The sequence below is a fragment of the Phocoena phocoena genome, chromosome 7, assembly GCF_963924675.1.
Source record: "Phocoena phocoena chromosome 7, mPhoPho1.1, whole genome shotgun sequence".
Classification (NCBI taxonomy): domain Eukaryota; kingdom Metazoa; phylum Chordata; class Mammalia; order Artiodactyla; family Phocoenidae; genus Phocoena; species Phocoena phocoena.
This window is the reverse complement of record NC_089225.1, coordinates 74,681,197-74,969,554: the sequence shown is the minus strand read 5'-3', so window position 1 is coordinate 74,969,554 and position 288,358 is coordinate 74,681,197. Positions and strand designations below refer to the sequence as shown.

Genomic DNA, 288,358 nt, shown 5'->3' with positions numbered 1-288,358 from the left:
TTTACCTTTTCAGCCCTCTCATCACCTCTGAACTTCTGTAAATCACTGATTTTTAAAACTATAGTTTTTATAGTTTAACTATAGTCTCTGAAGTTTTGTCTTTTCCAGAATGTCATATAATTGAAATCATACAGTGTATAGCTGTTTCAGACTGGCTTTTTCACTTAAAATATGGATATGCACTTACAATTCATGCATGTATTCACATGGCTTGATGGTTCATTGCTTTTTTTCACTAAATAGTATTCCATTACATAGTTGTACCATATTTTCTTTAACCATTCATCTCTTAAAGAAATATTGTTTGCTTCTAGTTGGGTTTCTTTTTTGGTTTGGCCAGATTTAATTCAACATTTATGTAAATTTTAATACCAATAGTTTAATAGTCCATTTGAGTGAATGTCTTTTTTTGGTTAACATCTTTATTGGAGTATAATTGCTTTACAATGTTGTGTTAGTTTCTGCTGTATAACAAAGTGAATCAGTTATATGTATACATATACCCCATATCTCCTTCCTCTTGCATCTCCCTCCCACCCTCCTTATCCCACCCCCATGGGTGGTGACAAAGCACCAACCTGATCTCCCTGTGCTATTCAGCTGCTTCCCAGTGGCTTCCTATTTTACATTTGGTAGTATATATATGTCAATTTTACCCTTTCATTTCATCCCATTTACCCTTCCCCCTCCCCATGTCCTCAAGTCTATTCTCTATGTCTGTGTTTTTATTCCTGTCCTGCCCCTAGGTTCTTCAGAACCATTTTTTTCCTTTTTTTAGATTCCATATATATGTGTTAGCATATGGTATTTGTTTTTCTCTTTCTGACTTACTTCACTCTGTATGACAGACTCTAGGTGCATCCACCTCACTACAGATAACTCAATTTCATTTCATTTCTTTCATGGCCGAGTAATATTCCATTGTATATATGTGCCACATCTTCTTTATCCACTCATCTCTTGATGGAAACTTAGGCTGCTTCCATGTCCTGACTATTGTAAATATTGCAGCAATGAACACTGTGGTACATGTCTCTTTTTGAATTATGGTTTTCTCAGGGTATATACCAAGTAGTGGGATTGCTGGGTCATATGGTAATTCTACTTTTGGTTTTTTAAGGAACCTCCATACTGTTCTCCATAGTGAACAGTTTATATTCTGACCAACAGTGCAAGAGTGTTCCCTTTTCTGCACACTCTCTCCAGCATTTATTGTTTGTAGGTATTATCATGGTGGCCATTCTGACCACTGTGAGGTGATACCTCATTTTGGTTTTGATTTGCATTTCTCTAATGATTAGTGATGTTGAACATCCTTTCTTGTGTTTGTGGCAATCTGTATATCTTCTTTGGAGAAATGTCTGTTTAGGTCTTGCGCCCATTTTTGGATTGCGTTGTTTGTTTCTTTGATATTGAGCTGCATGAGCTGCTTGTATATTTGGAGATTAATCCTTTGTCAGTTGCTTTGTTTCCAAACATTTTCTACCATTCTGATGGTTGTCTTTTCATCTTGCTTATAGTTTCCTTTGCTGTGCAAAAGCTTTTAACTTTCATTAGGTCCCATTTGTTTATTTTTGTTTTTATTTCCATTTCTCTAGGAGGTGGCTCAAAAGGGATCTTGCTGTGATTTATGTCATAGAGTGTTCTGCCTATGTTTTCCTCTAAGAATTTTATAGTGTCTCGTCTTACATTTAGGTCTCTAATCCATTTGGAGTTTATTTTTGTGTATGATGTAAGGAAGTGTTCTAATTTCATTCTTTTACATGTAGCTGTCCAGTTTTAACAGCACCACTTATTGAAGAGGCTGTCTTTTCTCCACTGTATATTCTTGCCTCCTTTGTCAAAGATAAGGTGACCATTTGTGCGTGGGTTTATCTCTGGGCTTTCTATTCTGTTCCATTGATCTATATTTCTGTTTTTGTGCCAGTACCATACTGTCTTGATTACTGTAGTTTTGTCGTATAGTCTGAAGTCAAGGAACCTGATTCCTTCAGTTCTGTTTCTCTTTCTCAAGATTGTTTTGGTTATTCGGGGTCTTTTGTGTTTTTTTACAAATTGTAAAATTATTTGTTCTTGTTCTGTGAAAAATGCCACTGGTAACTTGATAGGGATTGCATTGAATCTGTAGATTGCTTTGGGTAGTATAGTCATTTTCACAATGTTGATTCTTCCAATCCAAGAACATGGTATATCTGTCCATCTGTTTGTATCCCCTTTAATTTCTTTCATCAGTGTTGTATAGTTTTCTGCATACAGGTCTCTTGTCTCCTTAGGTAGCTTTACTCCTAAGTATTTTATTCTTTTTGTTGCAGTGGTAAATGGGATTGTGTCCTTAATTTCTCTTTCAGATTTTTCATTGTTAGTGTATAGGAATGCAAGAGATTTCTGTGCATTAATTTTGTATCCTGCTACTTTACCAGATTCATTGATTAGCTCTAGTAGTTTTCTGGTAGCATCTTTATGATTCTCTATGTATAGTATCATGTCATCTGCAAACAGTGACAGCTTTACGTCTTCTTTTCCAGTTTGGATTCCTTTTATTTCTTTTTCTTCTCTGATTGCTGTGGCTAATACTTCCAAAACTATGTTGAATAATAACAGTGAGAGTGGGCAACCTTTTTTTGTCCCTGATCTTAGAAGAAATGGTTTCAGTTTTCACCACTGAGAATGATGTTGGCTGTGGGTTTGTCATATATGGCCTTTATTATGTTGAGGTAGGTTCCCTCTATGCCCACTTTCTGGAGAATTTTTATCATTAATGGGCGTTGAATTCTGTCAAAAGCTTTTTCTGCATGTATTGAGATCATATGGATTTATCCTTCATTTTGTTAACGTGGTGTATCACATTGATTTGCCTGTATTGAAGAATCCTTGCATTCCTGGGATAAACCCCACTTGATCATGGTGTATGATCCTTTTAATGTGCTGTTGGATTCTGGTTGCTACTATTTTGTTGAGGATTTTTGCATCTATATTCATCAGTGCTATTGGCCTGTAGTTGTCTTTTTTATTGATATCTTTGTCTGGTTTTGGTATCAGGGTGATGGTAGCCTCGTAGAATGAGTTGGGGAGGGTTCCTCCCTCTGCTATATTTTGGAAGAGTTTGAGAATGATAGGTGTTAGCTCTTCTCTAAATGTTTGATAGAATTTGCCTGTGAAGCTATCTGGTCCTAGGCTTTTGTTTGTTGCAAGAGTTTTAACCAAGATTTCAATTTCAGTGATTGTCTGTTTATATTTTCTATTTCTTCCTGGTTCAGTCTGGGAGGGTTGTGCTTTTCTACGAATTTGTCCATTTCTTCCAGGTTGTCCATTTTATTGGCATATATTTGCTTGTAGTAATTTCTCATAATTCTTTGTATTTCTGCAGTGTCAGTTGTTACTTCTTTTTCATTTCTAATTCTGTTGATTTGAGTCTTCTTTTTTTTCTTGATGAGTCTGGCTCATGTTTATCAATTTTGTTTATCTTCTCAAAGAACCAGCTTTTAGTTTTATTGAACTTTGTTATTGTTTCCTTCATTTATTTTTCATTTACTTCTGATCTGATCCTTATGATTTCTTCCCTTCTAATAACTTTGGGTTTTTTCTGTTCTTCTTTCTCTAATTCCTTTCGGTGTAAGATTCAGTTGTTTATTTGAGATTTTATTTCTTTCTTGAGTTAGGATTGTATTGCTCTAAACTTCCCTCTTAGAACTGCTTTTGCTGCATCTCATAGGTTTTGGATTGTTGTGTTTTCATTGTCATGTGTTCCTAGATATTTTTTGATTTCCTCTTTGATTCTTCAGTGATCACTTCGTTATTAAGTAGTGTATTGTTTAGCATCCATGTGTTTGTATTTTTTACAGATCTTTTCCTGTAATTGATATCTAGTCTCATAGCATTGTGGTCAGAAAAGATACTTGATACCATTTCAATTTTCTTAAATTTACTGAGGCTTGATTTGTGACCCAAGGTATGATCTATCCTGGAGAATGTTTCATGAGCACTTGAGAAGAAAGTGTATTCTGTTGTTTTTGGATGGAATGTCCTATAAATATCAATTAAGTCTGTCTAGTCTAAAGTGTCTTTTAAAGCTTGTGTTTCCTTATTTATTTTCATTTTGGATGATCTGTCCATTGGTGAAAGTGCGTGTTAAAGTCTCCTACTATTATTTTGTTACTGTCGATTTCCCCTTTTATGGCTGTTAGCATTTGCCTTATGTATTGAGTTGCTCCTATGTTGGGTGCATAAATATTTACAATTGTTATATCTTCGTCTTAGATTGATCCCGTGATCATTATGTAGTGTCCTTCTTTGTCTCTTATAATGGTCTTTATTTTAAAGTCTCTTTTGTCTTTATGAGTATTGTTACTCCAGCTTTGTTTTGATGAGTTCCATTTGCATGGAATATCTTTTTCCGTCCACTCACTATCAGTCTGTATGTGTCTCTAGGTCTGTAATGGGTCTCTTGTAGACACCATATATATGGGTCTTGTTTTTGTTTTCATTCAGCCAGTCTGTGTGTTTTGGTTGGAGCATTTAATCCATATGCATTTAAGTTAATTATCGATATGTATGTTCCTATTACCATTTTCTTAATTGTTTTGGGTTTGCTTTTGTAGGCCTTTTCTTCTCCTGTGTTTCCTGCCTAGAGAAGTTCCTTTAGCGTTTGTTGTAAAGCTGGTTTGGTGGTACTGAATTCTCTTAAGTTTTGCTTGTCTCTAAAGGTTTTAATTTCTCTGTCAAATCTGCATGAGATCCTTGATGGGTAGAGTAATCTTGGTTGTAGGTTTTTCCCTTTCATCACCTTAAATATGTCCTGCCACTCCCTTCCCTTCTGACTTGCAGAGTTTCTGCTGAAAGATCAGCTGTTAACCTTATGGGGTTTCCTTATATGTTATTTGTTGCTTTTCCCTTGCTGCTTTCAATATTTTTTCTTTGAATTTAATTTTTGATAGTTTGAATAATGTGTGTCTTGGCATGTCTCTCCTTGGATTTAACCTGTATGGGACTTTCTGTGCTTCCTGGACTTGATTGACCATTTTCCTTCCCATGTTAGGGAAGTTTTTAACTATAATCTCTTCAAATATTTTCTCAGACCCTTTCTTTTTCTGTTCTTCTTCTGGGACCCCTTTAATTTGAATGTTGGTGTGTTTAATGTTGTCCTAAAGGTCTCCCAGACTGTCCTCAATTCTTTTCATTCCTTTTTCTTTATTCTGCTCTGTGGTAGTTATTTCCACTACTTTATCTTAGGTCACTTATCCGTTCTTCTGCCTGTTATTCTGCTGTTAATTCCTACTAGAGTATTTTTAATGTCCTTTATTGTGTTTTTCACTATTTTTTGTTTGCTCTTTTGTTATTCTAGGTCCTTGTTAAACATTTCTTGTATTTTCTCCATTCTATTCCCAAGATTTTGGATCATCTTTACTATTGTTACTCTGAATTCTTTTTCAGGTAGACTACCTATTTCCTCTTTATTTGTTTGTTCTGGTGGGTGTTTACCTTGCTCTTTCAGCTGCTGCATATTTCTCTGTTTTCTCCTTTTGTTTAATTTACTGTGTTTGTGGTTTCCTTTTCACAGGCTGTTCGTAGTTCCCGTTATTTTTGGTGTCTATCCCCAGTGAGTGTAGTTGGTTCAATGGCTTGTGTAGGCTTCCTGGTGGAGGGGAGTTGTTCCTGTGTTCTGGTGGGTGGGGCTGTAGCTTGTCCTTCTGGTGGGCAGGGCCATGTCCATTGATGTGTTTTGGAGTGTCTGTGTACTTAGTATGACTTTAGGCAGCCTGTCTGCTGATGGGTGGGTTTCTGTTCCTTTCTTGCTAGTTGTTTGCTGTGGAGCATCCAGCAATGGAGCTTGCTGGCCATTGGTTGGAGCTGGGTCTTAGTGTTGAGACGGAAATGTCTGGGAGAGCTCTCGCTGATTGATTTTACGTGGGCCTGGGAGGTTCTGGTGGTCCAATGTCCAGGACTCAGCCCTCCTATCTTGGAAGCTCAGGCCCGACACCCGGCTTGAGCACCAAGACCCTGCCAGCCACATGGCTTAGAAGAAAAGGAAGAAAAAAAAAAAAAAAACCCAAAAAACCCAAGAAAAACAAAACCAAAAAAAGGACAGAACCCTAGGACAAATGGTAAAAGCAAACCTATACAGACAAAATCACACAGAGAAGCATACACATACACACTCACAAAAAGAGAAAAAGGAGAGAAAAAAATATATATGCATATAAAATATAGGAAGAGTGTAACCAAACCAATAAACAAATCCACCAATGATAGTAAGCACTAAATACTAAACTAAGATAAACATAAAACCAGAAACAAGTTAGATGCATAAAGCAAACCCTAAGTCTACAGTTGCTCCCAAAGTCTACTGCCTCAATTTTGGGATCATTCGCTGTGTATACAGGTATTCTTCAGATGCAGTGTTTTTTAAGTTGATTGTGGGGATTTAATCTGCTGCTCCTGAGGCTGCATTGAGAAATTTCCCTTTCTCTGCTTGCACAGCTCCTGGGGTTCAGCTTTGGTTTTGGCCCTGCCTCTGTGTGTAGGCCACTTTCAGGAGTCTGTTACCAGCCCAGACAGGAGGGCGTTAAAGCAGCAGCTAATTAGGGCTCTCTTGCTCACGCAGGCCAGGGGGAGGGATGAGTATGGTAGTCATAATTGGAATGTGGGGTGAGCCTGAGGCGGCTGAGGCCAGCTTGACGTTGTAACAGCCTGAGGCACGCCATGTGCTCTCCCAGGGAAGTTGTCCCTGGATCACGGGACCCTGGCAGTGGCATGCTGCACAGGCTCTTGGGGGTGGTATGGATAGTGACCTGTACTTTCACACAGGATTCTTGGTGGCAGTGGCAGCAGCCTTAGCGGTTCATCCACCTCTCTGGGGTCTGAGCTGATAGCTGTGGCTTGCGCCCTACTCTGGAGCTCATTTAAGCAGTGCTGTGCCTTCTGTGGACACACTGGGAAGGAATCCCCTCTCCTTGCACACCCCGAAACAAAGGTCTCTTGCCTCTCTGGCAGGTACAGACATTTTCCCGGACTCCCTCCTGGCTAGCTGTGGCATGGTAGCCCCCTTCAGGCTGTCTTCACGCAGCCAACCCCAGTACCCTCCCTGGGGTCTGATCTCTGGAGCCCAAGCCTCAGCTCCCAGACTACACCTGCCCCAGCGGGTGAGCGAACAAGCCTCTCAGGTTGGTGAGTGCTGGTCGGCACCGATCCTCTGTGTGGGAATCTCTCTGCTTTGCCCTCTGCACCCCTGTTGCTGCGCTCTCTTCCATGGCTCTGAAGCCTCCCCCGCCACCCACCCCCCTGTCTCCACCAGTGAAGGGGCTTCCTAGTGTGTAGAAACTTTTCCTCCTTCACAGCTCCCTCCTAGAGGTGCAAGTCCCATCCCTATTCCTTTGTCTGTTTTTTCTTTTTTCTTTTGCCGTACCCAGGTACGTGGGGATTTTCTGGCCTTTTGGGAAATCTGAGGTCTTCTGCCAGTGTTCAGTAGGTGTTTTGTAGGGGTTGTTCCACATGTAGATGTATTTGTGGGAAGGAAGGTGTTCTCCACGTCTTACTCTTCCGCCATCTTGAAGGTCTTCTTGCTTCCAGTTTTTGACAATTATAAATAAAGCTTCTTACAGACATCCATGTGCAGGTTTTTATGTGGACATAATTTTTTTAATAAGTTAGATAAACATCTAAGAACATGATTGCTAGATTCTATGGAAAGAGTATGTTTAGCTTTGTATGAAAATGTCAAACTATATTATTGTACTAGCTTTGATTTCTAGTACAGTGTTGGATAGAAGTGGTGAAGGAAGACATCACTGTCTTGTTTCCAAGTATCTTAGTGGGAAAGCATCCAATTTCTGACCATTAAGTATAATGTTAGCTACTTGTTTTTTGTGAATGTTCTTTATCAAGTTGAGGGAATTCCTCTATTTCTGGTTTTCCAAGAGTTTTATCATGAATGGGTATTGGAGTGCATCGATGCTTTCTGTGCATAAATCGATATGATTATTACATCCTTAGCTGGTTAATATGATGGGTTGCATTGGATGATTTCTGAATCTTGACCCTGACTTGCTTACCTGAATAAATCTTATTTGGTCTTGGTATATAATTCTTCTTATACATTGTTAGATTCAATTTACTAATATTTTGTTGAGGACTTTTGTATCTATGTTTAAGAGACATTCTGATCTGTGTTAGGGTAATGCTGGCCTCACAGAATGAGTTGTGAAATGTTCCCTTTTTTTCTATTTTCAGGAAGAGACTGAGGCAATTAAAATTATTTTTACCTGAGATGTTTGGTAGAATTTACCACTGAAAACATCTGGGCCTAGTATTTTATTGTTTTTAAGGTTATTAATTATTGATTCAACTTCTTTAATATGTATAGGGCTATCAGTTACCTATTTCTCCTTGTATAAGTTTTGTTAATTTGTGTCTTTCAAGGAATTGGTCTTTTTCATCTAAATGATCAAATTTGTAGTCATAGAGTTAGTCATAGTATTCCTTTAATTATCCTTTTAAAGTCCATAGGCTAAGTAGTGATGATTTCTCTTTATTTATGATATTAGCAATTTTGTCTTCTTTTTTTCTTTTACATCTTTATTGGAGTATAATTGCTTTAAAATGGTGTTTTACTTTCTGCTTTATAACAAAGTGAATCAGTTATACATATACATATGTTCCCATATCTCTTCCCTCTTGCGTCTCCCTCCCTCCCACCCTCCCTATCCCACCCCTCTAGGTGGTCACAAAGTACTGAGCTGATCTCCCAGTGCTATGCGGCTGCTTCCCACTAGCTATCTATTTTATGTTTGGTAGTGTATATATGTCCATGCCACTCTCTCACTTTGTCACAGTTTACCCTTCCCCCTCCCCATATCATCAAGTCCATTCTCTAGTAGGTCTGTGTCTTTATTCCTGTCTTACCCCTAGGTTCTTCATGACATTTTTTTTCCCTTAAATTCCATATATATGTGTTAGCATACAGTATTTGTCTTTCTCTTTCTGACTTACTTCACTCTGTGTGACAGACTCTAGGTCCATCCACCTCACTACAAATAGCTCAATTTTGTTTCTTTTTATGACTGAGTAATATTCCATTGTATATATGTGCCACATCCTCTTTATCCATTCATCTGATGATGGACACTTAGGTTGTTTCCATCTCTGGGCTATTGTAAATAGAGCTGCAATGAACATTTTGGTACATGACTCTTTTTGAATTATGGTTTTCTCAGGATATATGCCCAGTAGTGGGATTGCTGGGTCATATGGTAGTTCTATTTGTAGTTTTTTGAGGAACCTCCATACTGTTCTCCATAGTGGCTGTACCAATTCAGATTCCCACCAACAGTGCAAGAGTGTTCCCTTTTCTCCACATCCTCTCCAGCATTTATTGTTTGTAGATTATTTGATGATGGCCATTCTGACTGGTGTCAGATGATATCTTATTGTAGTTTTGATTTGCATTTCTCTAATGATTAATGATGTTGAGCATTCTTTCAAGTGTTTGTTGGCAGTCTGTATATCTTTGGAGAAATGTCTATTTAGGTCTTCTGCCCATTTTTGGATTGGGTTGTTTGGTTTTCTGTTATTGAACTGCATGAGCTGGTTGTAAATTATGGAGATTAATCCTTTGTCATTTGCTTCTTTTGCAAATATTTTCTCCCATTCTGAGGGTTGTCTTTTGGTCTTGTTTATGGTTTCGTTTGCAGTGCAAAAGCATTGAAGTTTCATTAGGTCCCATTTGTTTATTTATTTTTTTATTCTCCTTTCTCTAGGAGGTGGGTCAAAAAGAATCTTGCTGTGATTTATGTCGTAGAGTGTTCTGCCTATGTTTTACTCTAAGAGTTTGATAGTTTCTGGCCTTGCATTTAGGTCTTTAATCCATTTTGAGCTTATTTTTGTGTATGGTGTTAGGGAGTGATCTAATCTCATAGTTTTACATGTACCTGTCCAGTTTTCCCAGCTCCACTTATTGAAGAGGCTGTCCTTTCTCCACTGTACATTCCTGCCTCCTTTATCAAAGATAAGGTGACCATATGTGTGTGGGTTTATCTCTGGTCTTTCTATCCTGTTCCATTGATCTATATTTCTGTTTTTGTGCCAGTACCATACTCTTTTGATTACTGTAGCTTTGTAGTATAGTCTGAAGTCAGGGAGGCTGATTCCTCCAGTTCCATTTTTCGTTCTCAAGAGTGCTTTGGCTTTTCAGGGTCTTTTGTGTTTCCTTACAAATTGTGAAATTTTTTGTTCTAGTCCTGTGAAAAATGCCAGTGGTAGTTTGATAGGGATTGCATTGAATCTGTAGATTGCTTTGGGTAGTAGAGTCATTTTCACAATGTTGACTCTTCCAATCCAAGAACATGGTATATCTCTCCATCTGTTTGTGTCATCCTTAATTTCTTTCATCAGTGTCTTATAGTTTTCTGCATACAGGTCTTTTGTCTCCTTAGGTAGGTTTATTCCTAGATATTTTATTCTTTTTGTTGCTGTGCCAAATGGGAGCGTTTTCTTGATTTCACTGTCAGGTTTTTCATCATTAGTGTATAGGAATGCCAGAGATTTCTATGCATTAATTTTGCATCCTGCTACTTTACCAAATTCATTGTTTACCTCTAGTAGTTTTCTGGTAGCATCTTTAGGATTCTCTATGTATAGTATCATGTCATCTGCAAACAGTGACAGCTTTACTTCTTCTTTTCCGATTTGGATTCCTTTTATTTCCTGTTCTTCTCTGATTGCTGTGGCTAAAACTTCCAAAACTATGTTGAATAAGAGTGGTGAGAGTGGGCAACCTTGTCTTATTCCTGATCTTAGTGGAAATGCTTTCAGTATTTCACCATTGACAACAATGTTGGCTGTGGGTTTGTCATATATGGCCTTTATTATGTTGAGGAAAGTTCCCTCTATGCCTACTTTCTGGAGGGTTTTTATCATAAATGGGTGTTGAATTTTTTCAAAAGCTTTCTCTGCAACTATTGAGTTGACCATATGATTTTTCTCCTTCAATTTGTTAATATGGTGTATCACATTGATTGATTTGTGTACATTGAAGAATCCTTGCATTCCTGGAATAAACCCCACTTGTTCATGGTGTATGATCCTTTTAATGTACTGTTGGATTCTGTTTGTTCGTATTTTGTTGAGGATTTTTGCATCTGTGTTCATCAGTGATATTGGCCTGTAGTTTTCTTTCTTTGTGAAATCCTTGTCTGGTTTGGGTATCAGGGTGATGGTGGCCGCATAGAATGAGTTTGGGAGTGTTCCTCCCTCTGCTATATTTTGCAAGAGTTTGAGAAGGATTGGTGTTAGCTCTTCTCTAAATGTTTGATAGAATTCGTCTGTGAAGCCATCTGGTCCTGGGCTTTTGTTTGTAGGAAGATTTTTAATCACAGTTTCATTTTCAGTGCTTGTGATTGGTCTGTTCATATTTTCTATTTCTTCCTGATTCAGTCTTGGCAGGTTGTGCATTTCTAAGAATTTGTCCATTTCTTCCAGGTTGTCCATTTTATTGGCATAGAGTTGCTTGTAGTAATCGCTCATGATCTTTTGTATTTCTGCAGTGTCAGTTCTTACCTGTCTTCTTTTTTTGTCTTGGTTAGCGTAGCTAGTGTCTTATGAATTGTATTTGTCTTTACAATGGGCCAGCTATTGCTCATATGCTTGCTCTTATTTTTTTTTCACAACCTTCTATAAGTTCTTTATCATCTTACTTTAATTTTCTAGTTTTCCCTTTTTTCAGGAGATTCACTGAGGAGCCTCTTGGTGCTTCCATATGTGATAATAGAGATACATAGGCTATTGCATCAGTCAAATTCTGGTAAGAGCAAGGTAGGTAGGGACTCACATCTCACTGATGAAGGTTTGATGACATCTCCCAGAAAGAAATATAGACCTCTGGAAGTGTTGGCTGATTGTGAGGGGAATCTAGAAAGGCTGGTGGAAAAGAAAGATGATGAGTTTTAACTGTGATTTTGAGACTGTGGCTTTTAACACTATTTCTTCCATTTTAAGGCTTTTTGGAGACTGTGCTTGGTTACCACCCTTATCTGTCAGTAACAGAGCTTACATGGTGGGGCACAGCAAGCTCTGACTAGTATGAAGAGTCGACACATTAATCAGTATTTAGACTGGTGTTATATATGTATGTTTCCTTCTACAATGTAATTCTCATCTTCAGGACTTCTCAATACCCTCCAATAAATAGGATGCAAGCATATGGAACTATAGAATCCACTGTTAAAAAGGAATCATCTATTGGTTAAGACAGAAAAGGAGCATAATATTGTACACACCCCTTGTCAAAACCATAAATACACCCTCTATTTTCCTTTAGCAAATATTTTTGAATAAATCTTCCAAAAATACCTTGGCAGAACACTTTTGCATGTAATAAGGACCTCTATTATGTATCATGAATAGTATTATATAATGAGATGAATAAAGAGTGGATGTAAACCCAAATTGATGATGACTCAGTGGGAATGATTTATGACCAAAACTAACAAGTGCTTTTTAGCTTGATATTGAGTGAATCCCCATTAAATAAGTATAATAAGTTTCCTGCTGTACATTATATCTGACTAGTCAAAATATAAAGCTGGGTATGATTTGCTCAGTTTAATCTTTAATCTATTAATTAAGCATTGTCTAATCCGTGAAATATAGGATACTTTTGTCAGCTGTGCCCCATAGGATTTAATTCCTGAAATGACTAAATTCCAATCTACTAGCCATCCAATTAATTGTGCTTTAACATTAATCAGATGCTCTGCAGATTTCTCTGGTTTCTATCCTATTTCCTGAAACAGAAACTGTAATGCCGATTTTTATGAATGTATACAGAAACTAGGAACCTAATCTTTGCAAAGGCTGATCAAGTGAGAAAAAAAAAAAAACAAAAACTCATACTTTTGAAAATTACTACTGGATTTATTTTGAATGCTTGGTCTCTTTCAAATTTTGATTAACTCCAAATATATTTACTGTCTGTGGCCATATGAATCCTTAGTAGTTTTGACTTTTCAAATATTTTGACTCTACTCGATTTGGCATATGATATATGACTAAGGACCCTGATATTTATTTATTAAATATTAACAAAGCTAAATTTCTTTATTCATTTTTTGATAAAGTAAATGTAAACACCAGTTTTAGTACTTCATTTCATTTCAATTGTCCCTCTAGTAGTATAGTAACAAGGGTTCGAGAATCCTATGATAGATAGAAATGACTTACAAAATAGGAAGTAATTATATTTTTGCATAAAATAAAACTCTAAGAATAATTGTACCCAAAAGTTTTCATTACAAAATTTATATTTACTATTAAATTGGTTAATACAAGAAAATATGCTAAGACCATAACATGTATGGACATGCCTGTAAGAAACCTTAACTTTTTAATAAACAGTTTCTGGCTGCAGGAACTTAGTTTTGCCTTTTTTCAGCAATTTTGACTGACAGCATCTGTATAAGTGGACAAATTAGTCACTGTAACTAAATACTAAACTGACCTGAATTCTATAGTTAGAAGTGATAAGACTTGAAAGAGATGGCTTGGAAGATATGTGGAAGACTTTTAGCATATCAGAAGGATGTTTGCACTTAAATTGTCTGCATATAAGCAGAAGGTTTACATTTACATAAAAGTAAATTGTTTTGGATTAAATATATTAATAGACTAAAACTACCTGTACAGAATTTTATTTTTACTTTCAGTTTATTGTAGTCTGAACCAAGGTGGTATGTAATCACACACCAGAGGAGTGTGGCAAAACACCTCTTTTATACATGCTGTAAATTAGAAAGATCAGTGAAATAAATACATTTAAAGTTTTGATATTTACCCGATTTGATGACTACTTTGGGGTTTCATTTGGAGTGTCCAAATGTATTTGGGTAAGAAGGTAGAAGTCAAGCGAATTGGTTTATGGATGGCCCTAGAAGCATCTAGCATAAAGGGAAAGATCTAAAGCTAAACTAAAGTTTTGTAGGTCATCAATATTTATATGCAAAGGATGATTTAGAGTCATAATTCTTGAGATTGATCCCCATAAGGCTGCCTAAAACTAAACTCAGAGTACCTTCATCTCAGCTGCCATTCTCTGCCATTCTTTGCTCCATCTTCTCAGCCTCTGAACTCTTGTCATTTATGAATTATTCCCATGAGGGAAAAGTAGTGTTGGACTGACCTCAAAGAGCTTCTTTCTCTTCAGGGTACTTACTCCTCAAGTCCTGGCTTCAAACAGAAATTTGCATATTCGTTTGTCAGTATTTTGCCCAGATTTTATTGTTGCTTGTTTGTTTGTAAACAGGATAACTTGCAAAAAGGTTCTTTATCATTGTCAGATGCTGAAATCCCTCTCTCAGATGTTTACATCTGTCTCTCAATAGGTTCTGAATTGGGCAGAGAGGAGATGGATCATTTTTAGGGTCTCCCAAAATGTAATTTAAAAGTAGAGATGAAAATTGTATGAAATAAGCTGAAGAAAACTAGATGGAGAAAAAATTAGAGACAGGAATGGGCAAGCTGGAGCATTTAGTCTAGTGTGTGAAAAATAAGGTTCCTGGAACTTTGGTAAGATTTAAGAGTTATACATGGAAGAATCAGTTGTACTCACTTTAAGGTAAACATCGCAAACTAAAAAACCTGTAATACAATAGCTTCCAATGCTAATTTCTTTAAAAAATGCATTTTCCCTGTAAATAAAAACTATTTTCTCTATAAATAAACCAATTTCTCTATATAAAATTTGAATTGTTATATACATTAACTATTTTGATATTTAAGAGAATGTTTGTTCATGTGGTACCAAAAGCATATTAGAGTTCAATCAGCAAAGAGAGAAAAAATGGGAACTTCTTAAGGACAGTGATACAGTTCTTACTTTGCTTTGTGGTGGCCTCACAAATCTCATAACCTACCATGACCCTTTCATAAGATAAGTCAAATGAGCATCAACCCATGTTTTTTTAACCTTAGAATACTTTGCTGTTTATTTTAATTGAATATTGACACTCTTCTCATAGCATTGATATTATTGGGTTCAATAATTTATAGAAATCATCACTGGACAATTGTTACTGTTGTTGCTGCTGAAGATGTGGGAAAAAACCAAGCAATCCTTAATTTGCCTATTACAGTCATAATTTTGTTTGTGCCTTCAAGTATACAAGATTCTTCCCATCTACACGTTTTGTTTGACCTTACAAGTGACTAAAAATAATGAGTAATAACAAACTTGTATTTCCAAAAAGATATCCAAAGCTTTAACTGATCTTTCTGGAATTCCCAAAGATTATTTCATGAGCCTCTGCTATATCTTCTAGGAATTCTTGACCAAGATAAACCCCAAAGAAACTGTCATGAATTTGAGTGTCTGTTCTACGTAAAAGATATGCAAATCAAAGCATTGCCAAAATGCATTAAGTGCTCCACTGCAAAACTTCATGAATCAAACATGGGCTGAGTCACACTGAATTCTGTTTCATAATGCTGTGGTTTATTTACTCTCTTACAAAAACACAAAATATTTAACAGATCCTCAATAACATAGGTCTGGGAAAGAGTAGTGTTACTTTCCAAGAAATATACGATTTTGAGAGGGGAAGAACAAGCACCCAGATAAGTGATTTACTTATTTAAGGCCAACTCATGCCTTAATGTTGAAGAAGGAAACAGCATCTTGATTTGTTTCCTGTACTGGGTTCACTTGAGCTGATTATATGGAAATGGCAGGACAGGAAAATGGAGAAAAGAAAGGTGAGTTTTCATTTCAAGCTCCAAAGACACTTTGCAGAGACGTTATGCTAAGCATTTTTAGACATGTAGTTAAACCATTTAAGGTTAATCTAGGATCCTAGGAGTAGCCATTTTTTGAGATTATGTGACAGGTATCAGAGTGATAGTAGCCAGGAAGAAAAAAGGCTAATAATACATTTTTATTTCATGGTGATTAAAAAAGTAATACAAAAGAAAAGAAGAGTTCATAATAATGAGTCAAATGTGTTGCGTCTTTTGTGTTCTCAGTTTATATCCGTATAAAGATAAGAGCATGCCACTTTAGAAGTAGGTATATTACTAGATATTGTCAAGCTCAACCTGCTTATTTCATAAAATACTGCATCTGGTATTTCAAGAAAGGTTTATGAAACTTCTCTCCCCATAATATGGCATAAAAGATTCTGTATTAGAAAGCTTTCTGTTTTGGTGTTGATATATTAAAATAGCAGCTTGCCTAACATTCCCTTGCTTATTGGCTTTGTTATCTCTCTTGTGTCTGGTTATTTTCCTGTAAATTTGAGAGTTTAAAAAATACCGTTCTATTTTCTTATAGATTTCATGTTGAAAACTGACTTAATGCCTCCCAGCAAAACTAATTGTGTTATTGTCATTCACATAAGAGCTACCATTTCTCACTATTGAAATGTCCTCTTTGGGCACCAAGGATTCCTTCTCCTGCAACCTTCCCATTTAAAGTCAATCCCATTTTAGGGACTGAGAGTATTAGAAGGTAGTTCTCCAGATAATTGAGGATTTTACACTTGAACTAATTTTACCAACATGATTTGGAAGATATCTTGTTTAAATAGGGGAAAACTTCAAACCTCCCTTTGTATAAATCTCCACTACATAATCCTAGTATCCCTTGTGTTAAACATAAAAATTAATATAAGGAAAACCTAAAGATTTACTGAGCCATTTCTTCTATTATTTATACAACTATATATTTAAAATACAACTATATATACATATATTAATACATATTTATATCTATATCTTTGAATATAAATATATAAAAATAAAATAGCTATGCATATGTATAGGTATCCCTGTACCTACTAAATTTAGTCACTTAGAAGTGAATAGCAGAGAGTAATTCTCAGGTGAGAGTCAATTGAAACAAGCCAGCACAAACATGGGAAGATAAGACATTTTAAGATAAGAAAGATTAAAGCAGGAAGTTGAAGACAAGGATACATTTTTAAGTCACTGTGGAGTAGTAGAAAAAGTGTAGGGAGACTTTGATCAATGACAGTGATGAAAAAGTGAGGATCTTCAATCAAAACCACCCAAAGCACTTTATATGCTTGGAAAAATAAATTACTAAAGCCTGGGCAATTTGAATCAGAGGCATAAAAACCCTAATAGATATAAATGAAAATGCAGCATCAGATAATCCACGTATTATCTGATGATGCAGACATCTTATTTTCACTCTACATTTCAAATGGTGATCAAAAAATACCTTAATAAATATAAATGAAAAACTAGGATTTGTATCTAGTTATTTTCTGACTCATTTCCTTTTTATTCCTTCTTTCCAATGATGACCAGAAATACATTGAGAATTGGATTGATTTTATAAAGGAACAGGGTTGTATATATCTGTTGATCCTTTGAAACTATTCAAAACAATCATGTATTTTCAGAGCTTTCACTGTTTCAGAAAAGATAAAATAGTTTTAAGTGACAAAATTTTTTATTTATTATTTTAAAGCACTATTATTGGAGGTAAAAATGAATGTATAAATAAATATACAGAGGGTTGATATTTTTGAACATTTATTATACGCGAGGAACTGTTCTAGGAGCTTTGTGTGTTTCATTCTAAGGGCAACACTTAATGAAGTGAGTAATATTATATTGTACCAATTTTATACAGTTAAAATCATAGGGTCTTAAGATGTTATTTGTCAAGTGACGCACAACTAGTAGGTAGTGAAGCCAGGATGCACAGTTAGGGTTTGGCTGTAGGGTCCAAACTCTATTTTTATCTACTCCATTTCTTTCTCTCTCTCTCTCTCTCTGTCTCTCTGTATGTGTGTGTATATATATGTATATGTATATGTGTATATATATATATATATGTGTATGTATATGTGTGTATATATATATATATATATAAACCAAAGTAAGTGAGTGGTAGAGTTCACTGAAATTCACATAACCTGAATCTAAAACTAAGCCTTTACTGATCTCCTCTCCCAAGCTGAAAAAAGAAATTATAATGACTCTTTCTCTAACTTATTATGCACTGAAGATTGCAGAAGAGGAAATTGACTTCAAGTTTAGAACCATATGTAACATGGAATTACATAGGGAAAAATAAAATTAAAAACTGACAGATATTATAGGAAGAGAGATATTAACTTGATCATTCATTCAGTTTTCAAACTTAAAAAAAAAAACTCCATGAAGATTATGATTAGACAGATTTTTTTTTAATAGTCATTGTAGGTATGATTCCGTGTAAGCCAGGGTTTTTCAACCTGAGCATAATTGACATTTTGAGCCAAATAATTATTTGTGCGAGGGGCTGTCTTTTGCAATGGAGTATGTTTAGCAACATCCTGGGTCTTTATCCTCTAGATGTCAGTAATACCCCTCCCCAGTGTGACATCCAAAAATGTCTTCAGATTTTGCCAAGTATTACCTAGAAGGCAAAATTGCCTGTGGCTGAGAACCAATGGTCTAAAACACTGGAGTGGACTGCTCAGTGGCATCACTTTGGCGAAGTCTGCTAAACTGTGGGATATTTATACTCAGTCCTCTGACAAAAACTCTGTAAGTCTGACACATTCACCCATTTACAACAAGATCACTTGTAGTGACAATCACAACTTTTTAAATGACACAATTTGTTTTGCTCACATAATTGAGAGTTAACTGGCTGTGGCAATTAGTCCAATTGGACATAAATGTTTCGTCAGAAAAAGAAAAATTGAAGTACTTTCATGTCACATGTCATGTGAAAATTCCCTCTGAGTATGAGAGTGATGAATAATACATACGAGATAAAACACGCTCTGACTCTGGTTCACAGACCTGAGATCCAAAGAGAGGCACAGTACTATTACAGACTTGCTAATCGTCAAACCCAAATCATTTAAGCTTTAGGCCTTAAATAGACCAAAACATAACTATTAGGCATTAATGAAATGCAATTTAGCAGGCTGAGAGGCAACACAAAGTAACAAAAGAATTCATTAAAAAAGAAGGAAGTTAATGTGAAAGGTATTTTGGCTATGAGTAATTTTCCAGAATTAATTTATATTGCATGGCAACTTAGATCTTTAGAAACCGTCTTTAAAATAAGACTTACATTTCATAATGTCATTTTACTATTATATCCTATGTAAGACTAACCAGATGTGGTTCCTGACCTTTAAAATCCTGCTGTTTTAATATCTTGGCATTTTTATTAGACATTTAAAAATCTTTGTTTTTAATTATATATTATATTCAAACAATTTATTTTCTATGCACCCAGATGATGTGATGATGAGTAATCTTAGAAAATTAAGGAAGAAAAGCACATTTTATTTTAAAAAATCAAACAATTTTTGAATAGAATTTGAACTGGTTTTGCAATTGTAAAACATGGTTTCTGCTCTGTCTCTGTTACCTCTAAGGTATATGACTTTGACTCACCAAATAGTTTTATGTAAATTGGTGATAATAAGATTTGGCCTACGTATTTCACAAGGTTATTTTGGAAATCATATTAAAAGTATAAGAAATCACACTGTCAACAATAAAACTAATCAGTCTTTTTAGGGCATTTACTTCTTTCAGAATCTGTCCAAAATGATTCAGTTGCCCCATGAAAGTATGTGGAATTAACCATGAATTATTAGTGATCATTCACAACTCAAGGGCAATAGGATTTCCAAATCAAGATTCAGGAAGTTAGTAAATTTCCATTCATGCTTTTACACAAGGGTTGATGTGGGTCATTTTATAATGAAAGACCAGAAATATTTTCAGGGAGCAGTAGTACACATTTGGGACTGGCGCACAGTTTTTCTACTAGTACTTGTCCTGGAAGCTAATCTTTTTTCTTTTAATGCCAGAAAGGACAGAAAAAAAAAATCCATTTTTGCCATTACTATTATAATGAGGAAGAAATTTTTGTTTTTTTATTTGTTTTAACTATAAATACAGAAAGTTTGGCAGTGAATAAAGTTGATGGGTTTGGGAGTGAAGAGTTCAGAAACAAATATACGTATATATGTATACATATATATATTTTATGTATATGTATGTTTATATTTGTGTATATATATATATACATACATATATAAAATATATATAGTGTTTTCACTATATCATTTTCTGGTAGATGTTTTGTTTTGCATATTGCATGAATTTATAGAGATTCAGTATCATAATTTAATTTTTTTGATGCACAACTTTGTGTGAATGTGATGGAAGAGTAAGTGAAGAAGTTTTTATCTTTTTGGCTTTATTTGTTTCTTTTATTTTTTCAGACTTGAAATGTTTTACTCAAATAACACTGGTCTTTATATGTCATTTATTTGCCTATTATGCTAGGGATTTAAGATCTCTGAGATAAAGTTTCACTTTATCATTTTGAACAGTTTTTTTCCCCATTTTGCATAGAGTTTCCCAATGCCAACAGTTGTTGATGTCTCTAGGAACAGATGGCTTGTGGGAGGATTGTTGAGTGAGATATTCTGCATCGTGGTCCCAAGACTGCACAGTTGCTGTTGGAAAGGTTACAGAAATAACAACTGGTATAAAAGAAGTTGAGAACTGGAGAGTGAAAATAGCCAGACAACTGTATGGAGAATATCCAAATTAAAAGACTTTTTGATGAAATCTTGACATTTCTTACAGAAGAAAATGCAGTGATTGCAGGAAGTTTGGATGGTATTAAGGTGGTTGACATTGGCAATGCTTTTTATATCTATACTTTAACAAGTTTCACAATTCAGCTTGAGAATGATGAATATGTGGGAGACTCTATAGCAGAACTTTTTTTTAATGTTCTTGGGTTAGAGATAATGGATTTGTTCATTCCCATTTGCACATGATGTCCCTAATTAAACTAAAAGTATTCTTTTTCTTCCATTCAAAAAAATGAAGTGATTAAGGAAACAAATTATTCTTTATCACTTAGTTAAGGCATGCTTTATCAGAAAAAAACAGTAATATTTGGAAAATGAGACAAATAGTGTGACCCCTGGTTAAAGCAGTAGCTATTCCAAGTATGGGGAATTCAGGTGTGAGTTAGGAACGCATTTGGCACACATTTCTGGGATTCCCAGTGTTCAGTAGCATCCTTCATGAATGTGTCATAAATAAGTTTCTTTCAAATCTCAGCTTATTACATGTTCGACTAGATGTGTCAATAGATATGGCTTAATTTTTAAAATCTTTTTCCTTATCTCCTACTGTTGCCCCCATCAATTAAAGCCCAGCGAATGAAATTGTTAGCACTTTCATTCATCTGAGTATTTAAAAGTGAAAGAAAGCACATAGTAAATATAGTATATAATTAAATATGCATTGTTTCTATTATATGATGTCGATTAAATCATACCAACTCTTAGATTTCAATATGGTAAAAAGTACTATTAGTGGATATTTGGATCTACAAGTACATTATATTAGGGCTCATACAGAAGCTATAACAGCTATATAACTTAAGTAGCATTAGGAAGAGTTAATTTATGAGCCCCAACTGTCTTTTCTACTTCTCTCCTTCCTACTTTTTATATCCTTACATACCTCTTCATCTTCCTTTCTTTCCTTTATTTTGTGGAGAGGACTTTTAAAAATTATTCTCTTAACAACTTCAAAAAGGCAATACATTATTATTAACTACAGTCACCATTCTGTATATTATATTCCCATGACATTTATTTTATAACTAGAAGTTTGTACCTTTTGACCCCCTTCACTCATTTTACTCACCCCCCACCACCACCTCTAGCAACCGCCAATCTCTTCTCTGTATCTACAAGCTTTTTGTTTGGTTTGGTTTTGGTTTTAAGTTGCACATATAAGTGAGATCGTATGGTGTTTGTCTTGTTCTGACTTATTTCACTTAGCATGATGCTCTCTAGGTCCATCCATGTTTTGCAAATGGCAAGATATCTTTGTGTGTGTGTGTGTGTGTGGCTGAATAGTATTTGATTGTATGTGTGTGTGTGTGTATTTTCTTTATCTATTCATCCATCAATAGATACTTATCCTCTTCTTTCTAATAATCCCAAAAGACAGGGCCAACACCATAATATATATATACTGAAATTTAAAACGTGTATTTCCTTCTTTGAAATGAGAAGACAATATAAAAAGACTAAAAAAACAAAACAGAAAACCCAATACAACTCATAATGGGTTCCTGGTCATACACAGCCTGGAAACAAGCACAGTCTGGGAGCATGAAGGGGGCACTGGTAGTCTGCATATATCAACTGTTTAAAGCCATATAAGGCAGCTATTAAATATCTATCTGATCATCAATTGATTGGTTTGCTTCAGGGAAGGATAAATGGACATTTCAACTTCACCATCCCCATTCCACAATGAAATTAAATGGGCAAGCCAATGTATTGTATGTTATAATCTGTACTGATAGAAATTCTACTTGAATTTCTCATGGCATTTTAGTTTGGGCCATTTCACTCCATAGCCAGCTTTCAAAATTTTCTTCCCCATATACCTTGACATTAATTTTAGGGAAGAATACACAAAATCAGAGTGAAATATAGAGAGTGAAGTGGGAGGGAGGATTTTTTGTCATTGTTTTTTAAATAAATAAGTTTCATTTCTTAGAGCACTTTTAGTTTTAGAGAAAAATTGAGTGGAAAGTACATAGAGTTTCTGTTTATTCCCTCTCCTCGCCCAGCCACTGCCACATTCACCAACCCCACTCCAGTTTCCTCTGTTATTAGCATCTTGCATTGGTGTGGTACATTTGTTACAGTTGATGAACCATTATCGATATATTATTAACTAAAGTCCATAGTTTACATTACATTACTTTGTGTTGTACATATATAGGGGTTTTGCCAAGTGTTTAATGTCATGTACCCACCATTATGATATTATACAGAAGAGTTTCACTGCACTAAAAATCAGCTGTTCTCCACTTGCCCCCAGCCTCCCAGCTCCTGCCAACTGCTGATCTTTTTATTGTCTCAATAGTTTTACCTTGGGAGAAAAAGGATTTTAATTCAGGTATCTCTTTATGTTAAACGGTTCTTTTTCCTGAAGGATATTTCAATTTTAAATAGAAATGGCACAAAGTTAAAAAAATTATATGAGGAGAACCAGCTGTGTTAAACATTTGCTTAGGACTTAAATGTGTGAATTGGTGTGGCTAATTTATTTTTTAAAAAACAGGAAATATGAGCTAATGATGATAATATAGACTTAATGGTAGATTTAATTGTAGCAATTAAAAAAGCCATGCCTCTGGGAAATGCTTTCATTTTGTTGGTTGTTTTTGACTGATGCTTTAGTAATCCAGATACAACTTACAGTACCAAAGTCTCTTTCTAACCTAAATATAATGATTTCTACATTTAGTTTATGGTTGGGTCCATTTGGAAAATCAATAGTGATCAGAGCAGAGGAGATTGGGGCCAAAGATATAAGTGGCAGATGGTTACAAAATAGTTCCTTTATAATATAGAATGGCCAAGCAAAGTAAAGGACAGCCAGGGGGAGCAGAAAGAATTTTTAGATGGGAACAAGCAATGTGATGCAGTTTCAAACTCATAACTGATTGTTTCTTTTATAAAGCAATTTCCAATAATTCTCTGTAGAATTTTAAAGCCTCTTAAATATTGTACCCAGGGGAGGAAACTATTTTTGCATTGGCAGCTCTTCCAAGAATGAAATTTTGGCAAACTCAGCTCTATTCCCTTGCTATGCTGTACATGGTAATGTTCATTATGACTGTATTGAAAATGATCCACTTAGTATAGTACTAAATGTGCTCTAATTCAAAAATGAATTCAAATTCCATAAAACTCAACAATAAAGCTGAACACATTTTTCTTCTTTTATTGATAATGGTTTTGTCATACTTAAATTGCTTTTTTATTTTTATACCTAGTGTTTAAAGGTTTGTCATCACTTTTTTCTAAAGATAAAAACATTTATTATGTTAGAAAATCAATTAGGTATTTTATAGGAAACTAAGAAATAGTCATGACAATAATTTCAAGACTCTAGAGTTTACCTAATTTTCAGTCTGAGAAAGGAGCAAAATTATTACATATTTGCTATATCGAGGACTGCAACTCTGAAAGGTTTTGCATATCAACTCTTAAATTTTTCTGCTTTACACAACAGATGATGCATATTCATTCATTGTAACATCATTAGAGTAGTCCCCAATTTTGTTAAGTAGTAGTACTCAACCCCTCATGATTGAAAATCTATTTATTGAATAGAAAATATTAAATAAAGATCCAAAGAAACATTTAAAATACTCAGTGGAAATTAAGATTTTAAGTACTTTTTTAAAAGATGTAAATTTCAGAAGCAAGATACATCTACCCTATTCAATTAAATGTTAGCATTTTAAAAAAAAATGAGCATGCCATATTTTTCAAGGATAACTACAGTGTAAGTCCCACAACATACAGCTGACCCTTGGACAAAAGGGGTTTGAACTGCACAGATCCACTTATAGGACGATTTTTTTTTCAATAGAGATAAAGCCTGCCCTCTATATTTGGGGGTTTCTCATCTACAGATTCAACCTATGTGGGATTGAAATGGTTGACTCTGCAACTACGCAGGTACAGAGGGAAGACTGTACTAAGCCATTTTATATAAATTAGTTGAGTATACATGGATTTTGGTTATACCTGAGGACTTTTGGAACCAAACCCCCAAGGATACCAAGGGACAACTGTAATATAACAGAAAATCCACATTAAGAAATGAATTGTAAATGAGACTGAACAGAATGGAGATGCAAAGCTAGAGTTTGAACATCATTAGGTTAAGCCAGAATTGTAAATTTCTTCTCCAAAATGCATGCTCCTTAAGATAGTTAATGAAAAATCAATTTGTGTCTGTATTTAAGTATTAGAAAAATATACAGTGATTCTCCCTTGTAAATTAACATCAGATATTAGAATATTAACCACTTTGAAGACAACATGTCTGAATGAAGATTCTCTTGACAAATAATAGTATGTGGGTTGAAAGAGCAGACAGACAGTTGAATAAATCAAACAAGGTTTACTCATCTAAACAATTAAAAAGTATGCTATTATAGCCAAGATGTAAAGAAAGAATGAACACTTTTTAAGGGTGGCAAAAGATTTCTAGCCCCCAAATCTCAGCAGTGGGAACACAGTTCCAAATAGTAAGTTCTGAGTGAGTGTCATATCAGACATTTTGGAATAACTATAGCTGTTATGTAAGTCTTGGATAGTCTGGCATGTAGTGTTGCGTGTATATATGTCATAGGCCGCACTGCATGAGTCACATCAATCTCAGAATTATATGAAGCACAGTATTGCTAAAGTATGGTACATGGTATACTCAAGTGTAAGCATTTTTCTTGCATCATTCTCTGTCTCTCCATGATAACACAGATGGGTTCAATTATGTTTCTAAAATGATTTCACATTCACTCATTCAACTATTATTCACTGGTTCCAATTATTCCATTAGTCCTGGACCATTGTCTATCTGAGCATTTATGGACATACAGGTAGTATAAATTTAGCCATTCTGCCTACAAGTGACATGAACGTAACTTTCAGTTTTCCATTCCTGCTTGATGGGTGAGGTATTATATATCAATTACTGGTGTAATTCTGTATCTCAAGTCACCATATTTAGATATCACTGTACAGGCCATCTTTTTGGCTACTTTGTACATTGTCCAAAACCACTAGTGTGGGATCAGCCTAAAGGCCTGAGAACCTAGCCCTGATTTAGGAATTTCTAGAGCTTCGTATCTATGAACTGAGTGCTGAACAGAAGTAGCTCAGCTTTGCCAGAAAAATAGTGATCTAACACGTTTTTCGCAGCACCCTGGCAATAGCTTCAAGTTCTTTGCTTGTGTTGCAAGTTTGAGAAGCACTGCTTTGGGAATGATGCTAACAAGAAGTCTTAATTTTATTTTAGGGCTTGCTGTTCACTGTATGCAAACAACAGAAACAAATAAAGAAAAAGCTAGTTTTTAAAAATTAAAATAAATTTTTTTATTTATTGGGGTATAGTTGCTTTACAGTGTTGTGGTAGTTTCTGCTGTACAGTGAAGTGAATCAGCTAGATGTTTACACATACCCCTTCCCTCCTGTATTTCCCTCCCATCTAGGTCACCACAGAGCATCGAATAGAGTTCCCTGTGCTGTACAGCAGGCTCTCACTAGTTATCTATTCCATACCTAGCAGTGTAAACATGTCAATCTCAATCTCCCAATTTATCCCACACCCCCTTTTGCCCTTTGGTATCCATATGTTTGTTCTCTACGTCTGTGCCTCTATTTCTGCTCTGCAAATAGGTTCATCTGTACCATTTTTCTAGATTCCACATGTATGCATTAACATACAATATTTGTTTTTCTCTTTCTGACTTACTTCATTCTGTATGACAGTCTCTAGGTCCATCCATGTCTCTACAAATGATCCAATTTCGTTCCTTTTAATGGCTAAGTAATATTCCATTGTGTATATGTATCACATTTTCTTTATCCATTCATCTGTCAATGGACATTTAGGTTGCTTCCATATCCTGGCTATTGTAATAGTGCTGCAATGAACATTGGGGTGCATGTGTCTTTTTGAATAATAGTTTTCTCAGTGTATATGCCCAGTAGTGGGATTGCTGGGTTGTATCATAGTTCTATTTTTAGTTTTTTAAGGAACCTCCATACTGTTCTCCATAGTGGCTGTATCAATTTACATTCCCACCAACAGTGCAAGAGGGTTCCTTTTCTTCACACCCTCTCCAGCATTTATTGTTTGTAGATTATTTGATGATGGCTATTCTGACCGGTGTGAGGTGATACCTCACTGTAGTTTTGATTTGCATTTCTCTAATAATTAGTGATGTTGAGCATCTTTTCATGTGCCTCTTGGCCATCTGTGTGTCTTCCTTGGAAAAATGTCTATTTAAGTCTTCTGCCCATTTTTTGACTGGGTTGTTTGTTTTTTTGATATTGAGCTGCATGAGCTATTTGTAAACTTTGGAGATTAATCCCTTGTCAGTTGCTTCATTTGCAAATATTTTCTCCCATTCTGACGAATTTTTTTGTCTTGTTTATGGTTTCTTTTGCTATGCAAAAACTTTTAAATTTAATTAGGTCCCATTTGTTTATTTTTGTTTTTATTTTCATTACTCTGGGAGGTGGGTCAAAAATGATCTTGCTGTGATTTATGTCAGAGTGTTCTTCCTGTGTTTTCCTCTAAGAGTTTTATAGTGTCCAGACTTACATTTAGGTCTTTAATCCATTTTGAGTGTATGTTTGTGTATGGTGTTAGGGAATGTTCTAATTTCATTCTTTTACATGAGCTGTCCAGTTTTCCCAGGGCCACCTATTGAAGCGGCTGTCTTCTCTCCATTGTATATTCTTGCCTCCTTTGTCATAGATTAGGTGACCATGGGTGCATGAGTTTATCTCTGGGCTTCATATCCTGTTCCATTGATCAATGTGTCTGTTTTTGTGCCAGTACAGCACTGTTTTGATTACTGTAGCTTTGTAGTATAGTCTGAAGTCAGGGAGCCTGATTCCTCCAGCTCCATTTTTCTTTCTCAGGATTACTTTGGCTCTTCAGGGCCTTCTGTGTTTCCATACAAATTGTAAAATTTTCTGTTCTAATTCTGTGAAAAATGCCATTGATAATTTGATAGGAATTGCACTGAATATGTAAATTGCTTTGCGTAGGATAGTCATTTTCACAATATTGATTCTTCCAATCCAACAACATGGTATATTTCTCCATCTGTTTGTGTCATCCTTGATTTCTTTCATCAGTATCTTATAGTTTTGTGAGTAGAGTTCTTTTGCCTCCTTTGGTAGGTTTATTCCTAGGTATTTTATTCTTTTTGTTGCAATGGTAAATGGATTGTTTCCTTAATTTCTCATTCTGATCTTTCGTTGTTAGTGTATGCAAGAGATTTCTGTGCATTACTTTTGTATCCTACAACTTTACCAAATTCATTGATTAACTCTAGTAGTTTTCCGGTGGCAAAGTTTAATAAAAATGCCTCTGTATACCAGTCATCCCTATCTATCTATCTATTTATCTATCTGTCTACCTATTTATTTATCTTTCTATCTACCTGTCATCTATGTAACTGTGTATCCATCATTTCATCCTTCGACTACATATGCATTATAGCAGTTATTCATTAGAAAGACTAGTTGGTCTTTGGGATCTGACAGCCATGGCTTCAATTCTGATTCTAACACCTGCCAGCTGTGTGAACTCTGGCAGGTAATATTAAATCTATTGCTACGTAACAAATTGCCACAAACTTGATGGTTTAAAACAGTACACATTTATTATCACACAGTTTTTGTGGGTCAGGAGTTAAAGCATAACCTAACCTTGTCCCCTGTTCAGGATCTCAAGTGGACTGCAGGGTTGGGGGGTTTCATTCCAGGCTCAGGGTCTTATTCTAAGCTCACATGGTTGTTGACAGAATCATTTATTTTCTGCTCTAGAACTCATGGGTGCTTGCTTCTTCAAGGCCAGCAGGAGAATCTCTCTGACCTCAAAGAAGGCCTCTAATGGCCTGACTCTCAAATCTGTGTCTTCTGATCTGTATATAGATAAAATGACATATACCTTTTAGGATTTCTTGTGCGTTTCAAAAGAGACAATAATGTAGTAGTGCAAGGTACACTATAAAAATTCAAAATATTATTCATTTAAAAATTATAATCCAACTTTTTCCTTCATCATTGAAGTAATCTGTGTCATTTTCCATTTAGATTATAGTTAATTTATAATTCACTACACTTTTCAATTTCTAGGCAAGCTTTATTAAATATTTGGTTTTAGAAATTTTATAAATAAGAAGATTAGAATATGTTGCTGCATATGTAGTTAGGTATGCAGATTTTGTGTAGGAGTAGAAACATTTTCAGTGTCATTGTTTTTGTCTTCTCAATTTAGTGGTGAAGATTATGGTGAGGTAACATGTGAAAATGTTTTTTTAACCATGAAACAATGGAAATATTAGCAACAAATTTTGATACAGGCTGATGAGGACTCAGTCTAAGGTGAAGATAGGAAAAATACAGAAGAGAAGAATAGGAGGGAATATTGTGAAGAAAAATCAGATTTGGAATAATTTAGGACCTGTGTCATTGCATGTATAGTAGTTGACTTTTTTCTTTTTTTTTTTTTGCGGTACACAGGCCTCTCACTGTTGTGGCCTCTCCTGTTGCGGAGCGCAGGCTCAGCGGCCATGGCTCACGGGCCCAGCCGCTTCGCGGCATGTGGGATCTTCCTGGACTGGGGCACGAACCTGTGTCCCCTGCATCGGCAGGCAGACTCTCAACCACTGCACCACCAGGGAAGCCCAGTAGTTGACTTTTAAATAATATTTATGAAGCAGGACATCAAGGTAGGCAGGACTTCAAGAGATTGCCACTTAAATGTTTCCTACAATTTTTCTGTCAGATGGACACAGCAAGTCATCCAGAGGACAGATCCCTTTTATTTAAAGAGTAATTTTGAATGTTCCTAGTTGTTATCTAAATCTAAAAGCAATCCATCCCATTGCCCTAGGGATCTTTTGTGATAGATCTTTTATTTGTGATGGTCTTTTAAATTATTTTTTTTTATTGATACAAAGGTCTTTTCTCAGAAGGAAAGAAAATAGAATTTACTTCTTTACCTTTTGAGGCTCAGTGTTTTTATGATCTCTCTGATAACTAGAGATGATCATAAATTGTCTGGCTGTAAATGTGCCCAAGTCTTCAATAGGAAACTCATCATGAAGGAAAGGAGAGTCTGGCTGCTGCTGTCAACTTAGTATCAAGGTCTGACGAGCATCACAGGAGGGCTGGTTTTGTCCCAGCATATGACTGACACCAGAGTCTTCCTCTGGGCTAGTTCAGACATCCCCACTCAAGGGTATATTTAGGAGTGATGGCTGGGCGTGAATATATAAACTAGAGAGCTCTCACTTGAGATGCCAATCAAACAAAACTCCTAGCCAAACAAGGGAGTGGCATCACATTCCTCACTAACTACTCTCTGAGGAAATAATTCCTTTATTGAGGAATAGGTACATATCAAAAAGAGTAACACTAGTTTTAAATGTGATCTCTGTGCCAGTGAAAAATGCAAGGACAGCTTAAAATTGGTGTCCACATTTAGATTATTAAGGCACTCTAAGCAAATGTTTTGGTAGTGTTTGGAAACATTTGGATTTAGGCTGATTAAAACTCCAGCATTATTTAGTTTTAGCACCCCCCCACCCCCCCACCCCCACCAAATGGGAAACTGGATGTTCTGCTAATTTGGGCAGGTTGTGGCTCAAGTAGTTAATTTGAATTAAAAAGCTGATGGAGAAGGAAAAACCAGGTGTGCCTATAAAAGTACTTCAAGTTCTTTAAATCAATGCCACCATTCAGCCATTTAACAATCATTTAACAAATATTTTATATAACTCCTATGTGCCTGCAACTTAGTATTGTGCATCAGAAGTTCAAAAAACTTCTTTGCAACACCACCAGATGGTATGAGAAAGTAACAGACCTGTATTTATTTCAGAGTCACCTTGCAACTAATAATGAACAGAAAGTAGAACTCTATTCTCAGCATATTTTCAAGGTAAACCAAGCAGTCACCCATGATTATTTTTCACATCCAATCTTTTAGGGAGTATCAACTTGCTTTGTTCCAGTCTGTGCTTTTTCAAAGCAAAAGCTCTGCATTAAAAATACAAGACTGAGGGCTTCCCTGGTGGCGCAGTGGTTGAGAGTCCGCCTGCCGATGCAGGGAACACGGGTTTGTGCCCCGGTCCAGGAAGATCCCACATGCCGCGGAGCGGCTAGGCCCGTGAGCCATGGCCACTGAGCCTGCGCGTCCGGAGCCTGTGCTCTGCAACAGGAGAAGCTACAACATTGAGAGGCCTGCGTACCGCAAAAAAATATATATATATAAGACTGAGAAAAATGTGCATTGAAAAGAAAAGAAGCAGAAATGTCAGGTGGAGAACCTGGGAACAAGAAAGAATATCACGGGGATTATTTGAGTCATAGTGTACCTCTAAAAGCTGAGTGATAGGTTTAGAGCTGCTTCTGGCTTCTTAATTATCTGGACACTGTTTCTAAACCAAGGATAATTTACTGTATTCTATAAAAAAATTGAAAAATAGTCAGTGTAAATAAGATATTTTATTCTCATGCTAACCACAAATTTAATCTAGCCATTGATTTTATTTATTTTTTTTTTGCGGTACGCGGGCCTCTCACTGCTGTGGCCTCTCCCGTTGCGGAGCACAGGCTCTGGACACACAGGCTCAGCGGCCATGGCTCGCAGGCCCAGCTGCTCCGCGGCACGTGGGATCCTCCCAGACCGGGGCACGAACCCGTGTCCCCTGCATCGGCAGGAGGTCCCCCAACAACTGCGCCACCAGGGAAGCCCCAATTTTATTTATTTTTAATAGATCTTTATTGGAATATAATTGCTTCACAATACTGTGTTGGTTTCTGTTGTACAATAAAGTGAATCAGCCATATGCATGCATATGTCCCCATATCCCCTCTCTCTTGAGCCTCCCTCCCACCCTCCCTATCCCACCCCACTAGGTCACCACAAAGCACCGAGCTGATCTCCCTGTGCTGTGCTGCTGCCTCCTGCTAGCTAACTGTTTTACATAAGGTGGTGTATATATGTCGGTGCTACTCTCACTTTGCCCCAGCTTTCCCCCCAACCCCGTGTCCTCAAATCTATTCTCTATGTCTGCATCTTTATTCCTGCCCTGCAACTAGGTTCATCAGTACCTTTTTTTTTTTTTTTTTAGATTCCATATATATGTGTTAGCATACGGTATTTGTTTTTCTCTTTCTGACTTACTTCACTCTGTATGACAGACTCTAGGTTCATCCACCTCACTACAAATAACTCAATTTCATTTCTTTTTATGGCTGAGTAATATTCCATTGTATATATGTGCCACATCTTCTTTATCCATTCATCTGTCGATGGACATTTAGGTTGGTTCCATGTCCTGGCTATTGTAAATGGTGCTGTAGTGAACATTGTGGTACATGACTCTTTTTGAATTATGGTTTTCTCAGGGTATATGCCCAGTAGTGGGACCGCTGGGTTGTATGGTAGTTCTACTTTTAGCTTTTTAAGGAAACTCCATACTGTTTTCCATAGTTGTCGTATCAATTTACATTCTAACCAACAGTGCAGGAGGGTTCCCTTTTCACCACACCCTTTCCAGCATTTATTGTTTGTAGATTATTTGATGATGGCCATTCTGACCGGTGTGAGGTGATAGCTCATTGTAGTTCTGATTTGCACTTCTCTAATAATTAGCAATGTTGAGCATCTTTTCATGTGTCTCTTGGCCATCTGTATGCCTTCCTTGCTGAAATGTCTATTTAGGTCTTCTGCCATTTTTTACCTGGATTGTTTGTTTTTTTGATATTGAGCTGCATGACCTGCTTATATATTTTGGAGATTAATCCTTTGTCTGTTATTTTATTTGAAAATATTTTCTCCCATTCTGAGGGTTGTCTTTTTTTCTTGTTTATGGTTTCCTTTGCTGTGTAAAAGCTTTTAAGTTTAATTAAGTCCGAGTTTTTAGTTTTTTGTTTTTATTTCTGTTACTCTAGGAGGTGGAGCAGAAAAGATCTTGCTGCTTTTTAGGTCAAAGAGTGTTTTTCCCATGTTTTCCTCTAAGAGTTTTATAGTGTCTGGTCTTACATTTAAATCTTTAATCCATTCGGAGTTTATTTTTGTGTATGGTGTTAGGTAATGTTCTAATCTCATTGTTTTACATGTAGCTGTCCAGTTTTCCCAGCACCACTTATTGAAGAGGCTGTCTTTTTGTCATTGTACATTCTTGCCTCCTTTGTCATAAATTAGGTACCCATGTGTGCTTGGGTTTATCTCTGGGCATTCTATCCTGTATCATTGATCTGTATTTCTGTTTTTGTGCCAGTACCATACTCTCTTGATTACTGTAGCTTTGTAGTATAGTTTTAAGTTGGGGAAACTGATTCCTCCAACTCCATTTTTCTTTCCCAAGATTGCTTTGGTTATTTGGGGTCTTTTGTGTTTCTATACGAATTGTACAATTTAGCCATTAATTTTAAAAGTTCTATGTGGAAATGTTCATCACTTAACTTTTCCTGACCCCAGTTTCCATATGTGTAATATGTAATCTAGGATCAGCTGACTGTAAAACATCCTTCCAGATTCAATAGGATTCAGTATTGTGCTTGATATTTAAATACCTGCAAAAGGGACAATATGTTTTCTAGTAACATATCAAACAAACATATTTCTTAAAAAATTAGAAACATTGTAATTTAATACTTAAATATTGGGAAATAAGGCCAGATAAAAGGCAGAAACCAGAAGTTATTTAGTTGGTAGTAACCGATTGGGAGAGAATCAGCAATTTTTCTTTGCCTTACATTTACTATTTCAGGAAAACCATAAAGTCGTAATTGATTTTTACTCAATTTGATATAAAGCTACTGAGAGTCAACATACAATTAAGTTCTACTTGGGGTTTTACTCTGCCACTTTTAATAAATATTTTCTTTCATTACTACAAGAGAAGTAAATCATTAGTCACTGTCTTCCTATCTTTGAATATGACCACCAATAAATGTTTTAAAGGAGGTACATCTTTTATGATCCACTGAAATACAGTGGATCCCATTATTTGTGAGTTCTGTATTTGCAAATTGGCTTGCTTGTTGATATTTATTTGTAACCTTAAAATCAATACTCATGGCTCCTTTGAGGTCACTTGCGGACATGGGCAGATGTGTAGAGCAGCAGAAAAGTTGAGTTGGCTGATGTACATGTTCCCAGCTGAGGTGGAACAAGGCACCAAGTGACACTGACTTCTTGTTTCGTACCTCTTGTTATAAACACATGTCCTTTTTGTGTTGATCTTTTTAGTGTGACCTTTAATGTTTGGGGCATTTTTGTGCTTTTTGTTGATAATTCGCTGTTTAAGATGGTCCCCAACAGTATTGTTGAGGTTCAGACTAGTGTTCCTAAGTGATATGCCTTCAGAGAAAATTCATGTGTTAGGTAGGCTTCATTCAGACCTGTGTTATTAGTGTTACTGACTGAGTTCATTGTTAGTGAATCAACAATATATGTTAGATAAGGTGCTTTAAACAGAAATACATGTGAAACCAGGTTGTGTATTGTTTGATTGAAAAAATATTGTAACCAGTAGGTTGCAAAACTAACCCTATATTTATCCTAGGAACAATGGTTCAGATTAGCTAATTCAGTGTTTATGGCAATTTTACAGAACATAACTATTGTGAATAATGAAAATCAACTGTACTAGAAGAAAAAGAAAGTTTAACATCTAGATTTACTGGGGTAATGGATAAAGGTTTATCTTTTGTGAAGAAACAGTGGGAGGAGTAGTTTTTCTTTGTTATAAAATCTCTAATAGCCTCTCTTAGGACTCACAATAACCAAAAACAGACTCACAAAGTTGTATTATTTCATTTTGCACACACTTTAGAGTGGTGCAGTCTAAAAAGTCCTTGTGCTAATTGACATGTATTCGGATAAATCCTGTTCTCATGGTACACTGCAGTTTCTGTACTTTTACCCACAACTCATGATGGTGGCAGTAATGCAACAGCTAACTCTAAAATGCCTGAAAAATGTTTATTCATTCACTTCTCAAACAGTTATTCAGCACTGACTATATGCCACATATTGTTCTACTCACATAGAAAAACATCTCACAGTCTGTGGAATAGCAAATAGGAGGTTAAACTCCAGTTCCTGAACTTAAGAGTCATTTGGTACTATGAGAAAAAAGCAATCAGAATGCTGATTTTTTTAAATTGAGATATAATTGACATATAACATTATATTAGTTTCAGGTGTACAACGTAATTATTCAATATTTGTGCAGAGAGAGAAGGTTCTGAATAATGAGGAAGTCTCTTTCAATAATGTTTAATCTAGACAATAAACTTGTACCCACCTAAAATCAACGAAACTTTAGTAGGCATTGGGTGCAAGATATTTTTAGAGTGATATTCATAGTCTCTTTCAAGTAGAAGACATAGATGGAGAATCACACCTCCAGAATTTACAGTATTTCATAAATTTGTGAATTTGCACATTGGAATAGAAATAGCTAAAGCAATAAAAGTATCATTGGAAAAACTTCTGTAGTAAAGGGAAAATCTTACTTTGAAGATTGAATTTAGAGCATTTGAAGACATGTAGAATGATATTTTTCTTCTATCAATATATCTCTGGTAAAAAGAAGTTGCCATCTGACATAGGCAGACATGGACATGTACAGGGCAAAGAAACATATTAGGTATTTCAATTTGGGAAAAGTATTAGTGGAACTGACAAGAATAACGGAAATAGATTGTAGCCAACTTCTTACTCATAGTTACCAATAATGCAGTAAAGAAATACTGGTATTTGATACCACATCCACCTTTTATTTATGAATAAATATTTTGACAATCTGTTGGTAATTTTGCTTAGGTTAACCATATAATAATCTGTTTTGGATTCAGCATGTAGAATATTTAAGTCTCCTTAAATAATAACTTTTTTCCTTTACAAACTTTTTTTTACTAAGTTTTGATTTTGCATCAAGTCTTGATCCTAAGACCTCTTCGAGGCACTCTATCAATGTCACTCATACCATTTCCTCACTTACTCTTGATATACCAGTCCTGGCCAGATCTTTGACTTTTCTGAATCATAAACATGTGTACCCAAAAGTTGGCCTGACATTTCCACTTGGATATTTCAAAGGTCTCTCAAAAACAAATGTGTTCAAAAAAGGTTTTCTTCCAAATATGGTCCTTTTCCTGTGTTCACTATCTCACTGAATGGCACACACATTTATCTAATTACAGAAGGAAGAAACCTTCTCCTTTACCTCACATCAAGTCTGAATAAACTGTCAGTTTTAAGTTGTATGTTGTCTCTCCTTTGTTAATACCGTAGTTCATGCTACAATAGCTTACAATCTGGTCTCCTCAAATCCACTCCTCTCCCTGTCCAAATGCTTCTCTCAGCCAATATGAGTTCCAAAAACTGTTGGAATAAACAGTTTTCAAAATTCATCTCCATTTCTCTATCTCTAATATTTTTGTTTTCCCCTCAATACTTCATATTCTCAAATATATAACACTCCTTGCTACCTCAGAACCTTTGCACTTTCTGTTGCCTTTATTTTTTTTATTAAATCTGTACATACAGCATATTTATTTCTCTGATATTGAATATGAATGTTACATTTTAAAGATTTGTCTTTCCCAAACATTCTTTTTTTTTGAATTTTTGAATTTTATTTATTTTTTTTATACAGCAGTTTCTTATTAGTTATCCATTTTATACATATTAGTGTATATATGTCAATCCCAGTCTCCCAATTCATCACACCACCACCCCCACCACTTTCCCCCCTTGGTGTCCATACGTTTGTTCTCTACATCTATGTCTCAATTTCTGCCCTGCAAACTGGTTCATCTGTTGCCTTTAGATGCTCTTAATCTACTCTCCACCCCTATCTTCACCTACTTATCTCTTATTCATCCGTCAGATCACAGCTGAAATATCAGTTCCTGATAGAAAGCTTTCCCAGATAGTGCCTTCTTCTGACTAGATTAAGTTTTCTATAGTAAGCTCATCATTTTGTGTTTTTTCTTCATTGTATTTAGCATTGTTTGTAATTATAAGCTTAGGCATTGAACTTACTTTTCTGTTTTTCTCACTATTTTGAGGAAATATTCCTAGAGTTAATTTATTAAAGAAAATTTTGGTATATTTTAAAAATGACTGAACAACACTATTCTTTTGGCAAGCATTACCAGCGACCTGGACACCGCATGGGGCCACTTCTCCACCTAGCAGCATAGATTGTTATAAGACAGGGTGTTGGCTGGATCCTCTCGAAGGTCTATTTCTGAGATAATGTTTTCTTTTCTAAAGATGTGGATATAACATAGACACTTCCACCTCTCTCATTTTAATTAAACCCAAAATATAAGTTACTTATTATACTCTAATTATTTGTTTAATTGTTACTCTGACCAAAAACTGAGCAACAACAAAACAAGAACAAACCTGTAGCCAATAGGGCTAGCAGAAAAAATGTATAAATATAAATATAAATAAATGCATATATATTTGGTCCTAGGACACTATGGCTTTTATTAGTGGATATTTTCAATCATTTCTTTCCCAAGAAACAAAGAACAATGAGATGTATTATACCTAACAAATGGAAATGTACATATCATTTATAAAAGAAACAAACCACAACAATTAAGCAAGAAAATGTCACAACTAGTTTCCCTGAATTCAGTTTCAGGAACCTAGTTAGAGAATATTATTGTTCCCCTTTCTGTTAATTCTGAATAGTTATTTTTGATACTCAGTACTGCTGGCTCATAGAGTATTCCTCAGTGTTCATATGGGCTTACTAGGTAGTCTTCAAATGAAGTGCACATCAGAATTACCTAAGAAGCATTTTTAGAATCCAGATACCGAAGCTCCATCTTCTGAATTGGAATTTCCAGATGTGAGCTCACACATGTGCAGTAAATACAACAGTAAAATCTTTAACCAACACTTGAATACAGAGTCATGAAGGGCAATCACTGTGCCAGATGTTGCACATATTGGGAAATTTTAGCTATTAAATGTTTCAAGCCTAAAACATTTTTTGTGCTTTCGAATATACTTAGTAAATCGTTTTTAGACTCACTGACTTTCTTAATTTTCTTCCTAGAATATATAAATTGATGTAGTCATAAACAAATAGGATTTATTTTAGATCTTTCATTATAATACAGTAGGTCTATAACAGCTAATGTATGTGGGATTAAAGAGTAGCCATTCGTGTTAAGATTGAAAGAAAATATGCAATGTTAGAGTATGTAGGATGTAGGTAAAGAGAAACTTATCTGAATTTAAAGGTGGTTATGCATTGTTCTGAGATACTCAAGACAGTGCTAACTTTAGAGCTATTGGTAACTTGCCTTATTTTATTTGGAAATACTTTAAAATGTCTTTAAATGTGGACAGTTCCTTAGTCAGTATTTTAATACTCTGATAGGCAATTTCTAGTAGAGGTACTGTTTATGAAACACAAAGCAAATTCAGAGGTATTTGGTTCAGATTGTCTACATTCTATGTTGGCAAGTGGATGAATTCCTAGACAGGATGTTCAGGGCACACATCCGCTAAAAATAAGAATGAATGTACAACAAGTGGGTACTTGTATAAATCAGAGTGTTGTTGTCTCCATAAAACTAAAGCCAATTAAATATTCATTAAACGTAAAGGAAAATGTATTAATTCGCATAATTCATAAGCTTAACAAAATCATAAATGACAAGTTTTTCCCCAACTTTCTGTTCTTTCATGCTCAGCATGTTAACTTTAGCTACTTAGAATCAAAAGATGCCTTTAGCAACTCCAAGGATCACACATTCATCCAATAATTAGCAAAAGCATTTAAAAAGGAAGCAGCCTAAAAGTTTTCTGTGTGTATCATTGACCACAGCTGTCCTGTATGCTGAGCTTGATAAAAGTTCCAACTATGTTTTGCTTAGACGATTCATATTTCATTCTCTGGGGATATTATTTATCCCTGGAGGACATGGCTATTTAGAGGAGAGTGAACAAACCAGGGGTCTGTTAGCAAAGATGAGGAATGGATGACTATTGGGTAGATGAGAGTGGATTGTCTGATGTCAACCTCCTTAGCTAAATAACAAGACATCTGGGCAAGATTTGGCATTCAGGAAAGTTGGAACTAGACAGCATTCAAGGACTGAGAGATAATGATAGAGTGAGCAGACACTGATAGTTTTTATTTGAGTAAAGTTCTGACCACATGGGAATTTGTTATACAATTCAACTAAAAGAATTTTTTCTCATGGTGAGAATAGCCTAGAACCGGTAGGCCAGAGTCAGAAATTGAATGTAAAGAGTGAGGAGATGGGGTATAGTGACTTTTTCTGGTCCTGCTTAAATTCCTCATTAGAGTTCATTGCAGTATTGCACACACTGTGGATGGTGAACAAATTATCTCAACGAATGAAGTTGCACATGTATTGATCTCTATAACAACGAGTAAGAGCATATATTTGTTCTTACAACAATAGCAAGTAAGAAACTCATTATAGGTATCACAAATAAAATGCATTATGTTGCTTTCTTATATGAAAATGAAAAAAAATTGACTTAATTATTTTTTGTGTCCTGTGGACATTATATTTAAAAGTTAACAACTCAACTTTTATATATTGGCAAAACAATTTAACCAAGAATTAGCCTTGTAAAGGAAGTCAGGGCATTCAACAGGGGATGAAGGCATGACTTAAAGATCTCAGTTTATTATATTAAAAACATTGCCTTTGGAAGAACTTTCCACCATAATATCAAACTTTAACATTTATGCTCTGTATTAGTTGTATATCAAAATTACCAAATAATTGATAGCCAGAAAGTTCAGTAACATTGTTTGAAGCTTACAAGAAAACTCAATAATTTTCACACACACAAAATCAAAAACAAAATAAAACACAAGAGAGTGTGAATTAAAGTCTAATAGGCTCGGGTTTGTTTAATGAAATGTTAACATTTCTTCTCATACTGAAAAGGTAATATTGAGAAGGAAGCTATGATCCTTTTACAATGGAAGTAGGGATTATGGGAAAGCACAGGAGGATAAGAAAGGTGAGCCAGGTTAAATGACCTTTATTTAAGCTCTTCCGAAACAAATGAATAAGAGGATTTATCTAGCAGACTATAAAATAGAATTAGAAAAAAGATCCAAATATTCAAATGCATATACTTTCATCAAAGGAAGCTTATAAATGTGTAATTATATAGAGAAGTATTTACTCTGGATTTTTAAAGTTAAATAAACAGTATTTATTGAAATTGTTATGCCTGTTTCTGTTATACATAAATTAAAACTAACAATATGTATTTTGTTCTTTAAACAATTTTTACATAATTTAGAACATACCCAATTACTCAGATATATCCATATGTTATGTTCCAGAGAAAATTTTTTTAAATTCTAAACATTTAGATCCACTGTCAGAGAATTAACCATTAAGTTATTCTACGTGATCTTCTCTGGTATCTCAAAAAGATCATACAATCTAAAGAGTTCAGATGTAGTAACACTAGCAAGGGAACAATCACTTTCTTCTTCTGTTAGCATTTATGATACAATTCAGGACTTCCTTCCTAATAATAATTTTGTTACTTTACTAGTGTGTACAATCTGAGGGTTTTTTTCTCCAAATAATTTTCTTTGATAACCATATAATGAAAAGAATCTCCTAATGGAAAAATTCAGGACAGAAATTAACAAAGAGCTCTGACAGAAATTGGGGATAGTGTATAAGTATATAGAAAACCTCAAAATCAGCATTTGTTTCTAAAGAATTATTCTCTTTTAGATTGAGAACGCCTCAAACTAAAAGACCCTATTGCTATTCATATGTATTTTTAAATACTGTATTTCAGATATCTTACCCAATATGATGATTAACACATAACTCACATTCAGTAGTTGCTAAATGACTTGCACTCTCACTTCTCTAAGTATCAGGGTTTATCATTTTACTTGGATCCCTGCTTTTACACATCTACTGATGATGCCTCATTTTACAAAATATATTTTTGAGAAGATATGATATTTTGTATCAAATTAGTATTATCCTGTGTGATTACCTATATTAGGTGGAATCTGTAGATCTTTGCTGTCCACTTTTTTAGCTACTAACCACGTGTGACTTTTTAAATTTTGATTTAAATCAATTAAAATTAAATGAAATTGAAAATTTGGTTTAGTTGCACTAGACACATATCAAGTATTCAATAGCTACATATAGTTAGTGGCTATGATAGCACTGATAGAACATTCCTGTCATTGCAGAAATTTCCACTGAAGAGCAATAGATTATGTTATTTACTGTATTGGGGGCATATGGACCAATAGCAGATTGTCGCCTTTGCATTACAAATAATATATGGTAAATATTTCTACAGGTTGATCGTTAATCATTTTAGGCACTCTGTGTAGACCTTTATGGGCCTTACCCATATATAGTGCCAGTCCCAATAGATCATAATGCCCAAGCATGCTCGTGATAATTAATTTGATATGCCAGAACCTTGATACCAGAAAGACTGGTGGGCTAAGTACAGGAGAGAAGAATTCAAGTCATTGAAAAATTATTGCTCTAATTTTTAAAATGTAAATATAATAAGACTCTATTTATAAATGAACATATCCAGGCCATGTGTCAGAAGCAAGTCTCTATTATGATCCAACATGTTAAATAAGTAATGGATACCATTTTGGGGAAGAATCAAGTATAGGGAGGATATCTCTTTCTGAAGAAGAAAAATATTTCAGAGTGGTTCACATTTTGGGCTGGGTTTTTAAGTACGAGTAAGAGTCTGTTCAGCAGAAAAAATGGGGAGAGATATTTTAGACAGAGGGAACAGCATGAGAAAAGGCACAGGATCACAAGTGCTTAGGCATTTGTAAACAACGAGAAAGTTAATGTAACTGGATCATGAAGAATGGAGAAAAGACCAGAGAAACCAGTTTTTGTTAGCATAGTTTTGTTTCATAGTATCTAGATACCCCTGGATGAAAAAGTGAAATTGACTTTCCAGGCTGACAAAGTTGAGGACCTGATCCAGGTTTGTCAAGTTAGGCTACACCAATGGGCCCACACGCTGTGAGGCAGCCTGAATCTGTCAGGTTGCTTTTCACCTTTATACAACAGCTGCCATAGACTGATAATCATGAATAAAACGGTCTTTTCATTTCCAAGGTAACCCAGAATTATTATCAAATAGTATTCTCCTTTTTTCCAGAATACTCCATTAGAAAAGTACATATGACTTTCTGGCTAGGTATACATTTTTAGGTGCATGGTTAATCTTTCCTTTATGTTTTTCATGTCATTGTTGCTAAATGTGAAGACAGTATGGTTTTATACATTTTGGGGCATTCTCACTAATGCTATCACTGGGAGAAAAAGGCATGTCTAATAAACTGTTCATTATTTCATGACATGTGAGATGGAGTGAAAACATGGGTAAAAACTGGGTCACATTTGCAGTTATCTCTAAAGCAATACTCAGAGTATGTTCCTGTGGGAAAAATGCAAGGTGTTTGCAACTATCTTGTTTTTCTATAAATAGTACTGCAATTTGCTGGAAAGATCATATAAACTAAAACCAAAATAGATTAGTTCACTGTCAAGGAATTTAACTAGAATGACAGATAAATATCTGGGAAGAAAATGTGAATTTGATTCAAGGAGAATGAAGTAAGACAGACAAAACAATCCTGCAAAGGATAACTTCAATAATAACAACAGTGCAAAGTCAGTGAAAGGAAATAAGCAGAGTCAGGTAGAAAAGGTTTAGAAATTTAAGTGAATTGTTTCCACAAAGAGTGCTCTGCAAGTGAGAAAAGGGAAAACAATTCTTCAGAAACAGGCGTATTTGAAAATAACCTGGATTATCTAATATGTTTAACATTTCTAAAGAAGAGAATGTTTAAAAATATTAATTAATTCTTCCAAGGAAGAATACAGTTGAATAATTTGACATATAACTCACATAAACACAATAAATCTAGAAATATTTCTGAGTTTATTCCCTTTGTTGAAGAGTTCTCAGAGAGGAAACATATAATTAGGACTTGCATAAATTTTACAAATTAAATTGATTTCTTTTACTCTAAATCTTTTCTTTCTTTAATAGTTGTTTGCTATTGGAAATCTAGGGAATTGTTCTTTTGTCAGGAATATAAAACAACTTTTTTGTTTTTTTCATTAGGAATTCTTTTTATTGTAGCTTAACTTATATTGAATGAATGGCAGCAACGTTGATTTACGATAAGAGAATGATTTACAGATGTTTGGTCCATTGCATGAGTATAAATATGTTTTCCCAAGAAAACATCAAAGGGGCAATTTACAACTTGGATCCTTGTTTAATAGAGGGTAAATGATTGGTATGACCGTTGATGATCCATAACATCTTATCAAGCATATACTAAGTACATTGTTCAAGCCGTCATGAGGAATATAGATGAGGTTTAATCATGATTCTTACTTGCAGTGAGTTTATAATTTATTTGAGAGCAAAGACTAGCATGTTATTGCAGGGCAAATCTCAAATTGCACTCCACAGAGCACAACACCATTGGAATTCGGGAGTGTCTCTTGGAACAAATAAAACGTAATTTGAGCCTTAAAAGATGGTTTGGGTTACATGAAAGGAAAAAGAGCAAATTTGCAAAAAGGACCCTAATCTAAAGCAAGGCACATGATATATTCATGCATCAATAAGAAAAAAAAACCTGGTTAAAAAGGAGGGTATGCTAAGGAGCAGAAGAGCAGAGGGGTATATTTAACAGATTTGCACAAAATAGGCATAATTACCGAATTTGTAGAAGAGAGATGTAGCTACCAAATTTTAACCAGTTTGAATACTAAGCCATTAGATTTGATTTTAAAAAGGCATAACATAGAAGAAATGAAAGTTTGCCATATTGTGTTTTTCTTCCAGTTATGATCTGACATGATTAAATGATTGTTCTTTTTTTTTCCGGTACGCGGGCCTCTCACTGCTGTGGCCTCTCCCGTTGCGGAGCACAGGCTCCGGACACGCAGGCTCAGCGGCCATGGCTCACGGGCCCAGCCGCTCTGCGGCATGTGGGATCCTCCCGGACCGGGGCACGAACCCGTGTCCCCTGCATCGGCAGGTGGACTCTCAACCACTGCGCCAACAGGGAAACCCTATTATTCTTAATTCTTAACTCTCCTATAATAGTATTTTAGGCTTGCAAACCTTGCTCTGGCCTCCTGGTGAATGAAATGTACTTTCTTGTCTCTTGACCATGTAATTTGCTTTGGCCATTGGGATGTTAATGCATAAGAGCAGAGTCTTGAAAAGTGTTTTTTTTTTTTTTTTTTTTTTAAATAAATTTATTTATTCATTTATTTATTTTTGGCTGTGTTGGGTCTTCGTTTCTGTGTGAGGGCTTTCTCTAGTTGTGGCAAGCGGGGGCCACTCTTCATCGCGGTGCGCGGGCCTCTCACTGTCGCGGCCTCTCTTGCTGCGGAGCACAGGCTCCAGACGCGCAGAGCTCAGTATTTGTAGCTCACGGGCCCAGCTGCTCCGTGGCACGTGGGATCTTCCCAGACCAGGGCTTGAACCCGTGTCCCCTGCCTTGGCAGGCAGACTCTCAACCACTGCGCCACCAGGGAAGCCCTTGAAAAGTGTTTTTGTGGTAGGGCTCACTCCAGTAAATTATTGCCAATGTGATGACGAGAGCAAACCCTAGGGAGCCACTTCCTCTTTTGCCTTATCCCAGTATGACTCACACAGAACAGATCCACAGCTGAAGTGAATCTCAACAACCCACAGATCCTCCGACTAAAACAGAGATTTTCCTCCTACAGGCAAACTCATACCTGTGAAGGAGAAATAAATGCATGTTTTTGTATTTCACATAGACAGTGTGTTTGCTAATACATATATATATATATATATATATATATATATAAAAAACTAATATATATTCTTAAATACATGTGTAGTATATTTAATCATTCTTTTTTTAGGTATATATGTTGTCTACTATTATAAACTGTACTGAAATTAATACATATTCGTGTGCTTTCGTAGTTGTGCACATGTGAGCTTGTATTTATTAAAGATTTTTTATTTTCAATCAATAGAAACTACTATGCCTCCAATAAGTAAAAGGGAATTTATTAGAAGTTTACTGAAGGCCCATAAAGCCAATCAGCTGCTTGGAGGAAAAGCAGTAATCAGTGCAATTCCAGAGCAGGAACTAGAACAAGAATGTATTAGAAAGAAGTTTTAACAAAACTAAATAAATCCCCAACACTTTTTTTCCCCCTGTGCTAAAGATTCATTTAAGGGAGCATTTGATTGGCTTAGCTTGGATAGAGACTGTATGCCAAGGGAAGGCAATACAATGCTGTCAGGGGAATTGGAAAATGGTCAGCAATTTCCTTCTCCAACACCACCCCTGCCCCGCCCCAGCAAAAAAAAAAACAACACACAAAAACAGAAACAATAAAAACAAATGATCATTGTAGTGGCTTTGTGCTGTGTCTGCTTAGCTAATCTGGAACGGTGTTTCCAGGATTCCTTTTCTTGTGCAAGATTTGGAAGACAAGAATGAAGCAAGGAGCTATGCATCTGATGACTAGCATCTTGCTTATGTTATCGCTGATCTGCCAGCTTACCTAACGGCTCTGGGAAAGATTCTAGAACTACCACCAGCTCTCCTAATTTAATTTCTACAAACCTGGGCTAAGTGTGCTGCAGCTCTGTGGCAAAGAGTGCCAGCTTCTTCTTCAGGTTAATTATGGCATGAAGTCTGGAGGTTGTAAGAAACACAGATTCCAGTTTTTCATTTTAGGTTCTTGCTGTCCTCATGGATCCCACTCCTAGTAAATTCCAGTGGACACTATGGTTCTTTGCGCTTCTCCCAACCATACTTGCTGTTTACTAGTCTAACTGTTCAGTAGCCACTTCAGGCTTCATACTAGATCCAGAGCCAACAGCCTCACAGACTACTCCATCAGCTCCCATAATTGTTTAAAGTCTAATCCTATAATTATTCCTTTGTATCTACATGAAGTTCTGTATCACTCATAGCAGTTATGCTTCTCTAATTGAATCCTTATTGGTATATCCAAAACTGAAATAAAATTCTAGAGACTATTCATTGAAACCAACTGAATGAATGAAAAGCTTAGTTTTTATTTTGACAGTTAATGCCAAAACATCTTCCCAAAATGGGGCACCAAAATACAAAATCAAAACTTTTGTGAGTAAAGTTTTGTAAAGAGTAGTAGAACCTCATTCATTACAGCTATCGTGCACTAAGAAGGATAAATAAATCTTGCTCTTTAGTTAGTTTTCTAGAGCTCCCTGATTTCCATCAATCATTTTAAAAATTTTCTCTAGCTTGTAGAATATAGAAATTTAAAAAATAATAAGACAAACACTTTTTTGTCTTTATTTAGGGCTTATTGTTTTTTTATTATCCTTAGGAAGATCTTCCCTGTTCCAAAAGTACAAAATATTCTCAGCACCGTGAGTAATATTTTAATATGTAATTCGGGTCATTTGTTTATTTGCTGATTACCTTCCAGTTGTTCTTAAAATACCAACAAACCTCTTTGTCATCCCATGGAAAGGTCTGCATGATTTCAACCCTACCTTTTTCATCTTATTCCAGGCTTTCCTCAGCCATACAGGTATTCTCTAGGTTCTTTTAATATTCTAACTTCTTTTCTTTCCTGTTTTTTTATTGATATAGATTGATCCAGAGTATTCTTTTATTATACAATAATTATTATTATATCTAAAATTTGTCCAGTTTTTAAAGTTCCTAATATTTCCTTGTTGGAGTTTTTCTTGCTAAGCCTATCCGTGGCATTATAGGATCCCTGCACGAGGACATCTGGTTTCTGCTTCAATTGATAGGCTTAAATATAAAAATAAGTATAGGAATAATAGTTTTCCATTGTAAAAGCTGACATCATTGTTCAGCTTACCCACTGTTGATCACACTAGTTTTATAAGCCAGGAAATACCTCATTGGCTGCCCATGCATTCTGCCCCTGGGAAACAGCCATATATTAGCCATTGCCACAGTTGCCTGTAGGTCGTGAAACACTTTGCCTTTTCTTATCTTGCTGTTTTTTATTCAAAGAATGTCAGCCTTGCCTCTGATAGTTAAGCACCACTATCTGGCCTGTGCTACTCCAGAATCCTATTACCCCATTGAAAGAAATGAATGGTTCCATGGAAGCATGTTCTACCTGGTCTATGGAAGAAAGTCCTACTGAGATTCTCAGAACTGCTGACGCTGTCCTTACTAGTGCATATGATATCATTTTAGTAAAGAAAAGGTATTCTGGGCCATCTGGAAACATAGTGACCCAAATGATTCCCTAGTCTTATATAGTTAACACCCCTCTAGTATTCTCACTTATCAAGCCCTCTGATCTCATTCTTAATACTCTGCCAAGGCAGTCCCAACTCTACCTCATTCTCTACAGTATGTCATCATCTCTAAGCTTAAAGGAACCATTGCACCAGTCCTGCCAAGATGTTAGACTCAGACTCAAAGAGTGATTCCTTATCAATAAACTCTCTGCTCACCAGCCTTGAATTTTACCTTGTTGGTTCAGCGCCCTCAACATTCATGACTATATATCTTCTCTTGGTTCCTGCTGGTAGATATATGCCAGGCTCAGCAGCTCTTTTTGGTTAAGAATCCATTTCTCTTTGAACTAGGATTCCCACTTAGGCTATGCTAAACGCTGACAGTAGTTATTGGTCTGGAAATAATGAGAGGAAGAAGGGACACTCTTGATGCAAGCATTATCTTTCGAGGCCTTCATATCAGGTGAGGCATTTCCTCTATCTCCAGGCAATGGTGGTGGTGGTAGGTAGTCTCCATTGGCAAGGGAAGGAGATGCTATTGCCAGCCTGGAGGTATTAGGGAAATCTGAGGGGTTTAAGCTGCTCAAGTGAATCCATTCAATCCCTATCCTAGTCCTCAGGACATAAGTCGTTCACTTCACTTTTAAAGCCCTGAATTTAGCATAAGCAGTCGTTAGGTTGTGAATGTCTCCTATGTAATTTCATCACTCTTACAACTAAACTTTCAGCTTTATTGCCAGTACAATCTGTGCTCTAGCTACAAGAAATAAATATGTTTAAATGCTACCGTGGAGGTTTCCTGGCTTCATAGTGTGTCTTGAGTTAACTGTTTGCCAAAGCTGAACGTTGAACATTGTTTTGTTTTACAAAAGCAGTTGAAAAGGAGAATGGAATATACAAACATTTTAATTACTCTGTCTTCCAAGTGGTTGAGCTAGTACATGCCAGTGCTTCTCCTTTCCCTTGTATCTCATCACAAAGCACCACTGATGAGAGTGTTAGGATGAGAGATACTGATGGGTGCAAGGAATGTATTCTAGAGATTATGTCAAGGAGGTGAATAGGAAGTGGGGAGGTGAGTCAAGGCCGGGAGGAGGAAAGACAATAGAAGTTTGCATTCCTGATCAGGATATGCAACTGGGATAAACCTTTATGAGAAACCTCTGAGTCTGTGTGTAGAACACACCTCAGAATTATTCTACCAAGGGACAAAGAGGCTGAGGTATTGATCCATTAACTCCTGTGTCTTTATTTTCTGAGAGATATTCCTGAGAACATAAACTCACTATTTTGGCTTGTTCTGAGCTCCACTTGAGCTAGCTTCTATGGCCAGAGAAACACAGGTTTTTTTTTTGTTTTTTTTTTGGCTGCATCGCACTGGGTCTTCATTGCTACACGTGGGCCTTCTCCAGTTGTGGTGAGTGGGGGCTACTCTTCATAGTGATGCGCAGGCTTCTCACCAAGGTGGCTTCTCTTGTTGCGGAGCACGGGCTCTAGGCATGCGGGCTTTAGTAGTTGTGGCATGCAGGCTCAGTAGTTGTGATGCACAGGCTTAGTTGCTCCGTGGCATGTGGGATCTTCCCGGACCAGGGCTCGAACCTGTGTCCCCTGCATTGGTAGGCAGATTCCCAACCACTGCACCACCAGGGAAGTCGCAAACACAGGTATTTAAGATGAGAAGTTGTAGGTTTGTAATCTCCCAAGCTGCTGCTGCCATCTGGGTTAGAATGAGGAAATATAATGGTCACCATAAAATAAATGATGCAAATTAAGTTGAATTCATTTTTGTTTAGTGTCCAAGATCATGTTAAAACCTACAGCTTTTACTAGTCAATCCACTTTTAATTTTTGTATTATGTTTTATGTATGTAAATCAGAGAACATTGCCATGCATGACTAAAGTAATTAAAGTAGTTTTTTGTTTTCTACCAACCCAACAGTTTTCTTCAAAAATATGTTTTATAAGTCTTGGGATTTTAGTGACAATTTCAAATACTTGGCAATTTTAATCAAAGTTAGAACATCAAACACAGTTAACAAAAACCATCTAAAAGCCACAAACATTTACATTTTTGTTTTTATTGAAATAAATTGTTTGAATAATTAATTTATTTTGATGTTGCCTGTGAATTATAAAAGCAGTATAATTCTGAATTCTAGAGTCTTTTATTTGAAGAGATTTGTTATTATTATTCTTCAAATTTTAAGTAAATTGTTTAGACTAATATCCTGAAATAACTTAGTTTTATTCCAAAATTGCTTTGCTTTCCATTATTTTTATACAGTTTGTTTAAACTTTAAGCTTTGCTGAGTATTTTGTTTGATTTTGCAGCAGCACACAAATTATCACAAAATACCATGAAGATTCTAGTAGCGCTAGAGAGTATTGTTTGCCTTATTTGTTAGTAAGCATTAAAATTGATGTTAAACTGAAGGTAGAAAAGAAATGCTTTATGCAAAAGGATGATTTGATCAGAGCATTTGAAATATGAAAAAACAGCTTGTTTTAAGTATAACAAGTGGAAAAAAGTTTAAATATGTATATTTTCAGTATGAATTCTATTAGTTAGATAACATATCATTCTGAGAGCATATGATAATTCCAGAATTATTTGAATAACCATCTACGATTGTTAAAAGGCCAAAAATCTGTAGCAGCAGATGTATTTGTATATTTGTCCTGTATTTTACTTGACCAGATATGGTTCCATATTACCACTGAACATGATTATATTAGTTCTGCTCATGTTATTAGAGTTAAGGCAGTAAGGCCATTTATAAACATTTTTCCATCCAGGTGTTCCATTTATATTTAACTTGATATATTTTCCTATGACTTTAATTTTGTCATAAAGTTAGGCCACTGAAAGCATAAAATATCACAGTGGAAGATTCTCATTTTATTTCTTCTGATAGACTCAGCATCAAAGAGTTTATGAAATCATGTGCATCTCTATTTTCTGTCAACTTCATTGAAAGGTTTTTAGAATCCTACCTAAATACCCACAGGTGGCCACCTGCCCTAGGAATGTTGATCTCTACAAAGCCCAATTCCACATTCTTTTCTCCCCTCTTGCCCTTGGCTTCCATCTCTAACTTTCAGAGAAAAGACACTTTGAAAACATAAGAATTGAGAGTCACCAACCAATGGGTTTGGCTTCAGTAGGCAATAGTTGTCATGTTCAGAGACTGGAAAACTTTCTTTCTGCTTGAGCAGAACAGGTAGTAAGAGCTTGAAAAAATATATAATTTATTTGTATTCCTGTACAGTGAAAATGATAGTACTCGCAAAGGCATTGGATTCTGGAAGTATTCTATCTTACATGAAAGATTTTAGTTGAAAAACTTCTTTAGAGAAGCTCTTTATTTTAGTCATATCCCTTTCGTCTGTTATAGTTTGAAATCATCACTGTATTCTCTTGTAATATATGAGCCATTGAAGACATCAACCTTGGACATGAACTTCCTGTATGCCTACTATTCCATCAATAAATTATAGGTTGGTGCAGAACTGGGACAAATCAAACAATTTCTGGCTTTTTCTGCATCCTCATAGTTAAGTAAAACAATGCAAAACTGTAGATTTTGTCTTATGTGAATTATACTAGGCATTTTAATGAAGTCATTTTATCTTGGTGAAGACAAAAGATTGAGTCTTACATCTCATACTCTTAAACTGGTGTGAATTGCTGAAATCTCAGTAAATGGCTTACACCTTCATTCTTCAGACTGCTTCCTCTCTCTTACCCTATCCACACTATCTTTGTGATTGAAAAGCTCACAGTAAGAAAATCCATTTGAGATCAACCAAATTCTTTCACATTTTTTTAGAGACATATTTTTAACTACCTCCAATAAGTACCTAGAATTAGAGTTATAAGGGATCTTAGATATTATTCCAGTTCAAACACTGTTTCACAAGTGGGGAACGAGTTATAACACCATCATATAAAATATCTTCAGCCCCTTAAGACTTTAGACTAATAAATGGGAATTATAACTAGATGTAACTTTTTTAGTGCTTTGCAGAGGTCATATTTGATTCAGATTCTCTTTAAGAAATATAGTTTTTCTATGTGATTATATTTATTTATGTAATATGAGCCAATTAAAATATTAAGTTCACCAGAATTAATAATGAAAGATAATTGGCTATAATTGCCACAGTTTGTTTAAATGTTTCTATCATATATATATATATATATTTAGTATTGTGTCCTGTATATATTTTTAACATCTTTATTGGAGTATAATTGCTTTACAATGATGTGTTAGTTCCATATGTACTATATTTTTACAACTGAACGTACTGCATTGTGTTGAACAATTAATTATTACATGAAAACATGTCATTATATACTATTCTATGTTGATAAGTCCTCAGAACAAGAAATAAAACAACACAATTGCATGCTATTTATTATGTAAACGTAAAACTTGATACTTAGAAGTAAGCAGACAAAAATAATGATCATGGACTATCCTGACAAAATTGTTTTATATGTTAAGCATATAAGTTTTATAAACACAGAAGTAAAAAATAAGCAAATATTAAATATAATACAGGAAAGCTGTAAAATAAATTAATAAATAACTTGAAATTTATTTCTTAGAAAATTCCAATAAAATAGACAAAATTATGGGAAATACAATGAAGGTGCAAAGGTGAGAAAGAGAGAGAAACAGATTAAAAAATTAGAAATAAGAAAAAAAAATCAGTGATCATGAATATATTTTTTTTAATTCTAAGAAAATGTTGTATATAAACTACTATTTCTAGTTATAACTAGTGCATTAAATACCTTTTGAACAGAAGCTACGATAGTGACCACCTTCCTCTTGCTCTTTACCTTAAAGGAAATGGGTTTAACAACTTATGATTAAGGAGAAATTTTATGGATCATCTTCATCACAGTTAACAAAATTCTTCGAATTCTTAGTCAGCTGGGGTTGGGTTTGTGTTTAGGTAGATTTGATTCTAAGCTTCAGCTTATTTCAGATTCACTTCACATGATTCTCATGACAGATGTGCAGGAGTGATCAGCAGAGACATATGATAACTCCAAGACATAGGCTTGAAATGGGCACTTCTGCTCATATCCCATTGGCTAGAGTAAGTGACATGGTCAAACTCAACATTAACAAGGACAGGAAACATATTCTGCCTGTAGTTGGAGGAACTTTGTACAGTAATGACAAAGCAGAAGGCTTGGATACAGAAAAATGTGAGGAATTCTAAAGCAATCTGCCACAATATTCTTATTGAATATTATTAGACTTTGAAACCTATTAGAACTTAAAACTTGTTTTTGTTTCAGAAAGAAAAAGTGTTTAGTGCAATGCTATAAATACTTACTTTAAATGTAGACTCCAATAGTTATGAACTAAGTAGCATTTATCTATCTAAAAAACAGGATAAGACAATCTGACAACTTTCAAATGTCAAAAGCACTTTTAGTCTATGTTTGTAAATGACAGAAATAGTGAAGTTTAAAAAGTTAATTTCACATTTAAAATCATTTATTTTTAAAAACATATACTTAGTCAATCATACATCAATGTAAACTTTTTAGAATTTCAACAGAAAGTGAAGTTTTACCTAAAATTAAATTATACATTTAAAATATGAGTATATAATTCTCTGAGTAGAAATTATGTTTTCAAAATTACTGAAGAGCAAATCAATACTTTAATGTGTACTGATAACTGAGGACAGTATATGCTTATGCCCAATGTCTTAGTGAACAGAAAGATATTATTAGAGAACATTAATTGTAGTAATATTTTCACCTTAGATGCAATCACGACCTTTCTCCATCTTTACTTTTTCTGTTCCTCCTCAATGTCTCTCCCTTTTTATGCCTCCATTAATCTACCCTTCTCTCAGTCTGTCCCCACGTTCATTCATCTTCCCACCATCTATGCATTTCTCTCCCTTTCTTCTCTTTTGTTTTTTTTCCCAACCCTTCTTTCCTCAGTCTCAGTTCTCCTCCTTTCCTTCCTCTCTCCTTGTTATCTTTCCTTAATCACTAGAGAACACCTCAGATCTATGTTAGTTTTGCCTTCAAGGATGTATTCCTCTAATGGAATCAATTCAGTTGGCTGGTAGAGTGGATTGCATGCTGGGAACAAAGCCTAGGGCCTAGCAGTTGCTGTCACTGGAGGTGAAAGAGCGTAGAGTGCTATAATTGTGCTTGACCACCATTCTTTATTGCCTTGTCAGCAACAATTCTGTTTCTCTGCCTTCTATTGCCTTCTATTCTAATGTATTCTTCTATATATTCTCTTTGAGTTCTTTCCTCCCTCCTTTTATATTTGCCTTGCATTCAAGGTATGAAGGAAGATGGGGGTGGGATGATGACTCTGGACCTGTTGTAATCCAAAATTTATCCCAGTACTGGCTCTGGTGAATTCCTGACGTTAAGACGCCAATCACTATACATGCTGGGATGGCTTTGCTGTCACATTGTCCTGCAGATGCAATTGAAGAGGCAATGATCCAGTCTGGACATGCTGAAGGAGAGAGAAGAGCATGACTCCAAAGCTTTGTCTAACTGACTAAGGCACCAGGCATTCCTCATCCTCAGGATGCTGTTTCCTCCCCATTCCTAGTCAGCTTGTAGTCACGCTGTGTCCACAAGCAGTCTGATTTACACAAATAACGTATAAAGTAAGGAGGGTAATTTGTTTGCACATACATATTTTAATATAGATAACTTCATTTCTAATTAGATGAGGAAAATCAGAAAAGAAAGTGAAATAAGTAATCATCCCCAAGGGATCCATTGCCACTAGAGTCTTCCAAAAATCCCTCTGACAAAATAGCAAACATGTATTGTGTTATTAAAAACATAGACGATTAGAAATAAAGTATGTGTATTTTTTTTCACAGTAAATTTCCATAAAATGTAAGGTATTGCTTTTATTAATGTTATAGTATCTTTCTAAGTATGATATGGCCCTGGAAATAGGGTCCATGTGTTATGAATAATTTGCCTCCTGCTATTTTCCAACTAATGAGTAAAGCAGTGCTATCAGAAGTTTTCTGGAGTGAAAGCCCATTAAAGCATTAGCCAATTATATATATAATATTAATGATAATAGATGTTTACCAATTTTGCTATAAATGTATTTCTAATGGTTTATTAAAATATTAATGTATTTAGATATTATAAAACCCATCCATACGGAAACAAGATAATAAAAAAAATTAAGTTGTGTATTGACACAAAAGTTAAAGAAACTCCTCTAAGGTCCAACCATTTCAACGATAGTTTTGATGTCATTTTCTTGAAACTGGAATGACATTAAATATTGCCCATAATATGTAAGCATCATGCAGATTTGTCATAAAAATTGAATTGCTTCTGATTCCTCCCTATGTACTACTCATATCAGAAATAGCCTTTTCTTAAATACATGTACTTTACATTTAATTCCTTATTTTAGACAGATGCTTATCAAATCCAGATTTTTAAAGTTTTCCTTCTTACGTGACACTTAGGTCTTTGAGGAGAACATAAACTTTACAGGCAGCTTTTCTTTTCTAATTTGGTAATGGGGAATAAATAGCATTACCTATTCACAAGGGGTGAGGTGGAATCAGCAAACATTATGCTTAAAAGATTAAAACTTGAACATCTCATTACTGAATAGTTGAAGCACAAAAAGGGATTTTATTGGACTAATTGTTCCTGGAAGTTTTGTTGTTGTTGTTGTGTGTTTTACTAGCTAATGTCAAAATTTTCAGGCAGCCTTTCATTATCTTTGGAAGCATGGTAATACTGGGTAATATATGATGGTTTTCTAATAACTCTTAAATTTGCACTCAGAACATTGATATGGGTATTTTCCAAATCATTGCTTTCAGTATTCTATACACTGTACACCTCACAAATCAGATTTTTAAAAATTCTACTTTATCCTCTTTGGGAATGAGGTCTACTTCAAATGCTATCCACATTGAAAGCATTGAGAACATATCATTTGCCTACCAAGTATATTTCCAGTTTTAATGATAATATAGTTTGTGACAACAATCACAGGTAAACAAAATAGGACTATTTTTAGCTAAATTAGAATTTTAATTTATAATTTAAATGGTAAACCAAATTGGCAGTGAAAAATAATTTGTGGAAAATGAAAAACATTTTTAAGTAAGAAATATATGCTGTTATAAAACACTGTTCTTTTTAAGCAAACATACGGTATAAATTATTTGAAAAAATGGAGTTATTACAAAAGTTATATTGACCTCAGGCAAGTCATACTTCTGTAGTCTCTGACATTCTTTTTGTGCAAGATAAAGGAGACCAATTTTATGGGTAGTAAATTTTTCCAGGTTTAAAATTCTATAATTTTTAAAAGTCACTAGAAGCATTTTTTTTTTTTTTTTTTTTTGCGGTACGCGGGCTTCTCACTGGTGTGGCCTCTCCCACCGTGGAGCACAGGCTCCAGATGCGCAGGCTTAGTGGCCATGGCCCACAGGCCCAGCCGCTCCACGGCACGTGGGATCCTCCCAGACCGAGGCACGAACCCGTGTCCCCTGCATCGGCAGGCAGACTCTCAACCACTGTGCCACCAGGGAAGCCCACTAGAAGCATTTTTAATATTTTTCTCAAAATCCCACTTTTACTCACTTTACTATTAATCTATTACAATAAAATAGCATCTGATATTAATTTTAATTCTGCTCATGGGTCAGAAATAAATTATTTTTTTGCTCTAATGATTTTGAAGTTGTATATTATTTTCTGCTCTATTTCGTTGTTATCCTCATATAAATCAGCATATCCTTTGACTCCTAAAAAAATAGGGGAATCTTAACATGTTCAACCCTCTGCCATCTCCTTTTTATCATTCATAATCTAATCATTTGCATATATCATAGATCTACCATTTTTAATGTTGTGTTATCTTTTGTACTTAACCCACCCAAATTAGTCAATGTTTATTTAGATGCATCAACTTATTTATAGTATCTCTACTCTTTGTGGCAAACAGACACTAAGGTGGTCCACATGATCCTTCTCTTCAGTTGTCCAAGTCTTTGTGTTATCCCCTCCTCTTAAGTGTGGGTGGGATCTGTGGCTTGCTTCTAACCTATGGAATATGTCAAAGATGATAGGATGTGTATGATTATTTGTAATTGGTTATGTTATATAAAACTGTAATGCCCATCTTTCAATGCGGTGCACTTCATTGCTGACTTTGAAGAAGTAAGTAACCATGTTGGAAAGACTCCTATGGCCAGAGACTCAGGGTGGCTTCAGAGCAACAGCTGGCAAGAATGTGAGGCCCTCATTCTGACAACCTATAGGAAACTGAGCGCTGTCAACAACCACATGAACTTGGAAAGTGATCTCATCTCAGTTGAGCTTACAGATGAGAACCCATCCCTGGTCAGCATCTTGATTATGGCTTTTTGAGACTGGGAAACAGATGACTCAGTTAATCTGTGCCCAGACTCCTGACCCACAGAAGCTGTGAGATAAAAAGTGTCATTTCAAGGTGCTAAATTTGTGGTAGTATCATTATGCAGCAAGAGATAATACACTCTCATTTTTTTCTGCTGCATGTGTTTGGCACATATAGCAATTTTGACAGTTTTTCATCAGAAATTATGTCACATCAATTTATAATATTGATATATTTCTTTATTTAAATTTTTATTTCAAAATTCTACTCTTTAAAATATTAATATCGTTTCCTGCTTTCTGTTATCACCTTCTGTGTTCTGTTTATGTATATCTTGCAACAGACACCTTTCTCTTGCATTTAATTTTCTTCTTATTAAGACGTGTTCTTTATTAGCTCTTTGGGGTTTTATTTGTAATCATTTTTATTTATCTAATAATGTTCATATTTTACCCCCATTCTTAAATGATAGCTTAAGCGGTTATTAAAATTATAGGTTGATACGTATTTCCCCTCAGTAAAGATATTAGTCTATTGCTTCTAGCCTATCATTACTCATAATAAGATTTCTATCAATTATTGTTTTTGTATAGATAGCATAAATCTTCTATATGCTTGCTTTTTTGAAGACAAGTTTATTGAGGTATAATTTTCATACAGTAAAATTATTTTTTTTTTAATTTTTATTTTTTTGGAGCTTAGGTTGATGAGCTTTGAACCATATATAATTATGGAAACACCAACACAATCAAAATGGAGAATACGTCTATTAATCCAAAAAGTTTTTTCATGTCCAGTGTGGTCAATTTCCTTCTTCCCTTTCCTTCCCCTACCCCAAGCATTATTTGATATTTTTGTTCCTCTATTTTGCCTTTTCTAGTATGTCATATAAACGAAATCATCACTATACAGCTTATTTGTGTGGCTTCTTTCACCTAGCAGAAAATTTCTGAAATTCATTCATGCTGTTGCAAGTATCAGTAGTTCATTTATTTATTTATTGGTGTATAATTGCTTTACAATGTTGTGTTAGTTTCTGCTGTATAATGAAGTAAGTCAGCTATATGTATACGTATATCCCCTTCCTCTTGGAGCTCCCTCCCACCCCCCCAATCCCACCCACCTAGGTCATCACAGAGCACCGAGCTGAGCTTCCTGTGCTTTATAGCATGTTCCCACTAGCTATCTATTTTACACATGGTAGTGTATGTGTGTCAATCCTAATCTCCCAATTTGTCCCACCCTTTCCTTCCCCACCTGTGTCCACATGTCTGTTCTCTACTTCTGCATCTCTATTCCTGCCCGGCAAATAGGTTCATCTGTACCATTTTTCTAGATTCCACATATATGCATTAATATACAATATTAGTTTTTCTCTTTCTGGCTTACTTCACTCTGTATTACAGACTCTAGGTCCCTCCACATGGCTACAAATGACACAATTTTGTTCATTTTAATGGCTGAGTAATATTCCATTATATGTATGTTCCACATCTTCTTTACCTATTCATCTGTCATTGGACATTTAGGTTGTTTCCACGTCCTGGCTATTGTAAATAGTGCTACAATGAACATTGGGATACATGTGTCCTTTTGAATTATGGTTTTCTCAGGGTATATGTCCAGTAGTGGGATTGCTGGGTCATGTTGTAATTCTAGTTTTAGTTTTTTAAGGAACCTCCATACTGTTCTCCACAGTGGCTGTATCAGTTTACATTCCCCTAACAGTGCAAGAGGGTTCCCTTTTCTCCACACCCTCTCCAGCATTTATTGTTTGTAGATTTTTTGTTGTTGGCCATTCTGACTGGTGTGAGGTGATACCTAATTGTAGTTTTGATTTGCATTTCTCTAATAATTAGTGATGTTGAGAATCCTTTCATGTGCCCCTTGGCCATCTGTATATCCTCCTTGGAGAGATGTCTATTTAGGTCTTCCACCCTTAAACCTTTTGACAAAATACAACACCCATTTATGATAAAAAAAACTCTCCAGAAAATGGGCATAGAAGGAACCTACCTCAACATAATAAAGGCCATATATGACAAATCCACAGCAAACATCATTCTCAGTGGTGAAAACCTGAAACCATTTCCACTAAGATCAGCAACAAGACAAGGATGTCCACTCTCACCACTCTTATTCCACATAGTTTTGGAAGTCTGAGCCACGGCAATCAGAGAAGAAAAAGAAATAAAAGGAATACAATTGGAAAAGAATAAATAAAACTGTCACTGTTGGCAGATGACATGATACAATACATAGAAAATCCTAAAGATGCCCACCAGAAAACTACTAGAACTAAGCAATGAATTTGGTAAGATGCAGGATACAAAATTAATGCCCATAAATCTCTTGCATTCCTATACACTAACAAAAGATCAGAAAGAGAAATTCAGGAAACACCCCCATTTACCACTACAACAAAAAGAATAAAATACCTAGGAATAAACCTACCTAAGGAGGCAAAAGTCCTCTACTCAGAAAATTATAAAACACTGATGAAAGAAATCAAAGATGACATAAACAGATGGAGAAATATACCATGTTCTTAAATTGGAAGAATCAATATTGTGAAAATGACTATTCTACCCAAAGCAGTCTACAGATTCAGTGCAACCCCTATCAAACCACCAATGGCATTCTTCACAGAATTAGAACAAAAAATTTTACAACTTGTTGGAAACACAAAGAACTCCAAATAGCCAAAGAAAACTTAAGAAAGAAAAACGGAGCTGGAGGAATCAGGCTCCTCAACTTCAAACTATACTACAGAGTTACAGTAATCAAGACAGTATGGTACTGGCACAAAAACAGAAATACAGATCAATGGTACAGGATAGAAAGCTCAGAGATAAACCCATACACATATGGTCACCTAATTTATGACAAAGGAGGCAAGAACATACAGTGAGAAAGACAGCCTCTTCAATTGGTGGTGCTGGGAAAACTGGACAGCTACATGTAAAAGAATGAAATTAGAACACTCCCTAACCCCATACACAAAAATAAACTCAAAATGGATTAGAGACCTAAATGTAAGACTGGACACTATAAACTCTTAGAGGAAAACATAGGAAAAATACTCTTTGACATAAACCACAGCAAGATCTTTTTTGACCCATCTCCTAGAGAAATGGAAATAAAAACAGAAATAAATGGGACCTATTGAAACTTAAAAGCTTTTGCACAGCAAAGGAGACCATAAACAAGATGAAAAGACAACCTTAGAATGGGAGAAAATCTTTGCAAATGAAGCAACAGACAAAGGGTTAATCTCCAAAATATACAAACAGTTCATGGAGCTCAATATCATTTATTTTTTTATTAGTAGTATTCCAATTGCATGGATAAACCACTGTATGTTTATCCATCCCCTGGGTAATGGACATTTGAATTGTTTTAAACAATGACAAATATGAATAAACTTATTATAAACATTATTCACCTAAGAGTCTGTGTGTAGATATGTTTTTATATTTCTTGGGTAAATACTGAAAGTGGATTGTATGATAACTGTATGTTTAACTAGATAAGATACTTCAAAACATTTTTCAAGGGGCTTTATCATTTTGCACCCCCATATCAATGTACGAGAGCTCTGCTTTCTTTGAATCCTTTCTAGAACTTAACTGAGTCAGGGATTATGTATGCACGTGTGTGTGTATGTGTGTGTGTCTGTGTGTGTTTGTTGCCATTCAGTAGGTATGGAGTGCTGACCTATTGTGATTTCAGTTTGCATTTTTCCTAAATATTAACGATTTTGAGCACCTTTTCATGGGCTTATTTGCTAATAGTGCAGTTTCTGTTATAAAGAGTCTGTTTAGATCTTTCATCCATTATTCAATTGGGTTGTTTGTCTTTTTTTGTTGAGTTGTAAAAGTGCTTTATCTATTCTAAATGCAAATTTTTTATTACATAAGTGTTATGCAAATATTTCTTCCAGTCTATGGTTTGTCTTTTCATTTTCTTAGTAGTGTTTTATAAAGAGCAGATTTTAGTTTTAATGAAATTCAATTTATCAGTTTTTTCTTTTATGGTTTGTGTTTTTTATATCCTATCTAGGAAATCTTTCCTTAACTATAGGCCACAAAATTTTATCCCATACTTTCTTCTAGCAGCTTTATAGTTGTAGCTCATAAATTTAGGTTTATGTTCCGTTTCAAGTTAATTTCTGTTTATTATGTGAAGTAAATGATAAAGTTTTTTTTTTTTCTTCTGTGTAAATGCCCAATTGTTCAGGCACCATTTAGACTATCTTCTTCACTCAATTTCTTTGGCAATTTCATCAAAAATAAATTTGATATATATATGTATGTGTGCTAATTTCTAGATTTATTCTATTGACCTATATATCTACTCTTGTTTGAATTGAAAACTGTGTTGATTGTTGTAACTTTATAGTAATACTTGTAATTAGGTAGTGCAAATTTTCTAACTTTGTTCTTCTTTCTCAAAAATTAATTGCTTATTCTACAAATTTGCAGAAGAATCGAATTCAAATTATAAGCATAAGCTTCCTAAATCCCTCACTTTGTGTATACTTGTTTTCTTTGAACCACACATTTGAAGATTTTATTACACTGTATAAAGAATTTGTGTAGTGAGGGTGTCTAGAGATGTACAGGAAATAAAATTTCTTTTTCATTCTCCATTCTCTGCTTCCATCAAGTGAAGAGTACCTGGGCCAACATTGATGAGATAAATGAATATCAACACAAGACCATTTAAATATTCTTATGAGAAGTTTTATAGAATGACTAAGTAGAATCTTAGAATTCAAAGTGGCCTGAGCTCATCTACTCCAGTTTTTAATCAGTGCAAATATTCCCTCTTTAATGTTTCAAAAGATGATTTTGGGCATTTGCTTAGAGCATTTAATATTTTGTAACGTAGTTCCCTCCACTTAAATCAGCTCTAATAGTAGAAAAACTCCACCTTATTTTAGCTAGCAACTTCCTTCCTGAAATTTACAACTTGTCTTGTGGCACTGTATGGAACAACTCTGAACCCAGTACTCCAGCTGGAGTCAGATCAAGGCAAAGTGCTTCTAAGACTGGAAAAAAATCTCACTTCTTCACTGGAATTGGATAGATTATTCAGCAAATGAGACTAACAAAATAAAATCACACTTAAGAGAAAGCTTTTCTCAGAGCAACTCTGCAACTTGTCTGTGTCATAAACCCAGACTGTTGTTTGTAACATTTTGAGGTATTGGCTTTGATCACAGTTTATTAATCATATTATTTTACTGATTCTTTTTGACAATACACCTTAAAAGATATATACACCCGAGAGTTCTTAGCAGCATTATTTACAATAGCCGAGATATGGAAGCAATCCTAGTGTCTATCGATAGATGAATGAATGAAGATGCGGGGTGTGTATGTGTGTGTGTGTGTGTGTGTGTGTATGTATAAACATACATGCATACAGTGGAATATTACTCAGCCATAAAAAGAATGAAATCTTGCCATTTGGGAAAACTTGGATGGACCTCGAGGGCATTGTGCTAAGTGAAATAAGCCAGATGGTGAAAGACGATTACCATATGATGTCACTCATATGTGGAATATAAAAAACAAACATACAGGGCTTCCCTGGTGGCGCAGTGGGTGAGAGTCCACCTGCCAATGCAGGGGACACGGGTTCGTGCCCCAGTCCTGGAAGATCCCACATGCCGCAGAGCGGCTGGGCCTGTGAGCCATGGCCGCTGAGCCTGCGTGTCCAGAGCCTGTGCTCCTCCAACAGGAGAGGCCACAATAGTGAGAGGTCCACGTACCACAAAAGAAAAAACAAATAAAATAAGTGAACAAACCAAGCAAAGGCAAGCATGTAGATACGGAGTACAAAGTAGTATTACCAGAGGGGAAGGGGCGGGCAGGGAGGGAACAATGGGTAAAGCAGATCGACTGTATGGTGAAACATGGAAACTAACTTTTTGGTGGTGAGCATGTTGTAGCGTATACAGAAGTAAAAATATAATGTTGTAAACCAATGTACCTCAATAAAAAATAAATTCAAAAACAAACAGGCTAAAAAGAGAACACAAATCCCCAGGGTGAAAAATACACAGATGGGTAGGGGATTTGGGAAGAGAGGAAACATAGGCTTTCCTTCACACCTGGAGCTCTGGGAGGTGGAAGACTCCCAGCACATTGTAGAAAGTAGTGTAGCAATAGTCAGCTGCACAGAGTTCCTAAGGAGATGGACCTGAAACAAATTCAAAGCATATCCTTTGAGTTGTCTGGTTGAGTCCAAATTGTGAGTGTGAAAGATGCCTCAGATCTTCGTATGCACCAGGCAACCAAAGATCATTCACCTCTCCCTGATGCTCATAAGACCCTGAAATGTATATACACTCATACGGTGCAGGAAGACTCATATGCAGTCTTCACTAATACATTTTAAATTTTAATTTAAGTGAATAGCTTGGATTTGGGTTAAGTTTGAACCATCTGGCAATATTGGGGTTCAAGATATAAATGTATCCAGTTAGAGAAAAATAAAGTTACAACTGTGAAAAATAGAGTTAATAGCTTCTGAAATTTGTCACAGCAAATAATAAGGTAGTTCTTAAAAGAATTACAGCATGAACATATTGTCCTTGACAAGGGTTTGCTAAATCCTTTTCATTACTTGGTTTCATTTAAATAGGAAGTCACTTTATGTTCTTAGAAAAACCCTTAGAAAAACATCAGATAAAGAGCCCCTCACAAGTAGATATACTCATTCTTTACTAAACCCACACAGCCATAAGCAGATACTGAGAAATTCATTTTAAAATATTCTGAACTGCTTAAAATGCAGTTCTTTATTTCTTCTTATTGATATTTCAAATTGTCAAGCTTAGACTTTTCCAAAGTTAATCAACTGCTTGTTTCTTCTCTTTATAACCATGTACACACTTGCACTAACTAATAACATTTGTATTGGAATGAAAGATTAAACATTAATTTAGCTTAGGTTCCATTTGTTTTCAATTAAGAAGAGAAAATCCTTTCAAGTAAGATAGGTTACTTATATTTGTTTTGCTTCATTTATAAAACCAAATAAGGCTTTCATGTTTACAGTCATCAATGTTATTGAAAAGAAATTGTACTAAATGAATGGGTTGCAGTAAAAATGAAAATAATGTTGAGGTAAAAAATTAAGTTAGATGATATAGTTACCCTACAATTATAATCTAAAGTTGGAAGCAGTGAGAGAATGAGCTTAAAAATATCATAGGAAATTAATTTTTTTTCATTTAATTCATATTAGTCATGTGTCTTTGTTAAATTCTATGTCATCCTCCATGGTGAGTGCACACGCACATCTCAGTTAAAACCTGTAGATCTACAAAGACTTTATTTTTCTGCTATATACTGCCATTGATAAATAATATTTTCCAAGCATGCATATAAACTACAGTGCTTTAAACATAAGTGAAAGGCAGAATGATTCACACCCACCCCTCCCAAGATGTGAGTATTCTAATCCCTGGAACTAGAAATTGAATATGTTACTTTACATGGTGAAAGAGACTTTGCATATGCGACAAATGTTAAGGAACTGAGATGGAAAGATTATCCTGGATTTTTCCAGTGGGACCACTCTAATCATGTGAGTCCTTTAAAGCAAGGAACCTTTCTTGGATGTAGTCAGAAAGAGATATGACCATAGAAAGAAAAGTCAGAGATTCAACTTTACTGGCCTTAAAGATGGAGGAAGGGAGGTACGAACCAAGGAATGCTGGCAGCCTCTAGAAACTGAAAAAGGCAAGGAAATGGATTCTTCCCCAGAGCCTATTAACCCCTTAATTTTAGCCCAGTGAGACCTTTGTCAGACTACTGACATCTAGAACTGTAACATATAGTTGTGTTGTTTTAAGTCACTAAATTTGTGGTCATTTGTTACAGCAGCAATAGAAAACTAATACAAAATATCATATTTCCAGCAGAAATCTCATTTTTAAAATCAAGACAGACTTTATAGGATCTTTTAAACCTTTTGCACTATTCTGACAGAAATTTTTTAAGAGAAAAAAATGTTGTATGAAGCTATACTAGTTTTCACAAACTAATATATTTTTCTTACTGTGTTTTGGAAAATCAAATATTTATGTGTTCAACAAAAATACTCATTAACACTGATAATGAAAACTCCCCAAACTACCATATTTAACATGTCATGCACACTATTAAATTTTCCTATGAGAAGATTCCGCCTATACAGGCCTGATCTAATACAAATGCCCCTTTGGAGACTGATCTCTTTTAAATGGAAAATTTCTCAGGAGATTGAAAACTGCATATTATAATTGTGGGATCATAATTTTCACTCAAACTATGGCAATATCAGGCTCAATGTGGATTCCAACTTTGGCTCTAGAGCAGATACATAGAATTCAGGGAAAAAGGTTGCCAACGTTCTTTCTTTTGTTTACAGAAACTTTGATAGCATGGGAAAATATCACTTTTGTCCAAGTCTTTACTTTCTCTACATTTTGAGTTAGGGGTTGTGAATAAAATCATATTCGTGAGAAACTTGGAGACAATAAGTTATTTTCTGGAGCGTTTCATAAATGTCACTCGAATCTTAGTTGTAGAAATGAAGTCAATGAGTAAAACACTGTCAAGACAGAGATGAACTGAAGATTATGATTGGACCTACTTTTTTTTAATCAATGACTTAAATACATGTGGATAAAATCTTACACATTATCCAAAGGTAACTGCCATTGACCCTATTAATCTGAAATAGGCATATGGAAAGTATAATATATGCAAAAATACCAACTGTTTAAAATCATTAAGGACAGTTTTTCACAGCATTGGAGTAGCAACTTTTTTTTTAATATACATCAGGTAGACATCAATTTCATACACTGATGTGTATGCATGTCAGCACCAGTCGCCCAATTCATCACACCACCACCCTCATGCCCCTGTGGCTTTCCCCCCTTGGTGTCCATACGTTTGTTCTCTACATCTGTGTCTCAGTTTCTGCCCTGAAAACCTGTTCATCTGTACCATTTTTCTAGGTTCCACATATATGCATTAATATATGATCTTTGTTTTTCTCTTTCTGACTTACTTCACTCTGTGTGACAGTCTCTAGATCCGTTCACATCTCAACAAATGAACCAGTTTCATTTCTTTTTACGACTGAGTAATATTCCATTGTGTATATGTACCACGTTTATCCATTCATCTGTCAATGGACATTTAGGTTGCTTCCATGACCTGGCTATGGTAAATAGTGTTGCAATGAACATTGGGGTGCATGTGTCATTTTGAATTGTGGTTTTCTCTGGGTATATGACCAGTAGTGGGATTGCTGGATCATATGGTAATTGTATTTTCAGTTTTTTAAGGAATCTCCATAGTGGCTGTATAGGTTTACATGCCCACTAACAGTGCAAGAGGGTTCCCTTTCCTCCACACCCTCTCCAGCATTAGCTGCTTGTAGATTTTCTGATGATTCCCATTCTAACTGGTGTGAGGTGATACCTCACTGTAGTTTTGATTTGCATTTCTCTAATAATTAGTGATGTTGAGCAGCTTTTCATGTGCTTCTTGCTCATCTGTATGTCTTCTTTGGAGAAATGTCTATTTAGGTCTTCTGCCCATTTTTTGATTGGGTTGATTTTTTTAAAATATTGAGCTGCATGAGCTGTTTATATATTTTGGAGATTAATCCTTGGTCCATTGATTCATTGACAAATATTTCTCCCATTCTGAGGGTTGTCTTTTCGTCTTGTTTATGGTTTCCTTTGCTATGCAAAAGCTTTGAAATTTCATTAGGTCCCATTTGTTTATTTTTGTTTTTATTTCCATTACACTAGGAGGTGGATCAAAAAAGATCTTGCTGTGATTTATGTCCAAGAGTGTTCTTCCTATGTTTTCCTCTAAGAGTTTTATAGTGTCCAGTCTTACATTTAAAGCTCGAATCCATTTTGAGTTTATTTTTGTGTATGTTGTTAGGGAGTGTTCTAATATCCTTCTTTTACATGTAGCTGTCCTGTGTTCCCAGCACCACTTATTGAAGAGACTTTGTTTTCTCCATTGTATATCCTTGCCTCCTTTGTCATAGATTAGTTGACCGTAGGTACGTGGGTTTACCTCTGGGCTTTCTATCTTGTTCCATTGATCTATGTTTCTGTTTTTGTGCCAGTACCATATTGTCTTGATTACTGTAGCTTTGTAGTATAGTATGAAGTCAGGGAGTCTGATTCCTCCTACTCCATTTTTTTCCCTCAAGACTTCTTTGGCTATTCAGGGTCTTTTGTGTCTCCATACAAATTTAAAGATTTTTTGTTCTAGTTCCATTTAAAATGCCATTGGTAATTTGATAGGGACTGCATTGAATCTGTAGATTGCTTTGGGTAGGATAGTCATTTTCAAAATATTGATTCTTCCAATCCAAGAACATGGAATACCTCTCCATCTGTTGGTATCATTAATTTCTTTCATCAGTCTCTTATAGTTTTCTAGATACAGGTCTTTTGTCTCCCTAGGTAGGTTTATTCCAAGGTATTTGATTCTATGTGTTGCAGTGGTAAAGGGGAGTGTTTCCTTAATTTCTCTTTCGGATTTTTCATCATTAGTTTATAGGAATGCAAGAGATTTCTGAGCGGTAATTTTGTATCCTACAACTTTACCAAATTCATTGATTAGCTCTAGTAGTTTTCTGGTGGCAATGTTAGGAGTCTCTATGTATAGCATCATGTCATCTGCAAACTGACAGTTTTACTTCTTCTTTTCCAATCTGTATTCCTTTTATTTCTTTTTCTTCTCTGATTGCCGAGTCTAGGACTTCCAAAACTATGTTGAATAATAGCGGTGAGAGTGGACATCCTTGTCTTTTTACTGATCTTAGAGGAAATGCTTTCAGTTTTTCACCATTGAGAATGATGTTTCCTGTGCGTTTGTTGTATATGGCCTTTATTATGTTGAGGTAGGTTCCCTCTGTGCCAACTTTCTGGAGAGTTTTTATCATAAATGCGTGTTGAACTTTGTCAGAAGCTTTTTCTGCATCTACTAAGATGATCATATGGTTTTTATTCTTCAGTTTGTTAATATGGTGTATCACATTGATTGTTTAGCGTATATTGAAGAATCCTTGAATTCCTGGGATAAATCCCACTTGATCATGATGTATGATCCTTTTAATGTGTTGTTGGATTCTGTTTGCTAGTATTTTGTTGAGAATTTTTGCATCTATATTCATCAGTGATATTGGTCTGTAATTTTCTTTTCTTGTAGTACCTTTGTCTGGTTTTGGTAGCAGGGTGATGGGGGCCCCATAGAATGAGTTATGGAGTGTTCTTTCCTCTGCAATTTTTTGAAAGAGTTTGAGAAGGATGGGTGTTAGCTCTTCTCGAAATGTTTGCTAGAATTCACCTGTGAAGCCATCTGGTCCTGGACTTTTGTTTGTTGGAAGATTTTTAATCACAGTTTCAATTTCATTAGTTGTGATTGGTCTGTTCACATTTTCTATTTCTTCCTGATTCCGTCTTGGAAGTTTATACCTTTCTAAAAATTTGTCCATTTCTTCCAGGTTGTCCATTTTATTGGCATAGAGTTGCTTGTAGTAGTCTCTTATGATGCTTTGTATTTCGGTGGTGTCTGTTGTAACTTCTCCTTTTTCATTTCTAATTTTATTGATTTGAGTCCTCTCCCTCTTTTTCTTGATGAGTCTGGCTAATGGTTTATCAGTTTTGTTTATCTTCTTAAAGAACCAGCTTTTAGTTTTATGGATCTTTGCTATTGTTTGCTTTGTTTCTATTTCATTTATTTCTGCTGTGATCTTTATGATCTCTTTCCTTCTACTAACTTTGGGTATTGTTTTTTCTTCTTTCTCTAGTTCCTTGAGGTGTGATTAGATTATTTATTTGAGATTTTTCTTCTTTCTTGAGATAGGCTTGTATAGCTATAACCTTCTCTCTTAGAACTGTTTTTGCTGCATCCCATAGGTTTTGGATTGTCGTGTTTTCATTGTCATCTGTCTCTAGGTATTTTTTGATTTCTTCTTCAATTTCTTCAGTGATCTCTTGGTTATTTAGTAATGTAGTTTCCATATGTTTGTGTTTTTTTACACTTTTTCGCCTGTAATTCATTTCTAATCTCATAGCGTTATGGTCAGAAAAATGCTTGATATGATTTCAATTTTCTTAAATTTACTGAGGCTTGATTTGTGACCCAAGATATGATCTATCCTGGAAAATGTTCTGTGCGCACTTGAGAAGAAAGTGTAATCTGCTGTTTTGGGATGGAATGTCCTATAAATATCAATTAAATCTATCTGGTTTATTGTGTCATTTAAAGCTTCTGTTTCCTTATTTATTTTCATTTTGGATGATGTGTCCATTGGTGTAAATGAAGTGTTAAAGTCCTCCACTATTACTGTGTTACTGTTGATTTCCTCTTTTACAGCTGTTAGCAGTTATTGTTCATCACTGTTTGTTTGTTCTTTAATTCTTCTAGATCTTTGTTAAACATTTCTTGCATCTTCTCGATCTTTGCCTCCATTGTTTTTCCGAGGTCCTGGATCATCTTCACTATCATTATTCTGAATTTTTTGTCTGGAAGGTTGCCTATGTCCACTTCATTATTTATTTTCTGGGGTTTTATCTTGTTCCTTCATCTGGTATATAGCCCTCTGCCTTTTCATCTTGTTTATCTTTCTGTGAAAGAGATTTTTGTTCCACAGGCTGCAGGATTGTAGTTCTTCTTGCTTCTGCTGTCTGCCCTCTGAAGTAGCAACTTTTTAAAAACCTTATTTTAATACTAGGGAAGCATTACAAATATTAATCTTTAAATCATTTTCATGCAGTGTGCAAAACCATGGGGATTTATGATATAAACTAAAAGTCACGTAACAGATTGAGATTTAAAGAAAATATTGAAAGTGTATACCTGTCAATATAAATCTGTATTCATATATAGATGTAGGTATATAAACATATAGTTTACAGATATATAGATATGTAGTTTATAATCACAAAAAGGTAAAATTAGTATATGTGCTGTCTTTCTTAAATTACTAGTATCATCTACCCTCTATAATTTTCTTTTCCATTTTTATATAGTGAATAATTTTATTATATGATATTTAATTAATTCTGATATTTGTGCAAAGCTTGTTAAAAAGACTCTCCCACACTTTTCATCAATTGATAATTTTGATGAGTGTATAATAAATATTTGTATCTCTAAAACTACAAAATAATTTTTCAAACAAGGTATTTCTTTTTTTTCTTTAAATCAGGAATTCCCCCCTGCCATTTTACTCTATGTTTCTGTGCATTTTACCAAGGACATATATAATTACTAAGGAGAATAGATGACATTTAATTTAGAGGTTAAACTGCCCAAAGATGAGAACATATAGATCACATGACCTCTCAATCCCAGTTTGGCCCACCCATCCACCTTCCTACCCTTATTGATTCCCTATCATAATAGTTGACTAAATCATGAAGCCAGTCAGTCTATGTGATTGTGTGTGCTACCCGTAATTAACCCTACATCCTTAAAAAAGATAAGAAAGCTTATCTCTGGGGAACCTTTCCTTCACATGTTATTCTATTAGAAACTTTTCCTTGGCCAACATTTTGCTTGCACAATTTTTACCATAGCTCAGTGCCTTCCACAGTTAAAGGTGGGAAGGGCACCCCAGGAGGCACTAATAATGTGAGACTAAGATATTAGATTTTACTTATATTTACATTGTGTTTCATTCTTTAGAAATTTCAATTTCTATATATATGTTTACATATGTATATATATACATATGTATGTATATATATAATTTTAAAATATTTTAAGAATAAATAAGAAAAATATATTTTGCTTAGCATTTTTGCTGGTAGAGGGCAGAGAGCAGAAGCAAGAAGAGCTACAATACTGCAGCCTGTGGAACGAAGCCACATTCACAGAAAGATACGCAAAATGAAAAGGCAAAGGACCAGATGAAGGAACAATATAAAACCCCAGAAAAAACAACTAAGCAAAGTGGATATAGGCAACCTTCCAGAAAAAGAATTCAGAATAACGATAGTGAAGATGATCCAAGACCTCAGAAAAAGAATGGAGGCAAAGGTCGAGAAGATGCAAGAAATGTTTAACAAAGACCTATAAGAATTAAAGAACAAGCACCTAGAAGAATTAAAGAACAAACAAACAGAGATGAGCAATACAGTAACTGAAATGAAAAATACATTATAAAGAATCAATAGCAGAATAAGTGAGGCAGAAGAACAAATAAGAGACCTGGAAGACAGATGGTGGATTTTACTGTCGCAGAACAGAATAAAGAAAAAAGACTGAAAAGAAATGAGGACAGCCTAAGAAGCCTCAGGGACAACGTTAAACACACCAGCATTCGCATTATAGGGCTCGCAGAACGAGAAGAGAGAGAGAGAATGGACCCGAGAAAATATTTGAAGAGATTATAGTTGAAAATTTCCCTCACATGGGAAAGGAAATGGCCACCCAATTCAAGGAAGCAAGGAGAGTCCCAGGCAGGATAAACCCAAGGAGAAACATGCTGAGACACATAGTAATCAAATTGACAAAGATTCAGGCAAAGAAAAATTATTAAAAGCAACAAGGGAAAAATGACAAATAACGTACAAGGGAATTCCCATAAGGTTAACAGCTGATTTCTCAGCAGAAACTCTACAAGCCAGAAGGGAGTGGCATGATATATTTAAAGTGATGAAAGGGAAGAACCTACAACCAAGATTACTCTACCCAGCAAGGATATCGTTCAGATTCGACGGAGAAATCAAACGCTTTACAGATTAACAAAAGCTGTGAGAATTCAGCACCACCAAATCAGCTCTACAGCAAATGCTGAAGGAACTTTTCTAAGTGGGAAACACAAGAGAAGAAAAAGACCTACAAAAACATACCCAAAACAATTAAGAAAATGGTAATGGGAACATACTATTGATAATTACCTTAAATGTGAATGGATTAAATGCTCCAACCAAAAGACACAGGCTCGCTGAATGGATACAAAAACAAGACCCATATATATGCTATCTACAAGAGACCCACTTCAGACCTAGGGACACATACTGACTGAAAGTGAGGGGATGGAAGAAGATATTCCATGGAAATGGAAATCAAAAGAAAGCTGTAGTAGCAATACTCATATCAGATAAAATAGACTTTAAAATAAAGAATGTTACAAGAGTCAAGGAAGGACACTATATAATGATCATGGATCACTCCAAGAAGAAGATATAAGAATTATAAATACATATGCACCCAACATAGAAACACCTCAATACATAAGGCAACTGCTAACAGCTATAAAAGAGGAAATCGACATTAACACAGTAATAGTGGGGGACTTTAACACCTCACTTACACCAATGGACAGATCATCCAGACAGAAAATTAATAAGGAAACACAAGCTTTAAATGACATAATAGACCAGATAGATTTAATTCATATTTATAAGACATTCCATTTGAAAACAGTAGGTTACAGTTTCTTCTCAAGTGCACATAGAACATTCTCCAGGAGAGATCACATCTTGGGTCACAAATCAAGCCTTGATAAATTTAAGAAAATTGGAATCATATCAACCATCTTTTCTGACCCAAATGCTAGGAGATTAGAAATCAATTAAAGGGAAAAAAAAGTAAAAAAACTAAACACATGGAGTCTGAACAATGCATTACTAAATAAGCAGGAGATCATTGAAGAAATCAAAGAGGAAATAAAAAAATACCTAGAGACCAATGACAATGAAAAAATGACGATCCACAACCTATCAGATGCAGTAAAAGCAGTTCTAAGAGAGACATTTATAGCAATACAATCCTACCTCACGACACAAGAAAAATCGCAAATAAACTATCCAACCTTACATCTAAAGAACCTAGAGAAAGAAGAAGAAACAAAACCCAAAGTTAGCAGAAGGAAAGAAATCATAAAGATCAGATCACAAATAAATGAAAAAGAAATGAAGTAAACGATAGGAAAGATCAATAAAACTAAAAGCTGGTTCTTTGAGAAGATAAACAAAATTGACAAACCTTTAGCCAGACTCATCAAGAAAAAGAGGGAGAGGACTCAAATTAATAAAATTAGAAATGAAAAAGAAGAAGTTACAATGGACACCACAGAAAAACCAAGCATCATAAGAGACTACTACAAGCAGCTCTGTGCCAATAAAATGGACAACCTGGAAGAAATGGACAAATTCTTTGAAAGGTATAAACTTCCAAGAATGAACCAGGGAGAAAGATAATATATGAACAGACCAATCACAAGTAATAAAATTGAAACTGGATTAAAAATCTTCCAACAAACAAAGTCCAGGACCAGATGGCTTCACAGGTGAATTCTATAAAACATTTAGAGAAGTGCTAACACCCATCCTTCTCAAACTCTTCCAAAAAATTGCAGAGGAAAGAACACTCCCAAACTCATTCCACAATGCCGCCATCACCCTGATACCAAAACTAGAGAAAGATACTACAAAAAAAGAAAATTATAGACCAATATCACTGATGAATATAGAGGCAAAAATCCTCAACAAAATACTAGCAAACAATCCAACAACACATTAAAAGGATCATACACCATGATCAAGTGAGATTTATCCTAGGGATGCAAGGATTCTTCAGTATATGCAAATCGATCAATGTGATACACCATATTAACAAATTAAGTAATAAAATCCATATGACCCTCTCAACAGATGCAGAAAAAGCCTTTGACAAAATTCAATACCCTTTTATGGTAAACACTCTCCAGAAAGTGGGCATAGAGGGAACCCACCTCAACATAATAAAGGCCATATAGAACACATCTACAGCAAACATCATTCTCAATGGTGATGAACTGAAAGCATTTCCTCTAACTTTCGAAAAAAAACAATGATGCCCATTCTCGCCACTGTTATTTAAGGTTAGTTTTGGCAGTCCTAGCCACGGCAATCAGTGAAGAGAAAGAAAAGGAAAACAAATTGGAAAAGAAGAAGTAAAACTGTCACTGCAGATGACATGGTACTATACATAGGTACTCCATAATACTATATATAGATGCCACCATAAAACTACTAGAGGTAATCAATGAATTGGTAAGGTTGCAGGATACAAAATTAATGTACAGAAATCCCTTGCATTCCTATACACTAACAATGAAAGATCAGAAAGAGAAATTAAGGAAACTATCACATTCACCATTGAAACAAAAAGAAAAAAATACCTAGGGATAAACCTACCTAAAGAGGTAAAAGATGTACTCAGAAAACTATAGGACACTGATGAAAGAAATCAAAGGTGACACAAACAGATGGAGAGATATACCATGTTCTTAGATTGGAAGAGTCAATATTTTGAAAATGACTATACTACCCAAAGGAGTCTACAGATTCAGTGCAATCCCTGTCAAATTACCAATGGAGTTTTTTACAGAAATAGAACAAAAAATCTTTAAATTTGTATGGAAACACAGAAGACTCCGAATAGCCAAAGCAATCTTGAGGGAAAAAAAACGGAGCTGGAAGAGTCAGACTCTCTGACTTCAGACTATTCTTCAGAACTACAGTAATCAAAACAATATGGTACTGGCACAAAAACAGAAGTATAGATCAATAGAACTGGATAGAAAGCCCAGAGATAAAGCCACACATCTATGATCAACTAATCTATGACATAGGAGGCAAGGATATACAATGGAGAAAAAACAGTCTCTTCAATAAGTGGTGCTGGGAAAACTGGACAGCTACATGTAAAAGAAGGAAATTAGAACATTCCATAACACCAAACACAAAAACAAGCTCAAAATGGATTAATGACCTAAATGTAAGACTCAACACTATAAAACTCTTAGAGGAGAACAGAGGAAGAACACTCTTTGACATAAATCACAGCAAGATCGTTTTCGATCCACCTCCTAGAGTAATGGAAATAAAAACAAAAATAAACAAATGGGACGTAATGAAACTTCAAAGCTTTTGCACAGCAAAGGAAACCATAAACAAGACGAAAAGACAACCCTCAGAATAGGAGAAAATATTTGCCAAGGAATCAACGGACAAAGGATTAATCTCCAAAATATATAAACAGTTCATGCAGCTCAATATTAAAAAAACAAACAACCCAATCAAAAAATGGGCAGAAGACCTAAATAGACATTTCTACAAAGAAGACACAGATGGCCAAGGAGCACATGAAAGCCTGCTCAACATCACTAATTATTAGAGAAATGCAAATCAAAACTACAGTGAGGTATCACCTCACACCAGTTAGAATGGGCATCATCAGAAAATCTATAAGCAACTAATGCTGGAGAGGGTGTGGAGAAAAGGGAACCCTGTTGCACTGTTGGTGGAAATGTAAATTGATACAGCCACTATGGAGAACAGCATGGAGGTTACTGAAAAATCTAAAAATAGAATTACCATATGATCCAGCAATCCCACTACTGGGCATATACCCAGAGAAAACCATAATTCAAAAAGGCACATGCACCCCAATGTTCATTGCAGCACTATTTACAATAGCCAGGTCATGGAAACAACCTAAATGCTCATCGAGAGAGGAATGGATAAAGAAGATGTGGTATATATACACAGTGGAATATTACTCAGCCATAAAAAGGAACGAAATTGGGTCATTTGTTGAGATGTGGATGGATCTAGAGACTGTTATAGAGTGAAGTAAGTCAGAAAGAGAAAAACAAACATCGTATATTAACGCATATATGTGGAACCTAGAAAAGTGGTACAGATGAACTGGTTTGCAGGGCAGAAATTGAGAGACAGATGTAGAGAACAAATGTATGGACACCAAGGGGGGAAATCCGCGGGGGGCTGGGGGGGGTGGTATGATGAATTGGGCAATTGGGATTGACATGTATATACCCACGTGTATAAAATTGATGACTAATAAGAACCTGCTGCATAAAAAATAAATAAAATTAAATTTAAAAATTTTTTTAAAGTAATAATGGCGAGGGGGCAAGATGGCAGAGGACTAGGACATGGAGCTCCCCTTCTCCCACAAGAACATTAAAAACATATCTACAAGTCGAACGATTCACACAGACCATGTACTGAACCCCAACAGGAGACCTCAGACATCTGACAGGTCAAGGAAACCTCCACGTAACTGGGTAGGATAAAAGGAAAAGGAAAAAGAAGGAATCAGAATAGGGTCTGCGTCCCAAGGAGCGAGATGTGAAGGAGGAAAAGTTCCTGCATCCTGGGAAGACTCCTCACTGGCAGGGAGATCAACCTGGTTGGAGGAGGAGGTATGTAGCCTAGGAGGAGAGTGTAACAACCGATTTGTGGAAGGAAAAATGGGCAGTAACTTGCACAGTAGGTGGGCACTGTTGCCCTGCACTCCTTAGCCTGAAACACTCATCTGTTGGTGTGGGTGGCGGCTGGCGCTGAAACTCAGACTTCAGACGTCAGACCCAGGGAGAGGAGTAGGGTTGGCTGCGCGGAAACAGCCTAAGGAGGCTGGACTCTGGCAGCTGAGGGTGTGCTCGGCAGAAGCCTGGGCCTACCTGAGAGGCATGCACTGTTATTGGGGGGTACACGAGGAGAGGGGCAGGACCACCATAAGAGCTTCTTTCTCTGTGAATGCTCCCAGGCAACAGGACACTGCTTGCATGAGCTCTGGGGGCAGGCGCAAGTTGCTGCGCCCAATGGGGACTTCAGAGTCAGGCACAGGCTGCCATTATGAGACCCGAGAGCAGGCGATAACCCCTGTCCCCACCATCCTGGGAGTGCACAAGGGCCACTGTACCTGCACACCTCATATCAAGGGGATAACAGCCAGCACACACTGAGGAAAGAGAAAGCAAACATCCAAACTAAAAGCAGCCCCTCAATTCTGGAAAAGACAGTGAAGTAGAAGGACTTGAGCTCATCTCCTCTCATGAAATGGAATACTACTCAGCCATAAAAAGAACAAATGAAATAATGTCATTTGCAGCAACATGGATGCAACTAGAGATTATCATACTAAGTGAAGTAAGTCAGTAAGAACAAGAGAAATACCATATTATATCACTTATATGTGGAATCTAAAATATGACACAAATGAACCCATCTGTGATACAGAAACAGAATCAGTGACATAGAGAATAGACTTGTGGTTGCCAATGGGGAGGGGGCTGGGAGATGGGTGGATTGGGAGTTTAGGATTAGCAGATACAAACTGGTATACTTAGAATGGATAAGCAACAAGGTCCTACTGTATAGCACAGGGAACTATATTCAATATCCTATAATAAAACATAATGGAAAAGAAAAACAAAATTTTCAGAGGATAATTAAGAAACATCCAAACTTATTATGCTGCTGGACAAGCAGGCAGAGCACCAAAGTAATGTAACTTTTCTTGAAGGTGGTATTTAAACTCAATAAATTGGAGAGTTCGTTGTTTTATCTTAAATTTATTTTACAGATGAGCATACTGTGATTTGAAGTGCTAAGGAACGTTCTCAAGACTACAAAATTATTAAATTCTGCAACTATTTTTGTACTAGGTCATTTAATTGCAGAACTTACGTAACCACAATGTCATACTATCTTTCCGGATGTGATTCAATAGCCTGGATATGAAGCTGTGCTTATAATAGGACTGCAGCAGCAAGCATGGAAAAGAAGAAAAGGATGAATGCAAGTGGCATAAAAATGGACTAATCAACATCCATTATTAATTGGATTGGAGGGAGCATTAAATGATATGTCCATGAATATTTCAAAAATTTCCAAAATAGGTAAATAGAAGTAAAGTCTGGAAGAAAAGTTGTGAGAAAATAAAATTGTGTTTGTCTTCACTTATATTGAGTTTAGAGTGACAGTGGATCTCTAGGTCACAACAGATGACCCTTCAATTGAAGATACAGTCCAGCTTATTTCGGAATTTTCTCTATAAATTAAGGCTATGCTATTTGATGAGCTATCTGATAAAGAGTACACAGAGGAATAATAGAAGTATAATAATATGCTGTGTTTTCATGCTGCTGGAGAATCTACAGTTAAAGGAAGATATTAGAACTTAATAAAACTTAACTTCCAGTCATCTGATATCCTCCCTCGCCTACTAATATAGCTAGATTTTTTCTTTTTGGCTGGCACTTTGTCCTCCTTACATCTCATGAAGCTTTTAATGCCTTTTTTGAAAAGAAAATGTTCTTCAAAGCAGGTAATTTCATCTCTGACTTCTACCGGAACGTAGTTACATAAATCATTGTATATTTTCCCCCCAAATCACTGGATAACTGCCATTTCTATCCTTTGAGTTATAAAGAACTGCCATGCACCTGGCACCCTTCCACTAAAAGCAGATCTTGGGTTAAGTTTTCTCATCCCATCTTTTATTTCTTTGTGAGTTCAAATTTTTCTGTAATGTAGAGTTGGCGCACATTTCATCATACAGTATTCGATTTTAATAAATTCATTTAATGTGAAAAGGTTACTATTTTATACTCAGTTATCTATGAAATGTAATTATTCTGGCTATGTACCCCAACAGCAAAATTGCAAGTTAGCGTGGTATCATTTTAGAACAGAGAAAAGCTAAAATCAAGTGAAACATATTTTCATAAAAACATCTCAAGGATAACTTTCGATGTCTCAAACAAAGCATATAACCTCGGTCATCTGTAATGATTTTCTCCTTAACTGATTTATTCAGGCATCTGTATTTTGAAATAGAACTTGATGTATACCATCCAGTAAATAATTGTTTTCTGGTTTAAAAAAAAAAAAAAATCCCATGACGCTCAGGGCTTTCTCCATGGTATAAACATAGGGAATCTGAAGATTCAGTACACTGCAACTCTGTGAAATGGATTTGTGTCTTGTCTATGAAATGATGTCTTTTGAGGCACTTTTCTGGAGTGATGTTATGGATGGAGAGATATATATACCATTGTGTGATGCTGCCTTATGACTACTGTGTCCAGGCATTAGTTTTTGTGATTATATTCATTGCTTGGAGTATAACTAGAGGAAACTGTAATATATAACTTATTTACTCTTCCTGAGCATCAGTTGTCAGAATTTGCCTTTGGTTCCGGCAAGAACACCTGCGGGACGCTCTCCTAGAGGTGGCCCCTGAGCATGACTTGGTCAACTTATGATCACATTTCCATCTAAGACAAAAAGAGAATCATAAATTAAATCTCATGTCAAAATCTATATTAAGGGCTTTCCTGGTGGCGCAGTGGTTGAGAGTCCGCCTGCCGATGCAGGGGACATGGGTTCGTGCCCCGGTCCAGGAAGATCCCACATGCCGCGGAGAGGCTGGGCCCGTGAGCCATGGCCGCTGAGCCTGTGCGTCTGGAGCCTGTGCTCTGCAACGGGAGAGGCCACAACAATGAGAGTCCCGTGTACGGCAAAAAAAAAACTTTATTAAAATACTGAGTCTTAAAACAGGTTCTCAGAGAGGAAAAAGAAATGAATTTCATCAGCCAATTCTTTGCTGCCATCATTCAGCCCTTTCTGGTAGCTTCTAGGGAAGCTGGATCCCATTTGACAACCGTAGTGGCCTCTACAACACAAGTCATGAGCACAGAGCAGTCAATGAGAAGGTATAACTCAATTGTGTAACCTGCTCAGTCTAGCAGTGCATGCATGTGGGCACCAAGAATATCTAATGGAATTTCATTCTTTTCTTCACAAGTGACCAGGAAGTTTGTGGAATTCAGTTAAGATGTGGGTGATATAAAGCATGAGGTCAGGCACCATTGAGTTATTCCATGATTATGGGAGCAGCTGTCATACTGGGTTCTCCAAACAAGATGAGCGCTACAGCAATGTGACCTTTCATGAAAGTGATGTTGAAACTCAAACTGTTTCTTCAAAGAAATAGAATCTTCTATCACCTATAAGAATGTGGTTAATATCAGGGGATATTGGTAGCAAAAATTAGAACTCTTTGGCCAAGTGAATCTAAGGAAGTGTATATATTGGGTTCAACTTTGGTAATGTGGAAGGGTGAATGGGAAGAGTGTTGCAAGAAACTGGTGTGAAAGACAGAGAGCCAAAATTTAGGAAATGACTTTGGGCATATATATTTTGTAGGTCGACTCCACTTAATTAATGTGGAGAGATGAGTGAGAAGGGAAAGCAAATTGACTAATTCCTTTGCTTGAATGACTACATGGCATGAATTACTTTTTTTTTTTTTTTTTTTTTTTTTTTTGCGGTACGCGGGCCTCTCACTGCTGTGGCCTCTCCCGCTGCGGAGCACAGGCTCCAGATGTGCAGGCCCAGTGGCCACGGCTCACGGGCCCAGCCGCTCCGCGGCATGTGGGATCCTCCTGGACTGAGGCGCGAACCCGTGTCCCCTGCATCGGCAGGTGGACTCCCAACCACTGCGCCACCAGGGAAGCCCCATGGCATGAATTACTGAGACCAAGATGGTGGAGAATATGAAATACCACATTTTAAACATAATGTGTTTGAGATTCTTGTGGTGTTTATAGTGGGAGAATAAGGACAAAGGTGGAGTGGTATTTTGAAATGAAATTTAAGAAAGAAGAATTTATATTGTATTATATTTTTTCTAAAGGGCATTGAGTTACGGTATAGTCTAAATGGTGTTGGGAAGTTGAGTAGTGATCTCTGAGGAAAGAGGCAGTAAGGCATGGCTCCAGGCTCACTCTGGAAGCAGCAAGCTTAAGTCTGAAAGCCAGATTCAGGCCTTATTAGCCATGTGCACATAAGTAAGTTACTTAACTTGTCTAAGCTCCAAGGGAAAGCCAGATTTAAGACAGAACAAGAGCAGTGTATTCTGATAAGAGATTGAAAATATAGATGATTCTGCTGATGACAGACAGTGGACATACTTTAGGAGCAACAGATAAGGGTGTGAGTTAAAATCAAAAAAGATCATGGATATGAGCTATTTTAGATTTTAGGAGATGAAAAATGGTCTAGAAAATCTGCCTATGGGCATAAACAAAGATAGGGCCTGTCATTAAAAAAAGGATAAACATCATAATGAGTTTAAGCTTGATGGCCTCAAGGCAAATAGTGTTAGTGAGGTTGTGTGTGTCCTGGTGATAAAGCGTTGATCAGCCTTTGCCCGGAGCATTCCAAAATCCATGGCCCCCTCTGTTTCTGTCTCTTTGACTTAAAACTCAGAATTTGGATCCACTATGCAATACTTCTGTATTTTCTCATTGGTGACTTTCATCTGTTTGGGACTTAGGGTAAGTTTTTGTTATTGTTGTTCTTACTTCCCCTTCATGATTTTTAAAGGTGACTCTACCTATGGGAGGTATAGATATTAGATGATAAATGGAATGCTGCTTTATTAACACCTTGGGAAGCTCCTGATAGCTATTCAAGTAGGAGTTTTTATACTGAACTGTGTGGCTTAGGCCTACCTGAATGTCTTGGCCAGCAGCAGAAATGTGAAGAACAAAACAGAACATCTGTATTCTAATCTGTAAGCACTGTAACCTCACCTAACACTGAACGTAAACCAATGGAAGTCTGGGGTTCTGAAAATTGAGAAGCTAGGGAGGAGCAGAGCTGACAGTTCAAATTGTTGGCAGGAGTGTCCCCTATGAATGGGAAGAAACAGAAATATTGGGAGAGTGGGATGAAAGTTGCAGCATCCCTGTATCATCCATTTCAGCAAGCATTGATATACTAACATCATCAAACCTAAATACCCAATCCTGTATTTCTCCTGAGATAAAGATCACTATATGCAGTTATCCATAAGGACATTCTCATGTAGGTATCCAAAGAGGCTCTCATACTTAGTGTGTCCAAGATATAATATACCATCTTTCTACCAAAACTGTTATTCCTCCTATTATAACCATTTCATCAAATGACAGCACTAGTCAACTACTTTCTCAAGCCACAAGCCAACCTTCTACCTCTCCCCCAGATGAACACATACAAACAATTACAAAAACTTTAGTTTCTATTTCATAGGTATATGGTGATTTTTTTTCACTAATCTCTAATTCTACTGCCACTATCAATCCCATGCTCCAGTACTTCAACAGAATCCTAATTGATATTTCTCTTCTTTATATTTTTTATTATTTATTTTCATTTCATTTCATTTTGTTTAACTGTTGATTCCATTTTTCACCTAGTTGTTAATTTTCTTAAAATACCCATCCTAAGATTACCATTTCTCTTTTTCAATTCCTTCATTGACTTTCTATTGTTTTTACAATAAATTACAAAAGTGTTATTATTGCATAGACACCCCTTCGTTGTTTGGCTTCTACTTACATTTCCTCATTCATAAATTATTTATTCAATCAACTAATATTAGTGTGCCCATTATATTCCAGAGACTATTTCGAGTCCTTTAGATACATCAATGAATAAAACAGACAAAAGACTCCTGCTGTTATATTATATGGCTAATATCCAAATACAGTATCTTTTTACCTTTAGAACTTTGAAGAAAGTGTTTTCTACTTGAAATTATTTTTCTTCATTTTCTAAGATAATGCAGCTACTCATTCATACTCCAGTACTGGTTGTAATCTGCTTCAGGAAATCTTTCCTTGTATCCTCCCCTCTTTCCCAATTCTATAGTTTCAGACAGGTACCCATTCTATGTGCTAACTTAATACCACTTCTAATAGCACTTATCAGATTGGTTGCTTTTTATTTTAATTTATTTTACTTTATCTTATTTTTCTTTTATTATGAATATATGTATTTATTTTACTATCCATAAGAAAGTAAGATCTGAAATAATTGATGCTCTTTTTTTTTGTTTTTGTATCTCTTACTCACACGGTATTTGACACAGAATAATTCTTAAATATGTTGGAATGGAAATGTAGCAGTTTTTATTGTTTTAATAACTAGTCATGTGTCTTCAGTTATGCCATTACCCCTCTAAGCCATAATTTATTAAAAATAATAGAGTAATTTGGACCAGAAGCTATCCTTATATACCTAAAGTCTACAATTATAGTCCTTAAAGATAAAACACAATTTAGCTACTAGAAAATTCCTTCCAACCTTGTTTTTGATAAATCTACTCTGAAAACACATGATAAGACATACGACTTGATATAAATATCCCCCTCTTTATATTCAATAAAATATTTTTTAAAAAATCAAGAAATAACTACACAATTAATTAAAAATTTCAAAATGGAAAAATATCTTTATTTGAATTTAAAATATCTTATTTGCTTTTTCAATTCTTCTTTAACCCTACTCTCATCTGCACATTTATTGTTGGGAAATAGAAGTTACAGTAAGGGAAGTTAAATCTAGGCTGGTGGCTCAACTTAGAAATTTGATACTGAGGTGATTGTCCATGTTATATACCTCCCTATCTTCTTCCTCTAGAGATGCATAATTAATGATTTCAATAATGTGATAAAAATACCTAGCTTCATAAAGTGAATTTCATAAGATTAAAACCATTACATCCCTTCCTAAACTTGCAAAATATATTAAAGCAGGCTTCTTATCAGTATTATGAATTAAATACAAAAAAATAGAGTCACCATCTTCTGAAACTGTCACGGAAAATTTTGAACTTTGCAGCAATGATTTTATTGCCAATATATTCTTTACAGCTTTGATGAAAAGGGATATTCTACTTTGGAAACATCCTCCATGGCTTCAAAATGTACCTTAATGTTTCAGTGTGCTCTTCTATCTTTTTGCAATTAAATTGATAATGTAAAACACAATTTAAGGCACGAAATGAAAGTAAGGCAAAACTGTAGTAGTTGTTCATATTGATCTGATTTTAATACTGCCTTATACATCCTTACTTGCTTTTGAAAAAGAGTGAATTTAAATTTTCTCATTAATAATTAGGCCTTTGAGTTAAATATTTAATATTTTTATGAGGACAATATTATATTGTTTATCTCTTTGTCTTGTGCTGTATCATTCCCTTATATTTTATTTGGAGATCAGTAAACAAGCTTTTAAATCCCTTAACAACTTTGACACGATGTGCCAAAGCACCTCATTTAAGTTTATTTCTCACTGGCCAAAAATATAATTTAATGTGTGTCTGATTCTCCTTTTGAAATTAAAGTTGTGTATATCATTTTCAATTACCTACATGTTTTTACATCAAATTCATTGTATGTCTTTTAGAACAAAATTAAGTTAATAGTATTTGTGGTCAAGCATCCAAAATATGCTAGATTATTTTTTATTATTTCCTTTAAACTCTGCTTGAAAAACATGTAATTGATACTAAGAGATTAATACTAGGTACTATTTTAAATTATATTATATTGGGTAATAATGAGAGCCAAGACATTAGCAAACTAACAATAGTCCTTAAGTGTGGTAAAAATTACTCCGTACTAACTCTACCTATATTAGTCAACAACAATGTAAACTTATCAACACTAAATCCTATAGTAAATGAAATATATAATACACATATTTCTGCAAAACTAGTAAGAATTCTTCCAAATTATGTGTACCAAGAAAATGGCAATTTTACCTAAATGTTTTTGCAGTACAGAAGTGTGAACTTCTGATTGTTAATTTTGCTAGCCTTTAAAAAATAATTGTGAGACTTACAAAACAATGATCATGGTTTACCATTTTAATTTGTTACATTTCATCTCTGATTTTGGCAAAAAGTTTTGGGTTTCTGCCTCTCAATTCTTGATTCTTAAGTTTCTCAAGTTATGTGTGCTATTCCACATCTATCTAATCATTCTTTTTGCTTGAGTTATCCAGAATCATTTTTGTTTGCCTGCAAGCCAAGATCTATAATTAAAACATAAATATACTCTTTCTTATGCATTCTAATTAAGAGCACACACATGGACACAACTCTAACGCCCAGACTGCAAGCACAGAAATCTTACTTCCTATGAGATCCACAAGAATGAGATACCGGATCTGAAACAGAGCTGCAACAGATTCTGTGTAAGGCTTCTGTTTGGGTATTCCATGATTGCCTTTCAGCTCCAAATTCACCAAACCATACTCTGCTTTGTAATGCTTTGTCTGGGAATCCAGAAAGCGCATTTCTGCTTTGCCAGGGGTCTCCCTATCAGTTTTTGCCAACAGGGCATTAGGGAGAGACTGCTAAACTGAGGGAAGAAGAAGGGACTTTCCATTTGCTTCTTGTGGTCTGCCTATGTACTTGATGTTCCGTGGGTGTCACCTCACTAGTACTTCTTAGCCCAGCAGAGGCAGTTTCTTCCTGGAAAAGCAGTGGAATTCAACTTTCAGTTATTCCATCACTTTCAGATCATCTCTCTGCAACACCTGTCCCCTCCTGAGATTCCAGAACAAGCTGGCCATCACTCCCCATCCCCATCACAGAGAATGGCCTGGGTTCCAGCACGATAATGCCCTTGCTCTGTGATCCAAGACACATCAGTAACAGTCAACCAGAACATCCTCCTCAAAGGTTAAATTTCAGGTCTGAAGAGCCTCCCTTCCTTGCATGTTTCTAATTTTCAGTGATTCCATTCTCTCATATTTGTTCTAGTCCTAGAAATGACAGCTGCTTGATAGAAATGATTACTACATTTCTGAACCTTAATGTTCACTTATGGGCTTTACAGTTATTTAGTTAACAATTTTATACGTAGTTAACAATTTCTCATATAAAATCTGCTCTGTTCAAGAGGAGTGTCTTATGTCTCCTGATCGGTCCTTGAATGATACCGAAATTGATATTAGAAGGAGTTCTAGGAAATAGACTCTCAAAGATGGGATTTTGATATTATTAATTTTCTCATGTCCTTGAACCTGGATGTACTGATGTCTTCAACAATGGAATATGGGGTGCTAGCAATCCATGTTATTTATTGGCATCATAATTAATCATATTATTACCTGTGGTCGATTCTGAAAAAAAGTCTACTGAAGTAAATGTTTTGAGAGCCAAGTCGCTGCTACAGTTTACTATTATGATGCTAATTACAGTTACAAATACAGTACTGTTGTGTTGAATGGATTCTTCTGAGTACAGTGTAGTGCTTATAGGAAGAAGATGACAAGCTCACGTCTTTAAATTCTTATCTCTGTGATAGTCAAATAATAAGAAAATGTCTAAGGCAGCCATTAAAAATGGTTTATTTCCTTTAGCTGTAAGGTCAATACCGCTGAAAATCAAATACAGAATTAAATTTTACAGGTTACATAATTATAATGTAAGTTTTCATAGCCTCACCAAGTCTCTCATGTGAGAAGGTTAAAGCATTGAGTAGAAGGAGTGGAAGCCTGAAACAAGGCTTGGGGATATCTGGTTGGACTCATACACACTATTAATCATGAAATCCAAGCAGTCTGTCATCCTGTTTTTGAGAAGACTAACCCTTCTGTGCTTGTAATTACCTCACCTGAGAAAGCTGACTTGAAAGGAGATGTCCATTATCTTCCAGACACATCCAGTCACCTTTTGTTTGCAATAGACCAGAAACTATGGTGAGAATTCCCCATGCTCTAGGGACGATAATTACAGAGTCTGATTTGGTAAAAAATCACTTATACATCAAAAGAATTGTAAGCTTTTTCTAATTTATATCAACAAAAATCAGGAACACAGATGGACAACAGGCACATGAAAAAGTGCTCAGTATCGCTAATTATTAGAGAAATGCAAATCAAAACTACAATGAAGTATCAACTGACACCAGTCAGAATGACCATCATTAGAAAGTCTACAAATAATAAATGCTGGAGAGGGTGTGGAGAAAAAGGAACCCTGCTACACTGTTGGTGCATGTAAATTGGTTCACCACTATGGAGAACAGTATGGAGGTTCCTTAAAAAACTAAAAATAGAGTTACCATATGATCCTACAATACCACTCCTGGGCATGTATTTGGAGAAAACTTTAATTCAAAAAGATACATGTACCCCAATGTTCATAGCAGGATTCCATCATCCTCACTGACATCAAAGAACCCATCTCAAGAATAGCATCCCCTACAGTTATGTCTAGCCTATAAAGGAGAGAAACCATAGACTGTTTCAAGGATGCAGGAATTCCCTCAACAATGTACTTCTCAGCACCTTAATGCAGGGAATGTCTGTAGATCTTCTAGGAGGATGTAGTTTGTGAATAGATGTGTAGATTGCATGTGAGGAATCCATTCCAACTGTCCATACTTTTGATGCATTTGGATTCCTTCCTCCATATCATGCTGGGGAAGTTCTGACATAACTTCATTAAACATTGGTCTCTATTGAGTTCAAGTTTCAGTCATCAAACCAAGTGACTTGTTAAAGGCAATTCCATATGTCCAAACTAACACATTAAACCAGTAGTCTTTAGTAAATGCACCCTAATTAATACATTTGGGTTCATCTAATATTATATACCCTATCTCTTTGCACTGACACTCTCAGAATCCACTCTCCTATACATTCCCAGTGTTTCTGTTGATATGTACATCTTATATTCTTTCATTGGGTAATGAATATAAATATACACACATATATGTATATATGAATACATACATATACACACATGCATATATACATATTTTATAATGCTTTTTAATGTGTAAGCTATTTCCTTCCAGGTCATGGTATATGCCTGACCCTCAGGAACAGTCTGAGACTTTAGTTAAGGGTCTAGTGGCAACAAGAGTTAGTTGTTTTGGTTCTAGAGGAGAATGGCTTACTCTTGCAAGGCATCTACCCTAAATTATGATACCACAAGGGTTTCAAGAAAGGTAGGTTAATATTTGTAGACTTAGGAGGACAACACATTTTCATTAACAATGAAAGCTCAGAGTGACTTGGGGTTCAAGATTTTTAGTTTCATACGGGTCCAAACAGATGTCTCCCTTTAAAGTTTTTGAATCTCTTTTTTTTCCACTTATTGCCGTATCTTTCACATAAGAAACATGATGAAACTCTGACTTCAACCCACTCAATTTAATTTTGCATTTCATTTTAACATCAGCCCTGTGAATTCAAAAATAAATAAATAAGAGATTCTTTTAAGGTAGTCACAGAAACTCCCTGGTTCTCAGATCACATCTAGAGCTGAGCATTAAATTACCTGAGCTTGTCATTTTTTTTTTTCCCTAAGAGCCCAGTTCACTCAGGAGATTCCATTCACACCCCAGACCTGTTGTCACCTTCCTGCCATAGCAGTCAAGTGCAGCTGTTGCTTTGGATCCCAAGGTAGTTGCTTCAGTAGGCAATTCATCAAAATCAAACACAGATAATAGATTGATTAATTGTGATGCCATGGCATGCCAAGGATTATTCTCATCTCATTTTCCATTTACAAAGAGCTCAGCATTGCACTCAAGACTAATGACACAACCAAACCAATCTCAGAATCTCACCTCTGTGCACGTTTTCTTAGACGATTCCTGATGCCAGTTCTGTATTAGTCATAGTCAGTAAACAGGAATAACACAGGAATTTGAATAGGAAAAAATTAACATAAAGAATATATTAACTAGTAATCCCCAATAGGGATTAACTGCTAAGGGGCTAAGAGAACGCCAAAGAATGCAGAAATCGCAGATATAGTGAGCAGCCACTACCTCAAAGACAGGCAGAGTACCAAAGGAAGAAACATATTTGCAAGAGAGCCCTGCTAAGTCTAAGATTCAGACCTCATTAGAAAAAGTGTGGCTGTGATCTAGTGGATGATGGATAAATTCATTGAGATCATGTACACTGAGCTTGGCAAAGGGGAAACTTCCTGTTGGGGTGGAGAGAGAATTTACTAGAAACTAGCCACTAGAATTTTCCTGAGGCTTTGTTGGGAAGCTGCCTCAGAGGTCCTGCCAAAACTCCAGAGAAAAGTATCCCATTATTGTGCCTATACAACTTAACAGGAAGCCATCGAGAATACCAGCAGGACTCACTGAGGAACCACTTTCAGAGTCTCCACAGACACCTGCTGGGAGGAGAGAATCATAGGATGTTTCAAAAGACCCTGGATGCCATGAGTCACAGGAGCAAGCAAGAGAGAGTGTCTGGAACTAGGAAGAGAAAGCCCTTCACCCTGCAGTGTTCCTCTTGCACCCACTACAGATTAAGCTTATGAGCTTAACACTGTGCCAACTGACAAGGAAGAAATGTTTACAGGGTCCAGCTCCAGTATAACAAATCAGGGCAAAGATGGATGAATGGATTATCTGAGAGGTAATACATTAATAATTCCCAATTCATCAAATAAAGAATTTTGAAAAGCTGAAGTCCTGCCTGAAGACAAAGAAAATATGGAATGGACAATGAAAAAGGAAGTTATTAACTATGGCTGCACAACCAGCTACAGAATTGAGGACAGCTATAGCTATATATAATTTATTTCTTGCTTCGTGTGTACGTATGTGTGTGTGTATGTATGCGTATATGTATATTGTGTATATTATATTAGTTTTCTTTCTTCTTTTTCCATTTTCCCCTTAATATATTTTGTTGAAGGTTAACAATACAATTTAATCTTCAGGTAACAGGATATTCTCTTTGGACTGCAACTGAATGTGAGGAGTAGTTAATATAAACTAGAAGTGAACAATATGACTGTCTTCCAGAGATGGATCCAGTAAGTGTTGGAAGTTTCCATCCCTCATTTTTTTAAATTGAACTATAGTTGATTTACATTGTTGTGTTAGTTTCTGGTATACAGCAAAGTGATTCATTTATATATATATGTATATATATATATTCTTTTTCATATTCTTTTCCATTATGGTTTATTGCAAGATTTGAATATAGTTACCAGAAACCCTTATTTTAAGGAGAGAATATGAATGTCCTTATTTGCATGAAGAAGATCAGCTGCATCTTGCTAAGTAGAAACAAGAGTTGTTTTTGGTGTTTTATGGAAGTTCAAATATGTGTAGAAGGAGATCTATGGGTGCAGAGAAGCCAAAAAGAGTAGACTGTCAGTTAATAAGCTGTCATCTCTCAGCTCCAATTCCATCCTTCTAAACTTTGTCATGTGAGGCATTCTATACTATACCACCTGGCTCCATAGGCTCTGCCAAGTCTGGAGGAAGAAGAAGGCATGTATTCCTTTCTCTTTGCTTCCTTTGGGCTACCTATTTCTCCTTTATGTGTTACCTCAAAATTTTTCTTCACCCGCACCAGAGTTAGCTGCTTCCCCAAGCAGCAGCTGAATTTTGTTTACAGATTTTCCAAAACTTGCAGAAAAGCCTCATCATGTTTCTTTCTGAGATACCAGAACCAGGCAGCTGGCAGTCCCACTTTAGGGTCTGAGTTTCATCTCCATGGAGCCACTCCTCCAAGCTTCTAAGTTTCTAAGGTCCAAAATCAGTTTATTTTCAGTTAATCAAAAGGAAAATCTCCTGGGTAGCTCTTATTCAGGTGAACGTGCTTAAAAGTTGCTCTCCTGCTAGTCTAGAAGAAGCAAACAACCATGTAGCAAAATTCCTATGGAGAGGGGTGGCCTCTATGACCCAAGGCCCTCAGTCGTACAGCTGCGAGAAACTAACTCTGTCAACCATCTGAAAGTACTTGAAGAGTTCCAGTTGGGAAGGCCATCCTCCCAACACCTTGATTGCAATTTTGTGAGACCTGAGCAGAGGACTTAGACAAGTCATGTCTTAACTCCTGACTGACAGAAATCATGAAATAATGAAAGTGTGTGGTTTTAAGCCACTAAATTAGTGGTAGTTTGTTATACAGTGATGGAAAACAAATACATATTCCTAGGTTTGGTAGCTACATTCCTGGTAACTGTGTTCATAAATCTCTACCTCTGTGGTATTTTAATGTGTGGTATTTTAATTTTAATTCTTGCTTTTTATGCTGCCTTGTTAACAACTTTTTACCTAGTTAACTATTCTCTATGTGAGATTTTCTCTTCAGTTACTAATGTTAATTCTGTCTCCTGAACTGACTGATAACAGGATTTCCTTACTTCTTTCAAGTAATTGCCCATTCAATAAATGTATATAATATTTATGGACTGTCCTCTATGAAAAATTGTGTACCTTTGAATGTATTACTTGTCATTTTTATACAATTATAGTCAATATATTTTTATGTTTTACATGCTATAGACATCTTCCTATGTGCATTTGGACAGATTCACTGTCTGTAAAGAGTCTGGGAACACACACAGAGGCCAGTGTCTGAGAGAAGTAGTTGGGTACAAAATAATGTAACTCTTTTATAAAGGTCTTAGCAGCATATTCATGTGTAGATAATATGTTAAAAATAGGTTGATAATTGACATATGATAAATACTAATGTAAATTAGTTCATTCTAGTTATGCTTTATCAAATAATTTTATAACAAAAAATCTGTATCAATGCAGTTTGGTTCATATTCAGAAGCTTAGATAAGAATACGTAAGAGGGAAACTGGACCACTTTCTCATATTATATACAAAAATAAACTCAAAATGGATGGAAGACTTACATTTGTAAGGTCTTACATTTGTAAGACCTGAAACCATAAAATTACTAGAAGAAGACGTAGGCAATATGCTCTTTGACATCCATCTTAGCGATATTTTTTTTTGGATGTGTCTCCTAAGGAAAGGGCAACAAAAGCAAAAATAAACAAATAGGACAACATCAAACTTAAAAGCTTTTGCACAGTGAAATAAACTCTCCACAAAACAAAAAGACAGTCTACTGAATGGGAGAAGTTATTTGCAAATGATATATCCAATAAAGGGTTAATATCTGAATTATATAAAGAACCCACACAGTTCAATATCAAAAAACACAAACAATCTGAATAAAAGTATGCCAAAGACCTGCACAGATATTTTTCCAAGGAAGATATAGATGGCCAACAGGCACATTAAAACATGCTCAGCAACACTAATCATCAGGAAAATGCAAATCAAAACCACACTGAGATATCACCTCACATCTGTCAGAATGGCTATCATCAAAAGGACAAGAAATAACAAGTGTTGGCAGGGATGTGGAGAAAAGGGAACCCTCATGCACTGTTGGTAGGAATGTAAATTGGTGCAGCCACTATGGAAAGCAGTAAAAAGGTTTCTCAAAAAATTAAAAATAGAACTACCATGAGATCCAGCAATTCCACTTCTGGTTATTTATTCAAAGCAAATGAAAACGGTAATTCAGAAAGATATTTGTACCCTTATGTTCATTTCCTCATTATTTACAATAGCCAAGATACAGAAGCAACCGAAGTGTAGATTGATAGATGAATGGATAAAGAAGATATGGTACACACACACACACACACACACACACACACACACAATTGAATATAACTCAGCCAAAAAAGAATGAAATCTTTCCCTTTGCAACAACATGGGTGGACCTTGAGGCCATTATGCTATGTGAAATAAATCAGAGATAGACAAATACCATATGATTTCACTTATATGTGGAATCTAAAAAAACAAAACAAACAAACATAACAGAATTAGACTCGTAGATATAGAGAAGAAACTGGTGGTTCCTAGGGGAGGGGGTGGGTGAAATCGGTGAAATAGGTGAACGGGATTAAGAGGTACAAACTTCCAGTTATAAAATAAATGTCACAGGATGTAACGTACAGCATGGGGAATATAGCCAATAATATAGTAATAACTTTGTGTGGTGACAGATGGGAACTAAGTTTATTGTGATCATCATTTCATATTGTATAGAAATATCGAATCACTGTGCTGTAACCTGAAACTAATATATTGCAAATCAATTATACTTTAATTAAAAAAAAGAGTAAGTAAAGGGAACAGTAGAAGGAAACATTGAAATGTTTGTATTTTCCAAAATAAGGAGTAATGATTCTACATTGTTTTAGAAATATTTCTCCACGAATGCTACATTTTATTCTCTATATTTTAGTATCATTTTAACATCTGCAACACATACAAACATAGAACTCAGTTAAGACAACATGCTGTCCAGAGTGCCCCAAATTTATTTTCTTCCCACTCTGACCACTGATAAATTATTACTTGTGGAAGTCAGGTTACATTCCACCCACTCTATTATCTATTTGTATCTCAATTTGCTCCTTCAAATTTGGATTTTTAAAAGATGATAAAAATAATTAATGGAGAGATATTTGGTCACTGTCGAATTAGGAATATATACATAGAAGAATCCTCCTGGGGAGCTGTGGCTCTCCTTGACCTTTATCTAATGTTATAGCTCTCTTGGTGATCCTCTGTATTCTGCCTTCGTGTTCCCTCTTAGGCTGCTGTGTATGTTGCTCTACAAATTTAAGCTCCTTTAATGTTAACTATTTACTGCTCCAATTTGAAATGGAGTATATATTAAAAAAGGAATTACTAGGAAATATTGTGGCCTACACTCTTAAAATATTCTTTCCACCAAAGATGATTAATTTATCCTTCTCACCAGTGATCGGTTCAGGAAGGTATGGAGAGGCCAATTTTGGTTAATTAGATGAAGAAAATAATTCTGCTTTTAAAGTAATGTTTAGTTCTTTATTAACTTTATTTTTTGCATTCCATTTCTTTCTTGAATGAGGTGAAGTTGATTTTGGTATCAATAAAGACAATATGACACGATGGTACAGACGATGGACTGTGGAGCTAGATTGCCCAAGTTTTTTTTTGTTTTTTGTTTTGGAAAAAACAAATACATTTTACTACATTAACACAAAAACAAACAAATCCTCTCTTCAACCAAAATGAAAAGGCAAGCTACAGACTGGGAGATGTGTGCAACATATTTAACTAACAAAACAGTGAGTACTTAGAACATAGTTAGAAAAAATAATTGATGTAAAGCAATCAACCCAATCAAAACAATGGACAAAGTACATGAACAGGCATTTTACAGAAAAGGAAACCTGTCAGGCCAATAAACTTAATGAAGATTCTCAACCTCATGAGGAATCAGGAAATGCAAATTACATTAACATTTCACATCCACCTTATTTAGACTGCCCAAGTTTGAATCCTAGATCTCTTACTTGCTGGATGTTTGACCTGGACAAGTTATTTACATTCTCTGTTTATTGGTTTTCTCACCTGTGGATTCAGATTTAACTACATCATAGGGTTGAACAATAAATTTAGATTATTGCTTGGCACGTAGAGTATCTATCATACTGTGCTTTTGTTATCTCAATATCTACCCTACCTCATCTTCAATATTTTATTTAAAAAGATCAGGTTTCTTTAATTTCATTGGACCCATAAAGAAGCACATGGTCCTTTTTATTGTCATGAAGCAATGATTGATGATATTAAGTTTTCTTCAACTAATTTTGTACTATCACACAAAATCATCTTTTTATAAGTACTGATTTTTTTACAGAAGTTGTCTTAAATCAGTCCAGTTATAAAAATTTCTGTGGGGTCAGAGTGTGGCTCAGGGGAGGAACCTTTATTGCTTTTTTCATACAGTGTTTCAGAAAACATTATTATTATATACACAGTGCCTTTTGGGCTGGAGTCATGTCTTCTTTCACTGATCTGTTTTCTCCTCTTAAATTATGAGCAGGAGGTCGGCCCAACTAGCAGTAAAATCCAATGTGTGGTGAAATATTTCCATGGTTGTTTGGTGATTATTCTTTTCATTTCTTTTACCTTGCCTTGCATTTCTCCTGACTGGTTGCTGCCAGACAGCATATTTACAATGATTTTTATTCAGTTGATCAGCTCATCTTTAGTATAAAGATGGGCTTAGTGATACTCAGATTGTGTCCTTCTCATTTACCCAAGGAATATCTTTCAAAATAAGGGAATTCTGGTTTTCCTAATGTAGGTCTCTCTATCTGCCTATCTATCTATCTATCTATCTATCTATCTATCTATCTATCTACTTACCTATCCATCCATCCATCTATCCTCCCTGGACTCAGACCAGATATCACTCTATATGATGACTAAAATGTATCACTTGTGGTTTGAATTGTGAAGGTCTCTTTTCCTTTCTTCTCCCTCCCTTTCTCCTTCCCTTTCTCACTCTTTCTGTCTGTATCTCTTTTTATTTCTTTCCTCTTGTTACAAGGGGAGGATGTTACGGGTTGAATTGTGTACCCCCCCAAAATTTATATTGAAGCACTAGCCCCCAGCACCTCAGAATGTAACCTTATTTGGAAATAGGATTGTTGCAGGTGTAGTTAAGATGAAGTTATAGGTGGGATGGAGTGGGGTGGGACCTTAATTTGACATGACTTGCTATTCTCAACAGAGTACCATGTGAAAACAGAGAAACAGGGAACAAACCATGAGAAAAGAGTGAACTGGAGTGATGCTTCAGTAATCCAAGAAATGCTAAAGACTGCAGGTAAACCACCAGAAGCTAGAAAGAAGCAAGGCAGGATTGTCCTACAGGTTTCAGAGAGAACATGGTCCTGCTGACATCTTGATTTCAGACTGCTAGCCTCCAGAACCGGGAGATACAGTTCTGTTGTTTCAGCCACCCAGTTTGTGGTACTTTGTTATGGTAGTCCTAGGAAACTAATAGAGAGAGCAGAGTAGAAATGCTTTCTCTGTGTCACCTCCAACTATTGGTCTGCAAGTAGTTAAAACATAAAAATCTGAAACTGCACTTTTATGGTAGCATCAATATTTTTACTTATTGTATAATTAATGACACTATTAGAATTGCATTCATTAAAGTAGGAGATAATTATAAACAGTTGTTAAAATCATGCAGCTTATTTACCCTAGCATCATTTATAGTAATACATAATTTTATTCAAAAGTTTTCCCTAAGTATCATGCCTTCAAACTCACAATAGGAGTATAAAAATTTAACAGTGTCAAGTTTTAGCCGAATACTCCAAAATATGTAAATCTTCATAAAGACAGATCAAATTTTGTAAAACTGTTAGTAACTGCCAATATTTTTCCCCTTTATTAAAGTTGGGGAAAAAACATACTTAGCACTTCATGCTTTAAGAACTAAGTTGGGTCCTCAGTTGACCTTGGGCCAGAAAGTTGATAAACACAGCAACTTCAGAAATTAATTTTCATAAAAGCCTGGGTATGTGTATAAATTTTGAGCAGGCTGGTGTTAGCACTAATCTTATCAGTACAGCTGTGCAAGGTTGTCCCAATTCAACTTCAAACCCTGACATTAGTACTTATTTTTGAAATTGTTTCAAAAAGGTTTTCAAATTACATTAAACAGATGTGATTAAATGAACTTATTCTAACATCTTACCATATGAACATAGCACCCACTGTAATCTTGAGATCTAAGCTACCTCTTATGGGTTTATAGCCCTGAAGTGTAAGAATTCAGTATTATTCATTGCCACTTACATATTCATAGCTCCTTACAGATAGATTTTCTTTTTTGCTTGGATTTCACTCATGTGATTAAAAAAAACAACATAATTTTTACTCCTTTTGTTTTCTGCTAGAAAAAGATGTTCAGACAACGATGCCCAAAAATCCAGAAATGTCCTAGAGCAGTGGTGGTCTCTTTTACTTAAAACTCTCAAAGTATTTAAGAAGGTTCCAAGTGTCTAGTTACTTTTAATGAGATGTACCTCATTTTTTTATACTGTTTTTGTTTTTGTTTTTTTAATTATTATTTATTTTATTTTTTTGGCTGTGTTGGGTCTTTGTTTCTGTGCGAGGGCTTTCTCTAGTTGCGGCAAGCGGGGGCCATTCTTTATCGCGGTGCGCGGGCCTCTCACTGTCGTGGCCTCTCTTGTTGCGGAGCACAGGCTCTAGACGCTCAGGCTCAGTAGTTGTGGCTTATGGGCCCAGTTGCTCCGCGGCATGTGGGATCTTCCCAGACCAGGGCTCGAACCCGTGTCACCTGCATTGGCAGGCAGATTCTCAACTACTGTGCCACCAGGGAAGCCCTATACTAAGTTTTTTGTTGTTTGTTTGTTTTATTTTATATTGAGATGTAGTTGATTTACAATGTTGTGTTAGTTTCAGGTATACAGCAAAGTGATTCAGTTATACATATACATGAATCTATTCTTTTTCAAATTCTTTTCTGATTTGGGCTATTACAGAGTATTGAGCAGAGTTCGCTGTGCTGTACAGTATGTCCTTCTTAGTTATCTATTTTAAATATAGCAGAGTGTACATGTCAATCCTAAACTGCCAGTCTATTCCTCCCACCCCCCCATCCTTCCCTCTGGTAACCCAATGTTCAAGATGTATCTTCTTTTTTTTTTTTTTCCTAGTATGATACACATAATGTATCACGTCACAAACTTATGATGCATCTGTGGAACCATTCATAAACCTTGAAGATCTTGAACCACTCTTTGAGAGTTCCTCTGGCTGAAGGTCCTTTATTATGATAGGTTGACCAAATCTAGACCCACTGCACCTGAAAATGGATGATTCATTTTCAATCTGATATTCGCCAGAATGCTTCAAGGCCCAGTGCATTTCACCTGGCACAAAAATGTTAGGTTTTCTTGAACTGATCCCAGTCCATTTGGCTCATAATCCGTACTACATAAAAATACCTGGTTTAAATTATTTATTACTTCATTTCAGTTGTATCAATAGTATATATCAAGTAAGTCCTTTTATCATATTTTCACACCAGTCAGAAAAATTTACTGAGTCCCTACTGTGTGATAAATTCTGTTACTTCTTTTCCCTCCTTTGATTCATTTCTCAAGGGAACATGTAATTTTTAGTTAGTTGTTTTCCTTAAAATCCCTGTTATTAGCTGGATTAAAGTCAAATTGATTGTTAAAATATTTATATTTTTCTAACCGTTATAGATCATATGACAATTCTTTATTTTCCAAAGACAAATAAATGAATCTACATATGATATTCTTCAGTTGGATAACATTTAATAATGCCTCTATACAGTTGTCAATATTCTGGGATATGAGTAAACTGCAACTCTCCAACTAAGCAATAATATATATAAAATCATCTACAACTCAAATTTCCAAAAATTCAACCTTGCTTTAGTGTACCACTTCTGTAAGCTGTCACTCTCACAAATACATTATCCTCCAGGACCAAGATAGCAGTATGACTTTAGAACATAACACAAAGATTAGTTTCAGTGAGAAATCTGAAGCAATTGGAATAATACACAGGGACTTTAAATTCTGATTTCTTACTCAGTAATAACCAAATATTTTCTATAAATCTTTTTAAAATTACTTTAAACTGCAACTCAAAAACTAGGTGAAACACTTTAGATTGTTCAGAGGTTTCTCTAGATCTTTAGGATTGACTTGCTTTCTTAGAATAGGAATGAATTTTATTTAGATGGTGTGTTTTGTCAGTCATGATTTTAACCAATAATTCATTTTTCAGATTCTTTTAAATATTATTTTAGCTTTCAATGTCTCACTTTATCACTCTACATTACTTTCTTGGATTAGGGTCCACTCTAATGATTTTATTTTAACTTGATTAACTCTGTAAACTTTCTATTTTCAAATAAGACCACATTATGAGGTACTGGGAGTTAAGACTTCAACACATATTTTGTGGGGGTGGGGAACACAATTCAGCCCATTGAAAACCTGTGTCTCCAGATATTGGGGTGGTTGTTAGCCTTGTGACCTGAGAAACCTGATGTGTCCAAGAATGGTAGTTAATTTTCAGTTTGTCCAGCTTTTCTTGTAGTAAAAATAGAACTGATAACTTCTAAGTTCTTTACATGGTGGAGTATCCTATGGCTTTTTAGCATTTACATTATGATAATACTGAAGATAGTTCCTTTGATTTCTGAGTCATCTAACTTCTTCTGGACATCTAAACCTGATTAAAAGATTTCTAAAAGAATTAACATATTCCAAACATATGTTATTATTTTCCCGCGACTCCTACTTATTTCTCTTCCTTAATTACTTTCCCTAAAAACTGATTCAGCTGTTAAGTAAGATTTCAAGGCAGAAACATATACAGCACTTTCATGCAGTTTTCCTTCTCTTATCCTTGAGAAGAATGGGTGCAGGTGCAGAGATGAATAAAACAAAGGAAATAGCATAGAGCAATAAAATGGAAAAGTATGTGATAGATTTAGGAGCTAACTGGCATTTGATTATTTCTTGTACTTAGGATGCTCAGATAGAATTGATAGGAGATAAATCTGTTTAATATGTTGGGACCAGGTAACAAAGGTCTAGTGCTGGGGACAACGGATTATGACTCTAGGGCAAATCTGGCCCACGGCTTGTTTTCATAAATAAAATTGGATTTTAACACAGTCACACTCATACTTCTATGTGTTGTCTATGACTGCTTTCATATTACATCAACAGAGTAGAGTCGTTGTGACATTAAAGTGTATGGCTTGTAGAACCTACAATGTTCTTACAGGAAAAGTTTGCCAACCCCAGTGTAGTATGTCATGTTAAATTGTTAGAGTTGCTTTTTGTTAGTTTTATTTCCTTTTTTTGACTTAATAAGGGACATCTTTATTAAGTCAATAAGGACATCTTAATAAGGGACATCTCTCAAGGGGAGATGGGAGGATTTACACAATTATATCCATGGTTTTGACAGTAAATTATGGTGATAATGAGGAAAAAATCTGAAGCAGTGGAAAGAGAAGTGAAAGGAAGATGATAGGGGAAATAAGGCAAACACCCAGAAGATCAGTGAAGGGCTGTAACCTAGAGGACACAGAGTAATAGAGATACAGGCTCTTTTTTGTGTGTGTCTTTACTAAAGGAAATGAAACAAAACAAACAAAACAAAACGAAACAAAAATAATACGTCTTATAAAATTAGAATGATTTTAGGGTCTTTGAAGTTTGTTTTGTATAAAGATTGGTTGCTTGATTCTCATTTTAAGGAGGGTGATAGATGAAAGTGAGATGATGAAGATGCGTGTCAGAACTTTCCTTGTTTGTTAATGAAATGAGCCATTTATTTGCTGAATCTGTCAAGAATTCTTGAAATATGGAAGGATATTTCCTCAATTTTTTGTGTAATTCATAATGCAACAACCATAGAGATGGCACACTTTTAAGTTTAACCTATAATATTAACATTTTCTCAATCATTTTTTTAAGTCTAGACAATCAATAAGATAATAAATCAAGCCCTGATTTAGAGTATCTTTTTATTTCCATAAAAAAATCCTCTCATCATGGCCGATTTTCAGCTACCAACATGATGCCAATGAATACAGAGTTGAAAGAGATGCGCCATAGCACACCATTATACAATCGTTCCACCACAAGATTTAAAAGATATAATAATGTCAAGACCATAGATGATAGCAAAAATGTAATAAAATAATTAGGGAGTGATGAGTTTTAAGTAATTATTATTTTTATTTTAATACCACTTAATTGTAAATTTAGATAATTTAATTTTAAACAATGGCTGTATTTAAAAACTCTCTTGCAAGATTTCTGAAAATTTTAAAATCAGCTCCTGTAAGGCAAGACAAGGGGGCTTCTGCACACCACTGGGAAGAGATAATATAGTTTTAAGCACTTATATCTCAGATATTTGTGTTAAATTCTTATTTCGTGTATTAGAATTTTTTTTAAAAATTCAAGACTTTATTGAGAATTCAGAGTCCTAGATTGGGTCTAATGAAGATAAGTATGAACCATTTAATCTCCAGGTCTTGCTTTGCTCCTCTATAAAAATAATTTGCTGGATTAGATGATTGTCTTGTCTTCACTTAATCTCCTTTTCTTTTTCTGGTTACCACCTTTCATCTGGCTGGTTCTGCATAAGTATTCTAAATCCTAGATATAAAATATGCATTTCAAACAAATTTGATTTGGTTAATATGCTATTGGATGAATGTTTTGGGATGGAAATATATCACCCATTTAACACAATCCTGGTTATGGATTTAAAGTTAGTTCTGCTAATGTTTCATATTAGTGATTTAAAAGACCATGAATCCACATTTCATTTCCTTCTTAATCCAGTGGGATATGGGTAGATATGATCTCTGAATTAGTTCAAATCTTATCTTTTTCTTAAGTTCAATAAAATTTGTGGTGCAGGTCATCTTTCTAATTTCTTATTGGATGAAATCAAGGAAGTGTAGAATTCACAATTCACTGAATTAAAACGATAAAATTAATTTCCCCCAAGTGATTGTTTTTTTCAGCAAAAATGAACACCTGACTTGTGAGAAAAAAGACAAAATACAAAATTCGTCTTTTCATTTCTATTTTGTATGCATTACAGAAACAGTCTTCTAAATACTTTTTTATTTGAAATTAAGCTAGGAGAAAAGTTTTGCAAGCCTTTTATTAACTCCATCCCTTCCCAGAGGACTGCATTAATATTAATGTATGATTCATTTAGTATTTTTGTGTCATGAATTCTGGTCCTTCTCAAGTTATTGAAAATTTTAGAAAGAAAAATCACTATTGAATATTTTTCTGTCTAGATAATTACTTTGTAAGATATAAAAAGTTAATTTATTTCAGACAGTAACAAATATAGTAAATATATGACAACTTTCTCTACAATGTTGAGTGGTTTATTTATTATGTGTTTGAGGAATTGTAAAATTTTCTAGTTGAATTTGTCCAACTCCACAAATTAATGTCATGATTTAATTGAATTTGGCATACCACTCATTATATAAAGCAGAAATGAAAGTGGAAGGCTTCTTGAAACTAAATTTTAATGAAAGTCAAATTATCATTTGTTATTGGCTCATATTGTTTCTTTTCCTTTAAAAAAAAGAAAAATTTATTTATTTGTTTGGCTGCCTCGGTCTTAGTTGTAGCACGTGGGATCTTTGTTGCGGCATGCGGGATCTTTTAGTTATGGCATGCGAACTCTTAGTTGTGACATGTGAACTCTTAGTTGCAGCATGTAAACTCTTAGATGTGGCATGTGGGATCTAGTTCCCTGACCAGGGATCGAACCTGGGCCCCCTGCATTGGGAGTGTAGAGTCTTAGCCACTGGACCACCAGGGAAGTTCCTCTTTTCCTTTTAGTTGTCTGGTTTTTGTTTGGTTTTCTTGCTTCTACAGAGATGCTGAATATACAAATTATTATATAAGAAGCTGTTCTTTGTACAGCCTTCTCATTACACAAAAATTTAACAATTTAAAAACAGCAGAAAGCTTTCTTTTGACATTTGAATTGTGTTTATTTTAAAGAGAACTTTCTAATATGATGGCATTAAATTTGCCCAAGAATTAAGAGGAAAAAAATTGAAGATGTATAAAAAAGGGGATTCCTTTTAAAAATGTAGAAAATATTAACAAGGTAATTAAAATGTTAGAGGTGCTCAGTGCCTGACCTTATGAATGGCTTAAATAATTAACCATCTCCCATCCATGACTTATAGAACATCAGTAAAATCTCACCTTCCCAAATTCTTTTATTAATTTAATTGAATTAAAACATTTCACTTGGGGTAAGCTTTATATCTCTAGGAGAACTCAATTAAAAACACACACAGAAAATCCACTCTTAGTTATTATTTTCTCATTGGAGAAATGATTACCTTGAGAAGAAGGTTCAAATTATAAGGACTTTTGGAAAAAAGAAAAGAACAATAAGTTAACTATGATACCGTGAATTTTTAAAAACTATAACCTAATTTAGTTAAAAAAAATTGGGCTTTTTATTTACTTCACACATATTTATGGGCACTTTTCTCAGTGGTGACGATATGGCAGTGAATAGACAAAGAGGCACACTCTCATACAGCTTACATTCTACTAAAAATAACAGAAAAAAGGAAAAACAATAAGACTAATCAAAATATGTTAACTATATTGGAAGATGTCAAGTACTGTGAGTAAAGTAAAATTAGTATTGTTGAAGATAAGGCTCATATATTTTTTTTCTAGAGACCATATAGTGATATAATAGTATTTGTTTATTCAGTTTATTAAGATATAACTGATATATAGTATTATAATATTAGTTTAAGGTGTACAATATAATGATTATATATATATATATATATATATATATATATATAAAACACAAAATAATCACCACAATAAGACTAGTCAACATATCGTCACAAGTAGTTATAACTTGTTTCCTTGTTATGAGAACTTTTAAGGTCTACTCTGTTAGCAACTTTCAACTATAGCATACATAATTATTATAAGTAACCATGCTGTATATTATATCTCCAGGACTTAATTTATTTTATAACTGGAGGTTTGACCCCCTTCACCCATTTCACCCACTCCCAATCCCCTGCCTCTGGCAACTACCAATCTGTTCTACCTGTGAGTTTAGCTTTGTTGTTGTTTTGTTTTGTTAGACTCCACATGTAAGTGAGATCATACAGTATTTGTCCTCTCACTGACTTATTTCACTTAGCATAATGCTTTCAAGTTATATCCACGTTGTTGCAAACAGCAGGATCTCCTTTTTTATCACTGGATAATATTCCATTGTGTGTGTGTGTGTGTGTGTGTGTGTGTGTGTGTGTGTGTGTATATCACATTTTCTTTATCCATTTATCTATTGTTAGATTTTTTCCATGTCTTGGCTGTTGTAAAAAATGCAGTTTTGTTTTTAAATAACAATATTTACAGAATGACAAATACAGATTGCTTCTGAAACAAAAGTTTTACATGAAAACTTTTTAAAGATTGAAAATATGTGCATATATCTTTTCTAATTAGACTTTTTGTTTTCTTTGGAAAAATACCCAGAAGTGAAATTGCTGGATGATATGGTAGTTCTATTTTTAATTTTTTTGAGGAATCTTCATATTGTTTTTCATAGTGGCTGCATCAGTTTACATTTCTACCAACTGTGCACAGTGTTTCCCTTTTCTCCAAATACTCACCAACATTTGTTATTCTAGTTCTTTTAAATAACAAATAAATAATATTTATTTACTAGAATTTAAAGAAATTCTAGTTCTTTTAAATAACAAAATAACATTTGTTATTCTAGTTCACCCCCATTCTGAAGGGTGTGAGATGATATTTCCTTGTGGTTTGCGTTTGCATTTTCCTCATGATTAGTGATGTTGACCATCTTTTCCTGTGTCCTTTGGCCATCTGTATGTTTTCTTTGGAAACATGTCTATTCAGGTATTCTGCCCCTTTTTCTATCGAGATATTTATTTTTGTGATGTTGTATGAGTTCTTTGTATATTTTATTTTATTTTTTTTATTATTATTTTTTATTGAAGAAGCCTTGCATCCCTGGGATAAATCCCATTAGATTATGTTGTATGATCCTTTTAATGTGTTGTTGGATTCTGATGCTAGTATTTTGTTGAGGATTTTTACATCTATATTCATCAGTGATATTGGCCTGTAATTTTCTTTTTTTGTACTATCTTTGTCTTGTTTTGGTATCAGGGTGATGGTGGCCTCATAGAATGAGTTTGGGAGTGTTCCTCCCTCTGCAATTTTTGGGAAGAGTTTGAGAAGGATGGGTGTTAGCTCATCTCTAAATGTTTGATAGAATTCACCTGTGCAGCTGTGTGGTCCTGGACTTTTGTTTGTTGGAAGATTTTTAATCCAGTTTCAATTTCATTACTTGTGAATGGTCTGGTCATATTTTCTATTGCTTCCTGCCTGGTTCAGTCTTGGAAGGTTATACCTTTCTAAGAATTTATTCATTTCTTCTAGGTTGTCCACTTTATTGGCATAGAGTTGCTTGTAGTAGTCTCTTAGGATGCTTTGTTTTTCTGCAGTGTCCATTGTAACTTCTCCCTTTTCGTTTCTAATTTTATTGATTTGAGTCCTCTCCCTCCTTTACATGGTGAGTCTGGCTAAAGGTTTATCAATTTTGTTTATCTTCTCAAAGAACCAGCTTTTAGTTTTATTGATCTTTGCTATTGTTTTCTTTGTTTCTATATCATTTATTTCTGATCTGATCTTTATGATTTCTTTCCTTCTACTAACATAAGGTTTTGTTTCTTCTTCTTTCTCTTGTTCCTTTAGGTGTAAGGTTAGATGGTTTACTTGAGATTTTTCTTGTTTCTTGAGGTAGGATTGTATTGCTATAAATGTCCCTCTTAGAACTGCTTTTACTGCATCCCATAGGTTTTGGATCTTGTGTTTTCATTGTCATTTGTCTGTAGGTATTTTTCGATTTCCTCTTTGATTTCTTCAGTGATCTCTTGCTTATTTAGTAACATATGGTTTAGCCTCCATGTGTTTGTATTTTTTACTTTTTATCCCCTGTAACTGATTTCTAATCTCATAGTGTTGTGGTCAGAAATGATGCTTGATATGATTTCAGTTTTCTTAAAATTACCAGGACTTGATTTGTGACCCAAGATGTGATCTATCCTGGAGAATGTTCCATGTGTACTTGAGAAGAAAGTGTAATCTGCGGTTTTCAGATGGAATGTCCTATAAATATCAATTAAATCTATCTGGTCTATTGTGTCATTTAAAACTTGTGTTTCCTTATTAATTTTCTGTCTGGATGATCTGTCCATTGGTGTAAGTGAGGTGTTACTGTCCCCCATTATCATTGTGTTACTGTCGATTTCCTCTTTTAGAGCTGTTAGCAGTTGCCTTATGTATTGAGGTGCTCCTATGTTGGGTACATAAATATTTATAATTGTTATATCTTCTTCTTGGATTCATCCCTTGGTCATTATTTGGTGTCATTCCTTGTCTCTTGTAACATTCTTGATACTTTTTTTGCTGTATGCAACCTCTCACTGCTGTGGCCTCTCCTGCTGTGGAGCAGAGGCTCCGGACGTGCAGGCCCAGCGGCCATGGCCCATAGGCCCAGCCGCTGCGCGGCACGTGGGATCCTCCCAGACCGGGGCACAAACCCACATCCCCTGCACTGGCAAGCGGACTCTCAACCACTGTGCCACCAGGGAAGCCCTATTCTTGATTACTCCATCTCTCTTGTGATTTCCATTTGCATGGAATATCTTTTTCCATCCCCTCACTTTCAGTCTGTATGTGTCCCTAGGTCTGAAGTGGGTCTCTTGTAGACAGCATATATATGGGTCTTGTTTTTGTACCTATTCAGTGAGCCTTTGTCTTCTGGTTGGAGCATTTAATCCATTCACATTTAAGTTAATTATCAATATGTATGTTCCTATTACCGTTTTCTGAATTGTTTTGGTGATGTTTTTGTAGGTCCTTTTCATCTCTTGTGTTTCCCGCTTAGAGAAGTTCCTTTAGCATTTGTTGTAGAGCTGGCGTGGTAGTGTTGAATTCTGTTAGCTTTTGCTTCTCTGTAAAGTTTTTGATTTCTCCATTGAATCTGAATGAGCTCCTTGCTGGGTAGAGTAATCTAAGTTGCAGGTTCTTCCCTTTTATCATTTTAAATATATCGTGCCACTCCCTTCTGGCTTGTAGAGTTTCTGTTGAGAAATCAGCTGTTAACCTTATGGGAGTTCCCTTGTATGTTATTTTCCCTTGTTTCTTTTAATAATTTTTCTTTGTCTTTAATTCTTGTCAGTTTGATTACTGTGTGTCTTGGTGTGTTTCTTCTTGGTTTTATCCTGCCTGGGACTCTCTGCACTTCCTGGATTTGGGTAGCTATTTCCTATCCCACGTGAGGGAAGTTTTCAACTATAGTCTCTTCAAATATTTTCTCGGGTCCTTTCTCTCTCTCTTCTTCTGGGACCCCTATCATGCGAATGTTGGTGAATTTAATTTGTCCCAGAGTTCTCGTAGGCTGTCTTCATTTCTTTTTTTAAAATATAAATTCATTTATTTTTGGCTGCATTGGATCTTCATCACTGCATGTGGGCTTTCTCTAGTTGTGGCGAGCAGAGGCTGCTCTTTGTTGCGGTGTGCTGGCTTCTCTTTGTGATGGCTCCTCTTGTTGCGGAGCACAGGCTCTAGGCACACGGGTTTCAGTATTTGTGGCACATAGGCTCAGTAGTTGTGGCACATGGGCCTAGTTGCTCCACGCGTGTGGGATCTTCCCAGACCAGGGCTCAAACTTGTGTCCCCTGCATTGGCAGGCGGATTCTTAACCACTTAGTCACCAAGGAAGCCCCTGTTTTGATTTCTTTTCATTCTTTTTTTGTTTATTCTGTTTCATGTCAGTGAAGTCTACCATTCTGTCTTCCAGGTCACTTACCCATTCTTCTGCCTCAGTTATTCTGCTATTGATTCCTTCTAGTGTTTTTTTGTTTGTTTGTTTGTTTTTAAGATGTTGGGGGTTGGAGTTTATTAATTAATTTATTTATTTTTGCTGTGTTGGGTCTTCGTTTCTGTGTGAGGGCTTTCTCTAGTTGTGGCAAGCGGGGGCCACTCTTCATTGCGGTGCGCAGGCCTCTCACTATCGTGGCCCCTCTTGTTGTGGAGCACAGGCTCCAGACACGTAGGCTCAGTAGTTGTGGCTCATGGTCCTAGTTGCTCCCCAGCATATGGGATCCTCCCAGACCAGGGCTCAAACCCGTGTCCCCTGCATTAGCAGGCAGATTCTCAACCACTGTGCCACCAGAGAAGCCCCCGTTATAGTGTATTTTTCATTTCAGTTATTGTATCATTCATCTCTGTTTGTTTGTCCTTTGATTCTTTTAGTTCTTTGTTAAACATTTCTTGCATCTTCTCGATCTTTGCCTCCATTATTTTTCCGAGGTCCTGGATCATCTTCACTATCATTATTCTGAATTCTTTTTCTCGAAGATTGCCTATCTCTACTTCATTTAGTTGTTTTTCTCTGGTTTTATGTTGTTTCTTCATCTGATACATAGTCCTCTGCCTTTTTTATCTTGTCTGTCTTTCTGTGAATGTGGTTTTCATTCCACAGGCTGCAGGATTGTAGTTCTTCTTGCTTCTGCTCTCTACCCTCTGGTGGATAGGCTGAGTTCTTTGTATATTTTAGATATTAACACCTTATCCAATATATGCTTTGCAAATATCTTCTCTGAATTCAGTATGAGGCCTTTTCTTTTTTTTTTTTTGATAGTTTCCTTTGCTGTGCAAATCTTTTTAGTTTGATATAGTCCCATTTGTTTATTTTTGTTTTGTTTCCCTTGCCTTAGAAGACGTGTCCAAAAAAAATATTGCTGAGACCAATATCAAAGAACATACTGCTATGTTTTCTTATAGGAGTTTTATGGTTTCAGGTCTTACATTTACGTTTTTAATCGCCTTTGAGTTTATTTTTGTATATGATGTTAAAAAGTAGTCCAGTTTGATTCTTTTGCATGTATTTGTCCAGCTTTCCCAACACAATTTATTGAAGAGCTGTCTTTTCCCCATTGTATATTCTTGCCTTCTTTGTTGTAGACTAATTGACCATATAAGCATAGGTTCATTTCTGGGCTGTCTATTATGTTCCATTGATCTATATGTCCGTTTTTGTGCCAGTACCATACTGTTTTGATTACTGTAGCTCTGTAGCATAGTTTGAAATCAGGGCACATGATACCCATGGTTTTGCTCTTCTTTCTCAAGATTGCTTTGGATTTTGGGTTTGTGTGTGTGTGTGTGTGATTATGTACACAATTTAGAATTATTTGTTCTAGTTCAAAAATATCATTGGTTTTTTTATAGCTATTGCATTGAATCTGTAGATTGCCTTGTTAAATATGTTTATTTCAAAAATATTAATTTTTCCAATCCATGAACATGGTATATCTTTCCATTTGTTGGTGTCTTCTTCAATTTCTTTCATCAGTGTCTTATAATTTTTCAAGTACAGGTGTTTTACTTCCTTGGTTAGATTTATTCCTGTGTATTTTATTCTTTTTGATGCAACTGTAAATTGGATTGCTTTCTTAATTTCTCTTTCTGATTTGTTGTTAGTGTATAGAAATGCAACAGCTTTCTGTATATTAATTTTGTATCCTGAAACTTTACTGAATTCATTGATGAGTTCTAGTAGTTTTTCAGTGGTGTCTTTAGGATTTTCTATGTATAGTATCACGTCATTTGCAAACAGTGGCAGTTTTACTTCTTCCTTTCCAATTTGGATTTTTAAATTTCTTTTGCTTGTCTGATTGCTGTGGCTAGGACTTCCAATACTATGTTAAGTAAAAGTAGTGAGAGTGGGCATCTTTGTCTTGTTTCTGATCTTAGAGAAAATGCTTTTAGCTTTTTACCATTGAGTATGATGTTAGCTGTGGGCTTGTCATATATGGCCTTTATTACATTGAGGTACATTCTCTCCATAGCTTGAATCTAGAACTTGTTACTAAGATTTAGCTTCTGGGTTTGGCCAGCCCTGTAGAGCAGATTTTTTATCCACTTACTCAGCTGATCTTCAGGTTAAACAGATGAAAAGGAGAGAAGGAATAGTGAGGGAACATGCTATTCTCTGTGAGCCAGGGTTGGAATGTAAAGAGAATATTACCTGAAAATATAAATGGATGCATCTTAATGTCAATTTAGTGTATTAAAATTATTGAGCTGCATTTCAAAAAGCAGCAGAATATAGGCAAAAATTATAAATGCTTCACTAAAGTAACTAAAAATCTAAATTTTCATTGTAAAGTAAAATTTTTTAAGAAGGCAAGTACAGAACTTAGTAGCTGATGAGAGAAAATTCTCCATATCTCTCACGTTTCTGTATGTCTTCTGAGAAGAAGTATTTCAGGTTTTGTTCAGGAATGTCCTTCCAAGAATGTAGAACAAAAAGCTTTGGAAGACAGAGAAAATGTCTACTTCAGAAGCAAAAAGCAGATTTGTTTTCAAAAATAACAAATGTAATGTCTTTCACTGGGGAAAGACTGGCAGGTTTCCAGCAGCCCAACTAAAGATCAGAGTTCCTCAGCTATGACACAGACTCATTCTGTGAGCAACATACATAGGAGAGTTGAGGATAAGTGATGCAAACATGAAACTCATGCTTGCTGCTGTGCTATAAATAATAAAATCCATTGTCTCTTGCCCCAGAATCTCTGCTCTCTGCCAGAATCTATGAAATCATGGTAGGCTAGCAACTTAGCTTACAAGTAAGCTAAAATTCCAGATCCTTCACTGTTTTTGAGAATAGCACAAGACCAATAATGAATAGACTGGTAGGAAGTATTATTCAAATCTGAATTACCAACAAACTATAAGAGATACGACATAATAAAATCAATTTGAGATAGGGAGAAATGTAAATATTATAAAATCAGTGACAATTACAGAAGCTTTTAAAATGTTAAAAAAGTGTTTAAGGATGATATACTTCTTCTAGCTCTGCAAAGAATCTTCAGTGGGTTCTATGATATAAGTGAAATACGTGTAGGATATTTTCAAAGAGGTACTGTATTAGTTTCATGATATTATATAACAAATTATTGCAGACTTGGTAGCTTAAAACATTATATATTTATTATCTCACAGTTACTGTGGGTCATGAGTGAGTCCAGGTGCATATTATCTCAGTTTCTTGCTTAGGATATCAATTAGGGTTTAGGCTGGAAGAAGTCTTCCAAGTTCATTCAGGTTGTTGGCAGAAATCAGTTTTTCGTCACTGTGGCAATAAAGTCTCTGCTTTCTGGATGACTGCAGGATGCTTTCTGATCCTAGAGGACCCCACAATTTCTTAGCACCAGGCCTTTTACTGTCACTCTCACAACATCACACTTATATCAAAGCCAGCAGGAGAATCTCTCTTTGGAATAGGACTTTGGAAAGTCCTATTTTAAGGACTTTCACCAGATTAAGTCAGGCCCACACAGAGTAATCTTCCTTTTGATTAACACAAAATCAAATGATTTGGGATGTTAATTACATCTTTAAAATCCCTCATCTTTGTCATATAGGATAACTTAATCACAGGAGAAACCATCTGTCATATTCACAGGTCATACTTGCACTCAAGGAGAGAGAATGCTACAGGAAGTGCACACCAGGTGCAGAATCCTAGGGACCATCTTAGAATTCTGCGCCTCTGGATATGTTTAAAAATAATTAAAATAGTATTTTTTCCATAGAATGACTATCACAAGATACCATTTTAATGATAAAAATTCTTCTTAAAGGTTTAAGAACCAATGTACTACAATGAAAAGAGAACTAAACTGAGACTGACAAGAACAAAATGTATTCTAGTCCAGATTCTGCTATTATAAATTTGCTCTCTTTAACAAATTTTATCTCTTTTATTTATCTCATTATTTGTACATCACCTACTTCTGAAAAGTATTTTAGGTGGCACATATACAATAGATCCAACAAAGAAAAACAAGAAGAAAAAAAAATAAGCAATCAAATAAAGAAAACATTTGAAGTTTTTTGATGATATCCATATCAGAAAGTATAAACTGTGCAGTGATTTCCTGTTCAACCTAAATGGGTTTGCTAGTGAGTCACATGAGGAGAAATCTAGAATGACTAGAGTTAGGTTTTAGCACTGCAGAACTGAACTTCTGAACAAGGGGTCAGCAATACCAATCACAAGTGTGAAGAAACAAGGTTATTTTAATTTGGCATTGTTCTAATTTGGGGGTGAGAAAGGCAGCAAGCTTCTGTGGAAATTGGTGATACTGAGTCAGGCAATGGAAATTAATATTGCCTAATGTTCCATATGGTGTTGAACAGAACATTATTTTATCAAGTTTCAGTATGGAGAGTAAGTTCTATTCCCACAAGCAGATGCAGCTGGCAAGGGTAAGAATCTCTGTATCAAAAGAGTATTAAAAAGTCTAATCAGGGGCTTCCCTGGTGGCACAGTGGTTGAGAGTCTGCCTGCCGATGCAGGGGACACAGGTGCGTGCCCCGGTCCGGGAAGATCCCACGTGCCACTGAGCAGCTGGGCCCGTGAGCCATGGCTGCTGAGCCTGCGCGTCTGGAGCCTGTGCTCCGCAACGGGAGGGGCCACAACAGTGAGAGGCCCGCTTACCGCAAAAAAACAAACAAAAAAACCACCATGCAGCTCACAACTCTGTTACTTTCTGGTGTCCTCTGAGGCAATTCTTAGCATCAAATCACTAGAGGCTGTTTTTTCTTGCTGTTATCTCTTGCAACCAGTAACTATTGTGAGTGTTCCGGCTTCATGATGTGTTGAACTTTGCTTCAGGAGCACATCTGGGTTTGGCAGGTCAGTGATTACTTTGTGTTTATTACTCTTTGATGTCATGGCTGCAATGTTGCTCTGGTCATCTTGCCAGTGTTTCTTGACTGATGCCATGATTTTCCTCAAAATACCAGGTGGTTATATCTGACTGGCTTATGCTCACTTCACTTACGCTGGAAGCAAAATTGTACATGCTGATTCCTAAAACATGTCTATGTTTTTATTCTTTCCTATGAGATCTTCATCCTGGGGAGGCCCCAGGACAATCCCTATTTCAGAAGACTTCAAGTGGTATAATTCTGTCCTTGAATTCCTGAACCAGGGTCAAAGCAAACAATTAAAAGACTTCTAACTGGGTTCCAACTCTTGGCTGACCATCCATCTACTTTTCCTCTATAGTTAACCTTGCTAAGATGAGAATTCGGGATATCTCCATGGTAACACATGAACTCTGAACTTCTTTGGTACCATTGCAATCTATGTAGCCCTTGCTGTCCCTTGCTACAGTTGAACCCATTGCAGAAGATTTAGTTATTTATCCTTTTCTGCTCAATCTTATGCAATAACTTCACTAACATGGAAGATTTTTTTCTTTCTTAACTATGACATGTATTCAAAAGCTATCAGGTTGAACAGAACCTATTTAAGTGATGTTATGTTATCAGACACAGGCACTGAGGATAAGCTACGTTGTAATCATAGATGATCTTAATATAGGGCCTTAGAGAACTTAATATCATTTTCTATCTCCTCTGAGACATATATTAACCAAAACTCAAAAACTTTCTCTCCCAAGTGCTAATATAATGCGTTCTGAAAACTCCAACAGATTTTTGTCTGTGGTGACTTCAGTTATGGTCTATAGAACTTACTTCATCACCTGTTTCATTATATTAGTTAGTTTTAAAAAGAAAATTTAAATAAAATGCTACCTGTGAGATAATTTTAGATTTATAGAACACTTGCAAAGATAGTACAGAGAGTTGCTGTATACCTTCACTCAACTTTCCCAATGTTAATATCTTTCATAACCATAGTATATTTGCCAAAATTAAGAAATTAGCATTGGTACAATACTACTAATCAAACTGCAGATTCTATTCAGATTCCACCAGTTTTTCTACTAATGTTCTTTTTCTGTTCCAACATCCAGTCCAGGTTACCACATTGCATTTGCTCAGCATATCTCCATACTCTAATCTGAGATAGCTTCTCAGGGTTTCCTTGTTTTTGATGACCTTGACAGCTTTGACATATACTGGTCAGGTATTTTAAAGAATGTCCTTAAATTTAGGTTTCTCTGATGTTTTATCATGATTTGACTAAGGTCATGAGTTCTTGGAAAGAATATTACAGAGATGAAGTGCCTTTCTCATGACATTATATCATGGAGCATATGATATCAACATCACCTATCACTGATGATATTAACCTGATTAACTAACTCGGTTAAGTTGTTGTCTGCTAAGTTTCTTAACTCTAAAATTACTAATTTTCATTTTCCATACAGTATGTTTTGGAAATGAGTCACTAAGTCAACCCCATAGTCAAAGGGAAAGAATTATACTCTACATTCTGGAGAAGGGATTATCTATCTATGTATCTATTTATCTATCATCTATCTATCATACATCATTTAGAATTATTTTCCCTTGTCTATATCCTACCCTTAGAAACCCCAATACCAGTAAGAAAATACAGTAGTGTTACCATCTTTCCTTTTTCTTTGGTTTATATTATGAAGATTGGCACAACCTGTGTGAGTGTCCATCTGTATGATACAGCACAATTCAGCTAATCTAATTATCTGAATGAGGATGCATTCCTGGTTATTTCCCAGTTGTGACTGGTCTATAGTGCAGATGCACCCTCCTCTCAACAGTCCTTGATGGGATACCAAAGTGCTGGTCCACTAGGCTTCATCAGCTTGGCAATAAAGATGAGGCTCCTAATTATTCTGGTCTTGGTACCCATTTAGTGATGCTGAAACTCAAAACACCCTACAGAGTACCCTCCAAGTAATTCTTGAAAGCTCATGGCTTATCTTACATGTTGCCACAATTGAGTCTGCAGCCCCCTGGTTTCTAATACTAGTCTGTTGAGATCTGCAGAGTATTGCTGCAGTTACCAGCGTTTTGTAATCTTACTTTCAGGAGTCACTAAATCATACCAACTGGGAACCTACTATCTCACTCTATGGATAACTATGGTACTACTAACTCACCAAGAATCTGTTGACTTCCTCTGGATGAATTCTGGCTTTTTAGACTTCTGTTATGATATAGGAAAGTTTCACCTCCCCTTTGCAGTATTTTGATAGAGAAAATACAAAGTGATAAAACCTATCTTCTAGTAGTTTGGAGACTTTTCACTTCCTTTTCTTTCTGTTTTTATATTAATTGATTAATTAATGTTTGGCTCATCTTATCTTCATATGGCTAGGTATTGGGACAGAAGGGTAACAGGCAAGGAAAAGAAGCCAGTGACATTGTGCTCTTTTCAGTATTTCTTATAATATATATATGAAGGCTAAAAGTTCAGTTCACATTTATAAATCATTTGTGTCTCTTCTTCTCTAAATATTCTTAGTCATGTGTTTTGTCTGTCTTTGTTTTTATTTTCTGTTATTGACTTTTAACACTGTCTATCATCTATCTGTATTTATTTTATTTTATCAGGTATATGCTTTATAATACCTTCTCCCTACTTATGGCTTTGTTCTTTTTTCTTTCTTTCCTTCCTCCCCTTCCCTTCCCCTCCTCTCCTCTACCCCTTCCTCCTTCTTTCCCTCCTTACTTTCTTTCTTTCTTCCTTTCTTTCTTTTCACTTCCTTCCTTCTTTCATCTTTCAAATTTTATATGGACAGAAGTTCTTACTTTTATGTAGTTGATTCTTTTAATACTTTTCTTTATATTTTAGGTTTTTTAAAAAGAAATAATCATTACTTCACAAAAGTGACTTGTTTGTAATGAAATTCCTAGTTTCCTTTCCTCCTGAGACTACACAAAGTATAAAGACAAGTCACAGAGTGGGAAAAGATTTTAAAGTGAACATACCAGGCAAATACTTTGTATCTAGAATATACAAAAAATACTCACCAGTAAATAATAAAAGATAAATAGAGATATTGATAAATAATATAAAATGTGACTTCACAACAACAAAAAAAAACCCAAATGCCTGATAAAGATGAACATATGTTCAATCTTGTTAGGAATCAGGCAAATGCTAATTAAAACCATAGTTAGATAGCATCACACATCCAGCACATTTGAAGAAATTATAAAATCTGAACAAATGTTGGGAGAATATGGAGCAACTGGAATTCTTGTGTAATGCCAATATGTAATTGTAGGAACTATTAAATACATTGGGAAAAGGATGGGCAGTATCTAGTAAAGCAAAAAACAAATATAACCTGTAACTCAACAGTCCCATGCTTGGGTATATATTCCATAAGAATGGAAGCTTATTCATAAACACGCACAAGGATTACAATAACACTATTTGTAACACATCAAAGCTGGAAACAACACAAATAATTATAGAGTATATGAACAAATCATGATATATTGATGTTATGGAAAACTGTACAGTCATGAAAATGAAAGAATTGTATAAAAAGCTAATAAGAATCTAAAGGACATAGTGTTGAAAGACACAACAGAGTATATGCACTGATTACATTTAAATGTGATTACATTTAAACAAAATCCAAACTTTGTTTGGATACTAATAAAACAGGAAAAATAAGGAAGTAAATTACTCAAAGGTTAGTGACTACAAAGGTTAGAGGAAGTTATGATCAGGAAGTCATATGAAGGCTTCTGGAATACATTATTTTTTTTTAATTATTTGAGAATTACAGGGAACTCATCTCACAATGATTTATATTTTATGCAATTTTCTCTGTTTGTCATATTTCACAATAAAAATGCTTTTAAAGAGCATGGTACAAAATATTGTGGTTGGATTCAATCCCATTACCTAAATAATGTAAATGTGACTGTACATATATTACTTGGCATTTCTACATTGTGTTATATATGGCATTTCTCCATATTTTTGTTTTTCTTTATTTTGGAAAATATATAGATACATAAAATTAGGTTTTAGTCATGTAATATTACCATTTAAAAAATTGATTCAAGAGGAAAGAAATAACATGGTTTGTAATTCTTCATTATGTCTAGCTATTGAGTGTGAAATGTTTTGTTTTAATTAAATGTGTTCTGCTCACATGGAGTTTTTGGAGTATCTAAAATTCTAGAAAAAATATTTTTAACCTGCCAAACCTGATGTGTTAAATCATTTATCACCAAAATTCACTGAATGTATTTGGCTCTTTTGAAATATCCTTCAACCATGAGCCCCAGTTTGCTGATAACATGGAATATTTCCAATTCTTTAGGGGCATCTCTAAATTTTGTGAAAATTATAATTTACGTTTTTTGAGCTTACATTCTGCTAACTACTGGGATTCATATATATCTTAGGATGTCTAAGAGAATGGTTGGGTATCCTAACAAGACTATTAGGATGAGAAACTGAGCAGCATATTAGGGAAGAATAGCTCAAATGTTGATATACAGTCAGTTCTGTGAGAGAAGCAACGTCATGACTGAGAGTGCAGGTTCTGAATCAAAAGGGAATTTAGACTTGTCGCCCCCATTTCTGTTTTGCACGACTTTGAGCATGTTATAGAACTATTTTGGGGCCATAATTTCATCATATATAGCATATCACATAATTGTACCTAATACAATTATTGTGAGTATTAAATAAGATAATGTATTACAAGGCTTAGCTAAATGTCAGGTATACAGCAAACTCTCAATAAATTGTAGCTATTTTTATAGTGCTTAATTTAAGATGTGTCCAAATAAGAGGTTTTTCAGAGTGTTGACCCAACTGAGAAGAACGTAGCGCTCTATGTTTCATTGACCATAGCAATACCTCCTCTATATTCAGGTTCAAGTGTCAGACTTGGGAGGCAGGGCCCAATGAGAGGCATGTAAGTTTTTAGGTATCAGAGACCTATGAAGAGATGCTGAGGGACATTATAAATGAGCAATCAAGAAGCATCCCCTGGGTGGAAGCTGCAAAAACTGGGTCACCAGATGTAAACACTGTGGTACGAGATATGTGTACAAGCTCCCCTCTGGGAAAAACTCTCACTCTCAAGCATAGCAAAGGGGGAGTGCAAAGATGGCACTGCCTGAAAAAAGAAAAGAAAAAGTAAAGAAAATAGGGAAAAGAGAAAAGGAAAACAATTTATAAAAAGATGGCATCTGCAGGCTTTAGCAAGATAGAGGGCAAGTGTAAAAGATGGTGCCTGTGGCTAGAGCATAAAGATGGCACCTACTAGGAAAGAAGGAGAAAAAAGATGGCATCTACCAGCTTTAACAATGGGGGAGAGAGAGCAGGAAGATGGCTTCTGAGCCTTTGTCCCTGGAGAGTATCCCAGCAGGCCCTTTCCCCTCAGACCAACACGTTAAAATTAGCAAGTGAATTTTTTTCACATAAAGTCTGGATGCTTTTCAAAGGGCTGTTTCTGCAGTGGGCCTTTGGGCTGTGGAGTCCAAGAGTACGAGCCTTTTAAGAGTCATTTCTCAGTTCACCACAGCTCTGCAATTCTCATGGATGTGAATCTCATTGGTCTTCAAAGCCAGATGCTCTGGGGGCTCATCTCTCAGGTGCTGCTCTTAAAAGTTGGGGTCCCCAGTGTGGGGTATAAACCCTTAGCTCCTTAGGGGAAAGCTCTGGGTTTGTGAGTTTCCTCCCGATTATGGGTTGCTGCACTGGGGGTGGGGTTTACAATGAGATCGTGTCTCAGTTATTTCTATGGCTTCTGTGTGGTTTCTCTCTGATTTGCCAGATGTAAAGAGGTTACTTCACCAGTTTTTAGATTTTTTCAGAGGAACTTTTCCATATGTAACTGTAGATTTGGTGTGTCCGTGGGAAGAGGTTAGTTCGGGTTCACCCTATGTTGCCATCTTGAAACAGAATTCATACAGATATGTTAATAGTGTTTTTTCCCCTAATGGACAAAAATTGGAAATGATCCAAATGTTCATTAACATGAGAATATATAAGTAAATTGAAGTATATTCACGTAATCATATACAGCGACGAAATTGTATAAACTATTGCTATATGCGACAATATGGATAAACCACAAACTTTATATTGAGCACAAGAAGCCAGAAACAGAAAGAGTACATATTATATGATTCCCTTTATCGAAATTTAAAATATACGTACATAATCTAAGGTGGTAGAAGTTAGAATAGGGGTTATCTCATGGTTACTTACTGGGAAGGTACATAAAAGAACTTACTGGCTTCTGGAAAAGTTCTTTATCTTGATCTCTATGTTGGTTACATTACTGTGTATATATGCAACATTTCAACAAGCTGTACATTTAAGATCAGTGAATTTTTCTGTATGTTATACCTCAAAAAATTAAAAATAATATTGTTTTTCTATACACTAGCAATGAATAATAAAACAGAGAAATTTCAAAGAAAACATAATTTAGAAATACCAAAGTGATCAAATACCTAGGAATATATCGAACAAAAAAAGTACATCTACATAGAAAACTATATTGCAATATTGAAAAAATAACTAGAACTTAATAAAGGGATATGTGATGGCCTTGGGTGAGAAGTATTAATACTGTGGGGCTGTAAATTGTCCTAAAATTAACCTATAAATAGATTCAAGACAATTGCAATTCCAATCCTAGAAGGTGTTTTGTGTGTGTGTATACACGTGTGCATGTGTATGTGACAATTCACTAGCTGATTCCAAAAAAATTTTATGGAGATTTAAAGGACCAAATATAGCCAAGGTAGTCCTGAAGAGGCAGTCAGAATAGGATAATGGCTATCAAACCCCAAAATCAAAGTGAAATTTAATATATATATATTTATTTTTTACTTAGTAATATGCAAGGAATCTCAGGGACTATGGTACCTTTCCTCTTGTGGCATTGTCATCCCATGGAGCCTGAGAATCCCCTGCTGGTGCCTCTGCCTCAACTGCTGGGAGACGGGAAAAGATAGAGACAGAATCAGATATGATTTTTTTAATGAGCTGGGCCTTTTTATTATAGACATTATTTCCGATTACCTTATACTGGCCAGAAATAGGTCTCATGACCTCACTGAATTGTAAATGAGACTGAAAAAGCTGATCTATTTCAACTCTCTTAAGTAGAAGGAGAACACAAATACTAGAAATCACCAGCATTTGAGTTCATAGCAATTGATGCTATCATAATAATATTTTTTCTGAGAGAACTGTTTCAATTAAATCTTACATCTCTTGAGGTTTTATATCACCATCACAATTTCTTAAGAGTTTCGGAAGCCTAATGCTTCAAAATGGAATAGAGTTGATTTGCTGATTTATCAGTTAGTATGTAAAATTTCTAAAAACATTACTATAGCCTGAAACTTATGAAATTCAGTTTCAGTGTGAGCCAGAGTTTCTTTTGTCTACTGTTCAGGGGATCAAGAGAAAGAAATCTTATGCAAAATTTGACAAAGTACTAATAATACAAATTGTGAAAAATGAAGCAAAAGTCCCAAGAAGAGAAATTTCAATGCAAGTGAGCCAAGACTTATTCCAAGTCTTTGGCAATTAAAATATTTTGCATATGAAAGCCTTTGGAATATTTGCTGTCATTATTGTAAGCCTCAAATGCATCAGCTTTCATTTTCTAAACTGTATAAAGGAAACAAACAAATGAAACTAGCTCCACTGTGTTTCATACAGATGTGTAGAGATGCTTAGACTATGTGTTCTATTTTCCCAAACCAGATGCTTAGGAATATGCCATGGCTAGATGATTCTTTCTTATCAAGATGTGGTTTCAAAGGCAGAATGATTCTTTATGAACTGAGGCGTAAAGTAATGGACAGCCATGTGGTAATACACAAAAAAAGATAGCCAAAGAAGAAACATTTTTGATAAAATGAGAAGATATCTTCCAACATGTTTTACATTTTCAGTACTTAAAACAATACATACACAGAAACATTATTTAAAAAAGAAAAAAATGGAAAAAAGGAAAAGAAATCTTATTTAAATCAGAACTGAGCTTATGATATATGTACACAGGTACTAACTGCATTTTGATGTTAATTAAAATACTACATAATATTTGTGTTTAATTTAATTTGGGGGAAAAATAAGAAATCAGATGCAGGGGAGTCTTGCCCTCCAACAAACCAATGGAAAAAATATATTTAAAAGGACAGTATAAATATATTTAACAGGACAGATATCAGAATTATGATAGAAATTACCATATTCTCTAAAGCCTAAAAGACCCTAAAACCAACATTTTCTGTAGTTGTAGCATTACTAATTTTCCATCCTCATCAGTTTGTATGGTGTTCTTTTTCTCAGTGATTTTTACATTTTTCTCCATTAGACAACAAAGGTAATGTTTGTGTACTGTGTTTCAGGAAGAATCTATGTATTGGAGCACACTCCAGCTAACTGCAAGTAGGCTTCTGCTATTACTTTGCAAATGTATCTCAGTCATAACCCAATAATCTTTTCTTTTATAGATTTATTAGTATATTATTTATAAGGAAAAGGTATTCAACAAAGGGACTCTTAGTTCAACAAATGTTTATTTTCTTTTTATATGACTGCATTAAGAAAAACTACATTAATATGTGTTTATTAAATAATCTATTATATAATTGTAATCATTTTCCAGTAATCGTCATTTAATATGATGATGAAAATGACTGAAAACTCTATCTTAAATTAACTGAAAAATTCTAGAATTTATAATTCTTAATTTTAAATTCCCAGTGATATTTTTACTGAAAGTGATTATAGAATTTAGGAACAAAATGTCCATTAAAGGGGAATAGAATTAAATAAAATATAATGAATTCATAATTCTTTTTATAAAACAGAGGTTTTATAGAGATAAGTTAAGCATATAAATTGATCCACAACATATTGCTGATTGAAAAGAATAAGACAGCAGGCATCAATTTTTTTCTTATATCCCCAGTAATTTTTTCTATCATCTTTTTCTAGGATATACAATTTTTTTTTTCTTAGCTCCAAATAACTCACTTAGAATCATTTGGTTCTAGAGGGGATGGCCACACATAGTTTCCTGACATCCAACAACAAATTTGGACATTTGACAAAGACTGAGCTAATTAGAGTGCTTTCCTGGTATTAAAAATATAGAAAGAGTTAAGAGAATAAGGTCTTTTTTTCCCTGTAGGAAATGTTTGTTAGATGTGAGCCATTATATAATCCATAAGACAGGGAGACATTGAGACGAAACAGAGAATAATGCCTTGAGGGCACCTGAGACACTTGAGAATAGGGGCCATGTTTGTATCTTAGATATCACAGAAGTAAAAAAGCATGTAATGATGAAGAAAAGTAGTTACTTGGTGGTGGGAGACAGGTCCCAAATGCAGATGGAGAAGAATATAGCTATATGATTAGTTTACAAAGTTTTACATAAGATCCAGAATTTAAACACCTATTTAAACTGTACACAAAAGAAAAATCCAAAGCATTAAATATATACAATTTAATGTAATTAGTGGTGACTCACTTAGAGGAATTTCAGGAGTTAGAAATAAAATTTGGAAATAAGAAAGTAAATTAATTACATGAAATGAAATTGTTTACAATTACCGTGGAATTTGCTATTTTTTTATTAATTATTTTTACTTTAGGTATTGTGACTGAATCCCAAATAATTACATATCCATTTGAATAGCTTTTCAAATGGAAAGACCATTAGTACTAGAAATTTTGTTTTTGTTTCTTGAGTTTGGGTTTTTGTTGATTTGTGCTATTAAGGAATTTTTCATTTACAAAAATAAAATAGTGTAATGAACCCCAGTTATTCATCAACTACCTTCAATGATTATGACTCATTTTGTTCTCCCTCTTTTCAGTTGCATTGTTTTGAAACAAATCTCAGAATATCCTGTAATTTATCTCGAACTTATGCAGTGTCTCTACCTCCTGAAATGCCTGTAGGCAATAATATGTCAGTAACAATGAGCAAACCCAGCACCCATATATTGATTTCTAAGTATTATTTTCCATTTAAAGGATCTAGAACACCTTGGGGAAGTAATTGTAGGGCTGAGACAAAGCTTAAAAATTCATTTTCCATAAATTAAGTGCTAAAACAAAATAGTAAGAAAAGAACAAGCAAAAAGAGCCCGAGAGACCACCACTGGCCAAATTTAGGATATTAAAATAACGACAGCAACAGTCTATACATCACTGAATAAAATGAGGATCCATAAGGCCCTATTGATAATACATACGTATATAAAAAGTAAAAGCTCTTCCTTACAGTAGGATGCCCACTCATTCATATAAAAAGAATTACAAGAATAGAAAATCACCATTTTCCTGTCATCATAGTAATAATTAATTCAGTAAAGAATCATTGATGGATACTAAAACTAGTAAGGAACAGAATATTTACATACAATCAAAACTTCTCCCCACATATTGATTACAATTTAAAAAAACAATAACCTCAGAGTGGTAAACCTGTCAAATACCATCTTAAGTGATCAAAATTAACATCACCAATGATAGTACCAACTAACTTCACATGCTTCTTGTTTTGGTGCTGAGAATGACACAATATTACTTATATCGCATTCCTACCAAAAATGTATAACCTGAATCCAGTCATGAGGAAACATCAGAAATACCCAAGTGGGGATGGAGATTTTACAAAATAAAGGGGTTAAGCAGCTCTCAGGCATTAACATGGTGGCAGCTATTACTTTGGCTTGCCACACTTCCAAAGATTCAGCTGGTAAGAAACTGACTTCAAATGAATTTAGATAGTTCATTTCTCACAGAAGTAGTAACATATTGGTGCTAGTTTCCTAAGCCCTAATTCCCAGAGAGACCAGTGTTGCCTGCTCATATAGTGGAAATATGTTACAGAAGAGGGGCCCAGGAGTCATAAGACCCTTATCTTATACAAGTGTTACTGGCAAATTTGGGCATCTGTCTTTTTGGAGAAAGAAAGGCCCTGAGTTGTAAGCAAATCTCTCTAAGGAAGGGAGAGAAGTTTTCTTCTTTATTACCCTAGTATATGACAGGTAAGGAGGATGTCTTCATCTCCAATACTTGAGACTGTAAATAAACCTCCTCCAGAAGGAGTCACTTCTCCATTTTCCCAGAGATGTCTGTTTATACAAACATTCTTAAAATGATAGTCATAAAGCAAATGGGCTGTTGATGCCTAGATTGTAGAAAGTTAGAGATTTCTGGAGAATAATCTCCCGACAATAAAAATTACCTCTACTAGTAACACACAAATGTCAGTGAAATTAAAGAAAAAGAAAAAAACCAGAAGATAAACAGAGCACTACCCTCAGAAAACCAGCCAGTATAATAACACAGAAAAAGGCAGGTTCTGCTCCATTCCCACCTTTATAAATAGTGAAGCATAAAGTTACGATACAGATATTTCTGCACCTCTTCTCAGAAGCAGGCTTCCCTAAAAAAAGAAAGAGCAATGTCTAACAAGAACTTGCAACTGAAAAGTGACTGACTGCACAATCAAAAATATTGAATATATGATAAACCATAATGGAAAAGAATATTAAAAAAAGAATGTCTGTGTGTGTAGAACTGAGTCACTTGCTGCACAGCAGAGATCGGCACAGCACTGTAAATCAACTATACTTCCATTAAATACATAGATAAATAAATAAATAAACAATTTTTTTAAAAAGCAAAACCCTAAAGTTCAAACAGGAGAAAAGATATTGAATATATTAGGGAAACAACATAATGGAAAAAGGTCATCAGATATATTAGGGAAACAACATAATGGAAAAAGGTCATCAAACAATCATTAAAAACATTGACACTTGATTAATTAGAAGTAATAGAGTAATCTTCCTAATTCTTTAAAATAAATATAATGCTTAACTTCAGAATTCTAAAAGAGGATATCACATAGTTATGGCAAAACATAGTTGACATATTTCTTTATGGATATCAACTAATTTAAGACCTTGGGAATTCAGAAGATCATTATTTGAAACAACTGAATGAACATACAAAGAACTACTCAAATGACAAACAGATGTGTATAGGCTTAAAGTTGTTACAAGGACTTCTCAAATAAGTCATTATAAAGATTTCTCTAGGAACTTAGCACAAGGAAAAGTGAATGTAAAAGTCTGATACTGTAAAAAAAATTAAGTATTAAGGAGGGGGATTGGGAAGTTCCAACTTGGATAGGAGTTCCATTAGGGGAGAGCAGAGAGGATGAGAGCCAAGAGAGATGATAGTGAAATAATCACTAACAGAAAATTCCCCCAAACTAAGGAAATGACCTGCCAAATGGTGAGCAGAAATGAGTAAAGGGCTCACATCTACAGTTATATTAATAAAATTTCAAAATATCAGTAATAAAGGCAAATATTAAAACATTTTAAAGAGAGAGGGAAGGATATAATCTGCAAAGAGAAACAAAATTCAAATGATTGTTGGACACCAGGGACTGCAGAAAGGAAGCAACATTTTCAAAGCTCTCTTAAGGAGCAGTATGCTCACCAATATCAGTTTTAATAATATCCAAGAACACTCTAAGACTAAAATGTCTTCATACCATGGCTTTTAAATGAAATTACACTATAATTAGGTAGCCATTAAGAGTTTGGGTCCAGAGTTAGGTGGGATGGGTTGAAATCCTGTCTCAACTGCTTACTAAGCTTAGCTTTGGTAGTTACCAACAACGTTGCCTCGGTTTTCTTGTCTATAAAACTGGGTAAATAATTGTAGTCACTCTATATGATTCTTGTGAGTACTTAACAAATGTGTAAACATGAAGTGAATAGAATAACTGTTGTGGTTCCTAATGATTACTTGTGGTAAAGATTTAGTTTATTTTAGTATATAAAGTCTCATAGACAGACCTGTCTTACAGAGGAGGATATCAGTTTTTCATTTGACTCTCAAAAAATATCACCTAGGGCTTCCCTGGTGGCGCAGTGCTTGAGAGTCCGCCTGCCGATGCAGGGGACACGGGTTCATGCCCCAGTCTCTGAAGATCTCACATGCCGCGGAGCGGCTGGGCCCGTGAGCCATGGCCACTGGGCCTGTGTGTCCGGAGCCTGTGCTCTGCAATGGGAGAGGCCACAAAAGTGAGAGGCCCGTGTACCGCAAAAAAAAAAAAAAAAAAAAAAAAAAATATATATATATATATATATCACCTATATTTGAGAGATTAAAAAACTATGTCAAATGTTCCTGTTACAAAGATATATTCTCTATTCAAGTTGAATTCCCAAAACCATCCAATGGAGGAAAGAATAGTAGAGTATTTAATTAAATACAGGTACAGTGAAATGATAAATAACATTTTGCAGCCACCAAAAAGGTAAAATATTGATGATTTATAATTTTATTTTAAAAAGGGAAATTGTGTTTATGGAATTCTTTGGAATATGGCATATGTGTTAAAACTGTAATATAATTTATTTTTGTATCTTGTTAGTGGTGACACTATTTTCTTCTTGTATCATACAAATTCCAAATTCCTTATAATTTCATGAGCAAGCACACACAAACACAGACACACATACATATCAATTCTAAGAACTATATCTCTCCTACCTACCAATGTCTAAAGGAAATAAAATAATAGGCTCATCTGTGAATCAGTGACAAGGACATGCTTTTAAAGCATCTAAATTTTCCTGTACAATCTTTTAAAAGAATGTTATATGTTAATGTATTGGACAACTATATCTTTATAGGCAAGGAAATTATTAAAATCATCTAAATGCTGTGAATTAATTGAGAACAAAGCATAGTTATAAACATACAGCTAGTTTGTTAGTTGAACATTAATACTAGAACAAATATCGTATATTAACGCATATATGTGGGATCTAGAAAAATGGTACAGATGGACCAGTTTGCAAGGCAGAAATAGAGACACAGATGTAGAGAAAAAACATATGGACACCAAGTGGGGAAAGTGGCGGAGGTGGGGTGGTGGTGGGATGAATTGGGAGATTGGGATTGACATATATATACTAATATGTATAAAATAGATAACTAATTAAGAACCTGCTGTATAAAAAATTTAAATAGAATTCAAATTAAAAAAAAAAGAACTCAAAGGGAAACTTTAATTTTGTTTCTGTACTAAATGAATGTCAGATATTTGCATTGTGGTCCAGATAAACTCAATTCATTTTTCTTAATCATTAACTCACATCCCTTGAAACAAATTGACTTATCTTTTAAGTTGATATGTTGCTTAAATGAGTGGGATTATTTGTCAAATATCATAGGTAGACAATCTCTGTAAAGGTGAACTCATAGAAGATGAATCTTTTTCTTTTTTTTTCTGGTACGCGGGCCTCTCACTGCCGTGGCCTCTCCCGTTGTGGAGCACAGGCTCCGGACGCGCAGGCTCAGCGGCATGGCTCACAGGCCCAGCCGTTCTGCGGCATGTGGGATCTTCCCGGACCAGGGCACGAACCTGTGTCCCCTGCATCGGCAGGCGGACTCTCAACCACTGCGCCACCAGGGAAGCCCCTAGATGAATCAATTTTTTAAATGAGCAATTCATTAAAATTCAAATTATCTTTTTAAAAATAAATCCAATTCTATTATTTGGTTCACTTTTCTCAGCACTTTTTAGGATGTGTATGAATTAATGGTGGTGGTGGTGACATTTCTGTTTTTGTGGTTAATATAAGTGATTTATATATTTTTGAATCTAAAAGAGGCATGGCTTTGTTCAAATTTGCAATAAAAAAATTATCCACTACAAGAATTATAGTGAAATAAAAAAAAAATCTCAGAAGAGACATACGTTTCCCTAAGACTCACAAATAGTCTTTATGTCATTATCCATTTATTAAATTGGCTTATAAGTACATTTTCAAAGCTCAGATGAATGATCTGCTTGCAGTATTAATCCCCCCTGAATATGTTTAGACCAAAGCTTTATGACCTCTATTTATTATGGCAGACAGTGCTACCAGAAAATATCCACTTTTAAAATCTTATTACTGTCAAATTCTTTATCTAGGCCAGTGACGACATTCTCGCATGGGTGAGCATTAAAGCTTTTGCCTTTTAACCTCATGATCCTGGAGCATAAATCATTTATAGCAGATTCAATTCTCTGTGTCTTTTCAGTATTATTGGAGTCTTATCTTTCTTTCTGGTCTATGTTTTCAATTTAATGCCAAACACTTTCTTTCTCTCTTTCTTTCTCATCCTCTGTGCCTCTGTCTGTCTCTGTCTCTCTCTCTCTCTCTGTCTCCTCGTCCCTCCTTCCATCTCTTTTCATCTTTTTAAACAAATAAGGATGTTAACCTTTGTGGTGAAATAAATTTTGTGTAATATTCTTATTTCTTTGGTATATATTTCAATTTAAAAGGATACATACTGAGTGTTTGTGTTTCTTTTATGTCAAAGCATTTTTGTAATCATAGGAAAAATGAATGAAAGTGCTTTCATTCATTGATTTTAGTGCCATAAAAAAATTCCTGCATTTAAGCAAATATATATCCCTACACTTGAGAAAATAGACAACCTTACACAAACAAAAATATAAAACAGAGATGAACCATAGTGTTTTTTCAAATGAGTGGCTAATTCTTAACGGGAACACAGGCACATCCAATTTTTCCTTCATGTAAAAAGTAGTTTTTGCCAAAGAAAATGACTATATTTGGATGACTTAAATATAATCACTAGAAAGTATTCATATTCAGAGATCCTACATTTTATACCTTTCTATAATATAAAAATGTACTAAAATGTACTACACTAAAAGTGTAGATTAAGGGAAATATAATTGTGGTAATACATACTATTATACATTATTATCATATATTATTATATGTCTGTATTGTATATTATCAAGCTCTATCCTGTTTTATCATAACATAGTAAAAATAAACTTATTCTTTGGTACTTGACTAATATGTGATTCACGTTGTTCAAAGTAGTACCTGTATCACTTTTCCAGATAAAATCACTTTTTCCTCTTCTCACTTGTTTTCCATTACAATCTATTGGTAGACAGAGAAGTGTTCTTTCTTTATCTTACCCTTCCGTCTTGTCCACAGATGCATTGTTACAGTGTTTTTCTTGCAGGCAGGCTCAAGAGCTGCACATTCATTTAACAAGTATAAGAGTTTTAAAGTAAGTCAGACAGAGAAAGACAAATATCATATGATATCACTTATATGTGGAATCTAAAAAAAAGGTTACAAATGAACTTATCTACAATATGAAATAGAGTTACAGATGTAGAAAATAACCGATGGTTACTGGGTGTAAAGGGGAGAGCAGAGATAAATTGGAAGATTGGGATTGACACATACCCACTACTATATATAAAATAGATAACTAATAAGGACCTACTGTATAGCACAGGGGACTCTACTCAATACTCTAATAGCCTATATGGGAAGAGTATATAAAAAAGAGTGGATATATTTATTTGTGTAACAGATTCAGTTTGCTGTACACCTGAAACTAACACAACATTGTATATCAACTATACCCCAATAAAAATTTAAAAGAACATATATAAGAGCTTTAGAGAATGATTTTTCATGATGTTATTACAGGATGTATGTTCTCCAGTTTTATTTTAAGGTTGGACTAAGGCTGTAGGGAAGAGTGGTAAAGCAAGTGAAATGCTTTCAGACGTTTCTCAAAGGATCTGTAGAAAATCTTCTCATAATCAGATGTGAATAAAGCTATTCAAAGAAATGTACTGTTTCATATAATCATTTCCTTGATAGTTTCATGCTGGGTGAGAAGCACTATACATTTTATCAATACTGTGGGTATTTGATCATAACCAATTTTGAAAAATATGATTTTAAGAAGCAAATAACCTCTAAATGGTCATCTCAAATTATTTTGATCTTATGCATATAATATAAATAGCATTTAATACTGTTCAAAAGTAGAAATTGCAGTTAGCTCAGGTTTTATCCACAAGACTCTTTCACACTGTATTGATGAATTCAAAATCTATATTTCTGGACCAAATATTTGCATCAAAGTTTGTCCTAATATTCTTATGCCTACAAGGTAGATACATTTGGCTTTTGTTTCTTTAAATTCAATATAATGCCATTAATATATTCATTAATTCATCACCTAATACTTAATGAAGACTTACTAATGAGTAAGCTGTTATTCAGACATTTTGGCAAGTAACAAGATGACTGCATCATTTTAAGCCATACTTGATGGGCTAAAATCTTGTGGGCTATGGAACTATCTGTAACAAAAGGAAGTATATGAGACTGGCACTGTTGGTGCAATTTCAAAAGGCCGAGTTTGGGCATAAATCTGGTATTGCCATCAAGTGATATTCAATTATTTTTGATATTCTTTTGACTATTAATTTCTTTATGTGACATTTTGGTGTATATTCCTAATATTATCTCTTCTTCCATCCCTCCCTCCCTCCCTCCCTCTCTCCTCTCTCTTATGCACATACACACACACACACACACACACACACACACACACATTGGCCTTACAAGAAGACTATCGTATTTATTAAACTATGTTTTTCAGATGCCAGATTTGGGTGTTTTTGGCTCTTAACTCTGTTTTTTCCTTTCACTGAGCTTTTTTGGGGGAGGTGAGTAAATTTTTATAATAGTTTCTATAGTTGAAAATCTGTTTTAAATTATTTAAAAATTTTTACATTGTTTACAGTATTTTAATAAATAATTTCAAGATTGTATATTTCTTTTGATTTCCCATTTGCTTGTTGCTCTTAAAATTTATCTTGCTATTTGTTAAATTTCTTCTATTCTCTGATGTTAACATTTTCAATGACGTAAATGAGATATATTCCCTATACTGTTATTCTCTTATCGGATTTCATTCTTCTTACCATGAAAATTGTTGAAAATTTTTTTAAGTGTGCGTTTTTCAGAGTTGAAAAAGAGCCCTTCTGCAACTTAATGTGCTAACATTCTCTCTCTCCATCTCTCTCTCTCTCTCTCTCTCTCTCTCACACACACACACACACACACACAGATGCTTATTATACTGTTTACTTTTCTCTCATGTTTGTTTTTTACTAAAAATTAATATTGAAGATTTTTCCACATCAGCAAATATAGATATGGCTCTATTTTTTTAAGCTGAGTTGTTTTCCATTGTAGGTAGCACCATAACAAATTCTTTCCTCTACCCATTATTTTGACATTTTTGTTACTATTGAAAACAGAAATAAAATACATTGTGATTATGTTTATAAATATGAATTGCATTATATACATTGATTAAATTAATAGTGGAATTGCCAAGTTATCCTATAAAATGTTTCGTCAAGTTCTACAGCAATATGAGGATGCCTGTCTCCAAATTCTCACAAGCACTAAGCATTACCAAGCTTTTAAATTTTTGACTATATGGCCAATAAAAAAATATAACTTAGTTATTGCTTCTATTTTGAAATTCATTAATTAATAATAGTTGAGTATTTAAATGTTTCATGGTCTTCCTATTTTTTTCTGCAAACTATTTATAAAATTTATCTTTTAAAGTGAATTTTTTTTCCAGAAAAAGCTATGGAAAAAAATGCACACTTGATGTTCCTGCCTAATTACTTCCCTGTTTTCATTTTTTTTAATGTAATAAATATAACAGCTATTAAGAGAAATCTCTATGTTACTTCTCCATTACCTTTTTGTTTACCATACTTTTAGGTCTGTGCTTTGACTTAGCTTTACACTTTCAAAACACAGAGACATAAATAACTATTTAACCAAGGATTAGGAAGTCAGAAGTAACAATAATTTTAAATTGTATATCATCATGAAGTAAAACATGATTTTGCTATATTTCAAAAATATAAATCACACACTCATTTGCTTTAAAGGCAATATAATTTTAGTAAGCAATTTCTGTCCTTTAACAATTTTATTTATGATACTTTTCCCTCAGTTTTTTGATAAATTAGTTTTTCTGTGACATAACATGTCATACATGCCATGTATATACCATACATATCATGGAGATACCATATATACCATAGATATACATAACGTGGTATGACATGGTATGTCATAGACAAACTAGTTTACCAAAAAGCTGTTACTGACACACTAGTCAGCAGAAATGTTTCAAAAAGAAATCCATTAGGATGACTAGAACATAGGAAAAAAGGGTCTGACGTTTTTCAAGCAGTCATGTCTATATATCTATCCTTAGGTCTGTCTGGATTAAATTTCCTGCTCACCTGAAAGAAATTTACAGAGATTTCTTCATCACACAGAAAATTCTGAGGCTATGAGTATAGAAAAGAAATGGACCCCGAATAATTTTATTTTTTCCCATTAATTGTGGAATGCTTTGAGAATCTATGAATAAGTATAAATCATTTTAATGGACATATCCCCCAATAAAGGATAAAAGGATATCACCCTATCAATGAAATAAAATTATAGTAGCTCAATATAGGATTTGAACTCTAAAGAGACCCCTTGTTAATCTGCAGAGAAGACCAAACTAGAACTAAAACAAATATTCTAGGATGCACTCTGACTCACTGATTTTCCTTTAGTAATAGCAAACTGTACTATTCAACATCTTTAAAGTGATGAAAAAAATCTATCAACCCACAGTTCTACATCTAGTGAAAATATGCTTCAAGAATAGAAGTGTCCCATCCTAAGTCTTAAACCTAAGTGTTCAATGATGGATGGTTAAAGAAAATGTTATATATATGTAGAATGGAAGATTATTCAATCATAAGGAAGAAATCCTACCATTTGTGACAACATGGATAGACCATGAGGTCATTATGTTAAATGAGGTAAGTTTAACAAAGAAAGACAAATACTGTATGATCTCTCTTATATGTGGACTCTAAAACAACCAAACTCATAAAAACAGAGAACAGATTGGTGGTTGACAGACGTGAGGGGTGGGAGGTGGAAGAATTGGATGAAGGTGATCAAAATGCACAAACTTCTAGTTATAAGATTAAAAATTTCTGAGAATGTGATGTATTGCTTGGCAACTATAATTTACAATACTGTATCATGTATTTGAAAGTTGCTAAGAGTAGAGCTTAAAAGTTCTCATTATAAGAAAAAACTGTAACTATGTGAGTTGATGAATGTTATCTAAACTTATTGTGGTAATCATTTTGCAATATATTCATATATCAAATCAGTGTATTGTACACCTTTAAATTATACAATGTTCTAGGTCAATTATATCTCAATAAAACTGGAAAAAAGCTACAACAATCAAATCAGTATGGTTTTGGCATATGGATAGACACGTAGATAAACAGAATGGAATAGAGAGTGGAATAGATCTGCAATATATGGTCAATTGATTTTCTTTAAAGACACCAAGTGAACTAAATAAATAAAATATAGTCTTTCAACTGGATGATAGAACAACTGAGTATATGTACAGAAAAAAAACCCTCAGCCCCTACCAATTATAACCAAATACAAAAATTATGTATGTTTTACATATAATTTATATATAATTAATTTTGTATATAACATTAAAATGAGCGAAAATAGATTATAGACTTAAATTGAAAAACTACAAAATTTTTAGAATAAACATTAGGAAAAATTTTGTGACATTAAGTTGGACAAAGACTTTTTAATTCAGCAAAATGCATAAACTATGAAAGAATGAACTTCCACAATCTAAAAAACTTGCTCTTCAAATGGTAAAGTTACAAAACAGAAAATGGGAAAATTACCTTATTTTAAAAATCAGGAAAATTCCAAAATTACTAAAGGATATAAATTTTAGGGAGTCAGATGAAAGAATGCTTACTGCAAACACATGTGACTGTCTCACTGAGGGATTTTATCACTGGCAATGGAAGCCTGACATCTGTCTGTGCACAGGGCAAGGTGGAAATGTCAGTACCTTTCAGAAGCAGCCCTTAACCATGACTAATGTGCAGTTAATGGATAAATACACAGCCTTTTTACTTCTTGGTTAGGATAACTCTGAGATATTTCCTATAATTTTCTCCAGAACTCGCTAGTAAATTAGCTCCAGTTACCCTCAGTGGTAACTGGATTGATGATAAACCCTTTACTGACTTCCTCCTTTCTCTTGCCTCACCCAAAACGCTGTCTTGTGTTTCCCGTGTTAACCATCCAAGGTGTTTGCACTTAAATTCTTGTCTTATTATCTGATTCTGGGAGAGCACAAACCAAAACACACATCACTTTGCAATGTCACAGCAATGGGAACAGTAGTAAATGATAAGTTTGTAGAGGGTAAAACCTAAACCAAACTCAAACAAAAAGGTTTCCATCAAAGTATCAAGAACTGGAACAGCATCAGTTATTAGAGCTTCCTGAAAGTCTAGAAGATACTGGTGCCATGACTGGAAAGTCCTTGGGGAAAATAATTTCCAATCTTTAATTCAATCCTGAACTAAGGTATCAGTTAAATGGTAGGGCCAAATGCAAATATTTTCTCACATACAAACTCTAAAGGTGTTATTTCTTATATATTATTTTTCATGAAACTGCTATGGAAAGTTATAGGAAGTCATGAGATTCAGGAAAGAGATCTAAAAGATGAAATTTATAGACTGCCTAAATTTTTAAGTAAATAATGAATAATATTTTTATCCAAAATCATAGTTGAAAATATAACTTTAGAATATAATTTGCAATATTATGTTACTGCTAATGTGTAACAATTCAAGAAAAATACTTTTCTTCTTCATCAATGATACAAATAAATAATAATTTTATACAGCTATACTGTGAACTTATTATTAATATACTAAGCAATTTTTGGTTGGTTTATTTTGTTTTTATATTATGTTGCACCAAGGTTTTTTAAAATTTCTACACATCACTACTATAGAAAAACCCCTAGTATTTTAAGACATGTTAAATTCAAGTTATAAATATTTGTTTTGTTTGGAAGTGGTCCTTTTCTCATATGAAATATTTACTTAAGTTATCTCAAGAAAAAAATCATGCAAGATTGAAAACTTTAGGAATATCATAAGAGCATTTGGTTGATCATTAGAATCTAATTAATTACATATATGGTGACTACCTATAAAAAGTCAGACACTGTATTATGCACTGGGAGTACAAAATTGAGAAAAGCATGGTCCCTACCCTTAAGGACTTCTGAAATTGAAGAGACAGACACATAAACGTTTGCCTAATCCAATGTAATCAGAGCTAGGTAGAGAGCTATAAGGATTGTTGTGTAAAACCATAGAAAACTGCTTAACTGTGCTTTAAAGAAGAATTGATTTCAAAGAGGAGGCAATGCTTGATTTAGTGTGTGGGCAAAGACTTTGCAGGCAAATAGAGAAGTTATAGGATGGCAAGTCCACTGATTTCATGGCACCACTGTTCTCCTCTTAGTTCCCTCTGGTAGACATTTCCTCACTTTTCTCATCAGTACAGGACTGCAGGCACAAATTATCATTAGAACACAGCCTGCACATAAGTATACACTGAGTTGTTTGTCCTAGACTAAATAATGGCACATCAGCCTGAAAGTCAATATTGGATTCAAAGTTCTTCAATTTATTCTCTAAGTCTGGAGGGAAGGTAAATGTGCACAAGTGATTATAAAGGATGCTCCATATTACTCTGTAGCCTAACTGTGAAAATTAGGAGTCATGATCTAAGTCATAATTTGGAGGTGTTATATGAGGGAGAGACAGGGACAGATTTGCATTTTATAAAGATAATTTTGGCAGCAATTTAGATATTGAATTGGAGTGGGGAGAAATTGGAAGGAAGGAGATATGTTAAAATAATCTAGTGGCAGATGATGTGAACTGAACTGTTAGTGGTTCTGGATGGAAACATTTCACAGATACAGATTTAAAGGCTTGTTGTTGATTGGCCTGGAGTGCCTTAGGTATGTTGCAGTAGCACACTGGACTCCTGCAACAAAAAGACCAAGGATAGAATCCTGACTTTGATATTTACCAACTGTAGATTTTGTACAATATTCATAATATTTTCAAACCTCAGTTCCTTCCTTCATAAAAGTTAAATAATGTGTTTTAGTTCATAGATTTGTTCTAAGAATTTCATAAGTAAAATAGTGTCTGGCATGGAGCAGGCATTCAATAAAAGGTTGTTGGAACAATAAATGAGCAATAGAGAGGGAAGCAGGCAACTAGCTCTGAAGTTAGAGACCTTTAAAGATTTATTTCTGATTATTTGTTATTTTCCTACTTACTGGCCTGACATGAATGGCTTATCACGTACCTCTTCTCATGTAAACGCTTATAGAACAGCCAAAAGGCTGTTCCCGAAATACTACCTACCAGTCTATACTTCAACCACTTGTTTCTTTGTGCTTCATAATGACGAGGCCTTTTCTTTAGGAAGTGGCTTCATTTTGGGCTCACATTTTTTTAGACCAAATTGTTAATTGCTTGGATTTTGTACTGGTGTCTCCTTTGACGTTGTTTCTGTTCTTGACAAACTCAGCAGCTGGAACCAATTTCTGAAATGTGGGTAGGAGGTTCTCCATTTTGAAATGCCATTTGGTAAAATGATCTTTTCTTCACTCATGGCCAAAACAGTTGAGCTGAATATTAAGGAGTAGCCTTAACTTTTTCCTTGTAGAGCTGGTTGAGAAATTTAAATGGAAAACTCTGAATTGGCTCTGCTTTTGATAAGTACTATCAAACATCTTAGGTCTCAAGCCTTTCATCTACTTCTCCCATTAAATTCTATCAAAAGAATTATCAAGAAACTAGAGTTTACAATAGCATTGCTTTTTTAGCTCTCATATACAACTAAGATCAAGATGAAGGGAAAAGAGAAGATTAGTCAGTACTAGGGTAATATGGAGAGGAAGAAGAGAATAGCCAAACTTTTACTCTTGTTATTAAGGTATATTTTTTGAAAAAGGCAGTATTATATAGTAACCACTAACCAAATGCAACCGTTATTTCTGATAAAGGAAATTTCTTAAAAAAAAGCAAAAGGATTTTTTTGACTATAACAAATAATGGATTCCAAATGAATCATAACATATTATGTTAACATATAAATCACACCATAGCATCCATATTTTGAGTAAGCGTAGTGGTTATACATGGCTTCCGCCCCTCTCCTGTGTCATGTTTGGCAGCTGTTTTATATAAGGCATCTCCCTCACTTTCAGTTTCCGGAAGATATGCTTCAAATGTTTATCTTGACTTTTTACAAATAATGTTTCAATATATGTTTATTTTAGGTCAAATTTCTTTTAATTTAAAGTTAAAATCCTCAGCATTTATTCTAATTGAAAATTCCCTCAAATCTACCAATGCTACTCATTTATTCACTATAAAAAATGATGTAATACTTAATGTATCCATTCGTGTAGTTTTGTTCCTTTATAAATCAAACATGTAAACACAATGAATAAATAAACAGTCAGTTGGTAGATTCATGGCAATGAAAGGGGTGTAGAACATTTGTTCAGCTTGACAGGTACAAACATTTCTCTACTGATGATTTATATAAATGTCCAAGGTATATTCATTTTACTGAGAGAAAAAAAATTACAGAAGCCATAAAGTGCAAGGAAAAGTGTGTGTTTTTGGAGGGTCTGATATTATATATGTTATAACATGAATATTTCAGAGTGACTTTGATAGTCCTACAACTGTAGTTTCTCAAAAAAGAGAGCCTAGAATAGTCTCTGTGATTATTTAAATACAAGTCCAACCCAAGGTTACAATACATTATCTTTATAGTTTTCTGATGCTTGAGAATATAAGTAGAAATATTTCTAAGACTGTCAAATTTCTAAAACCATAATATAAAGCTTACAAAAATCTATGATATGGGGAGAAAACATATACAATCAGGTCTCCTTGATCAAATTCAGGGAGGAACGAAATTATACTTCCAATACAAAGACCCCTGAAAGGAAATATCCCGATTTCCTCAATAAAAGTGCTAAAAGCACTGAAGACAAAACTATCTTTTGACTGTCATATGTTACTTCTATAATTTGTATTGTTAGTAGAGTGTTTGGTTTCTATAAAACTAGGAATAAAATGATTTCTATTAAACATGGTAACAAAGAGAAGTGCACTTTTGTGTATATTCGCTTGGGTTCCCCTTAGAAAGCACAGCCTGAGACAAGGCTTATAAATATGATAGCTGGACACAGAATTAAAGGAGAGGAGAAGAATGAAACAAGAAAGAAAAGAAGGAAAATACAAGAAAGTTTTATTAAGTTGGTTACACTAAAGGCAACTGGTGCTGATTTCCTTTAGGTGATTATAAGGAGTTTTATAATACATCTCAGAATGTTATTCTCTGAAGGGCAAAATATAGAGGCTTTTACCCATTCGCTTCAGTCCCTCAAAAGTCAACTGTGGCCTCAAGGACCTTAAACCTTCAATACTTCTGGATTGTGCATACATCCTCTCTTTTAGGTTAATCTAGATTTGTCTGTGGCTCTAGTAGTTCGGAGTAGTGAGTTAAGTATGATATTTTCTTCACTCTTCCCTCTCTCCTTTCTTAGCCTTCCTCTCTGGTCATGGGACGGAAAAGAATAAGAGAAAGTCATGTCTACCCATTTAATTAAGTAAGGTTACAATCTCCTCCATGGTTGACCCATGTCTGTGGCTAAATGTGGACACAAAATGGCTCATTCTTGTGCAAACCCCCTAGAAATTGGTGATATCTGGCAACCACTTTCAGCTGACAACCCTCACAACAGGTTTGTACAAATCCACACAACCATACTAATGTTGTTTGAACAACATGGAAGTCCTGATCTCATCTACTCTCTTCAGTAAGTTCTTGAACTCTAGGACCCATCATTTTTATCACTTGGACCTTGAGAAGTACTGGGATCAGTGGTGGTAATTCTCCCCCTCTTCTATGTGGAAGTTCTCAATTGTATCTCTTGCCAAAATTTAGAAGTTTAGCAGAATGAATGCTGTTATACTCCCCAGATTACCCTCAAGAATGAAGGGCTATTCCTGCAGCTGCTGAGAGTATTAATAGAAAATGACCCCTACTTCTCAGTCTTCTCAGGAATTTTCAGGTTAAATGCCTCCTCTAGGTGCAGCCTACATTCAATAACCTCACAATATGAGGGTATGAAAGCCTAGCCCTTCAACTTAATTCAGGTAAACTGTGAAGAGCCATCAACTCCAGAGCTCTCTATAGAGTTGACTGAGTATCGTAACTGGTAACTGCATTATTATACCACAACTCAATTCATTCCTTCCTCTGCCCATTCTTAATTCTTTGCCCTCACTTCCACAGGTGTTGGTCTCAAGGGTGCTCCCTAATAAGTGTCCTTCTACCTTCAAAACTTGACCTGAGGAAGATGGCAAGGACCCCTCCACTCTTGAGGGAGGGGAATATCTTCTTTTTGGAGCACAGTTCTCCCCCAAAAGAAATAAGCTTCTCTCCGGGATGGGGGTGGAGTAGGGGCTAGTGAATTCAGTACCACTTATATATCTCTTAAGAAGTTTTACAGAGTGGAGGTTGTTTCTCATCTCTAGTATTACACTGAACATAGAATTGGGGAGTAACGTGTTTTTTGGCCTCAGATTGCAGTTAGACCCAATTACTAGACAATAGGAAAACTCCTCTCAACATCTGGTTACATTTGACTTTTTTCTCTTCTTATGAGGGCACCAGCTCTAAGATGCAAGTTTAAGTTTCATCTGTTTTTCTTCTTCAAGACAGCAAAAAAATTTACTTTAATTACAGTTAAGACACTACAGTAGCTAAGTAAGATGAGCATATTTATCTAGTGCATGATGTATACATATATACATGTATTCCATTTAAGCATTTATGTATTTAATAACATCCATTAGCAACACAATTGAATTCTTAACTTTCACTAAGCATAAAAACTAAATCAGTTGCTTATATTTTCTTCAGTGAACAAACAAAAATATACTATTTCTTAACTTAGCTTTCAGATTTTCACTATATTACTGCTCTGTTGCTTGTATATTTAATATTACATTGCTTTGTCTTCATTTATCCTCCAGTCACTGAGGTGAAAATTCTAACCTAGAGCATACTAATTACTTGGCTTATTAGCTTCACATTATATCAGTAATGGGGTGATAGCTAGCATAATTACTGTGACTTGAAAAATTACACTTTGCTTTACTATCATGAAATCTGAGATATTCTCAGTTTTTTACAACTCTTCTAACATTGTTAAACAGAATTTTCATGTTTAACTTTTGAGAAAGATTTAAGAATATTTTCACTTTGAAATGTCCTTTTAATATTAGAATAAAATCTATATAAAATAATAAAAGTAACACAACCAAAATTTTGATGACATCTTTTATCTTTTCAAGTCTATAAGTGTGTTTTGTGGGGATTAAGACTTTCTCATTTAATAATGTTTTTCATATTGAGTGATTTTTTTAGGTTGTTATACATCCAATTTGTTTTAGATGTTAATTTAAAATTCTTTCATCTTAAGTAGCATGTGTAGTACAATGTGAAGGTAATCTACTTAAAACATACCATCAATTGATTTTTAGAGTTAGTTTCACCATACGGCTAGTTTTATGTCCATCAACAAACCATATATGCCTTTCCTAAATCTAAGTGCTTGCTTAATTGAAGGGAATGGGATATAGGGTAGAAGTAACCATTCTTGCCTTACTAGAAACACCAATCTATTCCTCCATTTTTTGGAGATGATGAAATCATTAATAACAGGAAGAGATTTATTGAAAACAATCACCTACCTATACTGTGTAAGGCTCTTATGTTTATTAGCTTCTTAAAGAAAAAGTTGAGAAAAAGTCAGGGGTTCTGTTTTTCTAATTAAGTGTTATGGCTGAATCTCACTAGGAATAGTTATCAATCTTGTGTATTAGAATAGGGTTTCATGCATTCTTGCAGTGACTCCATGCATCCATTTATTTTACTCTGTTTAATATAATGAATATGCTGGGTAACAACAAATCTGACAGCTGCAACAGAATTAGTCAAGTGAGAAGCAAGAGAGTGGGGGGAGGATTTTAGTTAGATGAAAGAAGCAAATATTCCATATATAAGAATGAATAAAATTGGCAAGATTAATTAATTGATTAATTACAAATACTGCATTTTCATTTTGTACAAGGCATTTTTTAGGTGTTGGAGATAAAGCAGAAAACTCTTAGGCAGCATACTTAACAGTTTCGAAGTGAAATGGAAGAGGATGCTTATAGGGCATTGTTCTGTACTCTAGTCATTTAAAATTATTCAGTGCATTTCTACTATAAGTCAAGAATTCTGCCATGTAACAAGAATATAGAGATGAGCAGAACAATGTTCTCATCTGGCAGAGCATTTTACTTACCTAATCCCCATTGTCGGTCAGGACTCATTCACTACATCTGATTGTCCACATGGATCTCCTTTGTCTCGCTTTCAAAAACTTGTATAACTTTAATAAGATGAAAGAGACAAAGACAAACAAACCATAAAAATATGTTAAGCGGCCTGCTAGGATAAATATAATACACATAAACACAGGCAACTAATTTAGTGAGGAGGGTCAAGAAAAATATCCAGGAGGAAGTGATGAGCCCTGAGGATGAGAAAATATTGGCCAAGCACAGCTATAGAGTCAGGTTCTTGCTGTGCCCTAGGAACTAAAAATAACTTAGTATGAGACAGAGGATGTGGCAAGAATGTTAGCGGTCTCACACCTCTGTGTTTGTCTTTAAACTGATGCTACCCATTTAAAGGCCATCAGTGATTTTAGGCCTTAAACTTGAGTAAATACAGCCATTATGGATTTTTTACTTTGGCAGGTCATTATGCCTTATATTAGCTTTAGCAATCACTGGCTACAGAGAAATTAGCAGGCTTGGGGGAACAGGTAAATACATGCCATGGAAACCTTGGTAAACACAGTCTCAGGAGCCTCACTGTGTAGGCTGCAACAGAAGACTTCAAACCATGTGCTTTTTCCTAAAATCTCAGATGAGAGAGAAACAGGGGTGGGATAACCTTAAGAGAAACTTTTGGATCCAGTGAAACTACACTATTGAAATGAAAGGTATTTTAATAACACTATTTCCTGTTTTCACTGTGATGCTCGGCCAGCTTTGCAAGCTACATCTCTAAAGTTCAAAAACAGCTGAGTTACACATGATCTATGGAAGAACAAGGATATTCTGGCATTAAAATGTTAGTTCAAGGTATAAGTAAGTTGTACTAGATTAGCAGTAAAATTCCCTTCCTATTAATGTTTCAAATTTCTTGCAGGTTGATTAGGATAGCCTTAACCATATGGTGAAAAGTTGGCTCTGGATTTGTTAACTTTAGAAGCCATGATTATGAGTTTTCATGTCAGAGCTTCATATACAGAAAGGTGGTTAATTTTTAAAAAGAAATAAAGGCTTATATTATTCTTTAAAGTGTATTCCATTTTCATGAATTTTGTTAGAGGAACAAAATAATTAAATTCCTAAATTACTGCAAATCCAAAGGCAGAGAAGGACATTATATAATCCTATGTCTTGAATAGTCTGTCTCTGGGGATTATATTTATTCAGAAAATCAAAGAGGAACTAAAGCTTCTTGGGAAAAAATAATACTTCAGTGTTAAATATCAGAAATAGTCATTAGAGAAAGTGAGAATTTTCCTTCTTAGAGAGATTTAGATCTTAAACAAGGTAGAGAGCTATGAAAGAAAAAACAAGATCTCGAGGGCATGGTAGATGAGGGTAAAAAGGAAATGGATATGCAGCCAGGGCTATGTTCTTAGAGATAATGATAGAAAAACGTGAAGTGTTTGGTTGTTGCTAGATCAGAATTAGTGTCTCCACCTAACACATAAAATGAAACAAAATATCAGAGAGTAGAATGCATTGACTACACTGGAGGGAATCAGGATTCTAATTCTCTTAAAGCTGGACAAAAATTTCTTTCTCAAAGAGCAATTCGCTAACAGTCCCTAATTAGGTCAATAGAACTAAATGGTTAACAATTGTCTGATCGTTGGCCAACAGATACCAATTTCAGCCAAATGAGTGGATGTGATTGCTCAGGGAAATGTTTGCAGTGAGAAGAGTGGAGTTTACACAGTGATTCCAAAATCTGGGGGTAGTTTTCTGTTGGAGGCTTAGGTCTAAACGTTTCACTTTAATTCTTGGATACTCACAACAATCCTATGAGATGGGTACTTACCATTGTGTTATTTTACAAAGAAATTTAGTAAGTTTTGCAAGTTCACATTGCTTACAAAATGTCAGGCCTGAAAGTCAATTTAAGCTAATCTGGCACTGGAGAATATAGTCCTACTTCAAATTCTAGAGAGGGACCCTGACCAGAAGTCTGCAGAACACTAATGGAAATGGAAATGATTGGATATGGAAAGGACATGTAGTGACTTTTGATATATGTTGAAAACATAGCACTAAAATCAATTCTTGCAAATGCAAAGGGCAAGTATTATGTGCTCAAAATACATAGTCTTCCGATAATCTAATTTAACAAGGATCTCATGATTAAATTCTTAGGTTTAAGTATTGTATAAATAGCATCTTTCTTGGGTTAACTTCTCTACATTTTTCTCTTTGCCAAGTTTTTCATGGGAGTTGTGAATAAAACAGTAAGATTGCATTATATAGCAGGAATCAGTAGGATTGTAAGCCTGCTCATTAAGGCAGTTCTAAGAGTTTTAGAGACTAAACAACAGGGTAGTTACATTGAAATTTTATTATGAAAACTAAGTCTCTTACCCTACATACTTATTGAAAGGGGCATCTCATCTCTACATATAGGTGGGATGCCAGGATATTTAAGGCCCAAATCAGAATTTTTTTCAGGAAAAGACTTTTCATCTGCAAAACTACAAAGATTAAAATGGACCCCCAAATTTCACCATATAGAGATTATTTTAACCCAATATTTATAAGTATTATAGCAATTAAACCTACCATGGTTTGTCCATTTCTCAGCAATGTTGTCTTTTGCTTGCTTGTGCTGTATAAACTTACACCACATTTGTTTTAGAAGTGATCTGAAACTTAATGCCAAATAAACTTCCTTTCCCCTCCTTGTAATATGCATTCTAACCTATCATGCCTGTAAAAGTAGTTGGCAGGTGCTATATAAATATTCAGATACATAGGAACTATGAATATTTATGTGCTAAAGTTGCATTTATTTTTACATATATTATAAATAAATAGGCAAAGACCTGCAAAGGAGAACAATTTAGTCATGTCAGGTGCTCTATAAATAAATTTATATGTGTGATATGGATTGCATATTAATTCAAAAAAGAGTGCTGAACATTTTTATCATGAAGATTACATAATCAAATTATTTTTAAAATATCTGAATCTAATAGTTAAACTTGGTTAACTGAACAGAAATCGATACTTAAAAATCTGTCTCCATAAGTTAAGAGATTATTGCTTGCATCTGTGAAAAAGATTAGAAAAACTAAATGTCTTGGTTTTTGTTTCCTTTTATACATAAAATTAAACATTACATGAAATTAAATGGAGGTTCAAAGGGATGGAATTTTGTGGGAATAGCATTTATGTGCAAAGAAGTGTGAATCATCATTCCTGTGCTCTCTATTCCCACATAAATTGACAGCATGATATATTGCCAGCTCATTTGGGTAGAAGATGTTGATGATGGTGCCCAATTCACTAATGGGATCTCTGTGTGAGATAATGAACATTGCTCAAAAGCTAACATGCTTTCTTAATAAGAAAATTTAACTTCATTGTTGTCAGGGTCTTGGCACTCTTTTTAGCACAGTATTTAAGGACTTTGCATTTTTATTTGAAAAGAAGACAAAGATCAATAAACTGGGAGCCTCTATTTTTCCTATTAGGTCAAAATATCAGATGGAAAACCAGCAAAGTAACTCTTCAATCCTTACACAAGGGTGTCTATTTCCAATGAAGACTCATATAGTCCATAAGAAATTACTTTCCTCTATACCCTACAATTCAATCTTCATCTGCTTTCAGTCTCATCTGAATTCAGACTACCCACATTATGTGCTGTGGATGGAACTTCTGGGGAAGGAATAATAGGAAATGACAGGACAAATCTTGACAGATCTCTGCATTTAAACATATATCATTTTTCCAGGCAAGTTCCTTCCTGTAACTTCCTTGATATCCTTTGTGTCTTATAGCAACTAACCTATAAACTCTACCAGATTTTATTAGATATCTCAGCAAGTATTTCATCCCTCTGTGTTAAGGATTAATAGATTTTCAAATTATTTACACAATTATATTTATATGTTATTTGATTTTTTACAGGGAAACATAGTTGTAGTTATAAGCATCTATTAGAAAATGGTATTCGGGCATGAACTTCTAACTATGCAGAAACAATTTCCAATTCCTATGTTTTAAGAGAGTAGCTCCTAATTTTGGTGAAAATCACACTAACACTAGAGAACTTGAGCATAGTTTTCAACACATATGAACTGCCTAAATGTAATTTTTTTGGAATTTCAATTTTTATTTTTCTGGGAAAATGATCTACAGATTTCAACAGATTTTCAAAGGGTAAATGGACAAGAAAAAATTAAGAAACACTAAGATGATGTTCATAACTACATGAAAAACTAATTTAAGGTCTATTGGTATAATTTTCATACTCAAGCCAGCATATTTTTTATTGTCTAGTTTATTGCACATAGCTTAGGGTTCAATCAACAGGAATTTATTTCACATTAACTCAGGAGTTAGGACTTTTTACCACAACAAGTAGAATGCCTGCTTAAAACATTTTAACTTGATTACACAACAATTCATAATAGAAAGTAAGAAAGCTACCTTTATTGTTATTGTTTCTTGACTTTTACAATAGGAAACCATTTTATAAAAGGTGATGAGGTGGCCTGGTTAACTATTTGATGTATTGTATCCCCTAGCTAGTGCCAGCATTGATTCCAAAGGAAACTACAATTCCAAGTATGAAATAACTAACTTAAATTGAATTTTCTGAAGAATCAGTCTGTTCATTGGAAACTGTTTATTTCCCATGACTTAAATAGTGTTCTTATGGACAATAGACCACAGAATGTGAATAGTCTTACTGAAATGTTTAAGAGGGTCGCTGAAATGGTGTAAGAGATAAATGCATTTACTTAAGAAAATGTTTTGTTTAGTCTTTGAAAATTCTGCAAGGTGTTTTAAAAGTGCACATTTCACTTCAGAGTTTAGAGTTATAGAAGTTTGTTTGGTAGATCCTAATGGGATGCTTTATTACCCGTAGTATTTACTTTCATTTTAGCAATAGAAGAGTCAGGACATGCTTTTAAGGATGCTTGAGTCATAAAACCATGTCCTATTCAGTCTGGCTCATAAGGTCATATCAAAGTTAGTATTTACTTTTTGCTCAAAATGTTATATATTTATAATAAATACAAAGTTGTTCAAAATGCCTGTATGGATTATGCTTGAAATGTATCTTAATTTTTGAAAAACATGTTTTCCAGGTATGGAATATTTTGGGTTTATCAGAGTGATAACTTAGTATATATAGTAATCTTTCAACTGTGTTCTTGGACTTCTTACAACAAAATCTAAAATGTCTCATGCAAAAATAATATTCCAAGGTAAACAAAGTTTGAGAAAGCTAGGATAAACAAAATGAAATGGATATCTTTTTTCATAGCCTTTAATTTTATATATTATGTATAACATATACAATACATGTTGTATCTCTATTATGTATTATATACAAACATATATTATAATATAGTGTTGTATATATACTCAGGCAGCAGCTTCTAACAATGCAGAAACAATTTCCAATTCCTGATGTTTTAAGAGACTAGCCCCTAATTCTCTTACTAACACTTGATGTCTTGAGCACAGTTTTTAACATCTATAAGCCTCCTAAATTAAGTGTATTTGGGGGGGAATTTCAATACTTATTTTTCTGGGAAAATAATCCAGAAACTTCAGCTTTCTAATCTTTTTTCATAGAGTACTTATTATCATTTATTAGAACCAGATGCCCTTTGAACCTTATTTGTGAACTCTAACTTGCACCCCTCAAAGATATATATATATATATATATATATATATATTTTTTTTTTTTTTTTTTTTTTTTTTTTTTGCAGTACGCGGGCCTCCCACTGCTGTGGCCTCTCCCGCTGCGGAGCACAGGCACCAGACGCGCAGGCCCAGCAGCCGTGGCCCACGGGCCCAGCCGCCCCGCGGCATGTGGGATCTCCCCGGACCGGGACACGAACTCGCGTCCCCCGCATTGGCAGGCGGACTCCCAACCACTGCGCCACCAGGGAAGCCCCTCAAAGGTATTTTTGATGCTTGCTCTTGTTGTTGCTAGTTGCAGGAAGTGATTACTTAGAAGCATGGGGATGGACATCAAATAAAACTTGCTCTAACCTAACATCACCTCATAATTTACCTGCTGAGAGATAAAGTTATATTGAAATAATTAGGAGGACCAACTTGGCTTTTACTTTAAGTCTAGCTTGTTATAATAATTAACATTAGTAATGCATTTCCTTAAAAAAAATTCATCAGGCACGAGAAATGTACCACCTGGATGTTTGAGGAACCAAAATGTAGTAGAGTTTAAATAATATTAATATATTATTTTAATTTAGGGAAGCCCAGTTAAAAAGAATTTCAAAATTACAATTATTTCATGAGCAACTATTAAAGTGAAAATCATCAATAAAATTGAGTAGGCAAGAAGGAATGTCTTTTGGCATTGAAATTATCACTGACCAATGTTATAAATCATGACTAGGCTACAAAAAAGTATTATTTTAGAGACCAAGAAGAAAAAAGTTAACTGAGTCTAAGTGATCAGTTGAAACTAGCAGAGAATTAAGAAAAGCTGTCTAGGGAAAAAGATAATGAGAAACAAATGTATATTGTGTATAAACGTTTCTTTTTATTATCATTTTAAGAAATAAAGCATGATAGCTTATATTTAAATATATGGTGACAATGAGACTCAGTCATTATTTTGGATCAAAATCAAATTATTGTGTTGAACAGTAGGTGTGGTAGACAGAAAGGTAAATGTATCATTAGCCTAAGTAGATTTTAAATAGATAACTACTTGTGCACATTTATAAATAATATCTCTTCTCACCTTCAGAAGTGGAGAAGAAATACATAAATTAATGACAGTTTCAAAATTATATACACATTACTTTGTTAGGAGTCTTAGTGGTATTCTGAAAATTAAACCTTAGTTATTAATTACATCAAAATAAAGTCTTTAACTAAATAGTTTGACATCTAGAAAATAAGATCTGAGATTTCCCTGTTAATCTTCACTTCACTAAGACCATGTACTAAGCTACTATATATATCTTTTGATAGGTTGGATTGCCACTTCAGATTTGGTATATAATTCAGATTGAGCACAACAACCAACAATAATAAAAGTCATTGAAATTTCAATGTTGGCTTGAGAATTTGAGATGGTAGCTTATCTTTACACATCCAGCATCCTTGAAACAAATTCAAGCAATGAAAATACATCAGTATGTTCTTAGGGAACATAAAAGCACCAATTCAAAGGGAAAAAAGACTGATAAAGATGACATATGACTCAAGTTAATGGAAAAAAGTAGACTTATTTTTTAAGCCTAGTGAAATCCATTCTTGAATTCATACCATTCACTGTAAAAATAACTAAAACCACTTTGTGTCAAATCTATGTTGTCATGTTTTCACGAGTCTTAAATTTGATAAAATAAAAAATTTTCTGGCAAAAACAAAATAGATTATAATAGAGGAAGCATTAACGACACTTTCAAGTACCTATATTTACATTTGATAAGCTGCCATGGATACACTGATTTTTTTAAACTTCAGTTTTCATAACATATTGAATATTGGACTGTTTGTTAAAGTTTCAAAGTTCATATAAATATAAAATACTTAAAAATTATTTAAGAGTAAATTACTTCTAAAAAAACCAAAAGAGTAAATTACTTCTTTGTAATTTGTGAAAGGTATGATATAGATAAAATTATTTAAAATAATATATTAATATTATTTAAACTCTACTACATTTTGGTTCCTCAAACATCCAGGTGGTACATTTCTCGTGCCTGATGAGTTTTATTTTTAAGGAAATGCATTACTATCGTTAATTATTATAACAAGCTAGACTTAAAGTAAATGTCAAGTTACAAAGTCTAAATATTGCTGTATTGAAATTGCATTTGTTACTTTATAAATAGCATAATCATTATGAGACCATGAGATGCAGTCACTGAAGAAGTTGAAAATAAGAAAAATTGGGTTGCCCTTTGAGTTAACTCGTAAAATAATCTGTGATAAAATCATCCTGTCTTCTTGGAAGAGAAAGAGTAACTGAAGTGGAAAAAAAACTGATATTAACATATACAAATAATATGTTGATCAAAAATGTGCCTTCATAAGCATAAACAACAGAAAAAACAAAATTCATAGAGGACATTTTGACAGTGCTTCTTTGACTTGGATCATATATAAGTTATAAGATCTTATATAAGTTATATAAGATCATATATATAAGTTATATATGTTATAAGATCTTATATAAGTTATGTAAGATCATATATAAGTTATAAGATCTTATATAAGTTATAAGAAACAAAGTCACTTAAATAGCATGGAGGAAATAATTTTGTTTAAAGTACTTAGTGATGAGTACAAACTCTTACCTTGCTTCTCCTTGTAGAATGCTTCTTTGTGCTTACTGTACTAAGCAGCACACCCTCTACTCTTTATCCTTTCTGCTAACATTGGCAGGTATACTGTTTCAGTTTCTTTATAATTTCCTTATAATTCCTTATAATTATAATTCCTTATAAAAGTAATGACTTTATTCCCACTCCCATTTAAAATCCTGAGAAAGAAAACTGACTAATTCATCATCTTGAACCAAGACACACCATGGTCAGAGATGGTTGGCCAGCATGGAGATCAGTGGTTTGGGATCAGATGCTTACTCTTGGTCCAAAATAGCTGAGACCAGTGGTGAATCCAGAGACATAGCCACTGTGCAACAGGAGATGTGGTCAAGACACATGTCCTTAAGACTTAACAAGGGCCTGGTAGACAAAGATCAACCTTTCCACTTCAGTTTCCATTCAAGCCTTGTCCAGGGAAGAGTGTTCACTAGCCAAAAAAAATAAAATAAAATCATGTCTGTCTGATTGGAAGGCAAGAACAATTCATATATATTGGAAGTCTGACTCAGTCTTCTTTAATCTCATCCATCAAGCTTGTGAATCTTAAAACTGATTCTTCTCATTTATACTCCCTGCTTTCCCTCCAAACTTCTGATTGTAATGTGTGTCCCCATGTAGCTTATCTACTGGAAGAAAATATATTGAAAAGTGATATGCTGGTCTGGTTTACTAAGTATATATGTCAATTTATAAATTAATAGATACACTTTTTATAAAACTGTTTCTTATAATGCTTGTTGTTTTGCATTGATATTACCATGCCCTGTCAACTTTGAGAAGCTCATAAATTCAAGTCTCTGAGCCTGCAAAATTAAGTGCCAGATATTGCAATGAGGCAAATTTACGAAGACAAATGCCAATTGGAAGCCAGTTAGCAAGCTGACCTTCCCTAGCTGACTGACTTTCTTTCACATGTTTACCAGTCACTTTTTCCTAGCTCATTTTTATCAATGTGATTATACAGAATAGACATACATTCTCCTGTGCACACACAGACATAGAAATACATTTAAAAAACACTTACTTTAAAGATTTATTCTTTATTGCAGAAATTAAATTTCAGAAAAATATTTTATGACAATTTTGTGAAAATAGATTTAGTTTACATCAATAAAGGAATATGTTCAACTTCTTCTAGATCATTTATTATCACTTGTTATAAAAACATAATCAAACTGGCCTAAGTTTCCTACTTTATGATGTTTTGATATTACTCACAGGACACTCCTTCTGAATATTGCACTAATTATTTCTGACACTGTAATATTTATTGTAATATTGGCAACTTTTTGACCTAAAACTAGTTTATTTGCTTTTCTTGTGCAGTGGTATTAAAAGATAGGGAAATGGTAATTGGGATTCTGCCAATGTTATATATAATGCTTAATTTGTGCTCTTAATATTAGTTTGATTCAAATGAAATTGTCAATATTCAAATTTTATGACCTACAAAATGGCAATTTCATATGATTTAGTTTGATAATTCCAAACTGACATTGTATTTAGAAGGATGGCATTGTTGAGTATTGCATTGTGCTTCTTAATGCAAAAATGTATAATTAGTTGCTTCTAGCCAGTTTCTTTGAGGACTGCTTTACACTTCCAAGCATATAACACTGTACTTAAGAACATTGAATCTGGAGTAAGAACTGTCAAGTCCTTGCTGCACAATTTAATATGTGTGACCTTAAATTAGGACAGTAACAATATGAACCTCATGGGATAATTATGAGTATCAAGTGAGATAATTCATGTAATTACTTAAATTGTATTAGGTAATATTAAGACTTTAATATATAACTATTTTTATATTTATCTTTCTGTGAGAATACTTTTCTACTCTACAATTATACAATACAGTGTTATGGACTATAATCACTGTGTTATACATTAGATCCTCAGACTTTATTCAACTTATAGGTGAAAGTTTGTACCATTTTTCCAAACTCTGCCCATTTCCCCCACCTCCCAGCCTCTGGCAACCACTTTTCTACTGTCTGTTTTTATGGGTTTGACTTAATTTTTTTGAAGTTTCCACATAAGAATTATACCATGCAGTGTTTGTCTTTTTCTATCTGACATTTCACTTTACATAATGCCCTCAAGTTCCATCCATGTTGTTACAAATGGCAAGATTTCCTTCTTTCTCAAGGCTAAATAATATTCCATTGTATATATATATATATATATACATACCACATCTTCTTTATCCATTCATCTGTAGACAGACATGTTGTTTCCATTTCTTGACTATTGGGAATAATACTGCAATGAACATGGAAGTGCAGATCTATCTTCGATATCCTGTTTTTCAATCCCTTTGGATATATATCCAGAAGTGGCATTGCTGAATCATATGGTAGTTCTTTTTTAAATTTTGAGGGGAAACTCCATACTATTTATTATTATTATTAATTGTTTCTAAAACCTCAAAAACCACTTCCTATCTTCTAAAATAAACAATATAAAAGCATAAGAAAGCCTGCTAGGCAGAAATCTCAAGATAAGTTGTGAATCCTTAACTTCAGGATTGTTTAATCTCATGTAACTCATACACTATGCAAATGCTTCTGTGTAAAAGTGATAATCAAATGCATAAGTATGTTAATAATCTAAGTAACTTACTCAATCTAATGTAACACATAGTTATTGAGACCTTGCTATGTGTAAATCACTATTCTAAGTGGCGGAGGTATGAAAACAATGTTCCAGAGATGTCATAATAAAGATAAAATATAAGTTTGCCTAGGAAATGTTCAAATTGCAATGAGTATTCAGTTTTAACTATAGTCAAAAATCTGTGTAGATTTGTGATCGAAACCAACACTGGAGATGAATTTGAGAATCATGATCAACAGTCAGCCGAGTCGAGACTTCCACTGACTGAAGTCTCAGCCAACATCTCACTGCCGAGCTGACCTAAAGCAAGACCTGCCCAGTTGAACCCAGTCAATCCACAGTGTCATCAGAGATAATAATGTATTGTTGCTTTAAGGCCCTAAGTTAGGGTTATTTATTACGAAACAACAGATAACTAGAGCATCAAACAATTTTTTGTTGTTTTTGCAGCAGACAATAAGCACAAATCAATAATCAAAATTATATTAAAATGATAGCAGTAGTAAGGCGATTTATTTTTGTGTTCAACTTAAATTCATTGAAATAATGGCCAACAAATTTTTCAGGAATAAAGCATTTGTTAAACTATTCTCTTCAGCAGATAAATCATGAATTTAACTGTGCCAAGAAGTTCTGTTTTGGTTTCCTATTCATTTCAAATAATTTGTGGGACAGGTTAGGAATATTTAACCAGGAAGTTGTCTATGTATTTTGCTGTCTCTCACATGTTGCCAAAACCTAGGCACTTACTGGATGTGGAAACTTATGGTGAATGGGTTTCTGCTCAAAGACTGTCAACTTCTACGCTGATCAATTAGTCTGACCCACACTGTGTCTATAGGAGGTTCACACAGTTTGTTTGTTGGTTGCGCTGGGTCCTTATTGATAACAACCAAGGGACGTCCCTGATGAAGTGCTCTTTTCCCTAAAATAGAGCATGAATTTCAGGAGACAGCAACACCCAGAAATAGGAAGAACATTATTTGTATCAAATGTAGCTTTGAGAATTTTAAATGTATAATTGGAGTCCATGGACTGCCCAGAGACATTTTCTAATAACAAAGGCACTGGTGGCGATCAGCGCAGACACCAGAGACGGGCATGGGACACTAAGGTTGCTGCTGCAGCCACCAAGTGCGAGCACAGGTCACTCTCCACACCTCCCCTCCCGGGAGTCTGTGCAGCCCACCACTGCCAGGGTCCCAGGATCCAGGGACAACTCCCCCGGGAGAATGCACAGCGCGCCTCAGGCTGGTGCAACGTCACGCTGGTCTCTGCCACCACAGGCTCACCTCACACTCCATACCCCTCCCTCCCCCCAGCCTGAGTGAGCCAGAGCCCCCGAATCAGCTGCTCCTTTAACCCCGTCTGTCTGAGCAAAGAACACACGCCCTCAGGCGACCTACACGCAGAGGTGGGGCCAAATCCAAAGCTGAACCCCGGGAGCTGTGCAAACAAAGAAGAGAAAGGGAAACCTCTCCCATCAGCCTCAGGAGCAGTGGATTAAATCTCCACAATCAACTTGATGTACCCGGCATCTGTAGAGTACCTGAATAGACAATGAATCATCCCAAATGGAGGAGGTGGACTTTGGGAGCAGTGATATATATATTTTTTTTTCCTTTTTCTCTTTTTGTGAGTGTGTATCTCTATGCTTCTGTGTGTGATTTTGTCTGTATAGGTTTGCTTTTACCATTTGTCCTAGGGTTCTCTCTGTCTTTGTTTTTTTTTTGGTATAGTTTTTAGCACTTGTTATCATTGGTAGATTTGTTTGTTGGTTTGTTTTCTCCTTTCTTTTTTTTTAATTACTTAAAAATACTTTAAAATTCGTTTTTATTTTAATAACTATTTTATTTTACTTTATTTTATTTTATCTTCTTTCTTTCTTTCTTTTTTTTCTCCCTTTTATTCTAAGCCGTGTTGATGAGAGGCTCTTGGTGCTACAGCCAGGCATCAGGGCTGTGCCTCTGAGGTAGGAGAGCCAAGTTCAGCACACTGGTCCACAAGAGACCTCCAAGCTCCATGTAATATTAAATGGCAAAAATCTCTCAGAGACCACCATTCTCAACGCCAATACCCAGCTCCACTCAACGAACAGCAAGCGACAGTGCTGGACACCCAATGCGAAATAACTAGCAAGACAGGCACACAACCCCATCCATTAGCAGAGAGGCTGCCAAAAATCATAATAAGGCCACAGACACCCCAAAACATACAACCACACATGGACCTACCCACAAGAAAGACAAGATCCAGCAGAACACAGGCACTAGTCCCCTCAACCAGGAAGCCTACATAACCCACTGAACCAACCTTAGCCACTGGGGACAGACACCAAAATCAATGGGAACTACGAACCTGCAGCCTGCAAAAGGGAGATCCCAAACCCAGTAAGTTAAGCAAAATGAGAAGACAGAGAAACACACAGCAGTTGAAGGAGCAAGATAAAAACACACCAGATCTAACAAATGAAGAGGAAATAGGCAGTCTACCAGAAAAAGAATTCAGAATAATGACAGTAAAGATGATCCAAAATCTTGGAAATAGAATGGAGAAAATAAAAGAAATATTTAACAAGGACCTAGAAGAACTAAAGAACAAACAAACAGTGATGAACAACACAATAAATGAAATTTAAAATTCTCTAGAAGGGATCAATAGCAAAATAACTGAGACAGAAGAACGGATAAGTGACCTGGAAGATAAAAGAGTGGAAATAACTACTGCAGAGCAGGATAAAGAAAAAAGAATAAAAAGAATTGAAGACAGTCTCAGAGACCTCTGGGACAACATTAAACGCACCAACATTCGAATGATGGGGGTCCCAGGAAAATAAGAGAAAAAGAAAGGGACTGAGAAAATATTTGAAGAGATTATAGTTGAAAACTTTCCTAATATGGGAAAGGAAATAGTTAATCAGGTCCAGGAAGCACACAGAGTCCCATACAGGATAAATCCAATGAGAAACATGCCAAGAAACATACTAATCGAACTATCAAAATTAAATACAAAGAAAAAATATTAAAAGCAGCAAGGGAAAAACAACAAATAACACTCAAGGGAGTCCACATAAGGTTAACAGCTGATCTTTCAGCAGAAACTCTGCAAGCCAGAAGGGAGTGGCAAGACATATTTAAAGTGATGAAGAAGAAAAACCTACAACCAAGATCACTCTATCCAGTAAGGATCTCATTCAGATTTGATGGAGAAATTAAAAGCTTTACAGACAAGCAAAGGCTAAGAGAATTCAGCACCATGAAACCAGCTTTACAGCAAATGCTAAAGGAACTTCTCTAGGCAGGAAACACAAGAGAAGGAAAAGACCTACAATAACAAACCCAAAACAATTAAGAATATGGTAATACGAACATACATATCGATAATTACCTTAAATGTCAATGGATTAAATGCTCCAACCAAAAGACATAGACTGGCTGAATGGATACAAAAACAAGACCCGTATATATGCTGTCTACAAGAGACCCATTTCAGACCTTGGGACACATACACACTGAAAGTGAAGGGATGGAAAAGATGATTTAAGCAAATGGAAATCGAAAGAAAGTTGGAGTAGCAATTCTCATATCAGACAAAATAGACTTTAAAATAAAGACTATTACAAGAGACAAAGAAGGACACTACATAATGATCAAGGGATCAATCCAAGATGAAGATATAACAATTGTAAATATTTATGCACCCAACGTAGGTGCAGCTCAATACATAAGGCAAATATTAACAGCCATAAAAGGGGAAATTGACAGTAACACAATCACAGTAGGGGACTTTAACACCCCACTTTCACCAATGGACAGATCATCCAAAATGAAAATAAGGAAACACAAGCTTTAAATGATACATTAAACAAGATGGACTTAATTGATATTTATAGGACATTCCATCCAAAAACAACAGAATACACTTTCTTCTCAAGTGCTCATGGAACATTCTCCAGGATAGATCATATTTTGGGTCACAAATCAAGCTTTGGTAAACTTAAGAAAATTGAAATTGTATCAAGTATCTTTTCTGACCACAACACTCTGAGACTAGATATCAGTTACAGGAAAAAATCTGGAAAAAATACGAACACATGGAGGCAAAATAATACACTACTTAATACCCAAGATATCACTGTGGAAATCAAAAAATACCTAGAAAGAAATGACAATGAAAACACGATGACACAAAACCTATGAGATGCGGCAAAAGCAGTTCTAAGAGGGAAGTTTATAGTAATACAATCCTACCTTAAGAAACAAGAAACATCTCAAGTAAACAACCCAACCTTACACCTAAAGCAATTAGAAAAAGAAGAACAAAAAAAACCCAAAGTTACCAGAAGGAAAGAAATCATAAAGATCAGATCAGAAATAAAAGGAAAAGAAATGAAGGAAACAATAGCAAAAATGAATAAAACTAAAAGCTGGTTCTATGAGAAGGTAAAGAAAATTGATAAACTATTAGCCAGACTCATCAAGAAAAAAAGGGAGGACTCAAATCAATAGAATTAGAAATGAAAAAGGAGAAGTAACAAATGACACTACAGAAATACAAAGGATCAAGAGAGATTACTGCAAGCAACTATATACCAGTAAAATGGGCAACCTGGAAGAAATAGACAAATTCTTAGAAAAGCACAACCTTACAACACTGAACCAGGAAGAAAAAGAAAATATGAACAGACCAATCACAAGCACTGAAATTGAAACTGTGATTAAAATCTTCCAACAAACAAAAGCCCAGGACCAGATGGCTTCACAGGTGAATTCTATCAAACGTTTAGAGAAGAGCTAACACCTATCCTTCTCAAATCTTCCAAAGTATAACAGAGGGAGGAACACTCCCAAACTCATTCTACGAGGCCACCAACACCCTGATTCCAAAACCAGACAGAGATGTCACAAAGAAAGAAAACTACAGGCCAATATCACTGATGAACACAGATGCAAAAATCCTCAACAAAATATTAGCAAACAGAATCCAACAGCACATTAAAAGGATCATACACCATGATCAAGTGGGCTTTATCCGAGGAATGCAAGGATTCTTCAGTATATGCAAATCAGTCAATGTGATACACCATATTAACAAATTGAAGGAGGAAAACCATATGATCATCTCAATAGATGCAGAGAAAGCTTTCGGCAAAATTCAACACCCATTTATGATAAAAACCCTCCAGAAAGTAGGCATAGAGGGAACTTACCTGAACATAATAAAGGCCATATATGACAAACCCATAGCCAACATCATCCTCTATGGTGAAAAACTGAAAGCATTTCCACTAAGATCAGGAACAAGACAAGGTTGCCACTCTCACCACTCTTATTCAACATAGTCTTGGAAGTTTTAGCCACAACAATCAGAGAAGAAAAAGAAATAAAAGGGATCCAAATTGGAAAGGAATAAGTTAAAGCTGTCACTGTTTGCAGATGACATGATACTATACATAGAGAATCCTAAAGATGCTACCAGAAAACTACTAGAGCTAATCAATGAATTTGGTAAAGTAGCTGGATACAAAATTAATGCACAGAAATCTCTTGCATTCCTATACACTGACAATGAAAAATCTGAAAGAGAAATCAAGAAAACACTCCCATTTACCATTGCAACAAAAAGAATAAAATATCTAGGAATAAACCTACCTAAGGAGACAAAAGACCTGTATGCAGAAAACTATAAGACACTGATGAAAGAAATTAAAGGTGATACAAATAGATGGAGACATATACCATGTTCTTGGATTGGAAGAATCAACATTGTGAAAATGACTATACTCTCCAAAGCAATCTACAGATTCAGTGCAATCCCTATCAAACTACCACTGGCATTTTTCACAGAACTAGAACAAAAAATTTCGCAATTTATATGGAAACACAAAAGACTCCAAATAGCCAAAGCAATCTTGAGAACAAAATACGGAGCTGGAGGAATCAGGGTCCCTGACTTCAGACTATAATACAAAACTACAGTATTCAAGACAGTATGGTACAGCCACAGAAACAGAAATATAGATCAATGGAACAGGAGAGAAAGCCCAGGGATAAACCCACGCACATAAGGTCACCTTATCTTTGATAAAGGAGGCAAGAATACACAATGGAGAGAAGAGAGCCTCTTCCGTAAGTGGAGCTGGGAAAACTGGATAGCTACATATAAAAGAATGAAATTAGAACAGTTCCTAACACCACACAAAAAAAGAAACTCAAAATCGATTAAAGACCTAAACGTAAGACCAGACACTATCAAACTCTTAGAGGAAAACATAGGCATAACACTCTATGACATACATCACAACAAGATCCTTTTTGACCCACCTCCTCAAGAAATGGAAATAAAAACAAAAATGGGACCTGATGAAACTTAAGAGCTTTTGCATAGCAAAGGAAACCATAAATAAGACAAAAAGATAACCCTCAGAATAGGAGAAAATATTTGCAAATGAAGCAACTGACAAAGGATTAATCTTCAAAATATACAAGCAGCTCATGCAGCTCAATATCAAAAACACAAACAACCCAATCCAAAAATGGGCAGAAGACCTCAATACATTTCTTCCAAGAAGATATACAGATTGCCAACAAACACATGAAAGGATGCTCAACATCACTAATCATTAGAGAAATGAAAATCAAAACTACAATGAGATATCATCTCACGCCGGTCAGAATGGCCATCATCAAAAAATCTACAATCAATAAATGCTGGAGAGGGTGTGGAGAAAAGGGAACCCTCTTGCAATGTTGGTGGGAATGTAAATTGATACAGCCACTATGGAGAATAGTATGAAGGTTCCTTAAAAGCTACAAATAGAACTACCATATGACCCAGGAATCCCACTAGTGGGCGTATACCCTGAGAAAACCATAATTCAAGAAGAGTCATGTACCAAAATGTTCATTGCAGCTCTATTTACAATAGACAGGACATGGAAGCAAATTGTGTCCATCAGCAAATGAATGGATAAAGAAGATGTGGCACATATATAAAATGGAATGTTACTCAGCCATAAAATAATGAAATTCAGTTATTTGTAGTGAGGTGGATGGACCTAGAGTCTGTCATACAGAGTGAGGTAAGTCAGAAAAAGAAAAACAAATACCGTATGCTAACACATATACATGGAATCAAAAAAATAATAATCGTCATGAATAACCTAGGAGCAAGATGGGAATAAAGACACAGACCTACTAGAGAATGGACTTGAAGATACGGGGCGGGGGAAGGGTAAGCTGGGACAAAATGAGAGAGTGGCATGGACATATATACACTACCAAACGTAAACTGGATAGCTAGTGGGAAGCTGCCGCATAGCACAGGGAGGTCATCTAGGTGTTTTGTGACCACCTAGAGGGGTGGGAGGGAGGGAGACACAAGAGGGAAGAGATAGGGGGACATATGTATATGTATAACTGATTCACTTTGTTATAAAGCAGAAACTAACAGTCCATTGTAAAGCAATAATACTCCAATAAAGATGCTTAAAAAAGAAAAAGAAATGATTTTATTTTAATTGTTTTAAGAGTAAAACAAGAACAACAACAACAAAAATAACAAGGGCACTTTTCAAACAGAAAATTTTCTGTTTTCTAAGGTAGTGATGATCCACTTTTTAGAGCTCCTTCTCTTTTTTTTCTCTCTCTGTCTCTGTGTTTATACACACACACACACACCTCACATCATTTATCTTATTTGACACATATTTTTAAAACAAAATGATTAAAAGCGAGAATAATTCCTTTTATAATTAATTTTTATTGGCATATAGTTGCTTTATAATGTTGTGTTAGTTTCTGCTGTACAGCAAAATGAATCAGCTATACACATATCTCCTCTTTTTGAATTTCTTTCCCATCTAGGTCACCAGAGAGCACTGAGTAGAGTTCCCTGTGCTATACAGTAAGTTCTCTATTTTATACATAGTAGTGTATATATGTCAATCCCAATATCCCAATTCATCCCATCCCTCCCCTTCCCCCCTTGGTGTCCATATGTTTGTTCTCTACATCTGTGTCTCTATTTCTGCTTTGCAAATAAGTTAATCTGTATCATTTTTCTAGATTCCACATACAAGCAATGTTATGTGATATTTTTTTTTCTCTTTCTTACTTCACTCTGTATGACAGTCTCTAGGTCCATCCACGTGTCTGCAAATGGAACAATTTTGTTCCTTTTTATGGCTGAGTAATATTCCATTGTGTACATGTATCACAGCTTCTTTATCCATTCCTCTTTTGATGGACATTTAGGTTGCTTCCATGTCCTGGTTATTGTAAATAGTGGGGAGCATGTATCTTTTTGAATTCTGGTTTGCTCCAGGTATATGCCCAGGAGTGAGATTGCTGGTTTATATGGTAGTTCTATTTTTAGTTTTTTAAGGAATCTCCACACTGTTCTCCATAGTGGCTGTATAGAGAAAATTTCTTAAAATGATTAGACTGCTGATAGAGACTTTTTTTCTTTATTTTAACTGTATACAGGCTCATATCTGTTGATGGCAACTAACAATTGTGGTACGCTTGTGGTATGTTTGAAAATTGAATAGAATTTGCAACAGATTAAAGTTTTGCAAAGAAAAGGAAATTTCTTATGTTTCAAGTTAAACACCTAACACAGCTGAATGAAATTTGGATGTATTTATTTCATACATTTTGAGGAAAGAATCTTAGTTAAAATGGTTCTGCTTCTTTTGTTAGCTTCTGTATTTTATGTTGGTTTATTGTGGTGTGTTATGTTAGCTAGCCTTGTTATTTCATTATGAAAATTAAATAACATGCCTAGTTTTGCATCTTTTCTAACTACATATATAAGGACTTTCAGGTAACCCCTAAAGGCAACCTTCTAACTGATATGGTAAATAAGGGTAACAAGAGTTTCTTAGTAAAGTAATGAAGTACAAATATAGATCCATTTGAAAAAGACTTGATGAGCATGACTAGTCTCTCTCTCTCTCTCCCCTCCATTTCTCCCTCCCTTTATAATAGAGTGCAATTCTTTTCAAGTAATTTCTTTTTTATACTAAGTAACTATCATAATCAATTTTCATAGCACATTAGAAAGGTTGTATTTTCCTGCATTGACACTGTGAGACATTTATAGGAAGATTATTTTCCACAGGGCACTTTAATTTTTTCATGTTAAAATGAGGAAGAGAAAATCTATTTCTCATAGAATACTGATGTTCCTATCCTCATTCTTTACTCTCCCTCTCCTACCATCAGGAAAGGATTAAGAGAGCTCACTACAATGAGAACAATGAGTAGAAGAGTGAAAACAGAAAAAGCTCTTAATTCAGACTACTTGGGATTTAATACTCCATTTTATTTTTTCCTTGTACGATCTCTCTGGGATCCTGGACCAAACTATTCACTATTCATACCTTATCTATATAGAACTTGATATGTATATAGACAGAAATGTAATAATATGTATACATAATACGTATAAAAATAAAAACTCTTTTTGACCTCAAAACTAAATTTCCTTAGAACTTCCCATTCAGCTCAAAAATAAAAAGCATAATCTTGCTGCCTCTAGGAAATATATTGGCCAAATCCAGAATCATTTAGATTTAGCCCCTGTCTAGCTCAAAGCTTATTTTTTGAAATCTCTCCTCTTCTCTCTCACCAGGGACAGTGACAAATGTTGACTCTGCTGTGTGGTATGATCATGTACCTCGTCTGCCTCTGTGCATTGGTGAGGTATAGAAGCAGGGCCTCTTCCCCTAATCCTTAATGCTAGCAAATATTCTACACTGTTTATGCCCCTGGGTGGCTACTTGAGCCCATGGTCAGCCTAGGACTTAACTAGATAAACTAAGTCCCGTCAACAGGCAAGCTCACTTTGAGCTGTGCCAGTACTCAAGGCTGTCCTCTCTCAACTCTGGAAGCACTAAGTACTTCTGTAGATGTTGCAGGTAGAAAATTTCTCCTGAGAGTCAAGACTAGTCTCTGTGTTCAGAAGCCATCCCCTAACTTCTTGGCAGCCTTTCACACCCTAATCCCCTAGGGAGAAGATGTCATTTTTATTCTTTCTTTAACACGTCTTCAAATTCTACTCTCTCATTCCTCTTGTCCATTTTGCTATCTAGTCTCTCAACAGGAAGTTGGACGGTATAAGGAAAGAGGATGTAGAACTACCCGTGGCTTGCACATCTTTTTAAATACTTGTGTTTTCTACATTGCTAGATCTCTAGTTAATCTTGCAATTTGTTGTCTCGAGTCTGTTCTCATTGGTTTACAGGTGGAGTGTATGTGTGGATAAGGTGGGAGTGGAGGGAACCCTGGGGACTATGAAGCAAAAATCTTTGTCCTTTTTATTCCATATCTCAAGTTATTGCTGAAAGTAAACATTTTGCATCTTGCTTCTTTACAAAAATATTCTACTGTGGTAATAAATATACTCTGGTGGCACATGTCATAGATATTTCGATTCTAGACCACCTATAATTACTAGATCAAGGTGCACTGTGATCAGTGTTCTTTTAGATGACTATTTATTGTACAATTAAAAAAAAGTGGTTTCCATAGCAACCTTGTCTGCAGATAGTTTCAGAATAGGCTTTTACAGCTTCAAATCATGAATATATTGTATCCACTTGGAAAGAAAAGAATCAGATCAGGCTTTACAATTAATTTATATTCAACATCAGTAAGAACTGTTTCTTCCCAAGGTACCTTTTACATACACAAAATATCATTAACAATAATGCTTTAGTTTGTAGGAGAGAGAGAGAGAGAAAGGTTGATGATTGATTCTTCCCACTTCTCCCATGAGCTGTTCTCTGATGAGGAATTATAATTTTGTCTATTTTCTTAAAAATCTGATTGAAGTATATGTCAAAAAAGATTGTGATCCCTCAAATAAGTATTCCCAGAATATGCTTATATGTGGGCATCTCTGGAAGCTATACACTGTATTTATTGATATTTTCCTTTTGTTTAATGAGCACTTATTAAGCATCTTCTAATAACAAGCACTATGTGGACCCTGCAAGTATAGCAATGAATATGATGCCATTGCTGCACTCTAATTACAAAAATCTGGGAGTGGAGTAGACAGTTTATAAAAAAGTATGATAACGTGGTGAGTGCTGGCAAGACAGGATCATGATGGGACCAGAGAGAAGGAATATCACTCAGTCTGAGTGTGTAGGGAAGAATTATTGGAAGGGACAATACTATACTGTGTTTAAGGATGAGTAAGAATATGTCATCAATTAGAAAGAGGTTGGGCAAGATGTTTCAAGTTGAGGGAATGGTATGAGGCAAGGTATGATACATACAGGAGACTACATGCAGAATGGTGCACGCTTATTATATAAGGTGTCAATAAATTAGCAGATGGGGTAGAAGTAAGGTTTTCAAAAGGTAAAGACAAGTAAATATTAATATGTAATAACTGAATATATATAAATATCTTTATAGGATTTTTGAACTGCTGCTCTAACACAAATTTGGTTACATAGTTTAAGGAAACGCCAAGGGAAATTCTTTTAAGTTCAGTGAACTCTTTTTATGACTCCTTTTGCATTGACAGAAAAATATTGATTGTAATAGTTCAATCCTTCATATGTCACAACATAAGAAATTAGAAATACTACTCTAGCACCCAGGGCACTGATAGCCTTCCAAGGTGAATTCTTGGTGTCCTTTCCCTCCATTAATGTCCTCTACATTCCTCCAGTGAGTGAGGCTATGGTCTGTTCCCTTTGGTTTACGGCTTCTCTCACCTAAGACACAAGAGGCAGCAGTAAAAAGAAACTTTGATGTTTATGTTGAAAAGCTACACATGCATGTGTTCCTTGATAATATCTCAACAGAAAGGTAAAAATAAGAAGTACTAAATAAATAAATAAATAGGAACTTGCCTGACAGCTGTAACCAGGACTGTGACCGGATGGAACTGTCCATCATCACTAAGGCAGTCACTGCCCAGGTCATTAGAGTTAAGCACGAATTCTTCACTAGGGCACACTTTGTGATGACTCGAGACTCCACCAATTTTCTTCATTTGAACTGCAGTGTAAAACTTTTTCTTTGACAAATATTTATTTGACTCTTATTGAATGGATTTGGGAATATTCCGTTACCAGTTTTAAGGTTTACGAGCTTCATTTGAGAACAAAGGAATGAAATAGATAATTTATAATTACATGGAATAAAATGGAAGATCTAAAGTTCTTATCATTCTCAGTAATTCAAATGTCTTTCCAGTACATTCCATTTCTTGAGGCCATTGTCATTGTGTGCCCTAATTCATTCTTTCTTGGAAAACCATTTAAGCCTTTCTGTTACCTCCATGACAACTGTGTCTCTTATTATTTTATTTAAAACATCAAGACCGATCAGTTGTTTATCTTTTCCTTTGATTTCTTAATTAGGTCATTGAATTTTTGAACCATCTCCCTAGAGCACAAAATCTCTGCTTCTCCAATTTAACTTTTCTTTGTCAGTTACTTACTATGGCCTTTATTAGGGTGTCAATCTTTGGGTGCCTCAAGAAGTCTAGTATTGCTCATTACTAGAAACAACAACTGTTTTCACTAAATTTCACTCCCAGTAACTACATCTGAAATACTATATTAGTTAGTAAACACAATAACGAACAAGATAGAAGAAAAATACTCTACATCAATAACACAAAGTTATCTCTTTGGAAATCCTCTGTGTTGAATCTGTATCTAGCTATTCTGAAAATCAGTTTACACACATATAAAATATGTCAACAAATGCGTAAGATATTTTGCATGCCGTATATAAGTAAGTCTCAAAATATTGCTGGTGATATTAAGTGGAATCCAAGTTTTTCATTTTGCTTTGTTTTATTATTTTTTAAATGAATAAGGAAACTGCAACTCAGAGAGATTGAATAACTTGCCCTCTTTTGTATATTTAATATGTGACCAGGAAAAGATTCAAATAAAGATAACTCACACTTGAAAGCTTAAACTCACACTTCTTGCTATTTTTCACAGCTGCATTACCACAGTGAGGAAATTTTGCACAAAAATTTTTGGTGGGTTTCTCGTTCTCCTTTTGAGATTTTGCTTTAATGAATGCCCATATTTTTACTATAAGATTTCAGACAAACAGCATTTTTCATAGAAGATTTATGCTTTAGGCTCTGAAATGATCTGAGGCCACATTATTCTCCTTCAGGGTTTGGTTCAAGAGCCATTCCCATAATGACACACTTTGATGTACATTAAATTTATTCTGTTTTTAGTGCTGTTTTCTGATTTCTTTTAACATTGCCACCAGTTCCATTTTAATTAATTGTGCTTGGAAGTATTCTCAGGGACTCTCTAGAAAAGTGTGCTTCCTTAGAACTAAGTCACATTATTTTCTAGGTCATCAATTATAAGGAATCAGAAGATATATGTTCTGATCCCTGGACTGTCACTAATTAGCTGTGTAATTTCAAACTTGGGGGGGAAAAAAGTCATTAAACCTCTCTGAAACTTTCTGGCTTCATTTGTAATACAGTGACTGGACATAAAAATGTTTAATTCCTTTCCAACCTGAGTATTATGTAAATCTGTGAGATTTTCTTTATACTCAGCCTCTTCTACATGGTGTCACATAATCTTGGTCCAAGCCCCTATCCAATATTCTAAGGATTTCACCCTAGAGACTCAGTCTTCTTACATCTATAGGAGACAATCTTGGAAGACTTTTCACAAATAACAGCAGAGTGGATTGTGCTGCAGTGGTCAAATAACTAAGGTTGGACAAGTTAGATTTTCTTGACAAAAAGGATTTGAGGTTGAGATTCAGAGAAAAGCAGTTGGCTTATGTAAACATTTTAGGTATTCAGGATAGTATTATTCCCTCTTTCATTTATTCTTGAAGACAAGCCACACTTGTCTTCTGGCGATTTCTGAAACATACCAAGAATACTGGCACCTCAGAGCCTTTGCACTTGTAAATACCTCTGGCACTAAGGCATTTCCTTCAAATATATATGCTGTTTACTCCTTTTTCAGAGAGGTACTCCTTCACCATCTTATATAAACTATCACTTCTTATTCTATAAAATCCCATCCTGTTTTCACATGTTATTTTTCTTCATAGGACTCATTAGCATATTCTTATAGTATCTGTCTCTCTTCTTCATAATTTAAGCTTCATGAAAGGGGATAGTATCGGATCATCCCTTGTGGTTTGCCTGCATCTAGCCTTCAGCTTAGTAAATAATAACTCTATTAAAACCTCCTCAGTACCCATCCAATCTCTACCAAAATCCTGAGTGATGTGTCTGGCACTTCAGTTCCTTCTATCGTGGTATTTCTTTGAATACTTTTAGTCAACTATTAGGAGAAATTATTAGAATTGCTCAAATACTGAATCCAGCATTTCTGGCAAGTGCATGTGTATGAAAGCAACACTGATTAAAAACTATGTTCCTCTTCTAGATTAAGCTCTTTCAGAATCTATTGCCACACATACCTCTCAAATATTTGTTCATCTAAATTAACAACTTCATGCAATTCTAATGTGTAAACCTTTGGCTTCAAGTTTGAAAGCAGTGTCTTACCTTTGAAACGCTCACCTGACAATTGTGGTTTCCCACAAAATGAGAAGGGGCTTGAATCTGCAAGCAAAACAAGGTGGGGAGAACAAACATCCATCTACCAGCTAGAGGAATGCACAGACTTATTAAATTTGACAGCCGATACAGCAGCCGAACCATTGATCGTTCGGCTGTCCACATTGCTAGGTAATGAGAGACAGAGCTTTTTCTCTCTTACCCCTCTGAAGGACAGTACCATATGCAGGGTGTCCAGAGAATTGTGCTTTAAATGTCCCATAAACCATGTGTGTTGTGACTGGCCTAATTTACATCCAATAAAATGATAACTTTTCTCTCTGTTTCTTTTTCTTTCTCTGAAATTGGAGAAATAAAGCTAAGTAACAGAGCCAAGATCAAAAGTCATAAAAATATCTAGCAAGTTAGCCAGTCATATATTAAAAGGGATAGGAGTCTCAGAACCTCAAGAATCTTCTATCAAATGGTTAGAAAGAGGGGAATGGAGTAATGGGTAATTACTATCATTTTAACCCTTTTATACTTATCTTTACATTCAGTATACAGTCCCTTCCCTCATCCACTTGTAGAGTATTATAATAAAAGGTAATGTTTTTTTACTATCCAGACGGGTAAAATTTAAAAGTTAAATATAAACCACCAAAATTACCTTACAAGTTATTCCACTATATGCATTATCAATTTGGAAGTTGACTGTATACTAAGACCTCTGTCCTAAGTAAATAGTGCCTTTGTTTAGCATTTCCTTGAATACTCAGTTGATAAAAACTAAACAATAGAAAAGCTGATATTGAATTTAACATTTCTTGTGGCTAATAGGCCCTTTCTCACCAGTAAAACATAAAATTTAGATTATAGCACACAAAAATCCCTAAAAATATAGATAACTGTTAAATATTCTAAAGAATTGTGGAAATAGTGTAACAGAATTGTGAGGACCATGAGCAGTGGTGTCAGATGTGATCTAGTTGAAGTCCCAGCTTGGCCAATAGCTTGCTGTGCAAATCTAAACTAACCATTTAGCTTCTTTAATACATAGTTTTATCAACTGTGCAAGGTAGGGGGTCACCAGTAATTACCTATTTCATAGGACTGCTATAAAGATTAAATGAGAATGTGTGCATACAGTACATATAACATTGCCTAAACAGAATGAGTACAAGCACTAGTTATTACTACTATTACTGTTTTTGTTGTTATTAGTGTTTTGGTAACATGCAGGACAATGAAGATTTCTAAGTAATACATTGGGGGCGTCATCGATTTTTCTAGACAATAGATTGAGTGAGAGTAGCTAGTGAGGGAAATGAAAGCAATTATTTTATAGAACCTTTTATACAAAATGACTTAAAAAGATTGTAGAAAGGATTGTCATTGGTTGTGCATCTTGAAAGGGTTTCTGTTGTTATTTTGTTGTTTGCTTTTTGGTGTTTCATTTCTTTAAAGACAGATGAGTTTAAATGAAGGAGAGTTTAGAGAGACTGTGGAAAATCAATAAATCAATGGAATAATAGAACAACTTCATTGAGTGTATTGAAGAAGGCAATTTTATACAAGTTAAATAATTAACCTGAGAAGTGAGCGGAGGTATCTTTGTTGTCATAAAAAGAAAGAGAAAAGAAAATATGGGTGTCAATGTGATAAGTTCATCAGTTTAAAAACAAATGTGACTTCATTTTCTCTGTGAAATAGTAGGAGTAGTTATTTGCATAGACTCTCAAAATAGTAGTTACTGGATATTTCTAATCAACTGTAGACGTATGGGCAAAATGATTTTTAGGAGAAAAGTACTGTCATTCCCTTTAGTGGTGTATCAGTGGGTCTAGCCATTTCCCTACACCACAACCAGACAGCATTCAGTAATCATCAACTTATTCAATAAGAATTATTTGTTTTCTAAATAATGTTTTGGACAGAGGTAAAGGGTGTATTTTCTGCTCTTAAGGGGTGTGAATACAGTGGACGGAAACCGATAATAAACAGGGCACATAATAACTGATAGATTTTCTTTCTTTCTTTCTTTCTACCTTTCTTTCTCTCTTTCTTTTTTATCTATCTATCTAATCTATTTAAACATACTATGGATAATGTAGGTAGATATAGAGAGGAGATAGGTAGATAGATAGATAGATATCAAAAGATAGATGATAGATAAAAGATCTAAATTATATGTAGATATACATAGATATCCAAATACTTTTGACTGTAACAAAGAAAATAAAATAGGATAGTTTACTATAGAATATAGGGTCTACTTTGTTAAAAAATATAGTCAAGGAAAGTGTTTTCATTTTTCAGTCTCAAAATCAATGGGAAATAAAAGCTATCTACTTGATTGGCAAGAGTTTCCTCTCTAGATATTTTATTGTTGGTATATGGTGTAGAAACGTATAAAGGTGGATTTTTTTTCTGCTGCTTATTTAACTATATTTTGCTGATTTATCAAAATACCTTAAAGAGGAGATTTATCACATTTTATGTTTTAGAAAAATAATTTGGAACTAATATAAAGATGAATGGTGGAGGATCAGATAGAGAAGAAATTAGGAGAACACTTGGAAATCTCATAATTGAGAATAGAAAAGAAAAGGACAGAAATAAAATATAGGATTTGGGAAATGGAAGAGAAGTTGAGCTGGAGAAATATTTAGGTGGTAGAAATTGTTACCATACTTCGTATTTAATTTCTTTGTACCTAATATCTATTAACAGTCTTCTCAAGTGGCTGCCCAGGCATTGGCAGAGCACGGAGAATGAAAGTTATCTCAGGGATATGCATGGTTATTGCTACTCTAATCTCAGCAGAGACTGCCTCTTCAGCAGCATCAAACCTGTTTCCTTTACAAATCCAATTTCAGTTCTCTTAAATGGGCCCAGGGACCAGTGGCTAGAGCTCAGAATTCTCTTCTAGTTAAGCATGCTTCTACTTAAAAATTATGCAAAGCCTTATAACTAAACGATACATTTAAAACTTTCTAAAAGAGTTCCATTTTAAAAGTCTGTGGATATAGCTGATTCACTTTGTTATAAAGCAGAAACTAACACACCATTGTAAAGCAATTATACCCCAATAAAGATGTTTAAAAAAAAAAAAAAAAAAAAAAAGAACTTACAGTGCTAAGGACACTTAAAAAAAAAGTCTGTGGAGAGTTCTGAAATTATCTTTACACATGTATCTTTGTAATTTGAGTTCTAAATCTCTAAATTTCCCAAATACAAATTCCCGGGGCTTCCCTGGTGGCGCAGTGGTTGAGAGTCTGCCTGCCGATATAGGGGACACGGGTTCGTGCCCCAGTCCGGGAAGATCCCACATGCCGCGGAGCGGCTGGGCCCGTGAGCCATGGCCGCTGAGCCTGCGCATCCGGAGCCTGTGCTCCACAACGGGAGAGGCCATCCCTCAAAATATTTTTTCCGGGTTTCATTTAAGGTTATAAATTTTACTTTGAGCTATATTTCTTCTGTATTCCCATTAATTTCTATTTTTGTTCTGGATTAGTCTCCAAGGATGGATGTTTCTTGGTAAATATTCTTTAAATATTTAACTAAATCAAAAGTTTAAAGTAATAGAGTTTTCTATAGAATTGGTAAACTCTAAAATATTTACGAAGTTTCTGTTTTTGATTTTTTAACATCACAGTAAAAGTTTAAAGTAATTGTTATTCTGGCATTTATAATTTTTTTTTTTCTTTTTTTTTTTTTGTGGTACGCGGGCCTCTCCCTGTTGTGGCCTCTCCCGTTGCGGAGCACAGGCTGCGGACGCACAGGCTCAGCGGCCATGGCTCACGGGCGAAGCCGCTCCGCGGCATGTGGGATCTTCCCGGACCGGGTCATGAACCCATGTCCCCTGCATTGGCAGGCGGACTCAACCACTGCGCCACGAGAGAAGCTCTGGCATTTACAATTTTAAAATAACTACCCCCAATTTAAAATTCCTTTATACACAGGACACAAATCAACTTCTCAATTAGCATATACTTAAACATTTTTTCTGATTATAAAATAATATACACTTATTACGTAAAATTTAGAAAATACAAGCATAATTGAAAAATAAAAACATTCATAGTCCTTTATGAAACTCTCTGTTTTAACCTATTTTCTTTTAACAGCAAAATGTCTACACGACGACAGTGCAAGTGGCTGGGGCTGACATTGATGGGTTAAGCATGGATTAAAGCAGAACAAACACAAGGACAGAAACAGAGAAGCTCCAAGGGTGGAGTTGGTGTAGAGGCATGCACATCTGACCTTCAAGTATTTAGGGATAGCTCTTGGGGATGGGACTCCCACAGAAATATTAAATGAAATAAAAATTTTTAAGAAGTCATGTCAGCCTCAGACTTGCACTTCAGTTGTAACCAATAAATCAGCGTCTCTTTAATCCACATGCTGGGAGATACTCAGGAATATTTTGCTTTCATACAAATATTAATTAATTTGTCTAAGAATGGAATAAACTGGGAAAAGATAAGGTGCCAAAGCACCTTAGCACTAGTGGGTACCTTCTGATGAAGTTAAATTTGATTCAGTCAGAGAGAACTCAGGAAATCCAAATGTTATCTCTGCCAACACCCACAGTCCCCTGAAATTCAAATAATGTTGAAAACAATAACAACAGAAATATACTAGTAATTGATTTATATTCCCTGTACTGTGAAACCTCGGTGTCTGGAGAGTTGCTCCCTGCTGCTATAGGTACAGACAGGAATTACCTTTTCACAACTTCTGAGGGTGAATGACTTCAATTATAATTCAGTTATTTTTCTTTCTTTCAGAACACCCCTTTATTAGGGATGATAGACATTTATCTCTTTTGTCAAAGAAACACACATTACACACATATATACACTAATATGTATAAAATAGATAACTAATAAGAACCTTCTGTGTTAAATAAATAAATAAGAAACAAACATTACTTTCCTCTTCAGTACTTTACTGTCTCAAGCTTCAATTATTTTTCTACTCAGTTTTTTTCTTAACAGCTTCTTAAACAAGTTTAGGTAAAGAAATAGTTCTGTGTATCCAGCTAGCAAGAAAGATGTCACCTTATCCTCTTGTACTTGTTCAGCTCATGCTCAAATAGGGAAATGCAGGATTGACCCTTCTCTACCTGATTAGCTTTTTTGTGTTTTCAAATTTACTTTTCTTGTAAGTCAATTTGTAACAAATTCAGTATGGCATAGCTAGTTTGTGTATGACTAGAGTTTAAAGATAATTTTTCTTCTTGAATAATTAAATTGCAATATATTTCATTATCAATTAATACAGGGCTCTGGAATAGACATTCCAGACATTCCATTCACAATTCACAATTCACATTCACATTCACAATTCTTCATAGCAGTCTCCCGCACACTAAAACTTAACGACCAATTATTGTGAGTTCTAAAAAAGACTCTTCTATGTCTGACAACACAGGAGTATGTTACAGTGGTGCAAATAAGTCTATTCAAACCGAAGTTAATATACCTGAAAGGGAATATCTGATTAGATTGATATAGACTGACCAATGAAGATTAATATTCTGCAATATAGAAGTAATTTAATTAATGTAAGTATCTTCTTTCACTACTGGCACCACAAATGCTTCTGTGGAGGAATTAAATTTAAGAAGAAAATAAGTAAAAAAAAAAATGAGAAGATTTTCAGTACTACAGAGACAACTGAAAAATCTAACTGAAAGGAAAGAAATTACAACAACATGAAAGGGTAACTGAGGCAAGAATTAACTTCAAATTATAGACAGGGTTTTCAACTGCTTGACCATAGAATTTCCTTGATAAACAACGTTTGTGCATTTCCTTCTTGCAATTTCAATGCCCTTCATTATTATTTATTTTGTTTTATTTGAAATCCAAAGTTTTAAATGCCTATCATAACCAAAACCTGTCTTCCTATTTCCATTTTGTTTTCTGAACCAAAAAGACAAAAAGGTGGATCTGGGAAAGGAGGAAAAAAAATTTTTTTTCTTGAGTCCAAATTCTTATGAAATAATATGGGAAAGTATATTTTTTAGCAGGATCCATTTTGTAAGAATCATGTTTCATGCTTCATAGATGAAAAGCAATACAAATAGCAAATGAAAGGCTTTGGAGGATGGGATATCAATTTTTCCTACTATTGCTTTAGTAAATTTTGGCATTTCTAACATGTAAGCTCCCTGTTTGCTAAAACTTCACAAGCTAAAAACCAAATCATGATTTAAAAATGAAAAAACTATAAGATGACTTTAGCAATAATTTATTACCATGGAATCAAATCCACAGAAGTATCACAGATGTTTTCAAGAGAATATGTTAGGTAACTATCTCATAACAAAATTCTATAACTTTATATACTTATAACATAAACCTTATAACTTATGCCTTGTTAATTATAATCAAATCATTCCAAACTTTATTAAAAAAACTAATAATGGAATTGATGATAGGTGAATATATCATTTAGAAATCTATCCTCTAAGTAGCTTATTTCTTAAGGGAATATTCAAGATATTTAAAGTCATATCTACTAATACTGAAAAACTCATGCAATTCATCTTATACTAATTAAAAAATATATATTTACATATAATCTAATGAAGATAGTTCACATGAGTCTGTGGATTACTTTTGACTAATACTGAAAATAATTAGCATATAATTTATTGCTAGTTGATATGTGAGTTGGTATGATTATACATACAAAGAAGTTTACAAATCTGATTTTTTCCTTTTAACATTTTCCTTTTAAAAATCATGCCTGGAGCAATGTGTTGATACATACTATTTTCCTGAGTTTTTGAGTAAAATTTTCAGCCAGTCATTCTGAAGCGAAAAATGTTTTTATGATTTTCAGCATAACTGTCAATATTATCTCTATTCACATAAGCTGTAAATAAGCATGTATTTCCTCAAATATATGTTTTCTAAGAGATGTGTTATGAAGGGATGTGGTGCTCACAAGAAATCATTACCTTGGTAAGAAGCAGCAGGCTACATGGGTGGAGGATGAGTTGCTTGCACAGTAGCTCTTAACTGGCAGCTTGGAAGGACAGTTTGGCACAGAGATTCTTTCCATCCAACTTCCACGAAGCTTGTCTGCAACAGGCCATGTGAAGACTCAGGCCCTTAACCCTCTAGCCTTTGCCTCCACTCCTGCTGGGGAGTAATAATTATTGAGCACCGAGCAAAATCTAAGAAATGAAGTCCTCAGAAATTAGCACTGCAGCATCTGCCTCCAAAGATCTCTCATCTCTGAGGGACAATCTGCACAACACAGAAGAAACCAGACTCCAGTAGAAGTTAGACTAGTGATAGCTAAGACAGGGAGAATATTTTAGGAAAGTGAATGGAAAATATACTCCATGAAAGAAAATACAAGTTGACCAAGAATTGTAAACAAAGGACATGAAAGTAGAAAATATTTAACAAGCTAGACAAAGAACTTAGTAAAGACAAGAGAAATAAAAACATGAGCTATAATGAAAGTGTGAATTAGAAATAAGAATAAGTGGCAATTTTGTGAAATATAATGAAAACTGTGCACTAAGAATAAGAATGGGTGAAAATTATTCATTAATTTTTGCATTAACTTGAGGAGCTCCTTTGCTTTTCAATTATTCACAATTAGTATGAATACAGGGAAATATTTTCAGTGTTACATGCTATTGTTTTTATCCTACTAAATTGATTGTTAAATTATTTTCTTTAATTTTGAGAATAACAATTGTTAGCACTTAATGATAACTTATAGAATAGACATTGTTTATATGCTTCATACCTAATAGCTCAAATTTTAGTGTGTGTATTCATCACAGCCATCCCATGAAGCAGACACCACTATTATTCACATCTTACAGATGAGGAAACTAAGGTCTTGACAAGTTAACTAAGTTTGCCCAAAAGCACACAACTTGTAAACATCTATGCCAGAGTTTTCCCTAGCAATCTGACTTCAGAGACAATGTTCTTAACACATATGCCATGATAACCCTAAAATAACAGGCTGTATTTAAAGAAACAGTAATTAGTACACATCTATAATTTTCTTGTCACTATATCATTTTAAAATAATTAGCTAGTTTTTTTTACCACATTTAAAATAACCAACTGTCTCCTCAAATATATATTTTATATTTTGAATATTACATGGCTAAAATCAGAGAAATGCATGTAGTACTTTTTACTGTGACAAATGCCTAAAGCTTAAAGATTAAGCAATATTAAATATTAACATGAGTTGGAATAAATGAATTTTAAATGGACATTTCAGATTATTTTCTTATGATAGTCCATTGCTAACAATAATCCCCATTGGCAATGAACTAGATCCTTTTAAAACATTTATAAAGTATTCTAAATTAAATGTCATCCACATCAGCAAGTGCTAGATTTTTTTTTTTTTTAATTTTACTAATTTTGACTAGATTCTAAAAAGGAAAGGCACAGGGGGTTTTTTTGTTATTGTTGTTCTTTTTAGATAACATGCACTAATGTGCATGTTAATGTATATATATATATATATTCCTTACAAATAACTAATTTTATATGGTATTTGTTTATAATAAAACACCAGTCATGAAGAGGTTAACATTTTCCTAACCCTGGGTAATGGTTTCTTTGGCTTTTGGCCTCACAGTAATGCCTTGCACTGTGCTTTTATCAGTCATCTCATGAATCCACAAATTTAACTGTTCTATCTTTTACATAAGTTCATGACATACTACCTATTTTATTTTAGCACTTTCCAGAGCTGCTTCACGTGCAGATGGGCAAATTTCCTTTCCTTTTTTTTGAGTGTACCCTGTTGTTGGTTCATTAACGTTGAACCCACAGCAAATGGCACTATAACCTATGTCTGAATGAAACTTATTTAACATGTATTTTCTCCATAAGGCACATCACAGCCTTCTTGTGCTTCGGTGCACTAGACACCACTACAGCACTACACATGGGAGCAATTCTAAACAGAAAAATCACCAATGAAGAACATACAAATGTGAAAAAAAAATATGGCACTAAATACTCCATGCAAGGAACACTTGTATACAGCATGAGAACTGAAACAAGAAGGCAGAGTTCCCTTGTTCATCCTCAGCTGAGAACAAGTGCCCTAGGCAACTGGAGTGTTTCACCACCCTGCACATGTTTGCAAATGACTACAAAAGCACTGTGACTATTGATTTTGGTGTTGAAAATATATTTTGTAAGTGGGTGAATTAACAAATATGGAATCCATGAATAATGAAAATTGATCCATATTATAAAGTATAAAATATATGAAATATACAAAATATATGCATATTAATGTTTAATGCATAAATATATAATATAAAAGTTTAAAATATATTAATATAAACAGTAAAATTATACTGATAATATACATCATATAAAACATACATAATGTATTTGGAGTGATACACACACACATATACATACACTCATATTTATATTTCTCTCTAAATTTCTCTCTCTCCAAATTTCCATATATGTATATAGATAGGTAATACATAGATACAGATGTATAAATATACATATATATTTAAATACAATTGACCCTTGAACAATGCACTGGTCCACTTATACATGGATATTTTTCTATAGTATATACTACAATACTACACTATCTGTGGTTGGTTGAATCCACAGATGCAGAGGAACCTCAGATACAGAAGACCCACTACAAATAATACTCAAATTAACCTCTGCATTGTTCAAAGGTCAATTGTGGAGATAGAGATAGAGATACAGATGGAGACAGAGGTAGATAGACAGATGTCATATTAATACCTTCAACTCCAACCTAACACCAGAGGATACATTCTAATCTTCCCTCTTTCTGTTTGCAACTCTTTCCAAACATATGAAATATGGCTCCTGCTATCTTCAATATATTTATTCGTTTGCTTAAGTCTAAAATACATAGAAAATAGTCTCACTATTGCTAACATAAAACACTGCACCAAGCAAACCTGCTTACTAGTATTAATATCCATCTACAATTCTATATTAGGTACATTTATATAAAGTTAAATGACAAACTTGGACATTTAAAGTGAATATTTCAAGTATGTGAAAAAGCATATATTTGCTAATTCTTTTTTTTTAATGAAGTCTTTTATTTATTTATTTATTTTTGACTGCATTGAGCCTTCGTTGTTGCGCGCGGGATTTTCTCTAGTTTTGCGGTGAGCGGGGGCTACTTTTTGTTGCGGTGTGCAGGCTTCTCATTGCAGTGGCTTCTCTTGTTGCAGAGCATGGGCTCTAGGCATGCAGGCTTCAGTAGTTGTGGCATGTAGGCTCAGTAGTTGTGGCTCGTGGACTCTAGAGTGCAGGCTCAGTAGTTGTGGCACACGGGCTTAATTGCTCTACGGCATGTGGGATCTTCCCATACCAGGGCTCGAACCCATGTCCCCTGAATTGGCAGGTGGATTCTTAACCACTGTGCCACCAGGGAAGTCCCCATTTGCTAATTCTTAATGGTTTGGATTCACACTATGCTTCCTATGATAAACTTCCTAATAGTCTTTTACATCTAAACTCTTCTGAAATTAAAAATAATAATAATAAATTAAAGATAACTTTGAACAGTATTTCCTAAAAATATCTAAAGTCTTTTTAAAATGGTATTGAAATGACAAAGTAAGACAATTAAGATAGCTGAGTAAGTGTTAATACTATCAGACTTAGAAGATCAATCACTATAAGAAGGAAAAAAAATCTTGAAACTAACAGTATCCTTATCTTAATAAGAAAAATTTAGGTTTATCTTTTTTAAAGAACATTAATTTCCAGAAAAACACGAACGAAATTTTTGGCCAAGCCAATACAATGTGTATGAAAAAAACAAAGCATCTGCCTTCATGAGACTTACAGTCTACTGGAGCAGTAGGCAAAGAAACATAATTACGTAATTATAAGATGTGACACATGCTATATAAAAATGAATGGAGTTCCAAGTAGTCTCTCTTTCTCTCTGTTCATCTTTTTCTTCATCTGTCCATCAGACTATGTGACAGCAGCTAGGGAAAGATATTCGAAAGATTCAAGCTTTAGCTGATACTGAGTTTTCAAAAGGGGCCAACGTGTAAGAAACCAGGGAAAGAACATTCCTGGTCATGGAAACAATATGTGTAAATATTCTATTGTAAGAAAGAGTTTAGTGTATCTTAGGAACCCAGAGAAGGCCTCCTATATGTCTGAAGCATATTGAAAGGTGAGAATGGAGAGCTAAGGGCTACACGGTTGTATCAGGCAAGTTAAACAAGTGCTGAGTAAGATTATATCTGAGCTCAAATTGAGTCATCCACCCTCTTTTCCTTTAGAGTTTCCTTGATTAGAGTAACCTCATTTCCTTGCTGAAAACTCCAGTATCCATACTCTGTTAATTCTTATGTAAGAGATAGTCCTCTGATTTTGTTATGTCACAATCAATATGTCAGTTTAATAACTAGACAACATACAAGATTTTTTTCAAAACACAAGATTTAGGCTAATGTTAAATGGTTTCCTTTTCCTAAGCTCAGGCTGCTTCTGATTCAAAGCCTATAACTGCTGCAGGCTGCTTTCCAACCGGAAAGAGAGTAGGATTGGAGAATCCTGCTCTTCATCTCAATCTGCTCACCAGCATTGCCACTCTTTACCAGAAAGGTTTTTGGCTGCAGTTTTTGTCCTTCATCCTGGAAATTCCTCAATGCCCTCCATCTTCTCTGTCCTCACACTGCAGGCTTTGCTATTGGGTGTCCCAAGGCTCCTCCATTATAACTCTTTCTCCCAGTGGCCCACAACTCCTCCTGGCAACACTCACTATCCCTTAACCTCACAGCCTCTAAGAAATGGAGCAGATGCTGCAGTGTTTTTCTGTCTGCCAGAAAAGCAGGCAGGCCTTTGCTTGTTCTGTAGACTTCTCAAGTCAGGATTGACAACCAATGCCTCTATCTAAATCCAAAAAAAGAAACTATGTTTTTCCCCAGGTCTTAGACAAAACATAAACGTAATTCTCTATCTGCTATATTTCAGTCGAGTGAACGATATTCTCCCCTGAATGAACCAACTAAAATCCTTGGATGTCATCCTCCATATTCTTCTCCCCTTTATTCTTCATCGTAGCTTTAAGTTCAGCCGCATAGAAACATACATTGACACCACTGATATCTACTTCATGCCAACATCCTTCTTCCCCTTGAAAACATGAGCTTCCTAATTAGTCTGTTTCTACCAGTGTTGCCCTCATCTAATACTGTTTCTTCTACTTGCTACTGGATTTTTAAAAAAATTTCATATCTATTATGTTGTTCCTCTGTATAAATTTTCCCAATGCCTTTTCATTGCATACAGTATAAAATATACCCTCCCTAATATAGCCTTCAGTTTAATTCTCACTATCTATCTTCCTCATCATCACATACATCAACCTCCAGCCCCCAGCTTCTAGGTTGTGTTGAGTCATCTACACATAGCCACGTGAGATCAATGGCATATATTTATAGAATAAAACCAATTTAATTATGACAGAATCAAATAGGCCACATGGTACAATAGAGAGTTTGAATTTGGCAGATCTGAATTTGTGTCTAAGCCCTGTCTTTTACTAGCTCTGTGACCTTGACCCTTGATGTTCTTTATCTGAGAATTCTGGTAATGCCTCCAGTGTTGCTGTGAGAATTATATTTATATAAATTATTCAGTAACTCTTATTTTTTCCTTCAAAAAATGAAAAACAACAAACCAGAACACAGTTGGAGCCCCTATGTGCACAGTGTGACCTCGGGTATGTGGGGGGACTAAAGCGTGAGTCCTGTTGGAGAGGCAGGGAGAGGATAGGCTAGGATGTGCTCAGAGTCAAAGGCAGCTCAGAGAATGGTAAAATCAGGCCCTAGGCACTGCACCTGGGATTATACTTCTTAGAGGAAGTCCCATCTTGAAGGATCTCAGGAGTTCTACTCTTCCCAGCAGAGGAGTCCTAGGATGAGACACACCTGGTGTTCTGGTTCCAAAGGCCTCTCTTCCCAGGCTGGTCCCTAAGGAGTTTGGCTCACACCACCTATCACACAATACCCAAAGCCCCAGAAGCCTGGCCAGGGGTGGGGCAGCTGCTCTGGCCCAAATGCTTATACACAGGAACCCCATCAGCTTTGTGCCCTCTGGTGAGGCTAGAAATTGTTCATTAAAACCCAGCCCCATATTACCAACTAATAGGTACTTAAAATATACATCTTAAAAAGCTCTCCTTACATAAAGATCAGTTGTGTTTCTATGAACCAGCAACAAGCAATCCAAAAAAGAGCTTAAGGAAACAATTTCAGGAGGACCTTCAAGATGGTGGAGGAGTAAGACGTGGAGATCACCTTCCTCCCCACAAATGCATCAGAAATACATCTACATATGGAACAACTCCTACAGAACACCGACTGAACACTGGCAGAAGACTTCAGACTTCCCAAAGGCAAAAAACTCCCCCATGTACTTGGCCGTGTGGCTGACAGGGGCTTGGTATTCTGGCCAGGTGTCAGGCCTGAGGCTCTGAGATGGGAGAGCCGAGTTCAGGACATTGGTCCAGCAGGGACCTCCTGGACCCATGTAATATCAATCAGAAAGAGCTCTCCCAGAGATCTCCATCTCAACACTAAGACCCAGCTCCACTCAATGACCAGCAAGCTTCAGTGCTGGACACCCAATGTCAAACAACTAGCAAGACAGGAACACAACCCCACCCATTAGCAGAGAGGCTACCTAAAATCATAATAAGTTCACAGAACACACCACCAGACACAGTCCTGCCCATCAGAAAGACAAGATCCAGCCTCATCCACCAGAACACAGGCAACAGTCCCCTTCAACAGGAAGCCTACACAACCGACTGAAACAACCATAGCAACTGGGGGCAGACACCAAAATCAATGGGAACTACGAACCTGCAGCCTGTGAAAAGGAGACACCAAACACAGTAAGTTAAGCAAAATGAGAAGACAGAGAAACACATAGCAGATGAAGGAGAAAGGTAAAAACTCACCAGACCAAACAATGAAGAGGAAATAGGCAGTCTACCTGAAAAAGAATTCAGAATAATGATAGTAAAGATGATCCAAAATCTTGGAAATAGAATTGAGAAAGTACAAGAAACGTTTAACAAGGAACTAGAAGAACGAAAGAGCAAACAAACAATGGTGAACAACACATTAAATGAAATTAAAAATTCTCTAGAAGGAATCAGTAGCAGAATAACTGAGGCAGAAGAACAGATTCCTGACCTGGAAGATAAAATAGTGCAAATAACTACTGCAGAGCAGAATAAAGAAAAAAGAATGGAAAGAATTAAGGGCAGTCTCAGAGACTTCTGGGATGATATTAAACACACCAACGTTCGAATTATAGGGGTCCCAGAAGAAGAAGAGAAAAAGAAAGGGACTGAGAAAATATTTGAAGAGATTATAGTTGAAAACTTGCCTAATATGTGAAAGGAAATAGTCAATCAAGTCCAGGAAGCTCAGAGTACCATACAGGATGAATCCAAGGAGAAACATGCCAACACACATATTAATCAAGCTATCAAAAATTAAATACAAAGAAAAAATTTTGAAAGCAGCAAGGGAAAAGCAACAAATAACATACAAGGGAATCTCCATAAGGTTAACAGCTGATCTTTCAGGAGAAACTCTGCAAGCCAGAAGGGAGTGGCAAGACATATTTAAAGTGAAGAAAGGAGAAAACCTACAACCAAGATTACACTACCCAGCAAGGAACTCATTCAGATCCAGTGGAGAAATTAAAACCTTTACACACAAACAAAAGCTAAGAGAATTCAGCACCACAAATGCTAAAGGAACTTCTTTAGGCAACAAACACAAGAGAAGGAAAAGACCTAAAATAACAAACCCAAAACAATTAAGAAAATGAAATAGGGACATACATATCAGTAATTACCTTAAATGTAAATGGATTAAATGATCCAACCAAGAGACATAGACTGACTGAATGGATACAAAAACAAGACCCATATATATGCTGTCTACAAGAGACCCACTTCAAACCTAGCAACAAATTCGGACTGAAAGTGAGAGGATGGAGAATGATATTCCATGCAAATGGAAATCAAAAGAAATCTGGAAGAACAATTCTCATATCAGACAAAATAGACATTAAAATAAAGACTACTACAAGAGACAAAGAAGGACACTACATGAGGATCAAGGGATCAATCCAAGAAGATATAACAGTTGTAAATATTTATGCACCCAACATAGGAGCACCTCAATACATAAGGCAAATGCTAACAGCCATAAAAGGCGAAAACAACAGTAAACAGAATCATAGTAGAGGACTTTAAAACCACACTCTCACCAATGTACAGATCAACGAAAATGAAAAAAAAGAAATTAATAAGGAAGCACAAGCTTTAAATGACACATTAAACAAGATGGACTTAATTGATATTTATAGGACATGCCATCCCAAAACAACAGAATACACTTTCTTCTCAAGTGCTTATGGAACGTTCTCCAGGATAGATCATATCTTGGGTCACAAATCAAGCCTTGGTAAATTTAAGAAAATAGAAATCATATCAAGTATCTTTTCCAATCACAATGCTATGAGACTAGATATCAATTACAGGGAAAAAACTGTAAAAACTACAAACACATGGAGGCTAAACAGTATGCTACTATATAAACAAGAGATAATCTAAGAAGAAATAAAAAAATACCTAGAAACAAATGGCAATGAAAACACGACAACCCAAAGCCTATGGGATGCAGCAAAAGCAGTTCTAAGAGGGATGTTTATAGCAATACAATCCTACCTCAAGAAACAAGAAAAGTCTCAAATAAAAAAACTATCCTTACACCTAAAGCAATTAGAGAAAGAAGAACAAAAAAACCCCAAAGTTAGCAGAAGAAAAGAAATCATAAGGAACAGATCAGAAATAAATGAAAGTTAAATGAAGGAAACGATACCAAAGGTCAATAAAACTAAAAACTGGTTCTTTGAGGAGATAAACAGAAGTGATAAACCATTAGCCAGCTCATCAAGAAAAAAAAGGGAGAAGACTCAAATCAACAGAATTAGAAATGAAAACGGAGAAGTAACAATTGACACTGCAGAAATACAAACGATCATGAGAGATTACTACAAGCACCTATATGCCAATAAAATGGACAACCTGGAAGAAATGGACAAATTCTTAGAAAAGCACAACATGCCCAGACTGAACCAGGAAGAAATAGAGAATATAAACAGACCAATCACAAGTACTGAAATTGAAACTGTGATTAAAAATCTTCCAACAAACAAGAGCCGAAGACCACATGGCTTCACAGGCGATTCTAAAAAAATATTTGGAGAAGAGCTAACACCTATCCTTCTCAAACTCTTCCAAAATATAGCAGAGGGAGGAACACTCCCAAACTCATTCTACAAGGCCACTAGCACCCTGATATGAAAACCAGTCAAAGATGTCACAAAGAAAGAAAAATACAGGCAAATATCACTGATGAAGATAGATGCAAAAATCCTCAACAAAATACTAGGAAACAGAATCCCACAGAACATTAAAAGGATCATACACCATGATCAAGTGGGGTTTATCCCATGAATGCAAGGACTCTTCAGTATATGCAAATCAATCAGTGTAATACACCATATTAACAAATTGAAGGATAAAAACCATATGATATTCTCAATAGGTGCAAAATTCAACACCCATTTATGATAAAAACCCTCCAGTAGGCATAGAGGGAACTTACTTCAACATAATAAAGGCCATATATGACAAACCCACAGCCAACATCATTCTCAGTGGTGAAAACCAAAAGCATTTCCACTAAGATCAGGAATAAGACAAGGTTGCCCACTCTCACCACTGTTATTCAACATAGTTCTGGAAGTTTTAGCCACAGCAATCAGAGATGAAAAGGAAACAAAAGGAATCCAAATCGGAAGAGAAGTAAAACTGTCACTGTTTTCAAATAACATGATAGTATTCATAAAGAATCCTAAAGATGCTACCAGAAAACTACTAGAGCTAATCAATGAATTTGGTAAATTAGCAGGATACAAAATTAATGCACAGAAATCTTTTGCATTCCTATACACTAATGATGAAAAATCCAAGAGTGAAATTAAGGAAACACTCCCATTTACCATTGCAACAAAAAGAATAAAATACCTAGGAATAAACCTACCTAAGGAGACAAAAGACCTGTATGCAGAAAACTATAAGACACTGATGAAAGAAATTAAATATGATACAAACAGATGGATAGATAAACCATGTTCTTGGATTCGAAGAATCAACTTTGTGAAAATGACTATACAACCCAAAGCAATCTACAGATTCAATGCAATCCCTGTCAAACTACCACTGGCATTTTTCACAGAACTAGAACAAAAAATTTCACAAGTTGTATGGAAAAACAAAAGACCCCAAATAGCCAAAGCAATCTTGAGAAAGAAAAGTGGAGCTGGAGGGGCTTCCCTGTTGGCACAGTGGTTGAGAGTCTGCCTGCTGATGCAGGGGACACGGGTTCATGCCCCAGTCCGGGAGGATCCCACATGCCGTGGAGCGGCTGGGCCCGTGAGCCATGGCCACTGAGCCTGCACGTCCGGAGCCTGTGATCCACAACAGGAGAGGCCACAGAATTGAGAGGCCCACGTACCTCAAAAAAAAAAAAAAAAAAAAATGGAGCTGGATGAATCAGGCTCCCTGACTTCAGACTATACTACAAAGCTACAATAATCAAGACAGTATGGTACTGGCACAAAAACATAAATGTAGATCAATGGAACAGGATAGAAAGCCCAGAGATAAACCCATGCACATATGGTAACCTTATCTTTGATAAGGCAGGCAAGAATATACAATGGAGAAAAGACAGCCTCTTCAATAAGTAGTGCTGGGAAAACTGGACAGCTACACATAAAAGAATGAAGTTAGAACATTCTGTAACACCATACACAATAAGAAACTCAAAATGGATTAAAGACCTAAATGTAAGGCCACACAATAAAACTCTTAGAGGAAAACATAGGCAGAACACTTTATGGCATAAATTACAGCAAGATCCTTTTTGACCCACCTCCTAGAGAAATGGAAATAAAAAGAAAAATAAACAAATGGGACCTAATGAAACTTAAAAGCTTTTGCACAGCAAAGGAAACTATAAACAAGACAAAAAGAAAACCCTCAGAATGGGAGAAAATATTTGCAAACAAAGCAACTGACAAAGGATTAATCTCTAATATATAAAAGCAGCTCATGCAGCTCAATATCAAAAACACAAACAACCCAGTCCAAAAACGGGCAGAGGACCTAAATAGACATTTCCCCAAAGAAGATATACAGATTGCCAACACATGAAAGGATGCTCAACATCACTAATCATTAGAGAAATTCAAATCAAAACTACAATGAGGTATCATTTCACACCACTCAGAATGGCCATCATCAAAAAATCTACAAACAGTAAATGCTGGAGAGGCTGTGGAGAAAAGGTAACCCTCCTACACTGTTGGTAGGAAAGTAAATTGATACTGCCACTATGGAGAACAGTATGGAGGTTCCTTAAAAAACTAAAACTACCATATGGCCCAGCAATCCCACTCCTAGGCATACACCCTGAGAAAATCATAATTCAAAAAGAATCATGTACCACAATGTTCACTGAAGCACTGTTTACAATAGCCAGGACATGGAAGCAACCCAAGTGTTCATTGACAGATGAATGGATAAAGATGTGGCACATATATATAATGGAATATTACTCAGCCATTAAAAGAAATGAAATTGAGTTATTTGTAGTGAGGTGGAAGGACCTAGAATCTGTCATACAGAGTGAAGTAAGTCAGAAAGAGAAAAACAAATGCCATATGCTAACACATATATATGGAATCTAAAAAAAAGAAAAAGAAAAATGATTCTGAAGAACCTAGGGGCAAGACAGGAATAAAGACGTATATATAAAGAATGGATTAAGGACACAGGGAAGGGGAAGGGTAAGCTGGGACGAAGTGAGAGAGTGGCATTGACATATATATACTACCAAATGTAAAATAGATAGCTAATGGGAAGCAGCCGCATAGCACAGGGATATCAGCTTGGTGCTTTGTGACCACCTAGAGGGGTGGGATAGGGAGGTTGGGAGGGAGATGCAAGATGGAGTGGATATGGGTATATAAGTATATGGATAGCTTTCACTTTGTTACACAGCAGAAACTAACACAATGTAAAGCAATTATACTCCAATAAAATTGTTTTAAAAAAGTTATTTCTACCTATATAAATATAAATATATTTAAATAAGATTAAGAAGAAAAGGAAACAATTTCACTTACCATGATATCCAAAGTAATTAAATTCCTAGGAATAAATTTAACCAAGTGGTTGAAAGATTTGTTCACTGAAAACTACAAAGTATTTCTGAAAGAAATTAAGAAGACCTAATATTTTCCTTTTGGAAAGATATCCTATATTCATAGATTGGAAGATTTAATATTATGTTGACAGTACACCCCAAAGAGCTCTATAGATTCAATGCAATCTTATGAAAATTTCAATGACATCTGTTGCAGAAATGGAAAAACATTCTCAAAATAAATGGAATTGCAAGGAGCTTCAAAGTATCCAAAACAATATTAAAATATAAAAACAGTAGTAGAACTCACATTTACCAATTTTAAAACTTACTACAAAGCTATAGTAGTTATTGATACAACAGTGAACTATTGGCATAAAGAGAATCATATAGACTAATATAATAGAATTGAAAATTCAGAAGTTAACCCAATCTTACTTCGTATACAAAAATTAACACAAAATAGATCAATAACCTAAAATAAGAGCTATAACTATAAAACTTTCAGAAGAAAACATAGCGGTAACTCTTCATGACTTCAGATTTGGCAATGGATTCTTAGATTTGATGAGCTACAGGCATGAGCTACAAAAGAAAAGCTAGATAAATTGGACTTCATTCAAATTGGAAACATTCATGCATCAATGAACATTATCAAGAATTTGAAGAGATTACCTAAATAATTCATAAAATATATGCAAATCATATCTGATAACAATTTAATATCCTCAATTCATAAAGAACACTTACAACCCAACAACAAAAAGACAAAGAACCCAATTAACAATGGAAAAGGTCTTAAATAGACATTTCCTCCAAAAAATACAATATATATTTTGTCATATAAATATTATATATTTGCATATATACTCAAAAAATGGTCAATCTGTACATGAAAGATATTCAACATCATTGGTCATTAAAGAAATGCAAATCAAAAATACAATGAGATATCACTTCACACTCACTATGATGGCTTTAATTTAAAAAATAGAAAATAAGTATTGGTGAGGATGTGGAGACCTCAGAACCCCTGTACATTTAATTAGTATTGCTTGTGGGAATATGAAACATACAGACACCATGAAAGTTAAGTTAGTTTAGTGGTTCTTGAAAGAGTTAAACATGGAATTACCATATGACCCAACAATTCCACTTCTAGATATATATCCAAGAGAAATGCAAGCATATGTCCACCTAAAAATTTGTAGACAAATGTTTATAGCAGCGTTATCTATAATAATAAAACGTCAAAACAACTTGTATGTCCATCAATGGATAAACAAATTTTGATATATACATACAATAGACTGTTATTCAGCAATAAAAAACACAATACTGATACATACTACAGCTTGGATGAACCTTGAAAGTATTATGCGAAGTGAAAGAAAGGACAAAAAAGCTCACATTTATATGATTTATTTTATATGGTATATCTAGAAAAGGTAAATCCATAGAAACAGAAAGCAGATTATAGATTACCAGAGGCGAAAATAAGGAATTACATATACATATGTAATTATATATATGTAACTATGAAGATAATCTGTACATCTTTTCCATATAAACACACACACACACACACACACACACACACACACACAAAGCCTTTAGAAACTCCTTCTGCCCTCAGTGCCCTCGTTTAAGCACTACTAGCTCTTGTTTTCAATACAATTATCTTTCATTATTCTTCATGAATCCAGTTTTGTTCTCCTGAAGTTTATATTCCTCAACTTCTGGCAGAGTGACCGAGTGTCTACAGTCCTTTAATATCCCTTTATTGCATAGAGGATAGTTTAAGTTGGTTAAAAGGGCATGCCTTTCAATGTCAGAAATTTAGCCTATCCTAAGACTTCTTATTATTATTTTCCCCTTTATAATTTATTGTTCTTCAGTACCAGATAATAGAGAGTATCCAGAAGATATATCATATTATTTGAGGCCTCTACCTTTGGTGACAATGATTCTAGAATTTTCTTTCCTTTGTTAACATGAATCACCTTTACTTCTCTTCTAAGAATCAACTCATTCCCCACCTTCTTCCTCCCCCAAATATTTAGATACCCCTCTTTTTATTACTATAGTCCCATGGTTAGCTGTACTCTTGCATTTTATACATTCTGTTGAAATTACATTTTCAAATGTATGTTTCCCCTGAGCAATAAAATCTTAAATTGTAGGGTCTGTTTTTAATCATTGTATGCATGTAGCACTTAGACTCTCAGATTAATTTGTTGAAATACCTGTTCATTATCCTGGGTTTACATTTATTTTCTTAGTTTTACATCTTGTATATTTTTACACCTTGTATATGGCTTTATTGACCTTCAGGTTTTAAGTTTCTATTGACTAAACTGTTTTTTATCTCAATGACCATATTGTTTGAAGATCATAAGTTATATTAGAATCACATACTCATAATTACCCAGTGTTACAGACCTGCCTAATCTTTACAAAAGAGTCTGGGGAACCTTCCTCTTTGATGAAGAACAAGACTATATCTCTTATTAGCTAACATTGCCAGGATTTTGAAGGCAGAAGTTCTTGACTCTTATTATGTTATCTCCCAAGCCTTCTGAGAAATGAACTGAAACCTGGGAAACATGGGGAAATCTCTGCTTCAGAGTCCCTCAGAGTTAGTCTTAGCTCCCAAATCCTTCACAGGGTACCACTTTGCCTCAGTTACAGTGACTCTCTCAGTTCTGAAGACAGCAGATGCATGGTTAAAAAGCTGCTATAAAGTAGTAGCTTTCTGTCTATATGGGTTTTTTTTTTTTACTAGTTTAAAAACCAGTATGATTTCTAAGTTATGAAATAATACTAATTAATTTCACAAATACAAATGAATTCTAATATATGAATATATGTTTTATAAAATCAACATTATCAGAAAAAGCTATTATTATCGCCAATAATACACAAAATAAGAGAAGATAATTTATCTTTTCTCCAAGCAAGGAATGTATATGAATTTTTATAAGAACCTATAATTACCCAGGATGAAATAAAAATAGTGGCATGCTCTTGAAAATGTCAACACTCTTAACACTTAAATCTGTAAATTCTACAGAACTGCTAGTGCCTCAGCTCTGACATTAAAAAAAATCAGTTTTTGAGAAGTTAGAAAATCTGCTTTTTATACTGGTTATAATTACATGTTTACCTGTTAAGATTGTCAGATTCCCTGAGGAACAGTTCCAGTATTGCAGGTTATAGACAGGGTGAAGATGGTGTTAGAGAATTAAGAAAACAAATTGAAGGTGTTTTCTAAGCCTTCAAATGTTCCTGACAAAAAATAATACATTACGCTGAATATTTGTGAGTCTTGAACCACTGGTTTTGGTATCATGTCAGAATTCATTTTTTATCCCTGAATGTATAACGAGGTTTTTCAAAATGCAACATATATTCAGACACAGGTAACTATAAGACATAACTAAAGTAAGCCAACTAAAGGTCAATAGAAATTCTAGAATTTCAGATTTTGTTATCTTTCAAAAATAAAATATTATAGGAAACATGTTCTGGAATACTTTAAACTGTATATTGTTATGACATAAAGAGCTGGTTGTAGCAGCACTGTATCATAGGAAGGACTTTTGTTTGTTTTGTTTTGTTTTTTGTTTATTTTTTTTCACTCATCTTCTTTATACCATGCATTTTTACACTACTTTTCCATTTGGCACTCTCTCTCCTCCCTTCCATGGCACATACCCAAAGCAGGTGTTTTAATTTCAAAATATGACATTTACTGTTGCATCCTATTAACCCTTTCCTCTTTATGGATACAAAACTATCCTTAGAGAGGCATTGATAATGGAACAGGTATTCTAACTTTTTTGCTTGAAGTCCATACTCCATGTATCTCATAATATTGTTTTTGATTTCACAAGCTTACTTCTTCAAAGTTAGCATATCAACCTTTCAAAGTGACAAAATATTAAATTTTATAGGACAATCTATTCTAACTTAGAAAGCCAGAAAAATGTAGTCATTCCACCCTTGTACTAAGAAACAGGTAATTAGAATGTTTACAAGAATCTTTGATTTTTCCTAATATTAAGCTGTGGGTAGGGTACCTTAGCAGAATCAGCAAAGTTTCTGGGTTTGTCCTTAGGTACCCATTTCCACAAATTTGGCTTTATCACTACAATTTAGGGTAATCTTGTTGTCAAACTATCATATATGTATATATGTATATATATATATACACATGTATATATATATATATATACACATGTATATATGTGTATATATGTATATATATATACATATATAAAATGAGCAATCAGATTTCAAGTTCTATTTTAAATTGAGGCATAAGTAACTACCAAGTTGACTACAAATTTTGTGCAAATTTTTTTGGTAACTTTTTTCTTTTTTGTAATGCGTATTTTAAATATACAGAAAAGCAAAGAGCACCTACATCCCTTTCAATAAGATTTAGCAACTGTTTATATTTTGCTACATTTGATCCATCTAGTTATGCTTTCACTGAAGTATTTTAATTTAGGTATAATTATAAAACATATCATATCAGACATAAATAATTCAGTTGGCATCTGTACAAAATAAAATAATTTTCCTAACATTACCAGTGTGTCATCAGATCTAAAAAATGAATAATCCCCTAATGATCTAAAACCTGGTTCTAGTCACATTTATTTACCTAGTTCACCAAATATCTTTTATGCTGCTTTCATTTAATCAGTATTCATCAAGAGCTATGCATTCCATTGGTTTGTATATCTTTTTTTTTTTTTTAGCCATACCTTGCAGCTTACGGGATCTTAGCTCCCTGACCAGGACTGAACTCAGGGCCACGGCAGTGAAAGTGCCGAACCCAGGGCCACGGGAGTGAAAGTGCCGAACCCTAATCACTGGACCGCTAGGGAATTCCCATTGATTGGTTTATCTTTTAATTCACTTCAATCTGAAAAACAACACCCAGAAAAACAATCACTCATGGACACACATGCCCTTTATTTCCTCAATGGTACTGACTTGTAGAAGAGCTCCTAGAATGTCCTACCTTCTGAATTTGTTTGAATGTTTTTACATTAATTATTCATTAATCATCTGAATTACTGTAACCAGGAAGTTGGATCTAAGAGATAGAATAGATTCAGGTTAAATATTTTTTACAAACACGTTACAGCAGTGGTGCTATGGACTTCATATTGGAAGATGTCAGGTGGTATGTAATATCTGGTAGAGTGATAGTAAAACTAATCACTTTTCTACTTTAGACATATATATGTATAGGTATATATATGTGTGTATATATATATAATAGATACTTTATATTTCATATCTCAAATTCAAAATTACTATAATGAAGTTTGTGTATGATTTTTTCTTTTCTTTTTTACACTAAAAATACTGATTATCCACAATGATTTATTGGCTTTATATTAAATATAAATTCTAAATTCTTTTTAAAATATCTTTATAAGCAAAAACTGCTGACTCTTTTGGAGTCCATCATAAATAATCCTCATAGAATTTATTAGCTTTAGTATGTTAATTTTTTATTAAGCAACTTTAACACAAAAGCTATAACAGCCAGATTACTGAGAAAGCCAGATTTTATGTGTTAGTGCTTTTTAAGTCTTCTTTCTAAAACTGGACAACGTGGTTTACATTAATTCCCTCATTTCATTTTTTTCTACTCAATTTGAAATGTGAATCATTAGGAGAAAAGATTTTCCTACATCATCATAAATTCCCTGGAGTTCAGTCTTGGGTGAGACTATAATAAGTGTACTCAGAGTGAATTGTGATAGGAAAGACAGTTGGTAACCTTTGCCTTTTTTGAATGTCAGAACAGGCTTTAAATAAAAATCCCACTGGTTCTACTTACAGGGATCTCATCCCCTGTTTCTTCTCACCAACACCATTGAAAAAATGGAATACAATTTTGAACAGATAAGCCCATAGATGTACAGAAAGTTGTGAAATCATAATTTTTTTCTCATAAAAGAAGGAGAAAAAGCTTACTGAGAAAATGAACTCTACCCATCTTATCTTGAACGTTGGTATCTGACAGCTTTTCCTATTTCCTGTTACTTTGGGTAGATGTATTAAGTTCTTTCATGTTCTCATGTTCCTTCTCTGTAAAATGGGCATGTTACTCATATATAATTCATATGAATGTTGTAAGGATTTAATGGGGTGATTTAAGCCAAATATTTTAGCACAATGACTAAAACAATCATTGTGACAAACGTGCGCTTAGTACAGGTACATTGAGAAGTTAGGAGGAGAGGAAGATGATAGAGATGGAACTGACAGTCTTTTCATTTGAAGAGGCTTAACTATCCTAGGATTTTCAACAATCAAATAACAAATTATGGAAGCCATGGATTGGAAAGTGTGAGGGAAGTGTTCATTAGAGGACACATTCAACATGATCCCCACAACACCTATGCTAAAACCCAGGCTAAAAATTCAAACTGCAGGGTATTTAGTGACATGGAAAAGTTGAAATGTTTAACCTAACATATTAGTCTCTGAGCTAATGTTTGCCTTTCACTGTTTTCTACTATTGTAAATTTTTAATATAATTCTGTTCCAGTTTTAGTGCACAGTGGAGTAAATGCATCTTACCTCAGTGAAAGAAAGTTATCAAATGCACAGAGAAGACAAAGTAAAATAACTTGAGCAATCTAATCCTAAGATAAATATAAGAATCAGTACAGGGACTACCTGCAGTGAAATTTAATTATTACATAATATTAATTTCTTACTTAGACTACATTTTTCTGGCATTACATTAAATGGTGATGAGAAATAAGATCTCATATATAAGGCAATTTAGGAAAGAAACTAAACTTCTATTTCTTTTTTTTTAAGGTGGATACTTTTTTAAAATTTTATTACTTTTTATATAACAGGTTCCTATTCATTATCTATTTTATACATATTAGTTTATATATGTCAATCCCAATCTCCCAATTTATCCCACCACCACCACCACCACCCCCGCTTTCCTCGCTTGCTGTCCATATGTTTGTTCTCTACATCTGTGTCTCTATTTCTGCCTTGCAAACCAGTTCATCTGTACCATTCTTCTGTATTCCACATATATGCATTAAAATATGATTTGTTTTTCTCTTTCTGACTGACTTCACTCTGTATGACAGTCTCTATGTCCATCCACATCTCTACAAATGACCCAATTTCATTCCTTTTTATGGCTGAGTAATATTCCATTGTATATATGTACCACATCTTCTTTACCCATTCATCTGTTAACAGGCATTTAGGCTGTTTCCATGTCCTGGCTATTGTAAATAATGCTGCAGTGAACATTGGGATGCAATGCAATCCCTATCAAATTACCAATGGCATTTTTTACAGAACTAGAACAAAAAATCTTAAAATATGTATGGAGACAAAAAAGACCCTGAATAGCCAAAGCAATCTTGAGGGAAAAAAAACAGAGTTGGAGGAATCAGACTCCCTGACTTCAGACTATACTACAAAGCTATAGTAATCAAGCCAATATGGTACTGGCACAAAAACAGAAATATAGATCAATAGAACAGGATAGAAAGCCCAGAGATAAACCCATGCACATATGGTCAACTAATCTATGACAAAGGAGGCAAGGATACACAATGGAGGAAAGACAGTCTTTTCAATAAGTGGTGCTGGGAAAACTGGACAGCTACATGTAAAAGAATGAAATTAGAACACTCCCTAACACCATACACAAAAATAAACTCAAAATGGATTAAAGACCTAAATGTAAGACCGGACACTATAAAACTCTTAGAGGAAAGCATAGGAAGAACACTTTTTGACATAAATCACAGCAAGATCTTTTTGACCCACCACCTAGAGTAATGGAAATAAAAACAAAAATAAACAAATGGGACTTTTTTTTTGCAAATATTTGCAAATGAATCAATGGACAAAGGATTAATCTCCAAAATATATAAACAGCTCATGCGGCTCAATATTAAAAAAAGAATCAACCCAATCAAAAAATGGGTGGAAGACCTAAATAGACCCTTCTCCAAAGAAGACATACAGGTGGCCAAGAGGCACATGAAAAGCTGCTCAACATTGCTAATTATTAAAGAAATACAAATCAAAACTACAATGAGGTATTACCTCACACCAGTTAGAATGGGCATCATCAGAAATCTACAAACAACAAATGCTAGAGAGGGTGTGAAGAAAAGGGAACCCTCTTACACTGTTGGTGGGAATGTAAATTGATACAGCCACTATGGAGAACAGTATGGAGGTTCCTTAAAAAACTAAAAATAGAATTACCATATGACCCAGAAATCCCACTACTGGGTATATACCCAGAGAAAACCATAATTCATAAAGTTCTATTTCTGTATCTTATGTTCACCAAACTTTATAGCTTTCTACATGTGGCTTACATTTTCATTAGAAAACAGTTCTATTTCCTGATGAACATATTTATAATCAAATGTCATTGATAAAAATTCCAAACAAATTATTTAATGTTTAAGAAATATCTATCTGTTTTCTGTGAGTTTCTTTGGAAAATACATATATTCTAATGTATTTTAAGAAAAAAAAACATTTTCTCAACAAATTAAGCCTAAAGTTAGTAGGAAGAAAGGCATAGCAAAGAATAGAACAGACGTGAATAAAATAGAGACTAAAAAGACAGTACAGAAGATCAATGAAACTAAGAGTTCGTTCTTTAAAAAAATAAACCAAATCAGTAAGCTTTTGGCTAGACTCACTAAGAAAAAATGAATGAGAATTCAAATAAATAAAATCATAAATGAAAGAAGAGCTCTTACAACTGATACCACAAAAATACAAAGGATCATAAGAGACTAGTATGAACAATTATACAACAACAAATTGGACAACCTAGAAGAGATGGATAAAATTCTAGAAACATACAACGTCCCAACACTAAAATATGATGAAATAGAAAATCTGAACAGACTGATTACTAGTAAGAAAATTGAAATGGCAATTGAAAGCCTTCCAACAAACAAAAGCCCAGAACCAGATGATTTCTTTGGTGAATTCTACCAAACATTCAAAAAAAATTACCAATCCTTCTCAAACTCTTCAAAAAATAAAAAAAAGAAGGCAAGTCTCTGAAATTCATTTTATAAGGCAAGAATTACTCTGATACAAAAACCAGACAAAGACACAACAAGAAAAAAAATTACAGGTCAATATCCTTGATGAACATAGATGCAAAATCCTCAACAAAATATTAGCAAACTAAATTCAACAATACGTTAAAAGAATTAAACACAATGATCAAGTGGGATTTATTTCAGGTATGCAAGAATGTTTCAACCTTGACAAATTACTCAATGTGGTACACCCTGTTAATAAAATGAAGAGTAAAATCATATGATTATCTTAAAAGATGAAAAAAAAAAGCTTTTGGCAATATTCAACATCCATTTATGATAAAACTCTCAAAAAGTCGTTATAGAGGGAAGTCGTTATACTTCAACATAATAAAGGCCATATATGACAAACCCACAGCTAACATCATACTCAAAGGTGAAAAGCTGAAAGCATTTTATCTAAGATTAGGACGAAGACAAGGTTGCCCACTCTCACCACTTCTATTCAATATGGCATTGGAAATCTTAGCCAGAGCAATTAGGAAAGAAAATGAAATAAAAGGCATCCAAATTGAAGAAGAAGAAGTAAACTATCACTATTTGCAAGTGCTATCATATTATACATTTTTTAAAAACCCTAAGGACTCCATTAAAAAACTGTTAGGCCGAATAATTAAATTCAGTAAAGTTACAGGATACAAAATTAATACACAAAATTCTGTTGCCTTTCTCTATGCCAATATCAAATTATCAGTAAGAGAAATAAAGTAATCTCATTTACAGTTACATCAAAAAGAATAAAATAACTAGAAATAAATTTAACCGAGGAGGTGAAAGACCTGTATATTAAAAACTTCAACACATTAATGGAAAAAAACTCAAATAATGGAAAGATATTCTATGCCCATGAACTGTAAGAACCAACATTGTTAAAATGTGCATACTACCTCAGGCAATCTACAGATATAATGCAATACTTATAAAATAACATTGGCATTTTTAAAAGAAACAGAACAGATAATTTTAAAATTGGTATAAAACCAGGACCAAACCTGAATAGCAAAAGCAATCTTGAGAAAGAAGAAGAAACCTGGAAGCATCACATGCCCTGATTTCAAACTATATTGCAAAGCTATCATAATTAAAACCATATGGTATAGGCATAAAGACAGACACATAGATCAATGGAACAGAATAAATAGCCCAGAAATAAACCTACAATTATATGGTCAATTAATTTATGACAGAGGAGCCAAGAATATACAGTGGAGAAAGGACTCTATAAAACTCTTAGAGGAAAACATAGGAAGAGCACTCTTCAGTAAATGGTGTTGGGATAACTGGATATCCACATGGAAAAAAAAAAAAAGTAACTCTACCACCATCTTACACCATACAGAAGAATTAACTCAAAATGAATTAAGACTTGAGTGTAACATCTGAAACTATAAAACTCCTAGAAGAAAACATAAACAGTAAGCTCCTTGGCATAGGTCTTGGCAATGATTTTTTTTAATCCAACACCAAAAGCCAAAAGCAAAAACAACAAAAGCAAAAAGAAAGAAGAAGGACTACATCATACTAAAAGCTCCTGCACAGCAAAGGAAACCATCAACAAGTGAAAACACAACCTTCTGAATGGGAGAAATATATGCAAATCATAAATCTGAAAAGGGACTAACATCCAAAATATGTAAAAAACTCATACAACTATGAAACAGAACACAAAAAGCAAAACTAAAATAATCCAGTTAAAAATGGGCAGCAGATCTGAATAGATGTCTTTCCAAAGAAGATATACAGATGGGCAAAAGTACACTAAAAGATGCTGGTCATCACTAATCATCAAGGAAATGTAAATCAAAACCACAATGAGATATCATCTCACAACTGTTAGAATATCTATTATCAAAGGGACAAGAAATAAGTGTTGGTGAGAATGTGGAGAAAAAGGAACCCTAGTACACTATTGGTGGGAATTTAAATTGATGCATCCACTATTAAAAACAGTATGGAAATTCCTGAAAAAATTAAAAATAAAACTACCATATAATCCAGAAATTCTAATTCTGGGTATTTACCTATAGAAAACAAAAACACAAAAACAGTAACTAGAAAATATATATACACTCCTATGTTCATAGCAGCATTATTTACAATAGCCAAGATATGGAAACAATTTAAGTGTTGACTGATGAATGTATGGATAAAGAAGCTCTGGTGTGTGTGTGTGTGTGTGTGTGTGTGTGTGTGTGTGTATACATAAAGGAATATTATTCATCCATAAAAAATGAAATCTTGTCATTTGTAACAACATAAATGGACCTTGAGGACATTATGCTAAATGAAATAAGTTAGAGAAAGACAAATAGTGTATGATCTCTTTATTTCCCTTATAGATGGAATCTTAAGATAGAAAAAGAAAAAGAAAAAAGAGCTCATCGATACTGAGAGTAGATTGGTGGTTGCCAGAGGCAGGGTTTGTGGGGGTGGTAGAAATGAGTGAAGAGAGTCAAAGGCTAAAAAGAAAAATAAATATGTAAATAATAAAATGTAATTACCATTAGTCTTAAGATGATAACACAATGAAGAATTCACTTTTATGATTCTTTGTCTTAATCAGTAGGTTAACTCTTCAAGAGGTTTCTTTTTTTTTTTTTTTAAACATCTTTATTGGGGTATAATTGCTTTACAATGGTGTGTTAGTTTCTGCTTTACAACAAAGTGAATCAGCTATACATATACATATGTTCCCATATGTCTTCCCTCTTGCGTCTCCCTCCCTCCCACTCTCCCCATCCCACCCTTCCAGGCTGTCACAAAGCACCGAGCTAATATCCCTGTGCCTTGCGGCTGCTTCCCCCCAGCTATCTACCTTACTACGTTTGTTAGTGTGTATATGTCCATGACTCTCTCTCGCCCTGTCAAAACTCACCCTTCCCCCTCCCCATATCCTTAAGTCCGTTCTCCAGTAGGTCTGCGTCTTTATTCCTATCTTACCCCTAGGTTCTTCATAACATTTTTTTCCCTTAAATTCCATATATACGTGTTAGCATACGGTATTTGTCTTTTTCTTTCTGACTTACTTCACTCTGTATGACAGATTCTAGGTCTATCCATCTCATTACAAATAGCTCAATTTCATTTCTTTTTAAGGCTGAGTAATATTCCATTGTGTATATGTGCCACATCTTCTTTATCCATTCATCCGATGATGGGCGCTTAGGTTGTTTCCATGTCCTGGCTATTGTAAATAGAGCTGCAATGAACATTTTGGTACATGACTCTCTTTGAATTTTGGTTTTCTCAGGGTATATGCCAAGTAGTGGGATTGCTGGGTCATATGGTAATTCTATTTGTAGTTTTTTAAGGAACCACCATACTGTTCTCCACAGTGGCTGTACCAATTCACATTCCCACCAGCAGTGCAAGAGTGTCCCCTTTTCTCCACACCCTCTCCAGCATTTATTGTTTCTAGATTTTTTGATGATGGCCATTCTGACTGGTGTGAGATGATATCTCATTGTAGTTTTGATTTGCATTTCTCTAATGATTAATGATGTTGAGCATTCTTTCATGTGTTTGTTGGCATTCTGTATATCTTCTTTGGAGAAATGTCTATTTAGGTCTTCTGCCCATTTTTGGATGGGGTTGTTTGTTTTTTTGTTATTGAGCTGCATGAGCTGCTTGTAAATTTTGGAGATTAATCCTTTGTCAGTTGCTTCATTTGCAAATGTTTTCTCCCATTCTGAGGGTTGTCTTTTGGTCTTGGTTATGGTTTCCTTTGCTGTGCAAAAGCTTTGAAGTTTCATTAGGTCCCATTTGTTTATTTTTGTTTTTATTTCCATTACTCTAGGAGGTGGGTCAGAAAGGATCTTGCTGTGATTTATGTCATAGAGTGTTCTTCCTATGTTTTCTTCTAAGAGTTTGATAGTTTCTGGCCTTACATTTAGGTCTTTAATCCATTTTGAGCTTATTTTTGTGTATGGTGTTAGGGAGTGATCTAATCTCATACTTTTACATGTACCTGTCCAGTTTTCCCAGCACCAGTTATTGAAGAGGCTGTCCTTTCTCCACTGTACATTCCTGCCTCCTTTATCAAAGATAAGGTGTCCATATGTGCGTGGGTTTATCTCTGGGCTTTCTATCCTGTTCCACTGATCTATCTTTCTGTTTTTGTGCCAGTACCATACTGTCTTGATTACTGTTGCTTTGTAATATAGTCTGAAGTCAGGGAGCCTTATTCCTCCAGCTCCTTTTTTCGTTCTAAAGATTGCTTTGGCTATTCGGGGTCTTCTGTGTTTCCATACAAATTGCGAAATTTTTTGTTCTAGTTCTGTGAAAAATGCCAGTGGTAGTTTGATAGGGATTGCATTGAATCTGTAGATTGCTTTGGGTAGTAGAGTCATTTTCACAATGTTGATTCTTCCGATCCAAGAACATGGTATATCTCTCCATCTATTTGTATCAACTTTAATTTCTTTCATCAGTGTCTTATAATTTTCTGCATACAGGTCTTTCGTATCCTTAGGTAGGTTTATTCCTAGATATTTTATTCTTTTTGTTGCAATGGTAAATGGGAGTGTTTTCTTGATTTCACTTTCAGATTTTTCATCATTAGTATATAGGAATGCCAGAGATTTCTGTGCATTAATTTTGTATCCTGCTACTTTACCAAATTCATTGATTAGCTCTAGTAGTTTTCTGGTAGCATCTTTAGGATTCTCTATGTATAGTATCATGTCATCTGCAAACAGTGACAGCTTTACTTCTTCTTTTCCGATTTGGATTCCTTTTATTTCCTTTTCTTCTCTGATTGCTGTGGCTAAAACTTCCAAAACTATGTTGAATAAGAGTGGTGAGAGTGGGCATCCTTGTCTTGTTCCTGATCTTAGTGGAAATGCTTTCAGTTTTTCACCATTGAGGATGATGTTTGCTGTGGGCTTGTCATATATGGCTTTTATTATGTTTAGGAAAGTTCCCTCTATGCCTACTTTCTGGAGGGTTTTTATCATAAATGGGTGTTGAATTTTGTCGAAAGCTTTCTCTGCATCTATTGAGATGATCATATGGTTTTTCTCCTTCAATTTATTAATATGGTTTATCACATTGATAGATTTGCATATATTGAAGAATCCTTGCATTCCTGGAATAAACCCCACTTGATCATGGTGTATGATCCTTTTAATGTGCTGTTGGATTCTGTTTGCTAGTATTTTGTTGAGGATTTTTGCATCTATGTTCATCAGTGATATTGGCCTGTAGTTTTCTTTCTTTGTGACATCCTTGTCTGGTTTTGGTATCAAGGTGATGGTGGCCTCGTAGAAGGAATTTGGGAGTGTTCCTCTCTCTGCTATATTTTGGAAGAGTTTGAGAAGGATAGGTGTTAGCTCTTCTCTAAACGTTTGATAGAATTCACCTGTGAAGCCATCTGGTCCTGGGCTTTTGTTTGTTGGAAGGTTTTTAATCACAGTTTCAATTTCAGTGCTTGTGATTGGTCTGTTCATATTTTCTATTTCTTCCTGATTCAGTCTTGGCAGGTTGTGCATTTCTAAGAATTTGTCCATTTCTTCCAGATTGTCCATTTTATTGGCATAGAGTTGCTTGTAGTAATCTCTCATGATTTTTTTTATTTCTGCAGTGTCAGTTGTTACTTCTCGTTTTTCATTTCTAATTCTATTGATTAAGAGGTTTCTTAAATGAAAATAAATAAATAACCAGTTAAGAGTTGGAAAATGTGTAAAACTGAATATAATCATTTATTTATTGCTTAAAAAAATGCTTTTCTCTAAAATTTCTGTTTCTTGATCTTCTGATTAAGGAGCCTTCCTATATCAAATCTTTAACATCCTTAAGCTATCAACAATGTCTTTTCAAATTAACTTAAATCACTTAATTTTCAAAAGGTTTATATATCATTTTCTCTTTTAAAATTACTTAATTCATAACTGTTTTTAATTACACCATTTCCACCCACTTACTTTTTGCTATAAAATATGATTTTAATCATTGTGTAGACAGCTGTATTTAAACCTCTTTTAGAAAGATATAGTAATAACCATCTTTGCAAATATTAGTATTATTATAACTTAGATTGCATTTATCATACAGCATTCTTAGAAGAATTAAAATTAGAGTGATATAAACTGAATTATTTGTAGGGCTTGATTGAGGTTTTCTCTGTGTTTTTCTGCTAATGGTTGTAAATAACCTTTTTAGATATGCTTTGTAGAGTTAAAAATAGATAAACTAAAAACTCAAAAGTATTTTGTATTAAGCAAAAATTTTATGTTAAACATGATAATATAAAATATTTAAACTAAATATTGTTACAAATAACAATATCTATATTTATGAATTTATAGAACTCAATATTTGATTAGGATTTTAGTTTGTATTGAATATTTAGTGAAAACAATTTTAGAAAAGTAGTACAGATTATAAAAGAAAGACTAGAGAGTTGGGAAATGTTGGAACTTATTTTTATGTGCCATTTAGTCAGATACTTCCTTACCATGTCTTTCACAAAGTTCATTTAAATTGTATTATGAGAAGAGAGAGCATCAGAATCCTTGCAAAGCTCTTTAGTAGGCTGAAAATGGTCAAGGAAGATATTGTAATTTAATTGTTATCCCTGTTTCAATTGGAAAAATGGACTTCCTATTTGTGGGCCCAAGAACAAAATGAAAATGTTCAAAAGGTGAGAGAATGCCTTTAACAGTACTAAAATAGACAACATTCTCTTTTCTGTCACAATCTGTCTCAGCTTGTCATTGCTATTTAATGTCACTCTAGATTTAAAAAATAAATTATTAGCAAATGGATTTTAATCTTTATCTTTATATTGTGCAATGACAGTTTTAAATGAAAGTATGAGAGCATTGAACTCAGAATTACAAAAGGTACACAATTTGTTTTTCATAGCTTGTACATATGTATTTTGTTCTAACCAGAAGTGTGGAAATGCTGTGCAAAGCAAATTTAACTGGTTTTATTTCAATTCTTGATACGTGCACATTCTATCAAAACTCTCTACTTTTAGCTTACTAATTAGTAAGGAAGGACTGAAAAAAAAAAACAGAACTATAGTTGCCTTTTCTTTCTCCCTCTATGTGATCATTTCCAGCATAAATGGATGGCTAATACATGGATATAACACAAATTAGAAAGAATATGACAGGGTTTCTTGGTCTTTCATGTTTCTTATAGCTCCACTGCTTTCTTTCTGCTTTTGAAGCAAGTTCTGGTTCAATGACGATCATGGCAAGTTGTCAGTGTTCCCACTTGCTCAGTTGTAGACACAGCAAGATGACCTTGAATTTGCTTTGAGTTTCACTGAACTCTCACACATAATAGAGCCACAAGAACTCTGTGCTTATGGGGTATGGCAAATACTGTATGCAAATAAAGAGACAAGAAACAGTGGTGAACATGCATTTCGAACATATTTCCTCTACTCACAGGCATACTCCAATGTCCCATCAGACTTCACATATACAAGTTCAAAGTTAAAATTCTTAAGATTTAAAGAAAGCAAAAGCAGAACATTAGGTGTGGAACCCTGCCTTATCATCTTATGCTCCTCACACCACTGACCTTTCCTGAGGAAAGAGGTTTACTCTACTGGCCAAGGTAGCGAATCCCAGTTGTTGCCGCACAGTAACTACAAGGCGTTTTTCCCCAAGCTTTATTGAGATATAATTGACATATAACAATGTGTTAGTTTAAGATATCCAACATGACAAATTGATATATGTTGCAAAATGATTACCACCGTAGGTAACACCTCCATCACCTCACATAATTATCTTTTTCTGTATGTGCATGTTGAGAACCTTTAAGATCTATTTTCTTAGCAACTTTCAAGAACATAATACGATGTTGTTAATTATAATCACCACACTGTACATTAGATACCCAGAACTTATTTGTCTTATAACTGGAGGTTTGTACATTTTGACCAACATCTCCCCATTCTCCCCCACCCCACCCCAGCCCCTGGCAATCAGCATTCTATTCTTTGTTTCTATGAGTTTGGTTTTATCAGATGCCACATATAGATGTCAAGAATCCAAGGTAGGGCTTCCCTGGTGGCACAGTGGTTGAGAGTCCGCCTGTCGATGCAGGGGACACAGGTTCATGCCGTGGGGCGGCTGAGCCCGTGAGCCAAGGCCACTGGGCCTGCGCGTCCAGAGCCTGTGCTCCGCAATGGGAGAGGCCACAACAGGGAGAGGCCCGCGTACCGCAAAAAAAAATAGAATCCAAGGTAATTCTCTAGGGAACCTCTTAGAACTCTGTTGTTTAGTAGCCCTTGTCAGAGGAAGATTGTAGGAGGATCACTTCCTATTGGTAAAACTATTACCTCTGAGTGTCTGTAATTACTTCCTCCCCTTGTCTGCTCAGCTATAGGGGTAGTAAGTTTTCCAGCTCTTGTTGACCCTTGGCCACACCTTTGAAAATAGTCCCTTCATTAAATTATCAGTTACTTTGAGTGTGGCATGGACTTCATGACAAAATCCCAATTGATTTTCAATATAACTGAATTCAAAGGTAAATAAATATATGATGTTTTGCTTCTTTAAAAAGCAATAATATGAAAAAAGTAGGTTACATATAACAACCATTTAAAGCTAGAATATATTTAAGTCTTAAAACATTTTTTCTTAAAAAGAGTGATATTTCTAGCAGAATTCCAAGGATAAAAATTACACACTCTATTATTATTTTATGTCACATACTGAAACTATGATTAAGGTTTGTCTCCTATGTTTTATTCTTTAAAACTATCTTAATAGCATTAAAAACCATGAAATAACTTTTACAATATAGATAATATTTTAGTGAATTTTATTCTATTTCCTCTTTTTAAAAAATTTTTATTTATTTTTATTTTTGGCTGCATTGGGTCTTCATTGCTGCATGTGGGCTTTCTCTAGTTGTGGTGAGCGGGGGCTACTCTTTGTTGTGGTGAGCGGGCTTCTCACTGCAGTGGCTTCTCTTGTTTCGGAGCACAGGCTCTAGGCACACGGGCTTCAGTAGTCGTGGCTTGCGGGCTCTAGAGTGCAGGCTCAGTAGTTGTGGCACACGGGCTTAGTTGCTCTGCGGCATATGGAATCTTCCTGGGCCAGGACTCAAACTCGTATCCCCTGCACTGGCAGGCGGATCCTTAACCACTGTGCCACCAGGGAAGCCCTATTTCCTTTTGGTAAATAGACCATATTTAGAATATTTCTTACTCTGAAGAAAATTATAATAACTTGTTTCTCAAACTTTTTTCCTTTCAGTTTCAAATAAAATATATGTATACACAAGAATGTGGCCATTTGAAAAGTAACAAGTTGTTAACCATAAAATTGTCCAGTGATTTTCAAAGCATCTATTTTGTAATTATTATTTAAAATTTGAATTCATATTTTTAAAAGCATTTTGATTGTAGAGACACAGCTTGATACCCTTGCTGCTACTTCCTTTTGAGAAATAGTTATAACAATTACCCTGTTACCTTTGTAATTATATACATTGAAAACTCCTGAAGAGCCAGTAGTAGGGTGATCACACACCCTGTTTGCCTGGCACTGACACAGGTCACACATATTCTCCGATGTAATGTTTAATAGTGCACTTTCAAAATGATCAGTTTAGATGATAAATTATACAGTTGTTCAAGGTAGTTCTATTTACAGCAAGTTTTAGTTGCCAGTCTTTGTTCTCCATCATCCATATTAAAGGGTTTACTTTTTATACCTATTAGCTTATCAATGCTTTCTTTAAAATCTATTTAACATTTAGAGGAAAATCAAATAAAAGTTCTTGCAATCACCAGTGACTCACTGTTTTTCTCTGACTTTCAAGGGAATTAGCCCTTATAATTCTCTGCTTCTGAACACCTGAGGAATCGGTATGAAGCGTTAATTGGGTAAAGCTTAATGGTAAACACACCCTGAAAGGAAATATAGAGAGAAAACAAGAGGTCATTATTTTTTAGCAAGTTTTCAAAGAATGTGCTCTGAAAAATCCAATTCATATCCGTGTGGACTAGACAAGTACTGACCTGCAGTACTTTTAAATAATAATAATTAATAAAATAAAGGCATGTGGATGAATTTTTAATAATGTAAAATATGAGCTGAAAGAAAATTATACCTTCAGGATATGAAAAAATGACCAAGGAAAATAAAGCAAACCAAGCAATATATCTTTACCCATATTTTTCTTCCCACATGTATTCTCAAGCATATGTTTAGTACCAATCCAAGTCTGAAATGTGTGTTTACATTTAATTTATCTATGTTTCCCTTTGGGAAGATACATATTTAAATAATTTTCATATATATATAATATCACTGTATTCAACACTCTCATTATATTCTTTAAATTATAATTTTCTTATCTTTAATTATATTCAATAAGTATTAGACGAATACCTACTATATGACGAATTTCTCAGAACACTGAGAAAATAAATATTAATTTGACCAAATTAAAACACACAGAGGCACCAGACTAGTGCTTATATAAACTCATTTGATATATCATTTTGTAACCAAAATGTCAAAAATAATACTTCAGTTGGTGTCATGAAATGAATAGTGTATCAATTTTCTCTTATGTCAGTGAGACAAATAAGAAGCAATGATGAAAACTTTTGGCTTTCATCAGCTCAGTTCTTTCCTACAACAGAGGGAATACTTTATCTAATGCAAAATTCATTGTTTATCAGCATCTGACTTATCTTTAGTAGTTTCTTATTCCCAACTCTCAGTGCTCCTGTTTTTGAAGACTAATCAGTAAAGAGTATGAATTTACTAATCACATTTCATAATTTAGTAGTCAGATTTGTCAATCACAGCCTACAATACTGATGACAGTTTAAATCAGAGACACTTAGTCTTTTAAGACATACCATTATGAATTAGATTCAGTAATTTTTATTGTTCAGTTGCTAGGTAATGTCTTAAAACTTTCAGCAGTATTAGGTTCATATATGGAAAGTGAACATATTAATAACTTCTAGGCACTAATTACACATGGATACTAATACACATGAATACTAATTATATATGAATACTATTATAGAATTGTTTATTAAAATGAAGTTTACATTTTTCAGTTAGTAATTATTTAGTTTAATGTAACATTATTAAAACCATGTGCAAAACATGATACATTATGTATCGTAAGACAGAAGGGTTAAAACCATCAAATTTTTAAAAGTGGACACTTTTATTCAGTGTACTGCACAATGCAACATTTCATAATGAAAAGTAAAATGTAATAAAAATCTATCTATTTAGGATCTCAAGTGTGATTTTTACAGTTAAAATATAGCTGAAGGCATTCCAGTATGGAAAAAATCCGAAGTATTCATGGAGAGTCAAAATACACTTTTGAAAACTCTGTGTGTGTGTGCTTGTGTGTGTGTGTGTGTGTGTTGGTTAGAGAGGGCAAGGGTATATTTGAAGCAAATCCCAGTCATCATATAATCTTATGTTTTTTGCATATATTCCAAAATGCATCTATGAATCTGATAATGCCTTCAGTAAGTAATAATTACCAGCAGGTCATTCACATCTAACCAGATTAACAAAATTGTCTTATAATCATTCTATATTTAAATTATCCCATTTGTCTCCAAAAATCGCTTTACAGTTAGTTTCTTTCAATCCAGATTTAACAAAGTACACACATAGCATTTGATAGTTATTTATGATGTTAGTTTTATTCTATAATGATCCTCCTTCCATTTTATATACAACTGACTTTTTTTTTTAAAAGAGAACAGGCCAATTTCCTGTAAAATATTGCTCATTCTGGGCTTGACTGATTGCTTTCTTGTTATGCTGTAGACTTGTTCTTCTACTCCAAGTGTTTCCTGTAAACTAATATTTAGATTCAGATGTTTACATAAAGAATCAATTTCAGTATGTGGGAATAATGCATACATGATACTGTGTATGCCCTATTGTGCTAAGACATGAGGCATGGTTCATGGTTATCCCATTTTCAGCAATGCTGAAATTGATCAGTTCATTCATTAGATGTCAATCATAGTTTTCTTTTATTAAATTATACATACAGTTTTAGTATTTATTAACGAGTATTGCATAGATACATTATTTCATGAGGGCTTATAGAGTAATGACTTTATCATTCCTTTTGTACTTATTGACTGGACTTATTTTGTAAAGAACTTTTCTTCTCAACTATTTGATCATATTGGAATTGACAAAGGAAGGGCATGATACTTTTTTCATTCTTTACCTTTATTTTTCAGTTTACTGAAATCTGCCTGTATCCTAACATTGTCAGGAAAGAAAAGAACAAGAATGATTTCAGTGCTTTGGCTTAGTTTCAGACTGGGTCTTTGTCCCTCAAAAGACTAATGCTGCCAGTTATTTAATTAACATTTTTAAGTTTAACGTTAAAAACAAAATAACTGTGTTATAGAAAACAGCAAAATAGGAGAAAGAAAATCTTATAATTTTGTTACTGTAATATAAATTCTATAGATTAGGATCTTTTAAAATTTATTGTTGATATGTTAAAAGCATCTGCCTAGTTTTAGTAATTGCTCAATAAATATTTGCTAAGTAAGCAAGACTTCATATAATTACCCTTAAAGTGATCTGATAGTGAAGGCAACCATGGAGTTTTATTTACACACAAAGAAGGCATTTCACCATAATGGACTAAACCCAAGATTAATTGCATGGTCTCCTTCTTACCCCAGAATTACTTAATTGCAAAGAAATATGTTACATGTTAAGATAGGCTCATTACCTAGATATTCAGAAACATCACAATGATTTAATGAATTTTCATTTCTCTTTCAGTAGTTGGCATTATTCTAACAAATGTTATATTGAGATTATTGTTTTCCTTTAATTGCAGAAGAAACTTAAAAAATTTTATTCATGCCCAATTTTAAATGACATTTAGTTCATAATGTGTACTGTCAATTTGCCGACCTTTGATATTTGGTAGGAAATCCCTAAGCTTAAAAATGCATGTACCTAACATTAACATTCTCTAACCATTGATTCTCAATTTCACATTTCTGAAGTAGTTAAATGTTTTACATTTCTTTATGTAGGAAAGATGGCTACATTTAGGAGGTATAGATTTATCCTGCATATGTAGAGATATGGCATTCTTTTTATTTTTTATATAGCATAGGTTTTACTATTATTTTTATTGTTGGTGAAGTTTTTGTATGTTTTGTTTGGTTTAAACCAAAGACAACATTTTACTCTTAGAGAAAACATCCAGTGAATTAAAAAACTAAGGAGAAAATCTTTGGAAAACCCTAGCATATATTTATTTAGGGTTTATTACTAGAATTAAAAATGTATAGGCACAAATATATGTGTTTTAAGACTTCTTTAGCAAAGCACACTCATGACATAAATATGACAAACTATGCTTCTAATGTGTATATTTGGAGATTCTCTGAATGCTTAATTTAGTAAATGTTCCACACATTTACACAGGTCAGTTACAGTGCAGGTATTCAGTAATAGAGAATGCATTAAATGCTGTTCCACATATTGGCATTGAGATGGCCAGATTTATATTTCAAAAAAAGCATTTTTAAATACTATGAGCAAAATAATTATTGTCTTAGAAGTTCCCTAAGGAGTTTAATAGTAACAATACTTATTGTGCACTAATGTGCTGAGCATTTTATCAGCACTCTATATATGTTATTTGTGTCAATCCTCAAAACAATTGTATTAAATAGTAGCTTTTATCCCCATTTTACAGGTCAAATGTCTAAGGCTGAGTGAAATTAAATTATATTCTTAATATACTAGAGATTTTAAGATTCAAAGTGGTAAAACTGGGCTCTGCACTTCTGTAAGCACGTGGATTTCTCAACAGTGATCTTTTTATTTTATTTTTATTATTTTGGCCACTCTGCACAGTTTATGGAATCTTAGTTCGGCGAGCAGAGATTGAACCCGGGCCACAGCAGTGAAGGTGCTGAGCCTTAACCACTGGATCACCAGGGAATTCCCTCAACAGTGATTTTTGTATGTTTGAAAAACTGTTCATCAGAACCATGATGAGGTATATACAGGTGTATACCTCACACCTGTCAGGATGGCTAATATCAAAAAAACAGCTGACAAGTGTTGGTGAGGATGTAGAGAAATTGAAACCTTTGCACACTGTTTGTGGGAATTTGAAATGGTGTAGCCACTATGGAAAACAGTATAGAGGTTCCCCCCCAAAATTAAAAATAGAACTACAATATAATCCAGTAATCTCATTTCTGGGTATTTAGCAAAAAGAATTGGAATCATGATCACAAAGAGATATTAGCACTGCTATGTTCATTGAAACAGTATTCACTAAAACTAAAATGTGGAAACAACTGAAATATTCACAATTAGATGAATGGATAAAGAAAATGTGCTATATACATATCATGGAATACTACTCAGCCTAAAAGAGAAAGAAATTCTGCAATATGTGACAACGTGGATGAACCTGGAGGACATTATGCCAAGTGAAAAAAGCCAGTCACAAAGACAAATGCTGCAGCATTTCCCTTGTATAAGGTATCCCAAGCAGTCAGATTCATAGAATCAAAAAGTAGAACGGTGGTTGCCAGGGGCTAGGGGGAGGAGGAGAGGGGGGCTAGTAATCCCTGGGTATAAAGTTTCAGTTAAGCAAGATGAATAAATTCTAGCAATTTGTTATACAACATTGTACTATAGTCAACAATAATGAACCGCACACTTAAAAATTTAAGAGAGTACATCTCATGTTCTTATCACACAAAAAAAGACTTTAGAGATTCACTTTTTTTAGTATTAAGTTGTAAATTATTAAAATTATAGCAAAAACATTTTAAGCATTTAAGTTAAGCATACAGATTTTATTTTGTTTATACGTTTAGAAAGTATTAACAATTACTTTTTGTAAGCTTTGAGCAACGTCTGATCCCATTTACAAACTTAATTAAATATCTTCAATTTTTTTTTTTAAAGAAGATGTTGGGGGTAGGAGTTTATTAATAATTTATTTATTTTTGCTGTGTTGGGTCTTCATTTCTGTGCAAGGGCTTTCTCTAGTTGTGGCAAGCGGGGGCCACTCTTCATCGCGGTGTGTGGGCCTCTCACTATTGCAGCCTCTCTTGTTGTGGAGCACGGACTCCAGATTCGCAGGCTCAGTAGTTGTGGCTCACGGGCCTAGTTGCTCCGTGGCATGTGGGATCCTCCCAGACCAGGGCTCGAACCCGTGTCCCTTGCATTAGCAGGCAGATTCTCAGCCACTGCACCACCAGGGAAGCCCCAAATATTTTAACTGCATTTTAAAATGGAATATATTTGATTCCCTCCATAAGTACTTCAATTGTCTCACTTATCAAACAAAAGTTTTCTGAATAATAAATAGTCTTTAATGTTTGATAACTTAAATATGTAAATATGAGAGAATTAAAATTCTCAAATGCTCTAATACTGTACAAATTTTGTAGTATTTCAATTTGAAGTTAAAAGCATGAATTAATTGATTACACTCTTTAAACTGAAGCTATAAGGTTGTCACTCCAATAGACAAAATTCATTGCACACACATAAACCACTAATTGCTTCTTAAGCAAAATATTAATGTTATTCATTTTTTAAAACAACTCTACATTGAATTATGAATTTTCCTCAGTGAAAAAATGTTTAGTTTACCATCTTTATTATCTAAGGTTCCTGAAGACTAGATATTTTGGGCCTTGCACGAAACTTGAACCTGCAGACATCCAGAGCAACTTCTCTTACTGTCAATCAAGAAAGCTATTATACCTGACTGAGTAATTATGGGAGTGACTTTTTCAGTATGCTTGAAGTTAATACAGACCAGGGATGTTGACTGGGATGCTTACCAGAATTGTGTAGGTGACATCATTTTATTTTATAAATAAAATCTTATTTATAGAGTTCCTTGTTAATTAATCCGTAGCACAGAAGAGTAATTCACATAGTTTAACTCCTGATATTCAGAATATACACGTTACTTGATCCTTTTTTACCTGTAGAATCAGCTACTCCTACCAAATTTGATTATTAAACTGGAATTTGAAATTCTCTGGCTAAGATATATACATACTTTTTCTTTTTTGCCTTCATATTCAAAAAGCATTTGAACTGGATGGTATCTTAATAAATGTAAGAATATTTTCTGTCCAATGATAAAGACTTTGAACTTTATATACACTTGCATTCTTTCCTGTTCATTAAATACAACTATTACAGATATTTAAAAAGTAATCAGTTTGAGTTTTGGCTATCTTACATAGCTTTGTCAAACAGTGGTTCAATTTATAAAGATAATGCTACTAACACATGAGGCATTATTTCTACAGATTATGAGAAAATTTTAAATTTCCATTGAATCTCAGAATATTGTTTGTTGTGAAAACATTGTCCTTGTATTTTGTATTTGAGCAGTGTCTATCTCTAGGCAATATTTTCAACAGTTTACTTTGAGATCAAATGCATTCTCTTAAGTTTGTAACAATAACTTACACTTTGGGATATTTTTCTGTGTTGCACTGATTTGATGCCAAATATGTGCTCCTCAATTGAATTTTTGTACTACAGTAATTCTCTAACTGCAAGAACTTTTGTATAAAATATCTTGAGGTAAATCATGGAAACTTAGAATGAGAAGAAAGGGCTAGAGGAGAAAAGCAGAAAGTTGAAAGAATAGATATTTTTAAATAACATCTCCTATATGGCATGCACTAAACTAGATTCTTAATAAATTTATCTCATTTAATTTTCATAGCAGTGCTTCATGGAGGTTATGATGATATGGATGATTCACATGAAAAAAACAAACAAACAACTTGAGTTAAGTTTGTCTCCAAGGAAAAGTGCTCCCCTACTGGAGCCAAACTTTTGCAGCACCACTTTAGAGATGATCTATAGTCCCAACTTTTTTTTTTTTTTAATAGAGACTTGAACTTAGTCCCACAGAAGTAAACTGTCTTGTGCAGATTCATTTTCTATCAGGAGCACACCCCAGTGTTCTGGGAATCATGTAACACTTTTTGCTTTCTATCACATTGGCCCTTTCACCCCCTCAGTAAGTTTTTTGGGGGGTTTTTTAGTATTAAATTTTAAAAAGATTCACACAATGGGAGTCCCTGCCTTGATACATAGTTCAGCAAGTATTTAAACCTTTTCTTAAACAAGAACTCACTAAGCAAGAAAGCCTGTAATTGAACAATAGTAGCTTCTCCCACAATCTGAAATAAATAACTCCTAAAATGATTTTAATTTGGAGTAGAGATAGGTATACTTACTAGATTAAATATCAGCTATCCTTAACGAATATCCCAGGGAACTGAAGGGGAGTTAAAAACCTCTGATAACAGAGTCCTCTACACTAAATAAACTCTGCAATGAGGACAGTGAATGAATGTTTATCTTAGCATTCTTTTAGGTGTGATATCTTGGCATTTATGTTGTTGTTGTTTTCTGTAAAAAACGTGGAGCAGAAATGTTATCACTTGATTATTTTAAAAGTCATCTATATTTTATTAAATACTTCTTAGTTAAGTTTGCCCAAAAGTTTGAGCTGCCATTAAACAAAATTAAATGTATTTAAAATTAGTAACTTTTAATAAAATGAACATAGTGTTAAACTATGGTTTAGTCTGGTCAGTACTTTAGAATTCTGAGCATTTGAATTTTTAATAGTACATTTAATGAAATTGTGGTTGCTCATATAACATTCTTAAAAATGTACTGTAGTTCCTGAAACTCGGGAGGGAGGGTAAATTTTTTGAAGCTGGCTTTGGGTAAATATTAAGTCATTAGACATCATCTATTAGAAACCCCTGAAATGGAGCACCATGGCATGCTGTTTCATAGCATACTGATAAATTTTATTAGCATCACACTAAAAACAACCCCCAGAAAAGCATTTCCTTAAGTCTCTAAGATAGTTATTTGCCTTTGACTTTTTTGTTTGTTTTGATATGAGAAAGGTTCAGCAACCATAATATTACAGATCACCTTCTTAGGATTAACTTTTTTTAAGGAGGATAATTTGTTTTGAGCATTTTACATAGTTGTGAAAAAAATACTGCTGTTCTCTGCATTCAAAACTCCAGCTGATGACAATGAAATTACTCATGTACATTGAGGACAGTATGTTGGATTGAGTATCTAAATTCTTTATATCCCTTATAAAATTGTTTTACTTATGAGTAACTGAAAAGTTACTGGAAAACCATTCACATTGCTGAGCTGTCACTTGATTATCCTGAACTTAGTAATATTGTAAAAGAAGCATAAAATAATAAGATGGGGGGAAAAAGAGGTTAAAAAAAGAGCAGTAGTAAAAACTGCAGTTCAGGGTATTAATCGTGTTGAATTGTGTGTTTCTGACAGCTAATAAATCAATAATAAATGTGCTCTCTAAAATTGCATGTGTATCATGATCTGAACCCTCAGTCTAATTCAGGGTCATTGGATTTTACAATCTCATAAGCTTCCAGGACTTTGCCTAGCACATCAGAACAATTGCTTAATGTGTAATATATTCTATAGCTAGCCATCTGCTTACCCTCTTGACCTTTCAAATTTTATAAAAATCCAAGCCCATAATTTCTCACTTCATGAACCACCAGATTTTTGGAATATGTTATATTGCAGGGTTACTTTATCTTTTTATGAAGCCAAAGAGACTTAATATATTGGATAATATTTGGCAGCAACATGCCTTTTCCATTGAAATGGTTATGAGAGCAATCACTAGAGTTAATAAGATTTAGGCTATTTCTATGCACTATGTAGTGAGAGATGCTCATTTAAACAAGTGTCCTAATTGTAGGATTCTTAAACTAAACAGTAGTACAGACTACAGTAATGATGCTAAAAATAGTTGAGAAACAAAAAATGATTCCAAAATATTTATTTTCATTGATAATATGACTTTATATTACATGAAGAGAATATTATTTTTATATTTGTGGTTTAGTCCGTGAACAATTTACTTAATCATGTGGTCCTCATCACCACGCACCGCCACACAGCAGGAGGTGAGCAGCAGCGAGCAAAGTTTCATCTGCCGCTCCCCATGCCCCCGTCGCTGGCATTACCACCTGAACCATCCCCCACCACCCCTGTCCGTGGAGAAATTATCTTCCAGGAAACCAGTCCCTGGTGCCAGAAAGGTTGGGGACCGTTGATTTAACTCACTTACATGAGTGACAGAGCTGGGGGAGATCCCAGAGCTTCTGATTCCTTGTTCAAAACTCCTAGTGTGTACTGACCATGACCTAGCTCTTAGTCTTGAGAAGACAGTGGGGAGGGGGCAGACAAATGTCTAATTAACAGAAATCTAGGTGCTAAGGGATCTTTAATCTTTAGTGATTTCCCCAAGAATCCTCTTTCATCACTTATGACAGTCGTATATTTTGATAGAAGATTTGGGGGTCCTAGAAGGATCAAGAAATAATGAGGACTTGCTCACTTCCCTGCCCAGCTTCTTTCTCTCCTCTCTCTCATCTTCTTTTCCCAGAAAAGCCATGGCACTTCTCCCATTACATTAAACAATGTAGTTCTCTCACATTCTGGTCCCCTCCAAATTTATTTTTTTCTTTATGTAAGCTTATAAGGAATTTCTTCTGACCAAATATAATATTTAGCTTCAAGGAAATGCCAGGAAGTGATCAAATCTGAGGGATCTGAAATCAGATAGCTTAGGTTCAAATCCCAGTTTCACCACTTGCTTGCTGTGTAATAAAAGAATACCTATATGGTGGCTTGCCCCTGACCTCTGTGAAATACTGATAATAGTAGTATATAATCTTATATTATAAATCTTAAAATTTCATATTTTCCTGCTACCTCAACATCCCCACAAACAAGTTGTGAGCACCCCGCCCAGGTGACAGGTACACCAGAATGATAAGGCTGGCCCCTGTCACAAGTTACCCTTCTTGCCCTCATCTGACTGTGACCTAGTGTCATTCAAATGCACCAATGAAATCTTCTCACATCTTTTGCTTTTGTTCTCCAACCTGAACTCTATTAAGGAACTTGCCCACAGGTTCTGAAGCCCACTCTTTGGTGTTCCCAGGGGGTCATGGGTGACTCTGTCTCTCTAGAATCTGTGAGTATAATAAACATTGTTTCCCTATGCTTCTCATGTGGCCCTTCTTGTGGCCACACTTAGCTGATCATTTCATGAAAGAATACTGAACACACTTCATAGGGACTTTGTAAAGATTATATCTCTCTCTCTCCATATATATATATATATATATATATATATATATATATATGGTGTAAAAACTGTCTTTACTTCATTATGAAACTGGTGACTTAACTCAAAGAATGTCAGATAAATAAAATGGATAGAAACCATTTATTGAATGACTACTAAATATTTTGTATGATAGTTTATGTGAATTATTTCACTTAAATTTCACAACTGTTAAAATATTGTTCTTCTGACATTTTCCAAGTATGGATGCATTGTCACCAATGAATTATATATATCAAACAATAGGTCAACTTATGTAACATCTGTATATTATTTTATTATCTGGCTTTGGAAATCAAATATAGAGACTGAGGTTGATAATTAGAGAGAGACTTCAAATTGGTCTAGGCTGATGCATGAAGGGCAGGTAAGACATATCCCATCAATTTTCGACTTATTACTTTATGATCTATCTGTATTCTGGATTGAAAAGTCTCCACTGAGATTTGCAAAGACATGATCATGACTCTGCCCATTCTAAAATTGAGAATTATAAGATGTGGTCTTCTTTACTTCCTTTCTTCCTTCCTCTTTCATTCCCTCCTTTACTCTTTCCCTCTTTACATTAATCCAAATTGCTTTTCTCAAGAAAAGCATTGAACAAATTTTGGGAGGTTGAGAAATAACATAAAATTCTTTCTCAAGCAATTCCAATTCTGTCAACCATTACACTATTTCAATAATTTAAAAGAAAATTCTTTAAACACTTAGTAAGCATAAAAGTGAACAACCTCCAGGGAACTTCAAATATTCAATCTATTATCATGATAGTCTCATAGAATTATAAGATCTGATACCTATTCTGAATTGACATGGTGTATTATTTATCCTTTTTTTTAAAAGTGTCTTCTTTACAAAGCTATCTGTCAATTGTAGTTGGCTCTGGCCTCTAAAGTATGAAAAATTCTATAATTGCAAAGCACTTACAAAGATTTAGAATGATTTCTCACAGCAAAGGGAAGCAGCATTTAATTGAAGCAGTGGAGCAAAACTGAGAAAATCATTCATATTTCAGCAACTGAAAAACAGGATTAAAATAGTGCTTATTACCATTTCTAACTAGCATTTTTTAACTCACACATACACACACACATGCGCGCACACACTCATACAGGGAATACGTGGAGACATGTAGACCTAGCACTGCTTTCTGTTTTTGTTAAACTCATATTCCAAAGAATAAAGAACTGAATATTATTTGTCAATGTGCTTGGAGGAATACTGTACATCATATTACTGCTCTCCTGTTTTAGTATTTTTTTTCATTTGTTTAAAGATTCCCACTACTTCCATGTATTATATTGATACAAGGCTAAGAGAACTACAAACCCAATTATTCTTGACAGGGTTTGTAGTGACCAGGAAATACATCCACTGTGTACTTGCCAGATGTCAAGTTGCAACTCAGAAAATACAACATCTTCTGAGAAAAGGGAGTCCTGAGCTGAGGTACAGCATCCAGTTGTGTTCAGAGAGATTCATAAGCCATCACTGAAAATAGCCTTCCTTCATCCTCATGTAAATGAACATGTTCTACTTCTGATTACCTTAATATTCCACAATTACAGCAAAGCCATGGAGAGAAGTCACAGCATTGATCTTCAGCCAGGCATAAAATTATTCATTTTCTAATCAAGCTATACAAGACAGGAAAGTAAAAGGAGATAAACACATATTCTTCTATTGTTTTTTTGTGTATCAGTGAGGAATAAAATATAAGATAAACCCATTTTCAAATAAATAACACACATTTACTCATAACATCTCTCAAATGCAGTAATGAAACCTAAACATCATAAAGAGGAATTACTTTCCTCTAATATGCCATCATATAAATAAGCCTTACATGATGTCACCAGATGGTAAAACAGTAAGATTTATAAATAATTCCCCTTTGCAAGACAAACGTATCCAAATGTTTGAATGCAATACTATATATAATGTATTAGAATTCGGTGCACTACACTTCCATTTTGCCATTTTACATCTTTCTAAATCATGCTTTTAAAAAGTATATATTTGCTTTTTGCCTTCCTAATGCCAGAAATATTTGAGGTAGTTGATGCCTGTTAGTTTCATTCATTCATCTATTCATTCATTTAAATTTCCACATTATGCGCAAGGAAGAGCAAGAACTATTTCAAACAATTTCAGTGTAATTATACATTATTTTTGTCTTTCTATTGTTTTGAATAGCCTCATCAGAGCTCTTCTAAAATCCATAATAATCATAGTCTAGTAGTTTTCCCCAACTTTAAAGTTTAAATGAGAACATAATGAACAAAGCGAAGAAAAGAAAATGTTTTACATGGAACACTATGCTATGTGTTTTAATATGTCATTTCATATAAACATGCCAGCAAACTCACTAATTAAGAGTTTTTATTTTTAAATAAAAACACTGAACCACCAAAAAATAAAGTAATTGGCACAAATTTACTATTGCTATTTCAGGTACTGTTGCTTATCCACCACTAAGTTCCAAAATGTAGTGGTTCAGGAGGGTTTTTGAACATACTGTTCCTTCAGATTAGAACAGTCTTTCTCCAGATCGTCCTGAGGTTGATGCTCTCATTTCTTTATTTAAAAATTTTATTAAAATATAGTTGACATACAATGTTGTATTGGTTTCAAGTTTACAGCAGAATGATTCAGTTATACATATACATATATATCTATTCTTTTTTAGATTCTGTTCCATTATAGGTTATTACAGGATGTTGAGTATAGTTCTCTGTGCTATATAGTAGGTCCTTGTTTTTTATCTATTTTATATACAGTAGTGTATATATTTTAATCCAAAATTCCTAATTTTTCCCTCCCCACCTTTTCCATTTGGTTACCATAAGTTTGTTTTCTATGTCTGTGAGTCAATTTCTGTTTTGTAAATAAGTTCATTTGTATCATTTTTTTCTAGATTCCACATATAAGCCATACCATATGAGATTTATTTTTCTCTGTCTGACTTACTTCACTTAGTGCGATAATCTCCAGGTCTATCCATGTTGCTGCAAATGGCATTATTTCATTCTTTTTTATGGCTGAGTAATATTCCATTGTGTACATATACCACATCTTCTTTACCCATTCATCTGTTGATGGGCACTTAGGTTGCTTCCATGCCTTGGCATAATAGTGCTGCTATGAACATTGGGGTACATGTATCTTTTTTTTTTTTTCTTTTTTTGCGGTATGCAGGCCTCTCACTGTTGTGGTCTCTCCTGTTGTAGAGCACAGGCTCCAGACACGCAGGCTCAGCGGCCATGGCTTACGGGCCCAGCCGCTCTGCGGCATGTGGGATCTTCCCGGACCGGGGCACAAACCCGTGTCCCCTGCATTGGCAGGCGGACTCTCAACCACTGCGCCACCAGGGAAGCCCTACATGTATCTTTTTGAATTACAGTTTTCTCCAGATATATGCCCAGGAGTGGGATCCCTGGATCATATGGTAACTCTATTTTTAGTTTTTTAAGGAACCTCTGTACTATTCTCCATAATGGCTGCACCAATTTACATTCCCACCAACAGTGTAGGAGGGTTCCCTTTTCTTCACATTCTCTCAAGCATTTATTATTTGTAGACTTTTTGATGATGGCCATTCTGACCAGTGTGAGGCAATACCTCACTGTAGTTTTGATTTGCATTTCTCTAATAATTAGCCATGTTGAGCACCTTTTCATGTACTTCTTGGCTATCTGTATGTCTTTGGAGAAGTGTCTATTTAGATCTTCCCATTTTCGTATTGGGTTGTTTGTGTTTTTAACATTGAGCTGTATGAGCTGTTTGTATATTTTGGAAATTAATCCACTGTCAGTTTCATCCTTTGCAAATATTTTCTCCCAGTCTGTAGGTTTTCTTTACATTTTCTTTATGGCTTCCTTTGCTGTGCAAAAGCTTTTAAGTTTAATTAGATCCCATTTGTTTAGTTTTGCTTTTATTTCTGTTACTCTAGGGGATGGATCCTAAAAGATATTGCTGCAATTTATGTCAAAATGTGTTCTGCCTAAGTTTTTTTCTAGGAGTTTTATAGTATCGGGTCTTACATTTAAGTCTTTAATCCATTTTGAGTTTATTTTTGTGTATATTGTTGAGAATGTTGTAATTTCATTCTTTTACATGTAGCTGTCCAGTTTTACCAGTACCACTTGTTGAAGAGACTGTCTTTTCTCCATTTTATATTCTTGCCTCCTTTGTCATAGATTAATTGACCATCAGTGTGTGGGTTTATTTCTGGGCTTTCTATCCTGTTACATTGATCTATATTTCTGTTTTTGTGCCAGTGCCATATTGTTTTCATTATTGTAGTTTTGTAGTATAGTCTGAAGTCAGGGACTCTGATTCCTCCAGCTCAGTTTTTCTTTTTCAAGATTGCTTTGGCTCTTCAGAGTCATTTGTGTCTCCATACAAATGAAAAAAATTTTTTGTTCTAGTTCTGTGAAAAATGCCATTGGTAATTTGAAGGGGATTGCATTGAATCTGTAGATTGTCTTGGATAGTATAAGTCATTTTGAGAATATTGATTCTTCCAATCCAAGAATATTGTATATTTTCCAACTGTTTGTGTCATCTTCAATATCTTTCATCAGCATCTTATAGTTTTCAGAGTACAGGTCTTTTGCCTCCTTAGGTAGGTTTATTCTGAAATATTTTATTCTTTTTGATGTTATGGTAAGTGGGATTGTTTCTCTAATTTCTCTTTCTGCTATTTCATTGTTAGTGTATAGAAATGCAACAGATCTCTGTATATTAATTTTTTATACCGCAATTTTACCAAATTCATTGATGAGGTCTAGTCATTTTTTGGTGGCATCTTAGGATTTTCTATGTATAGTATCATGTCATCTGCAAAAAGTGACAGTTTTACTACTTCTTTTTCAAATTGGATTCCTTTTATTTATTTTTTCTTCTCTGATTGCTGTGGCTAGGGACTTCCAAAACTATGTTGAATAAAAGTGGCGAGAGTTGGCATCCTTGTCTGTATCTGATCTTAAAGGAAATCCTTTCTGCTTTTCACTGTTGAGTATGATGCTAGCCGTGGGTTTGTCATTTATGGCCTTTATTATGTTGAGGTGTATTCCCTCTATGCCCACTTTCTGGAGAATTTTTATCATAAATGGATGTTGAATTTTATCAAAAGCTTTTTTTTGCATCTGTTGAAATGACCATGTGGTTTTTATTCTTCTGTTTGTTAATGTGGTGTATCACATTGATTGATTTATGGATATTGGAAAGTCCTCACATCCCTGGGATAAATCCCTCTTGATCATGGTATATGATTGTTTTAATGTATTGTTGGATTGGGTTTGATAGTATTTTTTGAGGATTTTTGCATCTATGTTCATCAGTGATATTGGCCTGTTTTCTTTTTTTGTGATTTTTGTTTAGTTTTGGTATCAGGTTGATGGTGACCTCATAGAATGAACTTGGGAGCATTCCTTCATCTGAAATTTTTTGGAATAGTTTCAGAAGGATAGGTGTTAACTCTTCTCTAAATGTTTGGTAGAATTCACCTGTGGAGCAATCTGGTCCTGGACTTTTGTTTGTTGGGAGTTTTTAAATTACTGATTCAATTTCAGTACTGGTAACTGGTATGTTCATATTCTCTATTTCTTCCTGGTTCAGTCTTGGGAGATTGTACCTTTCTAAGAATTTGTCCATTTCTTCTAAGTTGTCCATTTTACTGGCATATAGTTGTTCATAGCAATCTCTCATAATCCTTTGTATTTCTGTGGTGTCAGTTGTAACTTCTCCTTTTTCATTTCTGCTGTTATTGATTTGGGCCCTCTCATTTTTTTCTTGGTGAGTCTGGTTACTGAGGCTTGCTTTGTGGCCCAGCATGTGATCTATCCTGGAGAATAGAAAAAAAAAATCAATGAAAGTCAAAGTTGTTACAAAATTGATGTAAATTTTTGATGTACAAAATTTACATCAATTTTGTACCAACTTTTACTTTCATTGATTTCTTTTCTTTTTTTTTTTAGTCTCTATTTCATTTACTTCTGCACTGATCTTTATGATTTCTTTCCTTTTACTAACTTTGAGTTTTGTTTGTTCTTCTTTCTCTAGTTGCTTTCGGTGTAAAGTTAGGTTGTTTATCTGAGATTTTTCTTGTTTCCTGATGTAAGCTTCTATCACTATAAGCTTCGCTCTTAGAACTGCTCTTTACTGCTTCCCATAAGTTTTGGGTCATCATGTTTTTGTTTTCATTTGTCTCTAGGTATTTTTTTATTTCCTGTTTGATTTCTTCAGTGATCCATTGGTTGTTTAGTAGCATATTGTTTAGCCTCCAGGTGTTTGTGTTTTTGCAGTTTTTTTTCTTGTAGTTGATTTCTAATCTCATAGTGTTGTGGTTGGAAAACATACTTGATATGATTTCAATTTTCTTAAAGTTACTGAGGCTTGCTTTGTGGCCCAGCATGTGATCTATCCTGGAGAATAGAAAAGAATGTGTATTCTGCTGCTTTCAAATGGAATTCTCTAAAATTTCAGTTAAGTCCATCTGCTCTAATGTGTCATTTAAGACCTCTATTTCTTTATTAATTTTCTGTCTGGATGATCTGAACATTGGTGTAAGTAGGGTGTTAAGGTCCCCCACTATTATTTTGTTACTGTCAGTTTCTCCTTTTATGTCTGTTAACATTTGCCTTATATATTGAGGTGCTCCTATGTTGGGTGCATATATATTTATAATTTCTTATTCTCATTTCTTATTTCATTTAAGTCTGAGAAAATGTCATCTCTTTTCTGAACATCCTATCTGGACTAGCATGTCTGCTCAACTTCCTCACTTTCTGTATTATTATTTTGATCTTTTTCTCCATAGGACTTATAACTACGTTAACTTATAGCATATGCTTGTTTTCTTATTACTATCAGTCTTTCTTGCTAGAACACAAGTTAAAAAAGAGTAGAACTATGTGAGTTTTTCTGAAGGCTCTTCAGTGCCTTGAATAGGATGGAGCATATCAAAATTCAAAATTCATATTAAATATTTGTTGAATAAATGAACAAATTGATAAAGCAATGTTTAGATTAAATAATAATACCAAAAATGTGGGGAGAAGATAATTATTTGGAAATATACATAGAGAAAAGTTAAATAATCCAGATTTAGGAAATAAAAACTAGACAGCAAATGCACAGACCCCTTTCTCCAGCCCTCCTCTTTCTGAGGCTACAAGATGGCTTCTTTCTCCCTACTTGAGATTTCAAATTCCTATTATAGAGAAACTGATTGGCTCAACCTTAGATCAGGTAACTATACCTGGATGAGACCACTCTAGCCAGCATGGCACAGTCACACAATATGGGCACTGTCACTGATAATACAGTTTCATATATTGTTGCTATTCCCAGGGATGAGAAAGTTTTGAGCTCAGCAGATAACTAAGGAGACAACTACCACTTAATGCTAATCATAAGAAATAAACAGACTTTTAAATTTCCTGTATTTACAGTAGTTTTCATGTTCTAGTGATGAAATACTTTATCTTTCAGTTTGATATGATTTTAACAATTTCTCTATTAATATATATTCTGGAAGATTTGGAGATCAGTCATTTATTGCTTAGTCACGATTTATTTGGATTAATTGAGATTGTCTTATTACATCAAAAATTTGAGGGAAGTGAATATTGTTAAAAAAGAATTGATTGTATATTTTAGTATACCTTGTTGTTGCAAAGACAAAGAGAGAAAGCAGCTTTAGATAGTAGAGGGTAATATGAGAAGTTCAACATCATATGTATTTCATAAGTTAGAAGAACTATGTGAAGGTTTTTTTGTTTTTAAGTTTATTCAACTGAAATAGTTCACACACTCTTGACACCAATGTTTGAGAGTATTAGTTTCTCCATATCCTTCCCAGCATAGCTACATAAAGTTTAGTGTACAATAGAGGAAAAACTACTTACTTTAAATTTTGCAATAGCTCAACCAGTTTAGTTTTACTGTATGGCTCAACCTCTAGTTTTACTGTAAAATTGTAGAAAGTATAAAATGACTATGGAAATATTGATGAAAATTCACAAAGGCAAGGCACAATGTGATGTTGAAATGGTAGTTGAACGGGATAGAAATTGGACAGAAATGGGTTTTAATCTCTGACCTATCCATGTGAGACTGAGCTTGGAAAATACTTATGAGTCTTGAAATACGTATGTGTAAAGTGAGAATAATTAGTCCACAGTGATATTTAAAATCATATGAGGTAATATATTAAAAATACCACAATTTTTTTTTTTATAAAAGACAGTTTAAATAAATGACAAAATTAGCTTTGGAAAAATACATGAGAAATTGATGTTGCTGGATGCCTCTGGGGAGAAGAACTGAATGAATTTTCCAAGAATGAGAAAAAGAATTTTTTGTATACCTTTGTATACTTTTTTGGTTATGAACCATGGGAATGTATAGCCAATACAAAGACGAATAAATGATGTTGAAAGCCAAATAAAATGTCCCCTTCTCTATCCTTCCTGATTCTTTAGAGAGACCACAAGTAAAAGAAATTTGACACATAGGTAAAATGTCTTAGCAGGTAAGACATTATGTTTTAAATATGTAAGCATTGAATAAAGTTAAATCATTTAGATTATAAAAATCTTTTTTCATCTCCTCTATTTAGTCCCTTTTATTTGGGTTTAGGATTAAAGTATTAAGACTGATTGTTAGTAAAAACCATATTCAACTGAAAATTGCCTGTTTTTCACTTTTAATATATGTTAGACTACCTAAAAAGCATAAAAATACTAGGCAAAAGTATTTTTACTATATAAAATGTGCTTATTATATAAAATAGTAACTACCTGCTTTGTTCTTTATGTTTAATGAGTCTTGTGTTTAACCTATTTTTGTCTAATCTTTAGCACAAATATTCATTCAGCATTCAACGTTTTTCTAACAGTTTAGAAAATTAAGAAAAACAAATATTAAACATGTTCATGTTTATTCAGCAGCAGACACCCAGTGCTCTATTCCTGTTAAATGGCTTATCCATGTAGTAATCAGATTGCTTTTGAAAGGTAAAAGTGCCAAATACTCAGGTTAGTCTTCGTATGTTAAAGAATGTGTTCTAGCCTGCAAACTATTTCTTCCTATGCCAAATAACTCAAAAACAATTATTCACAATGATTATGCAGGGAAATTATTTTAGGATATTGTTAAATGAAGCTCAATAATACTTTTAGTTATAAAATAACCTCTCATACCTGTGCAGTGCTTTACACTTTCACATGTTATCATCTGATTTGATTTGATTATCTTTAAATGGCATATGGCTCTTTAACAAAGACAATAGTGATTCAGTTTCTTCCCAGGGCTGAACATGGCATAAGATAAAAATAAAATTTGACGTGAACAAAACATGTAATCCAGCAGGATATGGAGTTTAAAACAGATCTTTTTTTTTCCCATTGAAAATCAAATTTGCCACAGACATCGTAATGCCCAAAGGATAATGCTAGAAATGCTATGCAGAGTTAAAAATTATGTCTGTGTTTTGCTGGCACTTATGTTCAAGTATAGTTGTCTCATCACATTTTAAAATGGGCAAAATTCCATTTTGACAGATGGACAAAAGCAGTAAATGCCAACTTTCAGTGTGTCAGAATCATGTACAAAAGGCTTGCTTAGAAGGCCAAGAGAATGAAAATGTTCTAAAATTCATCTATTCTGCTATCAAAAATAAAACATTGCTACTTCAGTTAAGTTTTGTGGCATTTAGGATTACCAGTTAATCACACCTTCAACATTATGGCAATTATGAATAACCACAATAACAAAAATTGCATTGATTTGATAAATCCAGGGATGGCGTAAGATGCTTCAGAAAGTAGAGAGCATTACAAAGGAAAGTCTAGAAACAAATTGAAAGGGATGCTGAGAAAGGGATAAAAGCATTAAAGGTATTGTTAGAGACCTTGGCCTTTAAAGACTTATTCAGTCTTGAGATTCAGAGACTATATTACTTTTTTCTCCTGTGCAGTTTTGTAGACACTAAGTAGAGCAAAATGATACTACATACAATCCCTAAAATTATTTTGTATTGTAAAAATGCAAATGGCAATTTCAATTTATTTTAGGCTTTTATTCAAAAAATAGGCATCAGCTGATTTTTATATTAAAAATATATTTTCCTTGGGGGGATTTTTAAAACGGATAAATTAATGCATAAAAAAGTCAAAAGTTGGGTTAATGTTAGGTTTTAGCATTTTCGACTAAATTTTTTTTTTGACTAAATTGCAAGCTATTTGATTAAGAATAGTAAATCAAGCATTTCACCATCCCAGGTGTGTTAGTTTTTGTTTTTGTTTTTCTCCCTATTGCTGAAGTAACAAGTCACTACAGACAAGGGTTGAAAATAACAGAAATTTATTATCTTACGGTTCTGAAGGTTAGATGTTGCACACAGATCTCACTGGGCTAAAATCAAAATATTGGCGGAGTTGTGTTCTTTCCTGGGAGCTCTAGGAAAGAATCCATTTCCTTGCTTTTTCCAGCTTCTAGAGATTGCTCCAATTAGTTAAATCGTGCCCCCTAACTCCATCTTCAAAGCCAGCAACTTAGATCTCTCTTATTGTTCTTCTATAGTCACATCTGCCTCTGACTCTTTTTCTGCTTCCCTCTTAAAGTTTTAAGTATCCTGTGATTACATTGGACCTTCCTAGATAATCCAAGAAAATGTCTCTAATTTAAAGCCAGCTGATAAGCAACCTTATGTCCATCTTCAATCTTAATTCCTCTTTACTGTGTAATTTAGCATATTCATATGTTCCATGGATTAGTATGTGAACATTTTCTGTAAAGGTAGTTACTATTGTACCTATCACAGTGTGCCCTCTTGGCTGCAAAAATGCATGTCTATTCTACATGAAAAATACATTCACCTCTCATCAAGATCTCCAAAAAGTCTCAACCCATTAGAGCATCAACTCAAAGTGCAAAATCTCAATTTAATCACAGCAGTTATAAAAGTCCCAAATTTTATCAGCTAAATCGTCTGAATTAGATAGATTTGGATGATGCTTTGTGTGTAATTCATTCTGGAGCAAAATTCTTTTCCATCTGTGGACCTGGGAAACAAGAAAATAAGCTATCTATTCCTAGAATACAATAGTAAGGAAGAAATAGGAGTAATGGTAGATATTTCTGTTCAAAAAAAGGTGAAAATGGGGCTTCCCTGGTGGCTCAGTGGTTGAGAGTCCGCCTGCTGATGCAGGGGACGCGGGTTCGTGCCCCGGTCCAGGGGAATCCCACATGCCGTGGAGCGGCTGGGCCCGTGAGCCATGGCTGCTGAGCCTGCGCATCCAGGGCCTGTGCTCCACAAGGGGAGAGACCGCAACAGTGAGAGGCCTGCGTACCGCAAAATAATAATAATAATAATAATTTTAAAAGGTGAAAATGGAAGGAAAAAAGGAAACATTAGTGCCAAGCATTATCAAAATCAAGCTGGGTAAACTCCATTAGGTTTTAAGGCCTGTGAATAGGTGGTGCCACTCTGCACTCCAGGCCCATGACTCCACTCACTGAGTCATCCTTTTATTTTCATTAAAGATCACGTTTGCAGCTGAGTAGTTTTATCAGACTTGCCTTTAGACATCTGAAAGTACAACAGCCTTTTTTTCTTTTTTTAATAAATGTATTTATTTATTTATTGTTGGCTGAGTTGGGTCTTCATTGCTGTGCATAGGCTTTATCTAGTTGTGGTGATTGGGGGCTACTCTTTGTTGTGGTGCGCGGGCTCCTCATTGCGGTGGCTTCTCTTGTTGCGGAGCACAGGCTCTAGGCGCATGGGCTTCAGTAGTTGCATCACGCAGGCTCAGTAGTTGTGGCTTGCAGGCTCTAGAGCGCAGGCTCAGTAGTTGTGGCATACGGGCTTAGTTGCCTCGCAGCATGTGTGATCTTCCCGGACCAGGGATTGAACCCGTGTCCCCTGCATTGGCAGGTGGATTCTTAACCACTGTGCCACCAGGGAAGTCCTCAGCAGCCTTTTTTTAATTTCACATACTCTCTCTGTCCTTTCACGTCCAAAATGCAGTGTTTCTTCTAGTTTAAAATTCTCAAGAATTTTGTGGGTCTCCTGTGTATGTCAGAGAAATTCACTCCATTGGGGAAGAGATCCCTCCACAGATTTTTCTTAAATAACCTCATATCTATTTTTGTCTTCTGCTGAGATGGCTCAGGGGATCTATTCATAACATACTTAATATCTTCTGATTGCTTTTTCTGCAACTAAATACTCTGACCTTTTGTTCTTTCTGAAGTGCTAAATTTGAAAAAGATTGTGAGGAATTTGGCTACAAGCCGAAAACCTATTGGGATCTTTTGGGTCCAACTATAGACAATTACAGGGCAGGCTTCATGAGAATAATCTGTTCCCCACACACCAGATTTGGTGCACATCCAAGGCCTTGCAGTTTTCTAGACTTTCATTCAAAGGCTCAGCACCGCTCGCTTCCATAGGTCAGCCATGTTCATATGCATAGCTGTATTCCTAACCCAGGGGCCTCTATTCTGACACCTTTTAATCAGAGGCCTCAGCTGAGAAAATTCCCAGGCTCCTACACTAAAACCTCATTATTGGAGGCTTTGGCTATCTCCCTACTTCCTAGCTCAAGGTTTCATAAATAGACAGAAGCCTATATTTATTAGGGCTCTTTGACAGTGACGTGATTCTCTTTGTCTGCCCTGTATCCACTTGACTTTCCTGGTGCTCTTCCATGGGCAAAAATGGAACATAAGTGAGCGAGTGCTTCTTTTTGCCCCTTGAGTTCACTGTTGCTGTAAGTAAGTGAAGGCTTATTTGCTACTTTCCGTTTAGCTTGTTGTTCTAATCGACTACCTTAACTCCTGAGTCCTTAGCATTTTCTCTAGGAAGAGTGAATCTCTTAACTCTAGAGTCCTTTGCTATCTAGGAAGGCTGAAAAATTTCTGAATCATCAAGTTCTGCTTTCATTTTTGTTTAATAGTTCTTGCATTAATCCATCTCTTTCCTCTCATTTTACTGTGAGCAGTAAGAAGAAACCAGGTCATACCTTTAACACTATGCTTGAAATTCTTTCAGATAAATGTCCATTTTCTCCATTTACAAGTTCTGCTTTCCATATAATAGTGGGACCTCATTCCACTAAGCTTTCTTTCACTGTACAGCAAGGAGCCTCTTTCCCAGATTTCCAATAGCACTTCCCCATTTCCTTCTGAACTTTTACCAGCAGTGCCTTTAGTGTTCATATTTCTATAGTCTATTCAGAACAGTAGGTATTCCCTAAGGCAATGCATGTTTTTTCTACCATGCTCCTGACTTTGTTTTTGTTTTTTTAATTTTTAAATTTAATTTAATTTTTATTTTTAGCTGTGTTGGGTCTTCATACTGTGCACGGGCTTTCTCTAGTTGCAGCGAATGGGGGCTACTCTTTGTTGTGGTGCGCAGGGCTTCTCACCGTGGTGGCTTCTCTTGTTGCGGAGCACGGGCTCTAGGCCTGCAGGCTCAATAGTTGTGGTTCACGGGCTTAGTTGCTCCGCAGCATGTGGGATCTTCCCGGACCAGGGCTCAAACCCTTGTCCCCTGCATTTGCAGGTAGATTCTTAACCACTGCACCACCAGGGAAGCTCCTGACTTTGTTTTGAGCCCTCCCTAGCACAGCTGTTAACATCCATATTACTACTAACAGTTTATTCAAGGAAATCTAGATGTTTTCTATCAAAACCCTTGAAATTCTTTGATCTATAATATTTTTCTATAGCCTTGTAACAATTTACCAAAATTTAGTGGCTTAAACCAACACGAATTTATCATCTTACATTTCTGTAGGTCAGAAGTCTGATTTGGTTCTCACTGGATTAAATTCAAGGTGTTGACAGGACTTCATTGCCTTTTGAAGGCTCTGGTTAGGTGAGGGAAGGAAATCCATTTCCTCATCTTGTCAAGCTTCTACAATCCACCTGCATTTATTGGATCATGACCCCCTTCCTCCATCTTCAAAGTGTGCAATATTGTATTTCTCTGACCATTCTTGCACAATCACATCTCCCTCTGATTCTCTTCTTCTACCTCCCACATATACTTTTAAGGACTTTTGTGATTACATTGGATCCACCTAGATAATCCAGGATAGCGCCCTCATTTTAAGGTCACTTGATTAGCAACCATAACTTCATCTGCAACCTTAACTCCCCTTTGTTGTATAATCTAACATATGCACAGGTTTCAGGAATTAGGACATGGACATCTGTGAAAGGCTATTATTCTCCCTACCACATTAAGTTTAAGGTAGACATTATAGTTGAAGGTATATTGGCTACAGAAAGTAGCAAATCCACTTACTAAATATCTCATGGCATTTCTGCAAAATGGTATCACATGTAGAAATTTTTTCAAATGCCAACACAGAGATTCCCATTCTGTAACTTTAGGGCAGGGCAAGTAAATTGGTATTAAAAATATATATTTCAGCCAAGTTTGCAATAAAAAATTTAACAAGGTCTCAATTGTTCTGAGGTATATTGTGATGTATCCTTCCATAGAACTTGTAACAGTTGCAAGAAAAAGTGTGCAAAGATAATCTGAGCATTACTCATGATACCTAGGTTTCAGGTTGTTTTCTGCCATCAGAGGTCTATATAGGACCTTGATTTCTCTAATATAAATTTTACTTTCTGGGATATGGAGAATCTTTGGAAATATGATGAGACAACTATATTGGAAGTGTTTTGTTAACTTAAGTGTGCTAAATTTTTATTATTATATTTTCCTATCTTTAAGCAACCGAAGTTCAAAATTTAACAGCATGGACTTTTTTTTCAAAAATGATTGCCATGGTGTTTATTTAGATCTTCCAACATGTCCACAAAGATGCTGAGATAGTTTTAAGTCTAACTTTTATAAACTAGACACTGCTTCATTGTCCTTATTAAGTTTTTTTGGCATTTTGGTAAAGATATTTAAACTATGCTTTAAATATCTCCTTTTCTCAACTATAACAATACCTCAACTTAATTATGGTGTCAATATCTTAGATCTAAGGGCATTCAATTTCAGGACCATACATTGAAATTCATTACTTTAAAGCTTTCTTGCATTAAATGAGTAATAAGGGAAAGTTTGTTTGTTCACTTGCTTATTTTTGATTCAGTGTCCATGTACTTGCTTAAAACTTGTCACAGTATCACCAATTGCTATTTTCTGTTATTAAAACCTATGACCAAATATATTATATACAGATGTAAAAATGTTTTTTCTACCCCAAATACATTTTCATCAAAAGGAAAAAAGAAATCCTGAGTAGCAATAAGTTAAACTACAAAACTAGCACAAATTTTTTGGTAGCATTAACTTAATTAGGTGATTACATATTTAGATATTTACCAGGAGTTACAGAGACAAAAATGTCACCGAATAAGTAAGAAAGCCAGCAAACTCACTTTACCTACAGATTCTCTGATCAGCATATCTTGTATTTCACAGTGGGTGCTAAAGGCTTGCACTATCCACCTCCCTTCCTCGATTAATATTTGAACTGATGCTTGTCCTAGAAGAAAGAAATGTCAAGAAGCGAGACACCTTCAAATTCAGTCTTCATAATTATTGTAGCCAAATTTGGAGGGGATACGATTTCTTTCAGTATCTCCCCAGGGCCAAATATGGTGTGAAACTTAAAATGCCAATACTATAATACAATTACTACGCTATTTACTTCTGGATTTATATTACAGACATTGAAACACATTTTGAAAAGAGGTGTGAATATTAGTGTATTTATGTTGTTATTCCCCTAGTATCAGTGAAAAAATCATGTGCAAAGAGATTAGATGACTTCCAAGATCCCAGAGTGACACTGCAGTGAAAGTAGCTCAGTCAGTTCAAAACTATGTTTATTAAAGATCTCCAATACTTGCCTTAAAAAAAAAGTTAATCAAATAGTCAAATCTTAAAATAAGACACACAAAAAACCCTTAAAATTTGTGAAATGAGTTTAGGAATTGTAAGAAAAGTAATTGGTATCTTCAAAACTTCCTTTCAAGCATCACAGGACTAAAACATAAGAGAGAATGAACTGTGTTTGAACTCTGCAGACTAACACTTTTCATCATTGTTAATATGTTTCACTTACATTAACAGTTCTCTGTGAGTTCCCTCTTGTGGCTAATCTAAAATATAAAAAGACATTTTCTTCATTTACCTATGATGGTACTGCATTAGGGAGATAACACACTATAACTGCCAGCTGTATGAGAGATCTGTGTTTCAAATTCTTTTCTGGAGTAGTTTCTTAAATCTGTTGGTGATTAACATACGTATTTTATGCCACTGTTATATAAAGAAATATATTTTGCCAATTATTTTTCCTAGTTATTTTTAAACATATCAAAAGAATTGTAAACTAAATTATAACTCAAATATTGTCCTAGGAAATAGTAAAAGGTTTTCTATTTGCGTATAATATAGAAGCATATGAAGCACTTTTTTTTTTTTTTTTTTTTTTCCTCAGAGGAGAAATACTGTTACAACTGTTCTGGAATATTTTGGGGACTTAAGACAATCTATATTTTATGCTTTAGAGCTGTGCTATTATATGTCCTCATCCTACAACCATTTTATCTCTACCATTCATATTGCATGATTTCCTATATTAGGATACAATCATTTAGGTTCATACATAGTTTATCTTCTTAATAAATTATAATCATCGTGCAAGATTCATATGGGATTGGACTCTACACATTCCCCAAACTCTTGGTTCAGTGCCCTAATATATGGTCAGTAAATAATATGAATTCAATTATGAATTCTCATAATCATGAAATTTTATTGGATATATATTATATTTAGATAAATATGAATAATGCAAAATATTTAATTCCAATAAAAAGATGGTCTATCTATATTTAAAAAATAATATGATAAAATATTTTTGTTTACTTTTCATTCACAGTTGTAATTGGTTATTTGTTATCATATGCATAGAAACTTCCTGGTAAATTATCTGCACTCGACTAACTACTGGGCTTTCTTACAATAAAACCAATTATGTATCATGACTTCTAAGAATGACAATCAAATAGGATATTAGCAAAGGCTATATTGATTAGACATTAGTGTAGATTGAGTTGTAAATGCACCAAAGAGATTAATTAATATATTATCAATTAGCACAAGAGATTAATTAATAAACATATTATCAATTAACACAACAAAAGAGCACATAGAACTTACAGAGTGAAGAGTGGCTCCAAAGGAGGCAATAAGGGCAGAGTACTCATCTCTGACTGAACACAATGATTGCCTGGAGAGCCCCCCTGCTCAGAGATCCTATTTAAGTGACCTGGGGGGTTGCCCTGACATGAATAGTTTTTAAAAGCGTCTGTTCTATACAAACAAAGCTGAAGGCCGCTGGTGTAGATTTCAGCATGACGCAGATGATACAGTGACTTGTCAGTGTTACTAAGGATTTGAAATTCATCCTCAGGCAATGGAAAGTTACTACCGGGTTTTAAGCAGGGCAGCCATAGATTCTCATTTGGTTATTGTAGGGAGAGTAAATTATACAGAAGAAAAGACAGAAATGGAAAACTAGTTAGAGACCTGGTCCAAAAGAGGGAAAACAGTGGTCTAGAGTAGTATGATGGCAAAGAACAAAAAGAGAAGTATAAGTAATTGACACAGTGGTTAACGGTACAGACTTGAGTAATTCTTTCTCCATCCTTCTTAGCAGTGTGACCTCAAGTGGATACCTTCCTCTATAGCCTCTGTTTTCACTATCTGTAAAATAAGAATGATAATGTTAAATTAAATGTGTAGCTATAAGGATTATATGAGCTAACTTAGTAAGATGTTTTGCAATATAGAGTAAACACTTACTATATATCAGGTATATAATTTTGTTTAAGTGGATTGGCTTAAAAGATAATTTGAATAACAATGATTCATTGAAATATTCATTCATCTATTAAGAAGAATATTGCATGTACAAAGGAGAATAGATATAAAGCTTTCTCCTTTCTAAGAGGAAGTATATTAGAGGTCTTATTTTGCTGGTCAATATTGATAATGAAAAGTGGGAGAAGCAAAGTTAGGAAAAGATACCAAAATAGTAATTCGAGAAAGACCCCTCATGTAACAACCATTAAGGATTTTGGAATTCAATAATGTAAAATCCCATTACATTACAAATTTATTCCTGACTTGATATTTCTTTCACTTTGACTTATATAACTTGAATCTATTTTTAAAAGAGCACATCAAAATAATTTATTATAAGATTAAAGAGGTATTTTATTTCTAGAGCATATTATTGTGTGTGATCTATTTTCAAAAGATTTTAAGAAATAATTCAAATTATTTCTTATAATAATGGTTACTTTGAGATCAGAAAGAAATGCTGAAGAATGATAGGAGGGAGTGGCCAATCAGTTAAGAGGGAAATTACAAACATTAAAAGGCAGGAAATCTGGAGTGATATGCTTAAATAGGTAAGAGGAGGAAAAGATCTACTACAGAATAGAGGGACTGGCTTTCTCCAGAACCGTGGACACCTTGTGCACAGGAACAAGTACAAAGCATAGGACATGCCACAGATGCAAGTAGTTAAGATGTGTGTGTGGATGGGGGAGAGGAAGCTAGTTGTATAAGTTTACTTCTGATTACTTCCATTTTTATCAATGCAATGTACACATAAGACCATCAGTAAAGATGGGGGAAGAGGTGTTGGAAGTTGGAAGTTTAAAGAAGGCATAGAAACAAATATATGTCTGAATTCTCATTTTCAAAGCAAACTTATTTTAACTACATTTTATGTACACTTTATTTTTGATGATTTTTTCTTATTACACAAATGTTGAACATATTTAAGTGCAATATATATTTTAAGAAGTTTTTAATTAAGTAAAATGATTTTATTACTGAAAATATATGTTTGTAAAATAAAAAGTACTAGATATTTAGATCTTAGCTTCTTTGACTTTTCCTCAGCTTTCCAGAAAAATCTAAATTGACATTTCTGTGATGTCCTATTAACCTTTTGTGTTTTGAAGAATATATTTCTAGTCCAGAGATTTAAAAACTGCACTGATGTAGAACTAGGTAATGGTCATCAACAGGAAAATCATATAGTGTCCCTTAGTATCCATGAGAGATTGGTTCCAGGAGCTCCCATGAGTATCAAAATCTAGGGATGCTCAGGTCCCTCATATGAAATAGTATAGGAGAGTCAGCCTTCCTTGTCCGTGAATGCTCTGCATATACTGAGGGCTGACTGCACTATATTCTCCAAATCAGGAAATATTTGAGTGAAAGGAGGCACTGGTAATAATTGAGTTGGAGCAACAGGTATAAATTTGGGCTGTCCTAGGCTAACCAGAATCTACATTCAAGAGCAAGTTTTAAAAGGTATGGGGTTAGAGATGATCTCTGATACTTAGTTATGAAGCTTTATGGAGAGAAAAACAATGTTTTGATTTGGTAAGACTCATTAGTACTGCAGTGTACCATGAAGAAGGCTATATGTTTTCAAGATTTTTATAAATTCTCACAGTGACATATACTACAGTAAAGAACTAGGCTTCCTTTAGGCAGTAACAAAAAGGGAGGCAATATATCTAAATCAACAAATTCTCTCCAGCCTATAATAAAATAGATATCCCAGAATAGCATTCTCTTACAATGGCAAAAACTAAGCTGTGGCAAAATTATGTTTTCAGAGTCCTTTTCTGTTTTCTTTATGTTATCTTAGTGTAAAAAATTAATTTATTAAATGTTCAAAGTGGGATTGTACTCTTTTTCTTCTTTTTTGATTATAAAGATTTATATTCTGATGCCTTGGCTAGTTAACCCCACTATTGAGAGGATTCTATTAATTGCCCAGAGTAATCACATTCTCTGTACGCTGCAAGGGCCTTTTAGAAAAACCTGTAATACAAGTTTAGCATCAATAAATTATTATAGAAATAGCTTTTTTTCATGTTATGAGTGCATGTCCTAAATCAATGATAGATCAATATTAGTTCCAATGGTTAATAATACAGTTAACGTATTATCATCCTCAACCATCATCACGTAACATAGAAAGTAATTTTTGATAAGTGTGTATAGAAGCTTAACACTGGTGCTTTTTACATGCTGTTACTATTGTATGCAGTATGTCACCAAAAGTTACCACTATCTCCTCACTGATGCTTAACTCCTTTATCTCTCTTCAACCTCATACCTAGCCAGTTAGCAAGATTGTTTAATTGGCCAACAAACCTTTCTATAATCCACCTAATGATCTTCTTTCCGTTGGCCCTAACTCTAGATCACTGCCATCCCTTTTCTATATTAGAGACCATTAAATTTCCTCCCTGGCTTCTGTCTTATTCACAACTGCTTCTAAGGGAAATTGTCCCGCTCTTTGGCTTTATTTATGTTGCAAATATGTGTCCATAAATGTTTACCCTCTAGATAGTTATAGTTTATCTAATAGGAATAACCATTGATTTGAAAGCAATTAAGCTATAATTTTTGTTGTCATTAAAAGGCAAGTTAGATTTAGCAATCTCTCTTTCTCAACGTCTGTTTATCTTTCTCTCTCTGTGGACTCTAATCTGGGAAATACTTAGATCAATTAATCCTGGGACCTGAAACTGAAATATGCATAAATAGAAGGAAGCTATAAGATACACTAGGAGACACAAAAAGATCCCGATTAAAGCAATGGCATAAAATCAGAAGCTACATGCAAAAAGAAATGATAGTATAGAAAAGACGTAGGGTATTAAAACAATCATCCAGCAAATTAAAAAGGAAACAAGAGGGTAAAGAAAATTAGTGTACTGGGGAAGATCTGTATTCTCTTTCTACTGAGCTTTTTAGAGTTACCCATCTTCTGCAGCCTCCATAAGACCTTCCTTCATTACTGTTCTCATTTAGGGTTACTCATGAGACTTTCTCCCTTTACGGCTGGATATTTAGCTTTGCAGGTACCAAGATAACTCCCTTCCCTTGCTTGAATTAGTCTAAGGGACTTTCTATTCCTTGCAAACAAGAAAACCTAGCTAGAACACCGTAATCCATACTGCAGCCAGAGCCACCATCTTTTAATACCGATCTCATCATGCGTGTTACGATAATACGATTTATAAACGCTTCATGATATGACGATTACATATCAAACCTCACTCTTTATACTAGAGTCACACTATATTTCCTCACCCCCCTCTTTTATCTGCTATACTCTCATTCATTTTTCAGGTATCAAATTATGTGATATCATCTCTGGGAATTTCTACTCGATTCATGACAAAAATCTGCGTGTGTGCTTCTGTTATGCATTCATGTAGGCTCCAGTGGTTTCCCCCTTAAAATGTATCACTTTTTTATTGCAGTCTACTGTTGACATGCCTGTGTAAGGATTTACAGAGTTTTGCATGAGAATTCTAGTAAGGCTGTTCAGCAGATTCAGGCAAAACCTATAATCAGAACTGACATTATACTGCACTGTCCTCAAGGTTATGTGAGCTGACAGCTCCCCATCTCAGGATGGGACTTTTGGAAAGGAATAATGAGTGAATAGATCAGGAGAAAGAAGAATTAGAGGCAGCATGGCATTCAGGGGTCTATGTGCAGATAAATGGGAAAGGTTTGAGCAGCTGCTAAAACACGCATTTTATTAGTAAATAATTGTGATTATTTAATGACATAATTTTGTTTTATATTCTGTGTTCAATTTTTCTCAAATGACTACTAAGTTGTTAGAACATAAATCCTGATGAAGTTGTTTGTGCTTAACTAGTTAATAATGCAACATGGATACTGTGTATTTCTTTTGTTTTAGGAACATTAGGAAAAAAATCTTACCCAGACACTAAGGATAACATGAAGTAAGAAAGTTTAAAAACTGTTTTTATCTGCTTATGAAGGATCCAGGGATTCAGCTTATTTTTACTTCCTTATGTCTTGGCTTCCTCCTTTCCATTTCCTTTTCTTTTTTTTTCTTTTTTTTCTTGCGGTACGCGGGCCTCTCACTGCTGTGGCCTCTCCCGTTGCGGAGCACAGGCTCTGGATGCACAGGCTCAGCGTCCATGGCTCACGGGCCCAGCCGCTCCGCGGCATGTGGGATCTTCCCAAACCAGGGCACGAACCCGTGTCCCCTGCATCGGCAGGCGGACTCTCAACCACTGCGCCACCAGGGAAACCCCCTCTTTTCCGTTTCCTTATCTCTATTTCATCTAATTTTATCTTATATACAACTATTTATTTCTTCTTTTGTTTGGCAAGGTACGGGACATTTGACAAGCCTGAGCCTCCATGTTTTGAGAGATCTTTGTCACTTGTCTCACATGCTTTATTATTCAAATCTGTTCTGACTTGGTCTCACTGAAACTTTGGACTTGTTACAATAAAATGTATCAGAGAGGAAAATCCACTCAACACAAAGCTCTAGTAAATGCAACATAAAGAACCATGATTTGTATCCTAGTGTCCTATGTTTAGCCATACTGGCTTTCATTTTGAGTTCTGCTGCTACAAGATTTTTTTTTCCTATCAAAAAAAAAAAAAAAGAGTAAGAAGGAAATGCATCAGTCTAGACTATTTATGTAGAAAAGGCTTGAATTATTAACAAATTACAACTGATTTTCTGAACAGCACTTATTTGAAAAGCATGCACACTTTATTGAACTATTATAATGAGTCCACTTAAGCACACTCTCCCTCTTTGTTCCTTTATTTTATGATCTACGTCACACCACACACTGTGGAACACATTTTCTGAACTAATTTACATTGCCAAGAAATTGGAGACAGCAGTTTATAGGAAGCAAAGCATATTCTATCAGATACTTTTTTATTAAAGTACATTGTCTTCTAATACTCTTACTCTTGCTTGATATTCTGTGTCATAGACTCTCAATCTGTATTTTATTGAGGGTGGTTCATGCTGTAATTGCCTAACTTTTTGGTAAACTATGATTTCACATGCAAAAATTAAATATAAATTTATTTACAATTATTAAACCATAAATAACATTACTGCTACTTCTTGGAAACAGGCCTGAATTAAAAAGGTCTTTTAATGCATTTCTTCTCTATAACATTAATCTGTTTTAAAGCAATATGCTGACAATGTTGTCATAATAATGAAAGCATCTCCATTTGTGTTCAAGTAATAAGGATTCCTAAGGATATCTTTAGACTCACCAAAATATGACTCATTCCTGAGGTCTAAAATGCCAAATATTAACTAGTCATGTGTTAATCTACTATTTCTATAAAAAAGATGTAATTTCTTTGATGACAATTTTTTGTTTAAATATATTGAAGTTAAATAATTTAAACAGAAATACATGAAAAAATATTTATCCATGTAATTCACAGAAAATCAATTCTGTTTAATGGTCTCCTTTCAGTTAAAGTTAGACTTTATACTTAATTCCATGTGTGTTACTAAATTTGGGTGTCTACCTTTTAAAAAACTATCAGTTGTAAAATATTTACATTCTCATTCATTTTGACTTGAGAGATTCTAAAGCAGTTTACTACAAAATTTAATAACCATTTAAAGAAATAATTGTCCTTTCTAAAATAGCACGATTAGTATATTTGGAAAATGTGTTAAAGGAAGCACAACTTTGAAGTAGAAACCGTTTCTCATCCCTGGGCATCTGGAGAAAAACCCTCATCTATCTCAATGGGGAACATCACGCCAGGACTACAACAAAAACAGGCCCTGCTGAAACCAGACATGATATTGTACTTCCATTGCAAATTCATTTATCCACATGCAGAGTTCACTTTTTCTCACTCTTCTCCTTTCTCTTCAAACCCCAAATAAAACATCCTCAGTCTTCACTGTTTCAAATAATAACCTGGGTTTCTACTTCACTGAGAAAAATGAAGCAATGATAAAAGGTAGATGTATTATTTATTCAGTACAATACTGAATGGTAGTAGTGAAACCAGGTGTCATCACTTGCCCCTAAACTCAGGGGGAAATAATTCAGTCCTTCACTATATAGTGTATTATTCGCCCTGGGATTTTCACAGATGCCCTTTACCAGATTGAGGAGGTTTCCTACTATTATTATTATACTGACAATTTTTTATCTTTAATAGGTGTTAAATGTTTTTAAAAGTTTTCAAATCCTTTCTCTGCACCTACTGAAATGATAATACAATCCCTTCTCTATCCTGTTAATATAGTGAATTCTATTGGTTGTTTTTAAATGTTAATCCAATCTTGCAGTACTGGATAAATCCCCCTTGGCCTTGGCTTACACTTTTAAATATTATTGGATTTAATGTGCTAATATTATAATTAGGATTATGGTATCTATATTCATAAGGGAAATTGGTCTAGAATTTCTTTTGTAATGTCTTTACTAGATTTTTCTTAATTATAATAGCTTCATAATACAAGTTAGGCAATGCTCTCTCTTCCTCTATACACTGAAATAGTTTATGCAAATTGGGTCTATTTGTTCTTTCAGGTTTGACAGAATTCACCAAACCATTTGGACCTGGGGTTTTCTTTTGGTGGGATTGATGACAAATTAAATTTCTTTATTTGGTATATGCTGTCTTCTATTTTTTCTTCTGTCAGTTTTGATCAGTTGCATTTTTTTATGAAATTCACCCACTTTATTTAAATAATTAAATTTGTTGTTTTTGATTTCTTTTTTTAAATTTTTTAAGTTTCATTGCCTTGTGATAAAAATATTGTTTGCATTATTTCTTTGCTGAATTTATTGATGCTTTCTTTATGTTCTAATGTGTGATCAATTTATGTGAGTCCTATGCTTACCTGAGATGAAATTATATTCTCTAATATGGGGTTTTAAGTGCTGGTATATTTTTATAAGATCTATGATCTTTTTATAATACTGTTTAGGTATTTTATATTTTTGCCTACTCTTTTGCCACTTAACATTTCTTGAGCTGATAATGGTGTGTTAAGTTCTTCTTCTATGAATAAATTTCTTTCTATTTTTTGGCTCTCATATAATATTTTATTTATAAAGTTGATTGCGCTCATTTCTTGTGTACGTCGTCATAACTGTTATATATTTACTATGAGTGTGGCTCTTAGAATTTAAAGTTGTTCTTTATTGATTATATCTAATATTTGGTGTCTGAATTCTGCCTTCTCTAGTATCAGAATAGCAATACTTGATTTCTTCGTTTACTTTCTCTTGGATGGTATAGTTTTCTCATCCTTTAAATTTTAGTCTTTAGAGTCACTTTGCTTTGGGTATGCCTCTTGAATGCAGTATTAAAATTAGTTTCACTTTATGAGCCAATTAAATTATTTTGTATGTTTAATCAGTGTCAATTGCATTCACATTTATTTGATATAACAAATATGCTTGGCTTTGATTCTATCGTGATATTTTTTGTTTATGTTATATATACTGTATTCCATTCCTCTATGTGTGTTTTTTTTCTTTGTCCAGTATTATTGCTCTGGCGTTTATGAAGCTCATGTTTTTATTCTGATGGCTATGATTATACTAATAACATATGTAGTACTCTTATCCTTTTTTTCCCTGCTTAAACTTTTAATATGGGTGTTGTAGCTACCAAAAAATCTTTGGACTCTGCTATGGACTAAATTTCATCCTCCCCAGACTCATATACTAAAACCCTAAACCGCCGTGTAATGGTATTTGGAGATGAAGCTTTTGGGAAATAATTAGATTTGGATGAGGTCATGACGGTGGGGTCTTCACGATAGGATTAGTACTCTTATAAGAAGAGACATCAGAGAGCTCTCTCTCTCTCCCCTGTGAGGACGTGCAAGAAGCAAGTACCTGCAAGCTAGGAAGAGAACTCTCACTAGAATCTGACTATGATGTCACTTTGATCTCATATTTCCAGACTCTGGAACCGTGAGAAAATGAATTTCTGTTACTTAAGCCACCCTGTCTATAGTATTTTGTTATGGCAGCCCAAGCTGACAGAAACAGATTCTCATACGATTATATAAAAATCTATGAGCTTAATTCTAACTTTTGCCGTCCCTCTCTTCTCCTTCCACATTTTTAGTTGTATTATTTACATCTTGTCAATATGTTTCTCAGTTTTATATTGGTTATAGCCTTTGTTCCAAACTTCTACTCTTTGATCTATAATTAAATATTTTCAATGCATACATTCTATTAAAATGTTTATTATCACTTCTTGGTTGGAAGAAGCTCATTTTCTAGTAGATTTCTCAGGAGGTTTCTAAGTGCGCCTTGTGTTTTTGCATGTTCAGTAGCTTCCTATAGACTTGATTCTTGAACGGCAGCTTGGCTAGATGAAAAATCTTTGGATCATTTTTATTTTCTGAATTCTTTGTTGACTTACATTCCCTGTTCTGTCAAAAATCAAGAAGTCTGACACCAATCTGATTATTTGTCCTTTATTAGTAAACTTGGTCTTTTTGCCTGAAGGCCCTATACATTTCTTCTTTTATCTTTATTGCCTGACAATTTTGATAGGACCCGTCTTGAAGTTTCTAGGTCAATGTTCACTGATACATAAGCCCTTTCAATATACAGATTCAGGTATACTTTTATTTTTAGTATGTCTTCTTAGATTATAGTGTACATGCTTTTCTGTTCCACTGTTGTATTTTATTTTATTTCTCACAGATGCCAAAATATACATAAATGTCTGTCTGTATATAGGGGTGTGTGTAAATGTACATGTGTGTGTGTAGAGAGAGAGAGAGAAAGAACCAAAAGAACAAAATTTTTAAAAAGAGAAAAAATAATCCAAGAGAAAATGTTACATAAAAAAAGATACTCAGTCATTTGTATCATATTTGGAAATTTTTGCATAGGATACTATACTAATAAATACTAAATTTGTATTTTAGTTTTTAAAATAAATACTAAGTCTCATTTTCATTTTGGAAGGTTATTTTTGCTTTGTGGTTGCTTTTTTTGGGGTGGGGAGGAGAATGGATTTTTATCATCTGATTTTTTTTTTAAATTATGAGTTCTACAATTCCAATACAACATTCCAAGTTTCATTCCATCTTTCCTTATTTGTAACTTCTTTTCCCAATCATGAAAATATTGGTTTTCATTACTTGCAATATATTTACTAATTGGTTCAACCTTAGTATACATATTAATCATGTATTAGATATACCAAACACTGATGCAGAAACTAGGCTGGTATTTTCAGGAGGCAGAGAGAAGCAAATAGGCCAGAGCAGGATGAGCAGGTCAGAGAGAGGTGAGAGTTTAGCTTGGAAAATTAGTCTAGGATTTAGATTCAATTATGAGCAATAAGCTGGGTACAGAAATATTTTAAAGATACCAGCCATGCTTTGCTTACCAGGATTGGAGCAGTTATGAACAAAAGTATGTATAATAAGAATTTGATTCTATGTTTACTTTCAAATATTATCTAGCTTGATTGTGATCCATTTCCTCTTAGGAAAAAGAAGACCCAAAGTGTGTTTGGGCTTTGTTCCTGGGAGTTAAAATTTGCATTCACTTCCTTTGCATGTTCACATATGGCAGAGTTTCCTAAAATCATTTTCAGAGAACGTACTTTTTTTGGTTAGCTTTATTTTGTATTGTTTTTGAAAATTCTTTATGCGAGTAAATAAATGTGATTAAGAAAACATTTAACTTCTCTTCAGCTCTACATTTCTGCAATTTATTTGACCATCATTTTTCTTTATGTAAATCCTTTTAATGCTTCAGATCAGTTCCATGAAGTACACTTAGGGAAACAATTAGGCAAATTCCAAGTCAATAAGAAATTGCAGACATATTGTAACCCCTTTTCAAGGGATAATAAATATAAAAGGCTTGTTGAGGAGAACAATACTGTTAGCACCAGGTTTGAATAGGAAAAAACCTTCCTAAGTGGGCTTAGCACAGATGCATTCCCCAGTAAAATGTTTCCTCTTTAATGAGGAAACATAGACTCAGAATTTGAAGAAATTAATCACTCTCATACCTAAAAGCCAACTTTTTAAAAGGGTATTCATTTTCATGCCTGTGGTATAATGTTTCCAAAGATGGAATTTATCGAGAATAAAATAAGGTCTGAGTCTCTCCAACAAATCAAAGTTATCAAAGCAACTGCATTCAGCAACTTGATTATAGAGGATAGAGTAGATCTGAAACACATCATTAGATTGCTTTGCTTCCACCAGAATTTTAAAACCAAAATAAAAGGTAGCATTATGAAGTCTGTAAAACTTCCTTTGAGATAAAACAAGAGTCATGATTTTAGAAAGAATATCAAATACATTATCAAAAGAAAATGGAAATTCCAATTTGGTCAGACCACTCTTTTTGCCCACTGCTCTACAGATTTCAGAGTCTTAATTCTGACTCTAAAATGCTTTAGTAAGTATTCATTTGCAGAATTATGTGTTAATGCAGTGAATTGTTATATAGAAGATGCACTCTTCAAAGTTGCCTTATTTTGTATGCAAATATTAAATGACTTTCTATGACTTAATTTATCAAATGAATGGCAGTAACATATGTCCTTATATATAAATTTAGACTTACGTAGATTCAAATGAGTTATGGAAGTAAATTATACATGTTCCATTGATTTTATAGAAAAAAACAGATATATAAATATATACCCAAAATGGTGGCTTAGTAATTGTCACATAAATTGGGTACTTGACAGAAACAGAACTAGGAGAGAGTTTCATATGCCAAGGCACTGCACAGCACTGTTATGCTTGAGAAACACCAAAGCAACTTAGTTCTAGCCACATACCACTGCATCATACATCTTAATCATTTAAAAACTCCTGTTTAACCTTATATAGTAAAGATTCAAAGCCTGATGTAAACATAAGTAAGAATCAATGAAGTTTCATTATTTACTTCTTGTTTGCTTTCAGTGAGTCCATATGATTAAATGAGTGGAAAGGCAAATAACTAATACAAATATATAATAACTGTAGTAATATTACTAGAGCCTTCCTCTATCTATGTAAAATTCCAATCTTAAAATGTGTGTGTGTGTGTCTGTGTGAGTTTGAACATGCATGTATACAGATATTAAGTTTTGCAGGGAGAGAGACCTGGAGTTTGAATCCTTTCTCTCCCATTCTAGCTGCATGCACTTGGTAAATTCAACAATACTGAAAACCACAATTTCCACATCTTTAAAAAAGGATGATGATCGTTACTTCAAAGCATTGCAGAATATCCTCCCAACAAACATATTTTGTACTGGAACCAGCTCACACTGGCATGCAAAAGCCACACATATGCATCTTTTTTCAACTCCTGTTCAGTGACATCACACTGACAGCTTGAAAGCAGACTTGGTGGTAGTATTCACACCATGAAAACCACCAAGACATATCACGTCCCTCTGCCTAGAAGCAGTTTTCATGGCACACAACTGAATGGCATATTATATGTACACAATGAATAGTAGTTCTGTAATCATTATTAAACCATTTAATTCTGGCTTACTTTATAAATTATAAATATATATGAACATCTAAGAGACTGAGGGAAAGTAGCCCTAATTTAAGGTTTGAAGACCAGTAATATATAGCAATAATGATAACAACAAAAATTTAGAAATCCTAAATTTCTAAATTAAATAACCTTCAGTGGCTCTCTCAACATACAGACATATTTATGTAGAATTAGACAATTTTCCTAGAACTTTGTGATTAATATAATTTATTGAATTGTTGCCACTGGTTTACTGTATCTATCTATGCTTTCTTTTGGAATTCAGAGAGCTGTTTGTGCTTTCGTCTTTCATGTATAGTTTGTTAGGTGTATGCATCTGCCCTTGGAGTCCACGACTTATGCTACCCTAAAAATAAAATTCTCTAAGTTCTTAAAACACAAAATAAAGTGTAATTTAATGTCACATTAGACTGATTTTTCTTCTGGACAAGAATGCAAAGTGAATCAATTTCTGTTGTTGACATTGACAGGGCAATACCTTAGATTCCCATTAAGTCCAATCCAATAATGGTGGTAACAATTTTTTTTAGCTTTGCTTTTTATCATGCTGTGAATTTCAATAGAAATACTGATTCAAAATTTCCTTAATGGATTTTTTTCCTACAGTATGTGCTTTTACTTATGAGTGGGTAACTCTATATACTAACTTGCAAAAATGGATAAAATATTGTAGATTGTTGTTATTATTTCCATGAAGAATTGTATGAATTGTTCTTGGAGGTAGAATCAGAAGTGCAGTGAAAATGCACAAAAGAACAAATAAATCAAGGAGAATATATAGGACTGTGGAAAGTAACATCCATTCTTATGGAAAGAAATGCATACCTTTCTCTGGTGATTCTTCTCTGTTGTTAAAAAGTAAGTTGCTGATATCCATGCATGCTTACCATAAGATGTCTTTCTTATACATACTCTTTCCTTGGGCACTTTTGTTGTTTTTCTATATTCTCCACAACGTGGGAATCAGTTATTAGCTTTAAATGAAAAGTTTAAAATGGCAACGTTAATTTGTGTGTCTATATATGTAAGAGCTTGGATCTGCAATAAAAATTGCTGTTATGGCAAATAGGTGGTACAATATAAGGGAACATTTTAATCTAAAAAATTAATTACAAAGCATTTTGGAAAATTTTTAAATTATATTTTGATAACCACATTTGACTTTCTGATCATAAAACTTCAGAGGAGGAGAATACCTCTATCTCAGTGAAAACTACTGAAATAAATGTCAAGCTGAATTCAGGCTTTGAGACCATTTCATTTGCTGTGAGTTAATTAATCCAGTTAATTGTCAAGTAAAGGAGTTATTATATGTTTCAGTGTTTGATCTTGAAGTAAAAATCATATAAACATTTCTGCTTCCATACTGGTAGAGAAACTAACACTGGATTAGCCCTTCCACCATAAACAACTAAAAAATGGACAAAATATACAAAAAGTACTAATTTTATACATTGCCTAAAAGGGAGCACAGGTTTGAAATTTTAATGTGTAATATGGAAAGCAGATCACTGTTTGCCAATAGCTAGAGGAGAGGGAGAGGATTGGCTTCATAGGGATACAAGAGAATTTTGTAGGGAGATGAACATGTTCTGTGTCACTTTGTTGGTTGTTGTACAACTGTTTACATTAGCTACAACTGAACAAATTATACACACAAAACTGGTGAATTTTATTTCATGTAAATTACACCTTGACAAAATAGTTAAAAGAATTGATCATAGACCTAAAAATAAAAAGTCAAACCTATATCATATCTAGAATAATTTTTTTGAATATATCATACTGGTTCTTCAATAACAGAGTTTTGTTAGATATCACAAATAGACACAAATACACTCTAGGTAAAAAGAAAAAAATAAGTAGAATCTCATCAAAAATAGTGGAAATATTTTCCACTATTCCAAATATATATATTTTTTAATTTTTCTTTTACTTTTTTGTTGTTTCTGTGGTTTTTTTCTTGTTTTTGTTTTTTATTTATTTTTTTGATTATTTTTATGTGTATATTTTAAGCATGTGATAAAAGGAATATTGCAACCAAATAAATCATAATTTAATTTCTTAAATTATTTAGAGAAAATCTTAAAAAACAGCTAAAGTAAATTAAACATTTCACAGAGAAAAGCAAAGAACAATTACAGAAGACTTTTCATCAAAAACTGCAAAAGACAGTTACAAATTTAAATTACCAAAAGGAAAAACAAACAGAGAGGGACAGCCTTATCACTGTTAAATTCTATAGCTAGCAAAAATACCTTTAAAAAGTGATGGAAAAATAGACTTTTTCAGACATATATAAAGTGAAACAATTAATCACCAGAAGACTTGAACTACAAGAGATGTTAAAGAAAGTCTTCAGTAGAAAGAAAAACTCACTCAGATGGAAGCCTGAATCTACATAAAGGAGTAAAACTCACTGAGAAAAGGTAAATATGTGGACAAGTATAAATGACTTGTCATTTTGAACATTATCTTCAGGGACTTCCCTAACAGTCTAGTGGTTAAGACTCCATGTTTCCACTGCAGTGAGCGTGGGTTCAATCCCTGGTTGGGGAACTAAGGTCCCAAATGCTGCATGGTGCAGCCAAAACAAAAATAAATAAAAAAGACAACAATCTTCAAAGTCAACAATTAAAAAACAAATATTAACAATATATTGGGAGGTTTATAACATATGTAGAAGTAAAACATCTGACAACAATAGCAAAAAGGCTACTAGGGCAAAATAAATGTCCTATTAGAACAGAACATAAGGTTCTTACAGCATATGTAATATATTAGTTGAAAACAGAGTGTGATAAGTTAAAGTCATATAAATGTCAACTCTAAAACAACTATTGTTTTCAATAATTAAAAACCAACAAAGGAAGATGACAGAAATATATGGAAAAGAGAACAAGAACAGATGGAATAAGAGAAAACAAATAATAAATGATAAATTTAAGCTCAATTATATATTATATATGAGATATATAAAATTACATAATTCTATTAAATGTAAATTATCTAAACACCCCAATTAAATGGCAAAGATTTTCAGATTATACATAAAAAAGCTAGACTCCATGATATACTGCCTATACATAATCCACTTTAAACACAAATATACAAATAAGATACATACATAAGGATAAATATGACACAGCATTCTAACACTAAACAAAATACTAAAATGAATATATTAATATTAGACAAAAAGCCAAAACACATTAGCTGGGATAAAAATGGAAATTTTATGCTGATAAAATGTCAATTCTTTATGGTGACGTAACAATCCTAAATGTTTTTACACCAAATTAAAGAAATCCACAATACATGAAACAAAAACTGATAGAAATACAAGAAGAAATAGACTCATTCACAACTTTAGTCAGAGGTTTCAACATTCCTCTGTTTCTATTTTTATCTCATGTGCATTAATTTTTAAAACTATTTCATGGGCAAAAGAGAAATAAGGTTACCTGTTAGAAATTATCTGTTATGTTTTACATAATATGTATAAAATTTGATGTTTATATTATTTAACTTATCTCTATTTTCTTTATTGTTGTCTTTTCTGCCGAATTTGGAAGAAGAATATTAAAATTTAGACATATAATTATAGTTAATTTTAGCAAATTCTATTAAGCTCATTCTAAATTATTAGAATCTTCATGTTTGCAATATTATGAAACAGTTGAGAAATAAGTGACAAGCCGCATGAAGCTAGTACATATAATACACTGCTTTTATTACTGTTGAAGGGCTAAGGTAAGAGTAGATCTTGGTGAGAAAGCCAAATTGGACTGTTTACAGAGCTCCACAGAACAGCAGTGTCAGGCTAGGGAAGATGTCCCTCTACCAAAAAACAAATCTGCTCCTGGAGGGAAGAGAGCAAAATGTGGGTTTTCTGTGGGTAGATAATCTCCACGAGGCATAAGAATAGAGCTGAGTGAGCAAGCTTGTTCTTCTATTGCCAAATTTGCAAGCCAGACAAGCCATAACACCTTTCCTAAAAGAGAATTAAGAAAAGGGGCAGAAAGAGGTTGGAAGTGTTACACTAATTAGCTTTATCAGCATGAAGGAAAACATCAACAATAAGTGTGATATAGTTTCTATTTGAATGGATTTTTCAAAATGTCTACCATTAAAATATCACTCAAAATTGGAGCACTTTTCCATTATCAAAATATTTTAAAATATGATAATTAGTATTAGGAGTTAGCTAAATAACCCAAATCAGGTTGCCATACTCAATTTTTGTTTATACAATAAAATATTCCTCAAAAATTTCTGAATATATCTAATTCAAATAAACTGCTAGAAACACCATCTAAAAATACAGATGTCAATCACAGATGTTTTATTTTTCCATAAAATATTCAAAAAAAGGTACATGTGTTGAGTCAGTAAAATGTCTTTCAAACAAATATCTACTGGGAATTTTTGTAACAGTCTTTCTATAAACAGAGCATGCTTTGGAAAGTAATCATTTTAGTATATTAATCAGTAAAGTGTCTGTGGCATTTTGACGAGATTTAATTTGGAGTGTAACATGCATAATATCAGCAAGATTCCCCCAGACACACAGAAAAATATAGCAAATCAAACTTCCCTTTTAACCAAATGTATTGGAAAATAGTAGAGCATCAATATGTAACCTCCCTTGAAACCCAAGGTGAATATTTAATAAACTAAAAGGGAAACATGAGGAAAACCATTGTGAAGACAGAAGCATCTTAGCATGATCATTCTATGAAAAACTGAACTAAAGACAAAACATAGGTTCCAAAGATTCCTATGATATCCTGGAGGGTTGCCTTTTACATACTATCAGTCATTGGCATTTGCCCTCTCATCATTGTCTAGTCTGTATTCCACAATGGAGCAGTGGCCATTCTTTGAAACACTCAACCCACCAAAATAACCCAATGCCTTATGTTTTTACTGTGTTACCGTCAGTTTTCAAAGATGATATTTAACTATGTTAAGGGTCAAACTAAGCAGACAAAAAACGCCTGGCAGTTTTGTTGAAAATAATTGGAATGGAAAAAGATAGAGGTGGAAATGAACCAAGTATTCAAAACTGATAAGGCTAAATGGGAAACACAATAAAAATCATAGAGAACAAAAAAAGTAAATGTGCTCTTTAGTATGTGAGACATAAAACGGTTGCTTGTGAATTATTTAAAGATAAAGTTGAGAAGGTTAAAACATGACAAACCTGATATACAGGGAACATAATCACCGACTTTTTATTCAATTGAGAAAAATAAAGAATTCTGTGATTAACTTTTCTTTTTGTCATAAGACTATACACCCACACCCACACCCACATACACACACATATACATACGTATTATGTGTATGTGTGTGTATATATATAGTATATGTGTGTACACACATTCATCTTTGCCCAAATTTTATTAACCATTGATTTTACTTGAAAGAGCAGAATTCTTCATATATCCTGGCAATTTAATAAACTATTGAATTTTTTAAATCTACAGTGATATCAAAATATTTTGGTAATGTAATTCCTTTTAAAATGGAAACCTCACTCCTCCTCAGCTGGAATTTGAACCCAGCCACACCTCAGATTGGACTTGAACCCACAATCCCTGACTTAGGAAGGGAATCGAACCCACTGTCTTTTAATTAAAACTGCTCACCTGGTGTCAGGACTTACTGAAGCTCAAGTTCTTTTGTCTCAGCACAAAAAGAATTCAGTGTGAGACAAAGTGATAAGCAAAGAGTGAATTTTTTAGCATAGGAAGCTTGTAAGAGATACAAGCAGGCAGGCAAGGGAGCAAAGCCCTGAGAACAAAGAGAGCTACATTTTTATAATTAAAGAAAAAGTGGAGTATATGCTACCACCTTCTTCCTCCCTCTTAGGTAGACGTCAAGGCTTACATCATTAGTTCCTCCTTTAACTCTAAATAGTCTAATAGGGACTGTTATGGCACTATTTAAATCATATGTGTATTAGTAAAAGGTGGTAGCATATACTAAAATATGGTAATTCATCTGAAGTTTCAGCATAATGGACCCTTTCACCTAGTTTCTTTCCCCTTTTACCTATTATCCTGTTTTGGCTACATGCAAGAATGCAGTTTTTCTTAGGGTCTGTTATCTTATAGACCTGCCAAGGCCAAATGCAGTTCTTGTATCTATTTTTCTGCAGTAGTAGGCTAAGTAAGTGTGTTTAGTTTCAGAGTATTCTGATTGTCGCTTAGCTGCCAGATGTTCTGGGCATTTTCTGGTTGGTGTCTAGCTTATGGTCATCTCCTGAAGTCCCTCTCTATCTATCTCCCCCTCGTGGGGTTTCTAGCTGTGTAACTATCTTATTCTATCTCTATCAAAATCATCTTTCTATTAAGAAATTACTATATAAATATTAAAAATGTCCCATTAAAAATATTTTAATGCATTTATTTCCATCAGGATATCAATTGCAATTAGATAACAGTATTATTGACTGAATAGTATAGATTGAGCAAAAAGTGTTCAATCATTTCTTTTGCCATCACAGGTAACTTTAAACATAATGTTATATTTTGAAGCCAGACAAAAGTGGGTGAGGCAATATTTACTTGATTTCTCACAATTGAAACAATATGAATTCTTGAGCCCAGCACTAGTTTGAATGATACTGGGGGCCACCTTTCAAAGTTTTGATTATAGTTTGAAGGAGCCATCTCCATGCTGGATTTAGGTTCTAGGCAAAGGAACTGCATATTATTCATTATGTATTTATTCTCAGACCTTTAGCTGTACAATAAATAGAACTTTTATTCATTGAAACATAAATTCAGTTTTGCCATTTTGGCCACTATTGCTTAATCGTGGTCCAAATAATCAATCATATACCAATCATTAATAATATTTAATACCTGTTATGGACTGAATTATGTCCCTCCAAAATGTGTATGCAGGAGCCCTAACCCTCAATGTGATTGTATTTGTAAATAGGACCTTTAAAAATTTCAATACAGTTAAATGAAGTCGTAGGATGTCCTTAGAAGAAGAGGGAGAAACACTAGGGATGCTCACACATAGAGAAAAGGCTGTGTGAGTACTCAGTGAGAACATGGCATCTTCAAGCTAAGGAGAGAGGCCTTAGGAGAAACCAAATCTGCTGACATCTTGATCTTAAACTTTCAGCCTCCAGAACTGTGAGAAAATTAATTTCTGTTGTTTAAACCTCCTAGTCTGTGGTATTTTGTATGGCAGCCCTAGCAAACTAATGCAATAATACCTACAGGTACATTTATCTTGATTAATTGATTTAATCTTCAGTGCATTCATATTAATGGATGTACTAAAATTAATCACAGATAAAATTATCTATTATATAGATAAGTAAAACAAGACAGAAATGTTAAGTAAATCCCCCCAGTGCATGCTGGTAGTAAACGACTTACGTAGTACTTGAATGCAAATGCTTGGACTCCAGGACACTTGAGATTACCATTTCACTATGACTTTTCTCTGGAGCTAGCAGTCTAGCTATCTATGTATATTTCAATTAACCTAATATCCATTCATTCATCTATCCATTCATCAACCTACCTATTCACCTACATTTTTAATCTGAATATTCAAAACATTCTATATTTCATTTTGGAATTTTTGGGTATTTAAACTGCATGCCATGTATAAATAGGTAAAATTCAATAATGCAATTTTTGAGAAAGAACTATGACATAAATAAATTCTTTTTTTATTTGAATTTTGTTTACTTTTATACAGCAGGTTCTTATTAGTGATCTATTTTCTACATATTAGTGTATATATGTCAATCCCAATCTCCCAATTCATCCCACCACCACCACCACCCTCACTTTCCCCCCTTGGTGTCCATACATATGTTCTCTACATCTGTGTCTCTATTTCTGCCTTACAAACCAGTTCATCTGTACCATTTTTCTAGATTCCACATGTATGCGTTAATATATGATATTTGTTTTTCTCTTTCTGACTTACTGCACTCTGTATGACAGTCTCTAGGTCCATCCGTGTCTCTACAAATGACCCAATTTCATTCCTTCTTATGGCTGAGTAATATTCCATTGTATATATGTACCACATCTTCTTTATCCATTCGTCTGTCGATGGGCATTTAGGTTGCTTCCATGACCTGGCTATTGTGAATAGTGCTGCAATGAACATTGGGGTGCATGTGTGACATAAATAAATTCTTATTTAAAAAATCAGTTGAAATCTTTTATCCTTATGTGGTGCTTTTGGGTTATGCATAATTATGGCACAATCAGAAATTCATATTTTTGAAGCATATTAATTGAAAAACCCTGCAAATAGTCAGCAACTAGAAATAGGAATTGTGTTCTCAGTGGTTCAAGGGATGTGAAACCCTGAAAGATAGTTACCCTGATGAATGTTTACATAATCATTCACAGTTACCATCCCTGTGGATTTAACTCCTGATGGATTTTGAAAATTATTTTCAAGTTCTTTTGGACGACCAATGCTCCAAATATTCTGTCATTGCCTACACTTGTGTCATTCTGTATTGAAACTTGATGAAAACCAATTATCTAGACAAGTTGGTACCTGTTCAATAACTTTTCGTTGATTCCTTATAACAGATGTCATCTTTTGATCATATTTAAATGTGTCTCTTCAAAATAACCATTTTAAGATTCAATCTATGTATATTTCCAATATTCAATTAGAATATTAGGATATCATTAATAGATTGAAAAATAGTTAGTGCAAAGGGAAATTTGTATAAGATCATCTCACCCTTGTCGTGGTTCTGAGCATTTTAAAGCATGATTGAATTTAAATAAAACATTAGTAAATTTTGATTTAGACATGTAAATTGACTTAGCTCTAAAACAGTCTATATAATAAAATGCATAGATTCTACATTTTACAAATATTCACACAATATGTAAATTATAACTGGCCTATTTAAGCTTAAGTGAACCACAGAAAATATATTTAAGTAGAAATACTTCCATTATTTTCTGTTATAAGAACCAAAAGATCATATTTTGACATATTCTTTAGAAAAATAAGGTGAAAGGAGTTTTCTCCCTTGGATAATAAAATAATGTTTATACATCGAAGTCAGTAAACGTAAGAAGTTAGGCCTGATAAGTTCGGGGTGAAAAAAGGGATATCCAAAAAAGTAATGGTGACAATAGGCAGATATCTATAATTTTTTTTTTTTTTTTTTTTTGTGGTACGCGGGCCTCCCACTGTTGTGGCCTCTCCCGTTGCAGAGCACAGGCTCCGGACGTGCAGGCTCAGTGGCCATGGCTCACGGGCCTAGCCGCTCCACGGCATGTGGGGTCTTCCCGGACCGGGGCACGAACCCGTGTTCCCTGCATCGGCAGGCGGACTCTCAACCACTGCACCACCAGGGAAGCTCTTTATCTATAATTTTAACTGAAGCTCTAAATACTATAAGAGAGTCGCTGAAGTTCTTTAAAATGTAACAGAAATGAAGGCCATGAAATTAAGTTGGAGTAAATATTTTTTCAAATGTGGTCACATATAGAGTCCATCCAATTAACAGAGGCAGTAATTTAGGTAGATACTCAAGGTCCAAGAGTCAAAATGAAGACCTATAATCTGGTAATTGAGTCCTGCAAAATCGTTCTGTACCCTAGATCATCAGAAAGAGTAGATGACTTCGGTTTTCCAAAATTAGAAACAAGCTGAAAAATCTGGTAAGCTTGGTGTCAGAAGAAATAAAAGGCTCAAGTAGGTGACAGCAGAGGGAGCAGAAATTCAAGATCTTCTGTCAATAAGACAACACAACAACCATTAGAAATACCAGTGTGAGCCTACTGTGAGTCCAGGACATGTTGACCCTCTGGGCACATGTATACTTTCTGTAATCCCATTTTCTCTAACCTTTGCCAATTCTATCATTCTATCATGCTTATATTAAAAATAATAAGAAAAATGTCACTAGCTCACGCCCTTGTATGCATAATTCAAGACTTCAGCCCACTGGAAAAACCCTCTTTTTCTCAGCCCACATTTTCAGGTTACATGTATTTTCTAACATGTTCACTTTCTTCTTTGCAAACACCTCTTCACGTTTCTTGCTCTCTGCTCCTGGAAAAATTTCATAAAGGCAATACTTCCCAATTGCATCTGCTGCTGCCCTTTCCTGGTGTACCCATTTCTGCAAATCTTGTAAGTCCAAGTGGTGCTGAAATTCTCCTTTATCCCCCTTGTGTCATAGTTTTTCACTCTTACAAGCTACAACCTATTTCTTTCTTCTCTTAATTCAAGAGTAACACTTTTTCTCTTTCTTCAAGTCTTACTCTCTACCATGTAAGAGATTATATGAGTACCTTTTAACTTTTTATTTTTTAATTCTAACATCATTTCAGATATACAGAAAGTTGCAAGAGTAAATACAAAAATTCTCGTATACTCTTCACCCAGGTTCTTCCCTCATCTCTCTCTCTCTGTTTCTCATGAGAATAAGTTACTGATATTATGTCCCTTTCTCTGTAAATACTTCATTGAATATAGCACACTTAACAACACTAGGAAATTAACACTGATACAGCATTATTCTCTAATTTGAAGACATTATTCAGATTTTGACAATTTTCCCAATAATGCAATTTATATGACAGAAAATGCCGAAAATCCTGAATCATGCCTTGCATTCAGTTGTCACGTCTCTTTTATTTTGGGAGGTTAACTTTTTGTTTTTAATTTTATTTTTTAGAGAAGAGTAATTTTGCATAAAATGCATCTCTCTTTGGAATTTCTGATATGTCCAGGTTATAGATTTTTTTTTTGTCAGAAACACCACAGAAGCAATATCGTGCTATTCTCAATGTCTTATGTCAGTTAGCATATGTTATTGAAATGTTTCATGATTCATTATGTTAACTTGATCACTTTATGAAGTTGTTCCTGTCAATTTTTTTCCACTATCTTGTAAGGAGTTATATTGAGATCGTATAAATATTTTGTGACACCTCAAAGTATCACTCACTTCTTTTAGTATCCATTGATGAGTCTTGCCTCAATTAATGTTGATAGTTCTTAAATGGTGATTTTTTGGATCTCTTCATTCCTTTCTTATTTATTACTTGAGCCTCTACTATAAGAAAGGGCTCTACTATAAACTATTAAATATGCCATAATAGTTAATTCATTTAAGAAGCTATAATCCTTTACTATCATTATTTAATTCGATGCTGAATTGCATCATATTTAGCCATGGGAGTTCCTCAAGCTGGCTTCTGTGTCTTTTTCGTGTGTCTCAATTTTGAGTACTTACATTCAGAAACAAGATCATCCAAGTTCATCTTGTACTGTTCCTGCTCCAGCCTGGAATCAGACATTTCTCCAAATAATTCTAGTTCCTATTAGTGGAGAGAGAGTATTTAGAAACCAGGATCTGGCTCTGGGTTTGTGATTGTTACCTCATTGCCTTGTCTTCTAGCACCTCTCAGACAACAGAATGAGAAGTAAGATCTCATGAACTGTTTATCTTCTTCAGCAAATCCAATTATAAATTGGATTTTCTTTGTCACTCTTCCATATCGACCACTTTTCCTTGGGCACCTTTTACCTCTTTACTTTATTTCTATTCTCTTCTTAATATTTCTGCTTTTCTTTAAGACCCTTTAAAAGTTTCCATTCCAATTTTTTCTTCCTTGACATCTTATCTTCATTCCTGATACAGGTAAGATAAAGCAGAGCCTAAATACCCAGGTATATTTGCAAAAGCTTAGAACATGAAGAAATTGTATGATTTCTTCATGAATGATAGGGGATGGATTTAAACCCAGGCATGATGACCCACAGTTAAGCATTTTCTCAGTCTGCTTTAAGAAAAACATTTCAAAACCCAGTCACTCCTATGGGTTTAATAACAAAAAGTTGTTGGAGTCCTAAATCCCAGTGCTTGTGAATGTGGCCTTATTTATAAATAGGGTCCTTGAAGATGATCAATTTAAGACGAGTTCAATAGAGGGAGTTCTAATCCTATATGATTACATCCTGAAAATAAGGAGGGGATTTGGGCATGGAGACAGACATACACACACACACAGACATACACACACACACACACACACACACATACACACACACACAACTCCATATGAAGATGAAGGCAGAGGCCAGGTTGATGCACATACAAGCCAGGAAACACCAAAGAGTGCATGCAAATCACCAGAAACAGATTCTCCCTCACAGGCCTCAGTAGGAACTAAACCTGCGGACACCTTGATCTTGGACTTCTAGTCTCCAGAACTGTGAAACAATAAATTGTTGTTTAAGCCACACAGTTTTTGATGCTTTGTTATGGCAGCCCAGCAAATTAATAGAATCACAAAAGTAAGGTGTTATTAAATTTCTACATTATGCTATATTTCTATATAGATCAAAAATAGTGTTAAATTTTTCTCTTCCTATTTAACTCATTTGTGAAAGATAAAAAAAAAAGTGTAACTCATTATGTACTTAATGGTCCAGACATTTAAAATACCAAACATTAATACCATGTATTAGAATAAAAACAAAGTACATCATAAACTAAATAAGAGATTAGAACAGTAGGTCATTATAAGAAAACAGAACATATTGGACTTAGGTAAAAATAACAACCTCTGGGTTGAACAATTTATACTAAGTAAAGAAGAAGGATTTTAATGACATAATGTAAAAGCTTGTCTAATGGGGAAAACTTGGCAAGCAGAGGGTTTAGAGAGAAGTGCCCACCTCAGTTATTTTGAAGGTAAGTGTTTCTAAAGTTATTCTAAAATTTAATTTGGTTTAATTAAGTGAAAGGACTCTTTTGGCTCTGTGTGCATACAGGTGGGAATCAGTGAAAGCTGTTTATTCTTTGGTTCTACACATAAAATTTTCATGGTGAGGTTACTTCTATATTTTAAAGAGGAACACTAAAAGTAGAAACTGCCATACTGTATAAAAGGGGAATAAAAATGTTCTTTAATTCCTAAGGGAATTGCTTTCCTATTCTTTTATTTTTTTTCCAGTTTCAATAAAATATAACACTTTTGGCTTCCAGGATTTAAATCAAAGTTTTTTTATGTTGAAAACAAGAAATATTTTCTTAAATTCACTTATAAAAACTGACCTTTGTAAATTTATTTCAATCTTAGAAATCCTAGAGTGCCAATGAATTTGCTGAAAATCTACCAAGCAATGGATTCTGAAAAGATGCGATATATTTATTAACTAAAATGCCTCTCAGTATTATTCTTCGTCATTTCACCTTGGTGAAAATAAGTCTTAGAAAGATTTAATATTTTCATGACAAAATTAACCTAAAGTTATTAAGCCATTTTAGACCCCATGATTCCATGTCTTTCATTCCCTTACTCAAGACTAAACTCTTTTTTTTCTTAGTTACTTGCCAAATATATATTATTCCACTGTTATACAGTTCAAATTTCACTTCTTTTTTTAAGCTTTTCTGGTTACTTTTTCTCCCACCTCCCCAGAGTTCAGTACTCAATCTGAGTGCTTATTTTATCCCTGCCAATACCTTACTTGCAATGTTTGTGTCATAACTATCTGCAAATATGTCTTTCTCCATTGATAAACACGTGTTATTTTAGGGTAAGAAATTTTATTCTGGTTATCTTTTTATTCTTATGATGTATCATAGTGCTGCATGATAGTCTACACAATGATGTTTACTAAGTGAATTAATAAAGTCATGTTTTCGTTACATATTAGCCAAAGGTCACAGGTCATTGTACATACCTCACCCATGAGTTTTGTTATTCCCTGTAGCTAGATGATTTGTACATCTTGGGTTTCCCAGGACAGTCCTGTGCTTTTTGTTTTTAATTAAGATATAGTTGATGTATAATATTACATAAGTTACAGGTGTACAACATAGTGATTCACAATTTTTAAAGGTTATACTCCATTTGTATTATTATAAAATATTGGCTATGTTCCCTGTGTTGTACAATACATCCTTGAGGCTTATTTTATACATAATAATTTGTACCTCCTTAATCCCCTACCCCTGTCTTTTCCCTCACCCCCTTCCCTCTCCCCACTGGTAATCACTAGTTTGTTCTCTATATCTGTATGTTTCCTTTTTGTTATATTCACTAGTTCTACTTTTTTAGAATCTGCATACAAGTGATATCATACAGTATTTGGCTTTCTCTGTCTGACTTATTTCACTTAGCCTAATATCCTCCAAGTCCATTCATGTTGTTGCAAATGGCAAAACTTCATTCTTTTTTTATGGCTAAGTAGTATTCATTGTATACATATATACCACATCGTATTTATCCATTTATCTGTTGACACTTAGGTTGCTTCCATACCTTGGTGATTGTAAACAATGCTGCTATGAACACTGGGATGTATGTACCTTTTCAAATTAGTGTTTTTGTATTTTTCAGATATATACCCAGAAGTGGAATTGCTGGGTCATGTGGTAGTTCTATTTTTAGTTTTTTGAGAAACTGCCATACTGTTTTTCACAGTGGCTACGCCAATTTACATTCCCACCAACAATGTACAAGTGTTTTCTCCACATCCTTTCCAACATTTGTTATTTGTGGTCTTTTTGATGATTGCCATTCTGACAGGTGTGAGGTGATATCTCATTGTGGTTTTAATTTTCATTTCTCTGATTAGTAACAATGTGGAGCATCTTTTCATGTGCCTGTTGGCTATCTGTATGTTTTCTTTGAAAAAATGTCAATTCAGGACTTCTGCCCATTTTTTAATCGAGTTGACTGGGTTTTCTTGATGTTGACTTGTATGAGTTGTTCATATATTTTGGATATCAACCCTTCATTGGTCATATCATTAGCAAATATTTTCTCCCATTCAGTAGGTTGTCTTTTTTGTTTTGTTGATAATTTCCTTTGCAGGACAGTGCTGGTTTATACCTATTATCCTGGCATCCTGTCTGGCTTAGGCTTTTTCCAGATTTATCATTTTTAAAGGGATTATTAATAATTACTTTAAAGTAAATTGGATAGATTGGGTGGGCCTTCAGTTTGTCTTTCTGCTTTAAGCCATGGTTTTATCCAGTTTGAGCCACTCATAGTGTGTGAGACATATTGCAGTGAATCGTGTCCTCATGTTAACCGGTTATTATATCTGAAAGATGAGCAGCAATTACTCATTTCTCTCTTTCCATCTTCTTCTAAAGAAAACAACTGACACTTCCCTTTCAAGAACAACATGCTGATGAAATCTTGTGTACTCTAACAGAGGCAAGTTGGGAGAGCTAACTTTCTCTGCTATGTGGAGAGTAGGAAGTGTTGGGTGCTGTTGCTTCTGCTGACCACGTAGTTTACAAATATGGTGCAGTTGGCTGTGCTGTGGCTTTCATATCCAGCACTTGATCCTTTGAAAAGTCCGTGGATAGAAGTGACTTCTGATCAAGCTTGATGCAGTGGCTTAAACAATACTCTAGGTCTTGGTTTTTCTCTGATCTTATCTTGACTTTGTTTTCAGTGAGTAAGAACAACTACCCTCAGACTCTCTTTCTGGTAGCAAGATGGCAGTAGCTCCTAAATTTCTAGTTCAGGAGAAAAAAGAACTGCTACTTATAAATTCTCCAAATTTTCTGACATTCATTCAATAGACAGGTTCTGAATTTTCACCATTCAATATTTGCTTGATTTGTCTCATACATGCTCCTCTTCTGAAGGAATCCAAGGGCAAATTCCCATGGAGACTCTAAAACTGACCTCAAATAATATCTAAAAGGAGAATGGATATAAGATAGCAAATAAAACTCTCTGTGACTCTGAGACCCTGGAATGTTCTAGGTGTTCTATAATTATTAGTTTTCCTCTTTTTGCCATAAGTAAGGCCAACTGTGTAGGTATGCTCCCCAAAATCTGCTTACAAAATCAGTTTTAATCTTTCTGAGGTCAAATTTTCAAAAGGGTTTAATTCAAGATCTAGATCCAGGCTTATCCTATTCACCAGATCTAGCATCTAGCTGCCCTTCTGGGTTTCCACAGGCATTATAACAATGCACTACTGTCCACATTTGGAAAAAGAATAGTGTGGCTTTCTTACAAGCTCTTTGAACTTTATTAAAAAAAAACCTTTGGCATATTTCATCATCTATTAAATAAATATTACATTTTTATATGAGAATTTGTTAAAAGATTAGGGATAACTAGTTGGAAAAGAGGAGAAAAGAAAAAGAAAAAATACTATATTATAAAGTAATATCTTATTTTACCCAAGAATGGCAGTTAAATACCTGAATAAAAAAAATGGAAGAAGCTTATTACCTATAGCGTTTTTGCTTTTCTGGAGACAGATTCAACTGAGAATGATAACCTCAGAAGGATGGTCTGCTGACCCCTAAGTCGAGGCCTGACTTCATTTAAAGTTAGAGAAAACAAGAGTTTGCTGGGAAATGATGGGAGAATGCTACTAGTTTTCTTTCCATAGTTTCCTTTTTATATACTTTGCTTTAATCTTTGGAGAGACATTTTACAGTTCTGCTGCCCGTAAAAGTGATGTTTGAATGTATTCTACAAAAGTTGCAAAGCTGGTAACTCATAAAATATTCCTGAGGTTGGCAAGTTTCACAAGATGAAAGGTTCACACAGCTCTAACAAGTAACTGAAAAGGAGACTGGTGTAGTGGGCACCAGCACAGCCGTTTAAAGTCCCATGTTGGATACTGGACTGCAGTTTGAATTCTTGTCATGGGCCCAAGAAGATAAATATCATCCCCAACATGCTTATCCTTCATTGGTGTGTTTAAGCTTAATAGACCTTTCTACAAAATAATTGAAAATATGAATAAAACAACCCTGTTTTTTGTCCTTTTTTTTCCCTCAAAAGAAGATGAAAATTCTACAATGAAGAGGATTTTCACATTTATATTTAGCTCATTTTGCTTAAGCTTGAAAAACACGTCTCTAGTTTCTGCCAGCACTTGTAACCAAGGAGAATGATTACCACATGCAGGTGTCACTGATTGGCTGGAATTGAAAGCTACAGATTGTCCTGGAGGCCTGAACTGATCTCTCTATCCCCTAATCTCCATTTACTTCTGCCAAATGCCATTAGAGAGCAGTCAGATCTGTTTTGACTGACAGCATAGCTAACAAGTAGGATCGATGTCAACATATAATTGGTGTTTATGGGGGAAATATATATATATATATATATATATATATATATATATAATAGATGAACATTGTCTGAAAATTATATTTCTACAAGTATATATTTTAAAAGATTAGTTATAAACATATTTTAACCAACTAAATGGACCTGCTGTTGAGAATTCTGCTTTCTATTCTAAATTTCCCAAAATACTTTGCAGTAGTACCTTAAGTAAGGAAAGGGGACATATATACACATATATATATAAACAAACAACAACAGAAACACACCTAATGAATAGACACTAAGATTTATGACATAAGGCTATAAAATACTTAAAAATAATTATAAGCCCTTGCAGATAATATATAAAAGCCTTATTCATTAAGTGGACTGTATCCACTTTATTTATAGAACATACAGAAACTCTCTTAATATGTCTTCATATAATCTTTGAGATTAATTGAAGGTTTCAATTCCCTTTTGAAAATATACCAACTGAATAACTGTGGCTAATAAGTGCCTCTCTTTTGCTCCACACCTTCTGCCCTTCTTACTTTACCTAATGAAACCATTGCTAGATGTTGTGTGAGGCCTTAGGATGTCTTTTATGCAAAATGTGGAAAATAAATCAGTAAACTAACTTTCAAAGAAAGGCTTTGTCCCTACATCATAAGGTGCATGTGTATGTTTTAACTTGAAATAAAATTTTTAAGGTATGCGTACATTTTTTGTTTGTATATGGTTCCTACTTTAACCTACTTTTCAATTAACTTACCAAATAATTGTTCCAATCGAGTAAGATAAGATGGCTCTTAAACTATATACTATAGAAGTATTGTGAATGCAGCATAAGACATAGAACTTTTAAAATATAATATAGTGATGGCACTGAAAATTATAATTTTATATTTTAAACATGTGTCTTCAATTCCTCTCATTCAGGATTCCTTTAACTTAGAAACTAAATATAAAGAAAATCTCAAGTGCAAATACTAGGAGGGCAGGGGAGATTAATTTTATATTTGCCAAATTTTTAGAGGCAGATTAAAACTTCTACCTATAACTCCCATTGCATCAAATGATACTGTCCTCTCCAGAAATTGATTAACAAAAATTCTACTATTAAAAATGAATTCCATTGTTTTTCCAAATCCTTCTGTTATGAATGAAGAATAAACCCATCAGAGCTTCAAGTTGGTGAACAAATGAAAGTGCTGGGACAGGTGGGTGACCAGAGGGTGTGGAAGGTCCACACCCCACCTCCCCATATCTTGCGCTATGCATCTCTTCTATTTGTCTGTTCTTTAGTTGTATCCTTTATAATAAACTGGCAAATAGCTCTTCAGATGCTGCATACTTGGCAAGGCACGTCAGTTTGATGTGGGAGTTCCGAAAGAGACCTCAGCTCTCACTGTTAATAGGCTCTGTGGCTCTGGTTTCCAGTCCATTGTGAATGGATGTCAGGAAATGTGTGTTAAAGATGCTGAAGTTGTCTTGTGTGGAACAGCCAAAAATATGGCTCCTTACTGTGTCAGAAACGTGCGTTTTAGAGCCAAGTTTTGATCAGATCTCAAGCTGGAAGATTCTTTGCGAGCAGCATTAACAGAGCAGCATCTCCAAATCCCCATGGGAATTACTGCAAAGAATCTTGCTGCAAAACATAAAATTAGCAGAGAAAAATGTAACAAATACACCCTGTAGTCAGAGTAGAGATGGAAAGCTGCTAAAGATGCTAGCTACTTTAATAATGAGATGGTACCAGTTGAGGTAAAGACAAGGACAGGAAAACAATGCAAGTCATGAGCCAGTTTGGTCCCAACGAGCCTGGAGCAGTTAAATAAACTTCCTCCAATTTTCAAGGACGAAGGGACCATCCGTGTAAGGAATGTACCATAAGTATCTGATGCTTTCATAGCTAGTAAAGATGCTGCTAAAAAGCATAACATTACACTGACAAGAATTGTGAGCTGGTTTGTATCTAGATGTGATCTCTCTGTCATAGATATTGGTTTTGTCCCTACCTCCAATGGGGCACTAAAGAAAAGAAGACTGAGTCTTAAGGACGTGGATTTGGTAGAGGTAAATGGAGCTTTTCCTCCCCAATACTTGGCAGTTGAGAAGAGCTTGGATCTCGACCCAGGTATAACCAATTTAAATGGAAGAGCCATTACTTGGGATCAGCCATTGGGAGGATCTGGATCAAGCATTATTGCACACATGGTTCATGAAATAAGATGTGGAGGTGGAAAATGTGCAGGGGCATAAGCTTGCATTGGAGTTGGCCAAGTTATGACACTCAGCATGCAGAGCCCAGCCTGAGAAGAGAAAGGAGCCCACCATGGCCCACAGTTACTTTACTTGGCCAGGCCACGTTAGAACAGGGGACCTTTAGAGAAGCTGCTAAAACTGGCTATGCCCTGCCACTGAAACAGTGATTGAGTGTGATCAAGGGTTGATGAGGTAAAGATGTATTTATCATGAGTTAAGAGCTCAGGCCAGAAATAAGTTTTCTCAGATTTGCACTAAATATGATGTATTTCTGAACTGAAGTTTAATTATAGAAGGCCTTAAAAAAATTGCATTCTGGCCAATGACCACCACACATGCTTTAGATCATATGATTGCAAGGAAATTGAATGTGTTGCCTTAATTTCCAAAAATAAATAGATGAATGAATCCATGAATAAATACCCTTATGAGGAATTCTTAAATTTTCTCATGATTTTCTTTTTCCATTTTATACTTTACAATGGAATATTCCATTAACATTCTTTAATAGAAACAAGTGAGAGAGAGCAAGCCCCTGACATGCAGGCTGTGGCCTCACAACTCTCAGCCAGGCCTTGGTGTTGCTTCAAGCTGTCCTGGCACTCACAGCTAGGTTTCCGCGTCTCCTGCTGAAAATAAACTTTTTCACAGAACCTCAAATTCAGATAAGACCATTCTTTGATCTTTATGGATAAAGACAAAAACAAGACCATTCCTTAATCATGGCTGAGCATAGACAAAGCACTACCCAACCCACAGCTTCACAAGTATAACCCTTCCCTGGTTAATATGAGCAATGGCTGTTTCTTCAATAATTACAGGACTAGCCTCACTCTGGTGTATCATTGTCATGGATAAGATGTTTTGAGATACCCTATCATAGAATTGCTTCCTGCTCCTGATAGGATACAATCCAGGGCAAGGTACTGCTTCCTTAAACACTCCTCCAAACAACTCAACCAAAGCCTAAATTGTATAATAGGCTTCTTTTTAATACCCACTGTGATGGTATTAATTTTACATGTCAATTTGACTAGGCTAAGGGACGCCCAGTTAGCTGGTAAAACATTCTTCTGGGTGTGTCTGTGAGGGTGTTTCTGGAAGAGATTAGCATTTGAATTGGTGAACTGAATAAAGCAGATGGCCCTCCCCAATGTAGGAAGGCATTATCCAATCTTTTGAGGGCCCTGAACAGAACACAAAGGCAGAGGAAGAATGAATTTGCTCTTTCTGCTTGAGCTGGGACATCTCCTGTCCTCAGTCATCAAACCTCCTGGTTCTCAGATCTTTGGACTTGGACTGCATAACACCACTGGCTCTGCTGGTTCTCCAGCTTGCAGATGGTAGGTTGTAGGACATCTTGGCCTCAAAACTTGCATGAGCCAGTTCCTATAATAAATATCTCCCTTTCTCTCTCCCTCTCTCTCATTCTCTTTCTCTGAAAGTAGAGTGTTCCTATGAAAACGTTTGTAAGTTGAAATGGCCTAAAGCAAAGAAGCAATTTTTTCCTAAAAGTGAAAAACCTCTTTAGATTTCTGTTGGTTAGTGAAAACAGGTACTAATACAGGTCTTTCATAAAAACAAAGTGGCGTAAAGCAAACGTTCAAAAAGTGAGGAATACCTGCGTATATATATATATATAGTCTTTTGGTTCTCTTTTCTCTGGAGAACTCTAATACACCTTCTTACCAAGACACCTCACATTTCACCGTATGTATGCCCTAATGCTGCAAACAAGAATAAACACGGCAGTGTTCCTGGCAGGTTTTGGAGGTAGGGTGCTAACACAAAGAACAGAAAATAGATTGCATGTGTTTAAAGACTTAATTAGAATGGGGGATATATTACCTAAATCCTAGAGGAATGCAGTACAGGAAGATGGAAGAAATAGGCAGCAAAGATCAAATTTCTCTGCTCCCAGAATTTTACATAGCACAGCACTAGAGGGTATTGTGACTTATTGATTAAATTATCCAATTCAATAAAAGTATGGTGAATAGATGCAAGAAAGCTCTTTCTGCATTCTCTGTTTAAATTACAATTAAGTTTCCAGCTGGATATCTCCAAAACATAGTGGAAACCTTGTAGTGATGGTATTTGCCTTGCTCTATTTTGGGATTCTTTAGCAACATCACCTTATAGCAACAGCTGTTCAGAGTGCTGGGATTGGTATGAATATTTCTTCTACTGCTGGCAATTTGAAAGCTGTAAAATAATATTTTCAGTTCATTTCAGGTTCAGGTATCCCTAGGAGCAATTGTCTTCATGCAGTAGAAGGGACGGTACTAAGCCTATAAAACAGAGATTCAGAAACTAAATACAAACTGCTGTTGGTTGAAAACTCCAACTGGGACTTTATTGCCAAACACCAGACATTAGAAGATCACTAGCTAAATTAGCCAGAGTAAACATCCTGAGGTACAAAACTAGTGCCAGCTCACTGAGCTAAGAATAAGACACATGGGTTGGCAGTAGGGCTGAGGAAAGACCTAAATAAATACGGATAAATGCAGTATCAGTTTCTGTATTGAAGGACACGATTTGAAAAAAAACAAAAAAATCCGAAAAATAAATTCAGCTATAAAGATGTAGAAGGGAATTTTTGGAAGGTTTATGCTCTTGATTAGAAAATAAATAGCTATATTAGGATTATATATTTTATGTGTAATTTAAGTGCTACTATAAGAACCTCATGGTAATCATTAAGATAAATTAACCTTAAATTAACAATCATACATGGAAAATTTAGATCTTTCATGGGATTTTTAATTAAAATGAGAATATATTTAATATATATTTTCTTTCATCCCTTTTCCCTCCTCTTTATTGTACCTTTTACCCTAAATCTCCAAACAATTGTTAACATTTTTACTATTATTATGTAATACCAAAAGTTGCAAAACCCATAATTTTACACTTGATGGCTTTTCCCTAACTGGACTGACCTATATAGCCAGCACTCAGATCAAAAGATAGAACATGAAGAACCTAGGGACAGGACAGGAATAAAGATGCAGACATAGAGAATGGACTTGAGGACACAGGGAGAGGGAAGGGTAAGCTGGGATGAAGTGAGAGAGTGGCATGGACTTATATATACTACCAAATGTAAAATAGCTAGCTAGTGGAAAGCAGCCACATAGCACAGGGAGATCAGGTCGGTGCTCTGTGACCACCTAGAGGGGTGGGATAGGGAGGGTGGGAGGGAGACACAAGAGGGAGGAGATATGGGGATATATGTATATGTATAGCTGATTCACTTTGTTACAAAGCAGAAACTAACACACAATTATAAAGCAATTATACTCCAATAAAGCTGTTAAAAAAAGAAACGATAGAACATTACTAGTACCACAGTTCCCCATCTGGTGATTTTAATATCTATAATCCAATTACATTTTTTTTACAGAAATGGCACCCTCTACTGAAGCCAAGATGAATAACTATAATAATAATAATTGTTATTATTATTTGTAGTAGTATGTAACTCTGTTTACTGATCATGTATAAATATAAGGCTTATAAGATAACTAAAATTTCAAGCATCTGAATTTTAATTTTTTAAAAACTGTGTTGACTTTTTTTTATTCAAAACTATAGGCAATGATAATGAATTGAACCTCATTCCACATGCAATGAGAAGCCACTAAAGAAATTTTTGCAATGGGAGGGCATCAGTACATTTTTTTAAAGAAAAAACAAGACTTTCTGGAATGTGAATGATGAAATGATGAATTAATAAGAATCAAGCAGGAATCAGAAAAGAAATTTAGAAAATAAGGAATTAATCTACTAGATAAACTATAAAATTTTGAATTATTATTTTAACAATAAATGAAAAGAAGAAAAATCATGTCCAAGTGGTTGATTTAATGAGGAGATTCTGGGAGACAAAAGAGTTAGTCTCCAGTTCTGGCTTGGTGGATGGTCATTATCATTAATGACAAAAAATATAGAAGTAATAGCTAATTGCATATATGTATATTTCATTGCAGAAGAAAATTTCTCCTTCATTCTTTCATGCTTTATTTATTTATTTATATTTATTTAAATATATAAAACTAGCATGACGGGCACATTGCAAAATCCTTCCCAACTGAAGTATCTTATCAGGAAAATGTGCTTGAGACCCAAATGTGGACTCTGAGTCATTAAATTATTCAAGGATCTGATCTGTTTCTCACAAAACATGCATTTTTTACTTAAAGTTGCTTTACTTTTCGAAACTTTATATATTCTGCTTCCTAATGAGTCATTTAAATTTTCTTAAATGTTAACTATTTCAAACTGTTTTTTCTATTGGCTAAAACCAATTATGTTTATACCATACTACAGTAACTCACTTAATTGTTTCCTGGATATCTAGGACTCAGTATTTCTAGATGACTTTTATTTTCCTCACCATAATTGCCTGTATTTCATTTTCTTTTATTGTCTCTCATTTTCTTCCATTATGTTCACATATTTGCTTCTTTTTCTTCTACCGTTTCCAGCCATTAGTGGCCATAGAAGGGCACTTTTTAACTTGTCTTATTAAGTTATTTCCCTTAAAAGTTCATTTGCTTCAAAATTAGCACCATTTTCATATACTTGATAATATTCAGGACTATTTCTTTCTTTTTGATTGGAATAAATTCCATTGCCAATCATCTCTATCAGTTATAGGAGCTGGAATGGCATTTTCTTGTCATGTCTCTTCTGTAACCTGGCACATTTCTTCAGCCTTTTGTCTTTCCTGACTTGAATTATTCTTTTTTTTCTTTAGAAATAAAGATCAGTTATTTTGCAGAATATTCCTCAATATGAGTTTTTCTGATATGATTTTTTTTCATAATCAAATTCACTGTATACATTTGTGGCAGAATACTCTGAGTGATTTTTTTTGTCTTTTATTCTCAATAAATGAAATCAAGAGGAAAATGATTCTGGTTTGTCTCAGTATTGGTGACATTAAATTTGGTCACATGGTTAATGTGATGTCTACTAGGTTTCTTCACTATAAATTTACTATATTTTCCTATGTGATCAATTTAGGAATCGTAAGAAGATATTTTGAAACTATTTAAAAATCTTGATGCTCATCAAATTTTCAGTCACCAGTATTATCAACCATTGATGATTTTATAATTATATATGTATATATTTTTATAATACATGCATTCATTATATATTATTATGTATATTATTTATATATATAATTATAACTACACATTATATATACAATACAATATATGATACTATATTATAATATATATACATATATGAACTAGCTTCCTATTGTAAGGAGAGCTCTCTCTTTACGCATTTGTTTATATCAGTATGGTTTCATAAATTATTATTTTATTCAGTGGGTTAAAATGATTACTCCATTTATTTTACATTCAACTTGTCCATTTAATGTATCTGTCTACCCACAGTGATATATCTATCCAGGCCCAGTATCCCCTGGGAACAGAAGCCTGAATATTTTGCATTTAAGAAAGGTAATAAATTGCACATGTTATATCCATTGAGGAATCTGGTTGAGCACATATTTTGGCAGCAAAATATATGAATATTCAAACTAAGTGTGATTAATAAAGACCGCATATACAGCATCAGAGTCAATTCATATCAGATTTTGCCATAAGTTAGAAAACATTTTGATTTTCAGTGATTTGGGAATTGCAGAATCAGAAATTCAGGCTAGTTGTAAAATCTAAAATTTGAATATTATTAGGAGAATTTCTTAGGATTTAGAGAAATTAGATTCATCTGGTTTATATATTAATATAAAATGCACATAGAGTTAAGTATTCAGAAAAATCTGTTAATAAGTATAAAGAATATTTAAGATAATATCTATGGAAGCCCAATAATATTATTTTTATATCCATGGCTATTTACTTCATGTATAAAAGGGTTATTCAGATTTATGTTGTCTAATCAGTTTTGCCATGATATATCAATACTACTAATACCATCCTGGGAAATTTCTATCTTATATAAGAATATATAAACTTGTAAAACTTCACATAGTAATCTACTAAAAATTATCTGTAAGGTGGTACTGGTAGCAATAAAAAGCAAATTTGAGAATTTTAGATTAAAAACTTACTCTAAGAAATTCTTTCTCTGAAGATTTTGTAACAGGAAAAATAATAATAAAAATATACAGGAACATATATTAGGTTATCTGTAACTAATGGCGGGACACTTTAAAGTAGGTTACTCCTTAGTTCAAAGATAACACTTGGTAGTTTCCTCACCATTGCCCTGCTTTTCAGTGAGGTGGTAGAATGCTGAATGAAACCACTGAAATCATAAGATGAATGGAAAATTTTGGTTGCCAAAACTAGGTGTTTTATGGTCCTCATGTAGGTGTCCCATTTATTCCCAAAGCAGCAGTCCCTTGATGCTGGAAAAAGAAAAAAAAAAAAAAGATTGGAACTAAAATGCACTCATATACAATGGGAATATATTTCATATAAGATGCCAGCATCCTAAATCAATCTATTACTATTTTATAGTCTCTAGTAATATGTAGAGTAATTGTTATTAAAAGGAAAATTTAGATCATTTTTTCTTTGAGTATATTATTTAACTTTATTGTTGCCCTAAAGGCTTCCATTTATGTGTCATGTCTTAAATGTAAGAAGTCTAAATTGGTAGAGAACTATGATGATTTCTACCTGTTCTGTTTTTAATGCCTTACTGTGCCAATGCATTACTTATAATAGTTCTTCTACATTACTTTTAATATATTCCCAGGAAAAAAAAGAACACCTACATAGTTTGTCTAGAAGTATTTTTCCCTGGGATTAAAAGGATTGCCATTTTTACATGCTGACTCAAAGGGAAGAGGAATGAAAATGAGAGATATTTTCTTCTTCCAAATATGGCCTTTGAAGTTTTCAAAGTGAACCTTGATAGAGAATATGGCCAGATAAAAATGCTACTACTGCTTTGGCCTCAGGAAGAAAAAATTCAAAACAGCAATTTCTCATGGTGATTCCCTTTTTGGAACACTGATCATTAAACCATCATACTGTTTGACATACTTTACAGAAGTATGATATTACTTCTATTGGAGCTTAATTTGGGGAATTACCTTAAATTTGTTTTTAATCCTGTAACTTTTGAAAGAGTGAAATAAAGACATTCTTCCCATCATGATGAATGCACTCTCTACACCTAAAAAGGTTATTCTCTCTTAGATCCCAATGGACTAAATCTGGGTTTGAGGCAACCAAGGAACTATATACTTGGATAGCAATGTCTTAGCCCCTGATAGAATTGCTTTCTGAATTGCACATAAGCATTTACCACCAGCTTTTGTTCTGGATGTTAAAAGAAACAATCAAAAGAAACTTGTTAGCTTCCCTTTTGTGTGAATGTTATTGAGGACATCAGTCAATATATGGAACAGCTTCTTCTTTACAGTATCCCAAAGGAGACATTTCTATTAGGCCTCTGTTATCAGTAGAAGGTATATCTCTTTGGAACACCGGCTCCCCTCTGTCCCTGCCTCTCTAATCTTATAGAGGCTATATCTCTGAATTTTATGCTGATTGCTTTGACCACCAGGAATTTTAGAGTCAACATTTTAGTACATCTCTACATCTACTCAGGACTTTACAGTGGACATTTCTGACTGCTAATCTTAACCCTGAGTATATTATTTCCTTTCTCATGATTTGCTTTCTTCTTTACTAAACTTTTTTTATATTGTAGGCATTTTAAATAGTAAACACATAAAGCAATTAGTGAGTAAGAAAGGGCATTTAAAAAGATGTTTTATCTTTTGGCATATAACTGAAACTCCAGTGCTTTCTCTACAATTCATGACTGCTTGAAATAACTGATCTAAACATTTTTTTTCCTATCACAGACAGGGTGAAGGACTACTTGGTGGAGGAGGGTGGGGTGCTGATGGTGAGCTATTGAAGCCTTGACTAGACCCTTTAGCTTTAAGACTTCTTAATCTCCTTACTCCTTAAGGGGTGTCTTTATCTTAGTGGTTTCATATTCTTCTCAAGCTACTGCCAAAATTTTAATTAAGGTAAATAAACTAATTAGATATGGTAATAAGTGAGCCTCTGAGAGGTGTTGCATCTCTGTGTCTAGGGGCAGAAGCAGTACACTATTGACAGTAACAGAACCACTTACAGAATATATTTCTATCAAATGTTATTTCAACCCATTTTTTAATGCACAAGGGAGAGCCTCATTAGAAATCTCTAAATAACTGTATAATTAGTTGCACATATAAAATGAGAACAAGTGAAGAAAATTAAGGCGTTGAGAAGGTGCTGACATTTATTGAATATTTACTCTATGCCAGTCACTGATTTATAATATTGAACTTTTAAAAATACTTTTCTTAGCCTTTGAAGAGCAATAAAATATTGTCATACCTCTGTAATGTTCTCTGTTTTACTAGACATAGAAATTATCTGTGGGAGAATAATAAGATCTATAAAGTGGTACTTTTAGAAAAAAGCTGAAGCTAATAACAGAGAATGCTCTTATTATTCTATTGTGAGAATGATAGAGCCTAAAACTTTCCATTTAGAGACTTCTTGGAAACTCAAAGCTTTCCTTTATGTCTAATTCAATGACTTTGCCTCAGGCACCTAGTTTTGCTATTGTTTACAACTCCCAATCTTTTATTATTCTTTCTGTTCTTTTCATCTCTTTAAAAATTGAACCCATGCTAATCATTGAGTCTGAGAGGGAGTCAAAATAATTATAAAATTTGCATCTTGTTTGCTGTTTATTTATATTTTTAGGATTTACATAAAAAGAATGATATGGGGAATATCAATATCTCTGGGTAAAGGATATCATCACTGTTAAATTGGAACTGGTGTTTTCCAACTCTGTTACTTTTGTTGCTTCAAACATTCAGGATACGCCTTGACTATCTTGTCATTTTTCTCTGTTTGTCTTCCATCTTCAGAAAGAGTTCATGACAGAATAGCTTTTCTGTGGCTGAAAATTTTGGATTCCTTTCCAGAGTAGAAGAGGATTAATAGAGTTAATTGAAAAGAGATATGAACATCTATGGTTTGACTAGAAGCCTAAAGCTCTGAAGTAATAAATTCAATGCAGAACCCCAGTAGCCATACCTTGCATGCATCATGACTTAGAGGTTTTATCTCTATTAGTAACTTATTTGATATTAAATATCACCTTTGAATATACATTGTACATGCTCTTACCTTAGGGTCCTTGCGCTAGTCCTTGTCTCTGCTTGGATTATTCTGTCCCTCACCTCTTCCACATTTTACTCAAGTACGACAATCCTATGGAGGCCTATCATGATTAATTTAATTAACACTCTACTCTCCCTCAGCCATCATCTGCTTTATGTGGCTCTATCATTTCTATCACTCGTATTACTTTCTAAGGTAATATTTTGTTGTTGTTGTTGTTTATTATGTCTCTCCATTAAGAAGTAAACTCCATGGGCTGTTTTGTTCATTAATTTATTGCAAAAGCTTAGCCTGACATTGTCATTGAGTTAGTGCATCTTTACGAGGAGTGAGATTAAAAACAATGTGGATAGTAAAGTCTATGGTAAGAAGATATTTTTTGCATGAGAGTTTAAACTAGCCAGTTTGATAAAAGGTGGACAGTATGATGAATAGTGAAAAGCAACTCCATGTATGTATGAAATTATTATTGTCAAAATACAAATAAATTTAAATGGTTTGGTGTTGAAATTGCAAAATAGTAAAAAAAAAAAAAAAAGAGCTAACGAGTAACTCAAAATGTTGTTTTTAATTTTTTATTTAACTTTATTTTGGAGATGGCTTAATTTGACCAGTGGGTATATATATCAGGAAATTACATAAATATAAAACAAAAGCTAGGAAACACCTTTTTTGGTATTATTGGCTCTTATTTAGCCCAATTGTTAATAATTATTAGCTCAGTTAGCTATGAACTGACTTACACCATTAAATAAATTATGAAGTGTTATAGTGCCTAGCTGGTCATTCAGGCTGTATGTAATCTAGCCCTCCTCTGAATTCACAGTTGTGCCTTTCTTTGTCAATCATTGAGCCATTTTGTAAAAATGTATGTGCATAACTTGTAGAACTGAAGATTCTTATGACCTCTTCTGTGTCGAAATAATTTTTCTGTTCCCCAGTTGGCCTATATGTGTGTCATCAAGAAATATTTGTCAAGTAAACAGGTGTATAATTACCAGTCAAGGATGAGGATTATACTTTTGGAGAAAAAGACCGCATTTTCCCTTTCTAAGAGGAAACTCTTCCAGCAAGGCTTCTTATTGACCCAGTTTTGAGAGGCTACCATATCAGTTATAATCTTATTAGAAGCAAAAAGATAATCATAGCAAAATAACTCAGTGATAAGCATTTTTAAATTATTATCGCTTTGAGTCTGCCTCCAAATTATGTTATAGACTCCAAAACATTTTTCTTGCATTCCATGAAAGTAATAATAATGAGAAGCTGTTTCTAAATACTTGGATAGTTGCTGATATTATGTATGATAACTTTTTAATGATAATTTTTAAAAATTTATATATGTTACCTGGCGTTATTAAAATTTTTTGCTAGCAGTAGAATGTTATCACAAATGATTTTATATAAATGGATGTAAACCCCTGCTTTATGTTAAAATTCTCTTGACTTAAAACTAGAGGATGTACCAGCTACCAAATTCTAAGCATGACAGAAGGGCACTGTCCAGGCAGATATGTTCAGTTGGTGCTGTCATACACAAAAGCCAGGAAGACCAATAGAAGACTATTTTCCTGAGTTTACTTCCTCTTCTTTATAATAGATTTGAAACATACATATATAGTTTCCTTACTCTTAGTGAGACTATATATATATTTACTGAATAAAAAGAACCCTTAAAGGTAAGAAGAAAGTGTGAGGGAACTGATATTTGCTACATGTGTACAATGTACAAGCACATTAATAGGCAAGTTATATACATTTCTAATATATGTACTGATAATATATTTCCATTTTTTAAAAATAAAGAATCTGAGACTAAGAGAGAAGAAATGGCTCTCACTAGGGTACACATCTATGAAAAGGTAGATTCAGGATTCAAAGAACCAGTATTAAAGTCCCCAAACCAATTTCTTTCTACTGCACCAAAGTTGCCCAATGATAAAAATCATCCAGAGCTCTCATTGAAATCACTATCCTAAGCCTTCCCCTTCGCGATCCTATTCTCGTTGCCCAGGGTACTTTCCAGTAGTCTGAATTTTAACAAGGGCCTCATATAATTCTTATCATCAAGTAATTTGGGGAAACACTGCTCTACAACTTACTACTTTCTGTACAGTTGAAAAATGCCTTCTTTGTATCTAAGGAACAGACAATTCTAACTAACTCTATGGATGCAAAGATTTATTATATTTATGCTGTTTGTATACTCATATAAAGGTGAAACTATTTTTAACCTTTTGAAGATCCAAAGAAATTACTAAAGTACATGAGAGAAGACCAAGGTTATGATGAGAGTACCTAGCAAAATATTTAGTTATGTTTAATTTTTTAGAAGTTTTTCTTAAGGCACTGTACTTACTAGATCACAAGCCACTTCATGCAGATGGGCACATTTTCTTACACCTGGAATGATCCCAAAAGCATTATCTGTGGGAAGACCTTATTGTTTTAATTGCGCACTTATATTAATCTGTGTGGAATCTGGGCAGCAATGTTAAATTACATTTCTCGGTAGCTCCAAGGCTCTATATCTGTAATTAGTGGCTTCTGTTCTTTATTACACTGATCAGTAATGCAGCTCTATTCATCACCACAGTCTCAGTTAATTATCCTTTCTAATGACTTTCATGGTGTAAAGAATATACAGGACCCATTTGTAAAGATATCTTGCATTGAGATTATTGGAAGGTATGATACCACAGTGAGCTGATAAACTGTTGGAGGGATGTTACCGTGGGAAATGTTTACTCTCTTTCTATTGTACTTGCTTTGATTGAGAAGAAGTTACAGAAGAGGAAATGTAATGCAATCTTGCATTTATAATACTCCAGGTGTGCAAGGAGGAGGGGGAGAATTCAACCAGAATACAAAGAGAAAATTAAACTTCCTCTGCGTGCCTGAGCCAGTGGTAATACTAAGTTAGTGGCTGGTTTATCTAGTAATGAAACTGAAAGTGCATTTTATTTGATAAAATGAAATTGCCACTTCATTATGTGTTTAAATTTTAAAATATCTGACGTAGAGAAAATAAATCACACTTTGATTTTTCTCTTCATTTTGGATTATTAGTTGGAATTTTAGAATAAATTGCAGGTCTCTAGTAGATATGATATAATAGCTTAATAACTAAGAACTTTTTTTTTAAAGACTCAAATAGTTGTAAGCCTTACTTAAAGATACTTAATTTTAGAAAAAGTTTCTAAAGTTTTTAGCTTTATTATATATAATGAAATTAGGATTGATTAGAAATAATTTTTTAAGGTAATATATATAATTTTAGAGGAAATATAGTCCAAAATTTTTCAATTCTCTTTGTAAAAAAAAAATCAAGTATATATCAAAGGATCATTTACATCCTTTTAGAAATTCTTTTTTTAGAATGAGAAATGGTTATTTGAAGAATCAAAGAACAAAATGCTAAAATAAACTACTGAAGAATGTCATTGAGAGAATTATAGCTCTCCATCCATCAAAAAGTCAGATAATTTGTATTGGTTATTTTGTTTACTCAAAATAATTATTATTGTAAAAATCAAAAAATGTTTCTATTTGTCTTCAGAGTTAAATTCATATTTTTCTTAATGAAGTTGTTTTCTTTTCATATACACCAAACTGATTTTATGAGTGCATTCAGAATATGGGTGATGAACACTGAATGAAGCCCCTGTAATTAGAGAGTAGAACTGATATTTGTTATCAGATTCTGAGCTAAAATAGATGTTACAAATGTTTTTGTGTCCATGTGAAAGGGAATGAAATTTAGTAGCAGACGAAGTGAAATCATTTGGTTGTATGGATTAATAACCTCTATGGAAGCCAATTCCAAAAGAATTTTTTAAAATAATATAAATTAAGTTAGTGTCACCTGTTAACACTTGTGACAGCATTAAGACTGAGTAAAATACCAAAACAAATAATCTTCTTGACAAATTTTTATGTACTTGCTTATTTATGGGTTTGTTTTTTTTTTTTTTTTGATGGTTGTCATCTGGAAACATTAACTTAAATCGTTGTGAGAAAACACACAGTATATAATGATTCCATGATGGCAGACTTCAATAAATCATTAAATTCCTGACTGCTAGAAATTTCCAAAGCATAGGAACTAGTTTCTCAAAATTTGAAGAGATATTTTGATATCAGAAAGAATCATAAGATATAGTAAAACAATTCAATATATCCCAGCCAGGAGAATTTCCCCACCAAATGTATAAATTGTTTCATATTAAAAAATCTATCTATATCTACCTATCATCAGTCTTTCTGTGGCTTCTGGTTATAAAGAGGGGCAAAAATTTTTGTCATATGCTTTGCAACAGGACTCCAGGGAAAAGCAGTCCTAGAGGTTTCCAGAAATTGATGTGTTTCCTCCACCCAATTTCACCTCCCTCTCCAATAATTCACTTTGGGACAATGAATTTCAAGGATTAGTATCATAAAATGTATATATATATATATATCACCAACATATCTAAAATATCTAAGGCTCACTGACCACTTCTAACCTAAAGATGTCTCAGAACCCTGGCCTGGCTTGGATGATCATGCATGAACTAACTGGAACATGCTGACTTTGAACAACTCAACCTCTCTGTGACTCATTTTACTGAAATGTAAACTGGGTTTTATAAACATAAACTGAACCCAACCAGATAAACTTTACATGATAAGGAGAGAATACAAGGATTGACTTTCATTCACATCCCCATCACTTTGATATCTATTTAATACATTTTTCTCATTTTTTCCTACCACCTCTTATTTCTTTCACTGAATTATTTGTAAATGAAGGATATTAGTCACATACTACCTGTGCTGCATTCATTTTTTCCCATTATGTCATTCATCTTTTGCTTTTGTTATGGCAAAGATTTCCTTAGTGGATTTAAAAATAATATATAACTAGACATATTAACTTTCATATATTGTTTCTGGCTTTGGTCCTGTTTAATAAAAGCTTTTGCCTAATCTAAGATTATAATTTGGGGAATAAGAAGGAGAAAGGAATATATCCTCAATATATTCAACAGCTGTGAAATAGCACAAATGAAGGTGGGAAAACCTCTTGAGATGAAATTGATTAAACTTTTATACGAGGACGTTATGGTCTCATATGTGGCAGTAGTATTGACAATGAAGAGGAGAACCGTTTGAAAAATATATTGAAGCAAAACTAGTAGGACTTTGTACTTATGATGTAGGTCAGAAAATAGTAACTGGCTCAAACTTAGCCACTAATTACTTTGCAACCTGTGGCAATACAGTTAACCTCTCCAGATCTTAGTTTTCTCATCTATACTATAAAAATGTTGGATTCAATTATATATTAAGTCCATTTCATGTCTGAAATGCTGTGATTTAAAAAAAAAATTCTCTGGTGTCTCAAAGTGATAAATGCTATCTTTCCCTATCTATTAAAAAGAAAAAAAATTAGCAAATAAGCAAATACCAAGAAAAATGTGCACATAAATCAATAACAATACATTAGCTAATTGAAAACTCAACTCACTAGAATACAGGTAAAATTATAATTGAAAGAAAAATAAGTCTGAGCAGCCAAAATATATATTCTAATGTACACTGTATAACACGCACAGCGGATAACAAATAATTAGTTGAGTAAGATGGAGCATTTCCTGTGAGTCAAAAGCTTTTAATCTCTGCTGTACCAGTGAACAGCTTGAAATGAAAATGCAGGGTTTGGTTTTCTGAGGGGTGAGATTACCTCATCTTTATGGTGCTCAGAAAGCTAGTTTCTCCAGGAGCATACAATTTTTTTGAAATTTTTTAAATTAGAGATCCCCGGTAAATTAGAGAGCCATCTCCCATTCAGCAAGCAGTGGAAGACAGTATGTCAAGAAAAGAGAGTCAAATCCATCCCCCTCACCAAATTTATTATTAGATTTATTAATCTATCCATAATCTTCTACTTTATATTCTAAAGATTGTTTGTTTTCAAGATATGTTGGAATGAGATGCTATACCAACTGTTCATATGCCTTACTATAAAAATCAAGTCATGAATATATAAATGATTTTAGGATGACTTCTCTATAGTTACTCCAATGAAACCAAACTGCATAAAAGTAGATATGCGATATTTTCTAAAAATAAAATTATCCTATCAATGCCTTCATAAAATGAGAGACACTTGTATTTTGTACTGTAAGAGTTAGGTTGCAAGCTGAAACTGTGAAAGCTAAAATGTGTGCTGGAGATTATGCTAAGTACTTATAGACATTATCTCATTTAACACTCACAGAAATTCAATGAAACACTAGGTAAGGTTATTAATACCCATCTGCAGATGGTGAAACCATCAGTGTATTGGAATAAAGAATTGAACTTCAGAGTAACAATTTTTATAAATTCATAGGTGGGTGATAGCTCTCAAGAATTCAATTAATTGTAAAGCAAAACTCAGGAGACTTCCATAGTGACGGTGCTTTCATTCTAGTTTTCTTTTCTTTTCTTTTCTTTTTTATTTCAACAATGATTTCTCTTAGCGGTACTGTGCAAACTTATGTCAACTTTGAAGTAAACCTGACCAAGCATCGTGCTTGTCAAATAAAAAAGAATCTATGTAAATATCCAAAACCCAAATTGCTCCACTTTTAAAACATCCATTTGATTGTGATCAAATATCTATTTTCTTCAGAGAAACATTCAGCATCTCTACTCATTGTTGGAAAAAGTCATTTTTGTTGTCACAGATCTCTTCAAAAATATTTTGATATTTGAAGATATATAATCAAACATCTTGTTAGTTTTCATGAAGAAATAGAATGGATACATATATATGATGAAAGTATGTTTTTTCATAAAATAATGAAGTCTAAAATATACCTAATAAAAAGTCACACTTTATGATAACTTTAAACTATTAAAGGATATCTGGTAAGTCTGTGAGTAATGAAAGGTACTGAATGGAATTACAAAATTAAACATTTTATTTTCATCAGTGCTCATAATTTGGAGGAATAAGATGTATTTCATTTTTAGCAATTGCTTCTTTTTATTGTTTTAGATTATTTTATGCAAGTAATATAATATTCTAAATATTATAGTGTCCTATTTTAGAGTACCATAACTTACTAAAATTCTATGTGGCAGAAACCTACATGGAAGGGTGCATTAAAGCATTTTCTGAAACTTTAAAAATTAAAAACCCAATATATAGGAATATTTTAAAGACAGTCGTTCTCAGTTGGGTTAATCCATTCTATATAGTGAAAATACTAGACTTGTGACACATGTATAGCACGAAGTATATGACAGTGTATTCTTTTAAATCTTTTTATGTTAACCTATGCGTAAGTGCCATAACAGGTTACTGATAAATATTTTGGTTGAAAACAAAAATTTACTGTTTTGATAACCTTTAGTACTATCTCTAACTCTTCAGATGACTGTAATAAGAACATACTAGGATTTAACATTCTATGTCAGTGCTTTCCAATAGAAATACAATATGAATCACATTTTAATTTAGATTTTCTACTAACTGCATTAGAAAAGTAAATGAAATTTAATAATATATTTTATTTTAACCCAATATCTAAAATATTATCATTTTAATATTTATTCAATATTAAATATTAGTGATATATTTATAATTTGGGGGGTGGCTAAGTCTTGATATCCAGTGAACATTGTATACTTACATCACACAGTTTGGAGTAGTCACATTTCTGGAGCTCAGTAGTCACCTGTAGCTACCATAAAAGATCATCTAGTTCTAGCAGATAGTCTGCAGAGCCGAAAACCTTATTTACTTTTTTTTTAGTAATAATTTTATCAGTACTAATATTTTTCCTTTCTTAAAATTCTGCTTTATCATTTACTTTTCTTTATCATTAAGATAAAGAAAACTTTTCTTTATCATTAAGATTTTAGTAGCTTGATACAACAAAAATATCCTCAGAATGACATTAAAAGTAAAATGAATAAGACGTTTATTCTGTTAGGAGGGGGATATGATGAGAGAAAGTAGGAGATTTTGAAAGAGTGGGGTTGAGGCTGTTACTGGAGGACAATACAGAAAAGTAATTCTCAATCCATATTTTCAAGATTATTTAATATTATTTAATACCAGATAGAGGAAAGAATGTTATAGGAATATCATCCATATATTTTATATTCAAGGACAATTTAGCCCAGAACTTAACTTCTTAACTATTTCATAAAGAAGTTGTTTAGTAGGGATAAAATTTGGATTTTCTTTTATTATCATTATATTATCACTGCATCATATAACAAAATTTGACTGAAACTCACATAGACTAATTGGTTTTTAGTCAGTATGTCTATTCAATTTGTTCAGACTTTTCAAATCAATTTATTCAAACTTTTAGCTTGACTAAGGTCTAAAGTTAACTGAACCAATTTGATAAATTCATATTTTTCCTATTAATAGACAGGGATAGCATGTATCACTTTGAGTCCCCAGAGACTTTTTTTCAAATTCTTATATAATCTCAGACATAGACTGGATTTTAGAGATAATTGAATTTAACACTTTTATATTATAGATAAGAAAACTGAGATCCAGAGAGGTTAAGTGACTTGCCACAGGTCACAAAACTAATTAGTGACTCAGTTTGAACTAGTCACTATTTTCTGACTTACAGCTTAATGTACTACTTTGCTCCTTACATTCTCTGCAAACTGTACTCAATAAACCATAATGAATTGTGTCATCTTTCAAATACTCCCTTTATATGATCTGTAGAGAAGAAATTTTCTAATATACAGATTAATTTTTTTCTAGATCTGTATTATACCTTATCACTCTTTGTCACATCTTCTTAATTAAAATATGTTTTGTTCACCTAGCTGGTATAATTCATATTTAAATAAGAATAGTAGTGATCTGTAAGAAAAATAGTCTTTAATTAGAAACTTGAGAATAAGATATTTTGAAAAGAAAGGTTCTTGTTAGAATAAGGGGAAAACATATTTGGTTATAGTCTAGTACTATTTCTTTCTCTCAATTCCCACCACCACAACTATTCTGGGATGGCTTCTGAAGTCATGAGGTCATGTATATGTAGAGACACAGAAATACGTACTATTGGGAAAGAATACATATATCATATTAAAAGTGGGTGTGATATTTTCTGGGAGATATGTGATGTTTTGAAAGTAATTTAACCATTTGTTCTTTGTTTTTGGCCAAGGTTGTCGCTTTTGAATCATCCATCTTTTCATTCTTTTACTCATTTAACAAATATTTATTGAGAGTTTACTGTGTGCTACACAAACTTATGTGGTCCTAAAGCTGATACTCCAGTTACAGAAATGAAAAAGAAATTACTAAGTATATAATTATCTGTGCAGCAAGAGTAAGGGTTAGAGAGGGAAAGAAACACATATTAAATCATTCGAAGAGGGTGGACTTCTGTAAAAGATGAGCAGATGCACAAAGGAAGTGAAAGAGTATGCCATGGGAAGTCTACGGAAATATGGACTAGTACAGAACGGGTGAACAGGAAAAGCAAAACTTGTATCCTAAATAGGAGACATGCTTTCCATGCCCAAGGAAGGAAAAGAAGCTCAGTGGGGCAGAAATACATTGAACGCATTGGAAACTGATAGGATGTTAAGTCAGAGCCATTGAAATGTTTAAGAGCTCGGGGGTCACATGATCTTACTTCTGCTTTAAAAGAATTCTTCTGGGACTATGTGGAGATTTACCTAGGAGAGGGCAAGAGAAGAAACAGAAAGGTCAGGTAGTGTGCTAATGATCTAGTACAAATTAGAGATGACAGTGGCTTGGCTAGTTTGGTATTAGTGTTGGAGTTAAGAAGTGGTTAGAGACTTCCCTGGTGCAGTTGTAAAGAATCCGCTTGCCAATGCAGGGGATGTGGGTTCGAGCCCTGGTCCTGGAAGATCCCACATGCCACAGAGCAACTAAGCCCGTGAGCCACAACTACTGAGCCTCTGCTCTAGAGCCCGTGAGCCGCAACTACTGAAGCCTGCACACCTAAAGCCCATGCTCCACAGCAAGAGAAGCCACTGCAATGAGAAGCCCGCACACCGCAATAAAAAGTAGCCCCCGCTCATCGCAACTAGAGAAAGCCCGCATGCAGCAACAAAGACCCAACACATCCAAAAACAAATAAATTTATCAAAAAAAAAAAAAAAGAAGTGGTTAGGTTTGGGATATATTTAACATGATAACAATAGCACTAAAGTATGACCTGAGTAGCTGAAAGGGCAATGATACTCATTATTGAGATTGGAATTGCTTGTTATATATCACATTTGGGAAAAAAATTAAAACTTAAATGTAATAACCATTTAATGCTTAGACATACAAGTTAAGATGAAGTGTAGGCAGTTAAGTGTGTAAGCCTGCAATTCAAAAGGAGTTAGGATTTAAATTTTAGAGTTTTAGTAAAATAATTTCTAAAGAGAGATAGGATGATATGACTTAAGAAGGGGTATATATACATATACATCCATATATATATACATATATATAGAGAGAGAGAGAGGAGAGAGAGAGAGAGGGAATGGAAAGGACGAAAAAAAAACCCCACTAGTTTACTTCAGTATTTACATATCAAGAGAGAAGAAACAACCAGCAAAAGAGACTGAGAACTGGCCAGTATGGTAGGCAGCAAATTCAGAGGTAGTTCTGTCCTAGAGAAAAAGTGAAAAAAAAAAAAGAGTGCATAATCAAGGGTGTCAAACAATGGTTATAGGTCAGTATGATAAAGTTTTATCACTGACTGAAGAGTATGGGATATTAGAAAATAGAAACAGTGAATATAACCGATATTTAAAATTTTTTATTTTCAACTTTTAAAGATAAATGAGGTAGTAATTAGAGGAATTATCAGGTTAAATAAATACTTTTAAAGTTGGAAGATACATAATATGTTCTTATACTGATAAGAAAGATTCATTTTCAGGTTATCATTTATTGAGCACATAGTTTGTGGAATTTCTCACTTTTCCATGCACTTAGAATAAAACACTTAAAAAAAAAGGTCTCTCCTCTCTGGGACCTTATGTTCTAATGGAAAGATGCATACGATATGCAGATCTATAATTCATCAAGTGATGGTAAATTCTATACAGTAAAATAAAGGAAGGTCAGAGATATAGGGAATGATGGAAGGTATGAAGAAGTATTTTATATATATATATATATATATATATATATATTATATATGGTAGCCAATGAAGGTACTGCTCAGAGAAAACAGCATCTGCAATGACTCGAGGATGGAGGGTGAACAATTGTTTAGTGTGTTCAAGGAACAGCAAGGAGATAGATCAATTACTTAGGTTGAGAGCAAGGAAGAAGAGTGCTAGGAGTTGAGGTCATGGAAGTAACAGGGCATCTATCACAGGAGTCCTGTAGGACATCGTTAGAAGTTTGAAGTTAAATCCAATAAAGTCAAAAGCCTATTGGGGTACAGAGTAGAGGAATGACATAATCCAATTTATGGTTAAAAGAATCATTCTGGCTGCTGCAGAGGGGTAAAAGGAAGTATGGAGATCAGTTAGAATGGAAAAAGTCCAGGTAAAATATGATGGTTGCTTGGATCAGAATAGTAACAATGAAGATGGTGAAAAATCAACACACATTTGACACATTTTAGAGAAATAATCTGAATGATTTGCTAAGATATTGTGTGTGAATTTTGATACTTAATGAAGTAGGGATGACTATGGGAGGAGTATGTTTTATAGGTGAAATAAGAGTTTGATTTTGGACATATTAAGTTGGGACTGTTATTACAATTTAACTAGCTATGTTGAGTAGGCAATTATATATGAGAGGGAAAAAAGTGCTAGAATTATACATTTTAATGTCGTTGATATATACATGGTACTAAAATGCTCTAACACCCCATATACTGACCATTCATAAGATTTAAATTATAGCAAGGTAAGTTTTGGATAGGAAAGCAAAATTTGATCACATAAAACATCAGCTATTTATGCATTGTCATTTTAAAATTTGTGGCATAAGTACTTGAAGCAAAATGAAACATTGTAATTCAATGTAATAGTGGAATATTATAGAACAAAGTGGCTTTACTCATTTTTGCTTGTCTTGATTGGGCAAAAGCTAAAAGATACAGAATGGATCAGAATGATCTCAACTGTAAACATTTCAAATACAGTAGGGTTGCGTTAAACTACATTCCTTTTATTTTATTATCAATGTCCAAGATATGTCAAATAAATATCATTATAGTGCCAATGTGATTTTATTAGTAGGTTGCTATGTACAACTTGACGTTTTCAGTCATTTTCTAAGTTCTGAGTAAAAAATAACTGCTTGAGAATTAGAAAAAACTATCACACGGCAACTTTCTTACCAAGGTTTTCATCTCTGTCCACAAGTCCTAATCTTGGTTCCTTTCTTGACATTGTCTTTTATTCTAAATGGATCATAATAAATATTATAGCTAATTACCAGAATATCTGGTGCAATAATTGAATCACTAGAAGTAAAAGTCTTGGCAGTATTGGGGTAATTCCTTCTTTGTTTTACTTTTATTTTCACTCAGAAATCAACATTTGAACTCTTTCAGGAACTCAGGGCCATGAAATCTTGTATTTCAGGGTATGGTCAAAACCTGAAAAACTTAATTTAATACAGGTGTTGGTAGAGGTTCACTGCTCACAGAAGGGCAAGCACCACCCCTAGCTATCTCTGCACATGACTACATCCTCTTTCTCTCACTACCTCTCTGGCTCTTGCTTTCGCTTTCATTCTGACAGACACACACCTATCACGAACTCAGTGGGGCAGATACAGCCATTAGAAAATACCACAGCTGGTGGCACAAAGACAATTAAAATAGGCAGTTACAACATGGCTTTTTATTTCACACATTTAGATGAAGGGGCACTAATTTGAGCTTATTATCTGAAAACACATGTATTTTAAGTGTGATGCTTAAAATGAGCAATTCTATCTACTAGAATTTTATTTGTTTTACTTTTTTTATTATTTAAACATACCCGGGGTCTTGCTCTAGGCGTTAGATTACTTTATATGAAAATGATGGGCAAATTTAGTTTATGACAGATGCTAGCATAATTTTACTAAATGTGTTTGCATCTGATGTCTTCCTTGAATTGACACTTTCTCTAGAATCTGTGTAATCAAAAGTCTTGCACCCAGCTTTTAAGGACTGGTGATAGAGTAGAATAGGCATTTGGCTTTCCAGCTAGTTGCTTGCATCACTGAATCATAAGTACACAGAACACAAATAATGAGACAGGAAAGACAGTCATAAAGTAAATTGCAACTTATTGTCTAGGACCAAGGTCCAGGTACTCATGTAGTCTAATGGGTCATATAGATTTTGAATAGATTATACTTTTCTGTTAAGGAAATTAAATTCTTCTATTTTTTTCTTTTTTGCTCTCTGAATTGTTGGCATTTGTCTGAACAACTCTAATTCCTTATGTAGTCTGTATTGTGTAGTGTTTTTTTTTTTTTTTTTTTTTGCGGTACGCGGGCCTCTCACTGTTGTGGCCTCTCCCGTTGTGGAGCACAGGCCCTGGCCATGGCTCACGGGCCCAGCTGCTCTGCGGCACGTGGGATCCTCCCGGACCGGGGCACGAACCCGCATCCTCTGCATTGGCAGGCAGACTCCCAACCACTGCGCCACCAAGGAAGCCCTGTGTAGTGTTTTTAAATAAGGGTTTATAACAAATTACTCTGAAACATTATATATGTAATCTTTAGAGTGCTACTTGGTAATCATGCATACATTATGAGTATTTCATATTAATAACTATAACTTCATCCCTTTATTCAGCCAAATCACTTTTATGATAGTTTTATTTAAAGCTAGATACCTTAGATTTTCTTAATGATGTAATATTTTATATATATTATATATACATATTTTAATATGTAACACACACATAGATAGAGATCTTAATGATATAACATAAGATCATATCTTTCTTCCCCTCAAATCTCTCATTTTTCTACTCTAGTTCTCTTTTCTTCCTCTCCTCACCTTCAAATCTTCCCAGCATACACACACTCACCACAAGATAAACTTCCCGAATATTAATCAGAGGCGTGAAAATATTTTAATATATATTTGCTATTCTACTGTAAGAAGCATGAATAATCATCTCACCAAATATTTATTTTTGTTTCCCTATTTAAATAGGAGTCATGATAGCCCCACTTTGGTCCCATCGAACTAAACCTCCCAGAGAAAATAACTATAAAATCTGGAGGGTGTGAGGGACTACCAGAAAGCACTGGAGAGTGAACAAAGTGAAAAAGTGAGCAGCAGACAACATTTAGGAGAACAGATACTGAGTGAGTTTCTCATTTTCATGGTGTCTAGTCTGAGAACAGACCCCAGTTTTTTAAACGGAGCAATTTAACATGCTGGACAGTTAAATCTCTGATAGAAAACCCATCATCCTGATGTTCTGAAGATCTATAGGACATTTTTTATGGCACTCACAAATGATAGAAAATAAGGGACAGTATCTATGAAAGGAGAGAGCCAGAGAAAGGAAGCCCTAAATTCTGTATATAAACTAACCCCTGAACCATGCATGTGGGGCGTGTATGGGGTAGTCTTCAAATGGCTAACAGAAACAGAACTCAATTGTTATTTGAGGTGTGTTTGTTCAGAAAACACCAAGCAGGATTATTACAAAGACAATGACACCTGGACACATTTGGCTAAAATCCAAATATAAATAGAAAAATTTAAAGCAGTCAGGGAAAAATAAAAGGCACATCTCATTCAGAACAATGATTAAAATGACTACTGGGCTTCCCTGGTGGCGCAGTGTTTGAGAGTCCGCCTGCCGATGCAGGGGACACGGGTTCGTGCCCAGGTCCGGGAGGACCCCACATGCCGCGGAGCGGCTGGGCCTGTGGGCCATGGCTGCTGGGCCTGCACGTCCGGAGCCTGTACTCCGGGACGGGAGAGGCAGCAGCGGTGAGAGGCCCGCGTACCGCAAAAAAAAAAAAAAAAAAAAAAAAAAAAAATGACTACTGAATACTCTTTGGAAACAATGGTTGCTAGAAAACAATGAAAAACATATTGAAAACATTGAAAGAAAATAAAAACAACTATCCCACCAGTGTTCTATATTCAGCAAAAATATCCCTCAAGAATATAATCAAATAAAATCATTTTCTGACAATAAAAACTAAGAGAATTTGTCTCTAGCATATCTGCACTAACAGAAACGTTAAAAGAAGTTCAAAGCTATTAAAAATACGGAACAAAAACTTCAAATTATCTTCTGTTTTGACAAATAACTACATGCACCACCATTAGGGAAACATTGAAATTTTATAAAAAACAACTTGGGACTTGATTTCCGAGAAACAAAATATTTAATTTTATATTTGAAAGTAGGAGACAGCGCCAATATTACATGGATTAAATTCTTAACCTTTTTTAGGTAATTTAGCCAGCTGATTTCTACAGGTTAGTGATGTTATTTTAGCTAGTACTTTAAAAACTAGCCTATGTAAAGCAGATCTGGAACACAAGGGCTTTTGGCAACAATTTACTTTTCAAATAATCTTTTGCTGAATTGGACTTGCAAACAGAAATGACACCACTCACTGGAGAATTACATATATTTTTGTAATCACTAAACTTTTTCTTAGTATACCTACTGCCATGAAGACACTCTCAGGTGGCTTTGTTTTTACACCATGGCCATGAGATGAAACTGAATTATTATAATTTGGGGACAAGATTTCTCATGAGCTAAATATCCTAGGCCAGGTGTTGCAAACGAATTTTGTTTAGTTACACTGTCTCAACATGCTTAGACTAAAAGAAGCCAACTTTATAAATAGAATATTGACAAACAGTTGAGACCAGTTAGTATCATCAGAGCTAGAAAAAAACAATGCACATTTTTTTTGTGGCCTGGTGCTATCTGCAGAATAAAACAAAAGATTCCTATACTGTTGCATTGTTCAATAAGCTTAAGATGCGTATAGTGTTTGAAAGTAATAGAAAAATATTTAGAAAAGTATTTTTATTAATTTATTAGTGATATTATTGTAGAATATGTAGTTTAAATTATAAAATTTATTGTTTTAAGATAACAAGATAATGAAGATAATCAAATAATAGTGATTATTTTTATGTTAAAGAAAAGTCTTAAAACTACTGTTGTAGTCATATTTGTACCCCTCAGATCATGTTAATTTATCCTGTGAAAATTTCCTTTTGTTTCATCAAAATGAAATTAGTATTGGAGTATTATATCCTGTATTAAAACCACAGTTCCTATTGTTTATTTAGTGAGCCTGAAATATTTCAAAGCACTGAGCGCCAGTAAATCATAAGTGTTTCTTAAATGTGCCTTCAGTTTTTTTCCCTCAGCTCAAAATCACAAAGCTGCGTTAGGAATATCAATCTAATAAATATGCAACTCTTTAGGGTGCTTTTATAAAAGGAAATACATTAGAGTAGCATCATGAATGAAAATCAATAAACCAGTCAACTAACTGAAACTAAATAAACAAAGAAATAAACAATAACAACAACAAAACAGGCTCTATACTAGGAATCAAGTATGAAAGCTCTCAATTCCCCTTAATTAAACATAGGACACTTAAAAGAAAAAGAAAGAAAACAATACTTAATGAAAGTTTTAAAGAAATAGTTCCAGAAACAGAAATGATTTCA

General features: G+C 34.5%; 1 pseudogene; it reads left to right on the top strand.

Moving 5' to 3' along the window:
• The first annotated feature begins 84,699 nt into the window (after positions 1-84,699).
• On the top strand, positions 84,700-262,539 carry LOC136125407 (3-ketoacyl-CoA thiolase, mitochondrial pseudogene; annotated as a pseudogene).
• The last annotated feature ends 25,819 nt before the right edge of the window (positions 262,540-288,358 follow it).